Here is a 285997-nt window from a genome sequence, read left to right on the forward strand (position 1 = left end):
CCCCTGTACCCCGCCTCCCTCCCGGTCACACGAGCACTTCTCCAAAAACATAAATGGAACACGTTTTAAATCGAAATATAGGCTGTGGTTTGTGCTGCTACCTTAAGTACAGTTGGACTGCTGTTGACTCGGATAAATTGAAAGTAGTTCGCATTCCGTTTATTGCTCTTGACAAAACTCCTCTCCTCTCCTCCTCCTCCTCCTCTCCCCCTCTCTCTCTCTCTCTCTCCCCTCCCCTCCCTCCCCCCCCTCCCCCCCCTCCCTCCCCCCTCCCCCCCCCCCCCCTCCCTCCCCCCCCCCCCCCCCCAATTTCCGCGGCTCTTGGAAGTTTCGTGATATTGTTTGAGGCTCTTAGGCCGGGTCAGTCTGGCCCGGCCTAAGAGCAAACAGACTTGGACAAATGCATGGCATTTGGCCACGAGTAGACAGACATTTGGAAAGGGACGTCTCGGAGTAAAGGCCCATTCACGCGGGACCATTTGTTGAAGATTTCTTGCATTATAATACGAGTGGGGTTCTGTGTTTTCAGATAAATCCGAAAGGCTCTCGCCAGTGAAATTTTCGTCAATTCAGATTTATCTGGAAAACTCCGAATATTGAAGGTTTGCTGGCAAAATAAAAGGCTCGAGGTATACCTAAGCACTTTTTACGAGTTGTGAAAGCGAAAGCATGCAAGCCTCTCGTCCGCTCCCTTGTTTCGTCTGCGGCATACTTTTCGTCGCCAATCAGCGCACGCGCTCTCCTGGGTGCGCTGACCTTGGACGCTCCGTGTTAACGGCGCGCTGACGGACACGCAGCACCATGGGGTGAGCGGTTGCCGAAACTGACATGCAGTGGCCAATGGGAGCCTCATCGACGCGCGCCACCCATGGGGATTGAAGCCGAAAATCCATCAGCTTTACTCCCCTCCTCTAGGATCGGGGAAACTAGGTGCTGTTGGCTAGCTTTTCACATGGTTTCATAGCTGGGAGCTGGCTTCACTTTGTGGGGATTCCTGTGATCTCCCTTCCCCGACGGCTGTGATAACGGCCGCGGGTCGGAACACTCTGCCTCCTTCGCCGTGAGCTCCGACCTGTTCGTGAAGCGGAGGGCCGCCTGGCTTGGGGGACCCTCCTCTCACTCTCTCCCGGGGGGACCTCTTTCCGTCCCCCCGCTCGGTTGCGGATCACTGCTGACAGGCGAGGAGGTTTCGCCTCTTATTTTCCCGCTTTCGGGAAAGGGACTCGTCCGGGTGACCGCGAAAGAGATAGGACGTGCATCGGCGACTTCTCCGATGCTTCCCCGGTCTTGGCTCTCCGGAACCCCGCGTCTGACCAGGCAAGGACCTTTTCTTACCTTGCCGGCGCGGGGGGCATTTTGGATGGGGACATTGTAGTTCGTCTAAAAGAGTATGTTAATAAATGCTCTTGGACTCTGTCCTTACTCTGGTACGAGTGTCTTCTCTTCCGCTATATTCGAGAGAGTGAGACAAGGTAGACGATCATTGGCACCGACGGAGGTAATTAATCGAACCGACCCGCGGTAATGTAGCCCTAAACGTCGTCTACATTGCCGCGGAGATGTGGGGACCGCGGGCTACTAGGTCGGAGGGCTCCTTTGAGATCGCCGCCGCTGTTGAGACAACCCTTTGGTTACTCCATCGGCACCTGTGTTACTTGGTAGCTAGCAAACATCCCACAACTTAGAGAAAGGATCTAAGGTACCGTTTGGCGTGGCTCGCTCCATGAGACAGTTAATGCTTTTGCATTAAAAAGCAGAAAAAGGGTATATCACTAATAAATTGTGCGAGAGACCAGGATTGGTGGTAGTGAGGAGAGGGCGCTTCGGTTTCTTTTGAAATCGTAACACTAATGACAAAAGAAAGGTTACCGTTTATCTCGTCGAAGTTCGTTCAGATTAGCGGGTCGTAATACTTCTGGGTAACGACAAAAGGGCTCCCTTCCGGTCTCCACCTTGGAGCATACCAGAGAGTTTTAGTAGATCGTTTTGGCACGCCCGCTACGCTATACGCCAAAGCGATGACAATGCTGCGCACGTGCGGCACTAGCGGAGAACTATCAGAGCTGCCGAAGCTAGCGGAAGCGCGCTATTTTACGAAAGTTGCGAGAAACTTGGCACGCGTAGCGCGGTGCCCTAGCATGGGTCTCGCGAGAACGGGTCTTGGTGCGATTGGGGACAGGCCAGCGAGGAAAGCAATTCAAGATGGCCGCCACACCGTGCCTGTCCGCCTCGGGATCGCGGTTCAGCTATTTCTCGCTGCTGCGAGAAATAGCTACGACAAAGCCGTTCCAGGACTGCAACGGGTAGCGATTTATGGCGGACATGCTAAATACAGCCACGGGGGGAAAAAGAGACGCTCCACAATCTGTGGTGCTGTGAGCGAAGGATGCTTTTGTCGTGAGGACAGAACCGACCTAAGAAGCGAGCAAGCATGCGGATACGAGGGATTTCCTTGGCATTTAATTTTCGGTGCACAGTGAGAAAGGGGAAAGAAAGACAGATCGCAACGACACAACAGAAGAGCTACGGTTGTTGTCATTTATTCTTGAAGATTTCTCTCGATGGCTTTGGCACTTGAGCCGTATTGGATCGGCCTGGTCAGCTTGGCCATCGGTTGTAGGCAATTACAGACATAATAATTATTTACTTAAAAAGGAATCACTAAGATTAGCACTCTATTCGATAAAGAGAGAATATTCTATTTAGATGGCAACAATAATAAAAAAAAATTGCAAAGAATTGCTTTACAAACCTTTGTTTTACGCGAGCCTTAGTGTCTGAAGGTGCCGCTAGTGGCGTTGCATTAGCTCCCGTAACGCTGTAATCTGTAGTGGGTTGCCAATTGTTCTGCCAAAACTTGAAATGGCGGTTCTGCCACGCTACATATAGCGGAGGTCGTAGCAGATTGCGGATAGCGTAGTGGGGGTGACTGCATGATCTACTAAACTCCACTATTTGTGCTTCTTGCAGGGAGGAGGGGACATGTGCTTTTATAACATTGAAGGCTGTGAACCTGCAGATTTCATTGTTCAATAGGTTCAATAGCGGTTTATTGCACTCCAAGCATGCAACAAAAAAAAAGAATTGGAGGGGGGCGGGCCATTTGGAGCTTCCCAGCGACTACGTCCCATGTGTTTAGTTATTTCAAAGTACTGACAATAACTGAAGCAACGCTTTGCAAGGTTTTCTCGTGGGACAGTTAGTATTGCCAACAGCAACGGTACCAATGCCACGTGCAGCTGCAGACATGGTGAGTTCTTACGAATTTAAAGTACTTTTGTGTCCGGATAATAATAATTTTTATTTTTAATTCTAAAAAAATTTAAAACAGCAAAGAATCAAACTCCAAATATCGGCAACTTGGGAATCTATAAAAAAACTTTCAGCCTTTCCACTCTGGTGAAGACGGAAGACCAGCGAAGCTGTACTACGATGGGATGACTTCAAGGACGACACCTAGAGGACGACCTCAATGACAACCTCAAGGACCATGCCTAGGACGACCTCAAGGATGACGTCTAGGACGACCTAACGACTTCTAGCACGACCTTGAGGACGTCTAGGACGACCACTGGGACAACCTCTAGGACGACCTCAAGGACGACTTCTAGGACGACACCTAGAGAAATTCAGCCTTTCCACTCTGGTGAAAACAAGAGTGGAAAGGCTGGAAAGGTTGCCGCCATCTATGAGCAAAGCCGGCTGTCTGGTTGCCGCCGTCGCTCATAGATGGCGGTAGCCGTCCAGAGTTTTGTGTCAACATTTGTTTTTGGTACCGGACACGATCCTCAGGAACTTAGCCCTTAACAGCTCAACCAACTGTAAAAAAAATAAACTCCGGCAAACCCTGAATTTTTGGCGAAAAACACACTCCTAATTTAACGAAAAATGAACTCCAAAAACACAAAAACCTAATTATGAGTTGTCAGGACATGTGTGCTTCTTATGCTGCAAGCTGAGCTAGCCCTTGAATCGATTGCCACGCTTTGTATAAATCAAGGACGTCTCGATGACTCCCAGTAGTGATTCTTTGCGAGCTCCCTTAAAGGGAAGATGGGGCACTTCTACATTTGAGAAAAAACGCTTGAATTGTATTCATTTGGCCTTTAGAATAGCAGATATCACAATTATATTTCAATGCGACGCGCCGGAGAGCTATAAGAGCAATTTGAAAAAAGGCCTGAAGCCCCGCCTCCCTAGCCTTGGCAAGCCAAAAGATCCGTCGATGACGTCACGGACAGCGACAGTCTTTCGCGTTTTTCTCGCGTTTAAAACACTTGCGCGGCAAATGGTTTTGGTATTCGGGTTCACGAGGTAAAAATACACTAGAATTCACTTCTAACTCATTTTTTTCAAGAAGCTCCGTAGCTTCCCTTTAACATAATGCAACATAAGCAAAGAGTGCTGTGTGATCAAGCCCGAATATTCTATATACTTTGATGAGAGATGGCTTTTGCAGGGTCCTGAAGAACATTCTGCCCCACCTGTCATGCCATCCAGGGTCATATTCTTTTTGTGCAAATAAATATTATTATTATTAACTGCCATAACATTTCCAGAAGGTTCCTTTTCAAGTACCTGATGGCACGTCTGCCATGTAACAAAAACATGAATAAAGGCTCGTTCGCACATCTGACCATGACCGAACACACGGTCGTCTTGAGCGCTCAGGTCGCAGCGAAACGCATAAGGGGCCCAACGTGGCCTTGCTGACTCTAGACTGAAAGTTATGCAGTAATAAATGGCAGTGTTTGAGAGATAAAATATATGATGAATTATCTACGAGAAACGGTCGCTGATAATGGTACTATAAAGTATTTTAAGCTCGCGGTGGAAGGATGATGCGTAACAAACTACAGAATAAATGCGGGGCGACCCGGACGGGGCAATTTTTCCCATCTTGACGACACAACACCGGCAAAGCTCGAATTGCCACATTTCGTTATGATTGTTAAGATTTTAAATGTACTGCACTATTTAGATGCTAAGTTTCAAGTTGATAATGTGTTTCTATATCTTTTGACTGAATTTAGATTACTATTTAATCTCCAACAATTTTGTCGCAAAGACGTTCTATATCGAACCGCAACCGAGTTAAACCTCCTGTCCAGTTATCGCTGCCACCACAGAGGGAGATCTGGGTGAAAATGCCGTTTCAAACGTCTTCGACCTGCCCAAGTTGCTCGCCCGTTTTGAGCCGGACTCGATCCCAGCAATGCGTGCTGCACTGCCCCTCTATTACATCTAAGGACACATATTCAGTGTTGCGAGTAGTCTTTCTCTGACCGAATTCAACAATTCTACAACTTAAGAAAAAAACAATTATTGTGATTCGTAATTTGGGTTATTAGTTCAGACGTGTCCATTAATGTTTTGAACCATTTTTTAAGAAAGCTGGGGACTACCAAACTTGGCCAAAGTGCTCTTTAATGGCTTGCGCCGTTCCCGCACGCTTCATGTTGGTGCGAAGCCCGGTCCATGAAGGTAGTCTTCGTCGCATGGTGGTCCTTGCTAGTGAACTCTGCCGAACCAAATTCATCTTTGTGTCGCCTCACCCCTGAGAGGCTTCTGCAGGTTGTCTTTAGGCCATAGCGGTCTGCACCTCGACCGCTGGCCAATAGGTCGCATCGAGCTGACCTTTCGGAGGCGATCTCGATCAATGGTCCGCCGACAGTCGGTGTCGTGCTGGCATAACGCTGGTATCCCCGACGGCGATCTGTGCCGAACCAAGTTTGTCTTTGTCCTGCCTTGGTCCAGCAAGGCTTCTGCAGGTTGGCTTTGTCCCACGTCAGCCTGTGTCACGCACACTGGCTAACGGGTCGTGTTGAGCCAACCTTTTTAAGGGCGATCTCGATCGAACGTCGGCCAGGAATCTATGTCACGCCGGCATCACACTGGTGCTGGGGGGTTGTAGCTGCCAGAGCTCCTGCACAGTTGAACACTGGTAATTAAAATGTAAAAAAAAATTGTTTAGCAAAAAAGAAAAATGTTTTTTTTAATTTCGCTTGTTTTGGACATCCCGTTTCCTCAGTTGTCAAGCACATTGGGTTTAGTGACATAAAAAGTGCTTGTAGGTGCACTTTTCTTGTCCTGTGTAACCAAAAAGTGGTCGAAGTCCATTTTTTTGTTGATATAAAGTTTTTTTTTGTTTTTTTTAACATGGCTTTTTGTCACTTTTTTTCTACTTTTTTTTTTTCAGCCTACTTCAATCAAATTTTTTGTGTGGTCGCATTCATGCCTTGAGCTTGAATGGAACTAGAGTCAAGTGTTTATCTTGCTTTCTAATTTTTTCAATAAATATAAAGTGTTAGAGAGTGGTGATCTTATTTTACCAAAACATTAAAAAGGCCTGTCTTACCAGTTTTCTAGCAAAAGCTCCATTTTCCCTCTAGGTGTGCAAAAATATGGGAGTACTCTGCCTACTACATCGAAAAACTTTGAAAAAAGTAATTTTTTTTAAAGTACAAATGCAAGAAAAAGATAGTTTAGTTTTCTGTGCATCCACCCATTTATTGATAACATTCCTATTAAATTTCATGGGCTTTACTCCAGTATAAAAAATTTTAGAACCCAATTTGTCAGTTTCACTTTCAAGCTCCCACCTCGACTTGGCTGCACGACTCAATAGCTTGTGCGGTTTACTTCTAACGCCATTTCAGCCTAACTCCCAAATAAAAAACATGCTCTCAAAAAAAAAAAAAAATTACGGTATGTTTTTTTTTTGGAACGTTTAGACAGGACACACTTTTTTAATTTTTTCTTTGAAAAACAAATTAACACAATATTTATATTGTTAAACGCAATTTAGGCGGAGGTAACGACCCGCTCTAAGCCCTGCCCGTTACTACTGGGGCCCTAATCTGGACAGTCGGCAAGAAATCCCGCGGCTCTGATTGGCTGGTGCCAAGGTCAAGTGCGGTTTTGGCCAATCACGCCTGCCAGATTTCTCGCCAAGTTTCTCGCCAAGTGTCCAGATTAGGGCCCCTGGAGTGACTTGGCTGCTCGACCGAACACGGTCACAAGCCTAGTGTCTCCCTGTCGCAACGTCCGGTGCACATAGTCTGGCATCTGACACCACCTAGTACTACTTGCGCAAGCAGAAGCGTGGCAGCCTCTGGCATTGTCTGCCATTCTACTACCGTTTATTGTCGTCTGCAATGCCCATAATATGTGGCCATAAAAGCGGTGTGTCCGCGTCCGCCATCGTTTGCATGGTGAATACAGGAAGCGCATTGTAGACAATACACAAAAGAAAGAATGAATGATTTAAGGGGGACGAAAGCAGACATACACCATCATTTCAAAGAGCAACAATATTTACCGACATTCATCACACTAGGAATTTCCCTAGTGAGATGAATATCAGTAAACATCGTTGCTCATTTGAAGGAATGGCGTATGTCTGTGTCTGTCCCCCTCAAATGCTCTATTCTTTCTTTCTTTTGTGCATCGCTTACATCCGTCTGCTATACTGTCCCCGTCTAAAACCATCTGGAAAGCTCAGAAGACACAACCATGAAAGCGGCGTCGTAGTGTTCCATCGTGCACGAGTCATGGTTCGATACAAGTAGCTGTCAGTGTCCGTCGATGTGCGGTAAAAAGCGATCAAAAGGACTAAGAAAAATCAGACAAGTAGATATGCAGTCCTTCCAGTTTTTGTCTTCTTGCTTTCTTGCATAGCGTGCGCGAGCAAGATGGGTGAGAATCGTGATGAGCAATTAGCACCTAAAACTATTTGCTTCAGCAAGCCAGGTGTGGTGCTGCTCCAAACTTGAGAGCTACGGCCTTCCGAAGAGAAATGACGGAAACATCCTTGGACAGACCTGAGTCGCCTGACGCAAGGCAAATGCCCGATTGCTTCCTGCAAGATGGCTCGTAAAGCTTCACGATTCCCAGAGTAGCGGGGCCACTTTTACGGGAACCAACAAATTTATTCAACGTTAAAACGCACAAACAAACAACGGATCGAGCAAAATAGTTCACGTGGGACACTAAACTTACGCCAGTCCGGCTACGAAAACGGGCACCCACACGGCGATTCCGAAGGCGTGTACTCGCGACAGTTCTTTGCTGCGATCTACGTCGGTTGAGGATATCTCCCTCTAAACACCTCAGAGGACGCGAAACGACTCGCACTCGTAAAAACAAGCGAACTCAATGAGCTACGCAGTGTGTCAAACGCTCGCGCAAATGCTGGGAGCCATGTTTGTTGATGTTTGAAACCAAACCGGCAAGGATGATCTCGGGACATCTTTGAAAGCAATAATGACTCTAACTATATAGATTGCTTCTCAAATATAAAGATATGCGGAATAAAAGACTGCCACGGCAAGGAGAAACAATTTTACAACAAATATTCCACACATCAACCATCTTTGTGACCGACGAGAGCTTGCGACCGACAAAAGCTAAGAAATGAAGCATAGCTAGCTACGCTCCTGGGCATGGTCTAGAGCGGGCTACCTCCACCTAACCTGCGTTCAACAACGTAAATATTGCGCAAATTTGTTGTTTCTTTTTCTTGAAAAAAGTTTAAAAACAATGTGTCCCAAACAACTTTTCTTTGAAATTTTTCTTTCGACATAATGACGTCTCACTTGAAGGGGCGCATGCACGGAAACTTATGTAACAAAAATAGCCTCACTACATGACGCACTTCCGGCTCTAAATTTCAGACCTCCTCTGAACGAGCAACCGCTAGATCACGGCGACATGCATCGCACTGACGGCGTTTCTCGTTAAAGGGAAGCTGAAACGGTTTTGAATTTCATTAAAAACACTCGATTTGTTTTAATCTGACTCCAAGCATCACGAAAAGTAGGTAGGCTGTCATGAAAACTAGGCTATGAAGCGAGCCGACGCCTTCTACGATCAATCACGTGTGCACATCGATGATTTTTGTCTCCAAAGATCAAACGTAAGTTGCATCACGATCTTCACGTGTTTCGATGGCCTGTGTGACTTCCGATTGAATACGCTCCGTCGTGTCTTGATATTTGTTTCTTTCGGTTTCTTGTCCATCATTCAGTAATACAAGTTTACCTGATGTTTAAATATTTTTTTCGTTCAGTCGATTCTGCAACTAACAAATAAATGCATTCCATTTCATACTTGCGTTTTATTTCATTAATTTTGTTACATCAAAATATATGTTAAATTTGACGTGCACATTTAGTTTCACCAGGCTCGGCGCATAGACGTTGCAACACCTAAAACGTGCGACGCCCGTGTCGTACACGCAACCTACCCGTTTCCTTTTCTTCGTTTCAGTGCCTCTTTAAAAAAAAACCTGAAAAGAAAAAAAATGTTTTTCCTAGACAGTCTGGTTGGGACACACATGTAAAAAAAAATTATACGCGCAAAAAAAAGTTTTTTTAGAGGAATATTGACGGCAAGAGATTTATTTTAAATTCTGCGCGCAAAGTCCATGACGTCCCGGAATGGTCATGCACTCTTTCCAGCTCACTGAGGTGGTCATACTCCCCCTCCACCTCGACGTGCTGGCCAAGCCGATCCACCTCTCCTCCATGCACCCAAATGCCGGGAGAGAAAACAAGTGGAAAGGCAGTGACTACCGACTAAATCGCGTCCCGCACCGTAAATATTGCTCTAAAAGCTTTTTTTTGCGTAAAATTATTTTTTTGATTTGCGTGTCCCAACCAGATTGTTTAAAAGACATTTCTTTTCAGGGGTCTTTCAAGACCGGAAAATAAGGCAGACGAATTCTCGAACAGAGAATGTGCCCGCTGGCTCGAGAGCATCCCTCAATCAGTAGCCAACCTCTGTGCGTTCACCTACCAGGTAGTCGTCCCTGGAGTAGGGGTGGAGGCGCTGCGGGAAGCTCGTGTCCAACCGGTCCACCCGCCAACCAATGCCCCTCAGTCGCTCCAACCAATGGCAGAGGTGCGTGTGCGCCGGACTGGCCACCTCCAAAAGGGACAGGCTGAAGTTGACCCTGCGGGGAAGGGATCTATTGCTCACCAGTTAGCACTACCGCAGTCCTTGGGTCGGCGGTTCTCAAACTTTCGGACCTCGAGGAAAGCCCACCTTCCTCGACGATGGGCCGAGAAAACAAATCCACACGTTTCATACTTCCCAACCGTCATTGTACTGACGAAAAGGCAAACAGCGCGCAGAAAACGGGGACTAGAGGAAGTGCAGACATCTAGTCCCCGTTTTCTGCGCGCTGTTTGCCTTTTCGTCAGTATGAACCAACTAACCCACATCGCCACCCTTATTCACGTCATTGTACCGCTTGCGTAACATCTGGGAAGCTTTCGTCATCATTACCGACTCTTGCCTAATGTAGACAGAACTCCCGTTTATGCCTTTTTGATAAAATTTATTATCGTCCTTCCCTACGACGTCATTTACTAACACCCCAAACGTATACTACATCTGGTCAGTTAAATCGCCAAAACAAAGTTGATGTTTTCCCACATCAAACAAATAAATTCTTTCACTCGTTCGTCCCTCGCACTTTTGCACAATGGAACCACCTCCCTCACCAAACTGCGACCATTTCACCACTCAATTTCTTTCAAAAATGCTCTTTCCAAGTTCTCGTTTTCTGTGGAACCACGATCGCAATTTTATGTTTTAACATTACGCTCTTTGTGTTTTATTGTCCACTCCGTTCTGTAACGTCGTACGACCGCGAGGGTAAATAAATAAATAAACTCTCCCGGTTTTGGCACTGATGCAATGAACCGGCGAACAAACCTAAGGACCTCATATACGATGGTGTGCACACTGTAGTGTGTTTGACTGAGAGTTATGCATCAATGGGTGGCTCAGACTTGCTAAAATTGACCATAAAATGGAGAAACTGTTTACTCGGAGGCAGAGATGGCCGAGGAAATTTCGGAGCTTGGGGAACTCGACCCCCGTGATCCCCAGGAAACTTGTTTGAGAATCCACGCCTTAGATAACCTACTTACTGGTCTGGAAACTTTGGCAGCTTCCCTCCTAGCATGCCTTGCCACCACAAACGGCACTAATCCATGCAGGAGTAAAAGAAGTTTTTTCTAAAATTACTGTAAAATATTGCGGAAGCACCCACTTCAATCAAGCACCCACTACTAACATTTTCGTGGGAATTCTGTAAATTATACGTTAAGTGCCCGAGTCGACCGGACAAGTGCCCATGTTCAGGTTAACCCAGTTTTCAGCAGGGTGAACACTTCCCCCAATATTTTTAGTGTAAAACTTAAAAATAACTTTTAGCCTTTCCACTCTGGTAAAAAGGAAGACCAGCGAAGCTGTATTATGGTCAGACGACCTCAAGGATGACTTCTTGGACGACCTCAAGGACAACGCCTAAAGACGACCTCAAGGACGACGCCTAGGACAACCGCAGGGACGATGTTTACGAAGACCTCAAGAACGACTTCTAGGACGATTTCAAAGACAACGTTTAGGACGACGTCAAGGACAACTTGCGGCACGACCTCGAGGACGACGTCTAAAACAACTTCTAGGACGACCTCAAGGATAACCTCTCAAACAACCTCAAGGACGACGTTTAGGACAACTTCTAGAACGCCGCCGTCGCTCATAGGTGGCGGTAGCTGTCAAGAGTTTTGTGTCGACATTTCTTTGCGGGGGACATGATCCTGGGAAAACTATCTGTTAACAGCTCTGCTCTAAAAAACAAAATCGCAAGATTTTGATCATTTATTATAAAGCAGATGTAGCACACTTCGCGTTGTGTTCCGATTATTCCGTACTATGACGACCCCTAGGTCTAGAGTATACTAGATGGTGTTTCTAGTCGTCCATCTTTTCAACGGGCCCAAGGGGGTTTTACGACAAAGGTAGACGTGTCCAACGACTTTCTCTGCGGAGGTTTCTCCAAACTCGCGTCCATCCGATGGGTTCTTTGGGCGATCCAATTGGTTGACTCCCAACGCCGGCGGTGTGCCTCTGGTGCATCAATTTGTCTCCAGAGAAAATTTACCCGTAGCACGACGACGAAAAGATTCCAAACTGGGTAATCCAGGGATCATGGCGCTACCATTCCTGAGTCTCCGATCGGTACCGCATTGTCCAGACTATGCGCGCTTAATTAAAAGAGGAAATATTACGCTTTGCAGACTATACAAAGATTTGTTTTCCAAGATTGTTCCCTACGACGAAATATCGTGGATTTTGTGAATGACAAGGTATGCTAATGATAATTCCCGCATGACACAAGCTTCTTCGTATCCTGCAGACGTTTTGGGGACTCCATCGTTAGTCTTAGCAGGTAATTAAAACTCGGCACACTTTCTCCCCTCTCGACTCCGCGGTGTCTCGGACAGGGCCCCGAGCACGCAGGAGCCCCGTTCTAAAATACAAAACCGGTCCGAGCCAACCCGGTCAGTCCCGGGTTGGTGTTTGGCAGTAGAGGTTTTTGAACAATCCAGCACAAGGCACAACCAGTGATATGGCCAGTGCGTACATTCACGTTGCAGACGCACAAGCTGTCTCGCCAGTGTGCGTCTTGCCGGTATGCAGCGCAGCCAAGGTGCATGAAACCAAATCGAAGGACCATAAATGAGGATGCGGTAAACACACTGGTTGGGGACGAGCACCGGGCACCACGGGACGGCTACACTCGGCATCGACTATTTCGCGCCTCGTCATCGAGGCTAGGGCTGCTTTCACGCCACCACGGCCCCACGCTGCCATGATAGCACATGTCCTTGTCGTGCATCTCGTCTGCACTTGTCCTCGCGCAAAGGAGAGCGCCGCGTCGGAGGCTCACCTCAATGACGTAGTGCAAAATAATGGACGCCGAGTACAGTCGGACTGCCCGAGCCGAAATTAGGTCAACGAAAGAGAGACGGGGTCCGGCCGTTCCAGGCGCCGAGGCACCCACTCCGCGTCGTTCTCGCACCTCCTCTCCTGGGCAAGGTAGACCAGCTGGTCCTCGTGGGTTGCCAGGCGGCACAGGAGGTCGAACAGGTGGTCCGTCAGGGAGTCGTCGTACACCACTGTGGAGACACGTGAATCTAGCTTTCAGGATGTTGACGAGTACAGTTGAAACTCGATGTAACGAAGTCGGTAAAATTCGCAATTTACTTCGTTACATTGAAATTTCGCTAAATCGAAATTTGGCTTTAGCATGCGAAAAAAAAAATTCCGAAACATTTTACGGGTATGAAAACTCACCGAAAATGACATTTATTTAGGGGCAAAGTAGTCCGCGAGTTTTGCTTGCGCCTTGTCCGACAGTAGCAGCGGCGTCGGCGGCGTCATACGGCGTTCGAGCGCCCAGAGCGCTTGCACGGCATCTTGCTGCCCATGCGACGCCGGGTACCTCCTCAGTACGTCCATTGCGTCGAGCACTTCCCGAGTGCTCGTGATCTCGGCAGTTTCTTCCGGATGGCGTCCAAAACGTTTGCTTTCTCATCCAAAAAAAGAACTTTACGTTTCCTTATGGCAGCAAGCACGTAAGTGAACCACCCGGTTAAAAAATAAAGCTGTTTAGTTTAGGCGGTGCCAAGGTTTCCAACCTACACAGCACCTACACAGCACTCTTGACCGCACAGTTTACTTGCCCCCTTGCACCCACAATGTGCTTGCGCCTTTGCTTTACATCACGCTCGCAAGACGATAATCGGTCTTTTCGGTCTTCTCCTAGATGGATCTGCCCTCGCGGTCGCGCCATCACGTTGCTCCCCCGCTGAAGTTGGCTCCCGCGCTACCCGCGGTACAGTGGACTATGATGATCAGTGAATGTCAGTGGTGATGCTGTTATGCCGTGTTAACTTTTTGCTCGGCATTTTCTGGCCAGCCTCGCGGAATCCGCTTTGCCGCATGCCTCGCCGGCGCTACCGGCGCCGCATCCTCGGGCAGCCTAGGAACGTTGGAAGGCCTGTCCCCGTGAGGTAACCTATCAAGCGCTCGCGTTTGCGCATAATTTTTTTTTTTAACCACAATTTTTTTGCGAAGTTGTTTTTTAGAGTTGATTTATTTATTTCCTTCTATGGCAATGGCGCTTCGTTATATTGAAATAGCAGCAAAATAGACTTCGTTATATAGGGACTAAAAATACATGGGGTCTATGGGCAAGAAATTATGAAAAATAAAATACTTCGTTAAATCGAGGATTTCGTTACATTGAAGTTCGTTATATCGAGGTTCGACTGTACCTATATATACACACGCACCATTTTAAAACGGCCCGTATCGTCCACGCCAGGTGTGGGCACCATGCGTGCCCGAAAACCAGAATTGCGCGAGACGAGGCGTCTGCGCATGCACCGTGCTATCGGCAGAGCTGTGGCAACAGCGTGAAGTCAGAATTGTGCGTTGGTTGCTCCTTTGATTCGCCGTAAGTGCAAGCGAAGGGGCTACAAGAGCGAGCGCAATGCTTTTAGCAGGCTTGCGACGCACTCGCCAAGTGAAAGTGACGTTCTAGGCAACATGCTCCTGCATCACACCACTGCCAATGCTACGAGCCACTGCCTGCGTGTGTTATTGCCAACTGATATCCAATCAAGAGCTAGGAATGCGCCGCGACACCCATGCATTTGTGTTACAATGAGTTTTTTACCCGACTCAGAAGATGAAATGATGCACGGCAACATTGGTTTCTCTCGCGCCTGTAGCGAAGCAGAGCATAGTGTAGATACGTTCTCTGGCCTGTACTTGTCAATTATCAACTTCCAATCTTTCAATGCAAAATTTGTTTTAGGGTCTGGTTTAAACGGATGTGGCAACGAAATTCTACCGCCTTTTTTATTGTCTAAATGTCAACCGCATTCTGGCCACATTGCGGAGATGCCAATTTTTTGCTCGAAAAGACGGCAAAACATTATTTAAAAGAAATACGCCAATAAGACGATAACAAAACAAGATAAGTCTCACCTTTATGATCGCTCCATTTTCTTTGGAATCTAAACTCGCAGCGCTAAGAGAGAAGGAATCACACCGCTTTCAGGATATACGGAGCATATACAAGACGGCTCGAGCATACGTCGGAACGGCCCCTCAATTCTCCACACTGCGTAAGATTGTTGAGGGGCCTTTCACGATTTTGCGGCGAGGTTGATTCCCGCGCAACAAGAAGTCGTCCGCACTGACCGTCTGCTGCCAGGAACACTCGGATGTGGCTCAGGTTGTCGAGGTCCTGAGAGGTCCAGTCCCAGGGTCCCACCGGGGGCTCGCCTTTGAGGGGGGGTCCGTGCGCCCAGTCGAGGCGGCGAACAAGCGCTTGTGGTTGCTGGTCATCTGCCCCCAGCGCGTCGTAGAATGCCTCGTTGCTGTTCAGGTTGCGCTGGCACAGCGCGAGCACTTCGTCTCGTGCGTCTGCAACATCGAAGTTGAATTCGTTGACGCTCCGCCAATTCGAAGGTTTCAGTTTGATGGTCAATTACACGATTTTTCGACCTATAAATTGCATCGTTGTACAAGTCACGCTCCCCTATAAACAACCGTTCTTACAAAAATGTCGCTGGTTAAGTTGCATCTATGTATTGTTGCAAGCATCGCCGAGGAGGAACGCTTCTTCATACTTCCATAAGTTTCGGGATGATTCTTTCCCCCGAGTGTAATGGATAAGGAGGCCAACATGACCTTGCCGAGTCAGGTTACGAGTGTTCGGTGCTCAACATTCTAGACCGAACGTCCGAAACACCAAGTGTAGTAGATAGAAAGCCCAGTGCGGCCTTGTGGACTCACCCTCGCACACCCAACTGTCATGCCAATAACTCGACGCTCGACGACGCTTTCTCGGCGCTCGTTCTTCCTTTCGTTTCTGACACCAGCTCACCGATTAAATATATATTTTCAGTCCTACCTAGTAGACCCGCTCCAGTCTACGACGATATCTCAACGGTCGGCACAGCAAAACTGCGTTGATAAGCCCACATTTGTTTATTGTGATCACGATATGTGCAGAGGTAGGAGTCTGTGGTAATATTCTTTTCAATTAATCGATTGTGAAATTTGACATTCACAACGGCAAATTTGCACGATTGAGGTTCCTACTTAGAATAAATGGGTTAGTGTAATATTTTTTTTTCACAAACATTTAATCCCCCATTTACCCTTCTACCGAAACTGAAGCTAGGTGCCCAAAGAGCACCTGTGATGTCGATATCATTCCCCTCCACCGGCTTCATGAGCGAAGCCAGCTACAATGGTGCCTCTCTTTGCCTGCATAGCTTCAGTTTGAAACCATGTACCAGGGGGACATTTCTTAACTTGTAGCACTCACTACAAATGTTTTAATAAAAATTTTGCGGCATATTCCAGACCACAATGAGGTTGAGCGTCAGTTCTCCAAATACGTTATGAACCTAAAAATGATAATCTAGAAAGTTAACTGTGAACACACTAATTAACCAATTTCTCCCGTTTTTCTTGTTGCAAGCCTGGTGGTAGAAAAAACATGAATGATAAGGTAATCATACATGCTTTTTGCAATTTCAGCCTAGCACCGATTGTACAAGTGGCATCTTCAGCACACCAGGAGGCTTCCAACACATGTCAAATCTCTCTAAAACTGGCCGATTTAGTGGTTTTCAATAACACTCAGCAAGGGTATGATTCGAAATACCTGCTTATTTTGACTACTTACAAAACTAATTAACAAATTCCAGTCAACTGTCTGAAACGTCGTGACAACTAGCCTCTTACATTATACGCAGTGTCTAGTGTTACGTCCGACGGAACCTGAAATAAAAATTAAAGTTACGTACGACGTAACTGATTTGAGTTACGTCCGACGTAACCCAATATGTAAATTAAAGCTACGTCCGACGAAACTCCAAATGAAAAGTAAAGTTACGTCCGACGTAACTTTACCCCAAGATTTCGAGTTTTGTCCGACGGAACCCAATGTAAAAGTTAAAGTTACGTTCGACGGAACTCGAAATAAAAAATAAAGGCCCGCTGCTCGTTTCAACCTGGATGAGTTTCGTACCGGCGTACGTCGTGGCACTGGCACGCGTTTGTGTGATTGCTACTGTGCGGCGCACGTTAAAGACCCCAGGTTAGCGGTTGTACTGCATTGGCTAACTTTCTCATCTACAGCTAAGAGACAAGTCACCCGTGGAGGCGTACTAGCATCTAAACTGGCTAAACATACGAGCAACACGATTTTTCTAGATCACAATTCATATAACTTATTTCCGTCGGTCGTAACTCGAAACCTCAGGGTAAAGTTACGTCGGACGTAACGTTGATCTTTATTTCGAGTTCCGTCGAACGTAACTTCAATTTTTATTTGGAGTTCCGTCAGACGTAACTTTAATCTTCATATTGGGTCACGTCGGACGTAACTTTAATCTTCATACTGGGTTACGTCGGACGTAACTCAAAACCTTGACACAAAGTTACGTCGGACGTAACTTTAATTTTTATTTCGGGTTCTGTCGGACGTAACGCTAGACACTGCGGATGATGCGTACATTATATCCTACTGGCTGTTTGGCGGCGAAAATAACAGTAACTCTGAGACTTTTTGTCAAATTAATTGAGAAGCAATAGAAACATTTCCGAGGCTGCTTTAAGTGGCTTGCGTCGCAGTCACGCCCGACCAACGGACCCGACGGGATGCCGATACTGCATACCAGTGCAGTAGACCCAGTCCGCAAAGGCTGCAGCCACAAGCCCGCACAGTCCGGCACCGCAGCCCAGCTCCAGGCAGCCACGCCCGCCGAGCACTTCAAACCCACAGTCCAGCAGGAAGTCCGACAGGAGAAGCGACGCCTTCCACACCTGCGGCCGTTGTTTGTTTCATCGGAAACCTTTCACGAACCAAAGTTTGGGTTGCTCCAAAAAAGAACTACGCTGCGGTGGATCTCTTCCACGAAGAGTTCTGTACATGCAAAACCCTTACTGAAACTTTCTTTTGTGACTGCGCCAGCCGAATGCAGCTCCGGAGTTCCCGGTTGGGCCGATAGGATCGCCGCGTCGCTGGCTTCTCTCTCGTACGTCCATCCAAAGAGCAGATTCGTAGGTCTACCCAGCCGACTCCGACCAAACTGTTATGCTCATATTCGAAATGGGTACATGACCTTTTTGGTGCATTAGCAATTAATGATTTCGCAACTCCCGCCTTAATAATTTTAGAGTGACAACTTTGTTTGGGAAGCACCGGTTTAGCCATCTTCTTACCATATTCCCAACATAAGCCATTTTTCACCTGAATGCGCAAGTCCAAAAACTGCAACATGCTCTCCTCTGGTTTTTCTACTGTGAAATGCAACTCCGGGGCCATTGACCTAATAAGCTTTTCAAGATACTCAGATTTTCCTTCTTCAAACGTGCAGACAAAAATATCATCTACATATCTTCTGATGAAGCCCACGTTAGGTGACAACTCAATCATCCTGTCGAACAACTCTCTATCCAAACTGTTGAGGTATATCTCAGCTAACAATGGAGCGACTGACGAGCCTATGCATACATCTTCTTTCTGGATGTGTTTTCGATTATTGTATTCGAGGACTGTTGACTTTAAATAGAGATCTAACACGGTAAGGAAGCCTTCCACTGTTACGCCCGATCCTGATTGAAACTTTACCAGATTCAACTCTAGCACCTCCTTCACGGCGTTCATCAACCTCTTCTTTTCCAGAGAATAATACAAATCTTTTATATCCATGGAGAATACCAAACTCTTCCTCCCATGGTTGTGTTCTAAAATCTGAATACATTTCGTGTTTCTCAGCGATAAAGATTTGTCCAAACTGATCTGACCTAACCCATGCTGCAGAAACTTAGACATCTCTTTGCCACGTTCCGTTTTCGTTTACAACCACTCTAAGAGGCATCTCCACTTTATGGTCCTTTAGGAAAAATTTGTATACAGTTCTTCGTTCCCCTTGGAGGGTGGCGGACTGCCAACGGAGTTCGTAATTACGTGTCTGAAATACCGCAACTCATTTGAATGGGGTTCAATAAAAATACATTTCAATGAACGTGCTGTTTCTGTTTGATTGCACTGGTAATATCACGCGAAGCGCAGTTGTTGTGAAGTATATCGCGCGCGGTTCGTCTGCTAAACCGGTGCCGTGCTGGCCGCTCACAGCGGTCGGCGCGGCACCAGTCTAGCAAACAAACCAGAAAAAAAAAAAAAAGAAGAAACCGGGGGGGGGGGAGGAGGACAGAGGGCGCACGCCAACGACAGTGGTGGCGCCATCTGGCAGTCTTTCGAGACCAGTTTTAGTCTCCGACCGTACGTATGTCCGCCTTTCTGCCACTAGCGCCTCGTGGCGCTAGTTTTTCCTTACCATGGTGGAGGCTATAGCTGCACTCGGCTGACTGCGCTTCCCGACTGAAACAGCCCCGGCAGACGGCACCCGCGTCGTTTCGTAGAGACATGTTTCATAAAAACACATTTTCATGAAAAACAAAAAGAAGAGACGCATGTTCCGTGAATGTAGGCTTTGTGGAAGCATGTTTCGTCAACGCTGTTTGCGTTGCGTGAACACATGTTCCTAAAATATTTCGTTACTATTCATTTATTTAACCCTTTGACGGTTGTCACCATACGTGTTTGGCGGTGATAAGACAGCTAAAAGTGTCCGCCTAAACGTGAAAATGCGCGCACCATGGGAGGTGTTGCTATTTCGTTATGCCTTTGGCCAACTAACCTTTTTCAGAGTTCGTTGAAGCGACCGTGGCGCACCCTCGTGGAGATAATTCAAAACGTTTGTGGGCTCAGTCCGTCCTCCCGTCATTCCGTTCGCTTCCTAGACGCGATCGTTTTGGTGCCTTCGTTATGGAAAGTTTTTCTTGCTGTTTTCCGGCTGTCATTCTCTAGAAATAGCTGCTGACGATCCCGAAGGATAGAGTGAAGCAACCATCTTCGACACTTCGGACTTTATCCGTCTGTACGCTTTCCAAGACGTATGGAGTGCCGATGCTGCATCGGTACTGGTCGTCAACACAACGTGCGTCGATCGGTACTTGGCGAAGGACTGCAGACAACTCCGGAAAGGATGGGCCTTCAAAGAAGCTTACGTCAAGAAGGTCATGGTGAACACCTTTGATCCCGACCACACCGTTCACCTTGTAAGGAGCACGACCATCTATGAAGCCGGGACATTACAGGCAACTGATATCGCTTTCCAAGAGCGCCGATATCGTTCAAGCGTCTTGCGACCGCGTTGCAGTGTGAGTTTATTTCTTCGGTAAAACCCGTGGCGATGTAATAATGTGTCTTAAGGATTACAAAATGTGTCAATATTTGTAGGGCGTGAGCCCCATACTCTCTATCCTTTCGGCAGATTTGTATCAAGATCCGTGTGTGCCAGTCCTTTGATCATATTTTATGCGTGACGCGATAAGTTATCTAAAAAACAAAACAGAAAACAAGATTTGTCGTCTTCGTCTTTTTTGTGGTACTTCAGCATGCAACTAAAAAGGGCCAAGCTATGTCATCGAACTAGGTGACGTGTTGATATAAAATTCTGTAGTAAGACATTTTTTTATTCAATATTTTAATGAGCTTCAAGCGTAAATATATACTTTGCAGGTTGAGCGGAACATGCCAGCACATATCTGGCCTGCTCTTTACACTATACGACAGTGTAAAGATCTGTTTTCCGTGACAACGGCTTGGCGTCCCGCCTCTTCGCTGCCCTGCTGTACCGTGCAAGCAAACTCGGTGCGGAGGCAGGTGTCGGCTTCTATGTAAACAAGGAGGGAGCGAAGTCTGGGTGATTCTGGTCTCGTGAAGATACCCCTGTGTCGTAAAAATCAGGAACAAAAACCTTGCTATGAATGACTAGCCTGCACGGAGTATGACGGATACATCCTGAGTTCAAACAAATATGAATGAACTAACCTCCAATGAAGTGGACGCTGCAAACACGCGAGTTCGGAGATGGCTGCCAAGGCGTCCCGTCGGAGTTCTGGCGTCGCAGCGCTTGAATCCATTTTTCTCCCTTCTTGAGGTGCGCGGTAGCTTTCGGGAATCTAAAGAAGCTCACGTTCGGCGTGTTTTTCTTGCTGTTTGTACATCCAACAGCCGAGCAGCGGTGAGGCATCGCGACAGTGCCGGACAGACGCGCCTAGCAATGCGAGCGAAGCCAGGCAGCGTACGAGGAGAGCCTGCAAAGATGGCGCCTTTCCCTTTCCTACTCTCTCCTCAAGTTCGGGCATGCGCACAAAATTCTCCGAAAAAGGTCAAGTATATTTGCGCAGTGTTTCCCTTTGCTGAGCTATTTATAGATTTTCAAATTAGATGCTCCACACACATGATGTTCACTTTGCACGCCGGCCGCTCTGGCGGCAGTGCCAATGGGAGCACTGGCTCTTCCGATTCAGACTTGCAACGCTTTTAGGAATTGAATTCGGAAGATGAGAGCTCATCATCCGACAGAGAAGCTTTGTAAAGTACATCCGGTTCGGAATCTGAAGCCGTTAGAATGCTCCGGAAGCAGAGGCGTCAAAATGAAACCAAATGGAAGAAAGGAGACAACTTGCCGCCTTCAATATTTTCATTGAATGCTTCTAAACCTAAACAGCCTGCAAGCACTGTGTGTGCTTCCGCTAGATAACTAAAAAAAACTGTTTATTTACTTTTTCTATATATTCCTTTGGAAAGAAAGCCTGACCACTGGCAAACATTGTTTGGGGAAAAAAAAAATGACCGTATGGGAGTATTATAGGTACAATATCACAAACACAAGTATGCATGTAAAACACAAACCACTCCCTTAGTGCGTAACATAATCTGTAAGCAGCTAAGGGTTAGGGCGTGACTTACTGACGCCTGCATATGAGACACAAAATGTTTGCTGCACAAAAAAGCAGGATTGTGTCTGATGAAACGTCTCAAGATGCATCAACGAAGTGAAAGCTGGAAGCCTATAGACGAAATGAATTGTTGATGAAACGTCGCGCATCAACGAAACTATCTGCCAACGAAACGTCGCTCAGCAAACTGATTGGCATCACAGCAGATGTGCCCGGATGACTTTAAGAAAGAAAATAAAATAAAGTAAGAAAGTGTTTTTGCGACTCAAATAACACATTCCCGATTGTGTTTTTTCTTTTTGAACTTCTGTCACTGACAAAGTTGCTCACCACACTTTCGAGGCTTGTCGACACCATAGACAATGCCGACAAACAACCGCTCCGGTTCAGACAAAGAAGCAGAATGGCAAAAGAAGGTCAGCAGCGTGGCCACAGATGGCTTGCTGGAAGCAAACAGGCATTTCGTGAAGCTGCCCTTATGCATATATTTCGTCTCTCCGCAACTTGGCAGACGGCAAAAGCTACAGTCCCGGCGAGCCAATCGGCTCGATGGAGTGAGCCGGGTGACCACACTTTATCTCATTAAGTACTTGCCCGCAGTGGCGTCAAAGCCACGGGTGGGAAAGAGAGGGGAAGGCCCCTTTTGTACGAACTTTGACTAACCTTCTAGGGGGAGAAAAGCGACGTCTGGGATGCACAAACGAGGGTCTCGGTGAGAAGAGAGTTCCTCCTTTCTCTCTTCTCTGACCGCTTGAGTTACACTCTCGCCCCCATAACTTTGGTAAAGGCTATCATGTGTTTCACCTCCGTCACTCTGATTAGCTCAAAGGGGGCCGTACCGTTCGTTCTTTGCCAAGTTACGGTGAAATCAAGTGTAGCAGTCGGGCAGTCTTGTTTTTTGGTTGCCTGCCTCCTGAGGCAGCATTGCCAGAGAGATTTGCAAATAAACTGGAGGTGAAATAAAAATTTCTTCAATCATTCCCAAAGAAGATTGACACATTGGAATTAGGGTGTCGAATCGGGCTAGTTGGTTAGTGCTTAGTAAAATCAACACGGCGCACAAAAAACGATGAAGTAGAAGAGTGTACACAAGACAGCACTTGTCTAGTGCAAGGCTGTATTCCAAAATTTATTCGATCTAGCTCCACAGTAAAGGTTTCGTACCGCGGCGATTCAAAACTTACTCGCACTTACTCAACGACGTCAGAACTCGCGTTCCAGAAGTGGGTTGTTTACTCTGGAATGATTACTCATGCTACCGCCATCCTCCGATCGGATAACGTGACGTCTTTACTCAGACAAAACCGAGTAAAGACGTCATATGATCTGTTCGTTGTCTGCTTTGTGCGCTCACAGCCGTCAAAGCTCGTCTGCACTGTTGGCTTTGGTGGCAGACGTTCAAAATGGTAGAGGATGAGGGGCAGCCATTTTTGTGTGGTTACTGCACTTCTCTGTTTTCAGCGCACAAATTGACTGCACACCACATCCAGATCGTACACCTTCCGCACGAAGGTATACCCGTGGTTCTTATTAAAGTGCAAGCGTAAGCAGCGGCTTATCCGCATCCTCGTCTTCGGCATTGGAGTGAACTACGTATTCTTACGTTCAAGGCTAAGGATGTTCGAACACAGTGGATGATGTAGAAATAATTTTTTTCTCCAGAATGTGTGTAATGAGAGGATGACGCTTGTGAAGCAGTGAAGGCTTTGAAGATTTCAAGTATATAATCAGCCAACAACCCCAACCCCTCTCCCTCCTCAAGAAAATGCCTATAGCAGTTTGGAAGATCTTTCTGTAATTTTTTACTCATATTTGCGTCAAAGTGAACGCAAGTCACATATCACTGTTGAGAAAGCTCCAGCGCTGTACCACAACACCGTGTGGATGTGGATTCTAAATTTCTGCAAAACGTAATCGGTGCGACTTACGACGAGTGGAATGTATACATTTAGGGCACCTGGACTAGACTTACAGTGATAGCGCTGACTAATAAAAACAAAATTTTCTATGCCCAACTGAGAGGAGTAAGTCATTCTGATTTTAGTGTACAGCCCAAAAGGGAGGTGAACAGGTGGAACAGGTGAAGCCACCTACGAAAACAATGCGTCGTCACTGTGGAAAGAAAAACTTTGCAACGGTTAATATTATTGTCTCTTCATCAAGTCTCCCAGTGTTTCCTCCAAGATCGAAAGCGATTGTCCGCTATTTTCCGCCATCGCTACTATGTTTTCTTTTTGCCGTAGCCCGAGATGAAGCCAATCCACGTACGAACCAGGCGATGATCCCGGCCGTTCCAAAACCGAGTCGCAGATCATTTACACGCTATGTCGCGTGATATCACCCGCTGACATAGGAGACAAGTTACTCGGGCAAGGTGCGTAACATAGCCTAAGATACGTCGGACTAAGCGTAAAAAAATGGGCTAAGCTTACTGAGCTCTGTCAACTGAGCTCCGCTCACAATGCTAGTGTGTCTCACCGACACCAAAAAGCATGCCAATAACTATGTGTCTGCGTGCAAACTAATGGGAAAAGTGACGAACGCTATTTGTCAACGTGGCAAGACACGGCTTACGGGAAGTGAAAAAGCCTTTTGTGAAACTGCCCTTTCCTGGTGAATTTTCGCGCAATACTCCCGTGTTACTGGAGGTGTGTTACAGGTACTATGTGCATTGCACGAGACTGCTCCAATTCGTTTAGCCTCGAGTCAAAGCACAGTCGACGCTGCAAGCCGATAGGAATAATCAAGAAGAGCCGAAAGCGCAACATTTGTTGCCTATCTTTGCATGTCATATCAAAGAGTGTGCTGCAACCTTAAATTTTTAGTTTGTGTGCCTGTCTGTGTGTCTTGTGGTCTTCAACAGTGATCCGGCCTATATTGAAACTAATTCACAAGGACCAGCACATAACACATTTATTATGATAAAAAAAATTGTTGTCGATATTGCTGTGCGGAGTGTCGTTGAAATGCGACGGCTTTTTGTATTGTCTTGAACCACATAAACGTTTCTCTCTTAGACTGCTTAGGAATTCCCACAGAAATTCTGGCAATATCTTTTTCCGATGTCCACGAAGTCTTTTATTGCATTTAAAACTAATTAACTTAATTTTTGTTTTTAGTAACTCTCTACTTCTTGTGGACGGGCCTCCCGCAACCAACCAATGACTTTTGTTGTCGCATTACTGCAATTCAAATGTTTCTCTCTTACTATACTGAAAGAAATGTAACTTCTATTTAAACATAATAAGACCCTTGGTAACTGTACCTGCTGTTCAGGAGCTTAACATATCACATCACATTCAGTGGGCGCATTACCCCCCGTTTGCAAAAGTGAACATACTTATGTATTTTAAATGTTTTTTTTTTTTACTCGAAACGTTATCGGTCCTATGCGGGACCACGATAGGAGCGGAGGTTACACACCACGAGAAAAGACGTGCAAAAAACACAGATCAATACGATCCTTCCAATATATTTTAATATGAACTTCAGGTACCACTGATCGAATGCCTCAGACAAGAGAAGCAAATGCAGCCCTATTTCCAGTAGCCACCACATGTGCTGGGAACTTGTTTCATTCCCACAGTGTTTGCAAAAAAGAATTAGCTTCTAAAACAATCCCGAGATATAAGGATTGCTTTAAGTTGCAACTCTTTTTGGGTCTTTGCGGTCTTTGCGTACAACGTCGAGACTCACCTGAAGTCCGACGCCTTCCAGCGTGCTCGACAGGAAGTGGTCTGGGGAAGGAAAGCGGGGATTGGATGGTGCCCGGCGGCCATGACGGCGATCCCACCTATCTGCAGGGTGACGCGGCGCCTCGGTCTGGATACCGCGAGGTCTCCGTCGTCGTCCAAGGCAAGATCCCCGCCGCACTCTTCTTCGACGTCTTTACCAAAGGCGAACCAGTCCACCAGCAGCCGCGAGCGCCCCACTGCAAGGTCACCGCACCGGATGTTGGTTAGAGCAGTCCATAAATAAAGTAACTGGACATGGAGTTTGTACAGCTCGTGCTGACAGTCGCCAGAGGGTAGCCCAAAGCACTGCGCCACCATTAAAGCCATTTATAGAGGGCAAGCTTACACTGTCCAGATTTAAGTGCCTTCGTACGCACATGAGCTCTTGCAGAGCGGCGACACCTCAGCTATTTTTACAGAATAACATACAAAATACAAAACAACAAAGACAATGTCAATGAATATAAAACCGTGCCTGTACGCACGCTTCGGTCAGGGGCACAGGGGGAATAATAATTTGCTCAATGATTTGAAATTCATTTTATTCGTCATTTCGACCATTTTTTGTGGCAATCGGATTCAATCTAATGTAACAAACTGTAATGGGTAGTTGAGAAAATGATTACTATACCTATAGGACTGTTCAATGGGTCAATTTGTGAGAATGATAGGGTCTGGCAAAAATGCAATCAGTGATAACTAATAACCATAGTCTCTAAATAGCTTTTAAATATTGTGCACAAAGAGGAAGTGGGGGACAACCCAAAAACTCTGGGTCCATTTCTTCACTGATATGCGCAAGCAAGAGCAAGTTTTAATATTCTCGTCAACGAATCAAACGAGAAATGTAGCCCCTGTGCCTGTGGCAAATATCCGGTTAGAGCCTGCTTATAGGCGTCTGCAAGTACGGCCTCTGGGCACCACCATCTTGCTGCTGGCGTGTGTAGATCATCCGATAGTCAAGCATTGCTAAGGCGTACCTACGGTTTCCAGACTGGTGCCCAAACAAAGCATTTTCCATCCACGGTGGCCAGACTAGCTTTCAAAGCGCGGCTGCTTGCAAACCTCTATAGAAAGAAAATGCATACGCGTCGCAGTCACACAAAACGCATATTGATGGCAATAAAAAAATAAAAAAACATGACTTGTACAGTTGCTAAGTTTGAGATGTGTGTGTACGCCATTTTTTTTTTAATCCTTTCCTTGTACTGGGTTGAAGTATGGAAATATTTAGAGTTTTTATTGACACATATTTAACACATTTAAGTTTTGTTGAAGTTGTAAAAACTACTACCCGATATACTTTGTTTCAGGCAGACAGACTGCAACTTCTCCACTTTCTTTTTCTGTCTCATCAGGCCTTTATGTCTGAAATTTTCTGAACACGAGAAAACTGGGTCATTTTTTAACCGCGCCTGGGAGCAAGACCACATCAAACTTCAGGCACGGAGCAAAAAAAGAAAGGGTGTCTTGAAACTTGTCTTTCTTGTTCCCTGCCATTTTCACACTTCTCTGTACACCAGAAAAGTTCAAAAAGCGGCATTTGTATTTTTTTTTTTCTTTAAGATTGAGTGGTCAACATGTCTGCACCTTGTCAATGTAACAGCCACCGATGCTCTGCAGCTGTCATTTCTAGCTATGGAGGCAAAAACTCACATGTAGTTCACAATTCTTTTTATGCCGTTCAGGCCCCCGATTACAAAACCATAGGCAAGTCTTGTTTTAGCGCACAAGAATCCTTGTGCAATCCCACCCTACGCATCTGCACGACTGCTGAATCAAGCACTTTTTAATGCGTTAGCATTAGTACCCACGTGACAAGGAAAAGATGACGGCGTCCATCTGTGGAGAAAACAGGGAAAAGGGAAGCGCGCTGCACAGAGAGGAGGAAAACAGTGAAGGTCAAAGGTGAGAGGGAGGGGACGTCACGGGGCAGAAGCCAAAGCGAGTGCGGGAAACTGGAGAACAGCGAAAGCAGCGAACGCGACAGAGGAGCGGGAGCAGTGCCTGGATCGGCTGGCTGAAATGCGATGCAAAAAGCGGCAAGCTGACGTGGGTCTGCGTGCAACAGAAGCTGCAAAAATTAAAGGAAGATCCATCGGTGGATCCTTAGGGAATGCGTTAGCAAGACTCTTGCAGAATGCCACACACGTCCCCTGTTGGGGAACGCTAACACTGACCCTGTAACAAAGCCAAAAAGAGGCAGAAAAGGATAGAGAAGCAAAAGAGAAAGTCAAAACAAAAAAGTAAAGGGGTCAGCGTTAGCTTTTCCCAAAGGGAGACGTGTGTGGCGCTTCCCAAGGGCATTCCCTAAGGATCCACCAATTGATCTTCCTTTTAATTTTTTCCTTAAAGCATACAGGGGGCCAACAGTGCCTCCAAGGACAGAAGATAGAGTATACCATAAAATACTGGGGAAGTGCTCTCCCACTTTCACTGAATATTGGGTTAATCTAGACAGGGGCACTTCTTCGGTCAAATCGGTTAAAACCAAGATGGTGGCCAATAATGAGCTTTGAAGGCAGAGTGAACGGAATCGGAGAACGTACATTCATTTTCACGTGACATCCACGTCATCACCGCTGGCGGTATTATGGCTGCCGCAACGGGGTGAATATTTTCAATCGATGCCGGCACTTCAAGGGGGGGGGGGGGGGGGCTTAAAGGGGTACTCCGGCGATTTCTTTATGATCTCCGATTTGCCTAAAAATTTGCTAAACACACCAAAAGACATTGCTGAAATAGTAACCATATTATTAAGTCCAAATATTATTGGTTTTTTTTGTTTTTATTCGCAGGGTAATTGAATTTACAATTTGGTCCTGATCGTGCTTTTCAAACCAAAAGTTCGTACCGGCAACGACGAAAAAGTCACGCCAGCGGAAGACAGGGGTTCACTCTTCGTACTGTAGAATTTGTTCCAAACTGATTCCAAGTAGTTTCGTAGTGGCAAACCGATGCTCTGGAAGTTTGCTTTAGTACCCACACACCAGCATGAAACAAGTGCTCAGCACAGTCTATTTTTTAGACTGCCTGCTCGACTGGCAAGCCTACCTGCCACTGACGTCGCAGTACAGAAACGTGTGGGTGTATTTGAATGCTGGTTTTTGCATCATTTTCATTTGCCGATTTCACAATAACTAGTCCGAATCTGGCGATGCTAAATAGCATACCGGAAAAGGAAGAGGCCGAGGATTCAGAAAATATAGTCAGTTAGGCGGCTCAAAAACTTGCTGGAGTAACCTTTAAGGATATAATTTGCAGGATTCCCAAGTTTGGAAAATGTTAATAGTGGGCGCTTGTACAAAGTGAGCACTTTCGTGGTATTTTACGGTAGACGTTCTTCGTTTCCTAAACTCTTTCAGAACTTTGCTTCCCTCCGTTCAATGCACAGAGCGGTCAACAATCTGAGCACTTTCCGCTGTATTTTACGGTAGTCTTTCTTTGTTTCCTGAACACTTTCACAACCTTGCTTCAATGCACAAAGCAGACAACAATCTACTTTGTGTCTAGCATAAAAGTCCATTCATTCGTTTGTAGGATTTTATTTCGTAATATTTTGCATCTGTAAACAATCACTGTCGTAACATTTGTGGTCAAACAAACCGCTACATACGTCACACACAAAAAAAAACAACTGTGCTGCATCTGCCTATTCCTTCCATTTGTTCCCTCACCTTTTCGCACCATTCCCTCTCGCTCTTAAAACCATCACCGTTGTAACCCAAAGCAATAAAGGTCAGTCCTCAGCTCAATACCAAAGTGAACTGTACAGTGCAGCAGAAAAAACAAACAAGTTGTAAAATAAGAACAAATATTCAATAACAGGCACAACGTTGGATGTCGATGAGTGAATCACTGACGGGCTGCCAAATTCCCCCTTAATTTCCAAGCTCTTTGGTAGCGCTCAACTTCTTCTACCTTTGTGCCAAGTACACTTTTTTTTTTCAACTCTTTCATTTCATTTTTTAATGTCCACGTTGATCTCTCGGCCGAACTCGTCCAACATCTTTGCAAGATATTTCTGTTCGTCCATGCCCATAAACTGGCCCCGGAAGTGGCAAAAAAATTGCATCACAGGAACCGACGTGTCATGCTGTCGAGTGTCTGGATCCTGGCGGTTGGTCCCAGAAATGATGGCAAAAAAGACGAGGGCGGCAGACATATCTGTCAGGGACGAGCTCTGAGCAACAACCACATTTTTAGATGTAAAAACATAGGAGAAAAACCAAGACAAAACATTCACACAGCCAATAAGCACTCGTGGTGTTGGGCACCTCGTCGGTAATGTGACAATTAATATTAATAACAATATTAATATTAAAGAAAAGTGACAATGATATTCATAAATTCATCGTTTGATCTTTTGACACAGCATCGGAGGGCACACTGCCAACCAACCGACTGTGCTCGATAGTGTTTGGAAACATTCAAGCAGCCGCCCTGTCACATTTCCCCCTAGTGCATCATCCCCTATTTAAAATGGACTCCACACCTGCAAAAACAGCCTCACCGACGGTATCGCATCCATCACGTTCCAAGCACTCTACTCTGCGCTCCAAACAGCATCTGTCACGGCTGCACACTCCCCAATTGAGGGAGGTGCCAGCCATCTGTCGCACTTTATTTATCACTCTTCTTACACTTTTGAATTTTGTTTCCAGGACCATAAATCTGAAGGAATTTCTTTGTTGCAATTTCTCAGATGCAACTGTAACTTCGGTGCTCGTACATGTAATGCCTAGAGGTTTGCTTAGAAAGCTGAATCAACGAATGGACACGTGACGTGCTTTGCTTCGGAACGGCACGAAGAATTGAGGGATGGATTGCAACGTGCGAATATTCCGTAGCCCAGGGGTTCAGAAACCGGGCTCCAAGCATGCGAAAGGTTCACCAAAAAAATCCTTGTAGGTACCTTGAGCTCACAAATTCCCCCGATCATCCCTCCCCGAGATTAAGGTGTTTCCGCAGTTTGAGTACTGTTTTATAGTAATAGATCAAAGACGCTCGTCGATGAACAAGGAACCATTTTTGGAAATCGGCGGTTCAGGAGGTTCTGGGACGAAAATAGGTGAGCACACACTCGACCGAGGAACCTAGATCCTTCTAGCTTCAGTGAGCTGCAGTGACTTAATTAGATTAGGCTTTCCCAAAGTCTCCTTGGTGGTCTTATCGCCCCCAAGTTCGTTCTAGGAAGCTTCTTCCCTCTCCCTCGTAATGCACGCGTTGTTTCGTCCAGGGAATCCTGAAACCCCGTTCTCTACCAAGTGCCACCAGTTATTTCTAAAATGGCGGAGTATTAGCTAAATGTTCTCTACAGCATACATTATTGTTTACAAGGTCTGTATGCTTCTGCATTATTTCACTGTGTTGGTGACAAGTTCAAGAGGGGTCCCTGGCTGTCAATCAAGAGAGAGAAGCATCTCCTGAGATTGAAAAGCTCGATAACCCCTGCACTAGCAAATAGAATCCCCAACAAAGCACGCCGCGACAATTTTTAACATTTCAAAGTGTCACATTGCCACTAATGCAATAAAGATTATCTGTGCTGAAAAGTGTAACATCGTAATATCATAAAATAGTCAAAACATCAACTTTTTCTTCTTTTAATGTTCAGAAGATAATAAACGGAAAGGTGGGTCCAATTACAACACAGACAGAATCGGCAAAAAGATGTTTAATGGTAGTCTCGGGCTAAGCTCGCCGAGACTGGCGGCAAAGTACATCTTTTACAAACGAGAGGGGTATTTACGGTCCTCGTTCTGCCCAAGAAAAGTGGAGTCAAAAACATGCGACACAACATTACCGGAATACATTGCCCTAAAGATAGAAACGTAAACATGCCATGATTGTGAAAAAGAGGGCTTTTGGAACACCTGGAGTGTGCTTTTCTGAAAACACGGTACAACGATTGTGCAGAAAGGAAACAAAAAAGGCAGAATTTCAAAAGTTGCCATTATACGAGTCGCCGACTGACAAGGGCACAACAATGAAACAAAAACGTCCGAAAAGGTCGCTCGCAGTTGGCACGATAGCTCCTGCATCTTCTGCTGTACACTTCCTTTCACCGTAACTTGGCAAAGAGAGAACACTTATGGACCCCCGCGAGCCAATCGGAGTGACGGAGGTGAAGCACGTGGGCGAGTGTCATTTGAGCAGTCGGTGAATAGGGAAAAGAGAAACTCCCATTTTAACCTGGGCCCTTTTTTGCGTGTCCCAGGTGTTGCTTTTGCTCCCCTCGGAGATTAACGCATCACTCAAAATTCGTACAAAAGCGGCCTTCTTCCCTCTCTCCCGCCCTTGGCTTCGACGCCGCTCCCAAACTAGTGAGAGAGAGTGAGTTGTGTGTCTCCCTCTGATGCTCTGATTGGCTCCCTGGGACTGTAGCCTTCGCTGTTTGCTGAGTTACGGATAGCCGGAGTACAGTTCCAGGGCGTGCGGGAGAGATCAGAAGTTGGCACTGCGACACAATGTCTCGCAAATCAATTACCTCTTCCTTGAGCGAACTGAAGGTTTGGCCACCTCAAAATCGGACGTCTTTACGTTTCTCGCCACCTACAGAGCACGACTGGCTGCAGTCGGGTTGTAGACGGCTACCGGGGCACTACAAGCGCTACAAGTCTGTCGAGAATATGATGCCGTCCTCGTTCCTTCCGCCTTCCCCGTTGCTCCGGAAACCCGCAAAATCAAATTTACTTTTCTGCTTTTATCACTTGAGGATCTTGGCTGGAGTGAACGGAAAAGCGAACTCGTGCTTTAGTAAAAAGTGTGAAAGTGAATATGTTCTTGTGGGGATTACAAGCAGTAAGGAAGGTGGAAGCGACGAGGAAGGTATTCAATCCTCGGCAGACTCACAGTAGTGGCCTGGAAGCCGCTCGAGGGTTCGGGGGCATATGTCGTTGCCATATTTACTGCTTCCCATATTTGTTACTTTTATAAAAAAATATATTATCCAATTGGTTCTTTCCTAGGCAAAGCCACAAGTTGTACTTGTGAACAGTGCAAACCCTATACACTATATAGTCCACTGCAACTCAAGAAGTAGGGCGAGCGACAGGAAGGCCGGGAGGAGGAAGCAGACAGAACGCCGGAGAGGGGGAAACCTCCTCCTCTCCAGCATTCCGCCTGCTTCCTCCTCGCCAGCCTTCCTTTCTCTCGCCCTACCTTCTTGAGTTGGAATGGACTATAGTCATAATGGATGAATGGTAATGGCTATACCCTTTGTAACGGGCGGCAGCTTGCATCACCTAGCCTAACATTTCGTCATCCCCTCTTTTCAAAGTGTTTCCATTGCTTATTTTTATCAGTATTTTTACCCCTCCCTAGACCTTTTCCACCAATCTTGCAGTCTCCTCTTAGTTACCGCAATTCTTTCCTTTCCATTTGTCTAACCATGTCTGCAAATTCCAGTGCCCCCTCCAAATCCGTAGTCATTCCCCCCAAGAGGGTGGGACAAAGTGCCGTGCACCTTAAAATTACATGTTCTATAGTTTCCCCTTAGTGATTGCATATGTTCTCTCTCAAGGTTGCCAATTCTTTCCTACAAAAAGACTCGTTTATGGTTGCACAGACTTTGCCTTTAGTCATGCTAAAGCAACAAGTATTATTCTAGAAAGGGGTGAAAACATTTTACGAGCAACTATTGAACCTGCCGACGTTTGATATAGATGACACATTAGAGTGACAGTCTGTTACAGTAACATCCAATAACTGCTTAATGTAACACCATAACTGGTTATAACTTGCCCTTCATGTGGCCCTCGATACCAAAAATTGTTCCTCTCAGGGCATAGAAGTCAATGTTGATTAATTAATTACTTAATTAATCAATAGCTTATAGCTAGGGCTCCATGTTTTAACTTTTTTTAATGCGGGGATGTTTTTGGGGGGTTAATTTTTTTTCCAAGAGATTCTGTGTTTTTTCAGCGTCGATTTGCAGTGTTGGAGCAAAAAATCTGTGGTTACCGGGGCTCCTGCTGAAGGAAACATGACACGGGCGTGGGATTCCCTGACCGCAAGAGAACATGCACGCGAAAAAATTATGTGGGAAATGTCATGCACAGGCATGGATAACAGAAGGGAACAAGGTAATGGAAGAGGTAAGGGATAAGGACAGAAGGAAGGAAGGGGTAAGCACACAAGGAAGGTAAGGGATACGGACAGTTCAGTGAGGGGTGTGTTGGGACTCACCACAAAATTAAGCTGTAGTTACGATTTCCTTCCACGAGGCCGGGTTTCCTCATTAAAAGGAATCTCCAATTCAAGGTTCTTTTGGTTTTTTCCTGATTTGGACAAAACCGATCCTGGGTTAACTTCCAAGGTTTATCGGTGATTACCAAAAACATGAAAACGTAGTGATGACACCTCCGGTTAGGTCGCAGCGACCCGAGTAAGCCGGTGCCGTTTGTGTCTGATTCCATAACCGTTACGAATTCAAAAGACGCGACATAAAACAACTTCTGCTATGTCTGATCTTTTGTTCAAAAACCGTAGCACGGCAGCAACACTTAAGCAACTGAAATGGGTTTCGGGCGTACTACGACTCCTAGTGCAACGTGTCTTTTAATGTAACAGCTGCCACTTTTCGTGCCCATCGTTTTCAACGCGGAAGCTCACAACGAGAGAATTGGCTCGGGTAAACGCTTCCCTTTTGTTGCATCAGGCTAGTGTGAGCTACTTGAGTTACCGTGAGCACAAATGAACATCGAATTCAACCTGAAACTTTACGTCGAAAGCTGTCGACTTCAATAGGAAGGAAGAGTAGTACTTTATTGTCGTGGCTTTATGTGCTTTTGGTTGAAACCAAAACATACTTGTCTCGGTTTAAAGTTAGAATTTGCCAGACAGCAGCTCAAACTAAAGTGTATGTTTAAATCGCTGATATAACCGACTGAATGCACAGGATCTTTTTTGACAGGAGTCGGCGGACTGTATGTGTTTAAAAGCTCAAATTTTATGCGGTGCGGTCTATCTACAGGTGCGGACAATACAATGACTTGTTTTTCCTCGATTGTTCGTCACGACGGCATGTGGCAGATTTTGCAGATGACAGGATATGCTCATAATGATTTCTGATAATGCAAGCTTTTTTCGTGTGTGTGTGTGCGTGCATTAGCAACGTAGGCATTTTTCAAAATGTGCTCTGTATAAGAATCTTTTGACAGATTATAAAAGCGGTCTGGACAGTGCATTACATGCAGATTATGCGCCCGGTGCAGACTGTAGTTCGGAAAATATGATACAGGCCCAGCTTGGGAGCGCGCGTTCACATAGCAAAACACTAAAAAAAAAATGCATGCAAAGTGAAGCTGCTTGATTTATTTCCAACAGCTATTGACTTCACAAGCTCTTTCTCCCTACTGAAGTGCACTGCAAACCTCCTGGCTGTAAGTACCAAGACTGTGTTGACTCGGATGGCATTATAGGCTCCTTGCACTGACGTCACATCGCATACTTTTGAACACCAAGTAAAAGGAGGAGAGGGAAGCTGCTTTTGTAAGAATTTTGAGCGACAGGTTAATCTTCTATAATCTTCTGGGAGGAGAATAGCAATGCCTGTGCAAATCAGGGAAGCAGAAAGGAGGATCCTGATAAGGGGGGAGCTCCCTCTTCCCCTTTTCTGTGGAGGGCATCGGAAATGACGTCACGTGCAAGCCACGTATTTCTTTTCACCCGCTACATGGACATCGCTTTATTGATATCATGTTTGCAAAACATGATATCAATAAAGCGATATAACAAAACATTGCTTTCCCAACATATTTTAAGAGAACTCTCTTCGGTAAATGTATCGACGAACGTTTTATATAGCACAAACATATCTGCTTCTCTCGACAGCATTTCGAATACTTGAGGGCGCCCTTACTTTCAACATTCTGCCTGCTTTTGGCTTCACCACTGGCAATATTTTAAAAATAGGGGAAAATATTTTAAAATATATAAGAAACAGCAGGCAACAAAATTCCTGTTGAAAAAGAAGAAAAACCTCAGATGTTTGAGATCACAGTGATACAAACAAGAAGTCACGGATAGCTCCTTTTTAAGTAACAGACGATCAATGAAAGGAGGACTCGTTTACAACATCCATATAAGACAATGGGTGATAATGTATTTTTGGGCCACGGCTGAAGCTTATTGAAGCGTGTTGTGCTTCCACTGCCCCGGTTTCGAGTTTAGACCGCGCCATTTGGGCTTCATATGGGAGGAACTCACCAAATAAGGAACGCTCAGAGCAGAAGTCCTCAAACTTTTCCATCTCGAGGAACCCTATTCGCCAAGACTGACACCTGAGGAACCATCACGGTCCCGGCAGTGATCCAGTAAAGCAATAACAGAAGCCTCCAGAAAGAACAAACGGCGATGCACATAATAGCGAGTGTTCTGGCTCATAGACATGCATCAATGGCTGGCTCAAATTTGCTAAAACTTCGCATAAACTGGGAAAATGTTTTACTTGAAGGCAGGGACAGTCGATGCAATTCCAGCACCCCCGGGGTACACCAGTGTGCACCTAAAAAGAACCCTTGGGGAAAATCTTTGGGGAATCCCAGTGTTCCTAGGAGCCCAGTTTGAGAGCCCATATGGCATTGAGTGCCTCGGCGCTGCGTTCCTCGATTTCCTTGTGGGTACTGCCACTTTGGTGCTCAGTGGAGAGCAGGTGCAACTGGAGACCGTTACGGTTCGAAAATGTGACTTCCCGAGCTTTCAACGTGGCGTTGAGAGGCTCGGACGATACCGCTTCAAGATTTCTGAAGGACGGAAGGGCGTTTCCCGCAATTTCAAACAAAGCTGCAGATAATTGGCAGAAATAATTTTGTGATGGCAAATGACTGAGGTGCCATTACTTCAGGACATAGGTTATTCGGTGGCCCCAGTTGTGACACGTCGCAATGCATCCGAAAAGTACACGAATCGACTGCGTTCCGACGGAGGCAATGCACAGGTGCGCCTACGAACAATGCCTCGCGTTTAGACATGTTTGACAGCATGAAATGTAAGGACATGATCCCGCAAAAAACTATACACGTGGCCCTTTTGATTCTAGTTCACATTGCCCCGTTATCTGCAAGGTTTTTTGCCTGTGCTGTCGTGTTGCTACGGCGGGAGACAATGCGAGATTTGCAGACTATAGGGTGTTTTCACTGACGTAATTTCGTCCACCATTTTGTTGTTGTGAGCTGCCTGGCGTGTGCCAAACTCGAGCATTCCAAGGATTTACATGCCCCTCAAACGCGTACAGCACCTCTGACATCATCTCAACCGGTTTCGATGTAATCTTTCATAGTACTAAATTTGTTTGAAAAAACAAACCAACAACAAAATGGCGAATTGACGTCATGTGCAAACAACCTATAGCAGAAGAAACGAGGGCTTTCTCCACCTCTGCCTGCAAGTCTGTTTCTAATATTAGCGGAGGAAAAAATCTTGGACTCACTTCGTCGGCAGTTTCTGTTTTCTTTTATAATTAGAAAATAAAATTTTAACATTGTATATAAAATTGACCAGATCTTTTTTATTTTATTTTATTACGTCAAAAAAGCACAAATTGCCAACTTTTTTTTTTTTTTTTTGCTTTCATTTTTGTTGTAATACAAACTCATTAAAATGTTAATTTTTTTTTTTTTTGTTATGTTTGCCGACAATACGACGCGACGACGCTGAGCAACTGCGCAGTTTTCGTTCAACGAACTGCTACGCCGAACTGCAAGACACGAGCAAGCAACTTTGAGACGACTCACACATCGTGTGTGGCAATTATTAAACAAATGAAAAAGAAAAAAGTGGCCCTCTAACGAAACAGGAAGAAAAACGGGCGGGCACTGTCAAGCCGCTTGCCGCTACCGCTGCGTCTCTTCCTTCAAGCTCTCAGGTAGACGAAAATAAAAGTTGGGACAGGGAATAAAAGTCGATTTGATCGATGGGCGTCTACCTTGGAGACGTTTTCGCAGCGTCGCCGGAACAAGACGTAGCAGCGGGTCGTCAGGCATCAGCATATTGTCAGAGTCGACGTGGACTTCGGACACTACCACCTCGCCGTCTTGCATCGCCGATCCGTTATTCAGCGAAATTTGATTATTCGGCACGGCAAGGTCACTGACCACATCAAACCAAAACACTTCGCGATTGAGTGGCCCCAATTCTGGCTTCTGTTGGCTTCCTATGTGACTTAGGTCTTCAACTGAGTCTGCGATATGTGCGATACCTCTGTGGATTTCACGAATATTCGTAGCTGCGTAAAAAAGTCCGACTTTGGACGCGTTGGGGGACAATATTTAATTAACTGGACTGCTCCGTGAGCTTCCTAGTTTCGTCGATTCCATCAAACAGACACAAACCAAACGAACAACGCGTGCAGAGAGTGACACGGAGATTACCCTCCCTGTGCTGTTTTTGGTTTCTATTAGCGAGTTCGTTTCACACGCACCGGCCCCGTTCGAGTTCTCTCCCAGAATGCAGCGCACTCGCAGAGTGTTGCACGGAGAACTGGACTCAAACGAACTCGCCAAATGCACCGAGTGCAGAAGACTGATGTTGCCGCCATCTATGTTGTAGAAAATGTACCGACCTCAAACCGAAACTAGCGCCTTTCTGTTCGGAGTGATGGTTGGGAATGCGAGAGTGCAGTCACTACCAACGTTTATCTACAAACGTTGAACGCTACAACCTGTAGTTTATAGTTGCGATGACTTCAAGCAACTCGGCTGTCGTAGAGATAGTTACAGCCGGCGTAAATTTCCGCACCCAGCTGTCTACAAAGCAGCTGGTTGCGATCTTTCAATTCTTATAACCGTTTACACTGAAGAAAACTGATGATGCTGTCCGAGCAGAAGCTTGATCCGTTTGAGCATGGTATTATGCGTGAACCACTGAAAGGGTACGGCTTAAAACTAGTCTGTTGGAATATCCAGCAAAACTTTTCGTGGGACTTTCGATTTCGATCGTCATTACAAGTGGATCAGATGTTAGCCTTGGTGAGGACGTCGAGAACGAGAGCTTTCTCGAACAAAATACGACGGGGCAAGTTAGCTGACGTAGGTAAATGTTAAACATGATGATGTTGCCCAGGCTTCGGGTAAAGTCACTGTTTAGATTTCTCTGATGCTTATTTGGTAGTCAGAGTTTTCTGCTGAGCCAGTTTTGCCGACAAATGTTCAATTTTTCACCCGCACACGGATGTTGATAAACATCACGGGGGCCGCTGGTGCGTTTGTTCTGAGCTTTTCTTGACACACTGGTATAGTCCAGCGTTTGTACGGCAATAGAGCGACTTAAAACTGCAAATAAAGCACGGGTTGTCAATTGCTTCCTTCACGAAATAGCAGACGCTCACAATTCAAGCTCGCGTTTGATTCCGTTGCCCACGGGACGCGATTTCTATCAGAAAATCTACTTTTTTTCCTTTCGGTTCCGCGACACATCGTAGCAGACGAACCCTCGTCGTCTGCTCTCGCTCCTCGCCGGCCTCGCCGGAGCGAGGCATGACGGGATTGCATTCTGGCGCACGCCCGATTTTCTCGGTGCAGCGAGTGCATGCACGCGTGCGGTGCCGCCACTGAAACGAACTCGGAGAGTGCAACTACTCGTGGAGTGCCTGCCGAAACGAACTCTCTTTACGCCGCGAGTGGGCACGCGTGGACACGAGTGCCGTGAAACGAACTCGCTATATGTAAGAACGCAAACGTCGACAGCTGCGGTTATGATAGCGTGCCGATGAGAATCGTAGCTGTCAACCTAGCTCACGCAGCACGTTTCATATTTTTTCTTCGAAAGCACTCGACGACTCGACACCGGGAGGGGGAAAAAAATTGTTTAAAAACGTTTCGTGAGAGCGCGAGAGCGTCACGTGACCAAACGCCGTCCAATCGGGCTTCAACACGAGTATGGCGACCCCTCATAAATTGAGCATGCGCAAACGCTCCGCGCTAGCCTCTGCCACGTTTGTAACACTCGAAGGCTGGTCACCGGTGCCGTAGGAGGGGAGCAAGTTAAAACAAACTTTCTTTTGTACACGCGACATAGGAACCATGTTGTCGCTAAAGTTTGTCACGTTACTCTGCGCTCTCGTCGCCGTCCACTGTGAAGACTACGAGAAGGACGAGCACGTCCTGGTCCTGAAACAGACCAACTTCGACAAAGCAGTTACCGAACACAAGCATGTGCTGGTCAAGTTCTGTGAGTGCCTCTTTTCTTCCTCACGTCGTTTTTTTCCTGCGAGAGAGGTTAAATACGTCGTCGCATAGGCTGGTAATTTGTCCCGCCTCTCTTATGGATGATTGTTTCCTTGTTTCGTGGGGAAGAAAGCGAATGATGTCGGCGTTTTGGTGTGGCCATCGAAACGTCCCACGTAGTGGATCGTGAGCTTGGGTGGTAGCCGGCGTCGTTTAATGCCCGCTTGGCGACGGCGGATGAGGCCTTATCTCGGTCTCGCCGGGCGGCATCGGCGGCGATTAAAGGTGGCGACGTGTGAGTAATTCGGCCGTGACTAGCGGTTCCACTTGGCTGCCCGCGAACGCATACAGCCGGGTTAACGAACCTCTGTTTGTGTTGCGGTCGACGCGGCTACAGTCGGTCTACGTGTCGTTGTCGATAATCGCGTAAGACACGTCACTACTGATGCTGGTCAAGTGGGCGGTTCGAAGTGGACAACTTTTCCTCGTTCGTATTTGTAAAAGAAATAATCGCAGGGCAGCTCGCTGCTGAAGTAATGAGATGCTTATCGAGTATGAGAATAAAATTCCAAAAATTATGGCTGAACTTGGTGTTTGGCATTGCCTGCCATTCGTGGCACCGGGTAACTGATAAAGCTTTACCAGTGATGGTGCTTATCCGGTTTGTCAAGCTTGACCCAAGTGTCTGGTGTACGGAAGAATAATTGTAAACGTTGAGTCATGCCAACTGTATTAGTACATTGCATAGCTTTCTCATTTCACAACTTCGTGTTCCGTATCCTTGTACGGATGAATAATTAGTTCTCTAATTAACTGGCACCACTACTAAGCTTACTTTACAAATGAGCATTTTTTTTTCTTTTTCTGGTGTGCATGTTGCAAGGATGGGGTCATACATTGGATGAAAATGCTCTGTGAATGCTTTCTGAATGCACTGCACAAATATGGTAGTGAAAAGCAGGTAGCCATAACTAAAAGAATAAGGGCACTGGGAAAATGGTAAATCACAAACGTAACATAACTGGGGTCTTGGTTTCTATTTACATTTGAAACCCATACAATAACATGTTAGCATAAATACAAGTCGAGATTGGTACGCAATGTGAAATGTGGATTCTGTTGCTCAAAATGCTTGTCCTTTACTTCTTTACCAATTTACCGGCACTCCGAGCCCCCATTACATGCAATTGTACGATAATGTGCCAGCAGTTTTGCAGAGGTTACCAGAAAAAAAGTTGGCAGAAGTCTAATTATTGGCGCAGGTCTTGCACAAGTCTCCTTGCTGCAAGATAGTCTTGTATGACTTCATGAGTACAGCACAAGCCCACCTTGTTGAAGCTTAATTGCGGCAAAGATTGCGCCAGACATACACCACCACGTACTAGCCGCGGCATTCAATCGCTCCGCGGACTAATCAGGGGAGGTGATAACCGTGACAAGTTCTGCGACGTGCACCTCTGCTGCAGCTTATTCGTGCATCGTGGAGAAACTACCTAACAATAATAAGGGTTTTCGAGGAGGTTCTAGCACACCCTTAACTCGTATCAGACTACAGTTATGCATGCAATTTCCAAGCAGCACTGCACATAAGCTGTACGCCGGTCGGGATGATGAGCAACAATTGTGTGGCACCTTCGCAGATGCCCCCTGGTGCGGCCACTGCAAGGCAATGGCGCCAGAGTATGTCAAGGCCGCCAAGCAGCTAGTGGACGAAAGCTCGGACATCAAGCTCGCCAAGGTCGACGCCACGGTAGAGACTCAGCTTGCCGAGACCTACGAGGTGCGAGGCTACCCAACCCTCAAGTTCTTCCGCGATGGCAAGCCCTACGACTACAAGGGTAAGCTGCTTGGATCGCTTGGCGATTGAGTTCACGCTGGTATAGGCAACAATGGTCGAGAGAGGATTGGCGATATGCCACACCAAGTGGTGATAGTTATGAAATTGCAGAGGGGAAGCCAATTGGCAAAGGAAGAAAATCATACTTTTGGTTTCTAATTTCTAGGTTAGGTGGCGCAAGCTACTGCCCGTCATAAAGGGCGCATTCATCCATTCGGTGTGTACAGCAACATCTTGTAGACAACTAGGACATAGTGCCGAGTTTCCTATGTCTCTTTATGGAGGCCAGTACAGGGACATGAGTGCTGCTTCAATGTTTGACTGGGACTCGTCTTCTCATTGATTGGACAAGCCCCAGGTGACCTGCGACGCAGAACTCGTGTTCATTCTGTGTCCCGAACTCGCTTCCGCTAGGTGACAGAGAAATGCAGGACTATGCAGTCTTACCTAAGAGGTGATGAGTGTAGTCCTATCTTATGAGGCATATAGAGGGTCTCGAGTTGCCATAAAGTTTGGTTTGCATAGTATTTAGATTTAAGGGACCCAGGATCATCTTGTTAACACTAATGCCCCTTTCAGGCCATTGATGGTGCATGTCAGAACTCTGCCTTATGGACATAGGGACAAGGAGGCTGCTGTCTTTGAGGGTTGTAGAATCTGACTGATCTTCTAGATGGCTGGCACGGGGACTCAAAAGGACTATTTTTGTTGATGCTGTTTAAAGTAAGCCAGAGTCCCCAGTTTCACGCAGTCAGTCCCTCTGCTTTAGGAAGTGAACCTTAACCAAACCCTGCAGACATACTACCACTCGAGGTTGATGCTTTGAGGGTTTTCCCTTGATTGCACTCCAGGTTGAGATCCACGCGTCTCTTGCAGGTGGCCGTACCGCCGACGAGATGGTGCGTTGGCTCAAGAAGAGGACCGGCCCCGCAGCTGAGGACCTCAAATCCGCCGATGCTGCACGTACCTTCGTGGATGCCTCCAAAGTGTCTGTGGTTGGCTTCTTCAAGGACCAGGCAAGCAGCGAAGCCATGCAGTTCCTAGAGGCTGCGGAGGCCATCGACGCTCACCCCTTTGCCATCACGTCCGACGACGCGGTCTACAAGGAACTGGGAGCCTCCAAGGATGGAGTCATACTCTTCAAGAAGGTGGGTATGGGGTAGACCTTTCTTGTCAATGGCCTTGTCCCACAGAACATCCGCAAGTTGTATGCTGGCAGCGTGCACTTGAACTGTCCCCCTAAACCAGGTTGTACCGCTGCATTCACTGACCTCGCTCCAATTGAGGCACCACCCACTTTCCCAAGGAACGCACGAAGGCCAGCTCTGGCCAATCACGGCGAAGGATGGGCGGCCTTTGTGCCTTCCTTGAAGAAGTGTAGGGGTCTTTCAATTGGAGAGGTAAAGGTGCTTGTCATAGAAAGTGTGTTTCTACATCTGGGCTCACTGTGTGTGTCCCACTTCAGGTGGTACAAGTCCTAGAAGACGTCTTTTTCAACATAAATTTAGGGAGGAGATAGTTTAGTCTGTTCCTGAATGCCTGAGGATGGCAAGTAATGTTCAGCCATATCAAATTTAAGTTTTTAGTTTTTTTGTTTTTTTTCGTGAACTTGTCAGACTTGCAATCTCGAAAGCTGCAGACAAGAAGGCAAAATTCAAAGACCCAGGCATCTTATTCGTGCCCACTGAGCAGTTGTTCCTCTCATTTCTCTTGAAGGAAGGTGGAATGGAAAAATTGTCAGCCCGGCCAAAGATCTTGCAGACCGGCTTTGAGAGCTGAGTGCTAGACACCGGAAGCTGAAAGTTTGTCGTTCACGGCGAATTGAGTCCGTACCTTTCATTCCTGCAGTTTGACGAGGGCCGCAGCCTGATGGAGGGTGCTGTGACGTCCGAGAGCGTCCAGTCTTTCGTCAAGACCAACAGCCTGCCTCTGGTGGTAGAGTTCACCCACGAGAGTGCCCAGACGGTCTTCGGCGGACAGATCAAGCTGCACAACCTGCTCTTTGTGAGCAAGAAGAGCCCCGGCTTCGAGGACATTCTCAAAGACTACCGAGAGGCCGCCAAGGACTTCCGCCACAAGGTGCTCTTCGTCACCATCGACGTGGACGACGAGGACCACGAGCGCATCCTCGAGTTCTTCGGCCTCAAGAAGGACCAGGTGCCCGTAATGCGCTTTGTCAAGCTGGAGGGCGAGATGACCAAGTACAAGCCGGAGAAGGACGACCTCACGCCCGAGAATGTGCGCTCATTCGTGCAAGACGTGTTGGATGGCAAGCTGAAGCAGAGCCTCCTGTCTCAAGACCTGCCTGAGGACTGGGATAGGCACGCCGTCAAGGTCCTCGTCAACAAGAACTTCGATGAGGTGGTCTTTGACAAGGAGAAGGACGTCCTGGTCGAGTTCTGTGAGTACCTTTGACACTTGTAGTGCGCAGTTCCATACGTAGCTTGCATTGATGTCGCCTGGTCATATATAATGGAGGGAAAGGGCACATGGGAGGGTAGCTTCCACTGCGTTATTGAGGCGCTCCTGGCCACCGGAAAGAAAGCCGGTCACAAGTGCCGCACCGGCATTTGGCTGGGGCTCTTTTACTCGCCGATCAAACAAGAGTTCCAACTGAACACTGACGCATCATTTCTGTTATGTCTGTCAGCAGTAGGCAGCTATGGTCATGGTATCTGGGTGTTGCCAAAACTCATTATCTCGTTGCTGTTCGACACGTGCCGCGAATGGTATTTATTGGGGAACTCCGGTGTTTATATTATTGAGATGCGATTGTATTCTCGCGATTGATATTAGCAAGATGTTCAAACTCGTGGAAGTGGGGTCCTCGCGAAAGAGTTGCTTACGGTACACGGCGCACTAAGGTTGAGCCTTTCGGTGCCGTTGGCGCTGGCTTTAACGGTGATGTTGTTGCGCGGGCAGATGCTCCCTGGTGCGGACACTGCAAGCAGCTGGCCCCGATCTACGACGAGCTGGCGGAGAAGTACAAGGAGAAGCGGCCGGACCTGGTGATTGCCAAGTTCGACGGCACGGCCAACGAGCTGGAGCACACCAAGATGCAGGGCTTCCCCACCATCCGGTTGTACAAGAAGGGCACCAACGAGGCCGTGGAGTACAACGGGGAGCGCACCCTCGAGGGGCTGTCCAAGTTCATCGACACGGACGGGGAGTATGGCAAGGCGGCCCCCGAGGAGGTGGGTTGTTTGTCAGCAGTAGGTTGGGAATCGATCGGCTGTTGGTAGTTGGGGGACAGTTCCCGATCGACTGTTTGCGGGCGGTCTCTTCGGTATTGATCGCCAGCTGGTTAATTGGAGACTGACAGAGTGTTAATGACTGATGAGCTGTTCGCCGGCAGTCTGTCGGGATTGGTTGTCAGCTGGTTAGATTGGGATTGACTGGCAACCATTAGTGGGGGATTTACCGGTTTTGGCGACTGCTTAGTTGGGGATTGATTGGCGACCAGTTTGTTGTGGACTTGGTTGCTAGCTACCTAGTAGACAATTGATTGGCAACCCGGTTAGTTCAGGATTGATTGGCTATGTGTAGTTCGGAGTTCTGATTTTATTGGCTGCTTGTCTATTTGGTTATTCAGGCTACCTCGCAGTGCCTAAAAGAAATTTTTGCAAGGAGGGGATGCTTGTACAAATACGGCGCAGTTGGTTGGGGATTGATTGGTTGCGTGCAGTTGGCGGGGTTGTCATTTATTGGCTGCTTGTTGGGAATTTATCGGCAGCCAGTTGAAAATTGATGAGGGGGCTCCATATTAATTGGTTGCTTGTCGGTAGTCTGTCGGGTATTGATTGAGTGTTAGTCTGGGGGTTCCGAATTTATTGTCTGTTTATCGGCACTCGGTTGGAAATTGATTTGTTCTCGATTGACCTGCTGTCGATAGCTTTGGGATTGATTGACTGTTGGGAGTTTAGAATTGATTGGATGCGAGGACCAGTGGTGGACCCAAAACTATTGACACTTGATGGAAACGTCAAATGAGTGGGAGATAGTTCGGTGTCAAATTAACAAAATGGGTTGGGTGTTGTCAGCAGCTTATTGGCTACTGATGCCAGTCTTGTTAACATTTTAGGTGGTGAAACCTACGCAGAAAGCAACCAAGAAGTTTTTTCTTTTGTTTTAGGCAGGAAAAATATATATGAATTGCCGGATACGAGGGACATTGAGATTCTGGTCTGGGCCATGTATATCCATCTTTACAAAATTTTGCTTCAATTCTGGTCGCTTACATGCATCGTCGCGGATCAGTGGCACTCGAAAACTAACCATGGCAATTACCCTTTGCTGGGCATTGCTTGGCGACTTGCCGACGGCAGATCGGCAGCCATTCAATCGCACCCCATCTTTCCCTCTCACAGGTCACGGAAGAGGAGGAGGAGGAGGAAGACAAGGAGGACAAGAAGCGCGACGAGCTCTAAGCAACTCCCCTGTGACCCATTTCTCCCACCGCTCATTCTCCCCCTCCCCCCGCTGCCCTCTCATTGGTCACTCACCCCCGTCCCTGTTGTTGTTCGCATGTGGTCCCCCTCTTGCGTTTGATCCCCTTCTCCCGATCTCTTCCAAGGCCTCACATGAGGGTGCAAAGAAGCCCCCGTTTAAAGGAGGGTGACCGGAAGTACCACGCGCACATTTGGGGGGTGCGGTTTCGGTCGTCGTCTGCCGCCACCTCCCTGTGGTCCCCCCCGGCCCTTGTGATGGGGGGGAGGGAGGGCCCTTCTGGACTTCCGTGCGCCGAGCCCCCTTCGCTTACGGGGTGGACTGTGTTGCATTTGTGTGCGCGAGTGTGTGCTGGGGGGTGCCGTCTGGGCACCTTTCGATTAAAAAAGAAAAGGGCTCTGCGGAGCTTCATTAAACTGTACAAGCTGTCACGTGGAATTTGTTTGGTTTATACTTATTGGAAAAGAAATGGGCATTGCCATCATTTGTCACTGAGTGACAAGGTTGGAAGCTCGTACAGGTGGCAAGACAACTGAAGGTCCTCCCTGCCGATGGTGTACATTACCATCATTTGTCAGTCGGTGACGGTTCGAAGGTCATACAGGTAGCACTACAACTGAAGGTCCTCCCTGCCGTTCTCCGCTTCAGTGGTGCGAACGCTAGAGAGGCGACCTCTCCAGTGTTTGCTCTGCTAGTGAGCAGAGTTTCCCGTCTGCTGCTAACCTGTTGCCGAGAATGGTTCAGAGGGTACACCTTTCCTGTGTTTACAAATCCCCAGCACAGTAATGTGCATCGCTTTAAAAAGCATGTGCCATGTGCAAGAACACCTCAAATGGCACCGGCCAGATGCCATCTGTGTATTCCTCCGTGAGGTGCTGTGGAAATGCCACCCTGCTCGTGCACGATTGCTTTACCCGCAGTTAATTTCAGTCTGGCGAACTGAGACTCTGGTTCTAAGTAAGGTTCTGCACAATCCGTTCTCTTGCCTTCTGGCAGGTTTCACCTTTTCTATAGTTTTGGATCTGCTACCACTTTCTGATGGAAGAAATGATGGTAATGTGGCAGAAGCTCCGAGGGCGAGCTTTTGGCATTGCCGACAAGCACTCCTTTCTCGGTCCTACAAATGTGTCCTTGGAGCTTTGGCTTTGCTTGCCCACAAAGTGGCGTCCCTCAAATTGTTGCGTGTACACATTTCTCCGCTCGTTTTTGCCAGTGATGAGATGTGCAATGTGGTTCTATAGTCACTTTAGTGCATCATGCATCAAGAACTGCTGAGGTTACCAGGAACTAGGTTATTATACTCTGCTGCAATTGCTGACCAACGGTTTTGAGTTTAATATGTGGAAGAATGGCCTGTTTATGGTAATTTGGAGCAGGGGCTGCATGTACGACCAATGCTAAAATTGTAGGAGAACGCCTAAGCTTTGCCTTTACGAGTGGAACACTATGGCAAAACAAACTTCTGCTTGTTCCAAAGCTGTGCCAGCGTGCCTTGTGTGGCTGTCAGTAGGGTGTTGCTTGCAAGCGAAGGGTCGTGGGTTTGAATCCTGCCTAAAATTCTTCCATTTTTCTTCAAAGCAAAAGAATTGCTACTTCAAATGAAATTATTTGAGATGTGGCGACCTTTAATTTGCATTTCACGTCACGTTTCTTAATGGCTTCCATTCCGTGCGCAAGTTGTGGGTCGTTTTAAATTCCCGTGCGAGGTTGAATGGCTGCGACGTCATGGCCCTATTGACCAATCAGGATTTTCCCGTTGCAACGCCGCCGATGCAGGCTTACCTGCAACACTTTAATGCTTTTGCGTTAAAACTAATAACCTTTAGACTTAATTGAACCAAATCGAGGAATTGCACCAAAATATATGGGCAGTACAAATCTGATTGGCGAGATTTGTCTCTAAACATTTCAAGTTTAACCCTGCATTTATGATAATTATCGCAAATCTTCCCCACCCCTTTGTCAGCATTAGTGCTGCACTGTTGGCTTAAGACTAATGTCATTTACAAAATACTACCGTAAAATGTCAAGCAAGTACCCAATCGTCGAAAACTAGGGGATGGGCCGGTTCGCACACTTGCTTTCGACTGCCACAAGTATTATGATCTCGTAGCCGCTAGTGTTCGTCGTAATACCGTTGGCGTCATCTGTTGAGTGGACCTGGAACACTTGCAACCGCTGTATACAGCCTGCAAGTTCGTCTGCTCTTTGCACACCTCATGTGTTCCATATGTTGGCCTTTCATTTCGATGCGCACAAGATGCATTTTGGAACACTTCTTCACTGCTTAGCACCGAGAGAAGCGGCGGACATAAAGCGACATCTCGGTTGGCTCTGGATCCTTGGGTGGGCGCTTTACTCGTTTCTTTTTTTGAATGTTCCAAAAGTAGTGGATAGCCACTGTTTGGGACATATCTTGCGTTTTAAGAGTACCAGGTTTTCCTGCTCCAGTTCCATCCACATCGAATGCGAGTACTTGTCTGCCATGCCACAAACTCCTCGATTGCACTATTAAAAAAGACAAAAAAACTAAAAAACGCCTGCAGTGTACATTGGGCCACAGATCAAGTACTAGTTTTGAGACTAATCTCCATATATTGAGGGGCAAATACACCACGCAAACATGGGCACCAAATAGCAACTTCCCACCACTTCCAAGCACCAACGAAATGGCATTTGTTTGCTGATATTGTACTGTGCTATCTAATGAAATGAAACTAAAAAAAAAGCTTCCCACTTCCAATTGGTCGGCAGGATGTGGCATCGTATGCCCCTTACACAGAAAGGCGTACATCCTGTCCTGGTTTCTTCCTTGCCCAATTTCTTTTGTAACACGTGCTACTACGAAAGAGCTGTAGATATAGTCTTAAAGCAAATTAGGGATGAAAGCACTGCCGTTTGTGTGTAGAGAGCAAACCAAACTGGCCCACTACCCTGTGGATAAGCCCAAAGAATCCTTCCCAAAGCGGTATTTTGGTATATGGCATTTCGCCAAGTTCCTTAGTTAAGCGCTTTTTTGGCAAACGGTGCTCCTGTACAGTAGTCGAGATAGCCTTAAAAAGGAAACTGCCTGTGTAGTGGGATGCGCATCAGCACAGCAATCATTGTTTGACCTTCGTTGGTGACTGCCCCCCAAGCAGAAGGCAAACTCCAAAACAAACAATTTACCCTCAGAATTTGGGCCATGAAAAATGTTAAAAGCAAAGCAGGAATTCCACCATGGTCTCCTGGTTCTTGTGGAATTCACTAAATATTTGTTAGATGTCGTGACCATTTGACTAAGTGACCACCACTCACTAGAATGCTGTTTGATAGAATGGCATTCATTATGAATCCACACAGAGGAGTCAACAGTAGCTTTTATTATAAGATCGGAAAGGAGAAACATGCACCAACTAAGAACGAGACCAATCACTTGAAAATTCTCTATCAGGAAAAAGATCCTTATTGTGGGCACTTTATTGAATGTCTTTTTTTTTTTTTTTCTTCATAATGAGGCAATAAAAATGGGCCAGGAATAGAAATACTTCAGGGTTCCACAACTACCCTGAACAGGAGCGAATCCTGAAAGAGCAGCTGGTCCTCGAGGTCCCTGTAAGAAAATGCAGACTGGCATTGGAGGTGGCACCGTGAATACAATAATTAACATATAATAAATGTGCTTTCTCATTTTCAGTTATACCTATAGACCATTCCACTTGGGTGAGAGGAGAGAAGGAAACAAATCTGACATTAGGCAGTTCCGGCGCTACAGCCCACCAAAACTGCTCAAACACCAAGCCTGTTTGTCATCTGCAGTAGGGATATTTCACCCAAACATTTCCACTGAAATGCCCGGGTGTATGTAGATGGTACAGCAGTTGAAAGAAATGGCGTCGCCCAGGTAGCGTTTAGTGGAATGGTCTATAATCTCGCCAGCGACTACAGGGTTCCGTGTTGAAACCCCGAGAAATTAGCCTAGCCCCAGACTCAGTTTTATCAAAATCTGAGAAAAACGAATAACCCAGATTTGCAGCTGTCCTGGAGAATAATAAAAGGTTCGCAGAAAACAATCTCCAACTACGGCTGCACTGAACGGTCCGCCAGGCTGCTTTATTCTTTAGAAACCGCACCTATTGTCCCGTTCGCTTCACATGTCCATTCCGGGACGTTTTTGCAAGTATTCGGGTCATGCTAGGGATTCCCTAACCCGGGAGGTCAGGGAACCCCCGGCCGTGTCCTGTTTTCTCCAATGCAAGCCCCAGTAAAGACGCCGCAAACTGCAGGAACTTTGGAAAAAAAAGTAAACGCCGAGTAAATACGCTTGAATTAGAAGAAACGAGAACTCTGAAAATGTGAAACCTTAGTCATAACCTGAAGGCCCCTTCACACTCTTGCAACCGAGTACGACTGAGAGAGACGAGACCTCTTGAAACCTTTAAAATTTCTTAGGACGAGGGAACACACTGCATCCTGGTGCCATCTATGCGGTGACCCTCGAACTGCATTTCACAAGAGCGAAGGTTTTGTGGGATTTCAGAGGTCAAATGTGCGCAATACCTACAAGAAAGCTCGTTTATAATGTTGACAAAAGTTTTTTAAGCCAAGAAAGAAAGTACAATGTGCGGCAAAATAGAAAATATGCTGGACCGCCAAGTTTACACTGCTACCCAATAGATGGCGGGATAGTGTGTCCTCTCTTTGTACGAGGTTTCAAGGCACCCAGTTCTAAGAGGTCGCAAGAGTGTGAACGGGCTATAACTTTAACCGGCGTTTAGATAGAATGAGCCTACAACATAAGCTGAGCTTTCTACCAGGACCGTTGGAAACCAGTCTCCATGACACCATTCCTACTAGACCATAACAGCGTAAAAGAGCGAAGCCAAATAACCCAAGTAGGGGCCATGCAGTTACAGCTCAAACAACTAGTAGTATAGTCTTTATCTAGGATTATCAAGTAATCCTAGATAAAAATATCAATTCATGATTACAGACATTTTCTTTTCTTTTTTAGAGAGTACAAATGAAATAAAATTTTCCCAGAAAGAAAGTGGAAAGATTGGACAAATGTTTGAATAGCAGTTTCCAATAATACTTTATTCGATATTCGCTTTGAGATGAAGTGCAATATTCACATTTTTCAAAGTTCTGATCGCAGCGGGTTAACTCTGCTGAGTGTGTTTCTTTCCGAGCACTGGTGCACTGCGCTAGGTTCCGAGGGTGCTGCTTCTCTGCAGTGCACCTGTGCTCGGTAAGAAGCGCACTTGACGGGGCCAATCTGCCGCAATCAACATTTCGGAAAGTACAAATATTGCAGTCCTGTGCTTAGGTGAAAAGCACACTTGCAAACTAGGATGGCGCTTGCGCGTGCCAGATGTATTTATATGTTAAAAAAAAAGTCAACTGCATTGCTGTAAAGTTTCCAAAAGTAAACTGACTATTATGCAAAAGTATTTTAGGCAGAGATGCCCTGACAACTTGCAATCATAATTAGTCATTGTCTTTCTTTTTTAATCCGAGATTTAAGAAAGGGTACTTGCATAAAACTAGTACCCTTATGAAGAGCCGCATGCGGCTCTTCACGTGCTAAAGTGCGGCTCGCGGCTCCCTTTCCTGACCCCCCCCCCCCCCCCCCTCCGAAAAAAAAAAAAAAAAAAAAATAAGAAGAGAAATGGAGCGCGTTTTAAATTGAAAGACAGGTTGCGGTTTGGTAGTCTACTGCTATTGCTACCTTACTTGGACTGCTTATTACCTATATAGATTGAAAGCAGTTAGAGTTTCGTTTATAGCTCTAAACAAAAGTTTTCACCCCCCCCCCCCCGGTGGCACTTGGGACGTTTCGTAATTTTGTTTGCGGCTCTTAGGCCGGGCCTGCCTGGCCATCCCTGGTCTACAGAATAAAAAGCCTCAAGTTTACTTGTTCAAAGTTAACCATAAGCAAGAAACAAATGTACAACTCTATCTAAAATTCTAATTGAAAGATAATGAATCCGATGCTCAGATAAAACAGCACCATTTGGAACGCTTGGCATCATGCAATGACATTTGGCAGTGACCTAATGCTCACAAAGTGAAGACCGAAAAAGCCTTCACTTTGTGCTGGTTACATGTAGAATCTATGATTAAGTCTACCCAAAATCCCACCATTCCGATCCACACAAGAGGTGACGTTTCTAAATGTTCACAAAGACTAAATACCACCATTTACAATAATTTTGAATCATGCCATTATTCTTTCTGATTAAGATGTCAGGCCTTGTTGAGCATGTATTCCCGCAAAACTCGTGCATTTGAAAGAGCCGAGGCAAACACAGCTGCAGCTAGGCATTGGTATAGCAGGAATTACACTCCATGGTGCACAATAATTCATGCAAGCTTCCTCTCTAGCAGCACCTGCTTTTTAAACTTGAAGACCTATTAAATAATTGCCCTTTGTATTTTTGTTTCCTCGACAGTCTAAAGCTAAAATTACAGTTGGGGCTCTTGTTATACTTGCCATGTGCATTCCTGTGAAATTGTTGCAACTCTGCAATATTTGTGAGGAGTACAAATTGTAGTGCATAGCAGTGATGCTACTGCAAAATTGTGATTTGGAGCAATTTTTGGGGACCCTGACAATAAAATTTTGGAGCACTTTGGAGCACCTAGAAATGGCCTTTGGAGCACATAATTGTGAAACCTGGAGCCCTTTTGGACACCTAAATATAACTTTCCGAAGTACTTTTGAGCATGCAGTTGTGAATATTATACCACCTAGATTTATTAAAGAGAATTATAAGAGTTGTAAATGTCTTACCGATTTTTTTTTTTCTTTTGGTGCGGACAGTTTAGGTAGAGTCCGTCGATTCAGGTTAAACCTAATTTTTGCTTAAATCCTGCACTTGAATTCCACCATTTTTCATATTATACTCTGCTCCGAAAATATTTTCTAGGTATCAAAGAGTTGGTAGAGTCACATAGATCGAAGATCGAGCCCAAAAGTTTACTTTTATGTCTATTGTGAATTGTATCCTTTGACCTACCTCCCCCTGTTTAGACCAGAGAAAAAGAAAGAGAGAGAAGCATAAGAAGCATATGATTTTCCTCAAAAACTTACAAGAAACAGCAGATATTTTGTTCCTGTCGAACTAGTGATATTATTGTACACTGCAAATCTATGCATTAGCTGTAATGTTGAAAAAACCATCTCTCAGTTTCAATATGTTAAAAAAAACAAGACAAGACTAGGATGGATACAAAGATGCTGCGCACGCAGAAGATTATGCAAGCCACAAGGATTATAAAAAAGAATTAAAAAGCTCAAGTCAGTTCATACAATGTTCCAATGCAATCTTGTGTACTTTAATGACTTGATAGTGAAAAAACAAATTCCTTTGAAACCGGTCATTGCTCTTTGTTGTTAATTATACTAGCATACTTTCTAAATTTACCAACCTAAAATAACCCGAACTCTAAAGTAATTCTTTGAAAAACCCGCTTTCTCCCCGATGACCAAATTGGAACAAAAAGCCCAATTTTTACCCCCCGTTTATTTAAAAAAATATAAAACCCGAAAACGAAGAACCCCAAGTACAAGCCACTTTGTAACGTTGATCCCCACAGGCCTAATGACAAAAAATTATCTTTCATAGCAATCCAATGTGACGGATTACTAAACAGATCTTTCTCATATAAAAAGGCTGACAACTGCTGGTGCAACTTACTGCGCATTTTTATTTTGACTTAAAAGGAAACAAGACCAGACTTCCTGAACAGGACGCTACAAAGAAGCTGAATAACAAGTGCGACCAAACGCTAAAGAGGCTAGTACGTGAACAAAAAGATCTTTAAACATTATCTCCGGTTTTTCGAGAAGTTGTCCCAGTGACAAATCGGCGTATGACGAAGTGCCCTGTTAAAGGGGCCCTGCAATCATATTTAAGCGTCTACCTTTTTTGCGGTTTCCACATCTTCTGGGGTTTGGGCAAGCCAGCGGGCACGGAGAGAGTAACTAAATATAAGTATGTCATATTTTAATCGGACGACGCGGAAACCTTTTCCACCTACGGGGGCAACCCGCGGTACAGAAAGCGCATGACATGTGACATATTTTGTCCTGGGCTTACTACTGGTCAGAGCCGCTAAAAGCTTCTTTTTAGTCGAAATACAAAATATAAGTGGCGCAAACCATTTCAATTATTTATAAAAGTAGTTTTTGTTCAGTATTTTAGATCAGAAACGAAACAAATATAGTTTAGAAAGTATGGAAACAAGAAATGATTCGTCGACATACCCGCCACCAAGCGGTGGAAAAGGCAGCGCATATTAGAAAGGGGTAGTGGCATCAGGCGCTGACGAGCGGCGAGCGTAGAAAGGTCCCGGATGTACGCGGCGGCGCTGCGATCGTATGAACTGGAGGATCTGACCGGTTCGAAGCGCTCCGAAGGCCTTCGGCGAGCAGCTTTAGCTTGCGCTTTGGCCTTTTGGCGGTATGGCAGCGCAAAGTGGCTTCCGCTCTAAACTGATCTTTATCCTGTGTTTGCTGTCGTTTGTGGCCAATGAAGTGTCATGCCGAATTAGTGTTTAATCGCGCAGCAAATGCAATGCGAGCCGCCCTGGCTGCCCGCTTCTTACAGCCTATCCAGAACATGCTTTAGTGGCGTCCTCTCGAGCCGTCGCTTGCTGAGCTCACTACCCCTCCTCTAGTTCACGGCCACTCAAGCAACCAAGGACGTCAAGGAGAAGGTTATTTTTTGCTTGGTTTTGTAATTTTACTTGCCTATAACTTTTAAAATAAAGCGAAATTCAAGAAAAGAAAAGTTTCAGTAAGTTACTATGTTCAGTGTGCTCAGGTTCGATGCAAATTCAAAATCAGTAAAAAAAAATCCTTGCAGGGCCTTTTTAAAGCTTTTCCAGTTCCTATATGCCTGCCAGCTTAGTCATGTTCTCAGAAAGGCTTGCGTTTGCCTCAGAAAAAAGCCCCTGTCCCGGTTGACAGCACAGCCACAAGGCGTCCTTCCCTTTGCCGTGGCTCAGGTTGCGTGTAGCTGTGATAGTTGGCGCAAGTCATCAGCTAAGCCAGTCATGTAATATGGCGGATTTTTATCAGGATGGAAGAGGAAATTGCCACTGGCGCAAAATGGCGCAGGAGTGGAATCACTACAATCGTTAGAGGAAACAGAGCAACACCACAACTGCAGCTGGAGTTCTCCCAATTCGCCACTTGACCACATGTGCCAAATATATTTAAAAATAAATTATTAGCAGTTATATGTACTCACCTTCTAACTGTTTACACTGCCAAAGAAAAATAACTAAAAAGATATTTGAGTTCTGTGTTTTTTTACACCGAAGGTACACATTCCTTGGATATCCTATTCAGGCTTTTCATTCATTAGGCTTACTCATTTGGACTTTCCAATCTCCAAAACCAGAAAAATACAAAAAGGTGTTCCATATACCGGAGCTAACAATAAGATGCCCTTAGAATTCTACTTGACCGTAATCTAATAGTTTCACAAGTAAAGAAAAATGGGGCCACATTTCTGCAGTGCTTAGCAGCAGACAACGTCAAAATGCCGCATTTTGATGTTTCTCCTATGAAGGCCATATTCTGCTGGTTAAAATAAGACAGACCTCTTTACCTCACTCGACCCTCGGTGGTGGCGCAACGAGCCCACCTCGCTTCTCCCTAGTCAAACACTCTAGGGAGATTGGAAAATACAGTACCGTATTTGCACTAATATAATGAGTTTTTTTTCGAAATTACGTGCTCCAAAACGCACCTCGCGTTATATTCGGAATCGAGTTCAACCACAAGGCGAGCGAGTCTGGAGAAAGCCAGAGGAGAAAGCAATCCCTCCGGCTCAATGCAAAATACCCGGTGTGAAAAGAAGTGGGGGTGTGGAAGGGAATTTATTAGCTATTAGTCCACATGAAGGGACGAATAGAAAACATAAAAAAGCATTTTTATCATTTTTGTGTTTGTACAACGCACGCATGCCACACAAACTCAGCGCGCGCCCGCCATGCGGGAATACGGGCACTAGCCAATTCGAGCCAAGCCAAGCCGGGCCAAGCCAAGTCAACACAAGCCAAGCCAAGCCAAGCCCACCGACCGCGTTTACGCAATCGTGCGACATGAGGCATTTGTTTATGCAGAGGCACCAGAAAAAGAAGTGTGATAGTGTATCGGTTCAGCAGTCTTTTTTCTGCCTGCGCATTGTTTAATTTCTGCTCCAGAGTGGTCTAGTGTTTGTGTGTTGGTGCTTCTATTTGGTGCCTTGTTTGGATTGTGGGCTGCCGAGGAGCTCGCACGCAAGAAAAAGGAACTACCAGACAAGCAGGTGCCGTGCTGCTGCTTATCTGCGTAGTGGCAAAGTGGATTGTAAACGGAAGGACCTGAGCAGTGAGGATGAGTGCAGTCAAACCATAAACTGATATTTCTTCTATTTCCATTGGCTTTTCACTTCTGTTATGCCCCCGAGCGAGAAATTGACGCTGCCTCGGTTCGCGTTATAATAGTAATAATATTTTTTTTCTTCTTGGGGGCATCAAAACCTGCCCTCGCGTTATATTCGTGGTCGTGTTATATTCGTGCAAATACGGTATATAGACCGGAAAGCACAGTACATAGTGTTAGAATGTTTGGTGCGCTTTTTTTGTCTGTGTTGCGACGTACCACTGAAAAAACACGTTGCTGTTGGTGGACATCATTAATAAACAAACAATGCAACAAAATCAAGCCCTTTGACCTGCATAATGCTTTCTCATGAGTAAACACATAAAGAGGGGTTTTCCCTACCTCTGGGAGACAAACTCCTGCCAGACGTATGGGGTCGTGTGGTCCCCCTGCGGTCTCAGGAAGCAGGGGTCGTGGATGGTGTAGCCCACGCTGCGCCCGCCCCCTGTCTGGTCCATCAAAGTCACCGAAAGCTGCAGAGCACAGATAACTTTGCAGACACCTATACTTGACTATTCTGGTTTTAAATGCACAGCATTTATAGGGCGAGCTTTGAAGATCTCGTGTCCGTGGCATATAGCCTCAATGACATCACGTGACATCACGGCACCACATCATGCCATGTCGTGCAACACCGTAATGTCACGTGCCTTCATGAGCCAGGCGACGTTATGACATGACATGACACCGCATCACATGACATGGTAATGCCACATATCACAATGTCACATGACATTTTAACGTTGCATATTTTCATGACGTCACGTGACATCATGACCCGACATTATGTCAGATGACATCAAAAAGTAACATGACATTGTGACATCACATGGCATTGTGATATCAGTGTCATGCAATACTGCGACGTCATGCGGCATTGTTACGTCAGTCACGTGATACTGTGACGGCTGATAACGCAGATAACATCATTACATGCTTATCATACACGTTTTCCCAACACCGGCCTTGAGCCTGTCGCAAGGGGGACGGCATTACTGCACCTCCACTCTTCCCCTGTGCTCCAAATCCTTGTAAAATCGACCGATGTAGTGGTTTTCGATGACGTTCAGCAGGTTTCTCATTGGAATCATACGTTTACTTTCGCTAACTAATAGGTTAATTAAAACATTTTAGTAAATTATTCATCTTACTGTGATGATTGAGCCTCTATATTATGCCCCCCATGCCATATAACTCAACCGGACAGACTGCATTAATGTAACTTTTGCTGCTTTTAACAAAAAAATCAAAATAATCTGTAAAGTTTAAAAATATTTCTTGCACAAGGAAGAGGTTAGACAGAGGAGGGGGAACAGTTTAAGAACGGTGAGTGAAACGCGAAGCGTCCCTGGAGAACTCTTCCATGGCAATGTCACCCACTAGGGCACTATACTTCGTTTCACCTTAAAGGCCGACGTACACTTTGCGCTTTCATCTTTTGTCTGCCTTTTGCTTTCCTATATCCTCTCCACTTTTTACCTTGCCACAACTTAGCTACCCTCGCAGCTTAGGACAGGGGAGCACTAAGAGGGTTATCTTCCCTGCAGAAAACCGAACTTGTACGTCAGCCTCTAAGTTCGAGCAGAGCCGACGCTATACGAGCCAATGGGGCGAATCGAATGTCGTCATAAGTGCAACATTATAGCATTCTACATCTTTCTCTACATGACCTGTCATCTGCAAGACTATACTCCGTTCCACTTTAAGGGGAGACACTACCTGGGAATGTCAACCTTTGGACTCTCGCTTAATCGGGGTGATATTTGCAGGTGGTGTTTGCAGCCAACTCTCTGCCCTGTCAACCAATTTTATGAGGTACTATACCCCAGAACGAAGTAAAGCACAGCATTGCATGGAATTTGCTCAATGAATATATTGTTGATAAATGGTGTTGATAACCACATTATTTTTCTGGTGGAACGCATACTGGAATACCTGTTGCCAGCTACTATAAAAAGAAATTAAAAAAATAGATTTTTTCAGATAAAAATAATTTTCACATTTATTAAGTTTTGCAAATTGCAATTTTTCATAATAAACGAAGATGAAAATGCAAAATCTAAGTTCATAGTACAGTGTAGACCGCATATAACGTATGTCGCGGGAGTCGCAAAAATCCGCACTATAAGCGGTACCGCGTTATAACCAAAACATCAATTTTTCAGGCCAAAATACATGCCATGAGACTACTTACCTTTGTAAGAATTTACTTTATGTTAGGTGAAAAATAAAGCTTAGTTTGAGGAAAGTCTTTATTTCACCAGACTAGAACAGTTCTGTCTCAAGTGTGTCACACATTTTGAAAGAAATGAGCGACTTTTGCCTGGCGCAGCCTTTTAACAGCGTCGCGGGTTGCGGACGGACGTTGCGAGCGTTCAGGATTGCTAACCCTAATCACTTTTCTCCGGCGATGAAAACGCGTGAAAATTCGCATCCTTTATACGGTACGCGCCAGTAATACCTTCAACTTGAGCACAGGCATGAAATGCTCCAAATAAGAAATCCGGGCGATGTTCGAAAACACAGAAAGCACCACTCTAGTCGAAGTAAACAAACACGACGACATGGGCGTTTGTGCCGTCTTGAGAGTGCCGCCACGACATCGCCGCACGAGTAGGTGGATCTTCCCTTCTAGTACGTGCTGGGTTATCATAACGACACACAACGAAAATTCACAGTCAAGGGTAGCACTTTTACGCGGAACGATGAGCCTTCATCACGCAATCTACGTCGACGATCAAAACCAACGCCACGTTTGCGGATAGACGCAGCCGGCCTGCGACCGGAGAGGAGGAGAAGCGTTGTAATAGAGGTTGGGGGGGAAAGGAGAGAGCCAATAGTGTGTACGCACTGCCGGCATGCAACGCGCGCGAACACTTCTCCTCGACCTGCGATTGGTCTGTCGTTGCGGTTGTTTCCAACCATCGCAGCGGAGGGACGCGCGCACGAGAACGACACGTGCATGCGTCCCTCCGTCGCTATGGCAACTGCAGCCTCTCTCTTCGCATCTCCCGGTTTCTTCGAGCAACCTCCTTGCCCCGCGAGTGCCGCTCGCGGCTCGCGCCGTTATCTAGCGCCGCAAAGGGAAGCGTGCTCGCTGCGCCGGTCAGTCGGCTCGGCCGCTGGGCTCTTCCAGAAACCGCACTATAACCGGTATTTCCCTTCGCGCGCCTGCATTTTAAGCGGTATGTAAATACATGGAGTTCTATGGGAGGCGAACCGGTGGTTTAAAAAAGCCGCATTATACCCGGTCCTGCACTATAAGCGGTGACATTGTAAGTGGTCTATACTGTAACCGGCTCTATAAAATTTCGGCATATAAGCCGCAAATATTAAGTTTCTCGATAGTTTCATACTGAAACGATAGTTTTGATTAAGGTGAGATTTGCTGCCAAAAAGCTGAACTGAGAAAAACGCGCTCAAGAGCTCCAACCTCTACCTTTTCTTTAGGATCGGTGGGCCGAAAATAGTTTATAGAAAAATAACTATGGAGTGTAAACTAACGAAACTTTCTGGGAATACTCTCTAGATGCGTGGATATAGATATGTCATTTTTCCAAATCAACCTTTTCTGCACAAACTTTTTTTTCTTCTGGGTAGAGTGCCCCGCTTAAGTTTGATAGCAGCCAAAGCTACGATTTGACGGAGCCAATCCAAAAGTAACTAAAAGTGCATTGTTGCGACCCTAGCCCTCTTTGTGCGTTTGCTATCACCGCAGTTAAACGGATCACGCGCAGAAAAAAGTGCACGAGCCCGGCGCATTCACTGTTTGCGATTGGTTTAGCCCGGTGATAGGGAACGCACAAAGACGAGGAGTGCCGTGACAATGCACTTTTAGCACTGATCGACTTGTTCCGTTCGGTCCGACTTGACATGAAACAGAGTATAATTGAGCGCAGACACTGTCCGGCGACTTGCACTTTTAGTATGTGTGTCGGTGTTCGTATGCAATGGAGCCTTCGACTGCACCCGGTCCCGTCACGGAACGAAGTACGGCTCTACAGATTCTCCGGACCCGCCGGAGGCAGTGCCTACCCGGTGCCTGAAGGGCCAGGGCAGCTGGTTGTCGTGCCTGCCTCGATGCAGCACCAGCTGCACAGCCACAAACTTGCCCTTGTGCCCCAGGCCGTGCAGGTGCACCCGCAGCTGCATCAGGTAGCCGGGCTCCGCGGTGTAGAACCGGGGGCCGGCCGTGTACCTGCGACGAAGGGGTGGAGGTTCTGCAGGGCACTCATGCTACATCAGCAGGGGAAGACGGGAACGAGATGCGGCGGGGAAAAAAAAAGACCGGCAACTGCTGTCTACCTTAGGTAACAGTTGCCTGAAGAAGGCCATTAAAATCATCAAATCAGAACGTTCTCCTCCTTCTTTTCCGTAGGCACATCTTTTTGCAATCTTCTCCCTACTGGTATACCTACAACAAAGACACCTCTTGTCTACTTATCTAATCTACATATATAATCTATGGTATTTAGGTTACAGAGTGCCGCGGGGGATGGCGAGCGGATTCGCTTGAGTTATGGACCCATGCCGCCATGCTTCAGACCACTGGAAGAACAGGTTGTCGGCAGGTGCTCCATCGTTGCTTCTTCATCATAAATGTTGATGCGACCTACGCCCCAACGTCACGCGTCATGAAACAAAATTGTGACATCACATGAAGTCACATGACACCATGTGATTGAGCGACACTGTGATGTCAGGTGACATCATGTGACTGCGACATCACATATGACAACACACATGACATGACGCCATGTGGCTCCGTGACAACACGCAATGTCAATATCACATTACGTCGTGCGATGCCAAAGTCATGCGACTTTATGAAGTCACCTTATGACACCCGATTCACAATAGATTCTGTGCTCCCTCGTTTTTGTCAGCACGATGCTAGCCGTAAATTGATAGCTCTCGGTACAGCTCAAAGACACCGAGGATTTTGGACCCAGGCTTGCCTATGCTGACCCAGAAAAGCAAAGATTTTAGTTTTTTTTTCTTTGACCTGCCCCCTTGAAATGCGTACCTGTGTTGCCCGTGCCGCTCCTTGCGCTTGGCTCGACCGTAGTCGCTCAGCCGCCAGTTGAGGATGCCGTCTGGGCAAACCAGTTCTTGATCCTGCACACATTGGCATGCCCTCATTTATACGGGATGTTTCCTGTAGCTGCTTTACAGACGTTTCTTAAAAAATCCGGAAAAGGTACACTAATGCAGTCTGTGCAAGTGAGTTATACTGCCAGGGGGACATAATATTGACGGCTAATCGTCGGCATAAGTTGGATAATTAAATAGGACTTGTTGCGAGTTTTTTAATTGGTGGAAATAAAAACATGGTTCCAATTAGAAACCCGAGCATCATCATCAACCACTAAATCAGTAAATTTTAGAAACGCCTGGAGCACATGGAAAGTGCAGGTGTGCACTAAAGTTACTACTGACAGTGCAAAAATGCTGATGATAAAAGAAGGAAAAACTTTACGGGCACATCAAAGTTGGATGCATTTTTGGGGCCCAGAAAACAAAGAATGGTGCGTCAAATCTTTCTACAATTGAGATTTAATGGTATATGCGGTATCAGCTCCCACGTCACGTGGTTGATAGCAGGTGCTCCGATGTTTATCAGTAATTTTTTACGACCTTCTGCTGTCTCGATCATTCCAAAAACTGCCTGCCCAACATTTCTAACCATTTATCTCTTCAAAATGGGTGGGCATTCGTACGGGATTTTACAATAAGTGTATTGGCTAGAAAAATGGCTCACTTAAAGAAAGGAGGCATTGAGCCAGGGATTCCCCAGAGCCCCCTGGGAAGAGAGGTGTACTTTGGGCAGCCTCATTCTGGAGCACTCCAGGGTACTTTTTCCGCTTTGACAAGTGCGAGCCTAGTAATTGCATGGCGTATTACCAGTAAAAAAAATGGGCCGAAATCGCTGCTGCCGTTACGCTGATTCTCGAAGAAATGCATTAGCATTTCGCACAGCAGTTACATATAACAAAGCGTGATGAATGCAGCCTCTCAACAGTCTTCCGTGGGTTGAACATTCTCAAAACCGCTCTAATCCCTGGTGCAAGCAGATCAGGTCACTTAGCGTGTATATGAAGGACGGCGGCCGCTCAGGATTGACTGGTTACAGAGAGCGACGGCATGATCGACATTACACCTAGGATGCATGAGCCGCCAGCGGGGTGCCGCGAGGCAACATGTGCGGGCGGCCCAAGATGGGTTAATATTTTGTAATGAACCATCTGCAGACTGTTGCCACGAAGTGGCATGAAAGGAGGGCCCGGACTGGGTTAACACGCGCCCCGGTGATACGCCCGCCGTCCCCCCCCTGTGCGAAGCCGAAATTGGCGAAGGGGTACGTCGCCGGCGACCATCGATTGCTAGGTATCGCTCTCTACAGACCTTTCCAGCGGCAGTCTCAAACGAAGCGATTTACAGCGCACATCCCCGGTTCTGAAAGTGTACATCGGAGTTGCCCGACTGCACTAGGCTGTGGGCCTTCTCGTCAGTGGGCTGTGGCACCCTGCGCAGGCGCAATTCCGGACACTGGTGGCATCTAACTTGCCGAGTTTCATTTTTTTTCTTTTGTGTTTTACAGCGAATAGAATTTCTCAAGACTTTAAAGAAAGCTCTGCACAGGTCTTAACTGTCTAAAATGTTCGACAACACAGGATAACCGAAATGCATGGGTATGCCTGCTCACAACGTGAAATTCAACGAGTCTCGTCAATCGAACAACATATTGTATGTACCCCACGGTGCAGCATTATCCGAACAGGATTTATTTGGCAAAGATCTCAAACAACACAGCATATCCACTATACACTGTCGATGTGTCACCTTTACGACGATCAAATGGTATCCGGTTTGTTTTTGGGCACGTTTTGAAGAGAACTGCTTTTTCACACAGTACCAAAGCAAATGAACGAAAGTGTCTATTTTATCCTCATAACCCAGACCTGATCCTATCAGCTATTTTTTGTGAACACTGGGAACATAGCCGGGAAGGCTGTTCGGAGGTTATCTTGACAGAAATAATCCTCGAAGAACATCGACAACACGCGTCATATGCTGCTTGACGTTCACTCTCTTCGTTCGTTTTCTCCGAAGGTTGAGCAGGCTACGAGCCCCTGGTATTCCCTGGTTCTCCCAGTGGAAGATAACACAAAAAGGGTAAGCATCCTGAAAAGGCAGTAAAAACTTCTAAGAAAAGCCGGCAAACTCCGAATGCACAATGCAGGTGGAAAGTCACGCTGACCGGGTCTCCACAGCTCATGCAGGTGGTGGAAATTTCTGGTTGATAGGGGTCACTCAAGTCCTAAAATGGCACCAGCCAGAGTTCTCATTGAATTGGCCGGTGCCAAAATGGCACAGGCCAATTCAGCGCAGCTTCTGTTGCTATGCGTTCTATCGCCAAGCCTGAATATGCACCCCGCCGCCATCTGGCAGCACTTGCAGAAGGTGTTTCCTAACCGGTTTTTGCAGCCAGCGGGGCGTCGGCACCATCCTGTGGCAACGTTGTGAAAGTTATATACATGTGCTCAAAACCAGTCCAAGGTCAGTGCATGTATCTAAATTGGAGGAAAGAGGAGTGCTTACACTGCCCACGACAGACGGTGCCAGGGAGGCCAGTGAAGCTTCCGGGGCAGAAGGCTGTGGAATCAATGGGTGAGAAGGATTAATGACCCCGCTAACTTCCAGAACCAAAATAATCTGATTGGCTAATTGGCTGACCTAATTGATTTCAATTAAATGGCCCCTCAAATTACTTCCAACCATGGCTTGGCACAATGCATCATTACAGCCATACTCCTTTTCGGCTCACAAACGACCGCGGTGGACGTTACGAGCCTTCCCAGCCGATCCAGCACTGCGAACGTATCACACGGCCCAAGTATCACTCCTTGAAGAGCATATACAATACTCGCACATTATTGGGTCAGCTTCGATAACTGTGGTCCATCGCGAGTAGGGTTCAGTGTTTTCGGGGTTTATTTTTTCCCACGGATTCGGCGCTTCTCAGTATCAATTTCAGGTGTCCGACCAAAAGTCAAGGATTATCGGCGTTTATGTCGAAGAAAATAGGACACTGATTCCCTGACCCCCAGGGAACATACCCCGCCTCCTTGAAAAACGTCCCTGTACCGATAAGAAAAAAAAAAAAAAAAACGAAACATAATGTGCGGTTACGAAGCAAGGAACAGCCTCACGAACAGTTCAACCAAGGCTGTGTTCCGGGTCGACACAGAATAAAAGTCTAGACAAATATTTTCTTTCTGTGGAGCTTATTCACGGACAGCTCCAATCCAAGGTTTTACGGTTTCCCCTCTATTTCGATAAAACCGGCTTGGGAGTTAATTTTTGGGGTTTATCGATATTTATTGAAAATACAGGTAAAACAAAGTATGGTCAACTTCACTGACCTTGTCTCGTGTGTGTGTGCGTGTGATTAAGGCTGCTACCAGACGACTGCAGGCAGTGAGCAGGCTATATACTCCACCTCAGTCTTACTTGGCAATTGACGAAAGCTACAGTCTCAGTGAGCCCAGCAGTGTGTTGGAGGGACACACGTGACTGTAGGCTCTCTCACTAGTTGGGTCCAGTGCTGTCCGAGCCACGGGCGGGAAAGAGAGGAAAACCGCTTCTGTACCAATTATGGGTGTCTGGTATAGTCTCCGAAGGGGACAAAGGGACAAGTGGGGAGTTCCTCCTGCCCCTCTTCTCCAACAACTTGGGTTACGCCCTTGCCCCTGTACCCTCGCTAAGGGCCGTCACGTGCCTTACCTCCGCCACCCCAATTGGCTTGAAGGGGCCGCGTAGCGTTAGCTCGATCTTTGCCAAGTTACGGTGAAACGAAGTATAGTCGCATATTTACTTTCCCTACGAATATATAACGTCACTGAATTCCACAAGCCAGATGAAGTTGACTGCTCGCATTTTATTTTGGCTTTACCTCAGCGTAGATGTAACCTCAGATAATGCCGAAAGGTTTTTTGGGATCACTCGTCTTTATTGTTCGATCCTAAAACTGAATGGCTGCCATAAACACTACTATAGTGTGGTGAAAAGTTCTCACTCAGGACGGTAACCAAAGCAGTAAAGTTTGGTGCTTATCTATTCTCTGTCTAAGACGCAGAAAATCAATGATGTTGTGTTCGTGCCTACTCTGTTGTACAGTGAATCTCTAAATATAAGCCGTTCAGGCAAGTTTTACCTGTTCTATTTTTACAGCTTCAAATTTCCTAGGTAGTATTATGAAAGAGGCAGGCAACAAGCGGCAGGACACAAAAACCCACAATGAAACATGTTTTTAAAACCAGCATCAGAGAGTAAATCATACAACCCGACTTTCACAATCATGCAGATGGATGTGAAAGTTCAAAATGCAAGTCTCCCACACCAGGCAGAACCTTTCCGAAGATGTCAGTACCATAGATAAGGGAGAAAAAGGGGAAGAGGTGAGCCAGCCACCGTCCTTTGGTGCCCAGCTCACCTTCCTGTTGGTTGGGCGCCTCTTTGCGCCTCCCGCGTTCCCAGGGGTCCCCACCAGCCGGGCCCACGTGCGGGGAAACAGGAGCGCCAGCCCCACGACCGCGGTCCCACAAAGCTGTGCCACAGTGGGGCCAATTCTAATCCTAACCGTAACGTTAGCAGAGCATCTAGAGTGAGACTGCTGCCTTCGATAGTGCTTTGGCTGTGTGTCCAACGACTTTGATGGTGTGGAGGCACCAATGATGCCTCGTGAAACTGATGGTTCTGAACCGCCATCAGTATTGTGGGATTCCATTAGTGAATTCTTGAAAGAGCACAAGTGCCAAGCTCTTGAAATCATTGGAACGACAAGCGGAGCATCTCATTTGGCTGCTTAGCATCTAGAGGGACCTTGCTGCGTTTTATGGTGCTTTGGCTGTATGTCTGATGACCTTGATAGTGTCAAAGCACCAATGAAGCTCCATCATACTTTATTGGCTCTAAAACATCAAAACTTGCCTTGCCAAAAAAAAAAAAAAAAAAACTTTTTGTAGAAAGGTTGGAACATGCAAATTATCTCATTTGGCTGCTCAGCCCTTAGAGCGACCTCAATGCATTTTAGGGTGATTTGACTGTCTCCTCAGCTGAAGTGTCAATCATGTCCAATGAGGCTGATAGTTATTCTGAAGTGCCACCAGGGTTGTGTGGGACTTCCCTGTCTTTGATGCTGCTGAGACATCATTGAAGGGGGTGAAGAAGAGCCTTTCTTGTCCGGCTCTTTTAATTATCCCAGCCTTCAGCCTCCAGAATCTTACCCGCCTTCAGTGGTGCCCCTGCTGTGTGCACACAATTTTAGGTTGCCAGGTACCAGAGCACTCTCAAGAGTTGAGGGGCCGGGCAACTTTTTAGTCGCATTTCCCAAATTGCAGAGAGCATTAAACACATTTTGAGCACCCTCTACAAGTTGCTTTTTCATGCTTAGACTATATGTGCATGATTCCAGATGACAAGATTCTGAAGCAACACAAAAGGCAGCAAGCTCATCCTAGCATAACATAACTGTCCTTTTAGGTGTCTGGTCTCCAACCTGATCTTCTTTCTTTCAATATAATCAATATAATTGCTTAAGCTATGGCCCAGAAGATGCTAAAAACAATAGAACAGAAGTGAGCAAGCTCTAGATATGGCTCTAATGAAGGGTTCCCTTCCATATTAAACTAAGGGAGTCGCAAGGAGGTGACACCTTGCAGATGTATCGAGACTGTGTCAGCTGCAGTAGCCACATTCAAGTTTTGAATTGAATTTTACCTACCAACAAGTACCTCGTCCACGGCATCTTCAGTCACAAGACTTAAGAGCTTAGCAACAATCACAGGTTCTGCTTCTGCCACAGTATATGCAAACCACCTAGAGTAACTGCCATTACTGCTGCTTCTATTCTACACAGTTCTTTCCTTAGTCTACAATGTGCTCTGCTAAAAAAATGAACTATCTGAAGGTCAATTCAGAGCCTTCGACAACTAAATCAGCCCTAGTGCTCTCCCCTGATTTGTCTCACATTAAAAATACCTACATTTAATTTATTGACATTTAGACTTACGGCACAAATTAGAAAAGAACAGTCGTGGAAATGAACTGTCAGAGCTGATGCTCGAGGGCCATTCATTTGTTATCACGTTGTATGGCAGATTGTGTCGACATCAAAGGGATGTGCCCCATCATCCCGGATTACAAAGACTGGTGCTAAAGAATGCACTCTATTTCCCACAACTGCGATTGGCAACAAACTTTAAATTTACATCAATTTACTACAAAGGCAAAATTCAAGGTACCTAGAACAAAGGATGAAGTACAAATTCTACAGCACGTCCCCCCCAAAAAAGCATACAGGGTATTTTTCCATCGCAAAAATAAACAATGCATCATTTAGCACTCAAGGTTCGTTCACACTCTTGCAACCGGGTACGACCGAGAGAGACATATCTGTTAAAACTTCTTAGAATGTCTTAGGACGAGGAAACATACATTCTGGCGCCATCTATGCGGTGACCCTGGAACTGCATTTCACAAGAGCAAAGGTTTTGCAGGATTTCCGAGGTCAAATGTGCGTAATACCTATAAGAAAGGCTCGTTTATGACGTTGACTGAAGCTTTTCGAGCCAAGAAAGAAAGAAGAATGCGCGAGAAAAATAGAAAATATGTTGGACCGCCAAGTTTACACTGCTACCCAATAGATGATGCCAGTGTGTCCTCTTGTTGTAAGAGGTTTTAAGGAACCCAGTTCTAAGAGGTCGCAAGAGTGTGAACGGGTCTTCAGTCTTCACCAAATGTAGGGCTACCGGTCTGGACCAGATCCCAGAGTTGCAGAACTAACCATTACCTTTCCAAAAAGTTATATGCTATTTCATTATACTTTCAAAGAAAAAACAGAGCTTGTTTGCAGTAGCTGATACCATTTATCTTGTACACGTCTTCGTGGGCTTCGTTTTCCGCCATTTTCCCATTGAAAATTTTCAAAAATCTCTCTTAACTTTTGAATAAGATAAAGCTCTGACAGTATAGCATCTGGTCCAGACTGCTGACAATACATTTAGGCAGAAGAGACTGAGTGTTCAACAATGCAGAGTTTATTTTTCCAAGAAAAAAAACACTAAATATTTCTTTCGAGACATTCTGTGCGTACGAGAGAAGGCTACAGGGGAAGCACTTACCATGTTGACAGCGGCACAGAGGCTTCCTTGTAGCTCTGGGTACATCTGCCCACCGCCAATAGGCTGCTGCAGTGCTGGCAAATAGGAAGCTCCCTGCTGTGGTTGAATCTGGAGCGAAATAAGAACCACTCTTGACAAAAAGAAAGGCGCTTCATTTTCAGTTGACAAAAAGAAATGCCTTTTACATTTTCACAGAAGCTAACTTCGATTAAGCTTAAAATCTGCGCCACAAGCCCTGCCAGCCTCGCAATAAAAGGGTAAAAAAAAAAAAGAAAGACGGAAAAGGCAGGACAGAGGTTTTTGAGACACTTAAAGAAGGTTTGCAAAAGCTTAAAATACAAAAAAAATGGTTACAAGCACTACGGTATGTGTCTACGTTAGACATGGCGTAGCATACCTGGAAAGCGGAGACTGCTATTAAAGGGACCATGAAATGATTTTAAAATCTAATTTCATCCACCGCACATCGTAAAAGGTGTGAAAAGAAACACAAAAACACAAAACTAGGGAGCCAAAAAAAATTATTTGCTATAGAACTTTTAAAAGAAAACTGGACTCTTTTGCGACTTCTTTCCTTTGAAAGCTCTGCCTTTTCACTACGATGCATCCGCAGAAATGGAGCACGTCAGCCGAATCCACGTCGCCTATTGGGTAAGAGCCTACCTCACCAGCACCGCGATCGTAAACAATAAATAGCCGGCGAATGTTTCCTAAAAGTTTTGTTAAATAATATTCAGACCCATATTTTGTAGCATAATTAGAGATGTGTGGCGAAAATTGCCAAATTTGATAATGCTGAGAGCCAAGCGCCATCTATCGTGTGGTAAACGAAGCAACTACTGCGCGTGCGCAGTAGGGCAGGGCTGGCAGGGCCGACTTCAGAACGGTTATTTCCTTTGGTTTCCTTCCTCTCAAAACTCTGACTGACTGAACGTTTATTTTTCTACGTGTTCATCTCGCGCGTGCCGACTTCAAGCAGCAAGAAAAAACTGTACTTAAAACAGACCACGACGAACAAGAACGCTGGATCCACAAACACCCCAGAAGAGCGACAACAGCCGCAAATCGCGCTCCGACGAAGCTCTCAGAATATAGGCCTAGCAGGCACTCCGACTCGGCGCAGCATTGCTTCGTCGCAAGACCATCTGTCTGCCTGCGACCGGCTGGCGTGCTGAATGGAATATGCCTGCGCTACCCTTGTGGGGTACCCTTGTGGACCCTTCCCGTATAATAGTTTGATCGCTGACCTCAATTTTACGTTAAGAGGTGAGGTCAATCTCTTCCCCTTGTTTTCCGAGGCAGTGTTGACGAACACTCGTCGAAAAGGGACCCTCGTCGATTCTCTCTTCTTGTTTTGTGTGATATAGAGCTGAAATAAACGCTGTATGGATTACCTTCGTAGCACGGTATGTACACTTTGTTATTGGTATGCCATTTTTATCCTGACAGACTGCACGTCACTGTCGAGCTGTAACAGTTCGTGAGAGGTATACGTGCAATACCGGTCCAACCTTTCTTTGCCGAGTGTCGCGTCAGTATCGAGTTGCAATCGTAAAAGATCGGTCCCGAAGCGCTTACCAACAGCGCGAATACAGCACTTCCATCAAACGCGCGCGTCCGCTCCGAGTGTTAACAGGTATTTACGTGGCTCTTGCTGACACTCGTAGTTCAAACGTATCTTTTTTAACGTCAGCTCACTCCTGCATCTCCGAGACCGCGAAAAACGCCGCGGCAATTTGTTTCCATCTACGTCGCTTTGCAAACGACTGACACTGGCCGCCTTTTGCCAACAATGACAGTTGGGTTGACTTCTGGAGTCTTCACCGGAAGACTCGCTGCACTTCCCAACAGGCATACCGGTGTATGGGACTAGTCCCATGCTGTCGCTGTAGCGCAACATATCTCGTTGAATTTCGCTCAGCTGCGATGCGGTGATGAGAGGCGCCGATTCAGAAAATACATCGGTGACATCGGCGCAGTAAAACCTACCGGCGCACCCCAACTCGTCGCCGCTAATGCTCCCATCTCCTACTGCCGAGAGAAGTTCCGGTTCCGGAAATAGCGTACGTCACGGCTTGTTTTAAGGTCAAGAAAAAGTCAATATTTCATTAATGTTTTGTGTAGAAGTTAATAAACCGAGACGAAAACGGATGCCTGTTCGGCATTCAGTGAACATTGACGGTTTAATGTAAAAGTTATCTGGAAAAAGTAAAAAAGTCATTTCATGGTCCCTTTAACATGGTGTAGGTGTAACAGCACGTAACAACGAAGACTAAGAGAAGGAACACACAACACAGGACGAGCGCTGTGTTGTGCGGTTAGCATTCGCTGCGTTCCTAATAAACGCAATTCTGCATACGACGGTTCGATCATACAGTCCCTCCTCATATAATGCCAAAGAGGTTTTTAAGGTATTTTGAATAAATAAATACATAAATTTAAGAAGCCCTCACCTGTGGCGAGGGCATTCCCTCAAGCCGGCTCAAGCGCTGCTCCATTTCCCGCAGCTGACGCTCCAACCTGTCGCTTCGGGCCTGCACCGAGCACAACAAAGTACCGGACAGTCATTTTTCTATTCACATTTCGTTTGCTGGAGCACAGCAGCCATTGTGCCTCTGCGCTCAACAGGAGTTTCGTTCCATCATTCTAAGGAGTGCCACAGCATTGTTTTAGTAAAACATATAAAATAGCGCAACAGAAAGACAAGTATACAGGACAGGCGCTAACTTTCAACTAGTTTTATTAAGGAAAATTGAACACATATATACACTTTGACAGGCAAAGCAGCACCATGATTAATTTTTCACCCGATCACTCAAAAACTGAAATTCATTACAATGAAGAATAATAGAAGTGTTGCTGACACATGCCGTCCCACTTTTTTTGATAAAGAAAGCTTCCAATAGCTCTCGAGCGACTGTCTCTCGGCTTCTTCCTAGTATCCGTATCTGCTGAAGTCGCGGAACATAGCCACATGTGTTGCAATGTATTGGCAAATGCGAGCCATATTTATTTTTTACTGATAATGCGTGCTCCCGTGTTCGGTCATTGATGCACCGCCCCGCTTTGCTATCCCTCTACGAGAGTTTAGTTGTGCTGCTACCTGAATGTTTTTGCCAGCGACACACAATTTTGTGTGTCATATCATTCGAGAAAGGACTCCTGTATTGCACTTATTTATTTATTTATATTTTGTAGCATCCTCAGTGCCCAGGGACATACAGAGGAGACTAGTTTTCCAGGTGGAATTTAGAAACCCCAGCTGGAATCATTGCAATTAAGTCCAACTGGATTCAATGCTTGTCCAGCTGGAACAGTTGCCACTCCAGATGGATCCACTACTTTTCCAGCTGAAATTTTTCTACTCCAGCTGGAAACATTGCTTGTCCAGCTAGAACCATTCCAATTCAAGTTGGAACCAACTGATTTTAACTAAATCCTATTGGTTCCAGCTGGAACCAACTGGTACCAGTTGGAACCAGAAGTTGAATTTTTGCCTGGGTAGGCAACTGAACACAGCAAAACAGACATAAATAGGAATTAAAACACAGTCATGGGACACATAGAGAAAAAAATAACGAGTAACAGCAGTTTTAAACAAATAAAATGAGGGTATTGCTACTAATGATGCAGGCAGGTGGTTGCATTCTGGCGATGTCCTATGAACGACGGAATCGTTTAGGCTGATGTTCGACAACGAGGGATGCCAACTTTAAACTGATTGATGCATGAAGAAATATTAGAGGAGTTGAGGAGTTTTTCTTTTAGGATAGGATTGTACTCCGTTCCACCGCAAGTCCAGACTCAGCCGATGCCATGAGCTGATGGGACAAATCAAACAGCAACAAAAGCGCACCACCAAAAAAAAGGCCTAGTGACTTGCACTTTTGATTGGACCCATTACCTCGTACCGTCAACTGCGTCTGGACTTAAAATGAAATGGAGTATGGTACAATATATTGAGTAGAAAAGGTATCAACGCCATCACTGGGCCTAATCTCAGAGGAATCATTTAGAGTAAGTAAAAGTAAGAAGACAGCAAGCCGTTTACTCTTGACAGCAGAACCTTTTTCTACAGCAGCCTCCGCAGATCCGAAAAACACGAATCAAAGAGGCTGCGAATAGGCCTGACGTACGCCGCACAAGCTGCAATGTGAAGCTCCAGGCTTTTTTTTGAACATTTTAAAGTTTTTTTTAAATAAAAAGTAACTTCAAGACGCTGTTTTTCATTAGAAAGTTATCTCACAAAAACGTCATACACGTTTCTTTAATAAAGAAACCGCTTCTTATAGGCACAGATGCAAACTAATATAGCCACTCTGTGCTTTGACATAGCACATCACCCGCTCACATCCTGCCAGCTCCGTCACAGGACGGAGCTGGCATGTTTTGGTGGCACCTGTGAGGTGGCGTCACCAATACATCTCGTTGCCAACAGACAAAAAGTTATGTACAGTTCACATGAACTGAAGAGCGTGTTAGTAAGATTGACTGGTAACAGAAAGAATGAAACAAACTCGGGACGATGAACAATTCATGTATGAAATGTTTGTCGTTCCTCGTCCCGACTTCGTTTTATTATTTCTGTTATCAGTCTATGTAAACCTCTTGGCCGATTTTTCAAACACTGAAATGTCTGACTTGCTTGCTATTTTGGACATCGACAAGGAACCTTGACTTACTCAATTGAAATAGTACATATTAACAACCAATTTTTCAAACAGTGTGCAGTCCGGAAGTTCGGTTTTTTGGACTAAAACGGCTACGAGCGTGGCCACCCAGAGGCTGCCATCTTGAATTTTTCGCTGGCGTTGCTTTATGTTTCAAACGAATTGGATAGGTTTGGCAACACTATTTCAGCGCTGCCGAACCAGCCGCTAAGCATGCTATGTTACGCATTTTGTTTTTGCTACGCGCTATCATCATATAGTCTTGGTTTCTTTGTTTGGTCGATTTTCCATCTCCAATTTTTTGTTTTGTTTTCGTGCCAGTCACCATCCATAAAGTGTGAAGTACGCTGCTAACAGCTTCTTAACTTTGTGCCTAAATGTCTCGCAGATTTGTCGTTTTGCCCTGTGTCAATGCATGCTTTGGACCTCATGGCCTCTTCTTGCACCTTGGTCGGGTGAAGACATGACGCTGAAACACATGCAAGCAGACATGATCGCTCGCAAGGATAACATGACAGAAAATACTTTTTGTAACTTCTTTAAGCCAGGTTTAGGCTCAATAAAGCCAAAGTTTTGTAATCTGCAGATTTTTCGGACTGCTTTATTATTCTAACGCTTTTTCAGCCCACACGAAGACCGAAAAATCGGTCGGTGACATATGAAAAGGGGAGAGACATCAGGAATATGTGAGATACTGCATTCCAGTGTAGCAAACTGCATGGCGCACGTGAAACCGCACTGAAAAGCTTCTCTTTCCTTTTTTTGTACAACATTTTTATGGCCATTATTGCAACCCTGGAAACAAATGTGGCTCTACGAACATCCTCAAGATATCCTAAAATCCCAACGATGTCTTCTAGATATTTACAAGACACCTGTGCTACATGAATATCCAAATTTGCTAAAGATACCAATCTGGACAGAGCAGTTGAGATACAAGCTTTGTCCCTTCCTTTTTCACCTAGAAAGATGACAAGCTAAAGGGTATGCCTCGGTTGAATGACGACACCCTCACAAGTCACTGGAAAGTGCAAGGCTTACCGTGGTTTCGACTCGCTGCTGGTTGAAGTCTAGCCTGAGGTTCTTGAGAGCGGCGTTGGCCTCGTTCAACTGGTTGCGCAGCAGATCCCGCTCTCCTTGGATGTCCTGCAGAGAGGAACCATGTACAGTTGATGACAATGATGATTGTCATGTCTTTGTAATTTTTATGGCAATAATTACTGTGCAACTTGCGGCAACGTGGCGGAGAGCTTCGGGTTCGAGACAATGTTGCCCAATGTAGCCTACCCAGATTTGCAAGTACTATATATGTCAAATACTCTCCCTTCTTAAATTACAAGTCCAACTTCTTTGGCGGGCGTAGGGCTCTTAAGGGGGGACACTACCTTGAATCGCACCTCTTTCCAAAAAATGCATATTCAGAACTGCTGAGTTTTGGCCTGTATGGACAACAAAGAAAACTCTCACAAAGTCTTGTCAATGTGCACTGACAAACAATGTCAAAAATAATTATTTTTTATATGTTGGCGAGGCGTGCCGCACTGCGTGGCACTCGACATCTGCAAGTGCAAATAGCTGAAAGCAATGTCAGTATATCAGAGGAAGTTTGAAGAAGACATCACCTACACTGCTGGAAAGAATTTCTGGCATTTAAGATGCAAAAATAAATTCTTAAAACATCATCTTGAAACTTTAAGTGCATTTATCTCAGCTTCACTTTTTGGCAGCAAATTCCACCTTATAAAACTATTGTTTCAGTATGAAACTGCCGAGAGACTTATCGAGCCAGTTACAATGAAGTTAGATTTTGCATTTTCATGTTCCTTTATTATGAAAAATTGTAATTTGCAAAACTCGGCAAATGGAAAAAAAAAAAAAAAAAAGTAATTCTTTTTTACCTCAAAAATGCATATTTTCTGAAATTTCTTTTCATAGTAACCGCCAACAAGTATTTCAGTATGCATTCCACCAGAGAAATACAGTATAGACCACTTACAACGTAACCGCTTATAGTGCAGGACCGGGTATAACACGGCTAGAACTCCATGAAATTACACACCGCTTAAAATGCAGGCGCGCGAAGGGAAGTACCGGTTATAGTGCGGTTTCTGGAACAGCCCGCCGACCGCGCTGACCTACCAGCGCAGCGAGCACGCCTCCCTGTGCGACACTAGATGACGGCGTTAGCCACAAGCGGCACTCACGGGGCAAGGAGGTTGCTCAGAGAAGCGGGGAGAAGCGAAGAGAGAGGCTTCAGTTGCCATAGCGACGGAGGGACGCACGCACGTGTCGTTCCTGTGCGTGCATCCCTCGGCTGCCTCCGCTGCGTTGGAGACGACCGCAACCACAGCCGCGACAGCCCAATCGCAGGTCGAGGAGAAGTGTTCACGCGCGTTGCATGCTGGTCGCGGGCCGGCTTCTTCTATCCGCAAACATGGCGTCAGTTGTGATCGTCAACGTAGACGGCGTGGTGGAAGCTCATCGTTCCGCGTAAAGGCGCTATCCTCGACTGTGAATTTTCGTTGTGCGTCGCTATGATAACCCAGCACGTACTAGAAGGGAAGATCCACCTACTTGTGCGGCGATGTCGTGGCGGCACTCTCAAGACAACAGAAACACCCGTGTCGTCGTGTTTGTTTACTTCAACTACAGTGGTGCTTTCTAAGCATTTGTGTTTTCGAACATCGTCCGAATTTCTTATTTGGAGCATTTCATGCCTGTGCTAAAGTTGAAGGTATTACTGGCGCATACCATATAAAGGATGCGAATTTTCACGCGTTAACATCACCGGAGAAAAGTGATTAGAGTTAGCAATCCTGAACGCTTGCAACGTCCGTCCGAAACCTGCGACGCCGTTAAAAGGCTGCGCCAGGCAGAAGTCGCTCATTTCTTTCGAAATGTGTGACACACTTGAGAGAGAAGTGTACTATAGTCTGGTGAAATAAAGACTTTCCTCAAACTAAGCTTTATTTTTCATCTAACGTAAAATAAATTCTTTTACAAAGGTAAGTTGTCTCATAGCATGTATTTTGGCCTGAAAAATTGATGCAGTGATGTGATTGGCCTAAGTCGTTTTAGAGCACCTTTCGGAGCAGGCAAAACAGTGTTTCGGAGCAGCAAAAGTGGCTTTTGGAGCAGATATTCTTAGAAAAATAAACATATTCCTTTTAAGTGCTGGACGAACGAAGGAAACTTCGCTCGCCGCAATAACCAAATTATGGTCAAGTTCGATCACCTGGGAGCCCTGGGAGTCTTTCAACATGTAACTGAAATGCCAATGACATGGCAATTTTACAATTCTTCAGTTAAAGTATATACCTGTATGTAACGTTATAGATAAATAAGAACCAAACTGCACATATTAAAAATTATTTGAAAATGACCAGCTTATTAGTAAATATCAGCATTAGGTTGGCTACTGCAGTTACGTAATATAATAAATGGAAGCTCTCCTGATGAAACACATAACTACTGCACTGAATGCGAAATTGTATACAAGATAGCGGGTGCTTTCCTTTTTGCTTTTCGAAACTTTCTACAAGGCTGCTGCAAGCCTCGCTTTGCCTTTGGCTAGTAATTAATTCCCACTTTCAATGTCTCCAAAAAGACATTGAGACATCCCGCAAGTGAACAGTGCTGTGGCCGCTGCTGAGCCATTCCGAAAAACCGCTTGCCACCGTTTTATTGGCTCCAGACGTGCCAGATTTTCGTCAAAAGTAAGCAAACGTAAAACAATGGGTTGCAAGCGTCCCGGCTGGAGCCTCTGTCGTGCAGTCATGTTCGCATGCGCATGAGGGCAACTTCGGCAGGCTTGCATTTGCATGTGCTTCGTCGCGCGAGCGGAGATGCCTGTTCGATCGAAACAGACACCATGCCACTCCGCTCCGTCGCCAACTGGTTCCAAAATTGTGTGCAAAATGTAATTGTCCAGCATATGACAAAGAACAGTTCAGCGGCACGTGCTTGCCAGGCCGGCAAGCGAGGTACAAGCTAGACACACAGAAAAAAGGAACCTGAGCGAGTCAGGTGAAAACAAGACATCGCGAGTCAGGGTCAAAAAGTACTTGGAGCGCTTTGCACAACGACTGAAGCACTGAAGAGTCAACACACGCCCGCGTCTATCGTTGAATTTTTTTTTAAAAAGACGCGAGTAGGGACACATGAACCCCTTCCATGAACTACATGAACGACGAGAGCACGAAACGAGAGGTGGCAGGAAAAACTATGCAAGACCGGATGGCCTATTGATACAGGGTACTTTTTGTTGGGCGGCCCCTTGAGCCCCTTGAGCTACCTAGCTCATGCACGCTCAATTAAGGTACTCAGTTTAGTTCCGGTTTTGAAAGACGACCAAAATTGGTCTTTTGGCGCAGGCTTGGCGCAGATTACCCATATCTTGCCAAAATGTAGCAGGATATGTAGATGGGTTAGCCCCTTGGCGCAGTTTAGCGCAATTGGCGCAGCAATTACATCACTGTTGATGTTTTGGTTATAACACGGTACCGCTTATAGTGCGGATTTTCGCAACTCCCGCGACATACGTTATATGCGGTCTACACTGTATGGTGGCCATCAACACCATTTCTCAACAATAGATTCATTGAACAGATTCCATGCAAAGCTATGCTTTACTTCGTTTGGGGGGGGGGGGGGGGGGGGGGGTATAGAATCTCATAAAATTGGTTCACAGGACTGAACTTTGCAAGCCTTCCTTCTATATGGTTGCAAACACCACCTACAAATTTCACGCCGATTGAGTGAGCGGTTCAAAACTAAATAACAGGTTGAAGTTGAGCTAGTTGGTACATAATTTAAGTAAATGGTCAGCTAGAACGAAAGGGACAAACACAGACAGAGAGAAACAGAGACAACGGCGGTGTGTATGTCTCTGTTTCTCTCTGTCTGTGTTTGTCCCTTTCGTTCTAGCTGACCATTTACTTAAAAGTTCAAAACTAGACATGCCCAGGTAGTGTCTCCCCCCCTAAAAGCCTGAATTTTGGATGTCGTGTGCACAGGTGGCAGTGACTTGACATGCACAATGGCAGGACCGGCTGGCAGCGATGCCTCCACTAGTTGTGTGGCACTTTGTGCAACCGACTGCGACGCATCCTCAGACACCATCCTTGCTGGAGGCACTAGATTAGGCGGTGCATGAGCCGGTCTTCTACAGTATTCGGATATGTGGAAAAGAATTGCTAGCTCTGGAACGACAAAGTTGATCAACGTGTCAATGCCAGACTGTGTCGCAAACTTGTACTTCATAGGATGCTGGTCCGTTTCGGCACTTGGCCCAATTGCCATTGATCCATCCTTGGTTTCCTCTGTAATCCCTCATGGAAACCCAGTATCCCCGTTGGAATGCCCGAGTTTGCCTTCGGCAGTTCAGGAAAGACTTGTCTCCATTTTGAATTTGTCACTTCACTGGGTCACTTTGAGGGAGTGACAGACAAACGCGAACAGTTCTCGTCCCGTGAATAGTTTTGTGGGGGTTAATTTCTCTACTAGTCACTGTGTGAGGAGAGGCCCGACATACGAGGAGAAATGCTGCCACACACTTGTTTAGACTTTCCTCACCTTTCATAGCCTCCAGGCTGTTTTTCAGCGTCTGGACCACCGTTTTTGCAGATTTATTGGTGTCAGGGTAGCAAGGAGCCGAGAATGAATGTTGCACTCCATTCACCTTGAGAAACTCTGCAAACTCACTTGATGCAAACTGAGGGCCACTGTCACCGACATTTCTGGAGAAGATGTCACAGTCCATTTCTGGAGAAAATGGCTCGAAGAACTTCAATCGTACACGTGACTGTCATACTGTTCGCAACCACCACTTCCGGCCATTGTGAGTAGGCGTCCACGACGACCAAGAACATCTCGTTTGTAAAGAGTCGAGCAAAGCCACTGTGGATTCTTTTCCACGGTTCACTTGGAAGTTTCCACGGGTTTATAGAAGTCTTTGCTGGAAGGTTTTGTTCTGCACTACATCTGCTGCACTTCTTTCCTTGCTCTTCAATGCCTCTGTCAATGGTGGGTCACCAGATGTACGAGCGAGCAAGCATTTTCACCCTTGTGATACCAATATGGCCACTGTGGAGTTCTGTGAGAATGCTTTGTCGCAGTTCCGCATGTGATCCCTACCCATGTTCTCCATGGGGAGGGATCATTATTCGACAACAACTTCCCCGGTAAATTTCAAAAATACGCACCTCGAGGTTGCGCCTGTATTCGGCCATCCGAGTAACCACGAGACGCCGGTGGAGCTCCCAGTTTCCTTCATGGGACTCCAGTTCAGGTGGTGCCCCCTGCACAAAGGGGGAAACCAAGTCCAAATCCGTTTATATATGTATTTGAGAAGATGGATGCATCCTTCACTTTGTCCTCAAAGTAATCTAGACATCTATATGATTAAAGATGTAGGAATATTCAAACACTGAATCAAATCTGTTTAGTCACGACTTCTAAACTTCCAATTCATTTGTCCTAATTTCGTAGGTTTCAATCTAAAATCCCAGAGTCGGCAACAAAAAGCCGATAAGTCAGGCACTTCACCACTCCATTTGGTGGAGCAGCACACAGACAATACTATGAGACACATACTATGTAACGCATTACATTAAAAAAAAAAAAAATGAAAAAAGTGTGTTTTTTTTTTTTGTTTTTTTTTTTTTGTATCAGTTTGAGGACACTTGGCTAGAATATGACCACTCTTGGCCACAGCTATGTCAGATGAACCTTGTTGCCTCCGCCGAGTTCAATGACATACATAGACTGAGCTTCCTCAAGAGTTGCCCTTCTCCTTGTCGTGAATTATCTCCGATGTAAAGTTTGTAAAAAAGCTGTGTCCTTCCCATCGGCCATTTGAGGAAGGGGGCATCGCAGGCTCACCGTGAAGTCGCAGCCGAGGTTAGCCATCCAGCAGGCCCCATCTGCTTCCTGCGGCCCAGGACCCACTTGGGGGGCCACAGGGGGGTCGTTCGGGGGCAGAGTGGTGGAAGGGGCCTCCACACACTGCTTGGTGTGCTCCTGCAAAACAACATGTTCACGCTACAACACACGATAGAACTTCCAGGATAAGTTCTCAATTCATATGTTTTCTTAATTGTTTGCAATCATAAAAAAAAAAGAAAATATACATACATCAATAAAGAGTACTATGTGCAAGCGGAGAGCAAGTTGTCTGCTTCTTGCCCAGGAGTTGCAAAGATGCCAGAGCGACGCCGAGCTCCAATGGGCTCCGATTGGAAAGATAGTGGGTGGACCTGTATGCTAGATGTCTTGAGATCTACCCACCATTTTTTTCAATCAGCCAATAAGAGCTCAGCGTTGTGGCACCATCACAACCCCTGTGCAAGAAGGGGACAAACTTGCACTCCGCATTCATTTCTGGTTTGTGCCGTTTGCCTTCTCGTCCGCTACCTCCAAGAACTGCTTTTCCTTGCGACTGCTATATTAGTTTTGCTTCAACCCCCTCTTTTTCGACTCTGCCTTTTTGTGAACACGTTTTGCATTGAGAACCGGGCGGGAATGACCTTGAACTAGGTCATCTTTCAGCCCTTTTCCTCGGCACACACATGCACACTTCTGTCACATTTGGTGGCTCGGTTCGTTTAATCTCGATAGCTTTCACTTCATGTTAGGCTAACATTAAGGATTTGTAAATCAAGGGATATGCAAGCATCAAGTTTTAGCGTTTTACAACGACATGCGGATTGTGCTTCGCTGCTTTGCACTGTTGCGATAGGGGCAGCAACCGACACGAGGGAATGTCTAGGCTAGCTCGAGGGGCTCGAAAATCTTTCTCAATATTTTAGGCTGACATTCTTTGGTTACCATATAAAAATTGACCCGTTAATTTTAATTAAGAGTTCGGGGGAGCGTCTGGGTTAGCTCGAGAAGCTTGAAACTTTTTCTCAAACTTTTAGGCTGACATTCCATGATTATGATATAAACTAGATTAACCCGATAATTTTAGATAAGAGTTCGGAAGAATCTGGGGAAATATGAGACCTCCACAGCTGCGAAAGTCTATGTGGAATAAATTGCTGCACGAGAGTTGCTTCTCGGCTCATCTACAGTCTCCCAAAAAACGTATTCAGACGAAGTCTTGACGAAGTGTTAGCCGAAATTCAGGAGGCTGCTTTTCGAGCCAATCATTGAGTGCAGATAGGTGCCTATAGGATGCTTTATCTGCAACCTTTTCCGACTTTCATCTTGAGCCAATGGATGAGCTATAAGGACTGCGACACATGGTTGTTTGTCTCCGACGTTAACTTTGTCAACTTCTTTTTTGGTGAGTCTACTCAAAGAAATGTTGCCAGACAAATAACATGAAACAGGAGGTTGTTAACTGAAAACAAGAAACAAAGAAAGAATAAAAATACTTAGGGGCAAGGACGGACGGCACAACTTTTTCAAGGAGCTGCGCCGTCTGTCCTTAGCCCTAAAGTGTTTATATTCTTTCTTCGTTCCTTGCATTCTTACCAACCCGCTCTTTGTTCTTTGTCACCTGAACCAAGGAGGCCACTAAACATAGCAGTCGATTCTTGACAAGACAGTGAAACTTATCGCTCCATCCCAATACTTGGAACAGTCATGCACCTCTAGATTGCAGAGGGGTGGAGTGGCCATGCAGCCTCCGTTGGGACAGTGAGCCCTCAGCTGAGACGCCTGGGCTTGCACAGAGTTGTCCGCCAACAGCTGCGCAGAACGCGATTTTTGTTAAGTCACACAGGTAACCCCGCGATCGAGTGAAATCACCGCAAAATGGTTTTATTCGTTCTATGCTTTCCAATTTCCACCATGCAATCAGTGTGATACCTGTACTTTTCTTTATGCTTGCTTCAGGAAATATATTCTCATCCCCAGTACTAGACTGTACACCATATGTACAGTCGTCGCCGGAGTTAATAGCTCCACATGAGCGCGCATTTTTTTCCGAGGGACGCTTGACTGGTGGCTTGTGATAGAACTAGGGATGACGTTAGGGCGAGTCCATGCGGAGTGGACGTGGGAAGCGTCTCAATTCAAGGGAACCGTTGTTATCATCCGCACACCCGCACCGCCTGAGTGTAGTTCGAATGTAAAGGGGAGATGATTCTGCAGAAGTCAAGATCGCCGAGCACGAATGAGATGGCTGTTTGGAAAGAGAGAAGGAAACACGTCGTATTTTCTAACTTCTGCACAATCATCTCCCATTTTCATTCGAACTACACTCACCCTTAGGCAGATGATAGCAACGGTTCCCTTGAATTGAGCGGCTTCCCTCTTCCACTCCGCATGGACTTGCCCTGACGTCATCTCTAGTTTTATCGCAAGTCACCAGTCGAGCGCCCCTCGGAAATTAATGCACGCTCGCGTGGAGCTATTAACTCTCGCGGCGACTGTGCACTGGGTGACACCATTAGCACAAACAAGTGGTCGCCATTTTTTTCTCTTTTTTTCCCCCGAGAATTTAGAGGGTGTCATCAAAAGCGCTCACTCCGGACGCTAACCTAAGAGGTAAAAGGTTATGCCCACCACTACTCTTCCGAAGGAAAATGCAAAAAAGCACCAATGTCGCACTCACACTATACTCCATTCACTCTTAAGCTGAGACTGCAGTGGAAGCTACGTCATCGTTGGATTAATCCATTTCTCTTCGCCATGTGATCACGCTCCCGCCGCAGTCTCAGCTTAGGGGGAAGCACTGTCGTGCATACCGCACGACACTGTTAGCGTGCAAAAACGCAGCGTCGGCAATATTTTTCAATTTTATTTTAAAAGGGCATCGCACAGGCAGCAAGTTCCACTGCTTAGGATAGTGCTGCTTAAGTGAGCACTTTTTACCAGCCTGGTAATTTGAAGAGGAGGCTTTAGATAAAAAAAAATATTATAGAGCATTTCTTTAAGTACAGACAGTGTACTCTGCACGACATAGTGTGAATGTGACATTGGATTTTTACAAGTCTGGGCTCAAACGGGTCACTGATGAACAGCGATTATTATCTATGCCCGTAACATGTCTCCGACTGTTGTGTCTACCACGTCCTCATTTGCGGTCTCTCAACTTCTGCCCGACGATGTCAAAAAAAAAATTGTTTCGCAGTCCTGGCAGTGTCATAACAGCGGTGAAGGATGGGACAGACGCCCGTTTGCGACGCCATTTGTTGCCACTTCGAGACCACCTTTTGACGTATGGGAGGGAAAGGACGCTAAACACAACGGCCGAAGACGCGACATGTCCAAGCACCGTACGAATACTTATCACGGGTGTTAATGCGTAAAGTGGGCACACTTTGCCGCACTAGTAGTTTTGGCAACAGCCTTTCAATTGCGACAAAAATACAACAAAGTGACAACTGCTCAATCATGCTGAGTCATACTTTGTACACACACCATACTTTTCACAAAAATTAATGAAAAATTTTAAGCATATGCAGATATATTGAAAGGTTGAGAATATTGCTTTCATTATCGGGGAATTCGACTCAACCTTGTGATCCAACAGCAATATAAGGATATTTGTGAATATTTGAAATGTTTCCCCAGCGGCACGTGCGCGTACAGCAGCAAACTCGTATCTCAGGCGGCAGTGTCACGGCAGTCTTGTGGAGATTCCTCTTGTCTCCCTTCCCCGATGGCTGTGATAACGGCCGCGGGTCGGAACACTCGGCCTCCTTCGCCGTGAGCTCCGACCTGTTCGTGAGGCGGAGGGCCGGCCTGGCTTGGGGGGCTCTCCTCTCACTCTCTCCCGGGGGACCGACTTCCATTCCCCCGCTCGGGTGCGGATCACTGCTAAGAGGCGAGGAGGTTTCGACTCTTGTTTTCCCGCTTTGGGGAAAGGGACTCGTCCGGCCGACCGCGAAAGAGATAGGACGTGTGTCGGCGACTCCTCCGATGCTTCCCCGGTCTTGGCTCTCCGGAACCCCGCGTCTGGCCAGCTAAGGACCTTTTCTTACCTTGCCGGCGCGGGGGGCATTTTGGATGGGGACATAGTAGTTCATATAGAAGAGTATGTTAATAAATGCTCTTGGACTCTGTCCTTACTCTGGTACGTCCGTCTTCTCTTCCGCTATATTCGAGAGAGTGAGACAAGGTAGACGATCATTGGCACCGACGGAGGTAATTAATCGAACCGACCCGCGGTAATGTAGCCCTAAACGTTCGTCTACATTGCCGTGGAGATGTGGGGACCGCGCTACTAGGTTTGACGTCTCCTTTGCGATATCGCCACTGTTGAGACAACCCTTTGGTTCCTCTATCGGTACCTGTGTTGCTAGCAAGATCCCACAGTCTTAAGATGCCGACCGCCGCCATCCTTGCAGTGACAGAGCAGGGGAGGTCTGTGCGGCAGACACATCTTCTGCCACAGGTAGCTTTGCAACGAGACGGCAGATGGACACCAATGCAGAAACGAGGTGAGACGCCGCGACGACAATGATTCCAGCACTCCCCTTTTCCGCGAGCATTTCTACAACCAACCACCACGATGTGACATCCGAAAGCATGACACGCCAGCTCCTGTAACACACTTTGTTGCCACTTTCGGGCCACTCTCGATGCGTGGGCAGAATATGATGATCAGTCGAAGACACCTTCCAGGCGCCATAGTTCATTTAAACACAACCTTCATTAAAGAAAAAATATTAACAGACCAATGGCTAACTTTGTATTGAAACACTGTTACAATAACCAATCTGCACGAAACGAGTAAGGAGAGTGTGTGGCAAGGAGGATCTTCGGCTTGGCTGAAAAACGCTCTGGAAGTCAGTCTTGAAGGTCACTGCTTTTCCTCGAAGTTTCAATGAGCAGACAATGTACCAGAGGCAAGCTATCTTTGGGTGGCACCAGCTAAACACTTGTAAACACACAAATAGACAACCACTGGTGTATGTGTGTGCATATAAGTGTTCGGCTGGCACCACCCAAGGATACGAACCAACTAGCTCAGCTCCAACCAGTAGCAATATATATCTTGTTTTAGAGCTTGTGCTAGCTCCTGGGGTCCAATTTTTTTCACTAGTTGTAATGAAAGCTTTCTCGGCCGCTGACTGAACGTGCCGTCACAGCTCTCCGCTGAGCGAGCGTTATCAATCAATTGGCAATTTTTGTATTGTTCGCGAGACAATGATGGGGCAATATTTTGTTGAAAATTAATCATATCACACGGGTGTCAAGAGAGGTCTTGCAGCCTCCAATGTGCTCGCCCCTCGCGCTCCTTTATCCACCGATAAATTTTACCTTGTGTACAGCAACAGAACAACTTGAGATTTGCAGAGGAGTGCAGGTTGTCGATTGCATTCAAACGTCAATATAGCAGACAATTACAATTTCCGCTTTCATCCGTTCGCTGCAGCACTGGGTTTGTAGCAGAGGGCCGCCTTTTTTGGGTTACATTAAAAGACAATTCAAAGGCATGTTTTTGTTTATCTCAATCTGTGAACAACGCTTTGTAGAAGACATTCTTTGCTCACGTTGGCAGATGAACAGTCTGCTAACGACGTCTTAGCTCGTTTAGTGAAAGGCCAATTAGATCTGTCTCGTGGTAACAGAAATCGGACCCTAGAACACAAGGACTAGAAGGAATATGGTGCGCACCTGGGCCCTGAGGATCTCGCTGGCGTCGATGGGGCACGGGGCACGAGAGTCCTGTCCCAGCAGTGGCTCGAGGCAGCGCGTGCAGAACCGATGTCGGCAGGGGGCACCCCACAGGGTTCCCACGAGGTCGCCGCACGAGCAGCAACTGAGTTCCCCCGACGGCGGCTCTACCAGCGTCAGAAGCGTATCCTCGGCCAGCCACGGGAAGCCGCGAGCTCGCACCTGGGGCATCGACCCTGGCAGACGAAAGATTCTACAGTCAGTGACAAGCTATAAATCCTTTCTGGAAAATACCAGAAAACCTCGTGGCGAGGTAAATTGCGGGGCTGTTCCGACTCGATCACTTCGTTAATTCTGGAAGCAGCACAATTAATTCTCTCTCTTATCATTACGATCCCAGAATGCAAAAAAAAATAAAGTGAGCACATAAGGAGATTAGCTTTGTTTTGCTTTCCTTCTGAAATCACAAAATGATAAACCAACGTCAACTTCGTCTTCGACTCCTGGATAATCTCCTGTGCCATACATTGAACGTCAAAACGCCACCAGCAGACAATAGGAGCGCCACATATTTACGGAAAGGTCTATTCAGTAGGAGCTCCACCTCCAGGATGCGCTTGTTGCCTTTCAACGGGTTTTGGAAGCAGCAAAGTGTTATCAAAGGAAGAAAGCTTGCACTGGAGCACCTACCTGTCACCAACTATGGATGTTTTGCTGCAGGACACATCTTGGAACACCAATGGACATCTTGGCACATCCTAGAAAGATGTGCCAGATGTCCAGTGGATACCTCTTGGCGAGACATTACTGTCTCAGACATCCTGATGCCCTTTTCTAGCCCAGCTGATGTACCACCATTTCTGGTCTACAAAAAGAGGCGTCTTCTACAGAATAGTCGTGTACAAGATGTCTTGTCATTTGTAGGCTACAAGATGCCCTACAGATGTTTTATGTGATTAAAAACATCTCAGATACCCTGTAACTCAAACATAACAGTGAATTAGGTAAGCTCCAGGTCTTGCCAGGATGTCTGCATGATATGTCTTGCAGCCATCTTGTCAAGAAGTCTACAGGATATGTCTTGCACATCTTGACAAGAAGGTCTAGACATATGTTCAGTAAATTGGTCCCTTGGTGGACAAAATGGGTTCAGAATGGGGTCGGACTTCATCAGGCTGTGTAGATAACAATTAGGTAAGACCTGAGAACAACGGACCATGCCAAAAAATGTCTACTCAGCTCAACCCTCTCCCTAATAATGTGAGAACTACCTAGTTGACATATAAAACTTTATTCAGTATGGCTGAAAATCCTTCACATGAGTGTCAAGTGTCTGGCAGTTCATCCCCTACAGCAAATACTGAATTAAACCAACTCCTGCAGCAAATGCTGAACTGAACCAGGGCTTGGGGGGCTCAATTTCTCTATGGTTGCATGCATTGGCCTTTAAAGAAGAGATTTCTCTTCTTTAAAGGCCAATGCATGCAACCATTGGTCAATAGAGCTCCTGTTCAAGTAGAGCATTTGACTAGTCCCATTTTTGCTTCATCAATTTATTTTGTTCCGGATGTCACGTCTGCGCACCATAAGTATATGCAGAAAAAATTCACATTTATTTGATAGCAATTACTGTGCTATTCAATTGCCTTTGGTTAGATATGTATTTATGTACAAAGATGGTTGATATCTGAAAAGCCGCCATGAACACATCTGTGTAGCGTTTCACGATTTAACTCCACCAGGACAGAGACCTAAATGTATAGCACAAAATGTACATGTCTCGGATGGTGCCAACTCTCACAATAAAAAAGAGACAAAGAAATGCTCGCAATTACATACAATGGTGCTGGAAACAATAGAACAGCGAACTGCAGCGAGGCGAGACATTTAGCCGGCCTTGGTAACTTCCTCCCTCCCAATTGTGCTTCCTCTTTTCTACAAGCGCTTGCGCTTCCTTTAAGAAACGACTGGTATGCGGGATTTTAAATGCACGAGTAAAATAATATGTGCACACAGATGAATCACAGGTATGGGTGCTGAGCAAGGTCATTCTGGTTCGGTTTGGGTTCAGTAGCTTTGCATTTTTCATTACCGGTTCAGGCAAGCACACAAAATATTGGTTTCATTACTGATAGTACCACAAACTGTGAATTGGTAGAAACTGGTTCCACCAAATGTGAACTGGCTTCAACCAGCTCATAACTCTACTCTTGATCATAACTGTCCATGCATTTCCTGTGGTTTTCATTGAATGTGCGATACAATAGCCTGACTCTAAGATGATACATGCGTGGTTTCATTTGGATTCAGGCAACAAGGTGCAGTCATTTTTTTTATTTTCCTTCAAATTTTTATATTATGTAGCGCATGTTCCAAGAAGAACAATCTTTTTTTTTTTTATTTTACTGTCCCGACACGTTTAGTTTCTGAGAAAACAAAATCTCAAAGAAGCGGAACAGAACCACGGGGTTTTGACGATTGTCGTGTGTGGCATTTTTTAATTACTCTCAATCTCAAAGTATTTAAAAGAGAGTGTCTATATTTTTTTTATTATGATATACAGGGTGTTTCATGAAAGCTGGACAAATTCGTTATTGCGAAAACTACGCTTCGCAACAAAAGAAAAGGCTTGTGTCGTTTCGGTCCTGGGCCAGGGGCCCATTTAGGGAAATTATTAAAGTCGGGATAATTAGATTGTTAATTATTTTTGCGTACTAATTGACTTTTTAATATTTTGTTCAGGGGCATGGTTTCATTTAGTGAATTGCTCAGCATCATCAAAAACACTAAATCAACAAATTGCAGAACGATAGAAGGCATGCAAAGCATCTTACGGCTTTCTGAAAAACCGCACACAAATGACGCAGCAGAGGTTGGTTGCACTATTTCTCCATGCAGCGTGGTGCCGTCGGGGCCGAAATGCGCTCCCATAGCAAACAGAAACTTAAAACCTGTCGAATTTGTGTGGTTTTTCGGAAAGCTGTAAAATGCTGCGCGTGCCTTCTATCGTTCTGCAATTTGTTGATTAAGTGTTTTTCGATAATGCTGAGCAATTTTCTAATTGAAACCATGCCCTTATAAACACAATATTAAAGAAGTTAATTACGCAAAAAAAAATTAACAACTTAGTTATCCCAGACTTTAATAATTTTCCTAAACAGGCCCCTGGCCCAGCACCAAAACAACACAAGTCTTTTTTTGTTGCGATGAGCAGTTTTCGCAATATTGAATTTGTCCACCTTTCGTGAAACACCCTGTATGTGCAGGTAGGTAAAACTTCATTATAACTACTATTTATTATTTGTCGCTCCAATTTTGTAAAAATCCCCAAACATGCCTCCGCGAAAAAATGTGATTTAAACTGCGGATTTTTCTTTAGTCGACTATATTTAGTATCGCTTTTAAAATAATACAATGTGTAGAACCTTTCATTGTCTTCAAAATTAAGCAAAGTTTGTGCCTTCATCCAGTACAAGTATTGAGAAATAAATTATGAAACAAAGAAGGTTTTCACTTTTTCTTCAATTTCAGCACGCTGTATAAAAAAACATTTTTAATTTTTTTCTTCTTCTTGCGTCACGTTCTCTTCACACCCTTCTTTTAGCCAGAATACATTCCATTACAGGTATATGCACTGGTTTTGAGTTTTAAGCCTCTAAATATGCTAAAAAAAGAGCAAATGCTGATGGTGGGTTTATGGGTTAAATTGACGATCGTCGTGTGTGGCCTTTTTGAATCCCTCTCATTCTCAAGGTATTCAAAAAAGAGCTTCTATATTTTTTTTATTGTGATATATATGCAAGTCGGTAAAATGACATTTTAATTACTATTTATTATTTGTCGATCTAATCTTTTTAAAAATCCCCAAACGTGCCTCCGCGAACAATTCTGACATAAACTGTGGATTTTTTTTTTTTTTTAGTTGATTATGTTTAGTATTGCTTTTAAAATAATGCCACATGTAGAACCTTTCATTGCCTTCTACATTTTGCAAATAAATAAATTATGAAACAGGTTCGGATTTCACTTTTTCAATTTCAGCAGCTGTAAAAAACAAAAAAAACATTTAATTTTTTTTTAATCCCACCAGTTGTTTGCAGATAAAATAAAAACGTCAAAAATAAAGAGTGGCAAAAATAAATACAAATTATTCTGAATTGTGTTAACATGAATTTCGCATTAAAAATCTAAAAATTCGCATTTAAAAATCTAGGCTTCCAATAGGAAGTGTATTTCACTTTAATGTTTTACAATATTATACTTTGACATTTCTAGCATAGTACAGATTATGTAGCGCATAGGGTGCCATGATTGGAGAGGCTTGGAGCTGCCTAATCGTGGCACCGGCAGAAATTGTCTGAAAACCCGCTTTCGGCAGTTTCGATTTTATAGTGTTTAGACGTTTGGAATTGCAAACTTGTTATTATACACCTAACGACATCAATGTCTTTTGTAGGATTATTTATTAAACGTCCCTTAGATTCTTATAATAAAGAATAAAATATACAGCTATAACCCATAAACCCACCATCGGCATTTGCTCTTTTTTAGCATATTTAGAGGCTTAAAACTCAGAACTAGTGCACATACCTACAACAGAATGTATGCTGGCTAAAAGAAGGGTGTGAAAAAACGTGACACACAAAAAAAAAAATTTTAAATGTCTTTTAATTTTTTTTACACAAAAACCTTAGTTGTTTTATAATTTATTTCTCAGTACACATAGATGATAAAGACACAAACTTTGCTTAATTTGGAAGGCAATGAAAGGTTCTACATATGGTATTATTTTAAAAGCAATACTAAACATAGCAGACTCAAAAAAAAAAAAAAAAAAATCCAGTTTAGGTCACAGTTGTTTGCGGAGGCGTGTTTGGGGGATTTTTACGAAGATTAGGGAGACAAATAATACATAGTAGTTATAATGTCGTCTTACCACCCTACTTGCATATATATCACACTAAAGAAATATAGACGCTCTCTTTTGAATCCTTTGAGATTTAGAGCGATTCAAAACCGCCACACACGACAATCGTCAAAAAACCTTGTCATTCTTTTCCGCTTCTTTGAGATTTCTTTTTCTCAAAAACTAAACATGTCAGGACATTAAAATAAAAAGGCTTGTTCTTCTTGGAACATGCATCACGAAATATAAAAATTTGAAGGAAAATAAAAAATATGACTGCACCCTGTTGCCTGAACCCAAATGAAACCGCCCATATATACACATGAGATCAAGTCAAAAAAGGGTAGCATTACCTTGCAAGATTATCCTTATCATTAATGTCCCTATCACCAAGCTAAATGATAGAATGAGCAAGATGGATAACTCTTTGCTCACCTAATGTGCACTGCACTCAGTGAACATGCATGCCACAGGAAAGCAGGAAAACAATAAAAACTTTCAGCACAATTACTGGAGCTGGTGGCCCCCTACACTGCAGGGTGGCATGCTAACGTTCTTTCACACACTTGCGTTTGCTTACGACCAAGTTCTTGCAACCTCTTACGAGAGAACACACTGATTTTCCCGTATTTGCGAGATAAAACGTATATATAAGTACTCTTTTTGAAAAATGTTTACTTATAACTGTGCCAAATTTTTTTCAAGCCAAAAAAAAAAAAAAGTTATGTGTGAAAGGCATAGGAATTATATGAAAATTCCAAGGGTTCTAGGCAACCCGATAGATATGGCACCGCGTGTGCAAGAGATCCCAAGATGTCTTGATGGGGCCCTGCAATCATATTTAAGCGTTTACCTTTTTCGAGGTCTCCAGATCTTTTAGAGTTTGGGCAAGCCAGTGGGTACGGAGAGAGTGACTAAATATCAGTGCGCCATATTTTAACCGGACGACGTGGAAACCTCCTCCACCTACGAGGGCGACCCACGTTGCCGAAAGCGCGCGATATGCAACGTTTTTGGTCCTGGCCTTACTACTGGTCAGAGCTGCTAAAAGCTTCTTTTTAGTAGAAATACAAAATATAAGTGGCGCGAACCATTTCAATGATTTATGAAAGTAGTTTTTGTTCAGTATTTTAGATAAAAAAAGAAACAAATGCAGTTTATAAAGTACGGAAACAAGAAATGACCCCTCAACATACCCGCCACCAACAGGTGGAAAAGGCGGCGCATACTAGAAAGGGGTAGTGGGATCAGGCACCGACGAGCGGCGAGCGTATCGGATGTATGTGGCGGCGCTGTGGTCGTATACGGGCTCCAGGATCCAACCGCTTCCGAAGGCCTTTGGCGAGCATGTTTGGCTTGCGGTTTGGCAGTATGGCAGCGCAAAGTGGCTCCTGTTCTGAACTGATCTTTACCCCGTGTTTGCTGTCGTTTGTGGCCGATGAAGTGTCATGCCGAATTAGTGTTTAATCGCGCAGCAAATGCAATGTGAGCCGCCCTGGCTGCCCGCTTCCTACAGCCTATCCAGAACATGCTTTAGTGGCGCCCTCTCGAGGGCAGCCGTGAGCGCTCGCAGAGCTCACTATCCCTTCTCTATTTCACGGCCACTCAAGCGACCAGGGACGTCATGAAGGAGGTTATTTTTTGCTTGTTTTTGTAACTTTAATTTGCCTATAACTTTTAAAATAAAGCAAAATTCGAGAAAATAAAAGTATCATTAAGCTACTACGTTCAGTGCGCTCAGGTTCGGTGCAAATTAAAAACCAGTAAAAACAAGTCCATGGCAAGAATTAATTGTTCTGTCGACTTGGTGATTTTGTCAATTCTATCTCCGTAGACATATCTCTTGGGTTTTCGAAGACACATGTGCGAACTAGTAGTTTGTCTTGTACCCACAAGTGGCACATCTAACGAGGGCATTTCAGAGCCGTATATCGGGGCATTTAAACGATGCCGCTGACGCCGCCGCCGCGCGCTTATGCTAAAATTGACCTCGGGCCGCTGCCGACAAGGGATATGCACGGCGCACACCAACACCTCTACAGTTCGCCGTCAAACCGGCAGGCTTTCTTTTTCCTTTTCTTGATTGAGTGTAGCGCTTCCGGATGTTTAAACCTGAGACTGGGAAGAAATTCAAAATGAGAAATTCGAAAAACGCACCAGCTCGCCTGCACTTCGGTTTTTTTTTTTTTTTCTATTTTGTTTACTTTGTTTTTAGAAGCGGTTAACTGTCACGGAAAAATCAGTGACGCACCGCACCATTCAACTCATCTTGCCCTGTCATGTTCTTGAAACGGGGCACTTTTCCCCCTTTCCTCTAATTTCTAGCTTACCTTTAAACAACTAGACAACGAGAGTCTACAGATAGGTACACAGAACAAACTAAGCTTTGAAACGAAAGTGGTGAGGTTGGAAAGAAGACCATGCTGACTGGACCCGTGTCGTGTGGTAAGGCTGGTAAGGCCAGCACAGAGCAGTCCACGTACTTACGACTCAGGGAATGGACGGATGAAGGGGCTTTGGGCACAGTCCCCGCGATGCTAGCCGTCGGGACGCTTGTCCGTACGCGCGCTGATGATGGCCCCGATGCGCTCTTTACCTTTCGACCTCAATACTCGCGCGCGCGCGTCAGCAGGAAAAAAAAAAAAAAAAAATACTGACGTCAAATTAGTCAAACTTGGCTGCAGGTGGCGCCGTGGCGCGAACTCTGTTTCTTCGCGGTTGTTGTCTCAGTCTACTCGACGACTTTCCTCGTAGGAAAACACCGCACGCGAAGTTCCGTCACCTCGCCAGTCAGCTGACCAACCTGCATGAGTCAGCTCAGCTCGGCAAGAGCAAGGCCGCCGCCAACTGGCCGCTCAAGGCCACGCGTTAAACCGAAACTGAAACGTAGTTGGTTTCTAATTGCTGAATATAGCAAATAAACACTACCTATTTGTTGTTTGGGCGTCGACTACCGTTACCTATATTCTGCGTCGTCTGTAATTTCTAAAGGAAGCAAAAGACCGGATAAAAAGAGTAGAGTTACTACTTTTAAATTAAAATCAACTGTTGAATAGTTTCTTTGCAGGGCATAATTTATGACGTTTGATTCATTTGTTGGCTTTAATGTGCTTTGAATCTTTGAAATAGATCAAACTCTATGGAATCAAATGAATAAAATGAAGGCCAGAGTTGAAGGCACAGATGTGGCGCTAGTTACCGTTGGAAGGCACACTTATGGCGCTAGTTACCACACGGCGGCTCCTAGTTACCTTGGTAACGAAGTAGCGGCGCTGCTCGCAAATCGCTCGCAATGGTCGCTCGGATACGTTGAATGTACGACATTCTCTGCATAAAGCCTTTGTGGGCCATTTGGGTATTTGGACCTTGGCCCTTTGACAGCAATTTGATTAGACGTGCTTCCTTCCAGCGGGCGTAGAATTCGAGCAGAATGTCAGAAATGGCAAGATGCCCCTCTTGTGGCGAAGTTGCGCCTGTCGCTGACGCCGGTGATGGGGTAAGTTTTTTAACTTCCTCCTAGTCACACTTTAAACAAAATTTTATTTTCTCAACAAGCTTGTAGATTCGTTTCGAAACTTAAAACACAGAGCCGAATGAGTTCCGAAAGCTATGCGCTCGTCTTCGATAGTTTAGAGTGACATACAAGAAACATTGTTCGGCAAGAGACACGGTTCAGAGTCAGCCTCGCACACACACCAAGCGCATGTTTGTTTTGTCGACAGACAAAATTCGGCACTTAATTATGATGCACTTATGGCACGGGCGTGCTGTCTTAAGGATTCAAAGGTACTGCATCCCAATACAGTTTCCTTTATTTTATTAAATGCGCGCGTGGAGTCCCACAAATTCTTGCCCACTCTAACGGAAGAAACTGGGCTTGGACAAGGACACGAACAACGCCGATTACACAGACAGTTAATTAACTAGTAGTTTGGCTTATTTTCGTTAGAAGGAAGACATGCCTGGCTATGTTTGTTGGCTGCAGTTGGTTCTTTAATTGTATAAAATGTGGCATTGTCTGGAGGAGGGTAGGCATCTTCTAGTACCAAGAAAGAATAAATAAACAGGTCAAATGAGATGCCATGTCATGTCATATCTCTACAAACCAGCAACATCATTTCACTTTTTCACGAAAGGGTATTGACTGAAGTCCATCCTGGATGTTGGTGGAAGGAAAGGGAACAAGAGAGGGGGTAGAAAATAAATTTGTGGGAAGAGGTAACAGCCGAGAAAGGAATCGCAGCAATGGATCTTTTGTAAGTAACAAGTGCCCTCTGGGGGTTGTCTGCAAACTACATATGAGGGGCAACCCAACATGCCTTCACCCGACAGAACACATTAGCGTCGTGCCATTGTATGGGTCTTCATTGCTCTTTATGCCCCCTCCTACCAATGCTCAAAAAACATAATAAAAAAAAAGACGAAAACAGGCGCCAAGATAAGTGCCAACAACATTGGTCACGCAAGACTGTGTTCCCTGAAAGTTGTGACAGTGGAAAACGAGGCCGGGGGACAGGGTATACACATATGCGCAGAGGCTTACTGGAAAGAGGCCCATCAACTATGCTCACCGCTTTCCCTTTCTTACAACCTGGGTCAGGCTTTTGTCAATATTTCTGTGTGCATGGCCAAGAGGGAATGCTACCCTATACTTCTAGAAGATTCGTGTTTACTCTTACCTCAAATGTTCGATGCTCGAACATTCTAGGCCGGAAAATAGGGAGGCCAACATGGCCTTGCCGAGTTAGTTTCGCTTTAGCTTGATGCTCAAACATTCTAGGCCGAATGTTAAAGAAATCAAGAGTAGTAGATAAAAAGTCTAGCATGGTTTTGCCGACTCACTCTCGCGGTACACGGTTGTCACACAGACACCTCGACGCTCGCTGCAACCGCCTCCGACATTCGCTGCGGTTTTCTCTACACTCGTTCCTTCTCTTGTTTCTGGCGCAAATTCACCGATTAAACTTTATTTTAATTTTTATGATTGTCTATCCTTTTCTATCTGCGACAATATCCTCTCGTAAAATGTAACATTGTTTTTACTCAAGAGATGCGCATGTTCTTCGTTAGTTACCTTAAACCAACATGCTCTGGCTCTGCAGTTCATTCATTCCCTAGCTAAAGATGGGATTTATGGGTGAAAAAGGAACCTTGTTTTTCTTACACATTGCCGTCGCCATACACTCGGTCTTCACCAAAATGTAGCGCTAGCACTTGGAACCAGATGCCAAAGTTGCCGTCGTCTTGTTCAACTTACTTGTCATTACTTATTATTGATGACACCCATTTAGGATCCTTCGTTTTTGGGTTTTATTTTTTTCAACGACTATTTTAACGTTTGCCAAGTTTCATCTTGTTCCGATGGTTGTGTCTTCATCGCCTTCGTGCGTCTTCGTTTAAGATTGCCCTTCCTCTTGTGTGCCCCCTAGATTAGGGGTTCAAAGTTCCCAAAGTCTTCAGTGGGTTTCCCCTGTTCCGGAAATGATGTCATAAACGTGAAAATTAAAATAAAACCCGAAAATGAACGACCTCTTCTATGTTTTATCAGGGGCCAATCGTTTGCAAACCGCTTTTTCTCTTCGGCAGGTGTCCAAGGTGTGTACGTCGTGCGGCGCCGTCCTTGAGTCGTGTGACTTCCAGTCCACGGGTGGCGACGACGGCGCCTCCTACGTGCCTCCGACGGAGACCACCAAGCTGGCCCTGTGCCCCGGCGGACTACGCCTGGTCCGGACCCGCCCCCTGCGTGGGCACCGGCTGGAGTGCGACCGGTGGCTGCAGCACGCGGCCGGACGCTTTGCCATGAGCGCGTCCATGACGCAGAGGGCCAGGGATCTCTACCAGGTGGGTCCGTGCGCCAACGCAGTTGCTGGAATGCTCCTCCGACCCGCGTGTTTACTGCGTCCTAGAAAGTGGTCTCTCGATTTCCGCGCAACGACGTCGACATTTCTGCGATCGACAGCCAGGGTGGCAATGTTTGACAGCACGGCTCTCCGGCTTTTGTGCCGTCGTTTGTTGCCACTTCGGGATTGCTTTTGATGTATGGGTGGGATACGATGCCAGACTCCCAAGTCGGCACCTAACGCCGTCGGCACGAGAGTCGTCGTGCGACACCGCGATGCACCACCGTGTCGAGCGATATTGCGTTGCTTGATATCGTGTCATGCGATGTGATGTCACATATATTTTCAAACATTTATAAATTGCTCTATTTATTTAGAGAGCAAGTTCTCTTTGATGCTTGCACCGTCGGGTAACAGGTGCACTGTGCTTATCCGTTAATTATAATTAGGGCTCCGTGTTCTTGGAGTTTATTTCTCGTGAAATTGTCGCTCGGAGTTAATTTCATGTACAAAAATTCAGAGTTTGAGTTTATGGCAGATTCCCGATTCTCTGAAGTTCAAAATATAATTTTGCTGTGTGCCCAATTTTTTTTTTAATATTTAGAAAATGTAATACAGACTTGAGCGTGCTTTAAATTCGTAAGAATTCACCTGTATCGGATCATTTTTCGTCAACTGAATTGGGCATTTTCACCCTTGCCATCGGTAATACTAACTGCCCCGCAACAAGTTTCGCAAAGAAAGTGTTGCTTTGATAATAAGCGTCGATGCTGTCGCTGAAACCCTTGGCATAGCCAATTTTCTTCCCGTCCCATTCCACTGTGGTTGCACAAGGTGGAGTGGTGAGATGAACCTTTAGCTGCCCCCCTCCCTCCTACGATCATAGCTTTCAATGTTGTAAAAACACGACCCCACTTTTTTTTATAAAAGTCCAAACGGAATACTAGAACAGTGGCGTTTGTCGTGACCCAAAATTACAATGATCCATTGTCCGGAACAAAACTTGTCGAGATGAACGGTGAACCCCTTTTGTCAATTGCCCGAGATTTGAAAAGAAACTGAAAGGCCTCTCGTCAGGACTGACCTTTCTGTGCTCTGACAAAACTTACTTGTAAAATACCATTTCTTTTTTTTGTTTTTGTTGTTGTTGTGACATTTAAATTTCGAGTTCTTTGGATAAATTCAAATTGACGAAAATTTATCCTAAAACACAGAGCCGTAATTATAATGCACAAGTGGTGGCCAAAACTTCTGCCAGAAGTGCCTAATGATGAAGCTGATGACGCTGCGGAAAATTAAGCTCCTGTTGCGTCACATGTCCTTCTTGCTCCTTTTTTTCTTTTTTTTTGTTTAATCATCATTTTTAATGGGTGTCCAATATTTCTCGTGTACTCTTGGCACTGCTGTTACCGCCAACACAACAGTGGGAACCCAAAAAGAAAAAGTCACGTGATCTTTAACAGAATTGTACCGGAGACAGAAGAGAAGTCGTGGTGGTCATGTGACATTGGGGTGTCATGTGATCTCGCACAGTCACATAACTTCATATCGCTCGACATCACTGTGTCACCTGGTTCTTTCTGATCGTTCTTTGCGATGGTTCTTCATGAGAGTTTTCTCATAGAATTTGGCAGATAAAACACATTCCGTGTTAAAAAAGCAGAAAGTCGAGTGATCAACTAAATCCGAGACAGAGGAGGAAGAAGACACATAGAAAGAACACACAAACATCTTCTCTACTGTGTGTGTGCACATCTTTTTTACCTGCCCTCTTGCTCCTTTCTTGTCTCAGCTTTTGTCATGTTTGCGCCTTTCCTGCATGCTCACTCATTTTCAAGTCTACTGGCGAAGTTTATTTGTTTTACATCGTTGCCAAATCGCGCACCAGTCATTGCTTCAGTACCGGGAGTGTGACTCTAGAAAACAACAGTGTGACCTACTGCAAATTCCAGAGAAAAAAAAAAACTTTATTTATTACAAAAATGAATTGTGCATTGACGAACGCTCAGTCTCTGCCTAGTGTAATGCTAGCAGTCCAGACCAGATGCCAAAGTCCCAGAACTAACAGTTACAATTTTCAAAAGTTATAAATGATTTCCCGGAAATTTCAATAGAAATACCCCTCCCGGTAGCCGACGCCGTTCAATTCGTCAACCGCCATTTTCCCATTAAAAGCTTTCGAAAATTGTTTGCAACTTTTTAACTGGATAACGGCAAGCTCCGGAACTTGGGCAACTCATTTCGACTGTTAGCGCCGCACCTGGACGGAGACCGATAGTTCGGCGGCACATAGCTTATTTTTGCGATGCAAAAAACGCTAGAAAATGTTCCCGGGAACAGGCTGTACTACGACCCCTGGACGGCGCAAGCAGTCTCTCCGACCGCTGCGCGTGCATTTATTTAGTATAGTCGGCCACGGGATAAGTGTTCAGGGGAAGCTCCTCCCACCACTTCCCACTTTACCAGAGCGAACGCTGGAAAGGAGGCAACCTCTTCTCCAGCGTTCGCTCTGCTAAAGTGAAAAGAGTTGGGAGGAGCTTTCCCCAAACTCTTCACCTGTGACCGACTAGTTGAATGCACTGTACTCTCTAGGTGACTCTAGATGGCCAAACGCACACCCGTGTCACGTTTTTTCCGGACATTGAGCAATTGCATCCATGTGCCTGTGCAGGACTTGGCAGGCAGAGCTGCATTGACGGGTCACGTGTCGCTGGCGGCGGCCTGCTGCTACAAGGTGCTGCGGGAGGAAGGACGTGCCGTGTCCCTGCACTGCCTCGCCTCGGAGGCGCAGTGCACGGGGAGCCAACTGCGCTGCGCCCTCCGACTCCTCAGCCAGGTATGTATGTCCCCGTACACATGGACAGATAGACGACAGTGGCCAGACACTTGCCTGAATTGCCCACGAGATTGTCTTTTTGTGGCACAAACGCCCCAAGCATCCCAGGAAAACCCGAAGTTGCAATCGTATGTGGCACCTTCCCCTATTAAAAGTATGGCCAAACATCGCATCATGCCCTTTTTCCGAGATGTGCGCAGCGATGTCTCGTTAAAATGGACGCCTCCGTCCACCAAAAAAAATTGTCTGCAATTCAGTCGTCCGTCCTCGTGGGCGGATGGCTCGAATAAACGAACCGGCATCGCGATCCAGGGCACGGGGGAGCGCTCCGAGGGGCCGTCCTTGCGCGATCTGGTACCCGAGGCCGCCCAGATGTTGCGGCCGGAGGAGCGCGAGGCCGTGGTGTCTCGGGCCCGGGCCCTGCTGGTGCCCCTGGCCCGCTGCTGGTTCCTGGAGGGGCGCACCCCCCGCTGCCTGCTGCCCGCCCTCGTGTTCGTCGCCTGGCGCTCCCTGGACCCCCTGCACGCCCAGGTCCCCTACGCCGAGTTCTGCCGGCAGCGCTCGATTGGGGCCAACGCTGGGACCTGCCGCATCATCACCGCCCTCAACAAGGTGGGTCAACTGTCACGGTTGCCCGGAACGCGCTTTTGACTGGTGGGTCCGGCATCCTACAAGGAGCGTTTGTGCTGGCGGCGATACCAGTGCGAGCGTGCATACGACAATCTTTCACGGTTCTTTCCCAACATGCATTCCGCACCGTCCAGGTTGTTAGTTTTAGCGGCCCATTAATCTGAGCTCGTTCCGATCGTGCGCTCTAAATGTCTTTCTCAAATGTATCGTCCAGTGAATACCTCCTGTACGTGGTATTCGCTTGCGGCCATAGTCGAGCACGCCGTTGCGGAGCGCGAGGTCACTACGAGCTTATTTACACGACGCTTCCTCTACGTGCACTTCACAGCGCCAAGATTGCGTGTCTTCTTGGAAGACGAGTGGGGTATCGTTCTGAGTATGTGCTCTGAAAGGTGCACTCGAGTATGGCGCCCGGCGATTGGTGCCGGTCTGTCCACTAAATCCAGGGGAGGATGGCTCAATAAAAAAATCCCGTCGGGTGCCGTTGCACCTTCATTGCATTTAACAGAATTTCTATGCGCCGAGAAACTGAGGTAGAGGAGGAAACAAGAGCGCGCGGGCACATGAGACTGCGAAGCTCCGATTGGAATGGCAAGTGGGTAGACCCGAACCCGACTGCCTTTGTTTCCACTACACTCGTCAAACGCAAACAAACGCGAAAGCCAGATGTTGGACACCGGCGTTTTAACATGTTTGACAAGTTGAATGGAGACGAAGGCAGCTAGATTTAGGTCTACTCACCAGTCCTTCTAACCAGAGCTTGGCATTTTGACGTCCCTGCGCGCGTTCATTTCCTGCTCTCCCTCAGTTTCTTGGTGCATAGTCTCTTGCAGGGTAAAGGGACACTGACAGAGTATCTATGCTCGCCAAAGTTTCTATTTGAATATGACCTAGAAGAGTCCAACTACTCAAAACTCTAAATTCGTTTTCTTTCCGTGGGAAAACAGCAGATTGAGAACTGGCCGGTTTCAGGCGCGCTCACTACTCTCTTTTCCATAGTCACGTGGCGTTCAAACTATATGTACCAAATATGTTCAAAGTCGGGGGGGGGGGGGGCATCTAAGGCAGAGTTGCGCAAACTTTGCAGGCACGCGACCCCCCCAAAATACTTAAACATCATCCGGCGGCCCCCTCCTTCCCCTTCTTTAGAACAATATCAAAAGTATCAGCAGCTTGGCTTTATTAGGTCCCCGCGACCCCCCCTTTGTGCAGCTCTTGTCTAAGGCATATTCAATTTCAATATTAAACAATGAAAAGATAATGAACCCCATTTTTTGTGGCCTCCAAAAACATGCAAAAAAAGTTGATTGAAAAAAAGTTTTGCACAGATCACGGGACGTACATGTACACGGCACTGTGAACCTTCTCCGTAGGGGCGTAATGCCTGTCTCACATCAACCTTACTCTCTAAAGCAGTGGTTCTCAACCACTGATGTTTCGCGGACCCCTTGTGGATCGGCGGAGATGATGGAGGACCCCGTTCGTGGTGAGGGAAAGGAAAAGTTATTGGTTAATTAAGATAGTGATTTAATAAATGGGTATAACTAAGGGCTAGTGTGAAGTAGACTTTTCTTATTAACAAGTACACGAGAAAACTCGCCAGAAAATTGGAACGTTTATTGTCGATCTGAAAAAAAGACAACTTTTATTGCCGGGAGCAAGGGCTTCACGGACCCCTTGGATGCCTTCACGGACCGCAAAGGGTCTGCAAACCCCCATTTGAGAACCACTGCTCTAAAGTTAAAAGAATTTTTATTACGGCGAGTTTAATTGCAGCGGCTGGACGACGCGATGGCGGCGCACGACAAACCAATGTAGCGACAAACGTGGGTGTTACGCAGCGCAGCGACTTGAAGGTCACTGCGTAAATTCCCATTTATGCAGCGACCTTCAAGTATGCGGATGCGTGACCTGTCTTTTTATGTCATTTCCACTTGTTACTCCCAACTAGACAGTCACCCGCTCGCTCAAAGCTTGTGAATATCACGAGGCTAGTCGCCCCGTAGTCGCCGATTATTCTCGTAGTTTGCGACTGCTTAGATGTGCTACCAAGTTTTGAAAAAACAGGGCCAGTTAATTACGACTGGTGAAATACGGCTGCGAATGTTTTGTCAGACAAATTCCCCGAGACATTCACGAAGGACTGCAAAGGCACGTTGCACCATAACGTCATCGTGACATCACAATGACATAATACCGTCATTATGACGCCACCACGAAGTGTCGCAACTGATACCCGCTAACACCATGACATCTCACGACACCATGTCATGCCACGTGACAAAATTGTGACATCACACAGCATGTGCCCAGCTGATTCCTTCGTGCTCCCGGTCTTTGTCAGCATGATCGAGCTGGTGCATTTTTTCCGTTCTGCGGCAGGTGCTGGTGCGCCTGGCCTCCCAGATCCCCTGGGCGTGCGGCACCCGTCTGACGGCCAACAAGGCCGCCTCTTACGTGCCGGACATCCTCCGCTACTCCGCCTCCCTCACGCTGGATGCCAGCGTCCCCGCAGACGCCGCCGGCCAGGGCCCCACCGTGGCGGTGTTCCAGACTTTCCGCGGCGACCTCAAGCGACCGCAGGAGCAGCAATCCCGCAGCCCGGAAGGCCCCCTCTGCGAGGACTTCTCGGACTCGGAAATCGAGGCGTACATCCGCGGAGAAGATGAGGTGGCCGCGAGGCGGAACTTTCTGCGGGCGCGTGGAGTTGAGCCGCCCTGAGCCTTATTTGCCGACCAGTAAAATTTGTGTACCTTGTTGCTCGGTCTTGTTGTTAGTTTCCACTAAGTTTGTCTGCTCCTTGCGCAGAGCAGACTTTGATTACCAAACTTATCCGGAACACGCCAAAGGAGCCCCATCTTTTGGGAGCGCCATCCTGGCAGCAGCCAAAGTAATACTCCAAGACGAAGCGCTTAAAGGGACAATGAAGACGATTTTATTTAATGTTTTTAAATGGTGTTTTTAGGCTTCTTGGGAACCTAGCATGCTGCCTAATTTTTTGTAGACATTTGTGACGCACATTTCTGTGCCTAGGAAAGAACTGAAGAAACCGAAACTGAACTATCTCCATTCTCATTTCTGGGCCTCTGAAAACGGAGGTGACGTAGGGAGTGACGTAAGTGTGAATAGTCGGTATCGGTAGTATTTAGGAGATCGAGACCCTGGTTACCATGGTGGGTTATAGCAGTGCGGTGGCACGGTCAATCCGTGAAATCTGTCAATACGGACGGCAATGCCGCTCTCGCAAGCGAGTTCGAGCTTCCGTTCAGTGACCCAACACCAACAGAACGGGAATACGTGTGTGGCAGCCTCCGCCATCACCCGACGGAGACCGCCCTGCCGGCAATGAGCGGCCCGCATGCCGAAGGACAGGGACGTGGGGGAGATGCCGAGGGGAAAGCGGCAGCGACCAAGTTGTTCCGGGAACCGGTTCCTCAGCGGGGGACGCTCCCCAAGGAGAAAATTAACAGCACCATTTTTCTTTTTCACCAAAGTCGGACGTCCTCTTTTCGTCGTCAAAGAACACTAACACCACACGTGAAAACTAGCGTCGTTCGAACGAATACTGGTCTTCAGTCGACCGTTAGAACAGTCATCTACAGCGCATAAATTTGGCATGACTACGATTTTGCAGAATCCTTCGAGTACAGTGTTCCCAAAGTAAACACGACACCGACATCTGAAACCAAAACCAAGTGCCTCCCGTGTGTTCTTTTTATTTTGTTTGCCCATAGTTGCTCGTTGCCAGTTTCGCGTCCAGCGCAGCAAAAAGAAAAGCAACTATGCTGTTTTATTTACAATTTAGTAATCATTTCCGGTCTGATTTTTACTTTTCATGGTTATTTAAGTGGAAATTAGAACAGTATTCCTAAAAATAGCGAACCAACATGTGACCGAGGGCACGTCTCATTTTGACCAATCGCTGACGCGTCTCTTGTGACATCGCGCTTCTTGGCCCCTCAACGACCATGCGAGCTCCGCTTCTGGCTTCTCTTGCAACTCTTGGTTAGTCACCCCAATTGACCCCGGCACGATTATTACCGCGACTGTTTAATTGATTTGCGCGGCACACAAGCTCCGGTTTCGGCTGAAATTTGGGCAACGTGGCCCGAAATGTGCCTGGAACCCAGTTCAACCACCAAAGAAATATTTGAAATTGTCTTCATTGTCCCTTTAATGAAACAGTCCGAGCAGGGGAGGCATTTCGCTGCTGAACCAGGGACGACGCAGCAATTTTGCCTACAAGACTACGCTTTTTTCCTGGTTCAGTAGGAACTTCAAAGGCTTACTGAATGAATCATCCAGTCGTCCACGATTCAGCGAGAGACCTCCCTGGTCGGGTCGTTCCGTCGAGCGCTACGTCGTGGAACAGTTCTCCAGCTGCTGCTAGGATAGCACTTTTACGGGATACGACAGCGTTCGCACGTTCCGGATAAGTTAGGCGAGCAGTTAAAGCCCATCATGTGTTTGTCTTACAAGTAGCAACATCCGTCCATGCACGAGGCCGCCGTTCTGTGCTACCCTTGGGAGAAAATGGCGGCGCAGCACTGTTTGCAACAATGCTGCGCCGCACCACGACTTGCGCATTTGCGTAATGAAGGTTTTCGGTTCGCAAAGTTTTTTTTTTCGAAACGAGTACAGGTTCAAGGTCGTATCCCCCGAGCCCACGGCGAGTTGTGGATAATCTGTGACCGACTTGCAGAATACCTGCCGTCCCGTTGAAGAGGACTACGGTCGGCAACATTGAGTTGCGGAGTGCCTTTCTTTTGTTCGACGAGTCCACAAACACGTTCCCGAAAGGCACCGTCTCGACTACACATGCTTCTGTCGTGCAAGAGCTCGCTCGGACTTTTTTCTGAACTGCCGCCGCCTCGGCTCTACCAAATGCTCGGTTTTCTATGCAGATAAGTTTTTGGTGTGAAGAGACCGTGAAATGGAAGTGCGATTCTAATTGAGGGGCTTTGTCTACTGTGGCACCGTGGTACCACGTTCCGACTGGAGGTGTAAAGCACTCGGATGTGGTGTCCTCTAGTCAAAGCAATGGCTGCCTTGTCTCATCTATGTCTGCTGCCAGCACGGCAAGCAAGTTTGTGCTCTTGTGCGGAGGGTTTAGCGGCAATCGGAGGTGGTAGAGAGTACCGACGTACCGATACGGTGACTGTCTGCTAGTTACCGCAATGGCTGCCTTGCCTTTTGTGAAGCTGTCAGAAATGCAATGGCTCTTTGTGAAAAAGTGCTTTGCCTTCGAGGAAAAGGAGGAAATACCTTGAAGGGTATGTCGTAAAACATTGGGCGATCGCTCGTCGACAAACACGACGAATTAAAAAAACGTTTCGCTCAAAGACCAACCTGCTTCACAACTTTTTACACTCTGTTCATCAAAAGGAATGGAACTAGTTTGCTGCTGGCAAAGTCCTCTCAAAGCGTGCCTTTTGCATTATCTTTTTTAATGCGAAAGCATTAACTGTCTCATGGAGCGAGCCAACGTCATCAGTCTGAAGCACTAAAACAGCATAGTTTCCTTCGGTTCCATTGGCTGGCGCGTGTCGACGGGGCTCCCACTGGCCGCTGCGCTCGTCAGTTTCCACAACCGCTCACCCCACCGCGTGTCCATCAGCACAGAGCGTTCACGGTCAGCAGGGGAGCACACGCACTGACCGGCGACGAAAAGTATGCAGCAGATGAAAGAGGGAGCGGACGAGCGGCTTGCATGCTTTCGCTTTCACAACTCATAAGGAATGCTTAGGTGTACCTCAATCTTTTGTTGTTGTTTATCTCCGATGGTTGCCAACATTAGATTAGCTTAGTTACGGAACTGCTCATAGACGCTGCATGCAGGAGCAGTACCTCCCCTCACTCAGCCTGACTCGCCACCCGTCGTTCGACGCACCGGACGGCTGCATTGGCAACCGCAATGTATTCTATGCGATACGTACGTTTCGAAGCACAGCGTCTGGATGGCGTTCCACCGTACTCTATGGAAAACACAGTTCGTAAACGAAAATCTAGATGGCGCTTCGAAAGACAGGAGGCAGACTGAAGTGAGTGAGGGTGAGGGTACCCCCTTCTGCGAGAGTTCCATAACTGAGGTAATCTAGTAACGTTGATGGTTGCATAGCGCGGCCGACAGAGCTAACGACCCAAGTGTTTGCCAGCCGGCCAACTCTTCGACCGTGGCTTGCCGCGGTACGCTTCGCTTTTTAATGCTAAATCAGAGTCGGCTTCAGCAAGAATTCAAAACACTAATAAATTTCATGGCTGACCAACTACCGGAATGCGTCCCGTTATCACCGTAGTGAAGGAAGCGAAGCAGTTGGAGCAACACTGGGTAGATCCTTTATTGGGGGTCCTCCAATGGAGCCCCACGAAAACGACAAATGATACAACGAGGCGCAAAACGACAAACAATGCCTAGAGTACAGGGAGAGAAAGAGTAAACCGCACCCACCCCCTCTGCCTAGGTGCAAGGCGGCAGGCCGGAACGGAAGATCTAAGAAACCTCGCATTTCCGATCACAGCGTAACATCACAATTTGTGCATGGTGCCAAGCGTTGCTAGGCTTGCTCCTGAGCGGCCTCCTCGGCCAGCTGGTAGTATTTGTTTGCCAGGCGTCCCTTCATGGCCATGGTGGCTGCTGTGGCCGCACGCTGGTACAGTTCCCCTGGGGAGCGGGAGAGAAGACCGAGCATTTCACACACCGTGCAGCTAGGCATTTTTTTCCCAAGGTCGCTCGATGACCCATAACTAGGCTTCCCTATTTTCCGTAGTGTTGGGAAGTACTTTAGGTACTAAAGTACTACTTCAAGTAGAATAAGAAAACTTGTACTTTACTTGAAGTAAATTCTCCAAGAATGTACTCATACCTGACTTGCAGTATTTTTTTCTGGTACTTTCCGAGGAAACTGCGACTCACGACTTCAAAGTACATTCTCTCAATTTGGTCTCGTTAAATTTGTATCGCAAAACCATGCTTTGCCAACTCAAACGAAATACTGGAAGAGATATTCTACCCTCGCCAGAAACGCGACCAGAAGAAGCGTTGCTCTGTTTTTAATGGAGGTGGCTTTCCTGCAGCATTTCGAACTCTACGAGGGTAAAACTACTCTGTGGCTACTTGACTTTATCCAATATTCGCCGCCATTTCCAAAAAAAACTGATGCACCCCCGATTAACCCTAGAGCAATGTATACCAGTTTAAAAAAAAACACTACAGGGGAATGAAAGGGCACGATGAAAGATTGCGTTAAAAAGTATTTATACTTTTTATTAACCTTGCTTTAACAATTTAGGTACCTTGCATTGCACCCGGTGTACTTACTACTTTATTTGAAGTATGCATCTTCTCATTTACTTTGTACTTTTTAGATGTACATTACTTAACACCGATTTTCTGAGTTTAGTTCTTCTTTGAATTTGGGGGCATTTTTTAGGGGTTCATTCTCCGATTGTTCATTCTCCGATCAAGCCATACGGCAACCGAAGAATGAAGTGTCCATAATCTAAGCATGGCTCGTTTGATGGCGCTGCTTTGCAATCTGTGCAGCTGGACATCTCACTGGGGTCACCGAGTGCTCTCGGGGTGACAAACAATCTACTATCTTTTGGGGTCAAAATAAAACGACCTTTCTGCAAAATTTGGTCCCGTGCTCGCCAAAAGCTGCGGGGACCTCCCTGTTGTCGAAGAAGGGTCAACAAACTTTTAAGGGTAGTAGGGCAAGTGAATGGAGTCAATGGTCACACAGTTCAAAAGGGGACAATATTGTTGCAACTGTATACAACTGGAAGGGAGTAAATGAGATTACAGCTCTAGAATCGGAAGGGGGTCAAGATCTTCGAACGGAGTCAATGAGGCTGTTATAGGCTAAAAGGGAGTCGACGAAATCGCAGCTGCACCAATGAAAGAGATTCAGCCGGTGAAACAGTGATGACCCTCCGAAAACACGGAGAAACTAATCGGACTTCGGTGCCACGATGCGGCCAAAGGGAAGTTCTCCAGATTTTGCCGTCGCAGGGACGGTTGGAAGGTGCATTTTGTCACGAAACCCTATACAATAGAAAGCATGGTCACACACAACAAAGAGGGAGTCAATAAGGCCACATCAGGGTGTTTAGCAAATTCTTATTTTGAAATTCTCTGACTTTGCCAGGTTTTCCCTGACAATTTCAGGTAAAATTTCCTGACCAGTGTAGAGGCGGTTAAATATATAAGACCATTACAACACAAGTCATTGAGCATTGAGCACTGTGAGGATAATTTTACACAGGGCTAATTATACTTGCATATTCCGAAATATTCGGTTTCGTCCAGTCCGGATTAAAAGAGCACTTTCTTGCCGCCGACATCGTCAATGAACAGGCCACTTCCGGAAACACGATGAAAACACGACGCTCAACCACACACACTCATAACCGCAGCATGGCCGCCAGATGCACACTTTTGGATACTACCGACTTAAGGCTTGGGTTGGATTGGGATCTGCAGCTTTTCTATTTGTTACTAAACTAGTAGCTCTAACTGGATCTAGCCTAGTGTAGCACCCTCAATCCGATTCAATCCAAGGCTTGGACTGGATTTGTCGGCTGTTCCCTTTACAGCAAGTGAGCAGAGCCTGCGCACCGCTGTAAGCAGTATTTATTGCCTATTTTCCTCCTCCCCAAGTCTTCAAGTCTTTGCTCAGGGCACTCGATGGCATTTCCGGCTCATTTTTCTGACTAGGCTCGCTTTTTGACAATATGCCTGACAAGTCCCCGATTTTTCCCGGTAATTAAAATTTCTTTGACAATTCCCGGTTTTCCCGGTTGCTAGACACCCTGCTACGTATACGCAAGAGGGCCAAGATATCAAGGTCGAAGTGCTGGACTTTCTGCATCCCCTACAGCCACGTTACCTAGGCAGCATTGGTTCGGGCCACTCTCCCCTACTGGTCACGTGAGAGGGGGGACCTCTCCCACGCCAGTTTCTTGCGAGGGATTCGTTCACAGTGTGAACAGGACTATTCCACCTCACGGTCTATCGCCGGGACTCACATTCCATCGATAAGGATGAAGTGCTGGCCGAACACCGAAAACATTACCTAGTCGGAAACATGCGCTGTTTCTAGATTTGCAAATAACAACGAACCACAAATGAAAAGTGTATTATGCGACATGAAACATAGAAAGTCCAGCACCGTACGACTTCGTTGTCTAGGTGTTGGCCGTACCCGCGCAACTCAAAGGCAGCTGACGTGACCCTGCGGCAGATGGAAATGTGAGAGGGGTGGCCAAACAAAACCAAACACCAATCTGGCTTTGCAGCCGGAGTCGATCGAAAGGAAGTTCGGCCAACTTCGGTCCCAGGAAGGTACAAATGGAGTGGCCGGCGCTGCGCACACAGTGCTGACTTCCCCCGAAAATACTCGTTCATCAAAGAAGAAAAAGCAGGAAGGTACAGGTACAGACCTATGGTTCTATGCAATGTGGAGAGCAAGTTGTCTGTTTCTTGCGCAGAAGCTGCAGTGACCTCAGAATTGAAATGATAGTGGGTAGACTTGAATGCTAGGTGCCTCGAGATCTACCCACTAGTTTTGTTTTTCAATCAGGCAGTAAGAGCGCGGCGTTCTGATGTCATCGCAACCGCCGCGCAAGAAGCAGACGTACTTGCAGTCCACGCAGAAAACATGGCCACGTATGTTTAAGGATGAGGGGGACTGCACTCACCCGCAGCCTGGGGGTCCCTGTCGAGCCCGTGTCCCCCCAGGAGGGTGAGCTCGGCCTGCCTGGCGAGCAGCAGGTAGTCCGGGTCATCCATGCAGCCGTCGTACTCCCCCTCGTCATCTCGCTCTGTCCGGCTGAGCGCCAGGCCGTACCAGAGGCAGGCCTCGGCCCAGTTGCGCTCCCTCTGGCCGCCCAGCCCCGCCCCCGTGTCCAGCGCCTTGGCCAGCGTGATCATCGACCACCGGTCCCCCGCCCTCGCCGCCTGCTCCAGGTACTCCACTCCGCGGGACACGCTCTCCTCAGTCTCCTGCGGCGAGGCACCCGGAGTTGAGCCCACAAGCCCGCCTCTTGCGGCCAAGAGGGCAGGCGCTTTGGCATCCGCGATACACGACCGTGAAAGGTTAGTTGCGGTATGGTATTTGGAATGTGTTCTCGACCGGTGCATTTACCGCGCACTCAAAAGCGGTCCCTCGATTTCTGTGCAACGACGCCGTAGAGGTGTCGCATTGTTGTCTGCCACAATCCTGGCGGTGTTGCAGCGGCAGTGATGGATGTGGCAGATAACCGTTCTGCTGCGGGTCGCTCTACGGCTAGACGGTACACGGAAGCTTCGTCAGTCGGGTGTTGGGATGCCATAAGAACGGCGACACTCGCGTACGCTCGTTTTTTTTTCTCCCAGGACTTCCATAACCAACCACCAGGATCGTGAGATCCTACACGATACGCCGGCTTTTGCGACATCATTCGTCATCACTTTGGAACCGCTTTCGGTGCATGGGTGGTATGAGAGGCTAAACACACTGCTCGGAGGCGCGTTTTGGGCACCATAGTTGCGGCATTCATGAGACACGACCGCTCAATGCTGACGTACGGCGGCACCGCATCCTAGCGTCCCAATATGCGTCTCTGCCGGTGTCCCTTTACGTACGCAGACGAAACGCTTGAAAGAACTATAAAATCATGCCGCCGCTACAATGATTCTCTAGCATGGGGGTTTCGACTCGATGAAGGACAAGAAGTCCGACCTCACAAAGTTTTTCTTGCGCTCGGACGAGCGGTGCCAAAACCCGTCTTCTTTGTCATGTGAGCACGTTGGGTCGGCGAGCTGACCTTTCTTCTTGGGTGTCGGTAATTTCATGCAAAGTGAGTTGTCGTTGTGCCTTGGAATTACGTCGTCGCATACGTTGTACTAACCAGGGAAACGAAACTATGTGCCCACGCACCGATGCCACCGTAACAGCAGCGTGCGTTGATGGCGGCGTGTCATTACAAGCACGCGAGAAGACTTTTTCTCTATTACGGGAGGCAGGCGTAACGAGCAAACGGACAGACCGAAAGCACGGCAGCAACTGTGCCAGGGCCTCCCGAAACCAGTTCAGTCCAGCCCAAACCGAAGACTGCTGCATGCACCAAGCACAAAATGCCGACGCATTTAAAAAATATTTGAGATGATCAAAAGAACAGTGTAACTCGTGCCTTTCCTATCAAAATTCTGCAATGGTTTCCCTTCAGTTTTCTTGTTCTTGTTTTTCTTTATTTCACAAATCTTTATCGATGTGCGCGAGCATGGTGGCGCACAACCAAGACACGACCTAGAAATGTCAGACTTTTCTCGCTGGGGACATCGCTCGGAGTTTTGGAGCTACAGGCCCGCGGGAGGAATGGGGCAGTAGCGATATCTTTTTCATCACTAAGCAGACGGAGCAGCAAAAGCTAATAGTTTGACAAACCGATCAACCGCTGGTTCCACACAACATGCTCGCATTCTCTGTGCACACTTGCACGCAGACGGCGGAATTAATCAACTTTGTAGCTTCCACCGTCCTGCCGGCTTAACGGCGAACAGTCTGTTTGATAGGTCTGTCACGGGGCTAAAACGGACGAGTGCTACAGTCTAAAATCTGGGGAACTCCCAAGTTTTTCTCCCCCTCAGATTTTTCAGATTTTGCAATCTTTCGTTGTCACTTCATGGAAGAAAAGCATCTTTCAAGTTTAGCTTGTATGCTGCACAAGTAGTTCTTAGAGTGTCTGGCTGTTGGACAAAAAACTGATGCATTTGCATTCGAAACGCTTACGTCTTGATAAAATAACACACAACTATCTTGGGTCCACATACCGAGGAACTAAACATTTTTTTACAACGGCTCTTCAGGTGAAAACGAGTTTATACCGAAAATACCGGTGAAGTGCCCACCGCACATTCGCAGAAAACTGGATTAATCTAAATATGGGCGCTTGAACGAAGCGGGCGCTTCTGTGGTTTCTTGGATCAAAATGAAATTACTGAAACCGTCTACCTGTTAATTAATTTCTTAAGCTGATAAAATCCCCTTTTTCCCCATCCCCAACCTGGAACTGGCTTGCCCCCAATCGACGGTGTGGTTAACAAGTTCCAGGCTTCCTTTCTTTTCAACACTACTCTCTCTCTCTCTCATTTCGTTTTCCAATCTGGGAGTCTCAAACAGTCTGCCCTTTTCCCATTTTCGGGAATGCATCGAGTTTGGACCGATTTTAATAAAACGTGCTCGGGGGAGAACTATTGCATGGAACTAGGTTTCACCCTAAGACGAATCACCCTAAACAGGTCAAACACCCGCCAACCGTAAAACAAAAACACAACACAAAAGACTGCCCCTGTCGAAAGGCATTCTTTCAAAGGCACTTTCTATGCATAGCATTTATAAAGCCTCTTTGCATTCCTGCTTTTGCAGGCGCAGTAAGCGGGCCATCGAAGGGCACGTTGCAACGACTTTCTAAATAGATAAAGCAATCGCAGTTCGCAGTATCACATGGCCTCGTGGTGTCATGTGATGTGAAGCGACACATGACAGCATGACCTCACACTCAAGTGACGTCGCAGATCTGTAAACACCACACATTTGCAGTATTTTTGTAACGACGTCGGTACCACATGACACCACGGAGGCCACGTGTGCAGCCATAAAATCTCCAAAAGCTGGTCCTATCAACGTTACGAACTTAAACAGACGGACCAATCTGGGAGCAATGCGATTTTCTCTGGTCGCAACGCTCGGGGAAGGACGCGATCCAACTCAAGTCGGGTCGCGATGGCACGCGCGGCACGCACCGGCAGGCTCCAGTCCGGCAGCAGGTCGTGGGGCATGCCCAGGTGCGCCCTGGCCAGCTCCAGCAGGGCCTCGAGGGCCCCGCACTGCGCCGCCTGCTCCAGGTGGAACACCGCAGCCTCCTGGTCGTAGTCCCCCTCCTCGTCCTCCTCGGCCCCAAAGCGCCCCGTCTGGTGGCAGCGCGCCATCTCCAGGTGGATCTGGCCCAGCACAGACCGGCTCTGGGTCGCGGGCAGCTGCTGGCCCAGCTGCCGCAGCTGCACCTCCCCGAGCACGCATGACGGGCGCGCGCGCTGGGCCACCAGGCGTTGAAACTCGGCCCGGTCGTGCTCCTGGAAGAAGGGCCACACTCGGTTGCAGCAAGGGCTGCCGTTTCGAGTGGTGTCTCTTTTCGTATCCTTGCTGGATGGCGAGAAAATGCTATATGAACTTAGATGTATACCGTATTTACTCGCACAATGAATGCACTCGGCACTCGCATGATGAACACAACTTCCACAACAGGCATCAATATTTGGACTTCTCGCGTTATGAAAGCACTTTTAATTCGGCTCCATGAGACTTGAACTGCGTTCAACTTAGGTGGCCCACAAGTCACCAAGCCCATTAAGCCAATTTTCTTTTGCCGCCAAGCACGTTCGAACCGGCCTGCTGGAGATTCAGACCAAGGAAACAGCCGCCACCATACGAGTGAAAAGAAGTGTTTGGAGCCAACCGTAGTCTGGGCAATTCTCTGCGTGCTAGCTCAGTACCTCTGCTTTCTTTCCCTTTCGTTTTGGTGCTTCAGCTGTGGCACGTTATACTACAGCTTCTTAATGTCTCTAAGAGATGGTCCTTTGTATCTACAAAAGACGTTCCTTAATGTCTACGAGAGATGTTTCTTAATGTCTCGTAGACATCTGCAAAAAAAAGATATCTTGTCACCAGCTCTGGGCCAGGGGCAGCTGATGGGCTAGCCTGCCACAGCTGCACCTCCCCAAAAACGCAACACCACGCGCTGGTCCAGCAGACACTGGAACTCGGCTCGGACGTGCTCATGGAACGGGCGGCGCTCGCTCGCTTGAGATGAGAGCCGTATCCAGCTGAACAATAAAACGTCCATTAGAAGTGTTGGCAGGATAAGGAAGACATCTTGACAAAATGTCGTCTGGCTCATCTAATACACCATTATTTTTGGGATAGAAGATGTCTCGCATATGTCTACAAGAGAGAACTTTTATAGGTGTTTCATAGGCATCTACAAGACATCTCTCCTAGGAATCTACAAAAAAAAAAAAAGAAACTTTTAGCATTTTTACTTTGGTGAAGAAGGAAGATCAGCGAAGCTGTACTATGGTAGGAATGAAGTAATGGCCGGCCGCAAGTCGGCAAGCCAGAGTGGAAAGGCTTGAAAGGTTGTGCCATGTATGAGCGACGGCGGCAAGCGGACAACTGGCACACACAACACTCGGGACAGCTACTGCCATCTATGAGCGACGGCGGCAACCAGAGTTTCGTGTCGACATTTCTTTGCGTTGGACATGATCGTGGGGAAACTAGCCCTTAACAGCTCCGCTGTAAAAACAGGTCAAATAGATCTTTCATACCCCTCTACAGTGCCATCTCTTCTTGTGTCCCATCGAATAGCAACACGCCTTTTAGAAATCTTTGCAAGACATAGAAGACGTCCTGGAAAGATATTATAGAGCCCTAGATGTCTTGACATGTCTTCGGTCTTCTTGCTCACCTAATACACCATTATTCTCCAATAGAAGGTGCTAGCAAGAGACCTTGTAGAGGTCCTAAAGAGAGATGTTCTGCAGGTGTCTTGCAGGTTCTCGGGTTAAAAGACATCTTGAGAGATGTCTGTAAATGTCTACTAGAGAGATGGTTCTGTAGGTGTCTTGCAGATGTCTACAAGAGAGATGCTCTGTAGGTGTCTTGCAGATGTCTACAAGAAAGAGTTTCACAGAGTTCCTGTAGACTTCTACAAGAGGTGTCTTGTATGAATCTACATGAGAGGTCTTGTAGTTGTCTCATAGTCATGTACAGTGCCGTTTCTCCCGCATCCCTTAGAATAGAGAGAGACGTCCGTTAGAAGTCCCGGCAAGAAGTAGATGTCCTGGTGATGTCTTGGCAAGGCAACATGCAGCCCTAGACATCCTGCAACAATCTTCTAGCTCACCTGACGCACCATTATTCTTGGGCTACAAGACATCTTGAGACGCGCACGACTTGTAGATGACCTGGGTACTTCCACAAAAAGATGAAACGATGCTTTGCATTTCTTAAAGGGGCACTGACTGGTCAAAATCATATCTTTTTTTATTATCCAAATCGATTGAAAACAATGCATGGAAATTACTTTCAAAATTCGAAACTTGGGAACTCGGCAAGTAAAAAAACAATTTCCAAAAGCCAAAATTTAAGTTCCCGCACGATCTGCACCAGTGCAGTGACATCAAAAAGAATGAGTTGCCCACAACTAGTTTCTCGCGTTTCCGAACTGTCCCAACCCGAAGTGTCGTGTTCGCCCGCATCCCACGATCAGCGCTCTTCTCCGTGCGTGATGCCAATCGCTGTGAGCAGACGACGCTTGAACTTTCGAGTTTGAAGTTCTTTTACGGCCCTTTCAGCAATCTCAAATGCTTCGAAACGGTGGGAAAGAGCAGACGACGCTTGAACTTTCGAGTTTGAAGTTCTTTTACGGCCCTTTCAGCAATCTCAAATGCTTCGAAACGGTAGGAAATCGAAGAGAACGCGCAGTGAACTTTTGCGAGCAACGTGAAAGACACATTGGCCACGTTGCGCTGGTTCTGCGTGAAAGGCTACACCAGCAGAGTCACAACCGAAACTACGGCACACAGACACCAAACCCGGTTGTTTTGACCGTTTGGCGATTTTCTTTTCAAAGTCTGAGAGGTTGTCAGGCGCCTAAGAAAGAGAGCTTCGTCCGATACCCCGACTCACCCACCATCCTCAGTGCTGCATGTGCCCAGCGCCGCGGTGCGCCACGCTTTCCAAGGGAGGATAAAAAGCCAGGAGGCGACATCACTCCGGACTTCGATTTTAGGTATTTCGAAAAGAATGGTTTTAGTGCATTTGCAATTGCAATAAAAAACACGTTCTGCGAATGCCGTTAATACTATAAAGGTGTCATTTACAAAACTTCTAAATTTCATAATCGATTATGTCACAAATAAAAAGAAGCGAAAAGGTGAGAGGGGCGCCAAAAATAAAAAGGCGCACGCACGCGTAAGAAAATTTTTTCTAGTATATCTTTTTTTTGCATGTCTGTGATTACAACTTGCATCGTGTTAAACAACAAAAAAAAAAGGTACAACCTTTGGGTGTCAGTGCCCCTTGTAGCCGTCGCCGAATGCAGTCGTCAAGAGCCTAAGAAACGCACGACGCGGCGAGTACAGAGCCTTTCGTTTTTGCTCCGCAGCCAATCATATTGTGGCACCGCCCGGTAAGAATGCAGACAAACGAACCACGAGGCAAGAGCAAACGTAACAAGACGCATCCCGCGTCTCTTTAGCCGTCACTGACCACTGCTCGTTCGCTTGACTAGCACAACAGATCGTTTCGGTACCGCCCCAGGGGGCGAGGAAGGGGAACGTCATTCACTCACGTCTCCCAGCGTGCTGCTCTCCGAGTCGTAGCGGGTGCGCCTCATCAGCCGCAGGGGCAGGGCGCTGGGACGCTCGGTGGGCTCCTCGTCACTGCCCAGGGTCAGGTCTTCGTCCTCGCCGTTGGTGCCCTCGCTGCCGCTGCTCAGGCTGCGGAAGCCGCTGTCCTGTGGAACAAACAAAATTTGGCACAGACACTTAGGACCGCCTACATGTCGAAATGCGAAAGCACGACGCACGCACTATGCAAAGCTTTAGTCAGCCGGAACCGTGAAGCCACCATAACAGAGGAGCGTGCTCGTCTTGCTCCTCTGCCATGGTCTCGAACCCCGGAGGCCTGGGTTCGATTCCCACCTGGACCGAAATGTATGAAATTTTTTGTTGTGTTTTATGTGACGGACAATTACAAACAACGCTGGCTTCACTCCATGGGACCCCCAGCTAATGCTTTCGGATTAAAAAGATTGCAGCTGCTCAACGTCGAAGGCGATGCGCCGTTTCTTTCGTTGTTTGGTGCACGCTGTCGACATCTCCTCCGACGTACGATGCCAGTTTCACGGAAGACGTTTGCAGCTGCGCGTCGTTTGTTTGTCCACTTTCCGGGTGCCACTCCCATAACCGATTCTTGTAAGAGCTCCCCAGAAAAATGACCGGTAACGACTTTTCGTTTATCCCACTGTCTTTGTGCTCCGTTTAAAAGTCGCCAAAAAGATGTGTTTCTCTTATGAAAGATCCGCTCCGAAACCCCAGAGTCCACACTTTCTCCCAAAATTTCAAACAATGGGAGAGAATGCATTCATATCACCCTCAAACTTACGCTCAGGCGTCTTAGCAGGCGATGGTTGATGGCTCCATAATATTAAGACAAATTTACAGGTTTTGCATGCCAGGCCAGCAAAGGACACCTGACACGCCTTGGCATGAGACCTGAGGATTAATTTGGGCTGCCCAGGAATCTTTCGACGCGCAATCAAAATCTCGGTTAAATCCTTTTCGTGTTTGCAAACGCTAGAGCTCTCCTGAATCCCGAGAGGCTCGCGGTCGCTCGGTTTCGTTCCGAGACATGCGCTACAGAAAATATTTAAGTTGGAGATTTAGCAACGTCTTTCCGCTATGCCATTGCACACAGAAGAGATGATCGCTCATCTCGCCGGAGCATTCAAAAACCTTTGAGAAATCTCTCGCTAGCCAACACTCTCGCAAAGCACCTGAGAACTGGCGACGAGACGTTTCAGACATTTCGACGAGCGGCGTTATGCCGAGGATCGTTTGTCCTCTCGTTTGACCGGAAGTTGGCAGGACGCAAAATGCAACGGCATCTGCCGGCGACACTCTCGGGCAAAAGGTCTACGAGCCCCGGTCGGATTGCGGGGGGCACCTCGAATGAGATTCGAACCCGTCACCCGGGGACCCATAGGTCGGCGCTCTGCCTCGGAAGCGCGAGGGCAGCCGCTCCGTGCCGTCGGCGGGGCAGCAAGGGAGACTCCGAACGTGTGGCACTCCGACCCACCTGTGCCTTGATGCGGTCGCTCCACTCGCTGCTGCTGCGCGAGCGCTGCCGCACGGCCGGAGCCAGGGCCTCGCACAGGTGGCTCCGCTCGTACTCCGACATGCCCACGCAGAGCTCCTCCGAGCCCCGCAGGCGCGTGTGGGACACCGGGGGTACCCCGTTCTGCAACGACGGCACAGCAACCTGGGAGTGAGCTGTATGCCCAGGCGTTGCAAGCTACTGCCCGTTACAGGGGGTGCAGGCATTATCATCCATCCATCCAGCAGAGCTTGACAAAGTAAGAGAATGACGTGGACATTGAGTGCAATCCACCCATAACAAACAACAGCTGTAAAAGATCTTTCCTAAGCGTGAGCACGCACAGACATGTGCAAGCAGTGTGGAACGCAAGCTCATCTGCATCTTGAGCGGGGGTTGCGGCAACGTCAGAACGCCGAGCTCCGATTGGTTCCGATGGGAAGGATGGTGGGTAGACCTCGAGGTAGCTAGCAGTAAGGTCTACCCTCTATCCCTCCACCAGAGCCAATCGGAGCTCGAAGTTCTGACGTCGGTGCAACCTCTGAGCAAGGCTAGCGGACAAACTTGCGCTCAGCAGTCCAGTGTGCATGCACCGTGCCGACAGTGGCGCCACAGCAGTCACAACTCAACAAATGTAGAACCGAAGGCAATGTCACAATTACTCGGGTGTAACGTCCCCCAGTAATGAATGGTGAATCGAGTAGACTCGAGGGGAAAATACCGGCAGAAGATGAGGGCAGAGTACATGAAAGAAATCAGAGTTGACAGACATCCTTAGGCATGCAACATTAAAGTTAAGACCCGTGAATTTGCTCCTAGGGCGCACGATTCCCGCCACTGTGGTGCTCTGGTCAACCGCGGTTCCAGAGGGGCAAAATTTCTCGCCGGACCAGAGCGGCGGAGTGGCAGCATCCTCGGTGGCCATTCATGTAGCAGTACATAGAATGGCGTTTCCATGTTTCCAAGAGACGAGATGCAGAGAAAATATACAGCCGATCTGGTTCCTCGTGCCAAGTTCTTTTTGGTGGGTTCGTTTCCCGCATCAGTGGTGTGCCCAGCCTCGAAGGGGTTTAGCCTGCGTGTCTGGGTTCCGCAAAGAGTCTTTGCGAGTTTGATTTCCTCTTTCGTCTTCCCCTTTGTGTTACAACATGTATGTGTTTGCACCCCTTGGGAATAACTCAAATGCGTTTAAAAGGAAGAGCTTTTAAAAACAAAAAAACAAGAAAAGGCACACCAAGATTGATTTCTTTGGTGTTTAAAATGCATCTTTAGATTTACTTAAAAAGAAAAAAAAATGTAAGCAGCATTTGCTTGCTGCAAGCAACATTGGGCATTGCGGTGGCAGAAAAAGCTTGCGTGAAATGAAACCTTGCGAACCGCACTGGCAGCGGCAGCAATTTTCGTCACAAAATTGCAGCACGTGAAACGCGCTTAACGCAAGTTTGACGGCAAAGCCATTGAGGCACCGACGACGAGACAAGGAGCTTGGGAACGGCTACCGAACCGAGCGTCTGACTGCCGTCTTTGCTACGTCTTTACCCGTCCCTCTGGATTCTCTCAAAGAAGGGCGTTACCTGGGGCCGCTCGTGGGGTGCCAGGTCGAAGGGGGTGAGACCGAGGCCCTTGCAGACGCAGTTGCAGCGGTGGGTGTGGAAGAAGAGGGCCATGCCCCGCACCCCAAGGTTGCCCTCCCCGTAGTCCTGGCCCCCCGCCGTGTGGATCTGGGGGTCCGTGTACAGGTCCCCCACCCCCTGCACGTCCACCACCAGCAGCTCGTGCCCCGAGCGCTCAAAGGTGAAGTGGCTGAATGCCTGCGCTCAGAAGAAAGGCAAACGAAGAAAAAAAGATGAAGAGCAACACTTACAACAAACTAAAGTGATTTTTTTTTTTTTGTTAGATGCAATTTAGTGGGGGTGGCCCTGCTCTAGGCCCTGCCCGGCGCTTACAAAACTAAGCACCTTTTCTCAGCTGTCGGTGGATGGAGAGATGATTGATGCACAAAATGTTGGTTGTAAAATTGTCTCTTTGTGCCATAATAGTATTTTATCAACAATATTTTTATGTTTGACAAACAAATACTCTAAATAGAGTTTGTTTTGAAAAATTATCAAAAATTGCCTTTCCGCTTCTGTTTCAAATGATGACAAACATGGCTGCCGACGTCTGTGGAGTGATCAACGAGAGCAGGTCGTCTGTTTTAATGAGCGCGAATCGTTCTGCGTTCACCGAGGTGTTTAGACAAAGGTCTCCTCAACCGATCTAGTTTGCAGCAAACAACTGTCGTAAGTACACCCCTTCGAAAGCGCTGTTGGCGCTGTGCGGGTTCTTGAGTTCGTAGCAGGCGGTAGCGGGACTGGCCTAGGCCTAGCGTCCGACCATAACTATGTTGGCCGATTTGGACTGATTCGTTCCTTTGTGCGTGTTTATGCTAAGTAAAGATACTGGTTCACTCAAAAGCGGCCCCGCTGCTCTGTGAATTGTGCGACCATAGGGATTGCGACTGCAACCATGGTTTCAATACTGAGGAGGTGCAGGAACATTGAAATTATTACCTACAGATGTAAGAATTTCCGAGCAATTATTCCCATCCTTTTGCTTCAAAAGGAAAGTAGCTCTACGTTTTGCATTGAACCTGGCTTGCCAATGCAAACATTTTTAGGTTGCATTTTAGTTGCGCGTCCTGAGGCTCACCGACCTTGCTCGCGGATGCCAAGCGAACAAAAAAAAGAACAGAAAAGCTGGAAGGACTACATATTTATTCTGTTGATATTTTTTAGTCCTCTCAGCCGCTTATTACCGCGCATCGACAGAAGCTGACAGACCCTTGTACTGGACCGTGGCTCGCGCATGCTGGAGTGCTAGAACCCCGCTTTCAAAGTCGCGTATGGCAAGCGTTGCAAACGTTTTTAGACGGGGGCGAAATAGAAAACGGACAAAGGCGAAGACGGAGGCCGACGCAGAGCTTTCACGTCCGCATCTGTGCACGACAAACAACGATAGACGGTGGCGTGAAATAGCAGACGATGCCGGAGGCTGCAGCGTGTCTGCTCGCACGACTAGCAGGCGCTCTCAGGCTTCTAGACTAGACACACCCACCGAATGTCGGGAAGTGGAAACAATAGGCTCCTGAGCATATTCAGTCAAGCAGTCAAGCGAATCCAGTAGTAATGGGCGAGGCCACTGATCTGTGAACGGGCCTTAGAACGAGCCGCGACCTCCACCTAATTTGCGTCCAACAATGTAAACATTGCACTGAAGACTTGTTAATTTTTTTTGTGCAAAATATGTAAAAAAAAAAATAATAAGTGCTCCAATTATGCTTTTTAAGAAAAAAGTTTTCTTCTTTCACTTCAGTGTTTTTTTTTAAATCTTTCTGGGATCTCTCACGATGGGAGGACACACGGTGGTGTCATCTGTCAGATGGCTGTGGAACCCTCGGCACTTCGGTATGTTTCCTATTTTTTTCGTGCACCGTTCTATCTTGGCTAGAAAAACTTCAGACGTTATAAACGACCATTTCTTGTAAATGGTAGGTCTGTTCGATTTTCCAGCACCTTCTGCACCAGTGCGGGAGGAGGGTAAATCAAACAAGCCTAGTATGTGCATTTTATCTCGCAAATATGGCAAAACCTTCGCTCTAGTGAAATCCAGTTTCAGAGTCACCTCATGGACGGCGCCGGCTTGCCAATGCATTCTCTCGTCGTGAGAGATTGCGAGAACTCCACCGCGAGCAAACGCAAGTGTGCGATTGGGCCTTCGTCTCCAAAGTCCTATAATTCTTGGGTTCTTGGACTGGGCTCCAAGGAACCTAGCGGTTCCCCGAAGTACTCTTGTGGGTTCCACGAGCGTTTAAACTTTCTCAACCGTCCCTGCCCCTATGTTTTCTTTTTTCTTTTTTTCTGCTTGCCCTAAATTCCCCAGAATGCATTCCCTAGACACTCTCTAGTATGCTCTCCCTAGAATCTGTATTATTGTTTATAAGGTCTGTAAGCTTCTGCACTGCTTTAGTCCATCAATATTAATGAGCAAAATTCCTTGGCAGCCGCTCGAGGCATATGTGGGTTGCTCGCGGTCAAAGAGTTTCAGAGCCCTTGCTCTCATGCATGAAATGCAGTACTTAAAAGGAGCGATTGTTTAAATTTGTTTAGAAGACATTAAACAGTCGTTTTGGGGAGTCAAGAGGAACCCATATTTTTACTACCAATTTCTTCACAAAGTTTTGTGGGGAAACCGACTTGGTCAGCGACGTCAATTTCCCCACTAAATGTAGTGGGATAGACCAAATCGGTGTAGAGGGCACGTGATACCACATGACGTCGGGTCATGTGACATCAATTTCCCTGGCAGTCGAATAATGTCTGACAATCTCGGTTCCGCACAATTGCGGAGCGCAAGCTCGTCTGGTTCTTGCATAGGGGTTGCGATGATGTCAGAAAGCAGAGTTCTTATTGGCCAATTGACGAAAATAGTGGGTAGACCACAAGGCATTTAGCATTGGGGTCTACCCACTATAGGGGAAGAGATCAGACCGTTACGCCCCAAGCGGTTAACTTTAGAACTGCACGGATGGGGACAACAAACACAATGACTTGGTGCTCGGCTGACTAAACCGAACGCGGCGTCAGCGTTTGGCTGGAGTTTGTGTTCTCCGGTGAGGGAAAAGAGACTCTTGTTACCGTTCCGGCCTGCATGAACAATGCAGCATGTACGATGCCCAGCTCAGCACAAAAGCAGAAGTGGGTCACGCTCGCATTCTCCGACGACTGCTTCCGGGAGAGATCCAGCACTTAGCATCACTTCGTTTATTGTTAGTATTTTTACATCACACTGTGCCCCGTGCTCTATTCAAGAAGATGACATGGATATGCCCACAAGGCCTGTGGGCATGTGCACAGGCCTTGCGTCGGGTAAACACCGAGGTGTGGGGAAACGAACGGGTCAGAGCACCCCCTATAGTTCAATCTCCTCGCCAATCCTTCCAATCAAAGCCAATCACAAGTCGGTGTTGTTCTGACTTAACTGTAACCCCTCCGAAAGAAGCAGACGACTTGCCCTCCGCATTATATGCCGATTCATTTTAGTCTGATCCGATGGGAAAATGGTGCCGTGCAGAGGCAGGCAGAGAACACAAGGTTCAATAGTTATCTGAAGAGCCAGAGAGAATCCGTAGATGCTTATTTTTCCGACAAGTCCAGTCGAGGGCTGCAATCCCACCTGAGGGGTGAGCCTGGTGTCCTGGTTGCTGATGAAGCCCGAGTTGGAGTTGTACTTGGTGTAGCTCCCCTCGATGAAGTGCTCCAGGTGGTACAGGGGTCTGCCCTCACGCTCCACAAACTCTATCACCGACACCTGGAAGATGTCCACCTGCAACGGAACCACCACAACCAAGCTCAGGAAAACAATGCAGTCAACTGGTCGACGAAGGAATTTTCTTTTTTTAAGTCGCGCTTTTTAACGCGAAAGATTCTTTGGCTAGTTACTCCAGGGAAAATGACGTCGCGTGACCTATACTCAAATTTAGTTTCCCCGCTCGGATTGACGATGCATGACATGTCGCGAGACCTACGCTCAAATTCGGTTTCCTTGCTAGATTTAACGGGATAATTGATGTCATGTGACCCTATAGATAAACTCAGTTTACCTCCTAAATTTGGCGGAAAAATTGACATGTGACCGGCCGCAGCCCGTCATTCTCCATGCTCTGTGGGCACGGGCCGACCTAACGGGGAAAGTCAAAGGGGGGGAGAGAAGTCAGTGGGGTGGAGAGCACAGAAAGGTTTGAATTTGGGCTAGTTAGCTGAATGTGTTTAGAGGTTAGAAGCGCTAAAAAACAACGGACCAATAGAAAAGGCACACACCACAGAGCGCTACTTATAACTGGTTTAATATTAGAAAACACATCCACCGTGAAACCGACAACACACACATCCCATTCACTGGAGAATGGGTGGAGTCAACAGAATGGAGAGGAGAAACCTAGGGGCACAGCTCGAGAAGACATGCCTGAAGGTTACTAGCACTACACCAAGAATGATACACAAAATAACAGGACAAGTAGAAGACAAGTAGAAATACAAAGGGCAAGTAGAAGACAAGTAGAGAGGTAAAGGACAAGTAAAAAACAAAGGACAAGCAGAAAGACAAGGGACAAGTAGAAGACAAGCAGAAAGACAAGGGACAAGTAGAAGACAAGTGGAAAGACAAAGGACAAGCAGAAGTCAAGGAGAAAAACAAAGGGCAAGTAGAAAAACAGGGAACGAGTAGAAGCCAAGTAGGAAGACAAAGGACAAGCAGAATACAAGTAGAGAGATAAAGGACAAGTAGAAAGACAAGGAACAGACAAGTAGAAAGACAAGGAAAAGACAAGTGGGAAGACAAAGAACGAGTAGAAGACAAGTAGAAAGTCAAAGGACAATTAGAAGACAAGTAGAAAGTCAAAGCACAAGTAATAGACAAGTAGAAAGACAAAGGACAAGTAGAAAGGCAAGGAGCAAGTAGAAGACAAATGGAAAGACAAAGGACAAGTAGAAGACAAGGGAGAAGTAAAAGACAAAGGACAAGTAAAAAGACAAAGGACAAGTAAAAGACAAGTAGAAAGACAAAGGAGAAGTAGAAAGACAACGAACAAGTAGAAGTAGAAGACAACTAGGACGACAAAGAACAAGTAGAAGTAGTAGAAAAGCAACATCACTGCGCGTGGGCCGTGCGTGCCGGCCGGGGGCCCACCTTCTTGGGTGGGTTGTGGCGGTTAAACTCCTCTGCCCAGAGCTTGGCATCCATCTGCAGTCGCACATCCTCCAGGTAGGTCTCCCGCTGCGTCGGCTCCAGGTACCGCTTGGCCACATAGTTGCACGCGTGGTTCCAGTTCTGGCCGGGGACGAAGCTGGACAGCTTCTTGCTGCAACGGCCGATGGGTTGAGAGATGTCAAGGCACTCTAGAGCAGGGGTGGCCAAACCGCGGCTCGCGAGCCGCATGCGGCTCTTTGCTGGTCTAAGTGCGGCTCGCGGATCCCTCGTAAAAGGACCCCCCTCCTCCGCCCTCCCTTTATCCCTTTCCGCGTTTCCCCAGGAAAAAAAAAAAGAAAGAAAGAAAGGATTTCAGAATGAAGCACACTGCAGCTGGCAGTTTGGCAGCCTTTTACTCCCATACGTACAATCGTACAGCCTTGTGCCCCCATACGTACAGTCAGACTCCAAAAAAAAGTTAAATTTGCCCCCCCCCCCCCGGCTCTTAGAAGTTCTGTGGTTTTGTTTGCGGCTCTTAGGCCAAGCCAGCCTGGCCACCCCTGCTCTAGAGGCCTACTTTCGGCTCCTTATAGCTAGGGTTTCGGGTTTCCGGGGTTTATTTTTTAATGGCGAATTTCACTGGTCGTTTTGGAGATCGCCAGGATCGACCTTTATCGAGTATGTTTATTTCACTGGGCGATTGGGTCCAAACATGTTCCACCCGTCGTTTTTGGTCAGCTCCCCCTCCAGATCTCACTCATTGTCAATTTGATTCGACCAGAAGTCGCTCGATTCGACCAGAAGTCGCTCAATTCGACCAGAAGCCAGTCAGGTCAGCCCTCAGCACACACACGACTTCTTTTTTCACCGGGCCTCTTGCCTCGAAAGAATTCATAATGGCCGCTCGCTAAGTGCCGCCACTGCTGCTGCTGCTTGATAACAGTTTGTCGTCAAGTTGCTCAAGCAGCTCCTCCAGCAGCAGCAACTTGAGTAGTAGCTATGACAAGGATTGCTTGTAGGTCCCGGATGAATTCGGCTGCCTTTTCAAACTTCCGCAGAAAAGGCCCAATATCGAGAGGCACTTGGACACCGTTCACGACTATATTCCGATGAAGGGGCAAGTGGGCTACACTGATGCACATCGCTTATTGACACGCATCTTTCACATCATGATTAAATTTGCTCGTGCATGTAACACGTGTTAGCGCCACAATTTCGAAAACATGTGCTTCGAGATACAGGACTGCGGGAAAGGAATGCCCGGGAAGGTGAATGATGGAAAGGCATCCACCGATCCCGGAGAAGTGGCCATGATCCACTGGGGATCCGGAGGCTGAGCGACTTAGTTTGGATTGCGTGCTTCATCTTGGATCTAGTCTACTGATCCTGGCGCACTCCAGAACGACCAGTGGAATTCACCATTAGAATTTGCGGGATTCTTTTCGGGGTTGATTCTTTCGCACAGATTTGGCGTTTTTTTTTATTATAAATTTTTAGTTTCCGACAAAAAATCTATGTCTGACAGGACTTGTGTCGTAGAAAACAGGACATGGGCATAGAAATCCAGAACCTCCAGGAAATAGGCGAGTGACCCAAATACTTAGAAAATGTTTCCACACTAATAAGAGAAGCGAACAAGATGAGGGGCATGATTCCCGAAAATAGAAAACGCCTTGTGGACAGTTCAGTGGGGGCCCATGTTCCGTATCAACAAACCGTAAATAAAGATTCCTTTCCAAAAAAATTGGCTTTTTCTAATACGTGGCTTGCACATGACGTCATTTCCAATGCCGTCCAGAGTTTCCCAAGCTGGATGTTACCAGCTTGGGGTTTACTTTTCAGGGTTTAGCAGTACAAGGGGAGGGGGGTCGACTTATAATCAAAATAAAGCATTCCACCGCCAACAAAAACGAAACAATCGCGATAACAAGAACACCTTGGCTTGTTACACGAGTTTAGCCAGCTGTACCTGTAGCATTGCACCACTCTGTATGCTCATTTTACCAGTTTTTTTGTTTTTTTTCACTTGCAAGAACGAGTATTATAGATAGCGATTCGCAAATAAGCCCGAATGTACGGCGGTGAACAGCGCACGGCATACCCGACTCCCGGGGCTGGCAGCACTCAATGTAGGATCCACTCCATAACGGCCACTGGAACGGCCTCACAGCCTCACTCCCCGCCGTTTCTTGTCGCACGACTTACGGTCGCACGTCGTTCAATCGAGCGTCGAGATCATGCCAAAGTGCCAACTATGTTTCTCTGCATTGACATGCGTGATGCAGGCAGTTTAGCTTTTCGGTGCTCAATTATGGCCGTTCTATATTCAAAGGCAACCAACAACTGCGCCGCTGGACGCAAATTCGACCCGTCAGAGCGGGCAGTGCTACAGTGGTGTCTGCAACGGCACGGGATCTTAAGCTGCCAAGGCAAATAAAGAGGATTCCAGAGGTGAAAGTTTGGAGAGGTCTGGAGGCCTTCGGAAGTTAGAAGTCAGGCTCGCAACGAACGTCACAGAAGTGCGAAGTCGGTTCCCATTCGCAACGTGCGATGCCATCACCGAGCGAGCACGGAAAATGCAGTTGAGGCTGCCATTTGCGAAGCGCGAGATTCCATTGGATGACGCCAACGACGTGGCTTGAGAACGTAACAGTGATGACGACCAGAACGACAGCACGAGTGCAGACGAATCATATTCTCCAGTCGCAGACAGAGTGAGAACGACGAGAAGTAGCTTCGGTTGTCCCACCTCCAGCGAGAGCTTCATAGTTTCGATAACGCTTGGACACCTCGTGCGTGCATGCGCAGCCGAAGCATGCCAGAAGGCGCTGAGCACGCACTGGAGGCCGGGCTTTCGAAAGAGATGACCTGCCATTTTCACTTCTGTTGTGTATTTACAATTGTGTAGATACAGTATAAAAGTGCACTAGCTAAAGTCTTGGCACTCCTTTGAGCCAATAGAAGGCTCCCAAAATGACTTCTATCTTGACATCACAGTGAAGCTAGCAATAAAATGGAGTCACTTTCGAGCCAGCATAAACGAGCAGAATAAATCGCTCTGAAAGTAAAATGCATGCTGCAGCATTAATATTGCGGCAAATTATTCTTCTGTCTCAGGGTAAGTTCATTTGTGGCATACAGGTACAGTGGAATCTCGTTAATTCATACTGTCTTAATTCAACCGCGCGGATAATTCAAACTAACATGCGAGTCCCATCCTATACATCTCTATGGGAGGAAACTCCTGGTAATTCAAACTCTGCGTTATCTGAAAAGAAGTTCCAGTCCCCGTCTGGTTCAAACTGACGAGATTCCACTGTAGCTGCTCAATTAGCAATTTATCCCCATTCTCTGACGTCCAGAGGATGCCTGCCATTTACATCTGGCCACACTGATTACAAGACAGGTCCACTCACAGTCGGAAGCACTCCCGCATGGCTCCACGGCCGAAGGGCTGTAAAGGAACGAGTTGAACATCAAGCTCCGAACAAAACATCGGGAGACCAAAGTTGGACACTCGGCAAGGAAGTCGGCAAGATCGCCGACCACCAAAATCGGCGGCGACTGGCCATAGCTCGACCTCGGTACTGGCCAATCACGGCGCGACACTGGCCAACCGTGGCAGTCCACGATTTCGCTGAGTGTCCAACTTAAGAGCCCCGGATAACCGTGTATGTACTCCCTCATTTCCATACCGTAAATTCGGAGGGTATCAACATACAACCGGTATAAAAATGGAATCGGCATCAAAATGACACCTCCGTATGTTGCTTCTCACAGTTACCTCATTCATTAAAATTGTGAGCTCGTTACGAGCGCACCGAGGGTGTCTACAATTCCGTACGGCATGCCAGGTGAAATCGCTGCCATTTACTAAAGGCGCTCGGCATACGATGAGACGGCAATGATGTTTGAATCCCAGAGAAGTGGCCACGCTCTGCCCTCTGCCCAGTCTCTCTCCGTTCTCTTTATTACGTCTCCCCCTCCCCGTGCCACCGTTTCAGATGAACGCAGTCAAGCGACACGGCGGCTTATTTCATTTTCGTGTAAATAAAACGTTTCCACAAAGCCTCTTCGAGATGAATACTCAAAAGCAGATCCAGCAGATCTGAGCATGTGTGCTACAATCTGCGAGTGGCGACGTTTACCAGTTTGTTTTCATTTTGCACCCTGTGAGTAGAAAAAACCAAAAATATTCAGCTTTAAATTTTTTCTTACAGACCTACACTTATGATATTCGACTACGATAAATGCATTACTTATACACCTTTGTGAAAAGTGAAATTGCACTCCTTCCATTAGCTTTTTTATATAAATGGTTTACACCCAAAAACGCACTCAGGAGCATGCATTAGATGCACTGGGCAAACTCTACGGGATTCCTGCGCCTTCATCTTGGTATATTCACCCGAACGTCCCCCTTGGTGCGCCGGCCCTCCGCCTGCCATCTCGAAGCACCCACCTGTGCCTCCATCTTGACCAGGGCCTGGTCCTCGAGCCACTCCCTGGTGAGGGCATTGTAGCGCAGCCGGTGCACCCGCTCTTCCTGCAGCCGCTCCAGGTGCCTCTTCGCCCAGGGGTCCTCCATGTGCAGGGCCCGCCTGGCCGCCCGCTGCCACCGCTGGGCCGCACCCACCTCCTGCCTGATGGGCTCCGCCTCTGCACGCGAGCATCTCGGATCCAATCCAATTCTGTGTAGGGACATTCTTAACCCAATCCACCCCCTGTGCAGAGATGTGTCCAATTCAATCCACCTCATTTTCAATCCAGTCCAATCCGCCTCTCCACAAAGACGTTTCCATTCCAATACAGCTCTGTGCAAAAACATATTTCTAATCCAATCCACCTCTGTGCAGACATTTCCAGTCCAATTTATTCCAACTCTGTGCAAAGACATTTCCAATCCAATCCAATCCACCTCTGTGCAGACATTTCCAGTCCAATTTATTCCAACTCTGTGCAAAGACATTTCCAATCCAATCCAATCTGTTTCTACATATAGACATTTTCAATACAATACAATCCATCTCTGCACAAAGACTTTCCAATCCAATCCACCCTTGTACAGAGAGTTCCCAATCTAATACATCTTTGCACAAAAGATGTTTTATCCAATTCAATCCATTTTTGTGCAAAGGCGCTCCCAATTCAATCCACCTCTGCACAAAGACGGTTCCAATCCAACCCGCTTCTGCACAAGGACGTTTCCAATCCAATCCACCTCTGTGCAAAGCGGAATCCTTATCGACTCCCCTCCCTGAAACTACCGTATTTACTCGCACTATGAATGCACTCGCGTAATGAACGCATCCCCCAAGTCGGCTCTCAAAATTTTGACTTTTTTTTTTCACTCGCGTAATAAACGCACCTCTAACTCGGACGTCAAAATTTTGACCCCCTCCTCCCACGCGCGCGAAATGAACGCACTTTTCTATCCTGGTGCAGCGAGGTCGCGAATGCATGGGCAGCGTGGTCGAACAAAACGCCTTGCAAAAGGCGTTAAAAAATTTGCAAAAATCCAACAAAAGCAAAAAAAAAAAAAAAAACATTTTTTTTTTTTTTTTGCACAGCGCATTTTGATTACGGGGGGTCGCGCGCTGCGCGTAAGGAGGTAAAAAAGAGGAGCGGAGAAGCCCTCTAAGCAAACGAAACAGCTTGCGAAAGGCGGCAAAAAAAAAAGAAAAGAACAATTCAGGGAACTGGAAAAAAAACAAAAAACAGAAAGGAGCTTTTTTTTTTTTTTTTTGCACAGCGCAGTTTGGTTACGGGGGTCGTGCGTCGCGCGCAAGGAGATAAGCAAAGAGCCCTCGCCTAAGCAACGAATAAGCAAACAAAACAGCTTCCGAAAGGCGGCACAAAAAAAAAACCCAAGGAACTAAAAAAAAAATAAAACAAAGGATTTTTTTTTTTTTTTTGCACAGTTTAGTTTGGTTACGGGGTCGGGCGCCGCGCGCAGAGAGATAAGAAGTTACTTCGATTTATCAGGATAAAAGGTCCCTTCATTACGCGAGTAAATAACCGACGCAAAAATTTTACTTCGCGTAATGAACGCCCCCCCCCTAACTTTGCATCGATTTTTCGAAAAAAAAGTGCGTTCATTCTGCGAGTAAATACGGTACATTCGTTTGTCAACTCGCGAGGAGGTCAGTTGGCCTTCACTGTGAGCCAATGAAGCCCTCCCGAGTCGACAGGCTGATGTTCAATTCATCGACCTAATATGAAAGTCAATTGATTTCCGTATGCATGCAAGAGGAAAATTGCCAGATGTGATGGGCTCACATTGCCTTTATGTAAGCCTAGCCAGTGTCAACTTACAGTACACCTCTGCCTTTCACTAAGATAATAGTTGGCTGACCATATTAATTGCAGTCCTAACAGGGAACTAAACCTCCATTTGTACAGCTGATCAACAACAGAAGTTAGCCTGACAACCAGTGTCTGCTCTTCATTTTTTGCAGTTTCCTACAATGGACCTCTTTCAAAAAGGTGACAACTCTGTGCGCCACTGGCAACAGTACGCACGCTCTCCATGGTGAAGGAACTTTTTTTCTTCGGCTCGCTGGCTCTACATGAAAAAGCAGCAGGGAAAATATAAGCAATGGAGCTCTGTTACCCATCGCCGGCTGGACAAATAACCTTGCTAGCTAGCTTGCTAGGCATGAAACCTGAAAACAAAGAGCTCTCATCAAGATGTGTCTGCAAGTCATTTTTGAAGTCCACAAAGCGTCTAGCCCACTAAACTTGCATAAACAAAATGCCCTCAAGGGGAACTTAATGTGGTGCCATCCCAATACTGGATGGAAGCATAAAGTAACGTGGTGTTAGCGGATGTTTAATTAACATCAAATTGTTTATGAAAAAACGCATCTGCAAAGCGAAGCACTTTGTTTTTTTGTTTGGCACGCATTGTTTGTTAAAGAGCAGAAAACGTTTGCAGAACTGATACTCTAATTCGACTACTCGTTTAGCCACGCCAACGATATCTGTCTATAAAGCAACACAAACTAAAGGTACAATTAAATAGCATTGTAGTGTATCAAGCAACTGCATGCAAACTCGTGAGGCTGGCCGAATGGCAGTGGATGCGCTGGGTGAAACCGATGCTCACTTATCCACATTGAAGATTATCTGTCTAACAGCAATAGTAAAGAAAATGCAAAGCAGTATAATGCAGAACTAATGTATTAGCTTCATGAAGCAAATGCATGCAAATTCATGAGGTTAGCCAAACAGCCGCAGCAACGAATTTGTGTAGACAAACTATCTTTCAGCAGCAAACAGCTGCTGAAACGTATTTCGTCCGAGGCAGTGGCAGCTTGGGACTACTTGGGATCCGGAAGCACTCCGCTGATTCGTCCGCATGCCTGTACCTTCGTCGACCGCTTTTTTTCGGGGAATTGGCCACGCACGACTGTAATTTTTAGATTTTTGGGATGCTTTCAGTGCGTAGATCGCATTACCACCATAAAATAACGATCTCAGAAACCACTTCAGTGCACCTCTATTACAATGACCGTGCGACTTAAATTTTGTGTCTTGCCTGCCTCATTATATGTAAAAAAAAAAACGAAAAAAAAGTTTTTTTTTTGTTCTTTTATTTACCTGAAGCATTGAGCAACCTGGCTAGAGTAAATCCAGCAAGGCCACCTGAAACTGCTTAGCCAAATCGGGTTTTCATATCTATTTATTGTTTTGAATACCTACATCACCCAGAAGGTGTTACTGTAGGAATACTCACAAAAAAATGAATACAGATTGTACAGAGCTATGAACAATATACACTTAAAAAATAAGAACAAAACGTTTGTAACAAGAGATCCAACACGCATCTCATAGAAATTAAGAAGACATGGTTGGATCAACAATTTCACGATGAAGACGATTCCATTCGTAAATGGTAAAAGGACGAAAAGAATGGGCAAGAACACCGGTACGGCAGCTCAACTCTCGCACCTTCTTTTCACGATTGTTCCGTCGCAAAATAAATAAAGAATCCTTCATAGATACATTCTTATTGATGCCGGTATTGTTGGAGACAGTACGTGTTTATTGCTTCCACTTCAGATTTTGTTGAGATTTCTTGTCAAACTGTAATAAAAACTCATGCCACAAAAAATAAATCTTTGTGTTCTTTAAGAAAAAAAAAAGGCTTGGGGAATGTTTAGAGGTTTAAGGCTCAGGCTTCCCGCCGCAGACCCACCTCCGGGTTTCTTGCGCCGGCTGGGCTGGCAGGCGACGCTCTTCTTGCGCTTGAGCCCCATGGCCACCGAGAAGATGGCCGACACGGGGGGGCTGCCCTGCTCCGAGGCCTCTCCCCGGCCCCCGGCAAGGTCCTCCTCCCTCGGGGGACGGATGTCATCCAGGCTCAGGGGCTGCAGCTCCAGGTCCTCTCCAAGACTCTCCATGGCACCGCTCCTTCAGATCTGCACGTCCGCCTCACGGGGATCCCAGGTGGGCCAGCGGGACTGTCCTGCAGTTGTTCCCCGCAGATGCGTGAGATCCCTTCGCCCGGAGAACATCATCTAGGAAACATCCCTTTGCCTCAGAAATGATATCTATACGCCGTTTCACTTCAAAGGGCAACTACGCTTCATATTTGTTTTTGAAAAAAAAAACAATGCAGTCCTCTTCCCTATCACCTAGGAAGACCACATGTCAAATATTACGACCTAGGTGTGTTCAAGTGTTTCTTAAATGGTCCGGCAAGCTTTGCCACTTGCTAAGTTGCCGAAATCGGCTGACTCGAGCGGGCGAATTGAGGTGCTACCAACAGCACAGTCAAGGTTACAGCGTGGGCGTAGCCAACATTGAGCTAAACATCATCGGCATTGCCCCTTTTTGCTCGTTTCAACTTCTCCAAGCGAGCATAATGGATGACGTCAGCAATGCTTCCTCTTGGCGCTCAGCGCTATCCACGTGATTGGCATAACACGCCTGTGCAACGCGTTTCTTGGGAGCCGTCCCGCGATGGTCCCGCCGTTAACCCGTCTGCCGCGTCACAACCGCCGCCGTCATCTCACCATTTGTGATTATTGTCTCTCTGAGTTTCATACACAATACGGAAACTATGAGCGCAGACTTATGCCGCAATAGTGCAGACGACACTTGCGCCTAGCACACACCCACCCCAATCTCTCCCGTCGTTGCATAGAGGATCACGTGACATCTCGTACCCCACGATAGCCATGTTCTTGGCGGCCAGAGGCCAATGTTGCCAGATAGAGACGAAGTTTTGATTTTGATTTTTGCTCGTATTTAAATTTAGATTTAACAATATATATCATTTTTTGCGAAGAAAATGACATAGTGCCTTTTATTAGTGCTTCTTATTTTGAAATTTTCGGAATTAAATGGAGTTGCCCTTTTCAGATTTGAATGGAGTTGCCCTTATAGGGCAACTCCACTCTATTCCGAAAATTTCAAAATTATGAACGACTTCACATTAAAAAAACACTAATAAAAGGCACTATGTCATTTGCTTTGCAAAAAATGGGATGTATTTTGTGAAATCTCTCTTTAAACATGAGAACAAACTCAAACTAAAACTTCGGCTCCGTCAGAAAACATTGGCCTCTGGCCACCAAAAACATGGCTACAGCATTGTATGAGCGGTCACGTGATCCTCTACGCGACGACAGGCGGGATCGGGGAGGCCACTGTTGGGGCAGGCGTGTGCACGGCGCAAGTGTCGTCTGCACCGCAGTCTTCACCACATTTTAGTGTCTACGATATCCAACGACGCCTGCATAAGCACGGCATCAGTCTGCACATGTACTGTGAATAAATTCCTAGAGATCATATTCACAAACGGTGAGACGGCGGCACAATGATTGTGGTCCTGACGCGGGAGACAGCGGTAACGGCGGGATGGCCGGATGGCTCTCATGGCTGAGAGGCGCACAGTCCAGGCGCGTTACGCCAGTCCCTTGGACGCCGCCGAGCGCTGAGAGGAGGAGCTGCCAACGTCACCTGTTACGCTTGCCCAGAGAAGTAAAAACAAACAAAAAGTAACAACGTCAATGATGTTTAGCTCAACGATGGCTATGCCAACAGGCCGAGCCTTGACAGCGCCGCTGGTTTTGCCTCGATTAGTTCGCCGAAGTCTGCTGACTTCGGCGACTTTGCGTGTTCTCAGGTTTGCCAAACTGAGAAACATTTAGACAGAGCTATAGTCCGTTAAAGGTCAAGAAGGTAGGGCGAGGAAAAGGAAGGCCGGGGAGCGGGAAGCAGACAATGCTGAAGAGAGGAGGAGGTTTCCCCTCTCCTCTTCAGCATTCCGTTTGCTTCCCCATCCTCAGCCTTCCTTTCCCTCGCCCTATCTTCTTGAGCTGTAACTTACTATAGGTCGTTATATTAGACATGTGGTATTACTAGGTGATACTGAAGAGGACTGCGTTGTTTTTTTTCATAAACAAAAATGAAGCAGAGTTGTCCTTTACGTAAGACCGCAGCCGATGCTACGCAGGATCACGGCGCATTCGGTGTGCGATCGGTTCATTTGGCGGTTGCAACCACACAGAGATGATGCGTGTCGCGACGATGCACTTCTGGCGTTGCTCGATTGTCTCTGTCGGATCGTGGCGTCAGCTACGGTTCTAATCAAGTGAAACGGAGTATGGGGAACGTCCCTTCAAGCAAAGAATGTTACTCATCCCTTTGCCTAGGGCAGTGGCTCTCAACCACTCATGTTTCGCGGACCCTTGTGGACCGGCGGAGATTATGGGGGACCTTGTCTGTGGCGAGGGGAATGGAAGGCTATAGACCAACACGCGGCTCTGACACCACGCAGCCGCGGTGGCACTGTCGACGGCACTGCACGTGCGCAGACGCTTCACTTCACGCAAATTCGGTCTCTGCGCACGCGCAGTGCCCACACCTGGTGTGGGCAAACGCGGGCTTGTTCGTAAACAGTGTGTCGGTCTATAGGTTAATTACGACAATGATTTAATAAATTAATGTAACTAAAGGATACTGAAAAAAAAAATGCATTGTTGGGTTTGACTGACGACGCAAGGTTTCGCAGACGCCTAGATTGCGTTTGCGGACACCCACTTGAAAATTACTGCCTAGGGAATGACATCTAGAGAACATCCCTCCACCCAAGGAACAAGCTTTAGGGAATGTCCCGTCTAGAAAACGACACCCAGGGAGCCTGCCCCACAACCAGGTAATAAAGGGAACAACATTTAGGAAACATCCCTTTACCTGAGGAATGACACCTAGGGAACATTTCATCCCCTAGGAAATGACACCCAAGGAACATTGCCCCAAGGAATGGAGGGAACATACCTTTGCCTAGGAAACAACATTTAGCAAACATCCCTTTACCAAAGGAACGACAAATAGGCAAGCACCCAGGGAGCGACGTTTCCCGTCTTGATACTATCTGTCCTTACCACCTAAATATTATCTTCCTTGAAACCGTGTTATTGCATAAATAGCTAGGTGTTCATCTGTCTCCTAACCTGTAATGATAGCTCCCGATTGCTTATATTGTAACCTTAACTGCTTGGTTGGCTACCATTTAATAAAAAATTTTAAAGCATGAAATGCTTTTTAGTTGAACCCCCAATCCCGAAATTGTCCGTTCGTCCGTGGGTTTCCCGCTAAATTTAGTGGGGAAACTCAATTGGTGTGTGATATCAGGTCACGTGACCTAAACACCAGTTCCGTTTCCCCACTATCTTTAGTGGGAAAACGTGACCCGACAAAAGGCACATACACATTTTTTATGTTCATAAAGAACTTCATGTTAGCTGCAGCTCAGAAGCGGCTTACCGCACAGTGCCTTCTTTCTGGATATTTTTCACAAATTTTCGTGACTAGTAGTCGAATCGTCTAGGATTCCCAGCATAAATATTAGTGCAAGCAATCTCTTTGTGTAATCAATGCAAAAATGAAGCGAGTCTAAAATCTTACTTGCTCACAACAGATGCAGGTTTTTATGGTAAGCCTTTAGAATTGTTCATAAATTTCTGGTTCCATACAAGAAAAAACAGTTATCGAGCACCAACACATTACAATGGACACATATCTTGTTTGAGTGCTCCATATCGGGAACGAAAAGATAATACCAAGGCCACAAACTGAGCGACCAAATGTTGTTTTAAAACTGAACTCTTTTCTTTTCCCCCTTTTTCATTTTAACTGTAGAAAATGGACTGCTTCGCCCGAAAAGCTTGTTTCTCTCACGTGGGATGTTGCCTTATATGGGTAGGTCTGTCTGCACTTTTAAGAAAAAAGTTGGAAGCTGATTTTTACCCCCCATTTCTGAATTTGGTGTGCTCTCTTACAGACTCTCTCAGGCGTTTGCTTCTGTTCATCAATTTGTAAAGTTGGTTTCTTTGCATGTCTTATGCATCCTCTTCCCCCTTGCACAGTGCATAGCAGCATAGCAGGTATTAATTTAAACAAGTAATAACCAAAGCCAGAATCCTTTCATATTAAAAAAACAAAATGCAACATCTGTTTTAAAACACTTTTGTGCAAATGTTACACTATTGAATACATTTTAATTTTAATCAAAAACTGTAGTCAGGTAGTCTCACAACTGGGACACAGATGGTATGTCAAAAATATATAGAGAGCACCTTGAGCAGACCTTCCACTGCAAAACGAGCCGTAAAACTTTGCGCTTGCACATAAATAGCTCAAACTTCCACTGAATGTGCACCAAGCAGGTCAGTCTTACCATGTGAAATCTCAAGGCATAGTTTTTTTTCTGTAAAAGCAAAAGAAAAAAACTTGCGACAGTCCCCTAGGCCCGTTCCCAGACGATCAAGCTGTCCACGCTATTAACTTGTGGCGCCATCTGCCGACAGGCGGGGCGAGGTGATGACACACCCAGTTGTCTGCTCACTGCGCCTATCGGCAGATGGCGCCACAAGTTAATGCGGAGAGCAAGTTGTCTGCTTCCTATACAGGAGGTACGGTGAGTATCTTGTGGGTATTTCATTCATTTTCCTTTACCACAATCTTCCTCAGCAGCAACTTGACACTCCGCTCTTCAACTACGCAAAGGCGATTCATTTCGCTTATATTTCCGGCCTTCTCGGCCTTTTTTTGCGAGCAAATCAGAAATTTCCAGGTCGGAGCGAGAACATATTTTCGGCTCGTCCATTGACGATCGAATTGGGGCATGGCTCGACTGATCAAAGTTGCAAACAATTCATTCAAACTCCCGTCTGTAGCATGACACACAGTAGCTCAAACATTGTACGGCATCGGCATATGGCTCGAAACCTAACAGCCGACAGCGGTGCAATAGGCGATGCTAGAGCTCAGTGAGGTGGGCCATCTCACGACTATCCGACGCTCTGGCTTCGTCCATTGAGTCCAGTCTACGTTGTCCCCTTGCATAGACAACAAACATTCTCTATTTGTTACCTATCGTGACGTATTTGTAGAACTGAGACGAAAGCTCCCCAGGAAAAAGAAATTCGCTTTTACGCCAGTAATTAAATCCGTACGATCAAATGAATGAATGTGGGTTACATGGGCGTACCAACCGGGGGCGCAAGGGGGGCGCTTGCCCACCCAGTTGTCAGAGTGGGGGGGGGGGGGGGGGCAATGCCAGTGGTAGGTTTTGTGATAAATGACAATGATTCCAAATCGACATATAGCCCAAAATTTTGTAAAAATGTTTCACTATCACTGAAAAAATGTAAACGATGAGCGACTTTCAAAAGGAAAATAAGGAGTGTTCCCTGTATTTGAATCATTCATCCCCATGTACAGGTGGGCCTCGTCATCCCCCATTTTCCTATCTACAATTTTCGAAAGTGGCTTTAAACTTTATTAAGGTAACAGTTCTGAAAGTTTGGCATCTGGCCCAGACCACTAGCACTATGTTTAGAGGCAGGTTGAGCATCGACAGTGCATAGTTATTTTTTGCACTGAAAAAACAAAACAAAAAAAAAACATGCACATTTTTTGGGGGGACGTACTATACAGGAGAAACTCCTTCCCCAATCAATGCATCAGTCTTTTCAAGGAAGAGACTTTAGTAAGCCACAGTTCCAAAGAGCCAATGGTGCACCACCAATTGCAGACCCTCATAGAGCTCTTAGGTTTCAAATAATTAAATCTTTTGGGGGCTCAATGCATATAACCACATAAAAGCTGTGTAATGGCTGCTTCGATTGCTTACTAATTTTTTATCACAGTAAAAGTGAATAGCGCTGCTCATCTAGACTGAAAATGTGTTACAATTAAAATAGATTTGTGACTGCGTGAAAGGCCATTCTCCTTTGTGATCACAGTATTGCGACAAAGAATGCACGATAACACAATAACAGGAAGTATTCTTGCACTCCCGTCACACTGGTGCCCTCCATACAAGGTATGTACATCAAGAACCTCCATATGAAGTATGGTCAATGAACTCGTATGTGCCCTACAGGAACTGCGACACACTTTGCCTGAAAGTAGAATAATCATGAGCTCATGATACGCTACTACAAGGTTTACTACCAAAGTTTATACTGCACATGTATCAATGTTCCATCGCAGCCAACCTGTTAACATGAAAGCTACAAAAAGGAAATTGCAGTTGTACTTCTATGTATCAATCAAACCGCCATAGGCCGAACTGCATTTTATGGAAACAGCGGTTGCTAACCCCAGCCCCGGCCTTCCAGGCAAAATAATTGGGGTTGTGTGGATATTTATACAGCGTGTAGTTGGTCAGCCATTTCAAAGTTGCAACGAGTCACTCGCTGTAGATGAGCAATTTAGCCAGTGCAGTACAACCGCTAGCCTGGGGTCTTTAATGTGCACCATGCAGTAGGGATACACGACCACACGCTGGTATGATGCTCTTCCAGATTGAAACGGGCAGGGGTGGGGATTGAACCCAGCATCCCTGGGTTCCGCAGCGCGAGCTTTTGCCCCACGTGCTCAGAGCTGGTGTGCACTAGCCCACTCGGCCACCGATAATCCCCCCCCCCCCCCCCCTTCCAGGCATGTGGTACCCTGCTTAGCGTTGCCATGTGCTCCTTTCATACCGTTTCCTCTTTCTTTCTTGTTTGTGAAGCTTTTGCAGCGCTGATAAAGTCCCCTCAAAAAGTCCTCCCCCTCATGCTGCCTCATTTTTATCTATATTTTTTTTTTCTCTTTGTTGCATCCTGCCCGCGCAACCCCTGGGCAGGAAGCAAACGAACTTGCGGTCCGCATACACCATTCCAATGTTTACAAATCCACACAGCGCAGCGTGCCATCTCTACAGCCCATGCACACGCGTGTTCATCGCATCGCGATGAACCCGCGCGTGCAATCTACGTGTCATGCGCACGAACGTCGACACCAGCCAGAAACTCGTTATTGGAATCGCCTGCGCCGGGCTCAACCGTAGGTCACGACAAAGGCGCGCGTTTTTGCCGTACCACACGCCGGCGTCGTGCTTCCGTCGAACAGGAAGCGCCTTTTCCTTGTCACCATATGCTGCGCGCGCGGAAAAGTACGGCGAACTTTTCGGGTGTACGTGCTTCGTATAGTTCTTGCACAGGCACACACCGAAGGCTGCGGGCGCCGCGAGCACGACAGCGCCGATGCTACGCGCTTGTAGCGTTGGAGTTTTGTTTGGAATCGATTCGAGCTGCGCGAGCACTCGCGTTGACGTGCAACGCGCCAACGTGGGTCTAGAAAAGTTGCAACCTTGCATTTTAAGATTACCGCTGGCGATATAAGGTTTGACGAATCGTTTCGTGTAGTTGTGCACACGTGAACCCTGGTTGTGCTGCGGCGGCGTATGAGGAGACACGTTTCAAGACCCAAAAAGCTGCCGCGTCAGCTAGCTGGAAGATTGTCAACGGTGGGACTGGGAACGGCCAACAACCCGCAGTGTTGGCACGCACGCCGTGCATGCCACAACCACAACACGACTCGACACACAGCCGCCAAGAGCCGTGGAAGAAACCTCACGGCACGGCAAGGCGCTTCTGGCAGTTTGCCCGGGCGCGTAGCCGGCGTCCAAAACTTCGGGGCACCCACCGCGGGGAGTCGGGACACCCTCCCACAATGACCCAGATTCCAAAATAAGTCTGAAAGACACCAACCTGAAAGTGCGAGCCGTGGATTCCGCGACGCTAGCAGTGGCGTGGTACCAGGCAGAGGCAGCAGCTGCGAGGATTACCATACGAGGGACGTCGGTGACGCGCAGTGTACTACGTAGCGCATCGTTGGCAGTTCAATCAGAAGGAAAGACAACGCGTAAAAATGCACGAATACGACGTTTCGAACCCTACAACTTTCGCTCCGGCTTCGGTCGAGACAGCGTCGACCGCGTGCGTTGTTTTGCCGTGTTGTCACTAGCTGGTCGAAGAAGCCATTCGGGCTTCCCGAATTGGCGAATTAGACAGATTCGACAGCGTGCGCGGTCGGCGCTTTTCAAGATCGCGCGACGTCGGCTTACCTTTCGCTGGACGATGCAGGGCCACATTAACGGCGGGCAACGCATTCCCTGTGCTGGACACCGGCGCGACGACGAGCAAGCGAGGCTCGTCAAAACGCAGCGCACTTCTTCCCTCCACACGAACGGGCGCCTCTCGACTTGGCGGTTTTTCTCTTTTCCGCTGGTGTGAATCGCTTTAGCTTGGCTGGAGATCCGTGGGTTTCGCAAGACAATCCTAGAGTACAGTACTCCTTCGCCTGTCGCGCTAGAGCATATGGCAGTGCTTCGGACAGCGAACTTGCGGCCTCGAAAAACCACGAGAACCAACGACTCACACCCGTGCCCGTGCGCACTTTCCCACTCGCTCTCTCTCTGCTCCGTTGCGGCGAGGGCAGTGAAAAGCCTCCCAGACGAAGAGAGCGTTCAACTTTTCGATCGGTATCAAGTGCTTTACGGGTGCCATTATGTGGCCAACTTTTGCTGGTTTTGGGTTATTTACTTAGTGTTTTTATGCAACTCGAGTGGTAACAGCCATTTTAGAACCCAGCCGCTTGAATATTGTACTAATAATAGACCTCGCCACTCACGAACTTTGTCTGCATAAAATTGCGGCTGCCACTGGCGGCTGCTTTCTTGCATGCGGCTAAAGTTGATCACTCTTCCTCTTCTCCTGTGGAAAGTAGAGGGCCTGATCATTGTCTACGAACGAACTGAACGAACGCCGTCTCTGCCTTTCCGCCTACTTCATCCTCGCCACACGACGAGGCAGCGCATGCGCACTTGCGATCAAACGATGCGAGAGGACCATGGTGACCATGGTTTGAGATGGACTCTCTCTAAAATCTAGGCTCTGTAACGGAGCTGCGACACTGGCGACGCGTACTGGGACAGTAGTCGGCGCCAGTCGGCGCAGGCGGAAGGAGTGTGCCCGATCCGATCAAAATTTCGAGCACAAGGCACCTGCGGCGCTTAATTAAAACGGGCGCTACGAGAAAAAACACTGGCTACGTGCGCTCGATGAGGACGCTTATGGAGTCAATGAAGCCGATCGCAAGCACGCTTCAGCGGTCTTCCGAAAACTGGTTTAATTATAAATTGTCGTGTTTTCAATACAAATACCCAACAGGCAACTGATTTTTTTTTTTTTTTTTTTGACGTACAGCATGTTTCTTTTCCGGCCTTGTTTTGTTCCTGCGTTTCTGCACGTTTGCCCGAAGACGGTATTTGTCCCATTTTTTTTTTTTTTTTAACTTACTGGTGTCACAGCACGCGAAAACAAAAATAGCTCGTCGTGCATTTTTTATTAATTAGTACTATATAGTATCCCAGCAGGATCTGGACCGATTGTTGGACAATGTATAATATAGAACGTGATTTGAAAGAAAAAAAAGCATTAAAAATATTGTTATTCCAGTTGTTACACGACTGTAATAGAATTCCTCTTGGCTGTTTGAAGGGACGGCATAAATCGGTTTCTATAAACGTATTAATAAAGCAAAAATTGTGCAGAGGTGGCCAAAGGACATGCCTCAAGGGCACACAAATTTCGTTAAACACACTGCCAAGAAGAAGAAAAAAAGACTAAATTTTTATTTACGGCGGCCATTTGCTAATTAAAGGTGTCTGATTGGCGCAAGCGAGAGCATTACAGATTGCACCAGAAGGCTGCAAGACTGGTGGCATCAGAGCAAGAACAGCAATGTAGAGAGTTTACCCCCTCACAAAAAAAAAATAGATAAATGAAAAAAAAAAGCAGTCCAAACCAGATGACAGAGTTTCAGAACTGCGGTCTCAATCAAAGATGAGTGATTTTCTGAAAATTTTAATGAGAATTCGGTAACTGGCACCATTCAGCTCCATTTATTTGAGAACTCAGTCGGCTGCCACTTTCCTGTTGGAAATCTCAGAAAATCGCTGATAATTTTTTAACAAGATAATGGTTCTGAAATGTTGCATCTGGTTCGGAACCCTAAGGCTACACTTGGGAGGAGAATACCCGTTTGGCGATGCATAGTTTATTTTTGCGGGGAAAAAAACTTCGTAAATTTCTCGAGGGATAATCCTGCAGTTACCACAAAGTTACTTTTGGATGGAGCAGGGCATGGACCCTATTCACCTGATACAAAGGGAATGGCCACCACATTCCCATACAATCCAAACCTATGTGCTGCGGTATGCACGTCTGCTCGGCAGTCAATTTCCCAAGCTGCCACGGCGAGGTCCCAGCATGGCGCAGGATGGCAAAATAAGAACTTTCTAAAGAGCTACTCCACCAATGGCAGATTTCCTTTAGCCAAGATCTGCGATGGCTGAAAAACAACAAAATGACACTGTGGCAGCTTGAACTGTCAACCTTTATTTGTGAGAAACAGAGATACAGAAGTCTAATTACATATTTATCATCTGCAGGCTTTGTTCAAGACAAACAAGAGTAAAAAAAAAAGAAAAGATCCACAACAAAAGATATGTACAAGTGCAGCAGAACTAAGCATACACTGAGCGACAAACAATCCATAGGATCCTCTAAACTAAACAAAATAATGACAGAGTTTGTATTCCTTGAGACTTAGCTGCTCAGATCCATCTACTGTAATATTCCGAAGGTAGCCCACCGAAAATCGAAAGCAAACTGTGTGAGAATAACGAGCAAGCCAACTTTTAGTGTGCGATAAAAAAGTTTGACAAAATGCTACCATAGAATATCACGCATCCGCCCATTCCACTCTAAGTGCTCATTCCCAAATTTGTAAGATCTGAGAAAATTTGCACAGTACATTGATATGTAAAATTGATGACTGGACAAGTGCCCATTACCCATTTTTTCACGATTATCTCTAAATTTTGAGTGGATGCTTGCCCGGTATTTTCAGATGTTGTGACCTGCAAAACATGTGACTGCAGGAAGGGGCAATGAACCAAAGTTGACTGTCCATTCCAGTCAGCATTATTCCCTTATCTCCCGTAGTGGCTAAGTAACACTATTTCTGCCAAGGCCAACATTGGAAAAATAGCAAATTGCGCCAAAAACCAAGGGTGGGCCATCTTTCGGGGGTGGGGCATCTCTAGAGACATTACGGTAATTCTGTTAAATAAAAAAAGCGTTAGATGTTTGCTGTTAGAGTAACATAAAAACAAACTACTAAAACATCATCTGGCACATATGACACCTTCGGTTGGGAATAAGAAGACAGAGGAATGAAATACTGTTTTCACCTAAACACAAGAGTGATATCTCAAAGCAGGTGTCATATAAATACATGATTATGAAGATGCCAGTGCAGGGATGGAAAGCAAAAACACATTCAGTATGAGCGAGTTCGACTCAATAAAGTTGTCCACAACTTTCATCAACACAGCCTTGAACAGGCGTTACACAGTATTAAAAATCGGTACAATGTCACCCACAGTAAAACTTGCTGGTAGCGTAGGAATTCGACTAGCAAGGTTCAAATCGGGAGCACAAACCACTGCAGTGCACGCACGGACTCAACAATCGGTTCTCCAGCCGAATTAATTGCTAAAATAGAATGACACGCTACAGGACGTGAAAATTAAAACCGAAAAAATTACTCTACTGTGGGGGAAGTGAAAATTGTCATACTTTCTCTTCAGATAGTGAAACATAACTTTGGTCACAGATTTATTTTCTGCAAGCTTGTATCTTTTGTATAGATACAAGTAAAAACAAAACAGCCATGAAGACAGCTTTACAAACATATTAGATCACACCTCAAGTGGGCACACCTCGAGCAAGCGCAAAAGACCTGGGACCAGGAGCAAAAGCATGACCCAGTTTGTGTCCAGATGTGGAACATCGAAAGTTGTAGCCACACTGACCTATCTCAATCCAATGAAAAAAGTTAAAGAATGTTTGCCATTACACTGACCAGCTCCTTGAACACTGCTGGTTAGCAATCACTCCCCGCTCCTCAGCACCTTTGTCATGCTAAGCTATATGTGTTGGCACATGCCCCATGAGGCAGACAAGTTACAAAACTGCCCCGGAACTTTGCTGCCATTTTGTAAGGAACACCCTGCATACGCAAATCACAGAGGGGCAAGCTTGATAATTAGGTAAGGTTTTAGGGCACTGCATGCACTTACATATTTCAACTTAAATGGTGTATAACTCTGCATAAGTTAGATGATTCCACATGCTATAAATAGGGTACAGTGTTTTTGGGGATTATTTTTGTTTAAATTCGGGGGTGTTTTTTCAGTCGCCGAAATCGGTATTACTCGGTACAAATTTTTGTTGTTGGCCAGGAAATCAAAATTTATCAAAGCTTTCGATGAAAAAAAACCAAAACATATAGGACAAGTATGTTTGCGAGATACTTTTAACCTTCAGGGAAGGTATGCGTGACCTAAACACTTGAAAAACATCCCGGTACCAATACGAGAAGGAAACAAGATAATGTGTACGCGTTCCTGAAAAAAAAAAAGCAACCTCACGGATAGTTCAGTGTAGTGCTGTGTCTGTGTCAACACAAAATGAAGCTGTTGTTAAAAATTCTTCTTCCTGTGAAGCTGGAGATTTATTATTTAAGAACAGCTACAATTCGTTGGGTTTTCAGCTTTTCTCCAATTTTGATGAAACTGCCTCGGGGGGTTAACTTTTGGAGTTTATGAGTATCTACAAAAAACATGGAACCCTAGTTATAAAGCATGGATGGCTCAAATTACAGGTGATTCATAAATCTTTTGCCATAAAGTGCACTTGATTGTGGCAGATCAGAATGTGCCTTTTTTGCCCGCGTGCGCTCAGTTATGGCGGATCGGATGAAAATTACGAGCAAAGGCTAGGGGGAAGAGTTTGCACTTGGATGGCTTTTCACCTTCATGTCTCCGAGTGTGGCTGATCAGACTGCAATTCCGCCTTTTCACCTGTCTGTGTTTGGGTGTGGTTGATCAGATTGCAATTATTAGCAAAGTTTAGGGGACAGAGCTTGAACTTTTAAAGGTTTTTCACCAATGTGTGTTTGATTATGTTTTTTGACATGAGAACCCTTAGTAAAGGCTTGGGGACACAGCTTACACTTGTAAGGCTTTTCACCTGTGTGTGTTCGATTGTGCCTGACCAGCTCGCTACTCCGAAGAAAGGCTTGGGGGCACAGATTGCACTCATAAGGTTTTTCTCTAGTCTGTGTCCGATTATGGCTGGTCAGCTGGAAACTCCGTGCAGGGGCTTGGGGGTGAAGCTTGAACTTATATGGCTTTTCCACAAAATGTGTTTGATTATTGCTTTTCAGAAGGGAATTCCCAGCAAAGACTTGGGGGCACAGCTTGTACTGAAAAGGTTCTTCACCGGTGTGTGTTCCATTATGGTTGCTTAGTTGGCAATCCTTAAAGACTTGAGAACATAACTCGGACTTGAACAACTTATTACCCTTGTGCTTTTGTGTATTACTGGGCACTTGGAACCTTGAGCAAGATAACATGAGAGGATGCTGGCACTTGAACTGTTCATCCCCATGGTCAACCAGGTGATTCACGATTCCACGCTGATCTCTCGTGACATAGGTGCAGGAACAGCATCGGAACGAGATGTTCTCGGTGGCTTTTAGTGAACTGTTGGTCTCTCCAGAAAGTGCAGCTCCATCACCTACAAGGCCTCATGTGTATTAAGACCAACAAGAAAAGCATAACCAAGATAGCTACCATCGTAAACCGGAGACACGGCAAAATAAAAAAACGGACAAAACAACAAGTAGCCTCAAACACAGCTTCTAAATAGCTAATTGGTTTAGAAATAAGCAGTCAATATTGAAGTTCAGCTTTGGCTGAACAGTTTAATTCTTTGCTGCCTTTTTTATTTCGGTTCATGGAAGCTCTCATATATAATTGTTCCATTAGCATCAACAGGATTGAGCCCATCTAAATGGGTGGTGCAACGATATTCAATTGGAACATTTTTTTCACTTTACACAAGCTTACTGGCACCTGTAAGACTCAAAATTACTCGCACGTAACGCCACTGGCCAAGAAACTCCTTTGTTGCAGTGTAATTTCAAGGACAAAAGCAAGCGTTTTCATTCAATCTCTCCTTCGCAAAACCTTACAATGCAGCTGGGCGGTCACAGTATCACCCAGTGACGATATTTGAATGCGGCTCTTAGATAGGACCCAAGCATTGCGTGGGAACTCGATTTGGGCTCGTGATAATCGACAGCTCGAGAAGCATTCGGGTAGTGGCCAGTATCCAATCGCTGCAATGACGACAATAACCAACCATAACAATGTCTGGAACTTAGCTCTTGTCCTGTGCATTGCCAACCCCAGCGCATGGCTATGATCAACTCTGGCGGCGTATAATCGGCTCCAGATCACGTAGCCGCTTGTTCTGGCTAAAAGTTGAGGACGTAAACGCTGCTCTTTTTTTTTTTTTCTGCGACGTTGATTGCGTGTGGTGAAAAACGAACATGTATTTCACAGGTCATGAACGCCAGGAATCCGTTCTAAGCGGTATTTGCGCAAAGTAAAAAAATTGTTGCATCGCTTCTTCCTCCTCCATGTTAGACGTTTGTTTTCTTTGTGGGTCGCTAAGTTCCTTCTTGAGTGCATTAGGCTATGTTGTAATCCAGTACCAAGGAAAAACATTCTAACTTACATTGCTATAATTACTAGTGGGATTTGATCTTGTCCACTGTCTTTTTGCTTAAAAATTAACAGGAAAAGAGATGTCACATGACCTGCCATCATGTGACATTTACACCAATTCAGTTGTCCTGCTCAATGTAGCGGAGAAATTGACATCACGTGACCCGCTGTCATGTAACCTATACATCAATTCGGTTTCCTTGTTAAACTTAGTGGGAAAATTGATGTCACGTGACTTTATCACTTCAGCTTCCCCTTTAATTGATGACCTGACGTTACACAACTTATATATCAAAATATTTTCCCGCTAAATTTAGCAGGGATGTTGACGTCTATTGACGTATACTACAGGAATTCAGTTTCCCCGCTAAATGTAGCGGGAAGGTTGTTAAAAGATATAGGGTCCTCACTCTGGAAACGACCGAAGTCTTCTCAACAAATTGAAATGATTGCTCCTCGAGCACTGAATTCCGTGCATCGTAGTATCTCGGACTTAAAGGCCGCCGACTTTTTTTTTCTGACCGATCGTGCAAGACGTTTCATCTCTCACAGTCGGGGTGCCTCCATCTGGGCCGAGCACGGGCCGGGCCTCAAAAAGTAGACCCGTGCAGAGCTTTACCACTAGCACTACATTTCAGCAAAGGCCGAGTGCCCGGTGATGCGTAGTGTAATTTTGCGGTGAAGTAAACCCTGTCAATTTCTTGGGTCTACACTGTGTACTTGGTGGCTTGCGCGTGACACCATCGCACCACGCCAGTGGTCCCTCTACACTCGTTCTTGCTTCGAATAAAAAAATTGGTGGTGTGAAATGAACATTGGAGATGCAAGTTTAGCAACAAGGCCACTACAATGGCAGCTGATGCGACATTGGTGCGTGCCACAGAAAAAATATACAAATAGACGCGTGGTGCGGGCGTCTGCTAGGCTCGGGGAACCAGACAACCGAGGCAAAATTTGCTGCCTAAATTTCGGACAAGAAGACCACGAGCAAAGCTGCCCGACGCCATGCCACGCAACAGACCCCTTGCAAAAATCCCCAAAGCCCGCGCGTGCTGCGCGATGAATAATGGGAGTCCTCGCTAAGCCCCTCCTCCCACTACCACGTGACCACATGGCATACGCGAGCGGGTGCAGGTTACCACGGCAACGACTTTTGAGCTGCCGAGTCGGGCGAGCGACGAGCCAACGGCTGTCCTTTTTTCATCCCTCTTTGTACCGGCTCTGCCGTCTGCTGCACCAACGCTTTGTCGAACCTGGTCGAAACCCGCCACAGTTGCGGGGCAAACTAAATGGATTCGGTGACACTTCAATATGTGAAGGTAAGTTACGACAAATAGCGTATTCAAATACGTTCACCTGTCGCGATGCCGTTATGCTGCCACAGATACGGTACGCCACCAATGACATACGACTTGGCGGATGGCAGATGGCTGCAACAGTTGCTGGCGGTAGCTGCCGGGAGGAGCGCGCAGTCGCGGAGATGCAACGAGAAAGCGCGTGATCTGTACCGAGGGTTCCCAAAATTCCCTGCCGTCGCGGCGCTGTACGTTTTGCAAAGGGTCTATTCACAACACCATCCGTCGCGGAAGATCACGAACGACGGTGGCAAACGTTTGCAGCTGACGTTTCGCGAGCCACCCAGAGCACCTCGACTTTAGCTAATAAAACTTATTTTTATCATCATAATTACCAAATGAATGAGAATGGCGAGGCGTCTTTCCAATGCTGGACATGCAACAGGCGCTAGTTGCCTTTTTCCGTGCTTTATCTGCGCGCATGAATGCTCGAGGCTCCTAAGACACCAAAGTGCGATCAAAGGTAGGAAGCTAGCGCAGAAGGAGGAACCAACTAAAAACATCCCTTTTGTACTCATCCCTTCAGTGGACCACACTATATCTCCGTTTTCCTGTGGGAGTTTTTTTTTTTTTTCTTTCTTCGCCATGTTTAGCGCAACGCTAGACGCAGTTTGACGTAAACCAACATAAAAAACGGAAGTTACGTCTGCGTGACCCACGGTAAAAATTAAAGTTACGTCTGCCGTAAACCAAAATAAATATTAGAGTTACGTCCACCGTAACATTAACTCTAAACATCCGGATACGCCCGCAATTGCCGCAGAAAAAAACGCGGGAAGAAACGACCGAGTCAAGCGGAAGCTCTCGGTGCGGCATTGTACAGGTGCCAATGACGGAGACCGGTTAGCCATCCAGAGATATGTTGGACGGTTCGGCTGACAAGGGCGACACCTTAGGGACACAGTTTGGTGAGTGTGCATACCTGTAGGTGTGCGGGGGCTTTCTTTCAAAGTCGAGGCAGCTGGGGACGTCGAAGGAGCAAGCGTACCTCTGGCGGACGCGCCCGGGGTCGCTGTGGAAAGTCGGAGAGAAACGGGAGAAGAAATTATTGAGTCACACGGAAGCTCTCGGTGCAGCGTTGTACCACGATCCCCCTATCCCCTCTCCCGCTACCCCTGGAGAGGCCTGCCGATTCTTCTCGCGAAAAAAAGATTGTTCGCGATAGAGAAAAATCCTTCTGCCTGCTGTGACAGACAGTAGAGGCACAGCATGCGGGGGAAACCGTGAAAGCTAAAGCCGCGGTGATAGCAATGAGTGCGGCCAAAGTCAAGCCGTTTTTAACGTTTCGCGGCATCTACTATATGCTCTTGTGTAAGTAGCCCGACTTCTCAGTCGTTTCATAGTCATTTTAGCGGTTTCTGGGTTTTCACGGGAATTAGGAGGCATGCAACGCCTAAAAATTGCAATGTGCCATGTAGCAAATCAAGTACGGCAGAAAACCGAGATCTTTGACACCAAAAGGTGCCATCTAATGAAAATAGTTGAGGAACATTTCACAGCGAAGCACCAATAAAGGAAGCCGTTTGCAGCCAAGATCCAGGGCCGCTGTGTGCTCACTATAAACGAATTAGCAAACATTGACAACAATGCAAGTGTGATACGTTAGGCAAATGACAGCACCATAACTTTTTTGGGGGGGCGGGAAGGGGCAGGGGGGGAGGGGGGACATTTCTGAAAATATGACTGCCAAACTATTTATATGGAAAAAAACATGTGTGGATGGGTTTGAATTTATTAGTACTAATAAATTATAAATAGCAATAAAGCAAAAGTTGTTATTAGAGGCCAAAGGTAATACACACTAAAAATACTACAATGTATTTTTTTTTTTAAGTTTTCATTTTTTTTTTATATTAGCCAAAAGAGGAATAGACACTAAAGGCAGAAAATGCCTGACAAAGGTCTCTGTCCCCTTTACAGTTCGTACATACGGTACACAGTATACTATAACCCTTTCTTCAAGGGTGCCGCCATCTTGAATGGTCATCACTTCCAGTATGGGCGGAAACAATGTTTTGCCATCGCCACGCCAATTGAAGACATTTAGTACATAAGCCTATCCGTTACAAATTCTCGTTTTGCCTCCCCCTTATTTTTTTACTAGTCACAGGTTGAAACGTTTGAGTATTTTTTCGTCGCCCATACCGGATATGCCTATTAGGTGGCTGGGGACGAGAGTACACAGAAAAGGTCTATACTTCGTGCAGCTGTATACATCAGCGATTGAAACAATGTCATGGCTTTATAATACATCATCAAGAGAGGATCGCAACCAGTAATATAGATTATGAAAGAAACTTTTTTCACAAGTTCAGAGACAAAAATCATCAATTTGTACATGTATAAAAATGGCTATAGAACAGTGTCACTGCTCACCAAGAGTGTCCTCAGCTCTTTCCTAAATTTAGAAAAGGAGTTATTAAAATCCACGAAGGTTCCAATTGAATTTAATAATTTGGTCACCTGATAATCTTTAGTTTGTTTTCCGTAATTTGTTTGAATCTGTGGAGGTCGTCTTAAAGAGTGACAAAAGGTGTATCTATGCACTACACCACTTGTAGTTATATCATAAAGTTTCTCAGTTTTCATTAGTTGCATTAACTTGAAATCATAAATTTGGTCTTGGTGTAATTTTTAACAAATACATACGGTGGGATGAAGTGGTCCAAATAATAGATAGAAAGCTATTAGAGACTGCATAGTTAAATTTTCAAGCATAAAAAATACATTACGTCACGACGAAATTTGGAGCGTTTCAATACCCCGTACGAATTACGGCTGTACATCATTAAAATACGGATTACCATCTTTACTTAATAAACTCGAAGCCAACGGTATCAGCATCTATCGGACATCAAATCGGATGTTGGTAAAAATCATATTACAGACAGCATAATTTTTACCTTTAGTGCCTGGAGTTTTTGTATCTGTAGTGAAACTTGTTTCTACTTTAAAAATATTTGTTTTGATGCATTCAAGCTGAGTGCAACAATGTGAATTCTCATGATTGTGTTCTAGTGCCCATTTTTGTGTTTGTATTCATTGTGTTTACAATGCTGCTTTCCCGCCAAAGTGTGTTAGGGCGCCAGGACCTCGTGAAACTGCAACCGCAGCTTTTTGTCCTGACGTCCTCCCTTTTTGTACCAACCAGAATGGGAAATAAAATACATTATTATAATTATTATTATTATTACGTTGTTTGCACTCTGCCTTATTTATACCTCCGTTTTGTGCTCGCTTTAGCTACAGTTCCTTGGTACGGGGAAACAGCAGTTTCTCATATTCATCTGGTATACGGATTTCAGAAAAGGGTTATTCGTCTTGTTATGTAGAGGTATGACAGCCACACGGTCCTGCTATTTGAAAAATTAGGTATTGTTCAGTTCATTCTACACAGATGACTCTGTTGTTTACTCCAATATTCGTGACACGATCGATTGCATGACATTGCAATATCATATCTCTCGTATCTCCAGCTGGTGCAACACATGAAAAATGAAGCTTATCCTATCTAAGTGTAATCATGTGCGTTTTACGTGAAAGCATAAACCTGTCTCATTTACATATGACATCACTGGAAACCTTTTAGCTACTGTACCAGAATTTAAATACCCTGAAGTATATTTTTCAGAAAATTTAGAGTGGACCAAACACGTCGACTATACAACTGCAAAAGCGACTAGAATGCTGAATTTTATCGAGCGGAACTTTAAAAATTGCCCAAGAGCCATCAAATGTACATTATTTGTTACATACATAAGACCTATCCTACATAACACCAGCCTTTCCTGAGATCCTCATCAGGCCTATGCTGTAAACCAACTCGAGAAAGAGAGAAACAGAGCAGCTAGATTTAATTCAAGAAATTGTAATGTTGGCTCAAGCATCTGCCTACTAAAAAAGCTAAATCCACTATCTCACAGAAGACAGAGTACATGATTAAAATTATACCATAGCATCTTTCATTATTGCTTCAGAATAAATAAAACCAACTATTTGCTCCCTCCCCACATGACATCAGGAAGGCGGACCACGCTAAGAAAGTGTGAGAATATGTGTATGTGTTCAAATATGACCTTTTTTTGTGCACAACAAGAGTCTGGAACTTGCTACTTGAAGAATAAGTTTCATAATGTCTACAACAGTGTTTTTTAAAGGAGCTGTGCAACAATTTCAGGGCTTTGCTTAAATTTTTGTAAAAGTTGATGCCTGACACTTCTGAAGTGAACTACAGAAAACAGATTTTGCCTGGATACCGTAGTTTTTATTTAAAAAAATAAAAAAGATCCAGGTTTTTGCCGCCTGTCAACTCGTACGTCGTTTTCCGGGTAACGTGGGCAGTGACGTTGATGGGGTAGGCGCGGGGATCCAGAAAAGTTCTTTCTTTAGAGCCATCAGTGAGCAGCGAGAACTCATCCGCTCGCGACCGCGTGACCACGTGCTGGCGGGCGCTGCGCGAACAATATGGTGAAAGGAGGAAAGTCTCACCCGGGTCCAGCCATACGGCCATACCCGTCCGGCCCTGTCCCCCTCCCCCTTTGACTTCTGGCGGCTGTTCGCGGTAGCAGAGAGAGCTGACGGTTTTGTGGACCTAGGATAGATGGCGCCACTAAAACTCCGTATAATAAAAGTTTTGTCGATGATACCAGGTTTTAACGCATTTGTATTTATGTTGGAACGACCAGATTTATAGAAAAGTTACCTTTTATCGAGCAGGTATTCGCACAACTTGCTATCTTCCTACAAGACCCTCATTGACGTCAAGCCGCGTGTTTCTCATGGCCGCCACTCGCGGCTGCAGGTCGGGGAATATTCTAAGTTTTGCCTCGCTATTACGCGGCGGAATCACAACATTTCGATGAAAGGAGGTGTGCTTTCTGTCATTTGTGACAAGGTGAACTATGTCAAAAGCAGATGATGCCAATTCTTTCAACGTTAAAATCGTTGCACAGCTCCTTTAATGAGATGCTAAATGCTGTCCTTCCTTAGCCGATTTTCACATTCATGCCTTCATTGCTATGACCATGTGACTAATTCTGTGTCTTGCCTGCATCATTGCTTTATGTTTGTACCGTTTTGCCAATACATATTCACGTTCCTCCATCATAATAATGCCTTCAGCCACTGAGAGGGTAACCTGAATAAACAAATAGCAAATAAAAAGACCAATTTTCTATGATTATAAATTTGGTCCAACATACAAAAAACCTTGCAACAATCTAAATAGTAATTTACTTTCACTTCCTTCCTTGCAATTAAAAAGGAACTTCATATGCCTAACCTCGATGTCAGGGCAGTCCTACCCTCGAGGACAAACTATGGTAATGTCCGATGACCTTCCCTAAGGATTTAAGTTATTCTTCATAACTTGGGGAACGAGGGGCCAGGTCAGGAATCACATTGTCCGAAGTGAAACAGAACCACCAGAAACGTTAGCCTCCGAGTCGCTCCACTCGTTGAAACACGCTCACTGCTTCTGACCAGTCTAAGATCCCGGCCAGCAATTGTCTCCGCTTCCAGCACTGATGGTAATTGCAAAGTCGAACCACTTTACCAAGCAGCTTCCTCGGCGACTTCATTGTTAGGATGCCCCTACCGTGCAGGCAGTATCTGTCACTTTACCCCAAACACAAACCATAAATTCACGCTTCTGGTTTCCACCTTCCACAGATTGAAGATGCCGCAGCAAGAGCTTTTCCGATGCCCCAGCCAAAATAAAGGCTTTGTCGTCACTCCACAGTGTCTATCAGTGCTCGTGTGAGTAGCCTAATTTATGTCATTCTTTAGTGCCATTTCAACAGTCTAGGTTTTCACGTGAGTTGCAAGGCACGCCATGCCCAAAAACTGTTGTGCACCGTGCTGAAAATCAAATGCAGCAAGAAACTCTGATCTGCAATACCACAAGCTGCCATTCAAAGAAAGCCTTCGGGATGCTTGGTTACGGAACGTCTCATGGCAATATAACAACAAAGGGAGCCAGTGGCAGCCAAGATCTTAGATTGTTGTGTATTCACTAAAGAAGGAGACCACAAGGTAGGAAAGAAGAGAAAAGTGCCAAGGCCGACAGCGGTAGCAACAAAATTTCCGTCATAACCATTTTACATGCAACCAATGTCTTTGAAGAAGCGTAGAACACCCATTCTTATGCTGATTATTCCTGCATTCATTTTTGAAAATGTAGAAGAGCAGATTTGATGGTGACTAAATTGAGACTGGCCAATCAAGAAAAAGATATAAATATCAACCAACAGGCAACGAAATACGACCAAGAAATACGGCCATGGTCCAGGCGTCTAGCAAGCAGAGTCGGGCGGGCGGGCAGCTCTCTTTTTCCGATAACGAGCGCCACAGCGGCAGATGCAACATTAGGAAGAACTATCGCCTTCACCGGATGGGAGGAGGAATCGGCAGTTTGCTCATGCGGGAGCGAGAGAGAAGGCATTTGAACAGCCATGGTTGTACACATGCCAACGATGAAGACCATTTATAGTCTTCATTGTTGGAGGCAGATTCTGCTCCACACAGATCGCACCTTGCCCTGTCTTGTCCTTGTCTTTCGCGCTGTTTCTGAGATCCCTTACGGGCACAGTTTGGTACACATGCACACTTGTGGGAGTATGGGGGCTGCAAGTTTAAGTCGAAGCGGTCACTACGGAAAGAGTCGAGAGGAAACTGAGAAGTGTCACTGCATCTAGTCAAGAGTCACGGACCCAATGCACCGGTGCAGTCATTACCGCACTCACATGTTGAGGCTAAAACATATAAAAGCTATGTCAACCCTTCGAGTACCATGCCCGTGTACGCTCGGCGTGCTCCCGTGCATACTTTAGGTTGCGGCAGAGTATAATCGTTATCTGGTTTAATTTTGATCTTACAGTGTCACTTGTTTTCGGCATGTAGAAAAAATTTTCGTTAGGTGATTTCTGCTTTAGTTTGCTCTCTCCTTGTTGCGGGATGGTGAATATAGGGTGTCCCAAGTCACCAGGCTCGATCTAAAATGGACCGTAAAAAATCAACGCCTGCACGTAGCCATCTAAACTTTTTGTCAAAAAAGTATTTCACAGGTCAGTTTTTCTTTTAAAATTACAAAGCGTACCTTCCTTTCTGTAAAAAAAAAAAATAGTTCCAAAAAAATTTCCAGGGTCAACGGTAGGCAGTGACGCAGACGACCGCGCCGAGCTGCGGGGCACGTTTGGCACAGGTATTGATAGATGGTGTCGGGAGCAGCATTGGAAGGTGCAGCCGACCAGCAAAAGAAAGCAGACAACACGCAGACGAAATCCGTTGGCAGCAAAAGTGGCGCCGTCGTTGAGCAGACACTTTTTTTTTACTTTATGTTTTGCTTTCATTATCTACATTTATTCTTTAACTAAAGGAACATTACAAAAAGATTATGGTCATTTTAATAAACCATGGTGGTCGCGAGCAGTCTCTATTAGCCCCGAGAAGTTCGCATGGCGCCCCCTTACGGCGAACCGGGGTGATGTCACGGCGAGGAGAGAATTTTTCCTCGACTCGCCCCGCTCGCCCTGTGGAGGCTGCGACGACGCTAGCTGTCAGCGCGCTCGTTTCTATTTACTTTTTTTTTGGCGTGTTTTTCGTAGGAAGTATAAATGTATATATGTGCCTTTATTGAGGTATGGCCTGTAGCTACAGGCGAAACGTCAACCAATATTTTAAGCATGGTTGACAGACCAGGCAACGCATGAATCGGAGCTGGTGTATGAAAATAAAGAAATATGGCTACAATTGCAGGAACATCACTATAAAGCTCACACAATAAATGCTGCTGATGGTCTGAATGAATTGGCAGGTTATGTATACTATTTTTTTTTTGCATCTCCGTTTTTAAACAAGATCGCCGAAGCAGAAAAGCTACATGCTGCTCGAGCAACATGCTAAATACAGCCTGGGCCATGGGGAGAGAATACAAGTAAGACAGCCCAAGTGCAGGGGCAAAGTGAAAAAACAAGGAACATTTATTATATACACTGCTCGCATTTGACCTTTGCTGGATTCGGATAGTATTTCAATGGACTACACGGGTGGTATCTGTGGACTTGTTTATATCAACCCTCAAGTAATGTATAACAAACGTAACCGAAGGTGTCTAGCTCGTTATTAGTCCCTTAAACCCTAAAATTGAGATTTTACTTAAATCGAATTGTCCTGAATCTAAAATATCAGAAGCTTTTCTCACGCAGACTGTCGCCCTTCACAGGTTCCACATTTTCTGCTACCAGTGCTGCATCTATCACTGGACAGTCGTTCGAATGCTTGCTTTTACTCCTGTTTTCCTCTGTTGTCAGAGAGTCCAGCTGTAGGAAATTTGGAGGCTGAGGAAGCTTTTCGAGACCTGCAGCAGTGTCTCTCTTAATTGGAAAGGACAATTCAGACTAAAAGGTGTATTTTTTTAATACCCAAGGCTGGAATAAAATCTCAGGAAAAAGTATAAACATTCCAAATTACGGCACTATTGCTGTGCATATTTTGGGCAGTTCAATACATATCATACAGGCAACTGGGGGCAATTGGGCCGTCTTCGCTGCTACCATACAAACTAGTTTCCAGTAATTGTGCATCTTCTAAGAAATATGCCTGCATATGTGTATAAACTATATAATTAATTCATGAAGCAGCTACATTTATGTAAAACAACCCTGTTTCACAAGCACTTCCAAGATAATCAGACACAGGGCCTTTAAAACATCTGCGAACCAGCGCATGCAGAGTGGCAGCGCAAAGTCGGGGGCGTGAGCTAATTTGCCGACCACCCAAAGGCCCATGATATAAATGCCACTTCAAATGCCTTGAAAGCGGGAAATAATATCGTCCTAAATCATGAACATGGAAGGAACAGAATTCCAGCGTCTGAAACACTTGTGCCACCGCTTCACTGATCCCTTGCAAAATTGCCTTGTGTTGTGTGGACGGACGGGGAGGTTCACTGGCGGAATTGCCTCCGCCGATAGCTTTCAGGATTTGTAACCCAATTTTATAGGTAAAAGGGACAAGCAGGCTTATAAAATGTACGGAAACACGTCAATATCGGCCTAACTCAACGTCTTGTACACCGTTCAAACAAAGTCCAGCTCCTCGAAGAGCTTGCGGCACACAACGCCAAACCAGGAAACCGGTGCTGGGAAGCGAGCCGATGCAAGATTGCGGAGCGGAGTCATCGCCCTGACGTCACGGTCCACCTCACCCAATCAGGGCGCGGCGACCGCAGCGACGCTTGTGTTCGCTCTCGGGGCTAATAAGGAGGTAGCACCATCTATCAGTATGAGCGCGAAGCGTGCCCACCACTTGACTTGGTCGTCTGCATCGCCGTCCGTCGTTGACCCTGGCAAGTTTCTTCGCCTTAATTTTGACAGAAAGGGAGCTACGCTTCGTAATTTTACAAGAAAAAACTGACCTGTGAAATACCCCTTTGACGAAAAGTTTTGATTCCTACATGCAGGCATCAATTTTTGCAGTCCATTTCAGATAAAGTCAGCTGACTTGGGGCGCCCTATATATTGTTCAACCTTGTACTTCACGATGAATTCGGTGATCCCCAAATTACTAATGAACACTGAATTCCACGGCTTTAAAAGCAAGGATGTTACAGTTCCGAATAATGATTGAAGTGCCATATTGGATGCTACCATGACTAGTCTCAAAAAGTACAATATGAGAAATAAGTCCTAGATTGGACACATATGCAGATATTGTCACGGGTGGTGACGAGTAATGCCGCGCGCAAGGCTGAGAAAACAAAAGCAGGGAAAAATGATAGAAGTTACGTGCGGCACATGAATAAACGGGAACTTTCTGGAGGACCGTGACCGAGCGTTGCTTTCTCAGCCTTGCGCGCGGCATTACTCCCCCCTTTAAAAGTGCATCGCCCCGATGCAGTGTAAAACAAATCAAAATAAAAAAGAACGATAAACTAAAGAGTCTTTTGGAGCACAAAAGGTCCACAGTCCTATCGAGCGTAGTACGGCTTCAGGCGCACGACGTGGACGACCTCAGGTCGTGGTGGGCGGCGTGACGATGTTCGTGTTCCGTCGGGCATCACCTCGTAGTTCAGCTCGCCGAGGCGACGAAGTACCTTGTATGGTCCAAAGTACCGTTTCAGCAGTTTCTCACTGAGGCCGCGGCGACGGATGGGCGTCCATACCCACACCCTATCTCCGGGCTGGAAGTGGACGTCCCTGCGACGAAGGTTGTAGCGGCCGGCGTCGACGCGTTGCTGATCTTGAATCAGGAGTCGGGCGAGCTGGCGAACTTCTTCGGCGCGTTGAGCAACCGCCTGGGCGTCGTCGCTCTCGTTGTCAGATGGCTCATGGGGCAGCATGGCGTCCAGCATGGTCGTTACCTTCCGACCATGTACCAGCTGGAAAGGGGTGAATCCAGTGGTCTCTTGAACCGCCGTATTGTAGGCGAACGTGACGTAGGGCAGCACCTCGTCCCACGTCTTGTGCTCTACGTCGACGTACATAGAGATCATATCGGCGATTGTCTTGTTGAGTTGCTCGGTCAGTCCGTTGGTCTGCGGGTGGTATGCAGTGGTTCGACGATGGCCGGTGCCACTGAGACGAAGGATCTCTTGCGTCAGCTGGGCCATGAACGAAGATCCGCGATCTGTAATCAGAACCTCGGGAGCGCCGTGCCGGAGGACGATGTACTCGATGAAAAACTTGGCGACTTCCACAGCAGTCCCTGAAGGAAGAGCTTTCGTTTCGGCGTACCGCGTGAGATAATCTGTGGCGACGATGATCCAGCGGTTCCCCGACGTCGAAGGCGGAAAAGGACCAAGTAGATCCATTCCGATCTGCTGGAAGGGTGTAGTTGGAGGAGAAATGGGCTGCAGAAGTCCGGCCGGCCTCGTCGGCGGTTTCTTGCGTCGCTGGCACTCGTGGCATGATCGTGTGTATAGGTGGACGGTCTTGGGGAGCTTCGGCCAGTAATACTTTTCACGAATACGGGCCAGTGTCCGGCTGTAACCAAGGTGTCCGGATGTCGGGTCGTCGTGGCAGGCTTGGAAGATCTCCTCTCGAAGGTCACTCGGGATTACCAGCAACCAAGGTGTGTTGTTGTTGCCGAAGTTCTCTTTGTAGAGTACACCTTGTCGGATGGCGAAGGTCGGCAGTACTCGTGAGAAGACACGTGGCACGGTACTCCTGCCCCCTTCCAGGTGCTCGATTAATGCGCGCAGCTCAGGATCGTCCCGTTGACGTCGTGCCATATTGTCGGTGTTCACTGCTCCTAGAAAGCACTCGTCGTCATTGTCGTCGCTGCAGCCGGAGGGGGTTTCGACGGGGGCTCTGGACAGGCAGTCGGCGTCGCTGTGCTTGCGGCCTGACTTATAGACCACTGTCATGTTGAACTCTTGTAGTCGAAGACTCCATCGAGCGAGGCGTCCTGACGGGTCCTTCAGCTTCGCAAGCCAGCAGAGCGAGTGGTGGTCCGTGACTACACGGAACGGGCTGCCGTATAAGTACGGACGAAACTTCGTTATTGCCCAGACGACCGCAAGGCATTCTTTCTCAGTTGTGGAGTAATTTTTCTCCGCCTTGGACAATGTCCGACTTGCGTAGGCGATGACTCGCTCGATGCCTTCTTGCACTTGGACTAGTACTGCGCCCAGTCCCGCGTTACTTGCGTCCGTGTGAATTTCTGTTTCCGCATCCTGGTCGAAATGTCCAAGCACAGGAGGAGTCTGGAGTCGTCGTTTCAGTTCGTCGAATGCCTGCTGTTGCTCCTCGGCCCATTCGAACTTCTTGGCGTCCTTCGTGAGATTCGTAAGTGGTGCGGAAATCCTTGCGAAATCCCGAACGAAGCGTCGATAATAGGCACAAAGTCCAAGGAATCTTCGCACGGCCTTCTTATCTGTCGGCGCTGGAAATGCCGCGACGGCGCGAGTCTTCTCGGGGTCTGGGCGGACGCCTTCGTTACTAACCACGTGGCCAAGGAACTTCAGTTCGTCATAGGCGAACCGGCACTTTGACGGCTTGAGTGTGAGCCCGGCGGTCTGAATGGCTTGAAGAACAGCTCGGAGTCGTCTCAAGTGCTCGTCGAAGTCAGCTGAAAATACTACGACGTCGTCAAGGTAGACGAGACAACTCTGCCACTTCAGCCCTGCCAGTACAGTGTCCATGACACGCTGGAAAGTTGCTGGCGCTGTGCATAGTCCGAAGGGCATCACCTTGAACTCGTACAGTCCATCCGGCGTGACGAAGGCTGTCTTCTCTCGGTCCCGTTCGTCGACCTCGATTTGCCAGTAGCCGCTCTTCAGGTCCATCGATGAAAAGTATCGAGAGTGGCGCAGCCGGTCTAGAGTGTCGTCGATGCGGGGGAGTGGGTAGACGTCTTTCTTCGTAACCGTGTTGAGCTGCCGGTAGTCCACGCAGAACCGAAGAGTTCCGTCCTTCTTCTTAACCAGCACGACTGGAGAGGCCCATGGACTGCTTGAAGGTTGGATTATGTCGTCATTCAGCATCTCTTGAACTTGCTGATGGATCACCTCCCTTTCCTTAGCGGAGACTCTGTACGGCGATCGATGCACAGGGCGCGCGTCGTCCTCAGTAACGATGCGGTGCTTGGCAACCGCGGTCTGGCGCACCTTCGACGACGTCGCAAAGCAGTCGCGGTATTCGGCGAGGAGGTTAACCAGCTGACGCCGTTCAGGGTCCGGAAGCTTAGGGTCAATGTCGAGCTGCGCTGGCGACGTACTGTCTTGCTGGGGCGGCGAGGATTCGTCAGTGATCGCAGTGATTTCGGCGGGGTTTCGGAGTTTCTCGACGTGGCCCACGGCTGCACCTTTCGTGAGGTGTTGCGTTTCGTTTCGGAAGTTCGTCACGAGGGCCACAGTCCGCCCATCCTGAAGTTCAGCTACTCCCCTTGCGACGCCTATGCCTCTTCCCAGGAGCAATTGGAGGCTTCCCTCGAGAAGAACTTCGCCACAGGAAGCTTCATCGATCCCGACAAGTACGAAAACACTCGACCGCGGTGGTAGGTTTACGTGGTTTGCGAGGACTCGGACCGTGGGTGACGTCGCTTCGGGTTCCTCCGCTGGTGGAGCAGGTTTTCGTAGCGTCAGCCGGTTTGTTCCGAGGTCGATGACGGCGCCATACTCGCAGAGAAAGTCCATTCCGAGGATAACGTCCCTCGAACAGTCTTGCAGAACGACGAACTTGACAGGGCACGTTTCACCGTGGATCTCGACGCGAGCAGTGCATCTCCCGACTGGTGTGATGAAATGTCCTCCGGCGGTTCGTATTTGGGGTCCTTTTCACGGTGTCATGACTTTTCGAAGGCGGCGGGAGAGCCTCCCACTCAAGACTGAGTAGTCTGCTCCGGTGTCCACGAGTGCCGATGCGTCGTGACCGTCGATGACGACGTTTAGGTTGTTGGACACCGTTGCAGGGGCGTCGTAGCGATGCGTGGCGTCGGGAGAGTGGGAGCGCTCCGGCGTTCTTGGAGGCTCTTTACGTCGGTCGTCTTCGGCAACTCCACCTCCAGGGGTTGCCGCGCCTAGTTTCCCCGGCGAGGAGCGAGGGGCGACAGGCTTTCACGCCGGGGTCGGTGCATCGGCGAAGCTGGACGTCGTGGCGATGGCGACCGGAACTCTCGGCGGGACGCAGGCTCGGGGGACTGGGGTTGTCGCAGGTACTCGTCGATCTCCCGAGGGCGTTCACCACACCGGGGGCGCGGGTCGTTTGGGTGGAATCCGCGCAGCCCGAGTCGTCGGTATGGGCATCGGCGGTACACATGGTCGGCTTCCCCGCAGTGGTAGCAGAGCGGGCGTCGGTCGGCCGTTCGCCACACGTCAGTCTTCCTCGACGGAACGTCGTGGACTTGTCCTTCCTGGCGTCGAGGATACTGTGGCATCGGAGGGTCTCGTCGGGGTGGCGCCGTGGTCTGGCGGTTAGCTTGCGGCGATCTTCGGGCCATGGCGGCGTAGCTCAAAGTAGGCTCCTCTGGCGTCGTCGTTTTGATCGGATGCCGCGCGCAAGGCTGACAATATCGTGTTCCGATTATGTAAATATATTCCATAAAGCACGATACTGTGTTGGTACCGAAATTGGAATCGGCATGCAAAGAAAAATGCGCCAGCGAAAAAATTCTGGCAGTCAAAAGGTTAATTAACTTACCTGCGCTAACAGATGACTCTGCAGCTTTGTACTGGGTGTCCCAACAAGTGTCGGTACCTTTGACCAGGACGTCGGTGGCATCAAACAGGGGCGCCTGACAACCAGGGGGAAATCTCATCACTGCTGACAACTGCAAAATGCCCCGTTGCACTGAATCTCCCATTCTTTACTTTAGTGAATATGCGATGACTTAAAGGGATACTTCAACGAAATTTGAAATATTCCCGTCGTGTTCAAAAATAGGTTGAATATGATCCACAATATCCGTAAATGACAATCGCACGTTTGTATTTTTATCCTGGTGGCTGTATTTTTCGTTATAAACGGCCCACTCTGGAAAGCGCTCGGAGAAGGCCCAGCTTAGAGCACGTGACATCCAACGCAATCGTGACGTAGGTCGTCTCAAGACTAGCAAAGCTACGGCGAGGCTGACGTCGAGAGGATGGCCTAGTCGTTCCAGCCACTGAAGCTGTTGCTTTTGTACGAATTTTGAGTGACGGGTTAATCTTCTATAATCTTCTAGGGGGACAATAGTGACTTCTGCGACACACAAAAGGGATTCTCGGGAAGAGGGGAGTTCCTCCTTCCCCCCTTCTCTCGTCGTGGCCGGAGACGAGACAACCTCCGTCACTAGCTGTCAATGTTCCTAGACGAGCATTACAAACGAGGCGTTAGCGACATCCACCAGGTGCTCTTTGCTAATCGTTTAATTCGTTTTAAAATTCCTTTTCGAGACTTTTTTAACAAGACATTGGTATGTTCCATGTGATAATGCTCTTTTGAACACATATAGACCAAAAAATGAGCGCCGAAATTTCGTTGTAGTATCCTTTTAAGATCAAATGGTGATTGGAAAGTTCAGAAATCCTGGATGCACAACATGCTCACTTACGGCTTCGCTTCGCTTTTCGAGGGGCTGCGTCAGCTGGTCCGAGCTTCCCTTCTTTGAAAACACACTCGGCACAACGCCTGGCTTCAGTCGCATGTTTTTTGTTGAGAGACCCGCACTTTTCATCAACTTGGGGTTCCATATGTAGTCTTCATCGGAAAAGTGATAGCCGCACAAGCGATCAATATTGGTCGGAACCCAGGTCGGAAACGACGGACGTGCGAGACGGGACCACAGGGCGCAAAGTTTCTCGTCTTTCGGAAACTTGTGGCACGGCATCTCGCAAAGTGAGAAGTTTTTAAAGCAGCTTTCTGCCGCGCAAGTGCGCGGCATATCTGGCATATCAGCGCGACAAAACACCGGAAACACCGACCGTACCGACGTGTTACCGACCTTACCGACCGTACTCCCAGTGTGGATTGTGTTGGATTCCATCCGCCCCCACGCGCGCACTCCAATCTGCTACACCGGGACGCTGGGACGGGATCAGTACTTAGGGTGGTTTTTCAACTTAACTCCGGCTATAAACAACCTTGGAGATGCTTGAATATTTTACGCGAAAAATAAAATACCATTTTACTTTAAACATAATCTCTGTTCTAATAGCATAAGTATTTTTTAAACGTGAAAACATGGTACAGCTCTGACCCTATTAGAGCAGCGGTGCATAGTGGCGAAACGTTGTACTAGCGACGACGGCGACGACCACTGGCTTTGCTCGTCTTCTTCTGCCAGGCACTGGAGGAATAGAGGAGGCAGTGGTACAAGTGAAAATGTCAGCTTCTTGTGTCGTCTGTGGCTGGATCAACCATTACTACGGCAAAGCCGCCGCAAATTTGTTTAGATTTCCGTCTAAACTCATGTATCCCGAGAAGAGAGCCGCTTGGGTAGCTGCAGTGAGGAGAGTGCACCCGGACGGTTCGCTGTGGGAGCCGAGCCCAGATTGCCAGATCTGCAGCGCGCACTTCATCACAGGTGCGACTTCGTCAGCTCCTGGCGAGCTTTGCTCGGTTATTGGGCAGGAGATCGAACTATAGGGGGCGCTCTGACCCGTCTGTTTTCCCCACGCTCGGTGTTTACTCAACACAAGGCCTGTGCACATGCCGACAGGCCTTATGGGCAGGTCCATGTCATCTTCTACAATAGAGCGCGGGGCACAGTTTAAAATAAAAAATACTAACAATCGACGAAGCGACGTTAAGTGCCGGATCTATCCTCAGAGAATGCGAGCTTGACCCACTTCGGCTTTTGTGCTGAGCTGGGACCGTGCATGCTGCATTGTTCATGCAGGCCCTAGTGGAAACAAAAGAGCCCCTCCTCCCCCTCACCGGAGAACACGAACTCCAGCCGAACGCTGACGCCGCGTTCGGTTATGTCGGCCGAGCGCTGAGTCATTGTATTTGTTGTCCCCATCCGTATAGTTGTCAAGTTAACCGCTTGGAGCGTCACGGTCTGTCCTCCTCCCCAATAACGTAGCACTGAATTCTAGGGCGGCCATCGAACTTCAAGGACCGCCCTGACTTCGTGCCCACCGTGTTCAACCACGCAAGAGCTCCCGGCGAGTCTGCAGTGCAGTCGCAAGACCCCTGCGTGGAAAGACACGAAGGTAAACGCGGGATTTATGTTGCCATCCTACATTCGGTTGCCTCATCACGGAAGGAGGCAGCACGCGCAACTGCACGCGCTGCTCCATGCGAGTTTCGTTTTAGTACAGTGTTCTAGAGGGGGTTGTTGTGGCAAGAGCGGCGGCCGCTTTGTGAAGATTTTGCGCATAGACGACACCACGGCGCTGCTGTTCTGTGCCCTAGGAGCGCGCCCTCGTCAGCCCATCATCAGCGCTGTTCGGCGCTTACTACTGTGGTTTGACTGGAGCTTTTCGCGGTGCGAAACTGCTAATGTTGTTCTGTATACTCTGTTTCACATTATGATGTATCGCAGGAAAGGCTACAAGCGCGAGCTCCTTGCTCTGGGGCACATCTCGGCGGCACAAGCTCTGGTGAATTAAGAGCAGCTGCCAACGCTATGAGCTCGCGCTTCTGGCCTTCACTGGGCGCATTCAGTAGCGCCTCCCTTGCCTCCGAACGGAGTGCCTCGAGTTGGAGTCATCGGAGCGCCTACTGAACGGCAAAAAAACCCGCGGCTCCAAACCTGCTTCTACGCAACTTCCGCTTCCTCCCCTGTGCCAGACAGTCTCCGAATAAACTGGAAGCAGACGATGGCGAGCACGATCGCTTTTATTTGACACCGGTATTGAAGAAGTCTTTACAAGGTCGTTGAAGAAGAAGCGGGTGATTGTACACATCAGCGCTGCTGTTCGAAGCGATGCAACGCGATCGAGTCCTTCGCTTGGCGGTGCAAAGGCAGCTGCTGTTATAAAAGCCGATAAAAAACGTTGTCAGCACACGCAAAATACAAAGCTCAGCGAATCTACCCCGCCGGTTGCGATACTTTCATACGGCCATAAGTTTCTTCTGCCCTTCGTAAAATGTATTCGTATACACACGGGAAGTTCGGCCGCGCTCGGCGATCAAGGTTTTGTCGGCCGAAGCGAGCCTCGGCCAACGTGCACCCCGATTTAGCTACGCAAACAAAACATTAATCGGTATCATGCTCTGCGTGACTGTCCAACCGGCTTCCAAAGTCGCGTTCATACCCTGCCTTGCTCTGTTCAGCGCGGACAGGACTATCGTCGATATTCACCAAGTTCCCGTGCAACGGTGATCAAGACACGGTGTCAAATGAACGTTTGCATCGTTTATTAGCATATTCAAACCAAACAAAATACGGTCCAATGCATTTTCCGAAAGAGCCTTACCTGAAAAAGACATTCGAACGCGTTATTCGTCTTACCTTGAGCACTTTTCATTAACAAAAGCGAGCAAACCGCGCACCCGCGATTGAACCGAAGCAGCTTATCCCGCCATATTGTTTGTTTTTTCCTCTTTTAGCACCGGAAATCGTCACCAGTCAGGAAATTACGTCATTTTAGCTCCTTTGACTCTACGTGCACCGTCTCCGGACTCGGTGCTTCGGAGCTTGACTCCGATGCCCCGGAGCTACGTGCACCGGAAGTGACTTTTGGCCGTCCAGTGGAAGGAGTTAGTGACTCCTTGACTCCGGGGCCGCTACTGAACGCGCCCACTGCGGTACAACATAAGGTGAAACAAAGTATAGTAAATTGTAGTTCTGCCTTTGGACTAATGCCTCTAGAGTGTGTGCTATCCTCTACTTGAAATATTCGCGTGTTTTGAGGGAGATTATTTAATTAATATTGACTCCCCCCCCCAGTACTGACACATTGTTCAGCAACGCTATCACTTGGGCGGCAGGCTTAATAGCTGCGAAAGAAGTTCTACGGTGCTACATTTTGGAGAAGCCTACCGTGTCGCCCTCGTCGTCTTCTTCGTTCATCACACACGTGCCCTTAATTCTCCTAGGGCACAGAACTCCAGCGCCACTCGCGGTATCTACGTCGACCGTCTTCATGCGCTTCATTGTAAGCGGGCGCCGCTCTTGTCACTACACCCTCTAGAACACTGTAGTTTTCGTGCGTGGCACGGTAGCGCTGTGGGCGCACACTTGAGAGCATGCTTTGTAGTCAGCTTGAGCTCTGGGCCGCTACTCTGGTCAATGGTCGCGGATGAATAAAGAAGCACGCTTTCTGACAGTCTTTACAATTGAGGTAGTTCCTCTCTGCCACCGCAGCTCTGTGGGGTGGCTGCGATTCCACCAGTCGCGTCATTAGGTGCAAACACAGATACAAGTTTGTGAACATGTCCACAGTGCAGCACTTCCACGGCACACACCCGCCTGTGTCTATCCCCTTCCCACTCGGGCCAGACTGCTATGCCTCTGCTCTTGCAGATGGTTATCGCCGTTCCCCCGCTCTGCCCAGTTGGCCTCGACAGGAAGACAACAAAGTGACGATCAAAATAGCGCGTCATCTCCTTCTCTTAGCCGTCTGTGGCAATCTTGGTCTCTCGCAAAAAAGTGACATCAACCCGCAGTTGCAGAAAAGTCTCTAACACCCATTGCTTTCTTCTTCTAGCCACAAGACTGACACAATTGAGGGTTGCAAACTTGAGTAGTTGCATTCCATGGAAAAGGGGCTGCAAACAAAGTTAAGCGACAAATCACCATCGAGAGATGAGCAGGTAGCCAAGAGACAAACGAAAAGGAACTGGCTCTCTGGCGTCACACTTCCGTCTGAATGCGCAACTTTTGGTTGAAGCGCTCCTTCACTGCATTGTTCTTGTGCCGCTTGATCTCGGAGCGCGCCGATGCATCTCCTGGCTGCTCGAAGAATTCACTCGCATCATTCATTTCCGAGTGGTCGTCGCTCAAGCTGGCCTCGCTCGTGTCTTTTGGCTCCGGAGCTTGGCTAGTCTCGTCATCTTTCGAAACGGACACTCTGACATCGCTCGAGACGACAGGACTGCTGCCTAACACTTGCGAAGGGTCAGCGTCCCCCTTGGGCTGCAATCGTGGAAGGTGCACTTCTTCTGGTACAGCGACCGGGGCCTCTTTTGCACTGGCTGCAGCGGAGACCTCGGTCTCGACGTCGGGTGCGGCCTCCTCTACCCCTTTCTCGTCCATGCTTAAGACACCGTCGCCGTTTGCCAACACTTCTCGCATCACCGTAGCGTAGGTGTGAGCGCAGTTGTCCCGCTCGTGTCCAAGCGATGGCACTCGGTGCACCGCGGTACCCTACGCTCTAGTCAGATGTGTCCCTTATCTTTGCGGCATAGGCACCAAGCAGCACGTCTCGTTGAAATGTCTATAAATTAGGGAAAACCCAGAATATTTTATTGATTATTTGCTTGTTTTACGTGATAGGACTTTGTATAGTGCCAATTTACCTCTCTATCTACAGCAGGGGTCTCGAACCCTTGGCCCGCGGAGCCGCTCCGTCCGGCCCGCAAATGGCCGCGGTCTTAATTTCTACTGATGCCCGGCCCGCAGACCACTGCTACAAAAGCAAGAATAAAGTCGCGTAAAAAAGAAAAGGAAAAGAAAAAAAAGAGGCGGCGTTGCGAAAGGCTTTAAAGCCGAAAGAGAAGATATAAAAAAGAACGAGAAAATCTGCCTCAAAACTCGCCATAGTACTTGTTGTACATTGTCATCAGCGGCATCGCTATATTCATTGTTCCCTGTTTCATGTCTGTGTCACTATTATCTGTGTCATAACTCTTGCACATTTTCAGCATCAAATCTAGCATTCTCAGTATTTTGCCCTGTGTTAATATATGCACTTAGATTTGTGCCTGGTGAGTTCTCTGGGTAACAATTACTTTGTATTGTCAAATTAGCTATATAATACTTTTAAGCATAAAATTTATATGTATTCAGCTACCTTACTTTTTTTGCTGTTTTTAATTGTTGTATTTCAATACGTGACTTTATTATTTCCTCATTTATGTAATCTTATTTATTTTCTAACCGTAGAGACTGCAAAAGGGACCCAAACCGGCCCCTTAGCCAAAACGTAGACGCCTAATCTAAAGTTAAATTGGTGCGCTACAGCGACTTCCCAAATGGTTATAGTTGGCACGCTTACATCAGTCCTATTAATCTATGTCTACTGACACTAATTAAAAGAAAACACAAATCAAACTGTTTATGGCACAGCTTCACAGCAGTCGAAGGGCAATTTGACTATAGTTAATGACAGGTTAGGAGTGAAGTAGAAGCTCCTTCCTCACCTTTCCACTTTTGCAGAACGAACACTGGAGGCCTTCTCTTCAGCGTTCGCTTTGCAAAAGTGGAAAGAGTGGGGAGGAGCTTCCACTTTACTCTCAACCTGTCACCAAGTGTAATACAGTATAACTGCTAACGTTGGGTTTTCATTGGGCATCACGTAACTGATCGCATGAATGCAGGCTGGCATTTACTAATAGGAAACTGCACCGAATTTCTCCAAACTTGCGCATGTGCTGCTCCAATGCTGCTTTAAAAAGAGATTTTTCCTGATAAAAAAAAGGTGCTCCATAACGTGATATTTTCTGCTCCAAAAATTGCTCCAAACTCAAAGCTGGTTGGACCACACTGTCTTTATGTTAAAAAACCTCTGAAAAGAAAAAAATTTTTTTTTTTTTAAATAGTCTGCTTGGGACACTTGTGTCAAAAACATTTTACGCGAAAAAAAATTTTACAGCAATATTGACGGCGAGAGATTTATTTGAAATTCTCTGTGCAAAGTCCACGACGCCACGGGTCATTCCAGAATGACCATCTCGGTCGTGAAGGTGAAGACGATCCACCTCTCCTCCACGCGCCCGAAATGTCGAGAAAGGAGGTGACTGCCGACTAAATAGCGTCTCGTGCCGTCAGTATTGCTCTCAAAATTGTTTTCTTTTTGTGCATAAAATTAATTTATTGACACGCGTGTCCCAACCAGATTTTAAAAAAAAATTCCTTTTCGGGGCCCTTTAAAAAAGACAAAGCTTGCAACCTCTTCAGATGGAATGGGCCAAAATGATTCCAAATTCTTTGTCATGCATGGTGCTCAAAGTGGGGCAAGCGTGCTGTGTTACCCCTGAGTGATACTACAGTGCATCACCGTGTGGACCCAACAATGGCATGGAGGAGCTTGGAGCGTCGTAAAGTTTATCTGTACCCACTGGCACTAAAGATTACCTATTCTGCTTTTTCCAAGTTTCTTTTTTGGCTAGACCAGAGAGTGTTCTGGGTTTAGTTTTTATATAAATTAAGTTTCCTAAAGAATATCAATTCTCAATTTTTTTTCTATTTAAGGTTTTTGGGCTAGGTAAAGATCACAGTGTCGGCAAATATATGGGAAGATTTTTCATTGATGACATGACCTAGTAGACACAATGCCAGAAATAAGTGCATACACTTAGTTGAGTAACTTGCAGGAACCTAGTTGAGCAATTGGCAGTAATGTTCATCTCCATTTTAGTAGGCAGCTGTGTTTATCTCTAAAGTCCCATATTGCATGGAATGCAGCATTTAAAAGTGTGATTGTTTAAATTTGTTTAGACAACATAAAACAGTAATTTCGGGAAGTGAACATATTGTTTATTCATTTCCCAGCACGTGACATGGTGATGTCATGGGGTCACGTGATATTGATTCTCCCTGATCTAGCAAGAAAATTGACTTGAGGTGCCGAGTCATAGTGCACACGACACTGGCATTGTGTTAGCCGAGGTGACTGACATTACATGATATGATAATGTCCCGCAAATCTTCATGCTAAATTTAGCACAAAAATTGGCATCTTGGTTTGAAGTCACGGTGTCACGTCACCAGTTATTTGCTGAAACTAGCATGATGCCATGAAATGACAATCAACTGACATCAGTTTTTCACTAAATTTAGATGATACCATGCCATTGGCATGGTCAGGTGACGTCAATGGCATGGTTTCTGGATAAGTTTTGCAGGGAAATTATGGTGTCGGGTGACACTGGTGTTACATGACACTGATGTCACTGTTGTGTCGTGACACTGAGACTTGATTCAGTCAAAGCAGCATGAGCGTGCCCCCCCCCCCCCCATATAGAGTTCCCATATAAAACTCACTTTAAAAAGCAGCATTTATGAAACAAAATAAGTGCTTAAAGGCCGACTACCAGACATGAGTTCTGCAAGGCAGGATATCCTCCTCGCTCTAGGGGAGGAGGAAACAGGCAACGGTGGACAGGGCAGAAGTAGGGAGAGGAGGAAGGGAGGAAAAAGTGGAAAGCGTGAACTGGTCGTAGGTTTTTAAAGAGGCTATCTGGTTCACTCTATCAAAATGGTTAATAGAGTCAACTCTATTTCAGTGCTTCTTTGAACTGAAATAAAAAGTAAAAGAAGAAAAATCACTCGGCTGAAGCAGAAGTACAATAATGGCTGCTTATGTCTAAAACATGTGGCTATCTTTGTTGTGCTTTCCTAGTGTGCTAATACACATGAGGCTTTGTAGGAGAGGGAGCTGCACTTTTGGGAGAGACCAGCTGCCCATTGAAAGCCACCGAGGACATCTGGTTCAGATGCTGTTCCTGCACCTATGTCACCAGAAATCAGCATGGGATTTTGAGCCACCTGGTTGCCCATGGTGATGAACAATTCAAGTGCCAGCATCCTCCCATCTCATCTGGCTCTAGATCCCAAGTGCCCAGCAATGCTCAAATGTGCGGGAGTAAAGAACTTTTCAAGTGCAAGCTGTGCCCTCGAGCCTTTGCTCAGAATTGTAATCTCAGAAGCCATTATCTTACACACACTGGAGAGAAGCCTTTTAAGTGCAAGCTGTGCCCCCAAGCCTTTTCTGAGAATTCTCATCTGAAAAGACATACTCAAACACACTTTCGTGAAGGGTGTAAAAAGCGTGAAAAGCCTTTTAAATGCAAGATATGTCCCAAAGCCTTTTTTCAAAGCATAGAACTGACCAGACATAATCAAACCCACACAGGTGAAAAACCATACAAATGTAAATTTTGTCTCCAAGCCTTTGCTCAGAATAACAAACTGATATGTCATAATCGAATGCACACTGGTGAGAAGCCATTTCAGTGCAAATTGTGCCCCAAAGCCTTTTCTCAGCGTAGCAGTCTGATCTGCCATAATCGAACACACACCGGTGTGAAATCATACAAGTGTAAGTTTTGTCCCAAAGCCTTTGCTTGGCATTCCCAAATGATCTGCCATATTCGAACACACACTGGTGAGAAGCCATTTAAGTGCAAGCAGTGCCCCAAAGCCTTTGCTAAAAGTTCCAATCTCAGAGAGCATAATCAAACACACACTGGTGAAAAGCCATTCCAGTGCAAGCTGTGCCCCAGAGCCTTTGCTCAAAATTCGAGTCTGCAAAGACACAATCGAATGCACACTGATGAAAATCTATTTAGGTGCAAACAGTGCCCCCAAGCCTTTGCTCTAAATTCCCATCTGCGAAGCCATAATCGGACGCACACTAATGAAAAGCTATTTCAGTGCAGGCAGTGCCCCCAAGCCTTTACTAGAAGTTCCAATTTGAGAGCGCATAATCGAACGCACACTGGTGAAAAGCCATTTAAGTGCAAGCTGTGTCCCAAAGCTTTTGCTCAAAATTCCAATCTGCAAAGCCATAATCGAACGCACACAGGTGAAAAACCGTTTAAGTGCAAGCTGTGCCCCCAAGCCTTTTCTTGGCGTTGCAATCTGATCTGCCATGATCGAACGCACAATGGTGACAAGCCATAAGTGCAAGCTGTGCCCCAAAACCTTGTCTCAGCATTTCAGATGATTATGTGATTGCTGCGCTATTTGCACCATACTATGCCCAAGCACTGACCCTTCTATATCATAATATATTTTGCCAAAATGTGAAGAATTTGCGCCAACATTGAGCCAGAACGTATTTTCACTTTATTACCGCTGAAAATATAGGGCAGTGACTATTTTGATGTCCACGTTCAAAATAATTTTCAGAATTACTTAAAACAACCAAGTCACAAAAAAATTTTTTTTTACTCTTCACGAGCCCCATTTGTTTGTTTTTATTGTTTAGACGTGTCAAACTTTGAATTTTGTATCTTCAGAGTCCGGTTCATAGAAACTGCAGTCGTGCAGTCGACTGAAGGTTTTGCGACGTTTTAGGTGATGTGGAATTCAAGTAAGCTCCTAAAAGTAAAAGTCGGCTATCAGGCCATACGTAACGCTTGCTAGGTTGTGCTAAATATTACTGAATGTGGCGCTGTTGATTTTCACGATTTATTTCATGTTTTAAGAGGAGAATCTCATATCATAAAATTTGCAGTTGATTGGACATCTGCTGTCGTAAAATGTGTGTATCTCGTGCAACAATGAAGCAGACCGCAATATAATCATTTTTTGCTCTGCGAGTCGGAAATTTTGTTGCTTATTTGCACCGGTCAAGAAACACCAAGGAGGCAATGTTTGCTTGCATCTGCAACATTTTATTTAACATGCTAATCGTTTCATAGTTAAGCTGTTCATAATATGCAAACCAAGAACAAAGTCTAAAGAATGAACTCACGAGGCCCGGCTAAAGAAAGGGCGTGAGCCAGATGCAAAGCGGGAATTTGTAATAGCCGCGTCCCACTAGAGCGACAGACAGCAACAAACAACAGCGACACACGACAACAAGCGACAGACGACACCGACAGACGGCCTGTTTGTCGGAGTCCGCCGTACCACTTGGCGTACACGACACAGAACACGGGGACAAGAAAACTTGTTTCCTAGTAGGACTGGAGTTGTCAACAAAACACTTCAAAATACACAGACAAACTGAGTCTGGCGACACGGTTTTCGTGTTTTGCTCTTTGGGCATAAAACGCGCCGACAGACACGGTGAAAGTGGAGACGATTACTTTATTTCTTGATTAAAGCTTCCGTATTCTTCATTTGCCGTTGGCGACTTTCTGTAAACAGTCGTGACAATCGACACCCAACTTTTTCCGAACTAGAATACCCGAATCGTTCCTTTTTTTGGGTTGCTCGAGGAATTCTAGGTGAGCACCACGGAATTTCACGCCTATTTTGAGGATGTTTATAACCTCATATCCGAATGATCGAGGGCAGGCGTTTTTTGGAGGACAGTACGGCATCCCGATTATCACAGAACGCGATGACAGTCTCTCGTCTGCCAGAATGGCTTGCTTCGGAACGTCGTGTCCTACTTCGTGGTGAGCGGTCTTACTTTGGTCAGTTCTCGAACATGAGTGTATCCATCCTGATGCAGGGGCGTAGACCTCGGCATCTTGAAGCACCATCTCGCGCACCAAGTTTTCGCGAGCAAAATCGTCCGGCGCCAGCAAGCAAGCCGCGCCTGCGACCACTACGTGCAATCGAGGGACCGGAACTGCGGGGCCGGGAACGAGGAGTGGCCGCCAAGGGCTTCTCATTCCGGGAGGAAGGTTAGAAGGGAGGGCCTGGAAGGCAACAGAAGGCATAAGCGGGCGAGGAGGATAAGTTTGTCTCCGAGACATGTTCCTCAGTGGGACTGCTTGCTGCGTTTCAAGTCCAACGACAGACAAGAACTCGTCCGTCGTCGATCGTTTGTCGGCGCGTGTCGGCGATTGTCGCGGGTGTTGGTCGTTGCAGTGGGACAGCATCGGCGACACGGAACTTTGTGGTGTCGTCGAACAAAAATCAGTGTTTGTCGCTCTAGTGGGACGAGGCTATAACCATAGGAAGATGCGATCACACGGTAAAAGGTGGAGGTGTGGAGGTACGCAAAGTGTGCCAAGCTCTCCATCCTGCATAGTGTATGCTCTTACATTGGTTATGTTGTGGAGGAATGTCCAGCTTGCCTTTGTTGTGAATTCAAGAGCTCAGAACATAGCTGCCGGGAGTGTCATGTCTGAAAGGATCGGCTGTCAAGCCAGTCGAGCACACGCACGCTGAATAATAAGTTTTCAGTGCCAAGTAGTACGAAATAGTGACACATGATTCCGTCAACACAGCGCCAACAACACCATCAGAAACTAAACAGAACAAAACTGACGAAGCCATGAAATGACTACCAGTGCGACGGCAGCTGCATTCACAGGGGACATCGAACTAATAAAGTCACTATTTTGACATTTTACGAAGTGACGTCACGGACGTCAAAATAATTTTAAGAGATAATGGTGGACGTTGAAATGGTCACTGCCAAAATATAACAGATCAGTCGAAATTCGGCATATCTTTCTTTGCCGCGGTGCATCCGGATGCTAAGGGGAAAGCACTACGCCAAAGAAGAATGTTACATACAGTTTCGGGGGGGAAAACAAAAACGGCAGTTGTATGCAGTGTGTTTAAAAATAATTTATGGGATTTTTTCCACCGCAAAAACGAACTACTCGTCGCTGAACGCTCATTCTCCGCCCAAAGGTTCCGCTAGAGATCGAAACCAGATGCCAACGTTTCAGCACAAACCACTATTCTGTTAAAAAGTTATAAGTGATTTTCTGAAGATTTCAATGGGCAAAATCAGGCTCATTATTGCCCATTTTCGGTTCCTGGCATTATAGAGCTCCATGCATTTGAGTGCTCTGTCGGTCATCATTTCGCCATTGACATTTTTAGAAAATCACTTGCAACTTTTGAATAAAACATCAGTTCGGGTTGAAACTCGGTATCTAGATCGGACCTCTAGTGCTACCTTAGGGCGGAAAATGAGCATTCGGCAATGCATTGTGTATTTTTATAGTGAAAAAAAACCTGGACATTTTTTTTTTTTCGGTGACGATATTCTGACGATACCTTTTTCACATGCAAGATTCATCGAGGATACTTGAACATTGCAAAATAACTTTTATGAACTGCTTTATATGTTTATTTTTTGTCAACTCTCCTTCAATTATTACGTTTATATACCGTAAAATACGGCTGAAGCTCCCACTTGGTTCAAGCACCCGCTATTAACAAGAGGGCTAGAGAACATGCATGGTCATTTGTACAGTTCCCATCGGGCAATTTCGCAGTGCACTGGAATAAGTGCCCATGCGATTCGGAATCGGAAAGAACAATTCCCGTTGTGCAGACAAAACCGCCCAAGGAATTTACGAGGCATTTTGCAATAGACAGCAAGGAGAAAGCATGTGTGTCATTGCACCGTGACTGCACCTGACAGATTGAATCTTTCTATGCGAGGAGCCCGATAGGCGATATTAATAGCATTTTTTTTTAAGAAACCTTCAGTTGTGATTGGGTGTTTGTCTACTTCTTTGTCCCTGTTCGGCGCTTCCGTCCGACGATGTACCAACTAGCCCATCTTTCAATCTTGTTAACATTTTCCAAACTTGGGAATTCTGCGAATTATTCATTCCCCGCTCGATTCGGCCGGACAAGCGCCCATGTCTAGATTACCTTACCTAGTTTTCAGTGAGTGTGGGGCTGGGTGCTCCTCTGGTATTTTACAGTATATTCGGTTTGTTCAATAGGAGAATGAGTACAAAAATTTAAAACTATGTTAGCTGGAACCGTAAATGCAAGCCTGGGAATTTCTTGAACAAGCTCGGCGGGGGTTTTATTTTGTTAGAAATCAATTATTATTTGCATACTGATGTTTGTTATGAAGTTCTGCCTAATAAATTCCATCGGTGTCCATAGTGTTTTTTTGTTTTTTTAACAGAGGACAACTCGGGTCGAAAATGAAATCAAAATAAATGACTGATATTGCTTTAGTGGCATGAAATTTGATCACAGCCGAAATATTACGTAAAAGTAAAGCTGCGTTCTACAGTAAACCGATTTTAAATATACGACCAGCTGCTCTTAACGGGCGACAAGCGGATTAGCTTTCAGTCAGACAACACTGGCGTAGCACCCTTGTGACGTCACGTCGCGGTGGAGCTGCGGTTTGATTGGTTGCACTACAGTGTTCTAGAAGGGGTGTAGTGGCAAATGCGGCGCTTTCCCCGTGAGGCCTTCGAAGCAGATGCCACTGTGTGGCGCCGGTATAGTTTCCCCGAGCATTAGCGCTAGCGAGATGAGGTGTCGGCTACTTGCTCGCGGTCCTATCTTGTGATGTTTCATGACAGCACAACATTTTATCAGCTCTGCGTTCTCTTCGCGACGCAGTGAAAGGTACTGGCACGAGTATAGTCGAATTCCCACACCACCGAACAGGTTTTACTATGGATTGACAGCCCACCGATTTTTAATACTGTGTAATGCACGTCCAACGCTGTTTTGACGAAAGGTGGTGAGAACTGAACTGACTTGAACTCGCTAATACTCAAACTGTTCTTGCCTTCCTTCCCCGCACTGGCATCTTCGTAATACTGTATTAAATGACACCTGCTTTTGTGATATCGCTCTCTCGTGTTTAGGTGATCACAATATTCTGTTGCTCTGTGCTTTTGTTCCCGGTGGTTGTTTCCGTGTTGCCTGGCTCTGCATGTCAAAATTGTTTGACCGTAGGTGTCATGTACGCCAGATGTCTTGTACTGGATCCTGTAGATTCTTGCTCAGTGAGTATTTAGTTTTGCATTGTATAATGGGTTTATATATATCTTCGTTGTGGATATTTTTTTTACTCTTGTTTGCATTGAATAAATTTTGCAGATTATAAATGTGTAATCAGACACCTGTATAAATGTTTCACAAATAAAGCTTGACAATTTGAGCTTCCACAGTGTTATATTGTTGTTTTTCAGCCATTGCAGGTCTTAGTGAAGTAAATATGCAACTGGCAGAGCATCGCTCTAGAAAGCTCTTATTTTGCCATCTTGTGCCATGCTGGGACCTCACTGGGGCAGTTTTGTCGCCGTGAAATTGACCGCCAGGTCAATTTCACGTTTGGATTGTATGGTATTATGGTGGCCATTCTCTTTGTATCGGGTGAATAGAGTCCATGCTCTGCTCCAGCCAAAAGTAATTTGTAACTACAAAATGTCCCACAAAAAAAGAAAAAAAATTCCAGCTTTTTGTTTTGATTACAAAAGTAAACTATGCACCGCCAAACGCTCATTCTTCACCCAAATGTAAGCCTAGCGGTCCGAACCTACATGGCAGTTCCAGAACTGACCGTTATCTTCTTTATTTGTTTACTTATTTATCAATACTACTAATCCTCATTGGAAGAGTTTTGTAGGGTGGTACAAGAACACATGCATAACCACAGTACAGAGAAAACAGAGGGTAACAAACATGTGAAACGAACAGTGTGGATGAAATTTTCACATCAAGAGCGCTTTGACATTATTCATGAACTGTGTTAGCAAGCTCGCGTGGACGTGTTTAGGCACTGTTCCGTTCCTGGACTGCTAGCGGAAATAATGAAAATTTAAAGCAATTATTTTAGGTTGAAACTCCTAGAATAATTTTCCATGGTTTGAATGGGTTGCTCTTCGATTGTGGGGAGTAAAGTAGTTGAATTTTTTTTATTTTAGTCAAGTTATTGGCAATTTGGTAAATTAGTTTCATTCTCGTGAGCTTCGCTCTTTTTTCTAATGGCTCCACGCCGAGCCCTCTACACAGTTCAGATGGCGAATCGTACGTGCCGAACTTATTGGTAACGAACCTTGCAGCGAGCCTCTGCACTCTGTCCAATTTTTGTGTGTTAGCTTTTGTGAAGGGAAACCAAACAGGGCCAGCATGTTCAAGCACAGGCTGAATAAGTGTTGTGTAGGCCAACAGTTTAGTATTGCGAAATGCGTATTTTAGTTGCCTTCTTAAGCACCGTAATTTCGTTAGCGCTTTTTTGGCCAGTGACACGGTCTGAATTGGGGCATGTGCATGCCCCAATTTAGACCGCTTGTGAACAAGACACCCAGGTATCTGAACTCGTGCAAGTTTCGTATAATGTTTCCGTCGATCTTATAAGAAGGATTCATTGTTTTTCTTACTACTTATATGGACTTGGCTGCTGTTTTGTTGGTGTTAATTAATGAGCATCTGCCATTTTTTATACCAGTCTGAGATCTTGTCCAACAGCACTGAGCTAGATTTCAGACGCCATGTTCTCCCCGAAGTGGCGCGCGGCACGTGTCTCGAGCATTTCCACGACAATGAATGGCGCCACTTTTCCCTCGACAGAGGGGCTTTAATTTAGTTTGATCTCAGTGGATGCGAGTGGTTCAGGTTTCAATTGTGAGTTTCCCAACTAAATGTTCTAGACTTTAGTAACGTTACTGATACGATATGATACGAGTTTACATTTTTCACTGAAAGAATACAACAACTAGTGTACGCATCCTGTTCTTACGCAATGTAATGGTATGAATCCATAGATTTATTAAGAATAAACGCTACAGGTTCAGGTGGCGCTAGTGTACTGTTGCATTTTGAATCAGACAGCAACCAGTCTAAATTTGACTTCCGGTAATGCATTCCTATGGGAAAACGCAAATGCATTTTCTTTTTAAGCTCAATCATAAGAGAAAATATTGCTTAGTGTTGTGACAGAATAAGAAGTTTGGAATGCAATCGGATGTGCAAAAATATGTCGGAGTGTTATTCTTTAGAATTCATGGCGTCGAACACTGTGCTAAAACAGCCCAATGCGCATGTATAATACGTGTTGATGTTGCAGATTGCTATTATAGGGCACACATTTATGCCTATACTCAATGTTATGAAGCACACAGAGTGAATCAGCTTGGCAAAACACCAAAAGGATGCTAATATATGCCAAATCAAACAATCAAAACAGACAAGAATAAAGCATGGAGTTATGGAACGAAGAACACATACTGGATGAGTTCTAAACTGTGCAAGAATAATCAAAATAAAGCAGTAACCAAGTGTTGTTGCTCTGAAATAAATGCGATCATTGTTCTTTTTGCTTGAATTGACAGCTTATATTGACATATCATGCTGTACAGCCCAGACCTGGGTCTCAATTTTCGCTAACTTAAACATTGCTCAATAGTGAACAAAATCAACTAAATCAATTAAATTTGTAAAATGTGAATAAAGCTTCATAGTACCCGTCACGAGTAAAGAAACTACGCTGATTTGTTATTCCCTGGCGAGGAGAGAAATATCACATACGTTTTCCCACAGGAAGACAGGAAAAATAGACTGTTTGCTGTCTGCCTCAATTTGCAACCGGAAGTCCCAAAGACAATAGCGCCAGCTGAGCTTGTAGCGTTTATTGCAATAACTCCATGTATTGTGATCTGTGGAACATTTTCTTTTTTTTTCGATAAATGTATCTGCAGCTTCTTAAAAGCCACAAAAAATGGGGTTCATGTTCTTTTCTATTTTAGTGTGTTAGATGATCCATGACTTTGTATATAAAATACTTCACTGCGAAAATACAGGACGCACCCCGAGAATACATTGAAAAAGACGACAATGTGAATCTGCGGAAAAACGCGTGACAGTGGCAGCGGTACCGTCTTCGGATCCGCGACCCCGTCAACCGCACCACATTCCGAGGCGTCTGCTTCACGTGCAGTGGTGGCGAGAGGAGGCGGGTGGGGGAGAGAGGCATCGCTAAATAAACTACTCCACCAGGGGTTTGTTTACGGCGCAGCCGTCGTTCTGTCCAATCCGAATGTGGAGTGTGTCCTTTTTTCGATTAGTAAAGCATTTGTATTTGGTATGCATCAGTTTGAACGGCATGTGATCATAGAAAGAGGGTGAGCACACCTGAAACCGGCCAATTCTCAACCGGCGCTCTTCGGGCGGAAAGAATACAAAATTTGAGCCGAAAATTGTGTTCTGGGTAGATGGGCTCTCATAGGTCATGTTCAAATAGAAATATTTCTACATTAAAACCTCGACGAGCAAAAATACCGTCAGTGTCCCTTTAAAGGGCTCGTCAGTCCTATTTTAGCGTCTACCTTTTTTGTTCCCGCATTTCTTGCGGTTTTCAGTGGGGTGCAGAGAGTCACTAAATATCAGTGCATCATATTTTAACCTGACGATGTGGAAACCTCCTCCTCCTATGGGGATGCCCCGTAGTACAGAACGTGTGCGGCATGTGATGGATTCGTAATGTCGTCGGTCCCAGTCAGCTCCGGCCTTACGACTAGTCAGAGCCACTAAAAGCATTTTTAAGCCGAAATACAAAATATAAGTGGTGCAAACCGTTTCAATTATTTATGAAAGTAGTTTTTGTTCAGTATTTTAGATGAGAAAAGAAACAAATGCAGTTAGGAAGTATGGAAACAAGAAACAACGCGGAAGGACCTGTCGAAACACCCGCCACCAAACGGTGCAAGAGGCGGCGCAGGCCAGCGCAGGCGCTCCCGCAGATCCTAGTAGACGAGGCATGGTGCCGGCGGCACATTTTCCAAGAAGCGAAAGTATGAATTTGTCTCCTGTGATCTCGCGCCACAGGAGACCCGCCCGGAACTTGAGCGTCGTCAAGTTGGGGCCGAGGCTTCGCCAGCGTGTTCCTGACGCTTACAGGCAGTGCCCTCATACGGTACTACTCCCAGCTCCGCACTTCTATCCAGGATTCGGGGCTCCAAGCTCTGACAAACGCAGTAAATTCATGCTGGAAAACACGCTAGAGCAGAGCCATATATTGGGAGAGTCTGGCCAATAGGCAAAGGAAAGGCCGCCGCCAGCGCCGAATTTTCCCCCCACGGCTAGAGCGTAAACTAAATATGTAACAATGCGTCGACCAATCAGCAAACCGCGATGTCACAATGTTGGAAACAACATTTAAATCGTGAAATAGAACCGTTCAATCTCGGCGTCTCGTTGACAGTGGCGTCAATAGCAAATCAGCAGCAATGATCGTTCGGTTACCAAGGCATGGACGCGTTGACTGCGGCTACCAAGGAACTATTTAAATTGAGCTAATAATTGAGACACAAGTACAGCTATTGCACTTCCTTCTGGACAAAAATATGACTGGTGAGTGAGCGCCAATCTGATCGAAGAGAGAAGACGTCGGGATCTCCGCTGACACAGAACGACTCTGCGCCGACACCCGGTTTCGCAGAGTGCAGTGAAAAGAAACGGGCAACTTTCAGAATCCACAAATCACAGGTGTCATGCTATCCTGCGAGCGCGAGCACCCCGCTTTTATTTTCTGCTCCGCCGCTCGGGTGTTTGTACTGGGGAATAATCTTTCGAAACCCAGCTCGCACTCGCATGGTACCGCCTCGGAGATAGCGCTTACTGAGATGGCACCTATAAAGCAAGAAGACACGGCAGCTCAACTGAGCGATAAGCTCAACTGGTTATAAAGTAAGGTGCGCTGACACGGCGAAATGCGGCGCAATGCCCCAGGCGGTATCGCGAGTTTCGGAATGTGTAGCAGAAAGCTCGTCAACCGCCAGCGCTATCTCCGAGGTGGTACCACGCGCCCGATTCCGAGTTAGGCGCTGTGCCGCAGAAGAGCGGGAAAACAGACATGGTTTGCAGGCAGAGTAGGACGCGCATGCGCTTTTGCGTGGTCTCGAAACCAGGCGACCCGCCGGCAGATGGCAGAGCAATGCGTTTCAGCCACAGCTCGCACGTCCTGGGGACTTTTGTCCCCGACTGTACATCCGGATGCAGAACACAGAGCAGCTGCTATGAAAAACATTAAACAATGTCACCTATTCTTTGACCCAGCCACTAGATCACAGCTGGAGAAGAATCATTTACTACACCCATATATAGGGTGGCTCAAGTCACCAGGCTCAATCTAAAATGGACCGTAAAAATTGACGCCTGCACGTAGCAATCTAAACTTTTCGCCAAAAGTGTATTTCACAGGTCGGTTTTTTCTTGTCAAATTACAAAGCGTAGCTCTGTTTCTGTAAAAAATAAGGCCAAGAAACTTACCAGGGTCTACGGCGGGCAGCAACGCAAACGACAGGGGTCCAGTAGCGGGGTATGTTTGGCGTTCGTATTGATAATGGCACTACCTCCTAATTGTGACCACCGTGGTTTATTAAAATAAATATAACCTTTTCAAATGTACCTTCGGTTAAAAAATGAATGCGAACAATAAAAGCAAAACTTAAAGTAAAAAACGCACCTGCATAACGGCGGCGCTTTTGCTGCCAACAGATTTCGTCTGCGTGTCTGCTATCTTTCGCTGGTCGGCTGCGCCTTCAGACGCTGCTCCCGACGCCATCTATCAATAAAAACGGCAAACACAGCCCGCTACTGGACTTGGTCGTCTGGGTCACCGCCCGCCGCAGACCCTGGCAAGTTTCTTGGCCCTATTTTTTAGTAAAAGAGAACTACGCTCTGTAATCTTACAAAAAAAACCGACCTGTGAAATACACCTTTGACGAAAAGTTTAGATGGCTATATGCAGGCGTCGATTTTTACGGTACGTTTTAGATAGAGCCTGGTGACTTGAACCACCCTATACATTTGTTTGATGACAAACGATGACATTCAAACAAAAGGCTGGAGAGCAATGTCAAATAGTCGGGCTGTGTGGCCAACCAAGCTGGAATTATGATCGAAGCTTCTCGGATATTGCTGGCATTTGAAAGGCCTATCTGCTGCAGCTTTACTCATATGCCCTTAGGGTTTCTTAACCTCATGTGTTAACACGTGCCTTATGAGGCAAGACCATTTAAAAAATGGCTTGGAACGCTGCTGGGATTTGTGAGGAATATTGCATATGAGTTTCGGTGTGGCGAGCTTCACTATTAATCTAAGCAAAGGCCTAGGGACCTATCTTGCACTCAGGCATATGTATACCATGAAGTCGATAGTGCCACCACAGCTGCGTAATGTCAGGGCCGCATGTTGGCATAAAGCTCTGCACGAGTTAAATGATTACACACGGGGCAGACTCACCTTATGTGTCACCCAAAAGCAATCTGTGCGTGTACATTTGGTTCGGGTGAATAAGCTCCTTTACTGAGCAGAGCTTTTGGGGCATTGTTTGCAATTGTATGGTTTTTAAAGACTGTTTGATAATGGCAGATCAGACTGGTATGACTTGGAGGCATGTTGCACTTAAATGGCTTTTCACCTGTGTGTTCAATTATGGTTTTGCAGAGAAACCTTGAGCAAAAGCTTTGGGGCACCGCTTGCACTTAAATGGCTTTTCACCAGTGTGTGTTCGATTATGGCGTATCAGATTGTTATTTCGAGCAAAGGTTTGTGTACAAAATTTAACTTTTATGATTTTTCACCTGTGTGTGTTCGATTATGACAAGTCAGATGGCAATTTTTAGCAAAGGCTTTGGGACATTGCTTGCACTTGAATGGCTTTTCACCAGTGTGCGAATAATTATGGCTTTGTAGATGGGACTTTTGAGCGAAGGCTTGGGGACACAGCTTGCACTTAAATGGCTTTTCACCAGTGTGCATTCGAGTATGATTTCTCAGATAGGAATTTTCAGCAAAGGTTTTAGGGCACTCCTTGCACTTAAATGGCTTTTCCCCAGAGTGCATTCGATTATGCTTTCTCAGTGAAAATTTTTGAGCAAAGGCTTGAGGGCACTGCTTGCACTTAAATGGCTTTTCACCAGTGTGCATTTGATTATGCTTTGTCAGATAGGAATTTCGAGCAAAGGTTAGTGGGCACTGCTTGCACTTAAATGGTTTTTCACCAGTGTGCAAATGTTCATGCCTTCGCAGAAGGGAATCTTGAGCAAAGGCTTGGGGACACTGCTTGCACTGAAATGGCTTTTCACCAGTGTGCATTTGATTATGACTTTGCAGATTAGATTTTTGAGCAAAGGCTTGGGGGCACTGCTTGCACTTAAATGGCTTTTCACCAGTGTGTGTGCGATTATGGCTTTGAAGATGGGAGCTTCGAGCAAAGGCTTTGGGGCATTGCGTGCACTTAAATGGCTTTTCACCAGTGTGCAAATGAACATGGTAGGTCAGACGGGAATTATAAGTGAACTCTTCGGGGCAAAGGTTGCACTTAAATGGCTTTTCACCTGTATGTGTTCGATTGTGGTTGACAAGATTGTTACTGTGAGCAAAAGCTTTGGTGCACAGCTTGCACTTAAATGGCCTTTCACCAGTGTGTGTTCGATTATGACAGGTCAGAAGGGAATTTCGAGCAAAGGCTTTGGGGCACTGCTTGCACCTGAATGGCTTTTCACCGGTGTGTAAATAACTATGGCGTCGTAGATCAGAATTTTGAGCAAAGGCTTTGGGGCACTGCTTGCACTTAAACGGCTTTTCACCTGTGTGTGTTCGATTGTGGGCAATCAGGTTGCTACTCTGAGCAAAAGCTTTGGGGCACCACTTGCACTTGAATGGTTTTTTATCAGTGTGCACTCGATTATGACAGGTCAGAAGGGAATTATAAGCAAACTCTTGGGGGCAAAGCTTGCACCTAAATGGCTTTTCACTCTCATGCTTTTGAGTGTTGTTGAGCACATGGGACGTACAATCAGACATGGAAGGATGCTGGAACTTGGATTGTTCATCACCATGGGCAGCCAGGTGGCTCACAATTCTATGCTGATCTCTGGTGATGTATGTGCAGGAACAGCATCCAAACCAGATGTCCTTGGTGACTTCCAGTGGGCAGCTGGTCTCTCCCAACAATGTGGCTAAATCAAACAGGAGAAAATACCGTATGTACTGACACATAAGGAAAACCCAACCAAGATAGCCACTTAGCTTGGAAAGGAGTAGTCATTAATGCACTTTTGGTACAGCTATACAGTTTAATATTTTGCTGCACTTTGAGAAGTGAAAATCTTGGAAAAAAATAAGTTTACATTTTTTTATTTTGATGTGGGGATGGACACCTCATTATGCGTAGAGTGCAACAAAAATGATATTTCTGGAGATTGTTGCATATGACGTTCTCTAATTAGTGAGTCAAGTCAAATGTATTCCTTCAAGTTATCAGTAAAAGAATTTCAACATGTGATGCAGTCATGTTGCTAATATGGATGCCCCGCTGCCCGCTATTAGCCCCGAGAGCGAACCCAAGCGTTGCTGCGGTCGCCGCACCCTGATTGGGTGAGGTGTACCGTGACGTCAGGCCGAGTACCCCGCTCCGCGATCTCGCATCGGGTCGCTTCCCAGCACCAGTTTCCTGGTTTGGCGTTGTGTGCCGCAAGCTCTTCGAGGAGCCGGACTTCGTTTACCCGGTGTACAAGACGTTGAGTTAGGCCGATATTAACGTGCTTCCGTACATTTTATAAGCCTGCTTGTCCCTTTTACCTTTAAGATTGGGTTACAAATCACGAAAACTATCGGCGGAGGCAATTACGCCGATGAACCTCCCCGTCCGTCCACACGACGCAAGGCAATCTTGAGAGGGGTCGGTGAAGCGGTGACGCAAGTGTTTCAGACGCTGGAATTCTGTTCCTTGTATGTTCATGATTTAGGACGATATTACATCCCGCTTTCAAGGCATCTGAAGCGGCCTTTATATCATGGGCCTTTCGGTGGTCGGCAAATTAGCTCGCGACCCCGACTCTGCGCTGCCACTCTGCATGCGCTGGTTTGCAGATGTTTTAAAGGCCCTGCGTCTGATGATCTTTGAAGTGCTCATGAAACAGGGTTGTTTTACATAAATGTAGCTTCTTCCTGAATTAATTATATAGTTTATACGCGTATGCAGGCATATTTCTTAGAGGATTCACAATTACTGGAAATTAGCTTGTATGGTAGCAGCAAAAACGGCCGAATTTCCCCAGTTGCCTCTATGATATGCAGTAAACTGCCCAAAATATGCACAGCAATAGTGCCGCAATTTGGAATGTTTATACTTTTTCCTGACATTCTTTATTCCAGCCTTTGGTATTCGGAAAATACACCGTTAAGTCTGAATTGTCATTTCCATTTAAGAGTCACTGCCGCAGGTCCCCATAAGCTTCCTCAGCCTCCAAACTCCCTGCAACTGGACTCTCTGACAACAGAGGAAAACAGGAGTAAAAGCAAGCATTCGAACGTCTGTCCAGTGGTAGATGCAGCACTGGTAGCAGAAGATTTGGAACCTGTGAAGGGCGACAGTCTGCGTGAGAAAAGCTTCTGGTACTTTAGCTTCAGGACAATTCGATTTAAGTAAAATCTAAATTCTAGGGCTTAATGGACTAATAACGAGCTAGACACCTTAACTTAAGTTTGTTATATATTACTTGAGGATTGATATAAACAAGTCCACAGATACCACCCGTGTAGTCCATGTAAATACTATCCGAATCCAGCAAAGGTCAAGTGCGAGCAATGTATATAAGAAATGTTCCGTGTTTGTTTTTTTAGTTTGCCCCTGCACTTGGGCTGTCTTACTTGTGATTCTCTCCCCATGGCCGAAACTGTATTTAGCACGTTGCTCGAGCAGCATGCAGCTTTTCTTCTTCGGCGATCTTGTTTAAAGACAGAGATACAAAAAAAAAAAAAAAATAGTATACATAACCTGCCAATTCATTCGGACCATCAGCAGCGTTTATTGTGCGAGATGTAAATGTATAATGATGCCCCTGCAATTGTGGCCATATTTCTTTATTTTAACATAGCAGCTGTGGTTCATGCGTTGCCTGGCCTGTCAGCCATGCTTAAAATGTTCGTTGAAGTTTCGCCTGTAGCTGCAGGCCATACCCCAATAAAGGCGTATATAAAAATTTACACTTCCTACGAAAAGCACGCCAAAAGAAATTAAATAGAAACGAGCGCGCCGACAGCTAGCGTCGTCACAGCGTCCACAGGGCGAGCGGGGCGAGTCGGGGAAAAATTCTCTCCTCGCCGTGACGTCACCCCGGTCCGCCGTAAGGGGGCGCCAGGCGAACTTCTCGGGGCTAATATAGAAACAATATTGGGGGTCCAATCCCTTCCCATGCGACCCTGCCTTGTGAATAAATAAAACTCACATTCCACACTATGGGCAACTAGTTTTGGGAACAAACTGGGTAAATACATGCAGATTTGTATTACAGACACAAGAGGGTCCACTAAAAACTCGAGGTACACCTAAGCACTTATGTGTTGTGAATACAAAAGCATGCAAGCCGCTCGTCTGCCCTGCCTTTTTCATCGCTGCATACTTTTCCTCGACAGTCAGTGCGCGTGCTCCCCTGGGCACGCTGCCCTTGGACGCTCCGTGTTAAGGGGGTACACTAGTCAACTTCTGTACCACTTGCTTGATTTCAGTCAAATTTGCAGTGTAAGTTTATATGAGTGACAAGCCCATCCCTACCGGATTTCATTTTCCTATGTCAGTTCTTAAACTTGTTATGAATGTTACAATGTGGAAGTCACTGTGTTCACTTAGAAAAACTTGTTTTAAAATAAAATAAAAAAATTGTGATTTTTATGTGTAATATAATTATAGGAATACCCATAGCACATACCCAGCTAGTTATTTTGCTATATTGCATTGTTTTTCATAAGATTACATTTTTTTCATGTCTGCTCTCTTTTACAAATGTAGTTTTTAGCATAAAAGAATGAGTAGAAAAACTAACCAGCCAGGCATGTTCCTCACAAAATTCTATCCCAGAAAACCACCTAAGAGTAATTCTCTATTCTGTAATAGGAAAACAATAGTATTCCTAAAGTTAAATTTATGCCGAAAAACGAAATGGAGAAGGATGCATTGAAAGTGCTCCAACCCCTACCTTTTCTTTAGGATCAGTGGACCGAAAATAACTTATAAAAAATTAACTATGCAGTGTAAATCAATGAAACTTTCTGGGAATACTCTCTAGATGTTAGTGGATGTGAATATGGCATTTTTTTAAAATCAACTTTTTTTGCAGAATTTGTTTTTTCTGGGAAGTCGAATGCCTGCTGCTGCTCTTCGGTCCATTCGAACTTCTCGGCGTCGTTCGTGAGGTTTGTGAGCGGTGCCGAAATCCTTGCGAAATCCCGAACGAAGCGCCGATAGTATGCACATAGTCCCAAGAATCTTTGCACGGCCTTTTTGTCTGTCGGCACTGGAAATGCCACGACGGCGCGAGTCTTCTCTGGGTCTGGGCGAATGCCATCATTGCTAACCACGTGTCCTAGGAACTTCAGTTCGTCATAGGCGAACCAACACTCCGATGGCTTAAGGGTGAGCCCGGCGGTCTCTATGGCCTGGAGAACAGCTCGGAGTCGTCGCAAGTGCTCGTCGAAGTTGCTTGAAAACACTACGACGTCGTCAAGGTAGACGCGTAGAACATTCGGACCTCGAACAAGCAACAGGACTCTCGAATTTACCAGAATACTAGTCTGCAGGAATAAACAAAAAGATGCGTCACTCCCAGGAATCGAACCCTGGCTTTTCGCGTGGGAGCCAGGTACGATAACCGTTAGGCCACGCGCGCGTTGCCTACTTGGCCAGCTGCGTGCGCGGCAATATATTGATGAAGAAACACTTTATTGTACGCCGTAAAGAGGGAAAAGCTTTCGTGGTTCTCAGGTTATCTCAAGTAAAGTGCCGGCTTCCGGATCCCCACGATCAGTTCTACGTCAAAAGATCACAATCCTCAGTCCTCTCTGACACATTCCCAAAATTTACTCTTTTTTTTCTGTAAGTGTCTGGGTTTCTCAACTGCTGTTTGTTCAAGACCATCACATAAACTGTCTGGTCACAAACGTGCAAGCGCCATAATTTTAATGTGAGTGAAAAGCATTTTGCTTTAACAAAAAAAGTAATATTATTGTATTAAATGTCTAAAAATAGTCAGCAACTCTTCATATATGGCACCTATGGCAGCATATGCCTGAAACTAAAATGTAAGTTTATTTATTATTTTCGTCGTCGAAACGTTTGAAAGTGGCAGACAAATTATTCTTTCAATCAATCTTTATACGTCAGTCTCTTCACTCACCGGAAGAGTCAGGTGTGTGCAACCTTGATATAAAAATAAAGTGAGGATTCCTAGTGCTTGCATGAAATCGACGCATATTCGAAGCAACTGGCCACAATTGAGCCCAGTGCTACGCTCGATGGCCACGGCCTACAAAGTCTTTTGTTTCGTGGAGATCTCTCGAATCAAAGCCGTGCAATCAACCTCATGACACTATGGCATCTTCATGGCCACCAGTCATGCAGAGCGCAACGAAACACCAATTGAGTTACAAAACACAAAGCTTTACCAAGATGTTGCCCCTTAAAAGGATGCATTGAATACCCTAACCGGAAAGGATTTTTGAATTTTTGACCCCTGTCAAGGTGGCCAGAAGTGCCTGGAATATCATATACACGAACTTAACACTTAACTTGCCCAACAATCACTCATTACTGCCATGAATCTCCCTTAAATTCCTAGTTTGTCGCTTTCATCTTCTGCAAACCCAACCCTTATCACCATGCAACCCTTTTCTTGGGATATGGACTTCCTGTATAGGAAGTCCATACCCACGGGAGCCAGAGTTGTGCATTCAGCCATTTTGAAATTCTTAGTGATACGGGAGAGCCACTTCTTGCTCGTGTAGGAACTAAGCTTCGTCGATTGTGGCCGGCCACGTGACTAATCTTGGCGAATAGCGCCGCTGCGCACGCCGCCGTGCTTGGATAAAGGGGAAGAAGGCAAAAACAGGGGAACAAACGCCAGAGAACTGAATTTCCTGCATAACGCAGGGTTCTTTAATCCTCACCTGACCGATCTCGGCGAATGGCGGTGCAGCGGCATGTGGAAAACAGATGCGTAAGTCTGGCTCCCACAGGGAGCCTATACAGGAGCTCTATTCAGACTCTACTGAGGATGCCTTCCTGGTGAAGGATCTCAGAATTAGCACGGATCCCTAAGAGTCTGGGGACAGCTGTACAAGAGCTGCTCTAGACTACAACCGGCAGTAGTCAAGGCACCACCACTGTTTATTAAGGAGGTGGAGACGATGAACTTACCGTGACCTGAAGACTGATTCGGTTCCATACGAACTGTTGGATGGGTTCAGGCTCCAAAGACACCCGCCAAATGCCGTCTCACTGAAGCCAAGCCGTTTTCCACAAGGGTCCTGTAACTGTAATCAGGTTGCAAGTTTAGACAGTGGGAGGTTTCTACTCTATATGAGAAATTCTTTTAGTGCAGCATGACCGCTAGTCTGGGGTCTTTAATGGGCATGGTGCAGCGGCGACACATGACCGCATGCCCGTACGTCGCTCAGACTGAAACTCCCGGGGGCGGGGATTAAACCCCAGATCCTCGGGTTCTGCAGTACAAGCTTCATCCACGTTATCCGAGCTGTGGTGCGTTAACACATCCGGTCACCAACCCCCTCCACTCTTGTAACCAAGTTCTGAAGCGGTGGATGAAAAATATTTCTTGCCAAGCTGAAGGCAAGCTGCAAACACACAAAAGGGCAGGTCTAGAACTCACTGGAAAGTAAACAAATACATTACCTTCAGAGTAAGGTTGTCGGTCACGGTGAGTTCTAACGCAATGTCCACTGTCAAATTAGGTTTGCTATCTGTTGGTTGATCCTCCTTGCAAATGTTTTGGGCACTGCTAAACCCTTTCCATGGTACAAGGAAGTAGTTTACAGTGGAGTGACATACAGTCGAGTGGCCAATATTTTTGAGACCTAATCATTGCAGCTATACTCGGCGTCAACTATTTCGTGCTACATTGCACGGCCTAGCGTAGCTTCCACAGTGCAGCAGTCGGGCATTGCTCCATGAGCACGTGGCTTCCTCCTGAAAAAATTAGAACGCTGCGGAATCTATGCTAGCCTCAACAACGTAGCAGAAAATAGATAACTCCAGGTGTAGTAATGAACTTATTGCTCAATTACCCTAGCATCAACAAGAATGCTGGAAATGTAGGTCAACACGCCGCAAGTGCTCGCCTTCCCCGTACAAAAGTATTGAAGTAAATAACCAAAATAAAGCGGTCACGATTGAGGAAACAAGATGGTATGTTTGATGAAAATAATCCCTGGAGGAACAAGAGGAACAAAGGACAAACACGGTCCTTTGTCCCTCTTGTTCCCCTTCTCCAGGGATTATTTTCATCATCCTTGTCCAGCTTGCTTGCACCTTTGCATTTAATTGCATTATAATTACAACCTTAACTTGCAAGCTTCGCCCTTGTTGGTGTTAGACTGGTGGCAGCTGATTAAACTCGTTTGCTCTACTGACGTCTAACTCCTGGTTGGTTCAGTTGGTAGAGCGCTCCACCTGTAATGGAGAGGTCCCGGGTTCGATACCCGGACCAGGCGGATTTTTTCGGTCGCGCACCAGTCACCTAGCTGTGTTTGGAGATTTGTGTTTGTCCTTTGTCCCTCTTGTTCCCCTTCTCCAGGGATTATTTTCATCATCCTTGTCCAGCTCGCTTGCACCTTTGCATTTAATTGCATTATAATTATGGTATGTTTGTTTTAGGTTTTTGTTTTAAAACAGCTACTGCTGCAGATTCCAGCAGATGCAGCACATGTAACTACACCCGTAGCATGCTCCTTGGTGCTTCGGGTTGACTGCTTTCGGTTCAGTTCCACAGAGAGCAAAGATAATGGTTCAGACCAGTTCGAACCGTTAAATTGAGTATATATTTTCTGCATTGTTTTGGCAACAGGCACTATTTCCACCGTGGAATCAGTCACTATCTATGTAGTTTTCTGTTTATCGTTCGTAAAATCTAGTTTTATTTTCAGGTATCAAAAATAAGCAATTGGGTTATTTAAATGTTTATGCAGCAGTAAAAAAAAAAAAGAAATCTGGGTTAACATTTAAAACATGTTTATACGACTCAACATCCATTTGTTTACCTCAGTCACATCTATTTTACCTGAATCGAAAGGGCGTCATGAAGTGTGGTAGGATGTCTAAAATAGACGTGATTGGTACCACTTTGCGTCACAGTATTAAAAGTTGGATTGTAGTTGCTCTCTTGAACTAAGCAATTAATTACAGCACATAAAATCACGAAAAGACCACCTTGTCACCATATAGCGAAATATAGTTTACGAAATAAGTTTAACAATATGTATGATGACGACGCGACTGAGCTAAAGGCATTAGTACTTTCAAAATGTCACGAACGTTTTAGGGCAAGCCATTTCAGTCTACCTTTTATAGAAACACAGAGCAGCAATCCTAATGCTCGTTTTCCTAACCAACATTATTTATACTCAGGAATGTGATGCAGGTGGCAAATCATGCAGAAAGGAGTGACTTAAATTGTCCAGTCTAATCTATACGCACCTTCGCACTCAGATAGAATCTGACCTAAAAAAAGTATGTGCCCAAGCGAACATTATCTTAAACAAGATGAACGACATTGCCTGGCGGCTGAGGTTTATCCCTGACAAGATGCCGGTCAATTCATTTCACAAATAAGCATCCCCCTTGCTAATTGGTGATTTTTCATTGAACAGAACAAAGTAGTATTTCATGCTCTACTTGACCCCGGCAGCCGCTTAATTGGCCACTTTCTGACGGTATGCATGCCTAATTTTCATAGTTCTTCTATGCACCCCTGTGTATTTTGTTTTTGTCCAGCCCAAACACACACACATAAAATTGCTGCTCATCACATAAAAGAGGCAAAAGAATACTTTTATATATTTGAGAAGTTATACGTGTGTCAGAAATGGCTGTAGGACAGCTGTCGAATGATAATTCGTCACACACCAAATGGTAGCAGGGCTATTCGTCATAAGGCACTTTGTCACTATGACAATTTGTCGAACTGTTAACAGATATTTCTTATTTTAGTAGCCTTTGAAATGTTTATCGAGCATATCGTACAAGAGCCCACTATTAACATTTCCCAAACTTGGGAATTCTGCAAAGTATTAAGTTAAACGCCCACCCCCTCCAAAGCGCCAGCATCGGCCGAAAATATTCACCCCGTCGCAACAGCCACGACACTGCCAGCGGCGATGACGGGGATATCCGCCTTCTTGCGATCAAAAGAGAAAAACTACTTGTGACGAGAGCATTGACCTCCTAATCTACTCTTGGAAGAGTTGTTTTCTGGGTTCAGTAAAAAGGAATTGGTACAAGTTTATGTATTTTCACATGAGGAATGATGAGGAGGACCGCATCATTCATCATGTGAAAAAAAAAAAAGTGCTTTCTTTGATTCTGTTTTTCCTCCCTACCTTTGAATCTCTTTATCGACTGCCATCTTTGGTTTTTACCGATTTGACTGAATAAGCGCCCATGTCTAAATAAGCCGAGTTTTCAGTGAAATTGGGGTAGGCACTTCTTCGGTATATTATGGTACTTCTAAGTGCGTACAATTACGAGCAACTCCCTTTTTTATTTAATTACTTTCTTTTTGACACAAGAAATTAGACTTTTACTAATTTCTAATAGACAGCGACTAATTACGTCTTGTCCACCACAATCTTGGCACCTCTGTCACAAATGAAAAAAAAAGGATGGCAAATATTTCGCTCATGTATGCGCAGTCTGTGTCGCGGACGAGCTACATCCTTTCCGTTTCGCGCATGCGCAGTGTCCGTCTGTTGCCCATGTGCTTTGAAAATGTGGAGCTCGACTAAAAAGGAGACCTGAAAGTTTTATATTCTATGCTTCTATGCTTCCATGCTTAAAGGGGCCCTGCAATCATATTTAAGCGTCCACCTTTTTTGCGGTTTCCACGTCTCTTGGGGTTCAGGCAAGCCAACGGGCACGGAGAGAGTAACTAAATATCAGTGCGTCATATTTTAACCGGACGACGCGGAAACCTCCTCCACCGACGAGGGCGACCCGCGGTACCGAAAGCGCGCAAAATGTGACGTCTTTGGTACTGGGTTTACTACTGGTCAGAGCCGCTCAAAGCTTCTTTTTAGTCGAAATACAATATATAAGTGGCGCCGAACCGTTTCAATTATTTATAAAAGTAGTTTTTGTTCAGTATTTTAGATAAAAAAAGAAACGAATGCAGTTCATAAAGTACAGAAACAAGAAATTACACGCCGATATACCCGCCGCCAAGCGGTGGAAAAAGCGGCGCATACTAGAAAGGAATAGTGGGATCAGGCGCCGACACGGAAGGGTCTCGGATGTACGCGGCGGCGCTGCGGTCGTATACTGGCTCGAGGATCCGACCGGTTCCAAGCGTTTCCAAGGCTCTCGGCGCGGGCTTGGCTGGCGATTTAGCCCTTTGGCGGTATGGCAGCGCGAAGTGGCTCCCGTTCTGAACTGATCTTTACCCCGTGTTTGCTGTCGTTTGTGGCCAATGAAGTGTCATGCCGAATTAGTATTTAATCGCGCAGCAAATGCAATGAGAGCCGCTCTGGCTGCCCGCTGCATACAGACTATCCAGAACACGCTTCAATGGCGCCCTCTCGCGCCGTCGACACGGAGTGCGGCAGCCGTGAGCGCTCAATGAGCTTACTACTTCTCCTCTAGTTCACGGCCACTCTCAAGCAACCAAGGACGTCATGAGGGAGGTTATTTTTTGCTTGTTTTTGTAATCTTAATTTGCCTATAACTTTTAAAATAAAGGGAATTTTGAGAAGAGAAAAGTTTCACTAAGTTACTACGTTCAGTGCGCTCAGGTTCGATGCAAATTAAAAATTAGTAAAAACGTCATTGGCAGGGCCCCTTTAAGTAAAATGTTTATCAACTTAAAAGGAAACAAGACTAAACTTCCTAAACAGGACACTACAAAGAAGCTGAATAACAAATGCGACCAAACGCTAAAGAGGCAGCTACGTGGGCAAAAAGATCTTTAAACATTATCTCCGGTTTTTCGAGAAGTTGTCCCGGTGACGAATCGGCGCATGACGAAGTGCCCTGTTAAGAGTTGACCTATTACGAATTGTCTTTCGAGAAACGGCCCATATCCTTAACACATAGTTATCTAAATCAGCTTCGAAATCATAAATTTGTTTAAGGCTCTCCCACATCATTCATACATGTGCCTTTCGAGGATAAAAACGCCAGAAAAGATTTGCAGAATATCTTTCAGATAACTTGGGGGTTCATTTACTTAAGATGTATACCTTTAAGGTTTATTGGCCCATTATTTATGTTGTAAAGTTGTAAATTTCTCTTTTTTTTCTTTAGCAGCAATGTTTTCTGGAAGTTTGTTCGGGGGTTGAGAGAGGGACCGCAGTGGGGGAGACCAAAATGCTAAAAGCATGTGTATGTGTAAGTTTTTCTACGGTGGTTCGGTGTATGTGCAGCGAACGTCCTTCCAGAGCACTAGCGGCGGCATTCCTTTTTGCCACCGGCGGAGCCACCATCATATTATTGCCTCTCCACCAGCACGCACACATGTGCGCCTTCGCAATGGACACCCTCGCCACAACCACCTGTATGTATGAGTGCGTGCATCCAGGATATTGGTGAAGAAGTTCCTCCGAGGGGTGATTTTCTTCGCAAAAATAGGCACTTTTTTTTTTTTTTTTACAATCTTTCTTTTTTTTTCGGTTGTACGCATCGGGAGTGGGCAATTTACAACTTTGTATATTGTCCAAACCTGTCGCGATATTTCCATTCTTTTTCAACTTTGAGGCATGGTTTTGCTTACTGCTGCTTGTCATTTTTGTTTTCCCGTCCTTTCCGCGCGGGTTTGTTCGCAGCAAAGGACGATCAGGGTGATTTTTCTTAACGTACTGCCTAGGCCCGCAGATTGGTCCGACTACTAATAGCAGCAAAAAAAAGAAAAAAAGATGCTGACAGCATTGTACTGTAATCAACACACGTTTAGCAGTGACAAGCGAGCTGCCATGTCGAGCAACTTGTGAGCTATTCATACTCGGCTAAAATAGAGCGGGCGTCAGCGGGCCCGAGAAAACTAGCATCGGGCCGGGCCGGCTGTCGGAAATAGATAGCGGGCCGCGGGCGGGTCTGGGACCAAGAGACAGCGGGCCGTGCTGGGCCGGGCTTCTAAATATCGGCCCGCGCAGACCTCTACCCTAGTGACGCGTAAAACAGTGGAAAAAAATATGACTGAAGAAGTAAGGAAGGCACAGACACAGTGCTGTTTCACCTTGCTAAGAAAGGTAGCCGTTTGTTGAATAAGGAAAAGTCTAGTTCAGCACATGAAATCGAACTCACCTCCAAAACCTCGCCCACCTACTGTAGTCACAAAAAGTGAACGGCCACCGTTGTTATTCTAGTACACCATACCGTCAATACCGTTGTCGCAAGTAGGGGTGTCGCGAACCGGCCGCGGTTCGAGTTCGACCAGGTCGACTTTTACGAACTTTTAGTGAAAAATTCGGCGAACCTTGCATTGAGGTTCGACTCGTGTGCGCATGCGCGACAGGCTGACCAGTTGGCTTCGGATTGGATGGTGATGGCTAAGTGATGAATCAAGGGCAGCGCTAATTGGTTCTTTCATCAGTTAATTCAATTGACCCCGTAAGTGATGACGTCACAACTTGGCGTCTGGGTCGGCTCTGCCTGGGTCCAAACAAACCGTTGCTAGGGGCGTTGTTATGGACTAATGCATGTAACTAATTTTTTGTAAGCAACCTAACTTCTTGATATCTAATTATGAAGATGTTCTTGTCGCCTCAGTGGCGTATTGCAACGATGAAAGCCATCTCTGAAGTATTACACTCCGCTTTGCTTTGGTAGCACACGACTTGATAGATTTGCTGGCCTCTGTTGCAGCGGGCATCATCACTGAATTGCTAAAGGGGTGTCCAAACAGGACACTACAAAACGCACGACTCCGACAAATCGTGAAAATTGAAGCGGACGCGCCCGCTTCCATTTTCACGATTTGTCGGAGTCGTGCGTTTTGTAGTGTCCTGTTTGGACACCCCCTAAACGAGCGGCAACAACAAGTGCATCGCCATGGCCGCACAGGCCTCCGCAATAAACGTTCTTTTTCTGTGAAGAACCCAGCTTAGTTCAGAGGGATGAAAATGCCGTAAAATCAAACCACGTCATGCAGATCAGTTACGCCGACGACCTGAAGTGCATTACCGGCGTAGCGCAGGCCAGCATGAGAAACAAATCGTACGCCGTCGAGATAAGTCGTTTGTTATTATTATTATTAAGGTTGTCAGGTTATTAAAACATTGCATGTCTATCGCAATTTCGCTTTTTTTTTTTTTTTTTTTTTTTTTGTATACATTAAATTTAGTGGATGTGCTCTTTCGGTGAAGATCTCCATCGAACCCGGGATGAGAGTACAATCTGTAATAAACTCACCTTATGTTTTTTATCCAGTTCTTTCGCGTTTTGGGGTTTTGCGGAAATCTGAAGAAACTGCAAGAATCTTTCTCCACGCGATGGTTACAATCAGATACGAAGCACCCTCCCATAGCGCGAGTCCGCAAAAAAAAATTGGGATCTCTACCGATCGCCTGAAGTGCTTTTCTCACGGGTGCATTGCGATCTTTTAGCAGACGATCATCTCGATCGACGCCCGGACTTTCGACAAACCATATTTTGCATCGCACCACACTATGAATTCTTATAAGTGTCTGAAACTCATTTTATTTCAAACAAATGCAATATCAGAATATTGTCTTTATTCACCCGATTCAGACGCCGGCGCCGGCTTGCGGTCGTGTGGCCGCCGGCCGGCGGGCGTGTGGCAGACGGCATTCTTCTTGCATTCGTCGTCTGCTGCAGGCATCTTGAGGACCGGAAGTTGCAGTCGTAAATATTTCAGAAACAAGCGATTACCGGCACACTTCTGTCGCAACATATATGACATTCAAGCTTTCTATATCTGTGATTTTTAGAAGTTTAAATTCACTCCCGATTATTGAACGGTCGGGTTTTCGTAGCGAAACCTAGCGACATGTATTTGCCCATAACAACGACCCTAGCAACGGTTTGTTTGGACCCATGACGTCACACTTACGGAGTCAATACAAGAAATTAAATTATTAACTTCTTCAGTGATAAGAATTGATTTCTTTTAATTGCAACTGTTCATAAAATAAAATAACCCATTGCATACAAAAAAAAATTCTCCAAACCTAGACATGCTTGTATCAAGGTCTGGCCACAGTGTCCGCAAAGTCGAACCGGTCGAATCTGGTGAAAAGGGTGCAAACTAGGGGTGTCGCGAACTTTTGTCGAACCAGATTTTTTGGCCGAACTTTGGGGGTTCGACTGGGTCGAACCGGTTCGACGAACCTTCGAACTTTTCACCAGATTCGAACGGTTCGACTTTGTGGACATTGTGGCCAGACCTTAATAAAAGTATGTCTAGGTTTGGAGAATTTTTTTTTTTTTATGCAAAGGGTTATTTTATTTTGTGAACAGCTGCAATTGAAAGAAACTAATTCTATTCACTGAAGAAGTTAATAACTTTAATTTTAGTACTGTATTGACTGAAATAGCGGATCAGCGCTGCACTTAACTCATCTCTTAGCCATTACCATCCAATCCGAAGCCAACTGGTTAGCCTGTCGCGCATGCGCAGACGAGTCGAACCTTAATACAAAGTTCGACGAACTTTCCACTAAAAGGTCGAAAAAGTCGAACCTGGTCGAACTCGAACCGCGGCCGGTTCGCGACCCCCTAGTGAAAACATAGAGGGTGAAAAGGTCGAAGGTTCGTCGAACCGGTTCGACCGAGTCGAACCCCGAAAGTTCGACCTAAAAATCCGGTTCGACAAAAGTTCGCGACACCCCTAGTCGCAAGCATGCTGCGGTTGCTGCGGTCGCAGGTGCAACGTGCAATTGCAGTGAGTGCAACGTTTCGCCGCTAGGCGTGCCACTGAAACAGGAATGGACGGATCTGCTTTGTCCTTGTCTTTTTCGGCGCTTTTAATTATTTAAAGGATATTGGGTATATTGGCCTGATATTGGCTGTTCGGGCCAACAACGTTCGGGCTGTTCAGTGCATTCAGTGTTCACCAATGTACTTTAAAGGGATACTTCAACGAAATTTGAAAGATTCCCGTCGTGTTCAAAAATAGGTTGAATATGATACACAATATCCGTAAATGACAATCGCATGTTTGTATTTTGATCCTGGTGGCTGTATTTTTCGTTATAAACGGCCCACTCTGGCAAGCGCTCGGAGAAGGCTTAGAACGTGACATCCAACGCAATCGTGACGTAGGTCGTCTCAAGACGAGCAAAGCTACGGCGAGGCTGACGTCGAGAGGATGGCCTAGTCGTTCCAGCCACCGAAGCGGCTGCTTTTGTACGAATTTTGAGTGACGGGTTAATCTTCTATAATCTTCCAGGGGGACAATAGCGACTTCTGCGACACACAAAAGGGATTTTCGGGAAGAGGGGAGGTACTCCTTCCCCCCTTCTCTCGTCGTGGCCGGAGACGAGACAACCTCCGTCACCAGCTGTCAAGGTTCCTAGACGAGCATTACAAACGAGGCGTTAGCGACATCCACCAGGTGCTCTTTGCTAATCGTTTAATTCGTTTTAAAGTTCTTTTTTGAGACTTTTTTTTAACAAGATATTGGTATGTTCCATGTGATACTGCTCTTTTGAACACATATAGACCCACTGTGTATAGACCAAAAAATGAGCACCGAAATTTCGTTGTAGTATCCCTTTAAACTGGGCGGTAGGTTGTGCTACCTGCTTGGATTGTGGGAACCAGCTGAACTTGCAGAAAAGGGCAAGGAGAGAAAGGAGAAAAGACATCCGATCGCTGGTCTACCAACTATTTATTAACCCTCCGCTTCTTCTACTGGTGTTGTGAATGTCCAACGCAGTGCTATGCATGAAATCCGAAGTGCATGCAAGACTAGAAATAAAACAGCGCGGAGTAGGTAGGCTGGTTTTGGGGGCACATTGCAAAACGCCAAACCAGGGGGTACAAGGAAACATGGGATGGGCGTCATTTGAGAGCAGGGAAGCGGTGAGTAAGATAGAATTTGAGGATCGGTTGAGGCAAATGGATGGGGAGCATTGGGCACGAAAGGTTTTCAGCTATTTATGCATGATGAGTATAGCCACAAAGTGGACAGTGCACTATTAAGAGGAAAGATACGGAAGAGCAAGCCTCAGTTAAGAAGAAAGTTAAGGCCACAGAAAGAGATAGGTGGCTGGAGGGAATGCAGACAAAGACGGCTCTGGAAAGCTATGCGGAGGGCAAGTTCGTCTGCTTCTTGCGCAGGGGGTAGCGGTGACGTCAAAACGCCGAGCCCTGATTGGCTGATCGCGACCCCCTATCTGAGCGTCGTCTGCTCCTTTGCAACGTCGTCTGCTCGCAACGTCGTCTGCGTCTGTCTTACCTTTCCTGCGACTTTCGGAAGTGCAGAGGCCAGATTCACGCAACGATCTTACGCCAAAAATGTGCGCAAGACAAAACTTGAGAAAAATTCGTATTCACGAAACGAAATTTTCGTAAGTTTTGCGCAGGTTACGACGAAATCCTACGACAGCTCCGAACCTGTCTTACGCACTTCTTACGATCAAATCAGCATGGCCGACAGCGTCGCGGTCGCGACGACCAACGGACGTTTATTTCTCTACGTGCGCTTCTCACGCGTCCCGACTTCAAGCAGCAAGAAAAAAGTAAAAAGTACTTGAAACAGACCACGACGAACAAGAACGCTGGATCCACAAAGACCCGGGAAAAGCTCCAACGGCCACGATTCCACCGACAACGACCAAGCGAGCACGGCAGATAGGCCTAGCAGGCACTCCAACTCGGCGACCGTCTGCCCGACCGGCTGGCGTGCTGAATGGAATATGCCCGCGCGACCCTTGTGAATCCTTCCCGTCTTGTACTTTGATCGCTGACCTCAATTTTAGATTAAGAGGCCAATATCTTCCTCTTGTCATCTCCTTGTTTTCCGAGGCAACGGTGACTCTCGCCGGTGAAAAAGCGGTGAATCTCCGACAGACGCAGGAAAGGTAAAGCAGCCATCGCTTTGACTAGCAGACGTAAAGCAGACGACGTTAACTGCGCGAACCCGCCGACGCCGTTAAAGAGTGCGGAGTCTCGCCGCACACTAAAGTAGGGAAAAAGTATTTGGGGGGAACTTGCGGACACTAACCACCCTCACCTCTCGGTTCTTAGCAAACAAACCTCGGCGCCTCGGGACACCTCGCCAGTGAGTCCTTTGACTTCCCTCCTTGATGCGCGCCTGCTAGTTGTTAAACAAAAACAACGTACCGCTCGAGTTATTTCGTCTGCCCTCTCTGAAAGGCGAAGTCGAGCTCGCTCGTAAAGACCTGCACTTCCGAAAGTCGCAGGAAAGGCAAGACAGACGCAGACGACGTTGCGAGCAGACGACGTTGCAAAGGAGCAGACGACGCTCAGATAGGGGGTCGCAATCAGCCAATCAGGGCTCGGCATTCTGACGTCACCGCTACTTCCTTTCTCATGCGCAGAAGACGAAAATGAGCCCACTTGCGAGGCGTATAGATTAAACAAAACAGTTATTGCCAAAGAAAGCATTTATGACAATTCTAGGGGAAGCTCATTGTTGTTTGAAGCGAGGACGGGTGTTCTGCGAATCAGAACATACAGAGCGAAGTACCAGGAAATGGATACAGTGTGCACTGCTTGTGGAGAGGACGAGACGGCTGAACACTTGATACTCTACTGTAAAGGGCTTCACCCTATGCCTACCGAAGACAACATAGATTTAATAAAGTTATTGGGTTTTAGAGACAGCGGAGTGGATTTCAAGACTGTAGAGATTACCAAGCAAAGATTAAAGGGCAACTCCGCTCAATTTCGAAAAATTTAGGCTTCCATGTGATTCACATTCACAAAGTAATACTCAACAACTCTACGTCTTCGGACTCGCGAAATGTGGAATAATATTTGTGTAATCCTAATTTAAACATCAGCAGATACCGAAACTGAAACTTCGGTTGCGTCAGGCAACATTGGTCTCGGGTCGTTACAGTCATGGGCACTAGGGGTGTCGCAAACTTTTGTCGAACCAGATTTTTAGGTTGAACTTTCGGGGTTCGACTGGGTCGAACCGGTTCGACGAACCTTCGAACTTTTCACCAGATTCGACCGGTTCGACTTTGTGGACACTGTGGCCAGACCTTGAAGCAAGCATGTCTAGGTTTGGAGAATTTTTTTTGTATGCAATGGGTTATTTTATTTTATGAACAGTTGCTATGAAAAGAAATCAATTCTTATCACTGAAGACGTTAATAACTTAATTTTTTTTGTACTGAATTAACTGAAAGAGCCAATCAGTGCTGCCCTTGATTCATCCGTTAGCCATCACCATCCAATCCGAAGCCAACTGGCCTGCCTGTCGCGCATGCGCACACGAGTCGAACCTCAATACTAGAGCACTATATAGCTCCTTCGGAGCAGAGTAGCGCAATCTAGAACGCCGTCTCTCGGCGACTAGCGGCGAACGCCCGGGGGTTCCAACTGCGGTCAGAAATGCATGGGGAACGTGAGAAAATCGTTGTTTCTTCAGTTTTGTGGGGATGTGCGGAATGGAAATCATTTTTGACATAATAATGAAACATTTTAGAATAATATGCGATAAGTTTTGTGCCATACAAGGACGTAACTTTTTTTTAAAAATTGCCTGAGCGGCATCATGCAGCAGACGACACGGCGACGTCACACCATTCACGTGACCCACTCCGGCCAACCCGAAAAGCCCATCTCCGCTGCGAGCAAAAATCGTCTGCTTCAAACGCCATTGCCTCGGAAATCGCCTTCTCAAAATTTGCACACGCATCCGATATTATTAAAACTTTGATAAAGTGTTTAGCGCTTTACTAACTTCACGACAGGCTAGTTTTGAAAAATGTGAACACGCCGTTAGTTTTTTAATCAGCCGTGTTATGTCGATCTCCATGTATTCTCCCATAGGGCGGGCCGCCTCCTGGAACCCTGAGTACCACGTGACTCGCGCCGAGCCGCTCTGTCGGCCATGTTGTCGGCAAAACACGGGGTTCAAAGGATTGCGCTACTCTGCTCCGTAGGAGCTATATAGTGCTCTACTCAATACAAGGTTCGCCGAAATTTTCACTAAAAGTTCGAAAAAGTCGAACCTGGTCGAACTCGAACCGCGGCCGGTTCGCGACACCCCTAATGGGCACCTCACGTCGAACCACGTGGTCTTGTGACGTTCGGGAGGGAGCGAGAAACAGGACACGCGACGCAAGCAGGTCCTTTTTTTTTTTTTTTTTTTTTTTTGGACGCGGGCAGGTTGCTTTGCATGGCGTGGATGGTGATGGCCCGGGGGAGAGGGGGAAGGGGAGAAGACGAAAGAGGAGAAGGGGAGCGGAGAAACAGACCGATAAGCGCGCAGGGCAGCGGTGATCACGTGAACGCCCGGTCAGCCAACACCGGGAGGAGAAACTCATGACGTCATCGTTAAATTTCGCTCTGAAAAGTAAAAACAAGCAAAACGTGAGAATGAAGTATGCATGCCTCTGACGTAGTGGTTCAACGTTGGCCGCTCCAACTCCGTGGCATTTGACTGCGCCGATGATTGCGCCTCGCGCCGCACGCTAGAGTTGGCAGATTTCGGCGACTTGGCTCGCTTGAAGGTTCGCTGGCCAGTTTATTAAATATATAGACGGAATTAGATCGTAATATTTGACATGGGGTCCATAGTTTTCTAAATATCAAAAATGAAGCGGAGTTGTCCTTTAAGTGAATGGTGGCAGAAAGCGAGAGAAAACTAGGTATTTTCTTATTAGCTGGTGGCAAGGGGTTTTTGTAGCCTCACTTTCTTTGCAGTGCGGAGTAAGCTTAAATAGTAAAACAAAATGGCTAGATGGCGCAAGCTACCGCCCGATCCAAAGGGCTCAGCCGGATTGATCTATCCATCGATCCATCCGTTGCACTTGCGACGACAGTGACGGTGGTAAAGTGAACCAGTTCACTTTAACGGTGGCATGTGGCAAAGAGATTAGGGGTGTCGCGAACCGGCCGAGGTTCGAGTTCGACCAGGTTCGACTTTTTCGAACTTTTAGTGGAAATTTCGACGAACCTTGTATTGAGGTTCGACTCGTGTGCGCATGCGCGACAGGCTGACCAGTTGGCTTCGGATTGGATGGTGATGGCTAAGGGATGAATTAAGGGCACCGCTGATCGGTTATTGCAGTTAATACAGGACAAAAAAATTAAGTTATTAACTTTTTCAGTAATTAGAGTTGGTTTCTTTTAATTGCAACTGTTCATAAACTGAAATAACCCTTTGCGTAAAAAAAAAATTCTCCAAACCTAGACATGCTTGTATCAAGGTCTGACCACACTGTCCATAAAGTCGAACCGGTCGAATCTGGTGAAAAGTTCGAAGGTTCGTCGAACCGGTTCGACCCAGTCGAACCCCGAAAGTTCGACTTAAAAATCCGGTTCGACAATAGTTCGCGACACCCCTAAAAGCCTAAAAGAGATCATACATACCACTGATCTCAATGACATAGAGATCAGTGATACATACTAACGATGGTGGTGATCACTGTGGCGACTGTGGGACTGTGGTGTAAAGGTTCGTCGTTTTCCGACTCTCTTGTCAGGCACTGAATTTGGTTCAGCGGGTTCAGCGGGTTTTCGGAGGTGAGGATGATTTCATGTTCATGTTCTGACTTCTAGAATTCTCCTTATTCACCAATCAGGCATCTTTCTTATAGCGAGTTCGTTTCACGGCACTCGTGCCCACGCGTGCCCACTCGCAGCGTGGAACGGGTTCGTTTCGGCCGGCACTCCACGAGTGGTTGCACTCTCCGAGTTCGTTTCAGCGCTGACACCCCACGCGTGCATGCACTCGCTGCACCGAGAAAATCGGGAGTGCGCCAAAATGCAATCCCGTCATGCCTCGCTCCGGCGGGGCCGGCGAGGAGCGGGAGCAGACGACGAGGGTTCGTCTGCTGCGATGTGTCGCGGCACCGAACGGAAAAAAAGTAGATTTTCTGATAGAAATCGCGTCCCGCGGGCCACGAAATCAAATGCGAGCTTGAATTGTGAGCGTCTGCTATTTCCCCAAGGAAGCAATTGACAACCCGTGATTTATTTGCAGGTTTTAAATCGCTCTGTTGCCGTACAAACGCTGAAATATATCAGTGTGTAAAGGAATGCTCAGAACAAAAGTAACAGCGGCCCCCGAGATATCTATCACCATCCGTGTGCGCGTGAAAAATTTAACATTTTTCGACAAAACTCCCCCAGCAGAAACCTCTGACTGCCCAATAAGCATCAGAGAAAGCTAGAGATGGTAACTTTACCCGAGGATTGGGCAACATCTTCATGTTTAACAGTTACCTACGTCAGCTAACTTGCCCCGTCGTATTTTGTTCGAGAATGCTCTCGTTCTCGACGCCCCTAACCAAGGCTAATATCTGATCCACCTATAATGACGATCCAAATCGAAAGTCCCAGTTTTGCTGGATATTCCAAAAGGCTAGTTTTAAGCTGCACCCTTTCAGTGGTTCACGCATAATACCATACTCAAACGGATCATGCTTCTGCTCGGACAGCATCATCAGTTTTCTTCAGTGTAAACGGTTATAAGAATTGAAAGATCGCAACCAGCTGCTTTGTAGACAGCTGGTTGCGGAAATTTACGCCGTCTGTAACTATCTCTACGGCAGCCGAGCTGCTTGAAGTCATCGCAACTATAAACTACAGGTTGCAGCGACCAACGTTTGTAGATAAACGTTGGTAGCGACTGCATTCTCGCATTCCCACGCATCACTCCGATCAGAAAGGCGCTAGTTTCGGTTTGAAGTCGGTACCTGTTCTACAGCATAGATGGCGGCAGCATCAGTCTTCTGCACTCGGTGCATTTGGCGAGTTCGTTCGAGTCCAGTTTTCCGTGCAACACTCTGTGGGTGCGATGCATTCTGGGAGAGAACTCGAACGGTGCCAGTGCGTGTGAAACGAACTCGCTATTAGCAAGGTAAGACAGCGCTATGTGTGTGTGTGTGTGTGTGTGCGTGCGCGCGCGCGCGCGCGCGCCTTTCTTGTTTTTGTCTCTTTTTTTTTTTTTTTGCACTGTTTTATTTTGTAAGGTAATCCAGTGGCGTCACTAGAGTCATTGGCACCCGGCCTGCGTAGTTCCTGCAGCATCGGTACAGTATCGGGTGCTGATGCCGCTGGCCTGTAATAAGGCGGAGTCTCTTGAGGGGGCGGTTCACCGAATGATACTTTAGCGGATAGTCAGGCGCCGCGGCACCCAAACATGTTTTCGTTGTTGCTGAACTCTATCAGAAAGTTCTCCCCGAGAAGAGAAGCATTGAAAGGACTAAATGTGAGTTATCTATACACGTTTGCAAGTCCGGCTTCAGGGCGCTGCCATCTTGCTTTCCTGGGGTGCGCTTGGTCGAGCCATAATCCAATTACGAAGCCTTGCTAAGGCGTCGTAATCGGATTATGGCCGCGCCCAAGAGCGCACCCGACTGAGAAAGATGGCGGCGCCCTGAGACCGGACTTGCAAACGAGATTCACTTGACGTCACTCACTAGGTTCGCTGGCATCGCCCACGCCGGTCGCGTATTGTGAGACCCCCCCCGGCAGAGCCCCGCGAGAGAGAAAAGAAGGAGGGAGAGGAGGAAAGGGAGGAGGGAAGAGTACCGCGATTGGCTGGCGCAGTCACGTGGTACGCGCGCGCTACGGGCTGTTCTAAGCTGCGTGCAGCCCCCCTCCCCCCCGCTACCGCCGACGCGAGCAGACGCCCTGCCGTTTTGTTTTGGAGCACTCCACGCCCCAGTCGAAAAAGTGCATTGGTGCAGTCCTAGATATTGGAAGGTATCGTTAGTGTGAAACTGGATAACATACGCGCACAGGTCTTAATGCTGACTGGGCAGCTACGCTACGGCCGTTTTATGCTTTCTGCCGTAACGTTCGCGTACTCCAGGGCGGAAGGGTGTGTTTAGGCCTAAGGACCCGTGACCGCTGCCAGCGTTTCGAAGTCATTTACGGCCTGGAAATAAACCCAGCTCGTTTGGCTTTCGCTAAAACGTCCAGTGTAGCTAATGTTTTATTTCATTCGAACGACGCGCCGCTGCGGTGTTGTGTAGTCTGCCCTACAGCGATGCCCAACTCGCCGCTTGGCAGCATTATTCACGGGTGTAACATCATTCGCCCGTTGCTGGCCTCAACAGGAATCGCGCCAGGTACGTATGAGACGCCAACGGAGCACAAGCGGTGATCTGGACCGCGAGTGCACGTCTGAATTGTGCTTTGCATATACACTGTCACGCCTCTGCAAGAATCAATCGCGCTCCCCGCAGCTAGTCGAAATGGAAAAGTGCATTGTCAAGCCTGTAACCCTGCGGCGAAATTGATCTATACCCGATGTCAGCTTTTTTGTGCTCCACTGGAAACGGTACTAAAGCGTGAACGCAGCTGCTTCGACCAGTGCTTTTTTTTTTTTTTGCGCGATCACTCGAGGGGCTGAAGCATGTCCGCGGGCAGCGTGCACGCACTCGTACACCCACAGTGGAGTGACGCGAAGTGACGTAGCGATTGTTACAAATTTAGCGAAGGAAGCGGGCAGTGAGAAAATATTCCACAAGCCGACTGGCCATCTACTGTCATCGTCCTCACCTGCAGCGACGACTGGGCACGTGTGTGAACGAATTGGTTGATGTCAAGGGTCGTCCTCGCTGTGCTTACCAATTAGCCTCTGCAATGTGATATGCCCACATGCCCACTGTTATGCGTACGCATGCTGCAGACAGCAGGTGTCAGATTTGTCCTAGCTATGCTTACCTCAGAATATCTTCAAAGGATTGTATTCACACATGTCCGCAAGCCTCAGATAGTTTTGCCCGAGTGACTTGGAGCCTGTGCTCGACACAGGGGGGCTATGTTGCACGTTTTGGACTCCCAGAAGACTAGGGAGAAGGAAGTGACGTAGGTGTGAATGAACGTGTCTTGGCAACTTCTGCAGATACTGTCATCAGCGACTACACCAATCAACATCCAGCGAGCATTGTTGACGTCACTTCCTTCTCCCTAGTCTCCTGGGAGTCGAAAACGTGCAACATAGCCCCCCGGTGCGAGGGCTGGCTTTGCCTGCCTGACCTCCATCTTTCTTTGCGACTACAAAAAGCTGGCCAAACTGGCACCTGGCATTGGTGAATAGGTAGTCTAGACATAAAGGGAAACCGAGGTCAGCCAGCGTGAACTTTGCTTCAGCAACAGGGTTTCAAAATGCAGCCGCAAAAAGATGCACTACATGTTGGGCACATTGCCATTGACGTTTCTGTTTCCAGCAGCTACAAAAATAAGCACTCTCATCTCAGTTTGTCCTCTTTTCCAAACTTGGTGATGTTAACCACTTGCGAGGTTCCATCAACCCAAATTTCCACTACGGAATACTGACACTTCTCGCTGCATGACCTCCACTGGGCCATGTGCAGTCAAATCATGGAATGCCTAATTTTTCTGAAACCAGTAGGGAAAATATACGAGGCAAGACATTCTCAGATGATCAGCATGGTCGACTATATATGCAGCAGACCCGACAACAAAACTCCCTGCACACAACTTTAGAAATCCATCCATTTATTTCAGGCACATTGCACTTGCGAGCAGGCAAGCACGAAAGCAAGTTTACATCACGAGCACTGGCAGTGCAACACAAGGCGCGCAAATACGCCCAACAAAAAATATGAAGCATAACGAAGAACTGTGGGCTAGTACTGTAGAAAGTTGTTAAAGATTGGTACACAACCTGTCTGCAAGGGAAGCTTGAGAAGTAGTGAGCCTATTTTTGATGGGACTGTCACATGCAAATGGCCCTTTATTATTTCTCTGCAAAGTCTCCTTTGAGTGTTATGCACTTCTAGTGGAGCCCACCCACTGAGAAAAAAGTAATTTCTCTTGGTCCTCACACCACTCACGTGCAGCGTCTATGACGGCTTCCTTGCTGGAGCGGCTGTCTTTACAGATCTTGTTTGAGCGCAGGGAATAGATGAAAGTCCGATGGTGCCAGATCCAGTGAGTAGGGTGCCAAGGCATAAGAGTTCTAAGTCACATTCATGGAACTGCGGGGCAGGTAGTGAGACAAGCTGGAATGTCTTGGAGGAAAGTCACATCGCCCAAGTTTTCTGTGATGTTTCTCGACAATGGTGGCTCACAATTTTACAACATGCCAAGCTCGATGGATTGCTGTTAAAATGATGTGGGAAAAGTAAAACTACACACTGGCATGGTTCTTTTCTAATGTGCTTGCTTATTTTTAAGCAGGCTCACTACTTGTCAAACATTGCACATATGAATCCAATGAGAGGGGTAATCATTTTTAAGTAGCCATCAAAAAAGTGAACACTATTAGTGGTCCCAGTAAACAGGAATGAAGAGGAAGGAGTAGTAAACCTTAGTTTGTAGACAGCAATCAGAGCCCCATTCCTTCCTGTGTGTGTTTGTGTATTTTGCACAAGCCAATGCATATAACAGACACGTACCAACTAGTTTAACCCATCCCCATACCTATTAGTGTAAAATAACATTGAAAGTTTAAACCAAGTGTACTTGGGGTCAAGAATGATGATCGTGGTCGCTGTTCTAGTGCTTAGAGCGTCTGCCCATTCCAAGTGCCCAACCCCAAATTTTATAACATTTGAAAGAAAGAAAAAAAAATGTGCACAGTACACATATATACATGTTAATATGATGACCTAACAAGCACCCATCCCCCAATGGTTTGTGACTATCTCAAAATTTTGAGTGGGCACTTGCTCGGTAGGTAGTCTGCCACATGAAATCGAATACTTCTAGCCTCTGAATTTGGGACGAAGACCATCTGTATGCTATATAGAAGCTGCCCACCAGGAAAAAGATAGCCAGGGCTGGTCAGATATACTCGAAAACCTATTCTGGAGCACAAATACTGCAATACATGTACTGCGAGGATAAAATACAAAAACAGATACAATTGTCTTCACAAGTGCAGCAAGAAAGCATTCTACAGGGTGATACAAGGAGACGCCAGGCTCTTTAAATCGACCGGAAAATTCGCTTTCTTAACCTATCGCTCTACGACTTTGTGCAGCGTTGCCCACGGATGGTGCATTTTTTTTGTAAAATTTGCAAAGAGCGATTTTACCTGAGGAAAAAGTAAAGAAAGAAAAAGGCTTAGCTCCTATGGAAATGCAGCGACGCCACTGGTCTGCAAACAACAGAGCGCCGTTTCGCATGGAGGTAGGAAGCTTGTGGAGGAGACACGACGCCCCCAACGATGAGCAAAAACCAAGAGACGCTTGTGGACGAAAAGGAGAGCTGGCTCAACAGCTGTCCAATAGCATCTCTTGGTTTTTGGTTATCATTGGGGGCGTGTCCCTCCACGCTTCTGGCTTCACCCCTGGTAACCTCATGTCGCCTCCAGAAGCTTCCTACTTCCATAGACAAGAAAGGACGCCTTTAGAGGCTGTTGTAAAATAAAAAGAAGAGAACTTGGAGATGCCCGAGCAGGAAAGAAAGAGTGGAAAACGACTTTGAGGACGAGCCGAGACCGAGGCACCGGCCCCTTTCTAGGAAACCGCGAACAGGGACGGGGAGCCGCAAGGAGAGCGCGCCCCATTGTGGGGTCATAAATGACGAGCCCCCCTCTTGGACCTTGCTTTGTGCGGGCCACTTCTCCCTTCTTGTTTGACCGACGGTCGAAGGTGAACGTGCCTTCGCTCACTTTACTTGAATCAGTTTTCACTAGAAATAAACCATGTTCTGTTACACTAAAAAACAATGAGTCCTTTCCCTAATTCCACACTGTTAAAAAGTTGGTGCCGAAACCCGGGAATGAAGGAAATTAGGACGTGACTTCAACGCAGAACATCCAACGACAGAAAAGGGAAAAAGACGAACGAGAAGAAGGCAGGAGCCATCTTGGATTCGCCAACGGCTGAGGCAACGAGCTCCGGACCATGGAACAACTCAAGGGGAAACAAACTGCCCTGCAAACACAGGTGACCAAACTCCTTTCTGAAATTGATTCATACATCAAAAGCAATGAGAAAAACGAAAAGAACCTCAGCATCTTTTCCGCAAGGCTTGGTGCCCTCCAAGCCCAACTGAACGAGGTGGACGCCGCCATCGAGCCACTGGTGCCAGAAGAAGCCGAGCAAAACTTTGTGCAAACAATTGAATACAATGATCAGGTCCTCACCTATATTGCAACACTTCAGGAAGAGTTGAAGGAAGTCCGAGCAAGGGCACCACAAAATTCGGATTCATCGGCGATGCACAACAACGGAAACGCGACAACGACTGCCTGTCGAGTGAAGCACCTGAAGCTCGAGCTGCACAAGTATGACGGCAAAAGCTTCTCCTGGCAAGAGTTCTGGGAGCAGTCCGAGCAAGTAATACCTTCGACAAGTTCGGGTACCACAGGGCTGCGGTGACCGGCGAGGCGTCAAGTGCCATCAGGGGTTTGCCTCTCACATCACGGTGCTACGAGGACGCGGTGCTTCTGCTGAAGAAACGCTTCAGAAATGAGGACATCCTCGTTCAGACACACATGCAGAAGCTCCTAGATCTACAGCCAGTGCGAAACGCCGACGACGTCCGGGGTCTCCGTTGACTCTACGACACCATCATCTCCCATCTCCGAAGGCTGGAGGCACTCGGACAGAAGCATCAGACCTTTGGTGCTCCTCTGTTTCCAATGGTTTACCGTGCACTGACAAAAGAAATCTTGCTGAATTTTAACAGAACGATCGTGAACGAGCAGGCATCAGACGTGTCGACGCTGGACGCTTCAGCTGGTGGGATGTCCACGAGATTTGAGGACTCTCGGGAACGGCCGATGGAGACAAGCACCATTGAACGAGGTATCGTGCCACTAATCTCACGACTGCTTGCCTTTTTGAGAGTCGGAAGTCCAGAACCGCGGGAACCTAGCTACACAACAAGCTATAGGCACGAGGCAACAGCCACGTGGATTAAGGGCAGAGAAGAAAAACGAGAAGAAGGGAAGTCCTGAAGAACGCTATCAATCCTCCGCAGCATTACTGCATCAATGAACGAAACTTGATAGCCGTTTCTTCTGCAAAGAAAAGACCGTGCAACAGCTGCCTGCCCTGCTGAACCCAAAGAGCCCGTGCCACTCTGTCCGTCTTTCTTTTTAGGGGGCAGACGACTGACGACGCTGCCAAGCATAGGGAGGAAAGATGTCTAAGGTGTTCACACCAACCTTCGCAGGTTTTGGACCCACCGACAGATGACAACGGAAGCCTTCTGGCGCCGATGGAGCCAAGAGTACATGGCGGAACTGAGGCATGTGCAAAGCCAGAAACAACGCCAAGAAAAACTGCTGGAAGGGGGTGATCTGGTTCTTCTTCGCAACGGCCTGCGACCCCGACAGCAGTGGGGACTCGCTAGGATCCAGCAGGTGTTTCCGGGAAGAGACGGCAAAGTATGATCATGCCTGCTCAAGATGCCCAGAGGGTGAACGCTCAAAAAACCTATAGTACAGTTATTGCACCCTCTTGAGATCGCATAACGGGACAAAAAAAAAAAAAATGACGCTGTCATTTTGGGGGGAACGTGTTGTAAAATAAAAAGAAGAGAACTTGGAGATGCCCGAGCAGGGAAGAAAGGGCGGCAAACGACTAGGACGACCCGAGATTGAGGCACCGGCCCCTTTTCAGGAAACTGCGAAGAGGGACGGGGAGCCGCAGGGAGAGCGCGCCCCACCGCGGGGTCATAAATGACGAGCCCCCCTCTTTACCCACGCTTGGGGGCCACTTCTCCCTTCTTGTTCAAACGACGGTCGAAGGTGGACGTGCCTTCGCTTGCTTTACTGAAATCAGTTTTCACTCGAAATAAACCATGTTCTGTTACACTAAAAAACAATGAGTCCTTTCCCTAATTCCACAGGGGCGTTCCCACCGACCGCGAGCTCTACTTTTGGCTTCACTTGGGATTTTCTTGTTTGGCCGCCTTGAGTTGGTATGTCGCCTCCTATTTCTTGCTATTTTCATAGTTGTTACCATTACTGATATCGATGAGTATGCATTATTTAACCAGATTCTAGAGCAGATTCTGTTCCCGCAAGTGTGGGAAGCATTGTTTCATAATTTATGATAACGCACCAGTAAAGCATATCATACAACACCAAAGCAAGTCTAAATATGTTGTTCAACTTGTATTTCTACGTGATTGCGCAGCAAGGTCTTACATGCTACAGCCAGCACGCCCCGCCATTTATAAAAAGCAGACGCCCCTCAGTAGAACTTCTCAATTAAAGAAAACAGATTATACAATCCGAGTTCTAGCACAATTTGCAGTTCAGCCTTTACAACTAATAAGCTCACATGCATTTTTATTTTTGCAAATTTAAACATGCGCGCTACAAGCAGCGAACACACTCGTGCCTACCGACACGAGGGCGTGAAAATTGCAAGGTTTTGCATTACAGCAGCTGAATTCCGTTATTCGTTCTACCTGTGATGATGATGGACTTTGAGATTTTTTACGTGCGAGGTGGACAGATATGAGACACCGAGAACTGCATTGACAACATCGACGTGCTTCGCGTCACTCTCACTAGTGACCGAGATACTTACCAGTGGCTGGAAAGCTACCTCCAAGCTACGAATATGTCATGGATCATGGACTGGGAACTTCCTAACCCAACAAGGTAATGGAAAAACTTTGCCTACTTTCCCTGCTCATATGTCACAGACCATACTTTGTGTTAATATCGTATGAATGTTAATGGGTTACACGGCCACCATTAGGAACTTCTAATTGGTTCCTTTGACACATGCTGGTCGTGATGAGGCCCCTCCAGGCTCGTCTGCGGTTGCTGCACCCCCTCAAAACGGCCCTCGGATCGTATGAAAGCGTGGCATAGTCGACTCATGGGATGATATTCTCTGTACATGCTAAAACTTGCACAATGTTTTTGTTCTGCAGCACCTTGGCAACTGTCAATTATCTATCTACATATCTGTTACAGTCTCTTTAACAGGCAGTAGTTGAAAAAGAGGATGGAACTTTGCAAGGAGAGGAAAGTAGTGACACATGAGGAACAAAGAAAGGATGAATATTAGCTGGTCCTGAACGGGTTGTTAGTAAAAGATACACCATGATACTTTCTTTCAAAGGATGCTGCTGACGTACTGCAGCAGATTCAATAAGAACAGTGGCGGTGCCATTGCCTGGAGCAGGTGCTGTTAGAAATGAAGCGCACAAGGAGCTGCAGGCGATTCCTTTGCACCTGGTTTGGAAGTGGCCTACAGCAGTGCCAGGAAGCACGGGCGATGCATCAAGGTGCAGCCCACAGAGATTGCCAGGTGTCGACCGGACATCACTAGAGGCGCAGGTCCAGTGTCCGCCGGCAGCCCTTCCAAAGGCTCCGGCACCAAGAGGAGCAAGCAGGTACATGCCCTGCACTTCCGCATCAAGAGTGGGTGCCTCACGTCAAGTACCACGGAACCGGACACTAAACAGGAGATTGGCAAGAACACTGTTGTCACCTCCGACCATAGCTGCCTCAACTTCTCACAGACACTTTTTTTTTTTTTCTCTTTACCTACCGTGAAATATTAAGAATCTGCCCATGCAACAATAACCCCCCACCCCCACTTTTTGCAACATTTGCAAAATAGGCTAAGGATATTTTTGTACAAAGTTAAAGGGGCCCTGCAAGGACTTTTTTACTGGTTTTTAATTTGCACCAAACCTGAGCACACTGAATGCAGTAACTTAGTTAAACTTTATTTTTATCAAAATGCACTTTATTTTAATAGTTATAGGAAAATTAAAATGACAAAAACAAGCAAACAATAACGTTCCTCATGATGTCCTTGGCTGCTTGAGTGGCCGTGAACTAGAGGAGGGGTAGTGAGCTCGGCGAGCGCTCACGGCTGCCGCACTCCGTGTCGACAGCGCGAGGGCGCCACTAAAGCACGTTCTGAATAGGTTGTACGCAGCAGGCAGCCAGAGCGGCTCTCATTGCATTTGCTGCGTGATTAAACACTAATTCGGCATGACACTTCATTGGCTACAAATGACAGCAACATGGGGTAAGGATCAGTTCAGAATGGGAGCCACTTCGCACTGCAATACCGCCAAACAGCCAAACCGCAAGACAGAGCTTCTCGCCGAAGGCCTTCGAAACGCTCGGAGCCGGTCGGATCCTCCTGTCCATACGACCGCAGCGCCGCCTCGTACATCCGGGACCTTTCCGTGTCGGTGCCACTGCTTGGTGGTGGGTATGTCAACAGGTCATTTCTTGTTTTCGTACTTTATAAACTGCATTCGTTTCTTTTCTGACCTAAAATACTGAACAAAAACTATTTTTATAAATAATTAAAACGGTTTGCGCCACTTACATTTTGTATTTCGACTAAAAAGAAGCTTTTAGCGGCTCTGACCAGTAGTAAGCCCAGGACCAAAGACGTCACATTTTGCGCGCTTTCGGTACTGTGGGTCGCTCCCGTCGGCGAAGGAGGTTTCCGCGTCGTCCGGTTAAAATATGGCGCACTGATATTTAGTTACTCTCCCCGTGCCCGCTGGCTTGCCCGAACTCCAAGAGACTTAGAAACCGCAAAAAAGGTAGACGCTTAAATATGATTGCAGGGCCCCTTTAAGTACAAAATAAGCGATTTGATAACAGTATCCAACATGAGGAAGGTAACACAGAGAAGGGGACAGACAACAACAATGACTTCTAACTTGCAACAACATTTATTGGCCTGAAGTTACCATATATAGGAGAAGGAAAAAGAGGTGAGGGTGAAACATTACTTTTTTTTCTCTTATCACTGTGGCAGCTTTCACTTTCCCCTTTTCCCTCCTTCACCTATATATGTGAACTTCGGGTCAGTAAATGCATTTGCCAATAGACAATATGCGAAATGCATAGTGCCATTTAGTGAGGCGCCGAAGAGCATGCTCTGTCTCACTAGTTGGTTTCGGTGCTGGCAAAGGCCAGGGTGCAAAAGCGTAGTTCTGAAAAATCCTTTACTCGCACAAACATTCGCGCAGAGAAAGCGCTTTCGAAAACCAGAAGCCCAAGCCCGTGCCCGCGCCTTTGCCGGCACTCAAAGCCAAATTTCAAGCTGAAGTGTATGTCCGCCATGTTGGTTGCGGCGAGAAACCAGCGACCGGTGTGGCAATAAGCATGTACATGCGCAAGAAAGGCGTCAAACAATACTAACCATTAGCTCGCAGGTGTGAATGAGGAGCGATGAGAATGAGCAGTAGGCCTCAATTGCTACCGACAACGCTATGAAAGTGACAAACAGCAGAGAAATCTCGACGCAACAAAGATGGCAGCGCACAGAGTGTTGCCAGGCGTTCAAACAATTTCGCATATTGTCCATTGGAAGTCATTGTTGTCCATCCCCTTCTTTAAGTAACCTTCCATATGTTGAACACATATTTTTTGCATATTGATGACCTATGAAGCACCCATCCCTAAATTCTGAGGAAATGTCTAGAAATTTTGAGTGGGCGCTTGCTCAGGATTTTACGGTACACGGGTTTATGTTGGCAAGTCATGCCTATATGTGGTTTTGTTTGCTGTAGTTTCTTATCAGTGTTTTACGGTAGTGTCGTAGCTGGTATTGGAAGACACTTCACTCTCTGCTTCTCTACAAGCCCCTGCCTCAAGTTACGCAGCAAAGTCATAGCGCTATCTGCTTTCCTTCGCAAGGGTTTGTGTGGGGTGACAGAAGAGGTTGTCGCTCTTACCATCCAAAATGGTATGCCCCCTCCCCCCACCTCAGCCAATGTCATGAAACAGACAATGCACAGGGGCATCTGTATGAAATCATTTTTGCACCAGCGACTTTAAGCCTGTGCATAACACTTGTGGCAGAGGCATCTAATGAATTCTTCACCTATTGTAAGAGTTTGTGGTTTGTTAAAGGGGCCCGGCAATCATATTTAAGCATCTACCTTTTTTGTGGTTTCCCAATCTTGGCAACTGTTTCAATCACTTATGAAAGTAGCTTTTGTTCAGTATTTTAGATCAGAAAAGAAACAAATGCAGTTTATAAAGTATGGAAACAAGAAATGACCCGTCGACATACCCGCCACCAAGCAGTGGAAAAGGCTGCGCATACTAGAAAAGGGTAGTGGGATGAGGCACGAACGAGCAGTGAGTTACAAAGGTCCCGGATGTACGCGGCGGCGCTGTGGTTGTATACCGGCTCGAGGATACAACCGGTTCCGAGCGTTCTGAAGGCCTTCGAAGCAGGTTTCGCTTGCGGTTTGGCCATTGCGCGGTATGGCAGCGCGAAGTGGCTCTTGTTCTGAACTGATCTTTACCGTATGTTTGCTGTCGTTTGTGGCCAATGAAATGTCATGCCGAATTAGTGTTTAATTGCGCAGCACATGTATTGCGAGCCACCCTGGCTGCCCGCTTCATATCCAGAACATGCTTTAGTGGCGTCCTCTTGAGCCGTCAAAACGGAGTGCGGCAGCCGTGAGCGCTCGCTGAGCTCGCTACCCCTTCTCTAGTTCACGGCCACTCAAGCGACCAAGGACGTCATGAAGGAGGTTATTTTTTGCTTGTTTTCGTAATTTTAATTTGCCTATAACTTCTAAAATAAAGCGAAATTCGAGTTACTACGTTCAATGCGCTCAGGTTCGGTGCAAATTAAAAACCAGTAAAAAAAGTCCTTGCAGGGCCCCTTTAAGAGTGCAACTATCTTTCGTCTGGACTGGTAGGAAGTTAGCGTAAGCACACACATGCTGTGATTTCGGGTCTTAACATGGAAGGTGTTATAGGGCTTGCTTCCAAGTCTAGGGCATGATAAAAACAATAAACACGGCTGGTAAATTTAGCGGGCGGGTGGAGGTGTAAATAGTCAGTGTACATCAGTTTTGTTGGATATGATCAGAGTAATATGTTGTTCAAAATGTAACCAGCTTTTGTGTGGGCTAGCGAGGGCGTAACATTAATGAAGTGTGATTTTTTAGCAAAGAGTCCTACCATCCTCCCGCTGATGGGAGGCCAAAGAGTAAGCATATTCGGTTGTGCGATTTTTGTATTTGTTGCTAAAGGTGCAACAATCGTCTCTGCTAGGTCAGCTTGTTCAATGGGCTTTCAACACGTTGGCTGGATTCGCTCTTGTACAGGCGGCATCAAAATGAGCTGGCTTGTCGCCACACCGGCCGGAGTGGCAAAAATCTCACATGTGGTGCCACTGTCGCGATAGCACTGAGAGCGAGGCTGGAACGGACCACCGAGATTTCATGCATGGGCGAGGCTCCAAGGTTGGGAGAACTCGTTGCAGGGCCAGCTGTTGGTTTTGATGCATCATCACGCCTGTCATGTTTTCTTTGTTTACAATCAGTTGTTGTTGGCTAAATGCACAGCTTATCATTACCATTAACCTCCCCCTTGCATAAAATCACAGCAGCCTGTTCCAGTCTTGCTCTACACGGCTTATCCCGTCAGGGGTAAGCTGAATCTGGTCGTCGCTCCACCTCATTTTGATGCCGACTGTACCTGGGATGTTTCTGTGGTTACGGTACACAGCTTGCATGTGACGTCATTCTCAGCCATGCCAATATTTTATGCGCCGCGAGCGTTCGGTTCGTCGTGTCAGCTTCACACCACATAAGTTGTAGTTTGAAGAAACCACTAACTGGAACAATCTGTCAGTACCCAGCAATGGCGACACTTGCGAGCTATGTGGGAGCTGCAGGTGCACAGCAGGTGCTCAAGTGCTGTCAGGTTGTTCATTACACCACACGTTTAACGCTTAAAACTGCAGAGGTGCTCAGTATACTCAGTGTACTATCAACTCTTGCCTCTCCCAGTTTGAAGCCCTTAATGTCAACAAAATTATGTCACTCTTCTTTACTGACTCATTTGTTCAACTGTTCAGATGTCTTCTCTCTCTCTCTTCTTCTTTTTTTTTTTTTTCTTGTAGTAGGCACAGCGCTAAAATTGTAAAGGAAATTCGTAGAAGCCTCAAAAAGGGATATAAGGTTCCGCTAAGAGACTTATTCCTTTTGCGTTGCTCACGCTAGCTACCATGATCCCTCACCCCTTGGCGCGAGTTCAAAGCTTTTTAGAAATTCAAACAAAATATTGTGTGCGTCCGTGCGCGCGAGCTTTATTGGGGAAGGTGTCGTACGTACATGAAGCTACGTCCACTGCTTTCGTTGCGCGAGCACTCGAGAACCGGAAACACCTTCCTGGACAATGGGCACCCACTCTTACCTTCCCCAGAGCAAACTTGACGACTAGGCGATTAAACCGTATATGTAGAAGACACACTCCAAACCTTAGAGTGCAGAAGAGGAGCGCAGCTGCAGCTTAACCGTCGACGGCCGCCATTGATAATGTCGATGTGCGTGCAGTTTTCTGTGGATTGGAAGGCGCCTAAGTAGATTTCAAAATCAAATAAACGCTTGTAAACAGTGTTAGTAATTAAATTTAAATGTTTTAGTTTTTTTAAATAATTAATTACGCTATGGTTACGAAACAACGAAACCAAGGCCGTATTCCAAATGAATTCGAGTTACTCTGGCGCACTAGTGCTCTGGCGGGTTGTGTCACGTGACATCACAAATTGACAAAAAACAATTAAAAACGTTGGACGCGGGTCTAGTAACGATGGGACGTGGTCAGGTTTTAGAACGCCTAAGTAAAAAAAAAACACCTAACACTAGAGTAAGATCGAGTGCATTTTGGAACACACAAATACGACGCTAACGACACACACGACCACCACCATCATCATCATCACCACCATATGGACAAAATGGCGCCGTTATCTTCGGAGAATCCTCCTTGGCTCGGAGTCGGTGCTCTTCGAACAGTCTTCGGGTTCGTTCTCGCGTTGTCCGTCTCTTTTAACTTCTACATGCTCTACACACAAAAAAAGAGGTACTGGTCCTGTTTTTTGTCCTTCTGGAGTTTTGGTACAGTCTGATCGCTTTTCATTGTGGTGGATATCGCGCTGATGTTTTTATTAAGGTTATTCACTGTTATTCCCCTTCATAGTCTTACGTTCTGCTCAGGAATTATACATGTTAATTAGCTGCAAACCAAAAGTCAGTATGTCCTTGGTCGTTTCTAATTGTGTCGTACTACTGGAACGCCCAAGAGCGATTTTTTCCTGGACACCTCAGACATTGACGTATCACCACAAACTCCGATCAACGGTTGACGACGAACAAGTCCTTGTTTGTCGTGTTGTATTAATTTTAAAACCTCATAGCGCCGTGCTGTCACAAGAGAGAGAGGCAACATAAAAAGGACGTCAATTGCCTGACAGGCACAAAATAGGCCCATCTGACTTTTTATTGTCGCAATCGCAGAGCGGCAGTCCCACCAAAGAACGCTGACAGCGAGGTTTGGGCACAATATTTTCGCACTCAGAACTGTGGCTGGCTCATATATGAAGATAAGTTTATTTTCCCTTAACTTGTACTGAGGACCACGATGAGACTATTAATACTCTATTAAACTTTTTTTTAATATTAAATATTCATACAATGAAACGTGAGATCAATTACTTATTGTGCTGACAATGACTCCAGTCAGCTTCCATTTGTAGATACTCCAGTGTCCAGTTATGTCACAAGCCACAAAAAATGACTAGGGTAGCCTCTCAACCCTTCCACAACCAGACCTGCAACGTTACTAATGGCGAATTCCACTGGGCGTTTTGGAGCGCGCCGGGATCAGTTGACCAAATCCGGACTGGAGCACACGATCCGAACGGGGTCGCCTCGATTTCGATCGCCCAGTGAAATAGGCTCACTCCAGAAAACTCGATCCCGGCGCACTCCAAAACGACCAGTGGAATTCGCCATAAAACGCTCAGTTGGAAAACTGCCATAGAGACTAATCTGAAAAAGTGGCCCCGATCTGTCCTCAAGAACCGAGCTAATGACGAACACAACGCCGCCATTTCTCCCGCAGCGGCCACTGGAGGAACTGTACGTTACTTCTATTTTGGCTTTAATCGGCCGTTGCTGAGCCAAAACAAATACAGCAGAAGAGGTTACAGGGGTGCCACCCCCGTCTCCCCAGCGAACGCACCGCGACTTACTACCGAAGTTAAAATGCACCTAGGTCGGGACGCGCTACCTGAAAGCACCGGTGAGGCATGGTTGTATAAAAACAATATTAATTGTGCTGAAAACCCTGCAACCTAAAGATTTTAAAAACATCACGCGCCCATCATTTGGTACTAAACTCCAATAAATTTCATACAAAAAGAGTCTTTTCCGTTTGTTTTTATGCAAAAACATGCTTTCTAAAAGCTCAAGGTGACCACAGTACAGACAAATGATAAAGAGTGGCGCTGTTGTCGTATTTAGCTCGGTCTCGGTGGACCCCAGCGGCCCAAGTTTCGACGGCGAGTTTCCCAACTGAGTGTTCTAGTAACATTGCAGACCTGTAAGTGACAATGATCCCATTTGCTATGGTTTATCCTCTTCATCTTTCATACCATTATGTCTGCAAACACTGGCGGAAGAGATACCTTGGGGTGCGAGTAAAATGGCGTTGTGAACACACTGGTCACGCGAAGAGTCAACAACACATAAAGAAGTGGTTGATTTACAATCCTTACTCAAGAAAACCAACTCCCTCTACCGATACTGCGTTTGTCAGTGTGCATTTCGCCCAGGGAGTTAAACACGAAAGCCGTGTCATCCGACACTGCTTGTTTGTCTATTTCATAGTCTTGTTGCCAGCTTAGGTCCCTCTAGAGAAACAAATATGCATTCAGTGTGCTCTACGTCGTGTGCGCCAGATGGGTTGGTGAGCTCCGACAAACAGGTAATCTATCCAGTGTACTCTTTTGCTTGTTTTCGTTGGTTGCTGTTTGTTGCACTAGTGGAACGGCTGCTGTTTTGTTGCACTAGTGGAACAATTGTTTATTGCCCTAGTGAAATGAGGCTATACTACTTTTGGTGCAAAACCCCAGTGCAGATGATGATTAGATGCGCTCAGTAGCGGCTCCGGGAGTCAACGAGCTTGCGCTCTTTCCACTAGACAGCAAAAAGCGACTTTCTGTGCACGCTGCTCCAAAGTAAAAGAGTCACACTCTTGTTCACAGAGTCCTGAGATGGTGCGCAAGGAGTGAAAGGAGCGCGGCATTACGTTTTTCCGGATCGCTGACAAGTAGCACAAGAAAGACGGGACACAGAAGAAGCAGAACGCAAAACGAGCGCTAACTTGCAACTAAAAGGTTTACTGAAAAATTCTGCCAAGCAAACATACCTAGTGCACACACACGTGGCACAATGCCATAGCTATCTTGATGAATAACAACACAGCCCATTCGGAAAAAAAAAAAATAAATAAATAAACAACAACAAAGTTATCTTCGTGATTCAAGGTGGCAATAGAAACAATTGTCGTGATCCATGTATGTGCACTAAATACAGCGTCATGATGTAACAGGAAGGGCGCAAAATGAGCATTAAAAAGACCAGAACAAGGAAACTGCCTGTACTCTACGCAACCAAAACAGAAAAAAGCCTAATCCCTCTTGATAAAATCCCACTCTTTCCATTAAATGAACAAATGCGGCGGCTACACAACACAATTTGCGGCTCGAAATTAGTTTTCTTTCCGCTCGAAAACTGGACGGTTTGAGTCGCACTCACCCTCTTCTCTATGGTCACGTGCCGATTTCTATGGTTGAGACACAATCACCAAAGATAATCTAAGTCGTGGGTAATCGAAGGCACACACCCGATGCTAAATATAGACAAAAAATATGATGCCCATTTTTCGTGGCTTGTAAAAAGCTGCAACTATGTTGAATGAAAAAAAAAAAAGTTGCGAAACCATGTGATTTTTGGCAACTTTCTCTATATTTCTTCTTCCCCAGTCCAGTTTCGGTTTCAAGCAGTTGCATTTTTTTACTTTATAAAAAATATATGTGACGCTGTCGCAAAATATTGATAGGGTAGTCTTCCGACACCATAATGTATTGCCTGGCAAAAAATAAAAGCAATTTTTGGGGGGTGTCACTGTCCCTTTCAGAACTTAAAAGCCATAATACTGTACTCAAGAAACATCACAAAAAAATTGAAGTCATGCCTTATGTACATAAAATATTGCACAGCTTGAAAAGAGTAGCAGCCGAATTCTGTGTGGTTGTCATCATTACGACCCTTTGCAAGTTCTCCAATATCTGCAATGCTCGGGACCAAAGGTTAAGTTGCTGGTTTGTGGTAAGAGGCATGGTAATCAGTGCGGCCTCACTTATCAGTGGTTATGGATCACACCTGCCAATGCACTGCAAAGCTTATGGATGTTCATCTGCATTGAACGGTGTGCAAGTGGCAAGGCGTAGGAAAGGAAGTGGAAAGGGAGATGCTAGAAGCGGCTCCGATACATGACTGACCAAGACTCGTGTATTCGCATCGCATCTGTTCTTTTGATAGAAAATAGTATTTTATTTTATAATAGTATGATTTTATTGGTAGGAATTAGGCTTTCTTCTTTTTTTTGGTTGCATAGAGTGCAAGGTTTCCTTATTGCGATTTGTTTTTAATGCACTTTTTGTGCCCTTCCTGTTGTCACGACGCTGTTTACTGTGTAGTGCACATACATGAATCACGACAACCTTGTTTCTATTGCCGTCTTCAATAATGAGATAACCATTATTTTTTCGTTATGCTTCATATTTTTTGTTGGGTGTATTTGCGCGCCTTGTGTTGCACTGCCAGTGCTCGTGATGTAAACTTGCTTTCGTGCTTGCCTGCTCGCAAGTGCAATGTGCCTGAAATAAATGGATGGATTTCTAAAGTTGTGTACAGGGAGTTTTGTTGTCGGGTCTGCTGCATATATTGTCGACCATGCTGATCATCTGAGAATGTCTTGCCTCGTATATTTTCCCTACTGGTTTCAGAAAAATTAGGCATTCCATGATTTGACTGCACATGGCCCAGTGGAGGTCATGCAGCGAGAAGTGTCAGTATTCCGTAGTGGAAATTTGGGTTGATGGAACCTCGCAAGTGGTTAACATCACCAAGTTTGGAAAAGAGGACAAACTGAGATGAGAGTGCTTATTTTTGTAGCTGCTGGAAACAGAAACGTCAATGGCAATGTGCCCAACATGTAGTGCATCTTTTTGCGGCTGCATTTTGAAACCCTGTTGCTGAAGCAAAGTTCACGCTGGCTGACCTCGGTTTCCCTTTATGTCTAGACTACCTATTCACCAATGCCAGGTGCCAGTTTGGCCAGCTTTTTGTAGTCGCAAAGAAAGATGGAGGTCAGGCAGGCAAAGCCAGCCCTCGCACCGGGGGGCTATGTTGCACGTTTTGGACTCCCAGGAGACTAGGGAGAAGGAAGTGACGTCAACAATGCTCGCTGGATGTTGATTGGTGTAGTCGCTGATGACAGTATCTGCAGAAGTTGCCAAGACACGTTCATTCACACCTACGTCACTTCCTTCTCCCTAGTCTTCTGGGAGTCCAAAACGTGCAACATAGCCCCCCTGTGTCGAGCACAGGCTCCAAGTCACTCGGGCAAAACTATCTGAGGCTTGCGGACATGTGTGAATACAATCCTTTGAAGATATTCTGAGGTAAGCATAGCTAGGACAAATCTGACACCTGCTGTCTGCAGCATGCGTACGCATAACAGTGGGCATGTGGGCATATCACATTGCAGAGGCTAATTGGTAAGCACAGCGAGGACGACCCTTGACATCAACCAATTCGTTCACACACGTGCCCAGTCGTCGCTGCAGGTGAGGACGATGACAGTAGATGGCCAGTCGGCTTGTGGAATATTTTCTCACTGCCCGCTTCCTTCGCTAAATTTGTAACAATCGCTACGTCACTTCGCGTCACTCCACTGTGGGTGTACGAGTGCGTGCACGCTGCCCGCGGACATGCTTCAGCCCCTCGAGTGATCGCGCAAAAAAAAAAAAAAGCACTGGTCGAAGCAGCTGCGTTCACGCTTTAGTACCGTTTCCAGTGGAGCACAAAAAAGCTGACATCGGGTATAGATCAATTTCGCCGCAGGGTTACAGGCTTGACAATGCACTTTTCCATTTCGACTAGCTGCGGGGAGCGCGATTGATTCTTGCAGAGGCGTGACAGTGTATATGCAAAGCACAATTCAGACGTGCACTCGCGGTCCAGATCACCGCTTGTGCTCCGTTGGCGTCTCATACGTACCTGGCGCGATTCCTGTTGAGGCCAGCAACGGGCGAATGATGTTACACCCGTGAATAATGCTGCCAAGCGGCGAGTTGGGCATCGCTGTAGGGCAGACTACACAACACCGCAGCGGCGCGTCGTTCGAATGAAATAAAACATTAGCTACACTGGACGTTTTAGCGAAAGCCAAACGAGCTGGGTTTATTTCCAGGCCGTAAATGACTTCGAAACGCTGGCAGCGGTCACGGGTCCTTAGGCCTAAACACACCCTTCCGCCCTGGAGTACGCGAACGTTACGGCAGAAAGCATAAAACGGCCGTAGCGTAGCTGCCCAGTCAGCATTAAGACCTGTGCGCGTATGTTATCCAGTTTCACACTAACGATACCTTCCAATATCTAGGACTGCACCAATGCACTTTTTCGACTGGGGCGTGGAGTGCTCCAAAACAAAACGGCAGGGCGTCTGCTCGCGTCGGCGGTAGCGGGGGGGAGGGGGGCTGCACGCAGCTTAGAACAGCCCGTAGCGCGCGCGTACCACGTGACTGCGCCAGCCAATCGCGGTACTCTTCCCTCCTCCCTTTCCTCCTCTCCCTCCTTCTTTTCTCTCTCGCGGGGCTCTGCCGGGGGGGGTCTCACAATACGCGCCCCGGTCGCCATCTTCGAGGTCTCTTTCTATCGCGGGTGTCGTCTGGCCGGACCTTTTGAGCGTGGTTTAGCAGCATGTTACAACTTTAAAGGGTCTTTTTGACCGAAACTAGTGGTTATTCTTATACTTTGATGCTTTTGAAGCGCCGTAAAAGTATTTTTTGCGTGTTTTAGTTCGTTTTTGTCGCTATCGGACTCGTTCACCGGGGCCGCGTTGCTCCCTCGGCTCAATGAAGCGCTCCGTGTCGCGCGCCGTGCCCACAGCGCTAGCTCTTGCAAGAACTGATTTTTCTACTTTGGTGCTTTTGTAGCACGGTGGCACGGTGTGATTACTCTTCATTTTGTTTTGCTAGTTTCTTTATTGTTTTTCTCTAGTGCATTTTCTGCACTACGGTCGTGTAACCTAACGTCCCTGGATATTTTTTTCGTTTTTACAGGTAGCGACAACTTTCCTCCTTTCCATCTACGATTCCCCTTTCCCCCCCCAAACTTTTCTCCTCTCCCTCTCTAGCGCCGCCATTCGCTTCCTAACGTCAGACGGAAAGACGGTTCCGCTGTGTTATTATGCGGTTAGCATAGCGTAGTCTTCCTTGTTTTGGCAATTTTCTGCGCGTGAAATGAATTTGGATATCATCGAGTTACTTACGTGATTGGAAGGTAAGCTGTTATTTCTAAAAAAGCACATATACATATGAATATTTTGCCACAATCCCTATCATACCGCGGCGAGAGGTTTCGCGAGCAGTGCTCCCGGCGATGCTAGATATGTGCGCGCCTGCGTTACAATAAACTATTTATATTTGTAATAAAGACAAATGTCCTGTAAATATTTCATTTCGTCATCGATAGAGCCGCATAATTAAGCTATTGTGAGAACTCTATTTTGTTTGCAACCATTCTCCCTCGTGGCGAGCGTTGGTAATGCTACGGATAGGTGTGCACGGTGTAGTCGCAAACGCGTCTGGAACTCATTATTTTGGGGTGTATTTACATGATTTCAACATAAATTTCGTTAGCAGTACTAGTAGCAGTGTTTGGATGGAAAACAAACGTCGTGCAAAGTAGTGACCTTGACGAGTTTGGACGGTGCGAGGCCCGTGCGGATGAATTTACAGCACTTAACTCACCAGTACCAAACAATATGTCGGGTGAAGTTACACCATCGCACGTGTTTACCCCACATGCGATAACGGGCAATCTCGTCTTCGAACATCTACTGCGGAGCCGTGTTTGGTCTCAAGTACCTCTGAAGGATTTGAGCTGTGAACTTTCGCTGTTTTTGAAGTTATTTTTTGAGATACCCGATTGGGGGCAATATTTGCTGGATAGCACACCTTCAACGTGCAGTGAAGAAATGTTTCGCACAACTTAGATTATTTTGCCGCATTAAACGGTGAATCCAAGACCAATTTTATTAGATCGCGGTCAAGGAATTCGTTATGAACGTGTTTAATGTCTCTCTCTACTTCTTTCTGCCTTCCACTGTAACATCCACGCACATAATTTTTTAGACACAACCGCCGAGACTGGGGGGAAGAAAGGACAACACAACACGAAGCCCGTACATTGTGCCGGCATTTTTGTTTATTTCAGCTCTTGTCGTGCGATTATATATACATCTCAAAAGACAAGTGTTGAAACTCATGAGCAGTGCAGTAAAATATAATTAATGTCATTGGGTTCACGCAAATGCAAAGCACACAAAAAAGAAAATATGCTGCTTCTGGTAGGGACAAAGTTTTTCCTACCAATCATGTGGAGCCATGCCTTCTGCCTCTTCGGATCGGCTTTCCGAAGCGGGACGGCGAACAACTTTTTTTTACTACTAGAACTCTGGCTGCACCCAGAAGCGCAACACCCAGTCATCTAACACGAAAACTTACTACTTGACTTGCCTCATTACGGTCCGGCAACACAAGGACGTCGAGATAAAGTCGTCGGCAAGTATCACGTAACACGCGAGCGGACGGAGCGGCCGAGCGAGCCGAGCCGAGCAGCTTGGAAGCAAATGGCGGACGGAAGTGGTGACAATTCCGGAAATCACGTGACATCGCTCTCCTCCAATAGAAACAGATGTCGGCGCGGCAAAGAATGACAGTACTTGTAAAACGCAGTGAAAAAACATCAAGGGACTTTAGTGTAACCGTGTTGCTCCATCGCCTCTGCGTCGTACTGTACATACGTCATGCCTTCGGTGTTCATTCCTGTGCAGAAGCATACCGTGCGGCTCACAGAGTACACAGCTTATGAAAAATGCGGCGCATTTTTCATTAGCCCAAGTGATTTAAAAACCGCATGTAAGCTATTTGGCAAGCGGCGAAATAAGCGACGGCGACCCGCTTCGCTACCGCTTTGCTGCCGCTCGGTCACTCGCGCGACAAGGCAAACCGCATGAAAGCGAAGGGAGCACACAGCCAAGGCGACGAGCGCTAAGTTTTCTAGAAATCCTAAAACTGAGCTACGCGACGAGCGACAGTTAAGGGTGAACCGCATGTGACCGATTTAGCGAGCGACAGCGACGAGTGATGGAGATTTCTCACGGTCGGTCGTCGCGTGCATGGTTTTTGTATTTCTAGAATACGTTGTTGATTGCCTTGGTCACTTGCTCCCGTTGTTTTCATGCGGTTTGCCTTGTAGGCGAGTGACCGAGCGATAGCGAAGCGGGTCATCGTCGCTTGTCTCGTCGCTGTCGCTCGTCTCGTCCAGTCGCTCGCTAAATTGCTTACGTGCGGCTCAGCCTTTACACACGGTACTCGGCGGCAACATGGAAACTAAAACGGCCCGCCCCCGAGATAAACCTTTTTTTCTCTTTTGTTCAACGAAGTTTCTTCAACTATATGAAATTAGCACACACTACCAACGTACGACCGCATACCCAGGCCAGTCAAACCGTGACCTCGACGGTGGCACTCCCTGGCAAAATCGAACCTGCAGGCTCAGTGAATACCACCTATACTATGTTACTCAGAACTACAAGTGTGTACAGGAGGGTTACCTGAAAAGCGAGGTCCTAGTGGCCTCAGAGGGACAACCAAACGTTGGCAGCCACCCCACAGGAGTGTCCTTTTCAAGTTCTAACCCCATGCATCGACCACCTAGATATCTTATTTAAACTTCACAGTCTATGGGTGCAAAATAAAAGCAATGGAGGATTACCGTTAACAAGTGAGACAAGTATAGTTGTCAAATTAACACCCCCAAACGGTGGAGGGAGTCCCTCAAGAATAAAAAAAAAAAAAGTATTCTGTAAAGTAGCAACGGAAAAAAAAGAAAGGAAAGGGGGGTAGTTTTATAAACATACTGTGGTGTAAAGGTTTCTCTTCCCTGCATCTTTGGCACAGACCAGAAAGCATGGCCACAGAAACTTTGTTTTCCAAAAGGCACTTGCCAGAAAGCGCGTTTTCATGGTACCAGTCGCTCGCGCCATTCCTCAAAACGATGCACAAAGGAAGCATACTTTGTCTCTCAAATTTATGGGTTGCACCGCAGGATGAATTTTGTACCACCGGATTTGACTTTCTCAGCAAGAACAAATCACGATGACCTTCAGCATAGAGTGCGATGACATCACATGCAAACCATGTCATGTGCCGACCGGTTCAGTTTCCTCATGAAATGCGATGTTCGCAACACTAGCAAAAGTAGATGTCAAAATTGTAAAGTTGTGCAGTATATGTAGCAGTCTCAATGATATACAGCTGCCTAATAAAATGTTGGAGAGCATGACTGATAAGGCACACAGCAGTAAAGTGAGGCGCCAAAACCGGTGCACGTAAAACCGAATATAACATCAACCTCTCGAAGCAGCATTTTGCGCAATTTCGACTTCGTGCAAGCTGATGCCCAAGTGTGATTTGTGTTAGGATTAGAAGAACCTTTGTTTGTCCTTCGCGCTATTTATATGTAATTTGGAACTCTTATTACATATGTATGTATTTCTTTTTGCAGTAAGGCATCATGCAATAGATTCTTGTGAAGATCATAATTTATTATCCTTCTCTTTCTGCACATCTCATGTATTTCCCTTCAGATCTCTCATGTGAGTACTAAGTTCTTTATGGCATACTCAGTGATGTGATTGCTGTGCCAAACTGTGCCAAGGGGCTAATCCTGCTAAGTTTTGCCAAAATATGGGTAATCTGCGCCAAGCCTGCTCCAAAAAACCAATTTCGGTCACCTCTCAACACTGAAACTAAATTGAGTACCGTAATTGAGCATGCATGTGTTATGTGGCACAAGTGGCCGCCCGACACAAAGTACCCTGCATCAATTGTCCATCCGGTTGTGCATAGTTTACCCACCGTCTCACGTTTCGCGCTCTCGTCTTCTCGTCTTGCGTCTTTTTTCATATATTTTTAATGATAAATGCGGGTGTGCCTGGACGCTCCGACGCTAGCGTGACGCATGACGGTTAGCAGGCCGTCATGCTGTGAAACAAACCTACGTTTTTGCACGGCGGGAGTCACTTTGTGAGGTGAAGCACTCGCTCCTGAATGCAACGGCCGTGGGAAAACTATATTCGGTCCCTGCCTTCCAGTCACCGTGATCGCGCGACGTCGGGTGTTGCTGTCCCCACGTCGCCGCAGATATGGCGCTTTCTAATATGAAACTAAGTACTGCTGCATGTTCATCAACATTCCTGTTCTTGTTTAAATCGTACGTTACTACAAAAATCCTTCTTTAAGTAAGCTTTCTTCCGAGAGGGGTCCCGGTACGTGAAATATCTGCTGCGAAAGAAAGTTGGTGAAGAGAAGTAAGCTAAAGCAAAGAAGGCAATGTATGCAAGCTGAACCCACACAGCGCGCTTGTTTGTCTCGAGTTCAGTCGTTGCACAAAGAGCTCTAAGAACTTTTTGACCCTGGCTCGCAATGTCTTGCATTGATGCACTCAGGTTATATTTTTTTTTGTGTGTGTGTTGAGCTTGTACCTTGTTTGCCAGCCTGGCAAGCACGTGCTGCTGGACTGTCTTTTGTTGTATGCTTGACATTTGCATTTTGCATACAATCTTAGGAATCAGTTGGCGATGGAACGAAGTGACATGGTTTCGCTTTCGACCGAACAGCCGTTGTCTCCGCTCGCGCGACAAAGCACGCGCAACTGCAAGCCTGCCAAAGTTGCCTTCACGTGTATGCGAACATGACTGTACGACAGAGGCACCAGTCGGGACGCTGGCAATCCATTGTTTTAAGTTTGCTTTTGGTGAAAATCTGGTACGTCAGGAACCAGTAAAATGGTGGCCAAGCGGTTTTTCAATATTACTCGGCAAATGCTTTCGACGAAAATCTGGCACGTTGGGAACCAGTAAAACGGTGGCAAGCGGTTTTTCGGAATTGCTCGGCAGTACCTACAGCACTGTACACTTGTGGGATGTCCCAGCAGTAAAATCACAAGCAGCGAATTCGGTCATAACACGTCACATCAGAACAAAACACACAGGTGCCCTTCGTTTGTATAGCACTTAAAAAAATATTTTTATTTTTCTAAGAATATCTGTTCCAAAAGCCACTTTTGCTGCTCCGAAACACTGTCTTGACTGCTCGAAAAGCCACTTTTGCTGCTTCAAAACACTGTTTTGGTTGCTCCAAAGGCCACATTCGCTGCTCCAAAACACTGTTTTCGCTGCTCGGAAATGGCTGAGGCCAATCCCATCATTGAGATAGCCATAAACAAACTTTTCAAGTGGACTGACGAGCATGGGTTTGGGTTCTCTGCATCCAGAACAGTCTGTGTGTCTTTTTCTTTGCGTCGTTGGCTGTCATTAGATCCATCGCTGGAACTAAATTGAACCCCTGTACCTCTCAGGAAAGAGCACAGATTTCTTGGTGTTACATTTCATAAAAAGCCTAATTTTATTTCCCACCTAAAACCTGTGCAAACAAAATGTCTTTAATGTATAATCTTCTGGAAGTTCTATCTCAGAAGTCATGGGGTTCCGACAGAAAATGTTTTCTACAGTTGTACAATGCTCTTGTAAAATCTCATCTTGACTATGGTGCAGTGTTGTATGGATCGGCCCGGCCATCTGCCCTCGGGTTGTTGGACCCAGTTAACCATCTTGGCTTGACTCTAGCAACTGGTGCTTTCCGGATGCCCTGCCTTTAGTTTGTGTGCAGAATCAAACGAGCTATCACTGAACAAATGATGTACATATCTTAGCCTAACATATGCTTACCAGATTCTAACTGACCCTCAAAACCCGACTCACTCATCACTTACAAGGTCGAGGTTTTCTCGTCTCTTTAAAACCAAGTCAAGCATCGTGACACCATGAAGCTCCCACTTTGAAGACCTTTGCACTTTGCTTCATTTTTCACTAGACCAGGTTGACCAAGAAATCTGTGCTCTTTCCTGAGAGGTACAGGGGTTCAATTTAGTTCCAGCGATGGATCTAATGACAGCCAACGACGCAAAGAAAAAGACACACAGACTGTTCTGGATGCAGAGAACCCAAACCCATGCTCGTCAGTCCACTTGAAAAGTTTGTTTATGGCTATCTCAATGATGGGATTGGCCTCAGCCATTTCCGAGCAGCGAAAACAGTGTTTTGGAGCAGCGAATGTGGCCTTTGGAGCAACCAAAACAGTGTTTTGAAGCAGCAAAAGTGGCTTTTCGAGCAGTCAAGACAGTGTTTCGGAGCAGCAAAAGTGGCTTTTGGAACAGATATTCTTAGAAAAATAAAAATATTTTTTTAAGTGCTATACAAACGAAGGGCACCTGTGTGTTTTGTTCTGATGTGACGTGTTATGACCGAATTCGCTGCTTGTGATTTTACTGCTGGGACATCCCACAAGTGTACAGTGCTGTAGGTACTGCCGAGCAATTCCGAAAAACCGCTTGCCACCGTTTTACTGGTTCCCAACGTGCCAGATTTTCGTCGAAAGCATTTGCCGAGTAATATTGAAAAACCGCTTGGCCACCATTTTACTGGTTCCTGACGTACCAGATTTTCACCAAAAGCAAACTTAAAACAATGGATTGCCAGCGTCCCGACTGGTGCCTCTGTCGTACAGTCATGTTCGCATACACGTGAAGGCAACTTTGGCAGGCTTGCAGTTGCGCGTGCTTTGTCGCGCGAGCGGAGACAACGGCTGTTCGGTCGAAAGCGAAACCATGTCACTTCGTTCCATCGCCAACTGATTCCTAAGATTGTATGCAAAATGCAAATGTCAAGCATACAACAAAAGACAGTCCAGCAGCACGTGCTTGCCAGGCTGGCAAACAAGGTACAAGCTCAACACACACACAAAAAAAAATATAACCTGAGTGCATCAATGCAAGACATTGCGAGCCAGGGTCAAAAAGTTCTTAGAGCTCTTTGTGCAACGACTGAACTCGAGACAAACAAGCGCGCTGTGTGGGTTCAGCTTGCATACATTGCCTTCTTTGCTTTAGCTTACTTCTCTTCACCAACTTTCTTTCGCAGCAGATATTTCACGTACCGGGACCCCTCTCGGAAGAAAGCTTACTTAAAGAAGGATTTTTGTAGTAACGTACGATTTAAACAAGAACAGGAATGTTGATGAACATGCAGCAGTACTTAGTTTCATATTAGAAAGCGCCATATCTGCGGCGACGTGGGGACAGCAACACCCGACGTCGCGCGATCACGGTGACTGGAAGGCAGGGACCGAATATAGTTTTCCCACGGCCGTTGCATTCAGGAGCGAGTGCTTCACCTCACAAAGTGACTCCCGCCGTGCAAAAACGTAGGTTTGTTTCACAGCATGACGGCCTGCTAACCGTCATGCGTCACGCTAGCGTCGGAGCGTCCAGGCACACCCGCATTTATCATTAAAAATATATGAAAAAAGACGCAAGACGAGAAGACGAGAGCGCGAAACGTGAGACGGTGGGTAAACTATGCACAACCGGATGGACAATTGATGCAGGGTACTTTGTGTCGGGCGGCCACTTGTGCCACATAACACATGCATGCTCAATTACGGTACTCAATTTAGTTTCAGTGTTGAGAGGTGACCGAAATTGGTTTTTTGGAGCAGGCTTGGCGCAGATTACCCATATTTTGGCAAAACTTAGCAGGATTAGCCCCTTGGCACAGTTTGGCACAGCAATCACATCACTGAGTATGCCATAAAGAACTTAGTACTCACATGAGAGATCTGAAGGGAAATACATGAGATGTGCAGAAAGAGAAGGATAATAAATTATGATCTTCACAAGAATCTATTGCATGATGCCTTACTGCAAAAAGAAATACATACATATGTAATACGAGTTCCAAATTACATATAAATAGCGCGAAGGACAAACAAAGGTTCTTCTAATCCTAACACAAATCACACTTGGGCATCAGCTTGCACGAAGTCGAAATTTCGCAAAATGCTGCTTCGAGAGGTTGATCTTATATTCGGTTTTACGCGCACCGGTTTTGGGGCCTCACTTTACCCCTGTGTGCCTTATCAGCATGCTCTCCAATATTTTATTAGGCAGCTGTATATCATTGAGACTGCTACATATACTGCACAACTTTACAATTTTGAGATCTACTTTTGCTAGCACTGCAAACATCGCATTTGATGAGGAAACTGAACCGGTCAGCATATGACATGGTTTGCATGTGATGTCATCGCACTCTATGCTGTAGGTCATTGTGATTTGTTCTTGCTGAGAGAATCAAATCCGGTGGTACAAAATTCATCCTGCGGTGCAACCCATATATTTGAGAGACAAAGTATGCTTCCTTTGTGCATCCTTTTGAGGAATGACGCGAGCGACTGGTACCTCGAAAACGCGCTTTCTGGCAAGTGCCTTTTGGAAAACAAAGTTTCTGTGGCCACACTTTCTGGTCTGTGCCAAAGATGCAGGGAAGAGAAACCTTTACACCGCAGTATGTTTATAAAACTACCCCCCCTTTTCCTTTTTTTTTTCCGTTGCTACTTTACAGAATACTTTTTTTTTATTCTTGAGGGACTCCCTCCACCGTTTGGGGGGTGTTAATTTGACAACTATACTTGTCTCACTTGTTAACGGTAATCCTCCATTGCTTTTATTTTGCACCCATAGACTGTGAAGTTTAAACAAGATATCTAAGTGGTCGATGCATGGGGAAGAACTCGAAAAGGACACTTCTGTGGGGTGGCTCCCAACGTCTGGCTGTCCCTCTGAGGCCACTAGGACCTCGCTTTTCAGGTAACCCTCCTTTACACACTTGTAGTTCTGAGTAACATTGTATAGGTGGTATTCACTGAGCCTGCAGGTTCGATTTTGCCGGGAGTGCCACCGTCGACGTCACGGTTGGACTGGCCTGGGTATGCGGTCGTACGTTGGTAGTGTGTGCTAATTTCATATAGTTGAAGAAACTTCGTTGAACAAAAGAGAAAAAAAGGTTTATCTCGGGGGCGGGCCGTTTTAGTTTCCATGTTGCCGCCGAGTACCGTATGTAAAGGCTGAACCGCACGTAAGCAATTTAGCGAGCGACTGGACGAGACGAGCGACAGCGACGAGACAAGCGACGATGACCCGCTTCGCTATCGCTCGGTCACTCGCCTACAAGGCAAACCGCATGAAAACAACGGGAGCAAGTGACCAAGGCAATCAGCAACGTATTCTAGAAATACAAAAACCATGCGACGACCGACCGTGAGAAATCTCCATCACTCGTCGCCGACTCCCGTCGCTGTCGCTCGCTAAATCGGTCACATGCGGTTCACCCTTAACTGTCGCTCGTCGCGTAGCTCGGTTTTAGGATTTCTAAAAAAACTTAGCGCTCGTCGCCTTGGCTGTGTGCTCCCGTCGCTTTCATGCGGTTTGCCTTGTCGCGCGAGTGACCGAGCAGCAGCAAAGCGGGTCGCCGTCGCTTATTTCGCCGCTTGCCAAATAGCTTACATGCAGTTTTTAAATCACTTGGGCTAATGAAAAATGCGCCGCATTTTTCATTAGCCCAAGTGATTTTTCATTAGCCCAAGAGACCTTTGCACTTTGCTTCATTTTTCACTAGACCAGGTTGACTTCATTTGGAAAGCCGATAACGGTTTTCCTCCTTGGAAGACGCTGCCAGTTGCTTGCGATTGGTCTCTTACGAAATTGAACAAACATGCCATTTCCCACGCTGTAATTCAGCGAGAGTTTTGTGAAGTACAATTCAAGTACAGTGGTTATCTTCGTATTTGTACAGATAGCACCAAGACTTCATCTTTTATTAGCTGTCGTATGTATTCAGAATGAGTCTCTAAAGTTGAGCGACTTAATTTGATTGCCAGCATTTTTACTCCAGAACTCTATGCAGTATCAAATTGTCTACATTATTCGTAAGAAAATAATAAGGGCTGTTCTATTTGTTGTTGGATAACAAATGCAGGATAAACTCAACGCTGCTCTACACGGCAGTCAAAGCAAAAGATTTTGTTGGGTACCTAGTCACGTTGGCATAGAAGGCAACAAGAGGGCCAACAGGCTTGCGGGTCCTGGGGGTACTTTCTCCAATCGTCTTAGAGTTTACCATTTCAGGATATAAAGCCTTCAGTAAAGTGGTCGCTTTTTGTTTTTGGCATTTGGAATGGGACAGGGAGTGCAAAACAAGCTCCACCTTACTAAGCCTGCTCTTGAGGCCTGGGAAAGCTCTTTATACAAGAGTCCACTACATGAAACCTTGTGCCGTCTGAGAATTTGGGCATTCCTTCGTCACTCAGAAATACCTACTTTGCGAGGAAGATCCACCGCTCTGTGATCAGTGTGGTGATACTGTTACTATTTTTCACATCTAGTGGTCCTCTCCTGGTCTGGAGCCAAAGCCTCGCATTCATTTTCTCGAGTTTTTTTCGTCAGCAGATCCAATTTCATCCGGGTCTTCTGCTGGAGGAGAATCCTACAGTCCCTTCTATCCGAGTAATAGACTTTCTTACTAGCATTGGCATTTAACACCAAGTATAGTTTCACACCAAGTTTTAGGTTGCAATTTTGTGAAACCCCTACCGAAGTATATTGATTGTCACTTTAGTTTGGCGCAGATGGCCTCGTAGCTTTTTCGCCATTAATTTTCAAAATCATTGTTATCACTAACTTTCCGCTGTGTAAACATGCAACGCAATTACAGTTACAGGAGCTTGGTGGAAAACAGCTTGGCTTCAGTGAGACGGTGTTTGGCGGGTATCTTTGGAGCCTGACCTCATTCAGCAGTCCGCATGGAACCGAATCAGTCTTCAAGTCATGGTAAGTCTATCGTTTTCACGTCTATAATAAACATAAAACAGTGGCGGTGGCTTGACTATGGCTGTTCGTAGTCTAGAGCCGCTCTTGTCCAGCTGTCCTCGGACTGCTGGGTACGGGAGAATTCCGAGATCCTCCGCCAGGGAGGCGTCTCCGCTAGAGTCCGAATCGCAGAAAGGTGTGCATGGTGATAAGGGCTGGGCTTGGAGAAGACAAAAGCAGCAAACTAGGAATTTTAAGGGAGGTTCATGGCAGTGGTGATTGAGCATAGGGCAAGTTAAGTGTTGAAAGGTTTTTCCGGCGATTTCTTCATGATCCCCCATTTGCCTGAAAATTTGCTAAGCACACCAACAAACATCGCCAAATAGTATTAATAATGTTAACAAAAAAAAGGGGCAAAGATTTTTTCCGAGATTATTGAATTTCCTTTTTTGGTCCTCACCGTGTTTTTCCAAACTGAATGTTTCTACTGGCAGCAACGAAAAAGTGACGCCAGTGGAAGGCATGGGTTCACTCTTTGGACTGTAGAATTTGTTCCCAACTGATTCCAAGCAGTTTCATGGTGTCAAATGAGTGCTTTGGAAGCTTGCTCCAGCACCCGCGCACCAGCACAGAACAAATTCTTGGCATGGTTCATTTCATGGACATCTTGCTCGACTTGCAAGCCTGCCTTCCTCCGACGTTACGGCACTGAAGAGTGCGGGTATGTGTTAATGTTGACTTTTGCAACATTTTTATTTGCCAATTTCGCAATAACTATTCTTAATTTCGCGAAATAGATAGCATACCGGAAAGGGTAAATGCTGCGGATTCAGAAAATATATTGCATTAATACTTGGGATTGGGCTAGTTGTCCCTGTTAGTTTGCACTTTTTAACCTTATATTCAGAAAATATAATTGGGGTACCTCAAAAAATCGCCGGAGTACCCTTTAAGTTCCTGTACTTGATATTCCGGGCACTTCCTGGCCGCCTTGACACATGCCGAAAATCCTTTCCGGTTTGGGCATTCTTTGCACGCTTTTAAGGGGCAGCATCTCGGCTAAGTTTCGTGTTCTGTAATTCAATCAGTGTTTTGTGGTGTTCTGCGTGTCCAGGGGCTACGAAGATGCATAGAGTTGTCCCCTTGACTGCACAGCTTTGATTTGAGAGATCTCCGCGAAATAAAGGACTCCGCAGGCCGTGGCCGTCGAGCGTGGCCCGGGGCTGTATTGTGGCCAGTCGCTTGGAATACCCATCGATTTCACGCAAGCACTAGGCGTCCTCGCTTTATTTTTAAATCAGGGATGCACACACCTGACTCTTCCAGTGAGTGAAGAGACTGGCAAATAAAGATTGACTGAAAGAATGATTTATGTTTGCCACTTTCAAATGTTCAGACCAGTGTGTCGAACCGAAAAAAATACGGGTTCGGTTACGGTTCAGGTTCAGGTAAATTTATTTTGTTCCGGTTCGATTAATTCGATCTGTGAACCGGTTCGCGAACCAGTTCGGGGCGCTGAACCGGTTCGCGAACCGGTTCGGAAATTATAAATGACAAATTGCAACATCAAAATAAATTACAAATAAAACATCTGAAATCAGCACATAAGAAACGGGATACATCGTAGTGTAAGGCTCAGGGATTTCTACCAGTAATGGTTTCTTTATGTGCACTCAAAGATTACCTCACCGACGTTTACGCATTCGGACTTCATCTAATTGGGTCCGACGCAGTAGCTGTAAAATCCGTGACCTCCTTACAAACCCACTTACAAGTAGAACTCGCTAACTATCCCGCCACCTCGGCGTGTAAGCAATTGAAGGAACAGTGGGGAGAAAATACAGCTTTCTTTATTTGAACTAGCCTTCGGTAACTCAAATTAGACCCTTAAAGTAGTTTTCATTAAGCAAGATACGGAATATGAAAAACACTTCACCGAACGCAACGCCAGAAGGACGTAATAGGATAAATATTAAAATAGAAGAGTTCGCTGTCTCACAAATATGTTAGCTTCTAAGTGCCTATACGAAACCGGATGCGTTATTATCAAACTCCACAGCCTTTTCTTTTCTCATTCCGATGGAAGCAAGCTTCAAGAACTCGCGCGTTCTAGAAACGTGTTATGAAATGAGCACACAGCAGCATTTAGGATTTACGAGATTGTAGGAAAATGAAATCCCGTGACGTGATTTTTTTTTTTTGCACAGCCTTCCAATTCTTTTTCTTCCGTGCAAGCCGCGACCAGCGCAATACTGGTTCCTATGTCAAGATTCATGGATGCAGCGTTTGTCAAGATTCATGGATGCAGCGTTTATATTCTTAAGACTGAGTGGAGAAGAAAAATATGTAAGCGAGCTGTGTGTCAGTTGACGGCACTTAAAAAACAAATGGCATTGATAGCACATTCATTGTCAACAGCGCGTGGCTGAACCGTTCTGACATGAGCCGGTGACCGTTATTTTTTTTCCGGTTCAGTTCCGGTTCGGGTTCATCGCGATAAAAATGTAACGGTTCGGGTTCAGTTCTGGAAAAAATACCGGTTCGGTTCCGGTTTTCGGTTCGGTTCCGGTTCGACACCCTGATTCAGACAATGAAAAATATAAATAAATTTACATTTTAGCTGGAGGCATACGCTGCCGTAGGGCCATACATGAAGAGATGCCGACTATATTTAGATAACAGGTATTCATAAGCACTGCATGGGACATTTAATGATACAATAATAATTATGTTGGTTGTGTTAAAGCAAAATGCTTTCACTCGCATATATTTTCACGCACTTGCACGTTTGTCATGGTTTATGTGACAGTCCTGAACGAATACGAATTGAGGAACCCACAAACATACAAAGTAATGAAGGGTAAATTTTGGGAACATGTCGGCAGAGGACTGATGATTGGGACCTTTCAACATAGAACTGAATCTGGGAATCCGCAAGCTGGCATTGCGGCCGAGATTACCTGAGAGTCACGAAAGCTTTTTCTTTTACGTCGTGCATCAAGTGCCTCTTCATGAAGGAAGACAAGTACAAGCTGCCTCTTTCGAACAAAGAAAATGGCGAGCCCCTTGCACGGTGAGGCGGAAGTGCCACCATTTGAGGGAAAATCAGCGGGCTTTGGCCACGGATGTCGGCAGGATTTTTTCTTGCTGGGAGCAAAACTTTCGCACCCGACATTCTTTTTTTTCTTTATTGGAAGAGGGAGGGAGGGAGGCGGCAGGGCATTGTCACGGGGTAAAAAATATTCCTTGCAATCTACGGAAATACATAATGACCAGAATAAACAAAAAGGTCTTGTATTAATGCGTCTCATCCAGCATATTCCCGTGACAATTTTACAACATATTATTCATATAAATTTTTTAAACAAATGTTGGCATAAACATTTTAAGTTTGCAGTTCTAGTTTAGTTATGTAAAAAGGGCCCCCGTAAGTGTTACAACTCGATTTAATCCTGCAGCCCGGACTCGAAACTTTCGTGAATGTTGAACGGGGCATGAACATATCAGGACCAACAAGATGTTGCTGGCAAAGGAACCAGTGGTCATTTATTTATTTATCAGATTCTGCAACACAGCAACACAATAAGAACTGAAAACATGTTCTCCAATGCCCATCCGTATACTTTCAAAACACGAGGAAATATGCAAGCAGGCTTGTCTACAATGTTTTGACTGTTCAAATAAAATCCAGTTTAAAGTTTCTATCGACGAACTACACTTCCTCAGCAACATTTTCGTTTCCTGGATGAACAGTCTAGGTAAACTCTGTAACCCAAGGTTTTAACTAATATTTTTTTAAGTGCTCCCTTTTGTGTTGATAATGAGAAAAACCTGTTCCAAAAACTAGCTGTCCATAGTCTGCACTGTGGGTTTTTATGTTTACGAGGCAGAATTGCATGGGGGGAGGGATTGGTCCTCCAAAATTGTGTATATAGCAGGGCATTCATATTAGTGAGACGTGACTGCATCACATGTTGAGTTTTTTACTGATCACTTCAAGTAAGACTCTTGATCTAACTTGCCATAGTCAGTCATTGCCAATTAGGAAACGTCATATCTAAGTCTACAGAAATATTGCTTTTGTTGCACTCTGAATAATGAAGTATTCAGACCCAGATTCAAAATACAAAGGTACTGTGGTGAACAGATTTTCTTGTAACGAAAAAATAAAAATAAAATTCTGAGAAAATGGGAAAACTTTTTAGAGCAAGGAGATATGTAAAAGGTGATCTAGAATTCAAAAAAATATTTATATATTTTTTTTTTTTATTTTTGCTTATCAAGACTAGGGACTCCCCTAAATGGTGCCAGTCGTATTTGAGTGCTTCCCTGAACCGGATTCTTAAATACCACCAATTTAACTGTACAACTGCAGCAAAACTCCCTACAATGACTACTCTTTTTTAAACTAAGTGGCTATCTTGGTAGGGCTTTCTTTGTGTGTCGTAATGCACAGTCTTTTCCTCTAGGTGATGGAGCCACTTTGTTGAGGGAGACCAGCTGCCCACTGAAAGTCACCGAGGACATCTGGTTTGCATGCTGTTCCTGCACCTATGTCACCAGAGATCAACATGGAATTGTGAGCCACCTGGCTGCCCATGGCGATGAACAATCCAAGTGCCAGCATCCTCCCCTGTCTGGCTCTGGCTCTAAGTCCCAAGTGCTCGGCAACACTCAAAAGAACAAGAGTGAAAAGCCATTTAAGTGCAAGCTTTGCCCTCAAGAGTTTGCTTATAACTCCCTTCTGACCTGTCATAATCAAATGCACCCTGGTGAAAAGCCATTTAAGTGCAAGCTGTGCCCGCAAGCCTATACTCAAAATTGTGATCTGCAAACACATATTCGAGTGCACACTGGTGAAAAGCCATTAAAGTGCAAGCACTGCCCCCAGGCCTTTGCTGATTATCCGTCTATGAGAGCTCATAATCGAACACACACTGATAAGTACCGATTCAAGTGCAAGAAGTGCCCCCAAGCCCTTGCTGATTATTCGTCTCTGAGAATTCATAATCGAATGCACACTGCAGTGATGAAAGTGCTGCACCGATTGCGCCCAATTGCGCCAAGGACGCAATCCTGCTACGTGCAGCGCCAACTTGTTATTTTACCGAAGAGTTGTGCCATGCCTGCGCCGAGATGAGATGTAGCAATAAAAAAAATAAAAATTGAAGTCTGATCAGCGGCAACTGTTTTGCAAACCGAAACTGCGAGGGTGCATTATCATCATTATCATCATCATCATCATTGAAAGAAACCAACATCTGAGACCAAAGCCGCAGAAGCTAAGCGAAGAACCATCCCACTGAGCAGCCCATTAAAAAACCGAGCTTATGGATGTTTTCAATGTTTTCAAATCCTGATCATGCTTGGCCGATCGCGGTGTTGCACGCATTCATGCGAGGCCGGGTTCGGCCATCTTTCTGACGCGTCGAACGCCCCAAACGTTTAGTCGTGTTCGACTGGCCCCCATTAACTGTAACCTGTTCAAGGCTCTATAAAAACCCCTAGGAGGGGAGGACACCATTTTGCAGAGGCACGATGCACTTCCAGAAAGTGGTTCCGGCAGGGCACAAAAAGGTTGCCACACAGCTGGTCCAAGCGCAGTCTGCTCTGGGAAGATTCTGTCGAGGGAGTGGACATATCTGCCGACACCTTAGTGGCTGGTACTTGCGGTAGGATAATAGATTCTAAGTCAATGTGGTATGCCCCTCATATAATTATTTTTAACAGTGATGCGGGTCAGAGCAGCCAAGTTTCAAAGAATACGAACTCGGCCGATTTTGCTTGGGTTACCTTTGAATTTTTGTGTAATGTGTTAATTTCTGCATTGTGTAATTCATTTGTAAACATCTTGAATCGTAGTGGTATTTTTGATGCGCTAGCATTAGTTCCCTGGTACATGCACCGACCTATGAATGGTTGGAGAACATGCGTTCAAAGATTGGAACATCGTCACACGATGGTACCGCAGCCCTGCGTAATGCGTAGCAACCGAAGATCGCCGGCGGCGTCCCCCTTCGCCAATTTCGGTGCCGCACAGTGGGGGACGGTGGGTGTATCACTGGGGTGCTTGTCAACCCGCCCCAATCCCCCCGTTCAGGCTGCTTCGCGGCGACAGCCTGCGGACGGCTGTCGCCGCGCCGTGTATGCGCCGTATACGGGTACGGGTTGACGTGTACGGGTCGACACGGCGCACCCCGCCGGCGGCCGAAGTATGCCATAATCCCGCCGTCCCCCACTACCCTCGACTGCTGGATGTTATGTCACGCCGCCGGTTGCGGCAGTGTTGCCAGATGGTCCTACAAAAAACCGCCAAACGACTGGGAGGTATAGCCCAAATATAGCCAAAGCCGTAAAAAAATATAGCCCAAAATAGCCAAGACTAAAAACAATGATTTTTTAGCCTTATATTGACAATTTCTCACACTCATACATACACGTTATAATCTCTGTTTCAACCCTCAGATGCACCACCTTTTGTGTACATTATGTTACTTGTGAATTTTTTTTAAAAAAAGCTTCGGAATTATGAAAATCCGTACAAAACTGGCCCTTCCTTCATAGGTTTCCAGAAGTACAAAACACACAAAGGCAGCTTTATTGTGAAGCCCGGGAGATATGATCATACAGTAAAATAACGAAATAAGGAGAACAGTCTGAACACTGGATGTTTCAAAGCAGAACCCCAATATCTCAGGACTTTACCAATATCCCACCCGTATCTTTTTCTTTGTGAGGCATGTTAGTGCCACTTATTCATGTTCACGCTATTTCTGATTGTGTTGTCCTTTCTTGGGGTGGGCACCGACTGGAAGGTAGTCAATTGTCTAGTGGTGAAACTGTGAACCTCCGATCTTTACAAACCTGGGTGCCTAAGAATTTTCACAGTGGGCACCAAAGCAGCATTTGGAGAGTTCAGTCTACGCCCGGGCGGACCCATATGCGTCCGGGTCGAAGGCGCGCTACAGGACCCGTGGTAATAGTGCAATCTGTTTGGTTTGCTCCACAGCGCTGCAGGGAGACCGCTTGTACTCTGCAAGCATTGCTTCACTGTGCATTGTGAAAACACCGAAATTTGTAGAAGTTTGAAGCCTTTCTTCTTCCTATCTCTCCTCTCGACTAGCCAAAAGAGAAACATTTTTTTACGAAACTGATGAAAAGTTTGAAAATTAACAAGCCGAACCTCAAAGTTCGGCATCAAACCTTAGGTTCGACAAAAGTTCGCCGCATTCTTAGAAATAGCCCAAAATAGCCACATAGCCAACCACAAAATTTTGACGCCAACTAGAAAAAAATGTAGCCCAATTTGGCTATATATAGCCCAATCTGGTACAACTGGTGTGCGGGTGCGTGCTTTTGATGCCTTCGGAAGCTTCTGCTGCAAGCTTTGGAGACCTGTGCGTGCACACGGGCTGCGGTCCCGCTCTTTGGTCCGCCACGCCATCGTCTTGCCATGTCACCGGGCCGTAAAACCCCTCTATGGACAACATGCATGCCAACAACGAAATGGCCGTTTTCCACGCATTGCGCGTAGGTCCTTTATGCACAAGCCAAGTGTCTGCTTGCAGCAGGGAAAAGAGGAATTTTGGGAACGTTCTGTCCACGGAAAAGTGTTGAGAGGCTGCATTCACGATGCTTTCTTATATAAAACCGCTGCACGAAATGCTATCGCATTTCTTCCAGATGCAGCGTAGCAACAATAATAATTTCACCCCATATTTTTATACTATTTTTTGTTTGTTTTAAATGAAATCCGGAGAATATAAATGTTTTATCAGACTTGTGTTTTGCTGTTGAAATAAAGGTAGACAGTTCAAGGTTTCACAGTGGTAATGTTTATCTTCTTTGGTGCAGCCGAAGTAAATATGCCACGGGCAAAGTGGCTGTATAGGGAGTGCCGATTCTGCACATTGCTGACATCTTGCTGTACGCTCATAGCCAGGAAATCGACTGCCAAGTGGGTGTGCACACTGCAGCACATGTGGCGGTTTTCAACAATATCTCCGGCCAGTTCCTGCCCTTCAGTGGGTTTGGATAGGGGATGAATTGATGCGTGTGAAGACATTGTGCTGCATTGACAAGAGGTAGATAGGAGACTTGGGAGTCAAAAACAACTTTGAACCTATCTGTAGCACACTGTTGCATTTGTGCAACTGCAATCTTTGTTTCAATCATTCAAAATAAACCTGGTTTCAATTAGAAACTTGCTGAATGTCATTGAAAGCCATTAAATAGGTCAATATTAGAAAGACAGCGTGGAGGAAGCACGGCAGTGTGCTAAAGTTGCCGCTCGTGGGGGGGATCGGTGGCCGAGTGGTCTAGCGCACACCAGCTCGGAGCACGTGGAGCGAAAGCTCGCGCTGCAGAACCCAGGGATCCTGGGTTCGAGCCCCACCCCTGCCCGTTTCGATCTGGATGAGCATCGTACCGGCGTGCGGTCGTGTATCACTACTGCGTGATGCACGTTAAAGACCCCAGGTTAGCGGCTGTACCGCACTGGCTAAATTGCTCATCTACAGCTGGGAGACTCGTCGCCCCTGTGAGGCAGACCAAGTTCTAGGCTGTATAAACATACACACAACCCAATTATTATTATTGCCGCTCGTGCAGCAGGAACAACTCAAGGCTACCGGTGCGATGACGTGCCCGCGAGCCTTGTACCTATTGCACGAGCAGCAACTTTAGCGCACCACCGTGCTGTCTTTCAGAAAATCGCCAAGTGGTTTTCAACGATGCTCGCCAAGTTTCCAATTGAAAAAGAACAGAAAAAAATGCGCACCAAAACTGTCGGCCATGGTCGGTTGCAATGGTAGAGGGGCAACCGAACCGTTGCAATCCATGTCGAGGTAAAGGCATGCGAGACAGTCTCCACCGGAATGTCTGAGAGGGGAAGAGCTTTTGGCCGACGGGTGAATCTGTCGACGCACGTCGAGATATAGCGAGACCCGTTCAAGGACGGCGAAGGCCACGCGCAGCGGCCCGGCCGCCGGCAAGAGGTGCGGGTCCGGCCGCAGAGCCCGCACGAGCAAACTCCGGAGAGGCAGCACGGCAGAGCTCAACGCAAACATTCAGCACATTAAAAGCGAGTCGTTGAGGGCGCCATCAGCCAAGTGCAATCTTCACCACTTCACAGATTGGTGATGGCTCGTTATTTATACTTGTAGCCCGAAACCTATAGGGGTTAACTGGGTTAGACTTCGTCAAACTTTTGTTCAGAAGTTTGAATTTTGTCAAACTTCTGAACTTGACAGGTTTGAAAATCGTTGACTTTCTTAGCGCGACAAGTTCGAAAGTTAAAAAATGTTGAATTTCACAGTTGAAGAATCAAATTTCTCAGCACAAAACTTTGAAAATCGTCCCAATTTTTTATGGAACAAGTTCTACATTTCGAAGCTTTGCAAACCCGAGGTTTGATCTTCAAACCTCAGGTTCGCAAAAGGTTTGTGGCACCTCTAGTTTTGATGCACCTGCCAATGACATTGGGCTTCCACTTGGGCGAACCAGGCCCGCGGATTGTTCGCCCAAAAGGGTGGGAGATTGAGCTGGACTGCGGACGAGGCTCCATCGTCCTCGGAGGAGTTGCCTGCACTGCTCGGGTTCACGATGGTTGGATGTCCGGGTCATCAATTTGTCGGTAGGTGTTTGACGTACCAGAGAATGAAATGATGTCTGTTCAGAGCTTAGGCAAGAGACCATCTTTTATATCACGCGGCACCTGCTCATACGAGACGGCGTGCTCGCTGGCATCTGCATTGGTGCGCTGCCGCACTCCCATTGTTTAGCGGTGACGTCGCACGACGTCAATTTAGCGGAGAAACTAGATTGGCTGTTCCGATGCCAGTCCCTCGGGTTTCATCTACAGACGGCAATGGAATGAAATTAGTTGGGGGCTCACGGCAGAGTGCCCCTCTGTTCTGGCTTGCTTCTTTCAATTCGGCCCCCCACTCCACCGGTTAGGTCGAGTAACCACCCAGAATGTCCTACTCAAATTACACAAACTTATGGCACGCACGCACCATCTTACCTTTATCAACCCTCCCCCCCCCCCTCCCCAAAGAACAGAGAAATAACCAGATTTCAGCACCACCCGGATTGAGAATCCCGAGTAAACTCCCTGCCTCCACAGGGATGAGGCAATGGCAAGAGATTAAGGGGGGAAAGGGAGAAATGACAGGTGTCCTGCTCCTGTGTCCAGGTGCCCGAGGATCACTGTAGAACAGCAAGGTGCCGACTGTAGCGGCCAGCGTCTACAACCCTTTCGCGATTTCGAGTTAGGCAAGTAGTCTCCTTTCGTATCAAATACGGCAACAGATTCAAAGCTTTGATGTACTGGATCCAAATGCCGCGTAGCCTGTAAAAACACGCCGCTGTTCTAAGAGGAGCACTGACAACCTCGGCTTGCATCTGCCATTTTCTGAATTCCCGGTTCGAGTTTCTCGGTGTGAAGTCACGTGGATGTTGCACGAGGGAACGGGATTATTTGACAACTAGAAACTGTTGGCTTCACTGAGCTACGATGACCGACACCGAGCTCTCGCAACACAGCGCATCTGCCCATTGTGGCTTGTTTCACATCCCAAGTTAGTAAGGCTAGCTACTCCCCTCCCCTTTCTAATGGCATCCTTTATTTCCTCAAGTTTCCCACCAAGATATTCTTCAAACCAAGTCCCTGACAAGGGGGCACCGGCGTTACACTTAAAAAACCACCAACATAACAGTCCGGCAAGAACTGGAAGGACTAGCACCAGTGAATACATTTTGTGAGCACGGGTAAAATTACAGTTGAGGCATGCAAGATTTGAATCGAGGCAAAGCCTTTATCTCAATACGGTGAAGGTTTAATGAAAGCATTGCAAGAACACGGCCGTCCTTGGAAGTCTAATAAGGGTTGCATTTTTTCACGCATTTACAGCCATGTTGCCTTTGCAATATGCGCACTCCTGGTCTGTCGACCTATTAATGTAAAGGGAAATATTGGCATGCCCGTGTATTCCTCGACGGTCAATTCACTGTCAATTCATAAATATACTGGTTACACATTACCATGTTCATCACTATTAGTGGGAAGCGTTTGACTGATTCATGAAAGACGAAAGTGCTAAGTGTTAGGCTAGGAGAGTAGTTTGTTCATTTGATGATGGTGTTCCTACCTCTCTATTGGGAAGAGAAAAGTTTCTTCAGATTTTTTCAATAAAGATATCAGAACCTGTACAAATTATGTGTCATGTAGAAGTTCTTTTATGTTTATTGGGCATTCATATCTTTCTTCACTAGGGTGAACATTGGACATTCATATCTGTCTTCACCGAAAAAAGGAAAATGACAATCTCAATAGTACTAGTTCCTCCCTAGCACTTTTCTCAAGTGCTGTTCAACTACTTTGCACCACTCATTCTAACCACCACAGTTGCACATATTTGCAATACCCCATCACCTTTGAAAATTGGCATACCAATTGACAGAACAAATCTGGTCCCGAGCTACCACACTGCTATCTTTTGTTTCAACTATTATTTCAGGACTAGAGAACCTAGAGGTCTAACGAGAACTCAACTGCTACCACTTGGGCAAGAAATAAAAAAAAAGCTTTCAACAACAAAGCAAAAATACTAGAAAGTTCCATATTCCTATCCACAACAATCTGGCACCACTTTTTTACAGAGATTGTGGCCTACGAAAAATGCAGTCATGAAATGTGTTGCCACCGATGCAGTCATTGGTCACTGGGCCTTTGGCGAGCAACGAAAACATGAAACAAACGAGGCAAAATATACTAGAGAGTTCCACAGTCCTATCCACAACAAGTTGAACACATTTCCTTTTTACAGAGATAGAGACGCAAGCTAAATGACGCCATGAAGCATGCTGCCGTCAATGCAATCACTGGTGCGGAGCAGTCCCACGTCGCGCAACTCCGTCGAACTGGTCGCAAGTCTGTTGCGCACACAGGCGAGCAGAACTGGACTTGTGCAACTTCAAAGCTCTGTTCGTCTCTGGAGAATCCGTCCCTCCAGCTCGCCGTGGAGTTTGCCCACCTGGAAGGCACGACAAACGTTCCTGTCGGCGCTGCATTTTATGAAAAAAATGCACGACAAAGCGACAAAACAACTTCCTCAGGGGACACTAAAATCCCAAAGGGCTTTTTCTTTTTGGTTAAGTGCCTCAAGGAAATAAATATGTCACAAAATAAATAGGCTCCAAACTAAGAAAACATGAACATAGGAAACACATGTGCCAATCAATATTCCACAATATGAATTTAATCGAGAATGCCGATTTCTGTGGAATTCTGACTTCCAAAGAGCAGTTGACATTCCACTTTTAAACTACTAGAGGGTGCCTCTGTGTGCAAAATTAATGGGGTTTGTCATATTGCATGAATTTTACTTCACACAAAAGCTGAACTCAAGTATGAATGTAAGGGCTAGTAAGTCATGATGAACCCGGTCTCATCTCAAAGTTTGAAACAAGAAAAATGCCCTAAGTAAAAGCTAGCAACAAGGATAGAGAGCTTTCTATTGGAAGAAAGCACCTTGAAATTTTAACTGGAAAGCACAAATCTGATTCTAACAAAAAAAAAAAAAAGGTTTTGAATTTTAGGGGCGAAGCTCCTTAGGGGCTAGCCATGTCCGTATGTCCGTCCGCCGTCGGGTCACGAGCACGTGCTCCCGTGCTCGTGTAGGGAAAAAAACAAAAAAAACAACCGCATTTCCATGTGGTGAATGATGTTGATTGGGGCAAAGCTCTGGTGGTGCTTGTCTGCGTAGACGCTGAGCCGCAGCATGCCGAGCCTTTCGTTCGTTTTCATCCATGTCAGAAAGAGAATGTGTGGTATGTAACGTGCTTATATTCGCAATTGAGCATTTGACCGCAGCGTGACATGGATGAAAACGAACAAAAGGCTCAGCATGCTGCGGCTCAGCGTCTAAACAGACAAGAACCACCAGAGCTTCGCCCCAATCAACATCATTCACCACATGGAGATGCCGTTTTTGATTTTTTGTGTTATTTATAGCCAAAAGCTTTTGCATTTCTCTACTCCAAAGATTCTACCTTTGGAGTTCTGGGTTCTACAAAGCGTAGCTTATCAACCAGGGTCGCACAGGCTTTTAGGAAGAAAGTTGAGGGGCTTTCAATGAGACACTTCATGAAATTTTGAGGAAAAGTCCCAATTTTAAAAACCACTGTGTTTTAAAGAACTTTTATTGTTAGACAGTGATTCGAACAATTCTTGTCAAATAGAGCTCAAAATTTTTTTAGAATGGTTTTCAGAATGAAGATGACAGTCCTAAACTATACATTTGAAAAATCTAAAGTGCCGTGTTTCAAGAGCATTTGCTCTCAAAATAGCTTATTCAAATATCAAAAGTGAGGGGTTTTCTCAAAGGCCATCCAAAATTCAAGGCTTCTCCTCTATGCAGGGCGTTCCGAGCCCTCAGGCTTGCTCCGAAATCTATGCACTAATTTCACAAGGAAAAATCCACCCTTCGAATCCACCCTGGAACAAAATTTGAGATCGCCAGGTGCAGGCGTCTATTTTAGGACGAGCCTGGCCATTGCGAGCGCCCTACATTTCACTTGCACCCACCTTGTGGTTGTACTGCTTGACGCGCTGCCTGAGGGTCTTCACTTCGTCTGGGTCAGTGTCCAGCTTCCCTCCCGTCAGGTCTGCCTTCAGCTGCAGCTCGGAGCGGAAGTGGTGCAGCTTGCGCAGGCGATGCTCGTAGTGCGACAACTCCTCCTGTCGCCGGACGGCAACCACGGAAACGAAATGAGGTTTGACCAAAAATTAGTTTCTACCCTTTTCTTTTTTTTTTGTGAGACTTTCTTTCATCTTTTCACACTGTGTACAAATGCAAAGCCCCACTCTACAGCGGAAACACTGCTCTCCCTCTCCCCGTTGTTCCTCACACACGGCAAGGTTCTCTCTCACTCTCCAACTCCCTTCTCCTGTAGGCCGCAGCTGTTCTTGCACCAAAGACGCTCTCCCTTGCCCTCCTCCCCCTTTCCTCTGGCAGCCGTTGTTGCAAAGTACAGGCGCGGTTGCACCGTACGGACATGCTCCCTCTCCTCCCCACTGCCGCCACCCAGGTTCCGTTCTCGTGTGCTCTCCGCGCCTCTACAGAACATTTCACGTGCAGGCACAGGCCCCCCTGTTCTAAAAGAGTGTTTCAGCCAAAAAAAAAAAAAAAGCGCGTCTCTGTGTCCTTTTTTAACGCACGCAACATCTCGCACAATCATTCCACTAAAGCACACGTCTCCTACATCACTTCCCCTGAAAGCAAAGAACCTACTGCAAACATTGCACAGCACACTGGCTGAAGCAAGTCTCCTTCGACATGCCTTTCGACAACGCAGCAGCTACCGTTGTCAATTGTAGCACCCTTTGTGTAGTCGTCTGCAACGTTTTAATCCACACAAATGGTTTGTTCCAAAACTGGGGCAAGGTTGCACGAATAAGGTCTTCACTGCAAAATTATCAAGTTCAGCAGACATTCGATTGCCATTACAAATCACTTTGGTAATACACCAAGTTTTGCTAACACCATTTTTTGGTTTTAAAGGTCACGCTGTAAATGCGGTATTGAAGAGAGTCATTTGGTGAACCAGAGTCTTCCTCTAAGCTATGGATACATCTTCCACTAAGCTATGGATAGATCACATTTTGATGTTAAGATTTTGAAACCAGATCAATGATTAAGGTAATTCCCAGACACAGTGGTGAGAATTAACAGCATGTTACATCGAAAAACTAGCATAGCCCAGCTACTGAAACCTTTTGCATAAAGCTGACCATCCCAGTGATAGAACCATCTTGGTGGCTAAATACTGGGGGCTAAATGCCAGTGGTGACTAAATGCTAGTGGGAAAAAACTTGAAACAAAACAAACAATAGTGACTGAACACTAGTGAGCAAACACTAGTGACTGAACACCAGGAAGGAACACTAGAAAGACACGTTAGTCACTGAACACCAGCAAATGAACACAAGGGGAGAATAGCTAGAGAAGAAATACTAGTGAAAAAACAATAGTGATGAAACACTAGTAAAGAAACAATAGTGATGAAACACCAGCAAATCAACACTAGTGATGAAACACCAGCAAATCAACACTAGTGAGGAAACATTAGCGAAGGAACTAGTGAGGGAACATTAGTGAAGGAACAAACATTAGTGAGGGAATACCAACGACTGAACACTAGATAATAGACACCCCTGACAAAACAAGTGCTAGTGGTGAAACCAGCAATTGGACACTAGTGAATGAACACTAGTGAGTGAACACTAACGAGGGAACATTAACGAGTGAACACTAGCGCCTGAACAGCGGTGGCTGCATGAAGACTTTCTATAGCAAAATGCATAGCCCCAAAAGAGAAAGGGCTTACCCTGAGGGAGTTCAGCTCTGTGGGCGTGAAGTCGGCCTGCTGCGCCAGCTTCCACAGCTGCTGAACCTTCTCCTCCTCGAAGTCCTTCATGCCGGCGAGCTGGGAAGCACGGGCACTCAGCTTCTCATAGCCTTCCCTGAGCTGCTGGTGGTGCTGCTTTAGAGCCGCGTGCGGGAGTCCGTTCTCCACCAGTCGCTTGGCCGCATCCGAGGCGTCCTCCGTCGCAGACAACACCTCGTCTAGCGAATTCTCGTGGTCGTCTGCGAGAAATGTGTCTCCTCTCAAGGTCACCCCGTGGAACCACTGCAGGAGTACTACCGTATGTCCTGCACCATGGTTTGCACCCAGTGTATAATCTGCAGGGTACAAATTTTGGTTTAAAAAAGTTTTTCTTTAGATAGTCCACACCCAGTGCCTATCGTAAAATCCCGTAAGGGCTCCTCCGAGAGATTGGTACTGCAGTCTTTTTATATGGTTCCCGAAGGGGCGCAACGCTTTTCAATGTCAGTTTCTCGTTACAGCCGGCCGTCACGGCCAAACGTTACAGAACCCTGTGAAAATGGGCCAATAAAACATCACTGCGTTAAAAGAAAACCTGCTGCCAGCCACTCACTGCGACTCTTGCCTGAGGAATCCACTGTGCCGTCCAGGATCTCGTAGTACTCGTCGATCTTGTCCTGATGATGCTGAAACTCTTCCTTCAACGTCTTCAGCTCCAACTCTGGATGAGGGAGAGGCACAAAAACAATTGTTAATAATAATTAGGAGAGAGGGAAGTTCCATAAAGGCAGTGACTATTTCGACGTACACGACGCCACTTTTGTAAAATGTCAAAATAGTGGCTCTATTATTTCGATGTCCTCCTTCAATGCAGCAGCCGTAGCAGCGACAGCCGTCATCTGGTTTCGTTCTGTTTAGTTTCTGATGGTGTCGCCGGTGTTCTGTTGGCATTTTGACGGATAGTTTCGGTACCAGTTGGGATTGGAAATGTTTTATTCAGAGTGTGTGTGTGACTGGCTCGACAGACCCGCTGTTATACCCTATATCCACAAGGTCTCACACAACCTTAAAAAACTAGCGGCACACTTTGATTTGCCGATTATGTTTTCGGCCCCGGAAAAGGTGTCCAGCCTGTGCCAAAAAATTAACAACAAAAATGACAGAGGCAACGTTTGCAGAAAGAAACGCTCTAGGAAATTTGTGGAATGCGCATCCTCGGTCATATACGAAATTCCAATGACATGCGGAAAAGGGTATGTGGGCGAAACGGGCAGATGCGGTAATGAAAGGGCAAAGAGCACGCGTTATCAGTAAGGAATTCACCTTTGGGCAATTTAGCTATTCACTGCGATAGATGCCCTAGCGCCCCGGAATTGGAAAAAAACAAAAATTCTGGGAAAGCTAAGAAGCAAATTCTCGAGAGAGCTGTACGAGTCATTCAACACTATAGTCCGTTGCAACCTAAAAACGAAGGGCGAGGGTAAGACGAACCGGGGAGCAGGAAGCAGACGGAACGCTGGAGAAGAGAGGGGGAAACCTCCTCCTCTCTTTAGCGTTCCGTCTGCTTCCTCCTCCCCGACACGTCTTACCCTCGCCCTTCGTTCTTAGGTTGCAACATACTATAGACCGTTCCATTAGGGTCATAGCAGAGAGGGTAAAAGAAAAAAAAAATGCACTACCCTCTCCCCCGCAAGCCGTCCGCTCCGCCGAGTGGGCTGTAGCTAGCGTCTGGCTGGCGTGCAAACTCTGTTTAAAATCGCGTCATTTTAGAACTTTCAAGCGCAGATGCGCAGATTTCGGTATGCCAGTTGTCATGTAATACTATGCTAGATAAAAAGACTCACAGGGTCCAATTGCGCTGTTACCTGCGTGCAAATAAAAAACAAAAATAGGGAAAACTGTGTCAGATTGGACGGTCTCTTTGGCGAAAAGAAAATCCGGTTGCTGTACCTTTTTTACTATACAAAAGTTCGTACTGGTGTAGGCCTTTAGCGACCATGAGTGGAAGTCTGAAATAATAAATAAAAACATGCTCTCCTGCCGCAATACACGCAGTAGTTGAGGGTAGTACTGCCGGCTGACTCAACTGCTATTTAAGTAACGGAAAAAATATACGCTAGTTTATCATTTAGCAAAATAGAACAACAGAGAGCTCTAGGCTGATTTTGGAGTAGCCACAACTATTCTAAGAACGCGAACCACTTCACAACGGCAGCCACGAGCGAGAGTTCGATGTTCCGTACAGCCCGCCGATACAGCCCAAAGATGGAGAACGGCAACCTCCCGGTTTGTCGTCTGCTAGCGGAGTCGGCGGCGTGCCCTCTCTCTCGTTTTACCCCGCCGAACCCGCCGAACTTCCTGCATGTGTGGAGAGGGCGCTGCGGTCCAACAAAATGGTGCCGCCCAGAGAGCGCTAAATGGAATGGTCTACAGATCGCAGGGGGATGACAGATACATAAGTGCCCCGTCAGTCCATCTAACAGCCAAGGAATATAAATTCCTGCTTGAGAAGCCCGATTGGGTGTATAAATAGTGTGTGTTATTTCAATAAGCATTTAGTTGAAAGTAGCGCTTCGTCTTGTCTCCCTTACTCTGTCCCTGTCTTGCGGCTCATTTTGTCAAAAGAATTCCTCAGGGCTTTGTTCCTGGGACGCTGCTTTTTCCCTCGCATTTGTGAACGACCTTCTTGATCACATAACATCCTGTATTCGACTTTTTTCTTATGACGGCGTAATATACCGTCCTGTATCTAACTTGCATGATCACGTATAGCTACAAGCTGACCTTAATTTAATGGCTGACTGCTGTCAAAAGTGCACAATGACAATTACCTTTTTCTAAAACGCAACTCCATTCCCTTCACGCGTGCTCATAATCCTCTGTTTTACTTACACAATGTCAAGCAGCCTATTACCGATGTCCGTCGCACGGGTACCTCGGCGCTCGCTTATTGTAACGACTCCTCATGGAATGCTCGTATGATGCATATGCCGTCTAACGCTAACAGCTCTCTTAGTTATCTTTGACGTAATTCGAAAGTAGCACTGTCATCAATAAAGCAACTAGCCTACACTACACTCAAAACGTAGCTACTGGAATATGTCATCCGTCTGGTCCCCCTGGCAACATTCATTGGTAACAAGCATAGAGGCCGATCAAAATCGCACCATCAGACTCATATTTTAGACTACTCTCGAGACCCCAGTATTACTTCGCCAAGAATAAAGTCTGACCTCGATCTACTCTCATTAAGAAGAACATTAGGTACCTCTACTGTCCATTGTTCACAAGATATACTGTCATACCCATGACATCAGAACTTTGTCGTTATTCCGACCCACTCGCATATTTCCTTGCATTGATAATGTGTATAAAGTCCGCACAATTTTCGCTCCAACTGTCCCATCTCCTGACTCCCGTTAACAATGGCGGACTGGAGTAACTTCCCCTATGATATCGCGACCCTGACAGATCGTACCACCTTCATTTCACAACTAAGCACCCATCTCAAGTTTTACTAATGGCAAAGAGTTCATTAGTATAAATATTTATTTTTGTGAAGCCTTCGATGTGACCACTTAGTTTGCAATCTGTTTTAGTGTGAATTCTGTGTTTTCCTTTGCTCTTATATAAAAAAAGAAAGCTTAGCAGCCATCCCCCCCCCCCCTCCTCCTCCTCCTCCTCCTCCTCCTCCTCCTCCTCCCCCCTTCCCCCCCCCCTCATATAATGCCTGCAAGGGCCCTCAAGGGGTAAAAATGGTGATGATGATGGTATAGGCATCACAGTGATGTTACGAGAATGTCACGGTGATGCCATGGTGTCACAAGACACTATCGATTTTCGTAACCGTTTTCTCATAGAATTATACTAACAAAACACGTTCTGCAATAAAAAAAAAAAAAATGTTATGCCCTTTTTTTGGAGATGTAATGCGATAGCATTTGGTATCCCATGCACCCTTCCAGACATTCCTCAAGCTCGGCACTTTTGGCCTGCCTTGGTGCCACGCTGTTTTCCCTTAATTTCTTCCCTAACTGAATTGGCATACGACTCCACAGAGGTTCAGGTTTTTCCCACTAAATGTGGCGGGGATACGCCGATAATTTGGTTGGTATTACGTAACATCAGTGCCCCCCATCGCACGAAATAAAGTTCCCCGCTAAATTTAGTGGGGGAACTGAATTGGTTTGCGATTAAACACCCAATTCAGGTTTTCTCACCAAATTTAGCCACTGAACTGCAATGAATGGATGCACACGATCTCACAATTTAGTGGCCTTGAAATGCAACCAAATTTTATAATATTTTCAAAGTATTTCTAGATCAATCTTAAGACATTTGCATCGCTCCCTTCTTAACATCATTGACTATCAACACTTCTAGCTCTCAATTCTAGCTAAAAAGAAAATCAGAATTTCATGTTTAGTTTTTGCTCAAATGTTTGTACTCCCCCAATATTGCCTTTCTTTAAATTTGGTTCTCACGATCCACCCCACTACTGTTTGCTTTTTTTCTGCTTTCTTGCATGTCATGTTTTTACTAGTTTCTCATTGCTATTAACAATTCTAAGACCTAGCACATGTTTCAACTCATGTGACAATCAATGCCATCATTTTACGTTTTCTTCTATACCTTTCAGTTTTTTTCCCCATAGCTATGAAAAGATTTAACTTACCATATTGTTTTACAGTGAATGAACCCTGTATTATACTATGATATATTGCCGCATACAAGTCAACCCTTTCAGAAATGGGCATCTCAAAGTAAAGCATCTCAAAAACAAGTACTTGGCTATGGGCCCATATGGTGTTCCAGTAAACTGTAATAGGCGATTACTGTACTAAAACCCATCGGTTTGATTGATTGATTGTTGCTCTTCCACACTCACCATCCAGACCTGACTGCTCGACCTTGCGCCAGAGCTTGTTGAGCTTCTTATCCTTGAAGAGCCGGTCCGCACGCGGCGCATTGGGATGCTCCAGTGGAACAGCGTCGTGATGCTTGAAGTGCTCTGCCAGGCCAAACCGCTCCACTATTTCTGTGCCATAGAAACGCCGCGTCCAAACGGATTAAAATACCGAACATGCGCCCGCACCACAGTTGGCGCCCCTCTACGGCGTCTGCGAAACGCCGACGTAAATTGCCCAAAACACTTTTTTGTTTCCTTGTAAATGAGGACAGTTTTTTCGCTGATGTTTTCACTCTAAACTTCCACCCCGCAACCACAACTCTCTAGCAAATCGCAGAGCGGTACGCTTAGAAACCAATCTTTACAGTCAGTTTGAATTGGGTTCGAAGCATTGGCTTACCCGCTGTGTAAGCTGCTCCGATATATTTGCATGGTCAGCGCGACCAAACAGCATTAGTTAAGCCTGCATATGTACCCTGTGAATGCGATATATGCGCGCAAGCGGGAGCCAGATTTAATACCTTCGCCAACAAATGAATGAGAAATATAACCTTCGCGGCATTTTGAGCAGTTCGCGTAGACAAAGAAAGAAAAATGCATAAAAGTTGCACTGTTGTACAAGTGTCTTATGCAACACAGTTATTTTTCACCGAAATATCCGTCAGTGTGTCATCGATGAATATTTTACCGAAAATAAATGAGTCTCTTACACGAGAAACTACAGTAGTCGGTCGGGCATGCGCCCAAGTGGAGAGACGTCGGCACCGACGGAGCGTGAGAAAAACAACGCACGTGGCTGGGTCCTTAATTGCAAGCGCCGATGCGATACAATGAAGCCCCGTACACCTTTCCACTGATTATTGCCGAGGCGGAAAATACCGCGCCACTGAGCTGCAGACGCACATGCGGCGTTCAGAATTCCGCGGAAGAGGGCTACCGGCATGCTCGGAACGCCTTCCGCAGCCCAGCAAATAAAGGTGGCAGTGCCCAAGAGGCCGTTGGCGGAATGGTCCACACCGTTCCGTCGGATCAGACGAAGGCCGAGCAAAGGTCCACGACCGTGGCCTCCACTTTTCGGCCCTTGGACCTAAAAAGCGTCCGTCCCCCGTTTTCTCGTTGCCATCTTTGACTACCGGGTGGGCACTTGGGCACTTATACTTTGTTCAAGTCTGTTTTAGTAGTATTGCCCCAGACAATCTTACGAATTATGTTGGGAGATGCCGAACGCACGGCACGTTTTGCGCAGCGCTAGGCTAGCGTGACGCGAACAGAAATATGGCACAATAAATTGAGTGGCGTCGCACGAGCTTGCGTGACCACAGTCACACTAATGTCATGTAAACACCGTCCACCAAATTTAGCAAGACGGGAATCTGTCAGATTTGGCAAGCAAGTGCCGGTTTTTCATGGTGTCGCGTCACAATTAATGCCATTCCTTAAAGAGAACCTGGATCACTTTTCAAGAAATCCGAGATAGGAGCAACCTTCCCTGGCGTTTTGTCCCATTAACTCAGTTGTCGCACTTACCTTGGGCAGAGGTTAACATAAATCACATTTATTTAAAAAATATGCCCAGCGATTGCCGCATGGTATGAGGTGAGCCCCTCTGCCGCCTGTTATCTGTCCAAAAAGTCTCGGCGTCAAAGTCTGCATCCCCAAGCCAGGTCAGTGGGGAGTGAGGGTCAACTTGGAGTTACTGGATATTGCCAGAGTATTGTATTCTATAGCATCCACTATGATTGGTCTATTTTAGCTTTGATCAGCCATTTTGGTGCTGAAACATATATGGTGGGCAGGGTTTCACAGGTGCCAACCCATCTCCCAAGCGGACTCGCCGAGAATTATCACCAGAGTTAGAATGCGCCCAGATCGGGACGTGCTACCTGAAACCACCAGTGAGACGTGGTTGTGTAAAAACAATATTAATTGTGCTGCAAAACCTTTAAATTAAAATTTAATGAAAACATCATGCTCCTTTCATCCTGTACTGATCTCGAATAAAGGCACCTACAAAAAGAGCTTTTTCCACTTCCTTTTACAGAAGAACATGCTTTTTGAATGCTGGCTTTGTCGAGAAATGCTTCCAGAATTTTCAAGTATCAAGATTCTGTCGGAAATTCCAACAGCACCATTCATAATATTTGTCAAAAAAAAAAAAAAAAATTAAGTTGCCCTTTTGGCGTTATCGAGCCTGGGAGTTTCGCTACTCTGGTAACATCCAGTGACTCTAGGTCATCTGACTCTGGTGATGCCACCACTTTTGCTAGTTTTTCACTCCGCTTTTGTGCGCGACTAGGACAAAATTTTATTTGCCGATTACGACACCCCCAATAACAAGATTGAAAGAAAACCGAACACGCAACTTTTAAGGTGCCTACAATAACTTTCACAGCTTACTGAATTCAAGGACCTCTTCAGTTTCCCTTTAAACACAATCTGCATTAAAAATAAAGGGCCCCTCGTTTACCCTTCAGCCTGTGCCTGAGCTCGGCCTCCTTGAGGCCCTCTTTGTCCTGGCCAGCTCCCCTGAGCTTCTTCCAGGCCAGCTCGTCCTTGTCCTGCACCTTCAGCTCGGTGTACAGCCCCTTCAGCTTGGCCTCGCTCAGCCTCTGCAAGGGCAGTCAATCGGTGAGAACACGGCAACCACACATCAACCGATGTTGGAGGGAGCAATCCGAAGAGGTCGAGCAACTAAAAAAAGGTGTTTTTAAGATAGTATTTTATATTTTGGGCTTTTGCATTTTCACCTGCTTTTGTAGATGAAAGTTGGCCTCACATGCTTCTTTTCTGTGCGCTTTCTGCACTAGGGCAACATCAGTTGTATTCAGTGACAGGTTAAGGACCCAGTAGATGCTCTGCCTTGAGCACAAGCTTTCTGCACGGCCAAAGCATGGTAGAAGGCAACAAGTGCATGCTGAATTCAGAGCATCGAATGGGTCCCCAACCGTCACCGACAATAGACTGAGGCCGCAGTGCTGTCACTTTATGCATCCTTCAAAAGACTAGTTCCAAAAATCCCTGCATGCAACACTGCACGCACTGCATCGTGGGAGATCTTTGGCCATGGAGAGAAGTGGTGTGGTTCCAACCTCGATTATCTTGCTGACGAAGTGGTGCATCTCGGCAATGCATAAAAATAAAGTCGGTGCTCGCTAGCGTCCTCCTTGTTTGTCTTCGTAAGGCCCCCGGTTGAAACACGGACCTCTGACGGCCGTAAGGGTCCGCCTGCTTAGCGAGGAGTGAGAGTTCAGCCGGCCGCATCCAACACCTTTCCGGCTGCCCGGACACCACTCCAGGGCTCTGCCGGCTCCTGGATAATTTAAGAAGCCCGTTGAGGGGATGACAGAACAAGATTGTTGTGGAATAAAGACGAGGAGGAACGTGGGTGGGACAGCTACTGGAAGTGCGCGCAAGCACAGCCTATTTGAGTGATCCGGTAAACTACCTTACGAAAACGAACGAATCTCGGGTCCCTTCATTAACAATATGGTGCCAAAGGTTGCCAAATCGAAACTGAAACTGGGGCAAGGGGTTAATATAAGATGCTGTGCACAGCACCATGCCACTAGGATCGCTTCAATTTTACAAGTCTATTACACTTTGTCAATGGTAGCAGTGACTGCAGAAGCATGTCCCGTGCCAGATCATTAATTGGTTTCCAGGAGTTGAGAACTTGGCGACCCACAATATCAGTAAAATGCACAAATGCAATTTGCTTTATTTTTGCGATCAGTATTGTTAAAGGGGCACTGACACCCCAAAGGTTGTATTCTTTTTTATTGTCTAAAACGATGCAAGTTGTAGTCATAGACAAGCAAAAAAAACCACATCGCGAAAAAAAACTTCCTCGCGCGCGCGCGCGCGCCTTCTTATTTTTGGCGTTTATATTTCCCGCGCTAACCTCCTTGCTTCTTTTGATCGGTGACGTCAAAAATCAGGAAATTTAGAAGCTTTGTAGGTGACATTTCAATAACATTTAATAACGGCAATCGTAAAACATGTTTTTTAACGCAATGACAAACGCACTACGGCCTTTCTTTTTGAAATACCAAAAATCAGATTTCGGTGTGATGTCGCTTCCTGAATTTGTGTTCTCCCTCGGAAACCTTGGCGGCGCTTGAGCGGCGAGTCGGGGAAGAAACCGGTTTTTCCCCGCGCCGGCTCCCTTCTATCCCGCCTGCTCACCTCCTCCTCTCTTCAAGTCGCGGTAGCACCGGCGCTTTGCTTCACAGCGTGGTGCGGAGGTCCGAAAGAAAGTCGAGTCGCAAGAGACTGCAAAATTTGACTCACTGCGCTGGCGCGGATCGCGCGGGAACTTCAAATTCGGCATTTGGAAATTGTTTTTTTAATTCACAAATACTCAATTCCCAAGTTTCGAATTTTGAGGGTAATGTCCCGGCATCATTTTCAGTCGTTTCGGATAATAAAATAAATTACGATTTTGATGTGTCAGTGCCCCTTTAAGTTTCTCGCACGCTCACTAACTGCATGCCAACCACAGTTTCACAGTCCCAAATTGTGTTCGTTGATACTTTCAGGTGGTCATACACTCAGAATGATTTGATCAAAAAACATATTTGACTCAAATTATATTTTCTTCGGCGTGCTTCCAGGTAGTGACAGCCACACTCTCAGCTAAGAAGAGCCAGATTGGCCACCCCTGACATATATATATATATCAGGTGTCTGCAATGCAGAGGCTCGATCTGAAATGGGCCGCAAAAATCGGCACTTGCACCTAGAGATCTAAACCTTTCATCAAAGGTGTATTTCACAGGTGGATTTTACCTTGTAAAATTACAAGGTGTAGCTCCCTTTCTGTAAGAAAAAAATAGGGCCAAAATTGTTGCCACGGTCATCGGCGGACGGTGACGCAGACGACCAAGTCGAGTGGCAGGGCGTGTTTGGCGCACGTATTGGTAGATGGCACTATCTTTTAAAAATATTGAGACTGCCCACCAGTGGCATAGCCAGGGAGGAGGCTTATGGGGCTTCAGCCTCCCCCCCCCCCTCTTCCCAAAATCCAGCCGACCCTGTAATATAAACATGCATTTTGACAACCCCTTCCCCTCTCCAGATCATGGACATCCCAGCCACCTTGGTTCCGTCCCTCTCTTCCTCTCCTCCCCTCCCCTCCCCTCCCCTCCCCTCCCCTCCCCTCCCCTCCCCTCCCCTCACCTCACCTCACCTCCCCCCCCCTCCCCCCCTCCCCCCCCCCCCCCAAAAAAAAAAAAATTCCTGGCTATGCCACTGCTGCCTGCGACAGCTGTGGTCTATTAAAATGAACATAATCCTTTTGTAACATACCTCCGATTTAAAAATAAATGCAGACAATGATAGGAAAACGTGAAGTAACTAAAATAAGGGGAAATGCAATTGCATAACAACAAAGCTCTTGCTGCTGACGGATTTCGTCTGCGTGTCGTTTGCCTTCTTTCGCTGGTGGGCTACACCTTGCGACACGGCTCCCTCCTGACACCATCCATCAATACGTGTGCCAAACGTGCCATCCTACTGATCTCAATGACTATTGCTGGATCGAGTTTGCCCGCTCCGCGAATACGGTCACTGGCGGCCATCTTTAGGTAGAGTTATATTACCTCTAGCCAAGGTACAGCTCCTGCAGCCACTGTAATCCATCCATGGTAGACAGTGTTTTGGCAGGTGTGGTGTCAGGCTGCCGTCAAAATAGGGTGGATGATATTTTGTGCTTGATTGAAATTGTTTGACGAAACATGTTTTTGAAACCCAGCGTGAACGGTAGCGCGATCTTTGAGGACCCGGTGAAAGTTTCACGAAATCGCAGCAGGGGGAAAAGCAGCGCAGCTCGCATTGAAAGTCGCATCAAAATTAGCATCAAAAGCAGACGCCTGTACGAAGTCTGCTTTCGATGCGAGCTGCGCTTCTTTCCCCCGGTGCTGCGCTTTCGTAGAACCTTTTCCGGGTCCTCAAAGATGAGGCTACAGTTCACGCCGGGTTTCAAGAATCTGCGTGGTCGAACAACTTGAATCAAGCACGAAATATCTCGCACGGTAGAGTGCACTAGATCCACGGCTATTTTATGGCACCCGGCCGCCATTGCGCTGTCCGCCATATTACTATGATGGCTAGAGATGATATAACTCTACCTAAAGATGGCCGCCAGTGACCGCATTTCGGTCCATAGGCGGAGCTTTTCAAACGCGATCCAGGAAATAGACATAGAGATCAGTGTGCCATCCGGCCTATTCGACTCTGTCGTCTGCGTCGCTTAACCGTGGTAAATTTTTTACCCTACTCTGTACAGAAGGGAAGTGATGTCTCGCAATTTCACAAGGTAAATAAAACCCACCTGTGAAATATACCTTAGACGAAAAGTTTAAAACCCACCTGTAGAATATACCTTTGACGAAAAGTTCAGATTGTCCCGTGCAGGCGCCGATTTGTACGGCCAATTTTAGATCGAGCCTTGGCATTTCAGACCAACTATATAAGCAATTCGAGGTGGGGAAGGACGAAAGAAAGCAGGGTCATCGTACTATTCGAGGCTTCCTTAACAAGCAGACGAGACAGAAGGAAGCACCACACACCCCCTTAGATAAACGTGATAATACTCCAATTTTTTTTTTCTACACGCCCTTAGATAACCATGAAGATGATACTCCAAATTTTTTTTCTTCTAATCTATCATAAAATTGAGTGCCACACCCTCCCTAAGGACAAACCAAGCGAGAAGTAGGATGGTAGTGACCGGGAGGAGTTTCAGTTACCCCGCTTCGAGCGTGAGCAAACGTTCCAGTGTCTCACGCAGCCAAAGCGCGGCAAAAGGCAACAAGCGCGAGCTGGACGCCGGGCATTAAAAAAAGACGGAGGGCACGTTTCGAGAAGGTAGATATGCTTTCGCTAAATGACTCCGCGTTTTTTTATTGTTTTTTTTTCTTCCAACTTGCTGGTTTTTGACATATTGAGCTCCTTAAAGGACCCACTGAAGTCGGGGTTATACGTGGCTTATGTTAATAGCGCTGAAGGAAAGCGATAACTCATGCAGTTAGAAGGGTTGGGTATACCGACCTTCTGCGCTTTCTCCCACAGAGCGTTGAGCTTGTGCATGCGGAACGGGGCCTCGTCCGGGTTCACAGAGGGCTTGGGCGGGGGTCCGGCCTTGTTCATAGCTTCGCTGTACTTGTGACCGGCGATGGATGCTAAGCAAGCTAAGCATGCCGAAAGTAACAGGCACATGCCGACACTCCCCATGATAGAACTGTCAGCGAAGTGCGGTAATCACTTGCTGGGCTGGGCCGGCTGGGCCTCGAAAAGTAAGTGACGTACTGCTCGGAGCGAATGGCTTGGCTGTTCAAGGAATGGTAGGGTGGGGAGCGGTGAACTAAAGAAAAAGCTTGTGTCAACAAACTTTGAAGTAGTGGAGCGTGCGCGTGCAGTGGATAAAAATGCGCACACCGTATTTGGGAAAGACCGGGTCATGTGACCAGATAGTTAGCACACGTAGATAAAAGAAACCAACAAATGTATTGAATTGGGCGGCGGCTTGCGCCACCTAGCCCGAACGATACTGAGGGCAGTGTTTATTTTTGCGAGCGTTCGGATAACTTCGGTCCTAAAGTCGTCAAACGCAAAGTTACAGCCGAAAGTTCGTGGAGCGCGCCGATTAGACAATGGCGACAAAAACGCGAAGTTGTCGTGATAGTCCAAGCGGTGCAGTCCGTGAACTTGGCCCAACTTTGTGTTTGATGAGTTTAGAGCCCTTGCAGTGATATGTGTCACAAAATTAAACCATCTTTAAAAAAACAAAAAAAAAAAAACGATTTTTTTTATGTAGGAAGATTTCGGTCAAAAATATGTCAAATGGACCTTTTCCACATACCGACGGCACCAGGCGGTGACTGCATGAACTAAAAATCGAGGAAGTGACCTACCTGCGCTACCAATCGATAATGGGAGCTACGCTACCAGTTTCTTCGCTCTCTGACCAGCGGCGCCTGCCCAACGCGACTTTAAAGGGGCATCCGTGGCGTCCACCCAATCGTCGTGTTTTCCTTTCCCTCGACGTTCTCTTTTTGTGTAACACTATTATATATATGCTGCAGTTACATGTTCTACTCGCTGATATACAGCCTCCTTCCGAATTTCCTCGATTTTTCGTTCTGACTTCCGCTGCTTGGCATCGGGCGCTCGCGCGTGCGCAGAACACTTCTCGGAAAAGGTCCATTAAACGAGCCGCCATCACAGAGAAAAGCATATTGGCCCTTTTTTAGAGGAACCAGCTTAACTTACCGAAAATTAAAAATAGGAGAAAAGACACCCGATCGCTGGTACCACCCTAAGCCACTGGATTTAGTACAACCAACGTTCCTAAACCACTCCGTTGGGAAACTGCCATAGAGACTGCCCTGAAAGAGTGGCCCCGATCTGTCCTCGAGAACCGAGCTAATGGCGAACACAACGCCGCCATATCTCCCGCAGCGGCCACTCGAGGAACTGCACACAACTTCTACTTTGGATTTTATCGGTAATTTTGGCGCTGAAACAGATACACCGGAAGAGGTTACAGGGGTGCCACCCCCGCCTCCCCAGCGGACGCGCAGTGTGTTACTACCGAAGTTAAAACGCACCTAGGTCGGGACGCGCTACCTGAAAGCACCGCTGAGGCATGGTTGTATAAAAACAGTATTAATTGTGCCACAAAACCTTGCAAACTACAGATTTTAAGAACATCACGCACCCTTCATTTCGTACTAAACTCCAATAAATTTTGTACAAAAAGAGTCTTTTCCGTTTGTTTTGACGCAAAAACATGCTTTCTAAAAGCTCAATGTGACCACAGTACAGACAAGTGATAAAGAGTGGCGCTGTTGTCGTATTTAGCTCGGTCTCGATGGACGCCAGCGGCCCAGGTTTCGACGGCGAGTTTCCCAACTGAGTGTTTTAGTAACGTTGAGTACAACCAACTAGCTGAACTCAAACCCCTCGTCTTATGGGCCTTGCAAGGCACTGTAACTTGTTGCGAATGGGTCCCTATCATTTTGCCGAAACTTGTTTCGTGGAATTACAATTCGTGGACAACTTTTCATGGACACACGTTTCGTCGACATGATCGTTTCATCAACACTCGTTACGCGCATTGCACGATGTAGGGACATTTCATCTCGCGTATATCACTGGGATGCGCGAGTCTGGAAAGGAAGTAAGTCCGTGTGTTTCTTTTGTTCAAGGTCCCAAGTTTTCAGTTTGGGATTGAGGCCGCCGTTTACGGTTATGGTGAAGACCAGTGTGGATAGGACTGTATAGATAACATAGGTTGACCTTGTGACGTCGGTGATCGGTGATTAGGTTGCGGATATATAAGGCATTCAGGAAATGAATGCAGTAGCTAAGTTTGATACATTCTTTTCCCCTGTCTTTTTTCTTCCACCAAGTTTCCCAGCTTTTACCACAGTCTTGGGTTTTCTACGTCATGAGCACAAGATAAGAAGCATTGGTACACAAAGTTTTCAAAAATTTTATTAGATGGCAGCATAAAAACAGATGCAATGTACAACGCTCCCTGGAAAGGGAGTCAAATCTCAAACATTTCAATTGTGTACAGTCCCCTGTCATCAAACTTGAGCAGCTCAACCCTCTTAGAGAGGACCAACAGCCACTGTTCCACCTCCCCAAGGTCGCTGAAGAGTCCCTGAATACGGGCCATGACAGCCATGAGATGCTCCATCAGCTCTCCGATGCTGTCCTCTTTGGACATGGAGAACTGTGCAAAGTGCGCATCCAGAATGCAAGCGACCCAATCAAGCGCTTTCTCAACGGGGGTATCTTCAGCGTCTGCAAGCGAGTAGCCTTCCAGGAAGTCCAAGAGGTAGACCACAAGAGCACAGGCCTTGTCAAAGGGTAGCCCTTCCCGTAGGTGGTTGGCAAGGACGTCACAGTTGTGAGGACACCTTAGCAACTTTTTCAGCAGGGTGTCTTCCGTTCCGCTCAACTTGCTGTTGGTGCTGAGCAGCCGACGCAGAAGGCTGACGAGTTCAGTCTCTGGAATGTCGTCCGCAACCTATGTCGAGAGAGGCAGACGGAAAAAGACATTCACTAAATCAGCGAGCAGCTGCAAGCAAACTCCTAGTTCTTAATTCACAGACTCCAAAGGATGAGAGTGCCAAAATTGGCAGTGCGCAGAGTCTACAAGCACACGCCACAAGTCCAGGCAAAACTGGCACGACTAGCAAAGCTACATTTATTTTGCTTGCTTGGTTATTTCTCCGTGCAACCTGAATGTGAAAATAATTGGGTTGCTCATAGAACCAACGCTGGTCAAAATAGAGATCAAAATAGAAATAATGGAGAAGGTGCCAGCAAGCTGGTGAACGTTTGACATTTTGAACACCCGAGACTTGAACTAGAAACCTGTGTTCATGTTGTTTACTTTTTGTTCCTAGTTTCAAGTGTTCAAGATCTTGAGAGATCACATTTATGCTCGTTCATAGTGCTAAGCCTTGATGCCTTTGCTCGCCTGCTTAGCCAAGTCAAGCGTGCTTTGCACGAGAATAATGCCTAAATAAATAGTGTCTCGGCCTTTGTTAGTTACTCTATCCAGACTAAAGGTGCATTCACACTGGCGATGTAAAGCACTTGCGCTATGAGACTAGATTGCATCGCAAAAAAATCAGATGGTTACACTGGCATGCAAAATAAGCGAGTCGCCTCTCAAAAATGTTTGTTCTGAACGCCACGGATTGGCTCAGCCGTTCCGCGACTGGATCGCATTGCAAAATGTTGGGTCAGCTAACGACTGCTCGAAACGCATTGCTTTTTTTTTCTGCCATGGTCATTTTTGCGATGAAAATTATCGCGTGACTTCTGCACATTGCCGGCATGGACACGCCTTAACAGAGACAACAAAAATTCAGCATCGATCAACAGTGCGATCACAGTGCAGCGTATCGCTGTTGGAGAGCAGTGCCCGTCTCTGGCAACTAATGGTTTCCGTGAGACTTGCATCATACCAGGCCAAAGTGTACTCCAAGACTGTCTGCCCATCACTTCATCGCAGTTGTGCAACTGGCCCTGTTTGAAACACTGCGCTGTTGACGCTTTACCTTCATACAGGATTGCGAGCAAGGCATCTGGCACCCACCACAAACACGCACTACACATGCTTGCATGCGTGAGGCTCGAACTAAGACGCCGTGCTTGGAAGCGTTGACAACAATGCGAGGTATTTTGCAATGATTTGCTTTTTTCGATCAATCTGATATGCTCTTACAAATGTTACATAAAGACTATGATCCATACATGTCGAGCGAAACATATCTACATACTCATTATCAAGAAAGAAAGATTGTAGAAAAGCAATCACAAGGAAGGTGTCTTGGGATTGCAAAAATGGCAATCGCAAGCCAAGTGGCTTCTGATTACCATTTTCAATCTATTTTTACTTCTTCCAAGAAAGGTATGAAGAAATAGGTCTTGATACTAAGCCACCATCCTGGGTGCATCTTTTGTATTGTCTTATCATGCTCGGTGCAAACAAGACGGGTTCTGACAATTTAACCAATATCATTCTCGGCAAGTTGGAGCTATATTTTTGTGGTCCCAGCATCTTGATTAGTCATTTATGTGGGCAACTGACTAAGCATTGTCGCGTAACACCTAACTAAAGGCATTTAAGCATGCTTTATTAACAAACGAGTGGCCTCACCGATTCAATGTCGCGTAGAATCTGCTCAGGATTTTTGTCTTCCGAAAGCAATGTCTTTGCCAGAACCGAAACGGTGGGCATCTTGTCTCCCCCGGATTGGGCGCCAAGCCCCACCGCCTGGCACAGCACGGGTGGCTTGAGAGTCACAGGAGCGCACATCAGGGTAGAGCCCACCGAGTTCTTGTTGCCTTCGAAGCAGGCGAACCCAGACGGCAAGAAACTGGTCCTCGTTACTGGAAACTGTAGCACTCTGCTCGCTTCCAGGGTCATAAAGGCGACATTCCAGAGATATAGGTGGTCTCCAGAGGCTACCAACAACCGTTTGGAGTCGAGAGCCGTGACGCTGGTGGCTTTGTCGCCGTCAAAACCGGGCACGGAACCTACGGCTCTCAAACCCGACTTGGAGAGCAGGGATAACGTACCGTCTGTCGCGAGCACGACAACTTCGCCGTTCACGAGGCAGAACGAACAGGAACTGCGAGACGCCGACAAAGACTCTTCGAAATCCACGTAGAATGCGGCGTCGCGAAGTTTCAGCAGCCTACACCTGTGATCTTTCGTCGACGTCACGGAGGCGACTTGAAGCACCGTAATCGAGGAATCGTCGGTGCCTGCGATCTCGGCGTGAACTAGCTTCTCGTTCGGCTTAAATGTGGGGTCATCGGCGACACCGTGTGCCGACAGGTGGGCGACGGTTGTGCAGAGTCCGTTTTGAAGGACGATGATCGGTTCTTGGTTCGTCCGTGGTAAGAGACGGAAGACAGGTGCGGGTAGGGAGAAGGTCTGCCGCTTCGCCGTTGCTTCCGTGCTCTCCGGCGACAGGAGCACGGCGACCTTGCGGCTCACCGCGACGTACTTGTCCCGGGTCGCGTCGTACACGACGGGGCAGGTGAAAGGTTGGGAATGCGACGTGTGCCAGGTCTTCACTTTTACCGGATGGCCGTCTCCGATCTCCACGAGCGAGGCAGACATGTGGCCGTGGGTGACGATTACCGTCGTCGGAGACGGTCCCGGCTTCACGCACACGTCGGAGAAGGAGAGTGCTTCGCTCGCGATGCTGGCTAGCGCGAACGGCTCGTGGACGGACGTCATTTTTGGGGATCTCAAAGGTGTGCCAGGTGTGCCGTGGCGCCGGAGTTCAAAGAAAAAACGTGACAAGTGTCGGCCATGACAGGTTGCGAGGAAAAGTCAGCAGTAAACGTGGCCATTTTAATTTAAAATAATTTGTTTTATAAAAATACCTTAATAATATTCATTTATACTGTGTATTTATCTCACATCTAGTGTTAATTTCAAAAGTAATAGGTAAATATTTTTATTTTGTACTTGCTGCGGAGACTGAATGTTTTGGCGCGAAGGTGGGCGAAGGTGCGTTGTTTGACCAAATCGCGAATTCGAGCCGAGTATCTTGAGCGTCCATTTAGCACGCAACGACGCCCTCGTAGCGAAAATGTCGCAAAAACTAATATCGTAAGTGATACACCGTACTAATCTCTCTCTCCGTTTGTTTGTAATTCGCAGTGATGACGGTCTGAGCAGCGTGTGATGTAACTCTTGGGCACACACCATGCTCTCCCTGTGCCTCAGACTCTCTGTCCGTGTCGTCTGCACATTGGTGCGAAGTGCGATTAACCACGACAATGCCTGCAATCCGCTGACTGTTCCCCGCAGATCTTTCTTCGCATCGAAGCCCGGAGCGTCGAAAAAGAAGCCCGATGACGCCCCAAAGTCGCCCGAAAAGGAGCTCAACGGGTGGGTACTTCGCATTCCTCTATCGCCTGCAGCATCTCTTCGTTTGGTGGCGACAATGGGATATTACAACGAGTTTCACGCTGTCATTTTTTTTTTGTATTTTTGCAGATCAGTTTTTTTTTTGTTATTTGAATATAACCGCCGAATTCAGAAACCTCACTCAAACTACACTCAAACTGAAGGGCCCCTTCACTTCCTCGAGGAAGGCGCGATGGCCGGCGCTGGCCAATCGCGAGGACGGATCCGCCGTCGCGATTGGCCAGCGCCGGCCCTCGCGCCTTCCTCGAGGAAGTGAAGGGACCCTTCAGTTTGAGTATAGTTTGAGTGAGGTTTCTGAATTCGGCGGTAAGGAATCGGGTTTGGACAGTTCAAGGAATAGCGGGAGGAAGTGCGCCCGCCAGCCCGCCATTCTTTCGACTAACGTTGTTTTCTGCCGAGTTTCGCGAAGGAACCTTCCGCCAATCAGGAGACAGACGTGACTCTACGGCGTGCAAGCCTACCAAAACGTGTCACATCGCACGTGAGAAATGGATGGCACGAAAACGTGGGGAGTCCGCACATGGGCAGATGTTCAAAAGGGTAAGGGGAAGTGATCACGAACGAACGAGTTAGCCTATTTCTCGGAGACTAAAGCCGCGTTCACATGAATGCGACTTAGTCGCATCGAATCCAGTTGTCGCATTCAATGCGGTCATGTAAACGGCATAATGCGCAAAGAAAGCGCATCGCATTCACGCTGCCAGACAGGTGGATTGAGATGGCGAGTGCGCATTCATTCAGCCCATGTAAACGGAGGTCGCATCGCATTTTGAAACGGGGAGGATTATGGGAAGGCGCTCGCTGCGGGAGCGAGTGAACAGCTGAGAACATGGCGGCGGCCAACCTCGTCTTCAGCGCAAAGAGAAGTCCCATACGGTAGCCCGCAATTTTTTTCCCGAGAACAAACGCGAGTTTTTATTGCCATCATAAGTAAGCGGAATATAGCGAAGCTGCTCGGTGAGGGCGGCCCCCGTCCAAGCCTTGCGAAGTATGACTTGCGCGGCCAAAGGGGTCCCAAAGGCTTCAGCGCAAGCACGAACGACACCGAGAGCTCCGAGCACTGTAGAGCACTGCATGGTGGTGCAGAACGAGCAGCTCCTACCTTGGTGCCGTTCCTGGCTGCGCAAGAGCCTTTGGACTCGGGGTCCGGTTGGTCCGGTCGCGATCGGCGAGTTCTGGCGCGGCGAAGCGCGGAGGCTTCCTCAAAGCGTGCGCACACACGTCGCCTCTGGTACAGAGTGACCTGGCGGCCTGGCCTGAAGGCCCCAACGCTTGGGTTTTGATGTTTCTTCCGTCTCGTAACTTCTTCCGCAGCAGCGAAGACAGCGGGCATGATCTTAACGTTCACTGAATGCATCGAAAGGCCTCCACGTGCGATGCACAGAAAAACGTGGTGCGGCTGGTTCCGGAAGTGCATAACTTCGAGCTTTGACACGACGTGGCGCCACCTACGTGTAGGGCTTGGTGCGCATTCATGTAAACGTTGCCGCGTCGGCTTCGTTCGAAGAACGAGTGGAGTCGATGTGCTGAAGTCGCTTTCATGTAAACGAGGCTTAAGTGATAGTGATAGTAGTTTGTGGCACTTCAAATTTTCAGTGCTGCTCGGTGGCGGAACAAACAAACACAAACAATAGTATACACAAAACTTACAAGATGAATGGGATAATTATTCTAAGGTCCAAATTATTGTTCTGCACAGCATCCCTATCACTGGCACAGCCAATAGGGAGCTTATAAGGCTTCAGCCCCCACCATCCCCCCCTCTCCGCCTCTTCCGAAATACAGCCAACCCCATAATATACACATACATTTTGACTTCCCCTTCCCCCTTCTGCACCCCAAGTCATGGACATCCCGGCGGTGAACACATTGATAGGCCGAAGACAGGAGGGGAGGAAGGGTGTGGCGACGGTGACCAAGTCATTTCCCAGCTCCTCCTCTTCTGTCTTTGGGTGTCCATATCAGGACACATTTATTTTTCTTATGCCAACAAAAGAGAAAAAAAGTGTACCGTGGCGGGAGGCATGGTTGCGCGGTGCGTTCACGGTGCTGGATTGGCTGCGACGACTGGAAACATGTGCTGCAGTTCGTTGCAAGATGAAACGGAGCCAAAATGAGCGCAAAATAAAAGTGAAAACTATGACTTCGACACGTCGAGCATTACGTTTGATATAATTCGGAAACAGTAAAACAATCCAAGAACTTTGTGGGCACACCGACCCGCTCAAAATGCTACTTTTTCTAGAGCGCAGCTCTTAGGCGCCCGTTTCCGGCTTGAGCGGTGTCGCCGTCGGCGTCAACATCGGCTTGACCGCGCGGTGCATTATGGGTAAATTTCCCCGCTAAATTTAGCGGAAAAATTTCCCCGGTAAATCTAGCGGAAAATTTTTTCTGGGGGGTCACGTGGCCCTCCAAGCTCACGTGACCCCCCTCCCTTGAGGTCACGTGACCCCCCCTCCCCTCCCCTCCCCCGAGAACACAAGACCCTCAGTACCCTTCCCTCCTCCTCAAGAGTTGCGCTCTAATTCGGTATACAGGGAGTTGTAAACGGCTTTCATTTTTCTTCAGACCGTCATTATAATCAGCTGTCCAATAGATTGGTATTGATTTTCACCTCTCATTCTTGTTTTCATGAATTAATGGTAGTATTGCGACTTACTATGTCTTTTTTTAAAATTTTGTTTATTGCTGTCTGGTGCAATTCATTTACATGTACTTGCTTACAACCCACCCCCCCTTTTCCTCTAATGCCCACTGAACAATGCCAGTATAAAATATTAAAAAAAAAAAAAAAATGTATTTCAGAAGTGGGCTTGCCAAGCCGGCCGACGTCTCTAAAGAGTCTCCCGTCAAGGCGCCGCGGAAGAGGCGTGCCAGGATAATGACCGACAGCGACGAAGACGAGGATGCAAAGCCTGCTTCTCCTGCCAAGGCACAACCCAAGGAAGAGCCTGCTGAGGACTCCAAAGAGCGGGCGGCCGAAGTGTCCAAGAAAGAGCCGGAGGAAGATGGCGTATCTAAAGGCTCAAGCCAGACCTCCCAGTTGACCTCTCCGGACGGCGTTATAAAGAGACGTACCGGTGAGTCTCTTCTCGTTTTTGAATCTGGATATGGTTTTCAATCTCATCACTCATTGATGTCGTTAAAGGGAAGCTGAAGAGGTCCTTGAATTCAAACAAACCGTAAAAGTTCTAATGTAAACACCGTAAACATCGTGTGTTCTAAGTTTTATTTCGGCCTTACTAGTACGAGCGTTGTAAGAACCAATTAAAATTTTTACATGGACCCACCCGTTGCGGTGTGCCGACGGTAGGAAAGTGCAAGAGCAAAGAGAAAATCTAGCAAAATTGACGTCATCAGCGGGTTCCGTACTTCATAATGCTCTTTTCATCACTGATTTGCAATACGGGCATGATTATTCCTTGTGGACTCACTACAGAGCCCTTTTCAGGGTTGTCTTTTCCACTAATATTCACCGTCACTTGAATCGGTAACATCTTTTCCGTAGAGAGCAAACAAAGAAAAAGCTGCCGCGGTAAAGTGTGAATCTGCGCCAAAAATTCTGTTTTCTTCAACACAAACTTTACTTTGCGTAAAGTAAAAAAAAAAAAAAAGTAGAGGCGTCATGTTGGGGTGCGTGCGACAATGCAAAGCAGAAAGGAGACGGGGGGGGGGGGGGGGGGGGAGCGGGGGGGAGCATGCTTCAACACGTGATTGTAACGGGAATATTTCTTTGTTAGGTGACGTCCAACGCATGACCTCGAATAGTTAACGGTTTTACTAACAGACTCCGTTTCATTTTGGGTGCTAGTGAAGCCAACGTTACAAGCATGAGCATGTTGCCGCGAACGATGTCTGCTTTGCGCAACCGTGCATTCTTGACAGGGATACTGGAAGCACAAATCTCACTCTTGTAGCTTCTGTCTTGAGTGGAGCTAGTGGCAGTGTTGGAAGGCAATGGTTGTTATTGCAGGGGTAGGAGGCATACATTAAAAAACGAAAGACGTGGCAATAACAGAGCAAATGCCTCTCTTTTTAGTTAACCCTTTGACAGTCGTCTCTACATGTACGGCGTTCATTACACATTGGAAAGTGCCCGCTTACCGTAAAGTCTTGAGAGGTGCCCCACTCCCGAAAATAGCCAATGCCTATTTTTGGCTTGATTTGCTATATTTTTTTAAACACCGTAAGATCCCAAGCAGCACAGAGTCGGCCAGTCATTGGCCAATGTCCGGCAATGGTCATTTGGCCAGTGGCCAGCCATTGGCCAGTGGCCAGCCATTGGCCAGTGGCCAGCCATTGACTGGCCTTTCTCTGGCCGTTGGCCAATGGCCACTGGCCATCAGCCAAGCATGGGCCGATGAATGGTCACTCTTTGGCAATTGGCCGGATGACCTTCGCCAGCCATTGGCCAATGCTTGGCCAAAATCCATGCTGCTTGGGATAGCCCACATCTTGTAATAGTAGTGTTGGGATCAATGATGGGCATCAGCATAAATGCGGCTAGTTAGTTATGGTGGGATAATAAGGAAACGTTGCTGATGGGTGGTACAGTCAGGAGCAAAAGTTTGCGGGGCACGCGAGCGCGTGCCGAAATGCATTGCCGCGCCGTGCAACGGCGCTCCGCCGCATTAAAAAGCCGCTCTTTGCGCATGCGCACCTTTCATGCTCGCAGTCATGTCTCCTTCGCTCGTTTCTGTCCGACTCACTCCTGATAACCGGAGTCGGCGCCAGGGGCGCAAGTTGCCGTTTCGCTGGCTGTCATGCCTCGCGTCCTCTTCAGCTGCCTCAGCAGCCGCGCTGGGTGACAAAGCGCCTGGTTACTCCCCCCCCCCCCCCCCCCCTCTTCCCCCTACGCGACCTCCATGACAAAGCGCGGTGGCTGAGGCGGCTAAAGCAGACGCACAGCATGACACCCAGCGAAGCGCTAACTCGCGCCCCTGGCGTCGACTCCTGTTATCAGGAGTACGTCGAAAAGAAACGAGCGAAAGAGACATGATTGCGAGCACGAAAGACGCGCATGCGCAAAGCGCGTCTCCTTAATGTGGCGGCGCGCCGTCAGACGGCGCGGCGATGCATTTTGGCACGCGCTCCCGTGCCCCGCAAACTTTTGCTCCCGACTGTACAGTCATCTTTACTTTGTTACCCCTCGCCACCATAAGCTTGGACCTAAAAGTAGCAATCTCTTGTAATCTTTTCTTGATTGTACATTGAATGTTAGACCACTCTATATTTTCACCCAATTTGCTCTTGATGTTAGGTGGGCTATCTCTCGGGAGGTGTTGCTATTAGTTATGTCTTTGGCCAACTACAGCGTATTCACTAAGGCTTCGATCCCTTTTTGGACGGTCCGCATAAATCAGGTTCTTAAAACCTGATTTATGCGGGAAAAAAAAAGGTTTTTTGTATTTTACAAAAAAAGTTTTTTTTGTATTTTGCAATATACAAAAAAAAAAAAAGATTTTTTGTATTTTGCACGTATGCTTAAACAATATTTTTTGTCCCTCTGGCACTTATTTTAGCTAAATGAAGTGAAGAATAGTTAAACCAATTGTATTTTCTTTAAAGTTCATTGATTTCTCAGTCGTAATGAATGCCAAATAGCCCAGAATGATGTTTTGATGATTTTGAGAAGGAAGGGTTAGCGATACCTTATCCATAGACAAAACCGGTTTTTATTCCTTTTCTTTCGACTCCGGAGCTTTCGTGTATTCATACTCTCAATTAATGAATGTACCACCTTCGGGCACCTCTGTGGTAAATCCCAGCGTGATACGTTGAGAAACCGATTTTTGTGAACCGTCTAAAGGGGGATTGAAGCGTTAGTGTACACATGGTTTAAAGTTATATTTGCACGGTATTTTGCTTTGCTGGGGGTAATATTTATAATTTCAAAAATTAGACACTGCACTCATGATACACACGGGGTGATCTCTCCGCACGTCGGCTGCTCTCGCGGTAGTGGCAATAGGAGCTCTTTGGATTCAGAATTTTAAGGCTTCTCAGAAGTGAGTTCAGAGGATGAGAACTTACCATGCGACAGAGAAGCTCCGTAAAGTACCTCCAACTTGGAATCTGAAATCGCTGGAATGTCACCGAAGCGGACGTACAAAAATTTTGAATGGAAGTAAGGTGACGGCTTGTTGACTTCCATATTTCCATTTGCTGCCTCTAAAACTGAACAGCTTGCGAGCACTGTACTTGCTCCCATTAGATGATAACAAAAAAAAAAAGAAAACCTGTGCTTTGAGCTTTTCTTTGTACAGTTCCTTTGGAAATAAAACCCGACCACCGGAAAACATCTCTTGGTAATGAAAACAAAAAAACAACTTAACCTTCAAAGTGTTAAAAACACACTTCTCTGCTGTTGTAGGTATTAAAACGTGTTTAAAATGCTCACCCGCTAAAGTTGCAAGGAGCACTCCTGCACTTGCAGCACATTTACTGTAGATCTGCCAGGTTTTCTCGAGCGACCGAAAAAGAAATGTTTTTGTAAAAGTACTTGTTGTTGGGCTAGTTGGTGATGACTGTTTTGAGCCATGGTTAAAAGCACTAAAGAGAACACATGAAAATCAAAGAGCGCCCGGACTGGAAGAAGCATACTTTATCAGAAAGGGGAGCCCCAATGCGTCAGTGACATGTCGATTGCATTGTATAATGCCAGGATATGTTACTTTGATAAATCTATGTAAACGGGTTGTGGTGTGTGTATTCTAGCACATGCATAGCCTAGGTGACGATAGGTGTATCAACATATATATATGTACTCCCATCTTTTCTCGAATAAAATTGTGAGTAGATCCCATGTTTGTCTTCTCTTGTGTTTGCCTTTTTAACGCTTTTAACCATGGTTCAAAACGTTTCTGTGTTTTGCCCTCGTTAAAGCTCAGTGCTGCTAAGGTATGATATTTCTTGAGAAAGCTCAGCTAGCAGGCAAAAACATCCTAAAAACCCATTCACAGAGAACTGTTTGCTTGCATTTTCTTACCTTACGTTACGAGCCACTGGCACATTCGTGCTTTGAATGCCACGTGCGAGGCTACTCCTTGAACTGGTTGACACGGTTCAGATGCACTTATCTGATTGCTGTTTCATTTGCACCAAAGCACTTACCCTGCTATGTCCTGCTGCATTTCGCCAAAATGTGAGGAGTGTTGTTACCTACACTGCACCAAAAGGTCATCTCACTTTATCAACAGGGAAAGCAGTACTTCAGGCATCGCCGCACAGCCGGCTTGTGCTGGTGAGCTCGCGCAAATTCTCGGAACCTTCAGTGATCGCTTAGAATATTGTGCGATTTGATTCGGTCTTCGTTTTGAGCACGACTCACCACTCACGAGTTTCGTGATATTTCTTTTTGCTCACTTTGACACTGCTTTAGAGTGGTTTAATTAGCTTTGCTCAATGCATTACTCACCGCACACTGGTCCACTGTAAAGAAGCTACGCACGCGGAGTGGACATTGCGACCCTCTACAATATTCAGTCTGGCCATTTCGGTCGCCATCACTGTCCAAGTGCGGCATCGATGACGTGGGGTTGGTGGCCTCCTGGTGGCTGTTTAGGGAACAAGTGGAAGACATGTGCCAAAGCGGTTAACGGGGTACTCCGGGGTTTTCTTCCTGCTTCCTGATTGGACTAAAAATTGGCCGAACGCACCAGCAAACATAGCTGAGTTAGTAAACCAAATATTCGGCCGAAATAATTTCTGCAAAGTTATGGAATTTACAATTTCGGTCTTTACCCTGTTTTTCAAACTCAGTCTCTAGTGAGTGCAATGAAAAAGTAACGCCAGCGGAAAGCAGGGGTGCGCTTCTTGGACCGTAGAGTTTGTTTCCAACTGATTGCCAGCAGTTTCATCGGGTCAAATGAATGCTTTTGAAGCTCGGCCCAGCACCCGCGCAACAGCACGAAGCAGATGCTCGGCATGGTCTATTTTTTTAGACTGCCCGCTCGACCTGCAAGCCCGTTTTCCGCTTGACATCGCAGCACTGAAAAGCGCGGGTAAATTTGAATGTTTGTTTTGGCTCGATTTTCATTTGCCGATTTCACAAAAACTATTCCGAATTCCGTGTTACTAAATACGAGACCAGAAAAGGTAAAAGCCGGGGATTCAGAAAACATACAAGTTAGTTCGGTTAGCTCGAAAAATCGTTGGAGCACCCCTTTAAGACAGAGCCTGTGCATGCTGAACGATGGCACAATGTGACCTACAAATGGAATACAAGCGTTGTGTCGACATTCACCTCAGACTCCTGTTGAATCAATCATTTGGCACATACTCGATCCACAATCTCTTTGATGCGGTGAATGTCGTATAGGGGTTTCCCTGCGTGAGCACTTCTTACAGACTGGCAGCTTCCTTGTCGCCACTCAAAGTGCCATACTGCCTTGAACGTACGAAAGGGTCTGTGGTTGGACAAGTGCTAAATTTTTACAGCCTTTAGCATGACGGAAGTTAGGCTGATATTGGGGCTACTAGGTGGTAGTTAATTTGGGAAAGGGTCTATAGGCCTTTTTCGTGTACTCTCGTCCTCAGCCACCTAATAGGCATATCCGGTATGGACGACGAAAATATAATAAAACGTTTCAACCTGTAACTAGTAAAAAAAAAATAAAGGGAAGGCAAAACTAAATTTATGTCGGTTACGCTTAAATTCTAAATGTCTTCTATTCGCGTGGCAACGGCAAAGCAGTGTTTTTGCCCATACTGGAAGTGGCGACAACTCAAGATGGCGGCGCCCTCGTGAAAATGGTCCATAGGGGACGCTACATGTGTATGCTCTTCTTTTTTTTTAAATATTTGACAGCTCGGAAGACTGCCAAGCGGGCGGTGGAACCGAATCAGGCCGTTGTTAATGCAAGCAAGAAGATAAAAGTCGAGGCGGCTGAAAAGTCGAAGTCCGAGAGTCCTGAAAATCCAAAGGACAAGGTCAAGCGGGAGGACATAAAAGAGGACGAGGAGGAAAGGAAGGCCAAAGATTCGTCTGCCGCCAAGGAGGAACCAGCAGAAGGTGAGGAGTGGATTTAGTTGCCGCATGCAGGAGCGTGCGGCGAGACCTTCTCGGTGCCTCAGAGTTTCAGCTGACGTTTTGCTCGGAAATTTGAAGGGGCACCGAAGGGGTTTCTGAGGTCGTCTATTTATGGTCATAAATCAATCTACGTGCCCTAAGCATTCCAAAAACAACCCAAGCTCCGATTGATGCGCTTCCCATTTCCCTATTAAAATAGAATCAAAGATACATGCCCGTTTTTGTGTGGTTCGGTGCAGAAACTAGAGGGCGCCAAGGACGCGCGGCGAGAGGGCCGACCAATGGCGGACTGATTTTCAAACGCGTTCGATATGTACGCGGGAACTGATCACTCGCCATTGGGTGTTGGACATCATGGTGCCCTCTGGTTTCTGTGCCGAATTGCAAAAAAACGGACGTGTCACAATCTTTGATCCCGTTTTTAATAGAGAAATTAGACGCGCAACCGCCTGATCTTTTTTTTTTTTTCAGAATGCTTAGGGCACGTGGGATGAGTTAGGACCGTAAATAGACGGTCTCAGAAAACACTTAAGTGCTCTTCTAAGGCTGGTTTGCACATTGAATCGCTTATGACTGCTTACGACGAGATTAGAGTGCCCCAACGTTGCTGGGCTGGCAGCCGTCTTGGAGTGAGGACAAGTCTGTCGTCTGCTAGCCAAACTGCCATCTGGCCTCCCATTCATGTGTAGCGGTTTATGAGCTGTTTACACAGTTATCGAGCATTACCCCTTGTTAAATAACGAGGGATAACTTTGGGAACTTGTAAATCACGTGTACCGTCAACTATGCATTGTTTCGACGATGCGTCTAATGATAGAGCGAAAACGTTGTAAAAATGACAGCATCGGCGATGCTCCGTTGCATTACTGAGTCGAGGAAGCGTCTACTAGGAATAATTTATTCTGACTTCAATGTGTGCTTCTTGATTCCACATTGTCAAGGGCACATGGTCACCACATCGTGTGAGGTGAATAGGTGGCCGTGGTTGAAAAAGCGGTACTTGCACTCTCCATGGACGTCGCCACTAGCAAGGCGCAGCCAGGTAGCAACACTGAGGCACTCTGGACGAGATGACAAGCTTGGTCCCATGTGTCGTAGCGAGCAGACGGCGGAGTGTGTCGTCTGCTCGCCGCGCCTGTCGGGAGATGGCACCGCCACCAGTTCCATCGCTAACTCGGTCGTCTGTGAGATCATTCGTTGTTGACTGCAGCACGTTTGTTGCTCTCGTTTTTCACCGAAACAGAGCTATGTCATGAAACTTTGCGAGATAAAACCCCCCATCTCGATGCACGTTCGGCAAAAGTTTGTACTTGTTCTGTGCAAGAATGAATTTTTCTTGCTCGTTTTACAGCGCCGGGATTCATTGTGAACACCCCGTATAATGTATAATATGCTTTGTTTTCTGTATGAAAAAAGTCCTTTAGTTAATGTGAGTATGACAGTATGTTGGAGTCTTGCTCACATTTTTCTGAATCATTCCTGCAGACGTGGCAAAAGCTGAGTCGCCCACAGAAGATTCCAAGGCCAGGCAAAAGGACTCGCCACCTGCCAAGGCGAAAGAGGAAAAGGCGGTGCCGAAAAAGGCTGCTGGAAGACTGCAGAACTTGTGAGGGGCTTCTCGTGATACAGTTTCTTCGAGAGCAGTGCGATGTGTTACATTTGCAAATGTAATCTGCTATATTGACTGAGATCCTGGAACCTTGTTACGTGCTTTAGCTGAGCAAGTTGGTTCATTGCTTGTGAATGGGGCCAGCTGAACATGAAAAACACGGTGCGAATGTTATATTTTTTTCTGTGTGTTTTTCATGTTCAGGTGGCCCCGTTCACAAGCAAATCCTGGAACCCTGGTACACTTTAGGAGTTTGGGAGGGCTCCTCTGACGGGGACTGTCGCGTTCAGATTCTCCCGTACCGTCTGAGATTTGGTCACTCTCGTTTGATGCTCTGTGTTCGAGATGATCCCCTGCGCACTCATCGTGGAGAACTGTCGACTATCTTACTATCTTACATATTTTATGGTGCTGTACGTCTCATCATCATCTACTTCGATCATGCTTTCTGGAACTTTATAAAGATCATCCTGCATTTCACCCTATTATTTTGCTTGGAGATGAAACCTAAGTTCCGCTAGTCTCAGCCTCATTTTGAAATTTTCTTAGAACAACTATATTTACGCCAGCTATAACTTTTAGCCTTGGTTTGATTTCCCTTTTAGTAGGCTTCAAATACATTTAGCTAGGTGCACTATAGTTTTTGGTGTTGCTGCACCACTAAACCCCTAATCATCATCATCATCCTGGAACCTTGGCAATTCAATCCCACCAGTTGCTAAAGCCCATGCATGTTCAACAGAATGGGGAAACCTTAAAGGGATAGGGAAACGAAATTCCAGCGCTCATTTTCTAGCCTGAATCTGTTGCATGTTGTACCCTAACCTCAAAAACACCAGTCTTTCGTTGAAAGGCACAAGAAAACTAATTTTAAAGCTAAATAAACAATCTTTCAATGTGTACCTGGTGGATGCATGCGGAGCCTATTTGGGAGGCAATCTAGCAACGTTGGGGAACTTGCTACATAGTCGTGACGGAGCAGATTCCTTCGGAGCAGTGCCACCCTTTGGAATTTTAACATTTTCCTTCTTAGCTTTCCTCCTAGCTCAACTCACAAATCGCGCATTGTACCAAACGCTCTAAGAAGACAGAAAGGAAGGACTCCCCTCTTTCTCTGACCCTTGCTCGTGCAACCGGAAACAGCCATTCTCCCCCTAGAAGATTAGCCCGTCGCTCAAAACGTGAACGAAAGTTGCTTTCCCCACCCCGTCCAGCCCTAAGCTGACAGTGTTGTGGAAGCTACGTGCTCCTTGGGCCAGCCACACGCTCTTCACCCCACGGGTACTTCGAACAGCTCGATTGTAACGCGCTGACGCTATTGACACCACCACAACGCTGACAACGCCACCAAGGGCAAAGCTCATAACCACGCCAGCCTGCTACGTCACGAATGCGGGGAATCTTTTCTTTCTGTTTTTGTTTGCGCCGAATATCCCATGGCGCATCGCGCTCTCCGTTTGCTCCTCTTCGAGTGCTTGCTCGAGTGCACTGTTTGGAACGAAAAATATGGCCAGTCATTCAAAATACAAACGTGCGATTATCATTTACGGTTATTATCCGTCATGCTTGACTCATTTCGAAACAAAATTTGAATATTAGATTTTTTTGTTTCCGTACCCCTTTAATATGCCGCTTCTCGACCACCGATGCTTCAAGACGGAAGTGATGGGGGACCCCCTTCAAAGAGGGTGTCGTGTTCGACGATTACACTGTCGGAAGGGTAAACGAGAAAAACTTAACTGCATGCAAACCAAGTTTGAAGCTTCAAATGAGAAATAACTTACCCCACTCACTCGGCACACATGGTTTGGTCTAATTAGATTTGGTAACAAAGCATCGTCAATGTAAAAGAAGAGAGTTTTATAGCTCGGTTTTACCTACCGTATTTTCCGAGCTATAGTCCGCAGGCTGTACATCTTTAAAAGTTGAAATTTCCGACTGTGTGGACTATATGCGTGCGGACTATGCAGGAATTTTGTTTTTCAAGATAGTTCATTGTGACGAGACGTCACGGAATTTGTGAATGAAAGAGTATGTTAACGATGATTTTTGTATATTACAAGCTTCTTGGTGAGCTAGTAGACATGTGTCACGGTGTGCCGTGACACATGTCTAGGTGACCAAGTGTAGACAATGCATCGGGTGTGGACTATCTAAGCAAAAACGTGTTTTCGGCCTAAATTAACCCTTGTGGACTATACACCGGGTGCAAACTATAGCCCGGAAAATAGGGTATATTTGAGAGCTCTGAGGATCCCTAGAAGGGCCTCGACAGACCCGAAAAGGTCCGCGATTTGAGAACCTTTACCTTAATACCGCGGAGCCTAGAATGCGTCTTGGATCGCTGCGTTTTCCGTCCTATTGCCCCTACGCATCGGAAGCAGCAACTAGTGACGTCGCAAAAGCCGGAGTGTCACGTTGTCGGATGTCGCGATCCCAACGATTGTGCGTAGAAGTTCCGAAAAAAATCCAGCCGAGAATGTGAGTGTGGACACCAGTTCGAGGCACCGTAATCAACGCAAAGCACTCGGTTTAGATATGACGCGCACACCAGCCATCCGCGGGAGCTAGGTGGCGCAAGCCGTAACCCGATTGAAAAACAGCCGCCGTCCGTCCAACCGTTGCAGCATGTTCGGTGCCAGGAAGGTGGATGGCAGCAGCGGCAGTCTCGAGACGGACTACGACCCTTCCAAGGCCAAATACGACCCCGTCAAGGATGCCTGCTGGAAGAAGGGAGACAAGGTGCCTTACCTGGCACTGGCCAAGACCTTCGAGAAGATCGACAGCATCTCGGCCAGGTACAGCATTATAGTTTGTGCAATGAATCTAGAGAGAGAGGTCCGCTATTTTCCCATGTACAGTGTGTTCCGGAAGAAAATTTACAGTTTTTTTTTTTCACCGCAAGAATGGACCATGCATTTGCCAAACTCATTCTTTGCCTAAATGTAGCGCTACCGGTCTGGACCAGATGGAAATGTTTCGCAGCTAACTTATCTTGCCGATAAGTTATAAGCGATTTTTTTAAACTTTTCACTTAAAAATGAAGCCCATTCCCGGTAGTTTGCGCCTTCAGCCCCACGCATTCCTGGGCTTCGTTGGCCATCAATTTCTCATAGTAAATTTCAGAAAATCCCTCGTAACTTTTTAATAAAATGACGGCTTGTTCTGAAGCTTTGGCATCTGGTCCGGACCACTAGCACATTTCGGCGAAGACAGCTTTCGGTAATGCATAGTTTATTTTTTATATAAACAAAAACTGCCGTAAGCTTTTTTTTGGGGACCCCCTATATCTTGGCTACCTCAAAATGTGGGGCCTAGAAGGGGACGTCGGTCGGCCCAGATTGCCGGGGAGCTTCTAGGAGCAACGATTTTGGCGTTGAAAGAATTTGTACTTTATATTTTTTTCACATTGTTTATCTTGGCACAAGTGAGAGGAAATGTGCCGCCTTTCCCTGAAACGCCGCGATTCCCCCGCATAATCGTGAAGAAAAAGACCATTTTTCCCAATCTGCAGCCACTTGTGGCTTTCATCAAAACTATGGTGCGATGTCATTGCGAGTTCACAAGTGTTTCTGACATCTTCTGTCTGAAGTCAACAAAACCATTTCCTCTTTGCTGATACCCTTCCCACCGTTTTTAAAGCGAGCCCTCTCTTCTAGTTGAATCGGACCTTAAAAAGTAGACGATTGCAGGGGGGTGGGGGTGCGAAAGACAGAACCACACATTGTCCTTCTAG

General features: G+C 46.5%; 11 protein-coding genes, 1 long non-coding RNA gene and 1 pseudogene across 14 annotated transcripts in view; 7 read left to right on the top strand and 6 right to left on the bottom strand.

Annotated features, from left to right (window-relative positions):
- Nucleotides 1-5408: 5408 nt before the first annotated feature.
- LOC8037870 (methyltransferase-like protein 22) lies at nucleotides 5409-37814 on the bottom strand. Its single transcript, XM_002405789.5, has 8 exons — nucleotides 37366-37814; nucleotides 25496-25633; nucleotides 25399-25439; nucleotides 17565-17712; nucleotides 15073-15297; nucleotides 12881-12977; nucleotides 9799-9955; nucleotides 5409-5926 (listed from the first exon to the last, which is right to left on the bottom strand). The coding sequence occupies exons 1-8, from the start codon at nucleotides 37478-37480 to the stop codon at nucleotides 5879-5881; spliced, it is 969 nt and encodes a 322-aa protein (XP_002405833.3). The 5' UTR covers nucleotides 37481-37814; the 3' UTR covers nucleotides 5409-5878.
- A 1285-nt stretch (nucleotides 37815-39099) lies between these two features.
- LOC120837176 (protein disulfide-isomerase) lies at nucleotides 39100-46325 on the top strand. Its single transcript, XM_040206406.2, has 6 exons — nucleotides 39100-39608; nucleotides 41245-41442; nucleotides 42318-42589; nucleotides 43290-43842; nucleotides 44364-44635; nucleotides 45809-46325. Exons 1-6 carry the CDS (start codon nucleotides 39461-39463, stop codon nucleotides 45866-45868), a joined length of 1503 nt encoding a protein of 500 aa, XP_040062340.1. The 5' UTR covers nucleotides 39100-39460; the 3' UTR covers nucleotides 45869-46325.
- Nucleotides 46326-49373: 3048 nt separating this feature from the next.
- LOC8037868 (TNF receptor-associated factor 4) lies at nucleotides 49374-93285 on the bottom strand. The gene is made up of 13 exons (XM_040206378.3): nucleotides 93129-93285; nucleotides 85736-85971; nucleotides 81758-81856; nucleotides 80045-80182; nucleotides 79366-79461; nucleotides 74204-74308; nucleotides 70946-71026; nucleotides 68493-68600; nucleotides 63910-63963; nucleotides 61334-61425; nucleotides 60343-60505; nucleotides 56650-56780; nucleotides 49374-49479 (listed from the first exon to the last, which is right to left on the bottom strand). Exons 2-13 carry the CDS (start codon nucleotides 85964-85966, stop codon nucleotides 49416-49418), a joined length of 1362 nt encoding a protein of 453 aa, XP_040062312.1. The 5' UTR covers nucleotides 85967-85971; nucleotides 93129-93285; the 3' UTR covers nucleotides 49374-49415.
- Nucleotides 93286-93891: 606 nt separating this feature from the next.
- Nucleotides 93892-102706, top strand: LOC8037867 (transcription factor IIIB 50 kDa subunit). 2 transcript variants are annotated; one of them, XM_002405785.5, is made up of 6 exons: nucleotides 93892-93956; nucleotides 94051-94137; nucleotides 96228-96482; nucleotides 99153-99317; nucleotides 99630-99929; nucleotides 102330-102706. In XM_002405785.5, exons 2-6 carry the CDS (start codon nucleotides 94072-94074, stop codon nucleotides 102666-102668), a joined length of 1125 nt encoding a protein of 374 aa, XP_002405829.3. In that variant the 5' UTR covers nucleotides 93892-93956; nucleotides 94051-94071; the 3' UTR covers nucleotides 102669-102706. The 2 variants fall into 2 exon arrangements, with proteins under 2 accessions (XP_002405829.3, XP_040062310.1); XM_040206376.3 differs by having other exon boundaries at nucleotides 93892-94137.
- A 3554-nt stretch (nucleotides 102707-106260) lies between these two features.
- LOC120838079 (eukaryotic elongation factor 2 kinase) lies at nucleotides 106261-141758 on the bottom strand. 2 transcript variants are annotated; one of them, XM_042294684.1, is made up of 13 exons: nucleotides 141006-141758; nucleotides 140650-140713; nucleotides 132795-133064; nucleotides 129057-129253; nucleotides 128011-128048; nucleotides 124595-124766; nucleotides 123083-123232; nucleotides 119443-119679; nucleotides 117851-118012; nucleotides 116343-116507; nucleotides 112732-113061; nucleotides 109647-109950; nucleotides 106261-106608 (listed from the first exon to the last, which is right to left on the bottom strand). In XM_042294684.1, the coding sequence occupies exons 3-13, from the start codon at nucleotides 132997-132999 to the stop codon at nucleotides 106502-106504; spliced, it is 2067 nt and encodes a 688-aa protein (XP_042150618.1). In that variant the 5' UTR covers nucleotides 133000-133064; nucleotides 140650-140713; nucleotides 141006-141758; the 3' UTR covers nucleotides 106261-106501. The 2 variants fall into 2 exon arrangements, with proteins under 2 accessions (XP_042150618.1, XP_042150619.1); XM_042294685.1 differs by having other exon boundaries at nucleotides 109647-109947; nucleotides 141006-141364.
- Nucleotides 141759-143319: 1561 nt separating this feature from the next.
- Nucleotides 143320-164383, bottom strand: LOC120837171 (zinc finger protein 84). The gene is made up of 4 exons (XM_040206398.2): nucleotides 163970-164383; nucleotides 163078-163207; nucleotides 149862-149951; nucleotides 143320-146589 (listed from the first exon to the last, which is right to left on the bottom strand). The coding sequence occupies exons 1-4, from the start codon at nucleotides 164306-164308 to the stop codon at nucleotides 145910-145912; spliced, it is 1239 nt and encodes a 412-aa protein (XP_040062332.2). The 5' UTR covers nucleotides 164309-164383; the 3' UTR covers nucleotides 143320-145909.
- Nucleotides 164384-164660: 277 nt separating this feature from the next.
- Nucleotides 164661-178036, top strand: LOC115311792 (zinc finger protein OZF). The gene is made up of 3 exons (XM_040206399.2): nucleotides 164661-164941; nucleotides 165456-165572; nucleotides 171897-178036. Exons 1-3 carry the CDS (start codon nucleotides 164740-164742, stop codon nucleotides 173150-173152), a joined length of 1575 nt encoding a protein of 524 aa, XP_040062333.1. The 5' UTR covers nucleotides 164661-164739; the 3' UTR covers nucleotides 173153-178036.
- A 6771-nt stretch (nucleotides 178037-184807) lies between these two features.
- LOC120837168 lies at nucleotides 184808-185839 on the top strand (annotated as a pseudogene).
- A 34910-nt stretch (nucleotides 185840-220749) lies between these two features.
- On the top strand, nucleotides 220750-223277 carry LOC115327371. Its single transcript, XR_003919778.3, has 2 exons — nucleotides 220750-220806; nucleotides 222992-223277. It is a non-coding gene; the product is annotated as an uncharacterized LOC115327371 (long non-coding RNA).
- A 14480-nt stretch (nucleotides 223278-237757) lies between these two features.
- LOC8037865 (zinc finger protein 782-like) lies at nucleotides 237758-243029 on the top strand. The gene is made up of 2 exons (XM_042294686.1): nucleotides 237758-237869; nucleotides 242318-243029. The coding sequence occupies exons 1-2, from the start codon at nucleotides 237842-237844 to the stop codon at nucleotides 242986-242988; spliced, it is 699 nt and encodes a 232-aa protein (XP_042150620.1). The 5' UTR covers nucleotides 237758-237841; the 3' UTR covers nucleotides 242989-243029.
- A 6039-nt stretch (nucleotides 243030-249068) lies between these two features.
- Nucleotides 249069-265614, bottom strand: LOC8037864 (alpha-2-macroglobulin receptor-associated protein). Its single transcript, XM_002405782.5, has 7 exons — nucleotides 265198-265614; nucleotides 260615-260756; nucleotides 258127-258276; nucleotides 253852-253959; nucleotides 253239-253498; nucleotides 251437-251589; nucleotides 249069-249883 (listed from the first exon to the last, which is right to left on the bottom strand). Exons 1-7 carry the CDS (start codon nucleotides 265378-265380, stop codon nucleotides 249824-249826), a joined length of 1056 nt encoding a protein of 351 aa, XP_002405826.3. The 5' UTR covers nucleotides 265381-265614; the 3' UTR covers nucleotides 249069-249823.
- A 2011-nt stretch (nucleotides 265615-267625) lies between these two features.
- Nucleotides 267626-271030, bottom strand: LOC120837155. Its single transcript, XM_040206374.2, has 2 exons — nucleotides 269831-271030; nucleotides 267626-268186 (listed from the first exon to the last, which is right to left on the bottom strand). The coding sequence occupies exons 1-2, from the start codon at nucleotides 270920-270922 to the stop codon at nucleotides 267701-267703; spliced, it is 1578 nt and encodes a 525-aa protein (XP_040062308.1). The 5' UTR covers nucleotides 270923-271030; the 3' UTR covers nucleotides 267626-267700.
- A 138-nt stretch (nucleotides 271031-271168) lies between these two features.
- The window catches only part of LOC8028048 (DNA ligase 1), a 50031-nt gene continuing 35202 nt past the window's right edge, over nucleotides 271169-285997 (top strand). The window contains exons 1-6 of the mRNA XM_040207833.3: nucleotides 271169-271300; nucleotides 271502-271582; nucleotides 274427-274701; nucleotides 280431-280634; nucleotides 282138-282258; nucleotides 284889-285059. Coding sequence (XP_040063767.2) covers nucleotides 271281-271300; nucleotides 271502-271582; nucleotides 274427-274701; nucleotides 280431-280634; nucleotides 282138-282258; nucleotides 284889-285059 — 872 coding nt within the window. The 5' untranslated portion in view covers nucleotides 271169-271280. The remainder of the gene's footprint in view (nucleotides 271301-271501; nucleotides 271583-274426; nucleotides 274702-280430; nucleotides 280635-282137; nucleotides 282259-284888; nucleotides 285060-285997) is intronic.

This window comes from Ixodes scapularis, unplaced genomic scaffold (assembly GCF_016920785.2).
Source record: "Ixodes scapularis isolate PalLabHiFi unplaced genomic scaffold, ASM1692078v2 PGA_scaffold6__148_contigs__length_123643588, whole genome shotgun sequence".
NCBI classification, from domain to species: Eukaryota; Metazoa; Arthropoda; class Arachnida; order Ixodida; family Ixodidae; genus Ixodes; species Ixodes scapularis.

Bases quoted from the DNA above. Each gene is read 5' to 3' on its own strand.
- LOC115311792 (XM_040206399.2), top strand. From the start codon at position 164,740: ATGTCAGCTTCTTGTGTCGTCTGTGGCTGGATCAACCATTACTACGGC. The intron at 164,942-165,455 runs GTGCGACTTCGT...ACTGAATTCTAG, and splicing joins CAGCGCGCACTTCATCACAG to GGCGGCCATCGAACTTCAAG. The intron at 165,573-171,896 runs GTAAACGCGGGA...GAGGCTTTGTAG, and splicing joins CTGCGTGGAAAGACACGAAG to GAGAGGGAGCTGCACTTTTG.
- LOC120837155 (XM_040206374.2), bottom strand. From the start codon at position 270,922: ATGACGTCCGTCCACGAGCCGTTCGCGCTAGCCAGCATCGCGAGCGAA. The intron at 268,187-269,830 runs GTGAGGCCACTC...CTCTCGACATAG, and splicing joins TTCTACGCGACATTGAATCG to GTTGCGGACGACATTCCAGA.
- LOC8037867 (XM_040206376.3), top strand. From the start codon at position 94,072: ATGTCAGAAATGGCAAGATGCCCCTCTTGTGGCGAAGTTGCGCCTGTC. The intron at 99,318-99,629 runs GTATGTATGTCC...ATCGCGATCCAG, and splicing joins CCCTCCGACTCCTCAGCCAG to GGCACGGGGGAGCGCTCCGA. The intron at 99,930-102,329 runs GTGGGTCAACTG...GTTCTGCGGCAG, and splicing joins TCATCACCGCCCTCAACAAG to GTGCTGGTGCGCCTGGCCTC.
- LOC120837176 (XM_040206406.2), top strand. From the start codon at position 39,461: ATGTTGTCGCTAAAGTTTGTCACGTTACTCTGCGCTCTCGTCGCCGTC. The intron at 41,443-42,317 runs GTAAGCTGCTTG...CGTCTCTTGCAG, and splicing joins CAAGCCCTACGACTACAAGG to GTGGCCGTACCGCCGACGAG. The intron at 44,636-45,808 runs GTGGGTTGTTTG...TCCCTCTCACAG, and splicing joins GCAAGGCGGCCCCCGAGGAG to GTCACGGAAGAGGAGGAGGA.
- LOC120837171 (XM_040206398.2), bottom strand. From the start codon at position 164,308: ATGCCAGATATGCCGCGCACTTGCGCGGCAGAAAGCTGCTTTAAAAAC. The intron at 163,208-163,969 runs GTAAGTGAGCAT...GGCATTTTGCAG, and splicing joins TCGAAAAGCGAAGCGAAGCC to TTGTCAGCAGTGATGAGATT. The intron at 149,952-163,077 runs GTAAGTTAATTA...GACTTTCCACAG, and splicing joins AGAGTCATCTGTTAGCGCAG to CGACCCCGGGCGCGTCCGCC.
- LOC8037870 (XM_002405789.5), bottom strand. From the start codon at position 37,480: ATGCAAGACGGCGAGGTGGTAGTGTCCGAAGTCCACGTCGACTCTGAC. The intron at 25,440-25,495 runs GTGGGATCGCCG...TTCCTTCCCCAG, and splicing joins CCGCGTCACCCTGCAGATAG to ACCACTTCCTGTCGAGCACG. The intron at 9,956-12,880 runs GTGCGAGAACGA...CCTTCCCCGCAG, and splicing joins TACCTTGCCCAGGAGAGGAG to GGTCAACTTCAGCCTGTCCC.
- LOC8037864 (XM_002405782.5), bottom strand. From the start codon at position 265,380: ATGGGGAGTGTCGGCATGTGCCTGTTACTTTCGGCATGCTTAGCTTGC. The intron at 260,757-265,197 runs GTCGGTATACCC...CTGCCCTTGCAG, and splicing joins TGTGGGAGAAAGCGCAGAAG to AGGCTGAGCGAGGCCAAGCT. The intron at 251,590-253,238 runs GTAAGCCCTTTC...GTCCGGCGACAG, and splicing joins CAGAGCTGAACTCCCTCAGG to GAGGAGTTGTCGCACTACGA.
- LOC8037865 (XM_042294686.1), top strand. From the start codon at position 237,842: ATGGAACCGAATCAGTCTTCAAGTCATG. The intron at 237,870-242,317 runs GTAAGTCTATCG...CTTTTCCTCTAG, and splicing joins GAATCAGTCTTCAAGTCATG to GTGATGGAGCCACTTTGTTG.
- LOC120838079 (XM_042294684.1), bottom strand. From the start codon at position 132,999: ATGGAGAGTCTTGGAGAGGACCTGGAGCTGCAGCCCCTGAGCCTGGAT. The intron at 116,508-117,850 runs GTGGGTCGGAGT...TTTGTTCCACAG, and splicing joins GCGACCGCATCAAGGCACAG to GACAGCGGCTTCCGCAGCCT. The intron at 113,062-116,342 runs GTGAGTGAATGA...CCCTTCTTCCAG, and splicing joins AGAGCAGCACGCTGGGAGAC to GAGCACGACCGGGCCGAGTT.
- LOC8037868 (XM_040206378.3), bottom strand. From the start codon at position 85,966: ATGCCCCAGGTGCGAGCTCGCGGCTTCCCGTGGCTGGCCGAGGATACG. The intron at 60,506-61,333 runs GTACGCATTTCA...CCTTCGTCGCAG, and splicing joins GAGCGGCACGGGCAACACAG to GTACACGGCCGGCCCCCGGT. The intron at 49,480-56,649 runs GTAGGGAAAACC...ATTTTCTTACAG, and splicing joins CAGGAGTTTGTCTCCCAGAG to GGACCTCGAGGACCAGCTGC.